This window comes from Schistocerca cancellata, chromosome 4 (assembly GCF_023864275.1).
Source record: "Schistocerca cancellata isolate TAMUIC-IGC-003103 chromosome 4, iqSchCanc2.1, whole genome shotgun sequence".
Classification (NCBI taxonomy): domain Eukaryota; kingdom Metazoa; phylum Arthropoda; class Insecta; order Orthoptera; family Acrididae; genus Schistocerca; species Schistocerca cancellata.
The window spans coordinates 276,842,213-277,130,570 of NC_064629.1; the positions used below are offsets into that span (position 1 = coordinate 276,842,213).

At 38.5% G+C, this 288,358-nt stretch overlaps 1 protein-coding gene across 2 annotated transcripts; it reads right to left on the reverse strand.

Annotated features, from left to right (window-relative positions):
• Window positions 1–339: 339 nt before the first annotated feature.
• LOC126183498 (WASH complex subunit 4) lies at window positions 340–180,307 on the reverse strand. Of its 2 annotated transcripts, none has more exons than XM_049925535.1 (19): window positions 180,087–180,307; window positions 179,804–179,943; window positions 169,380–169,545; window positions 152,661–152,851; window positions 149,774–149,998; window positions 135,524–135,769; window positions 126,321–126,506; window positions 126,056–126,154; window positions 106,574–106,807; window positions 106,157–106,489; window positions 95,561–95,680; window positions 82,121–82,286; window positions 73,207–73,361; window positions 57,500–57,679; window positions 45,668–45,911; window positions 33,163–33,380; window positions 26,766–26,946; window positions 24,710–24,903; window positions 340–638 (listed from the first exon to the last, which is right to left on the reverse strand). In XM_049925535.1, exons 1-19 carry the CDS (start codon window positions 180,136–180,138, stop codon window positions 516–518), a joined length of 3,453 nt encoding a protein of 1,150 aa, XP_049781492.1. In that variant the 5' UTR covers window positions 180,139–180,307; the 3' UTR covers window positions 340–515. The 2 variants fall into 2 exon arrangements, with proteins under 2 accessions (XP_049781492.1, XP_049781493.1); XM_049925536.1 differs by having other exon boundaries at window positions 502–638; window positions 24,796–24,903.
• Between the last annotated feature and the right edge of the window lie 108,051 nt (window positions 180,308–288,358).

The following is a 288,358-nucleotide window of genomic DNA, read 5'->3' on the forward strand; positions in this document are numbered from 1 at the left end:
TATATGCAAACAGAACTATCACTTCTTAAGGTAATACTTGTCTACGATTTATGACCCCCACAATGAATGCTACAGTGGCTAAGTAAACTTGCTATACATAAACCAATGTGATAAACAATGCTAAATGTTCTACGAGCACCCCTAATGAGTACTACATGCAGAAACAGCAGAATGACGCTACTGGCTGTTGTGTCATGTGGTACACTGCTCCTTGTCATTGCCTATCACCCCACCACTTGTCTTACATTCACATCACTATAGTTAGATGTGTAATTCAGTTGGTAATTAGTGTATTATACTAGAATACAGATTCTTAAGTGAAAAGAAAAATTACACAAATCATTATTTCATCTTTAATGTAAACAATACATAAAATTTCTGTTAAATATAAACATACACCAATAATTCAAACAATCATAATTCTCTCATACAATAACAAGAACATTTCTTCTCCCACAATACTTTACAAAATACATATACGACAGTCGTAATTCTCAGCTAATTTATATTAGCTGTTAACTACTTCCTGACAAAATGCTCCGAGACCCATACTTAACACTATCTTGTTCCAGTGGTACACTGTCCTTCTGAAAGAATATCCTTGCACTGCTCAGGGTATAGTACAGCAGATCAAATTCCTGAAATTAAAAGATGTATGAAAGTCACCTCATGTCAGCAATAAACAACAATTACTTTGAAGATCACTAATTCTCTAACAAATCAAACAGAATGCTGGGGTCAGAACGCGAATGAAACAAACTTTTTTAAAATGTTGACTTATTGTCAAAATGAAGTATGCAACCTATTAAAATTTATTACAGCCAAGATCGCTTAAAAGTTACAGTGTTCACTTGACTGGTTTCAGCATTTCGCTGCCAGCCTGTGTTGTGATTCATTCACTAATCGCTTCATCAAAATAAGCAAAAATTCCAGTTAAGTGGACTTGAGTCTTTTAAATATGTGAGGATATGATGTATTCATTGACATAGCTCATAAGATTTCATGATGTTCAGAATGCTTAACTGGAATTGTTATACAGGATGTGGCATTTAAAATTGTTTTTGTAAATATTTGGAAAATTACAGATTGCCATAAAAGTTGTTCATCTCGAAGACGGACATCCAACGACACCAAGCTTGGCTGCGTTGTGTCCCATCCCCAGAAGGTGGGAGGGTGTCACCTTTGAAATCTTAAGTGAGACCCCCCCCCCTCTCTCTCCCTCTTCCCCCCCCCCCCCCACCCCCGCCCCATTCCAGATTTGGATTCTTGGAGAGAGGAGAAAAACCTAACTTACATGTTCAACATTTTTTCATTGTGACAGATGGCACTGTAATCAACAAAAATCAAAATGGGTCAAAAACCTTTGAAAAATGATATAATCTCAAGAAATATACATCAGATTAGGGGCCCAAGAGGTTAGAAAGGCTATTATTCTTAAATCTTCAATGAGAAACCAGTTCTGTATACTGAAAAAACTTTATTATCCAGAACCTAATATAGTAATTCATCCACATTGCTGGTGTAATTTCTTTTACAAATGATGCCTGATTTGCCTTAACCAATGGCAATTCGCCACTGACCAATAATGCATATTATGCCCATTCAATTAACCATGATTTGTAGAAGTTGATCCACCAGAAAATAAACAATCATCATAGGGTGCTGGCAGTTGTACCCAAATGCAAAAAGTTCAAGTGGTTTTGAAAGTTATCCTCATGTAGTTCTTGATGCAATGATAAGTGATGTAGATGGAATTTGTGTTGTACACATAGTATGCAGAGAAAACTTTTTTGCAAAATTCCTGAACCTCGTGCGATTTTCAAATTGCCTTTCTAACCTTAGGGGATTCTAATCTGATATGTTTCTTGAGATCTTATAATTTTTCAATGATTTTTAATCCTTTTCGATTTTGTGCATTGCAACGCCATGTATCACAAAAAATATAAAAGGTACATATTTTTTTCTGGAGAATCAAAATCCAGAATAAAAATAGAGATTGCTGTTTAAGATATCAAAGTTGATCCCTCCTGCCCCCTGGCAGTGTGGCAGCGGGTTTGAGTTTGGTGTCATTGGATGTCCCCCCCTTTGAGATAACAACTTTTATTACAACCTTGTTTTCAATCCAATTTGTAGTTTTCAAGATACTTTTAAAAACAGTTTTAAATGCCTCACCCTGTATATCTTGATGAAGCTGTTAACGAATTAATCATGTCCGAAGATGGCAATGAAAAGTTGAACACAGTAATGTGAACACAGAATTTTTTTTTAAGTGACTGATCTTGGGAATATTAAACTTTTATAAAACTAAAACTGTGGAGGGGTACCCATCAGCCACAAGAATGATTTTACAAGTGGTGACATGACTGCTGCTGATGGATGGCATCACAATGTGTTCTGTGATGAATCATGACTCTGCACTACACCAGATGTCTATCGTCATCAAGTATGGTGGTGATCTGGTGAGAGCTCCAATTCTTCCAATGTTTTGGAGAGGCACATCAATGTTACTCCTGGTATCATGGTGTGGGTGCCATCAGGCATGACTTCAGGTCAGGGCTCGTGTTAACTCTCCCATGACATTATCGTGGCACAATTTTTAACTAGATAATGTTTGTCCACACGGGGCACACATGTCCCCATGAGGTACCCTAGTGGCCAGCAAGATCTCCACATCTGTCCCAGGCGGAGCATGTGTGGGGCCAGTTCAGATGTCAATTCTGTCCCATTGCCAGTATATATGATATCAATGACCAATTACAACATTTGTAGGCGAGTTCATGTGAGGAGAGGATCCAACGTTTTTATGATACCCTTTCCTACCAAACGAGTGGACACATCCAGGTCAGAGGGGGTACAATGTTGTACTGATAAGTGGGCTCAAACTGCCAAATCCTTTGTAAATTTGACTTAGTTTTGTAATCTCTGATTTAACATCACATATACTCTCAACCTGTGAAGTTTCATTTTGTTTCCTCCTCCCTTGTGGGTGCTTCACTTTTTTCTGTCATGCAGTGTACTTTCTGATGCTACATACCATCACTAGTAACTACTATGGATAAGTCCACCAAGTGATATCTGGCACCTGTGAAGAAATATATGTGCTGCTTCACACAGTCAGTAATTTTGCTAGCATTGTGACTAGTCACAAATTTGTAAAGATCAAGTTCAATGTTCCTTATTCCCATTTCTAGTTTTAGCTAATAACAGAATAACAATAGATTTTATTCAACACTACTCACTGAACCTCATTTCCAATTTTCTTCTGTTTCTTACAATGGAAAGAAACTTCACAGAGACTATTTTTCAGACCTTGTAAAACATGAAACAAAAACTACTCTATTCAATTCACAATGTAACTTTGAACAAATATAAAAACTATCTAACGAAGTTGGGGTATGTGTATTAAGTCTGAAGGAAACTATCTGAAAGGTGATTGAAAAGCAGTATTCGTGTGTATCCTTGATATCATAAAATTAGTAATTAATAAATTTATGTAACTACACAAAAATCACCAATATTGCACTGAAAGAAAAGTTCTCAATTGCTGTCTGGAGTGAAGAGTATTTTGATAACATTAAGTTGATTTGATGGAAGAGCATTAGATATTTCAATTGTTTGAAGGATATCATATTCACCGTTGACTGCAGGAATTATTTATTTCACAACTGCCATTGTGGCCTTTGGTCTATGTTCAAGTGGTACTGCAAAAGCTAAAAGAATACAGAAATGAAATGCAGAAAGTATATACAGAACTGCACAAACATGTCATATAGACAGTAGCACATTACAAAAATGGGAAAAGTAATCCATCACTTACATTTTGCTTCAGCACATGTTGGACTTTTAAAATCCACCATCAAAAATAAGATTTTTCACTGTACATGAAAAAATGAAATGAAATTATCGTATGGAATTGTTGGCCAGGAGGCCCCATCCGGGGAAGTTCGGCCGCCGTATTGCAAGTCCTTTTTAGTTGATGCCACTTCGGAGGCTTGCAAGTCATTGATCATGAAATGATGATGAAGAACACACAACACCCAGTCATCACGAGGCAGAGAAAATACCTGACCCCGCTGGGAATCGAACCAGGTACCCCGTGCGCGGGAAGCTAGAACGCTACCTCATAGTTCTGTACATTGTGAAATGATGTTAATTATGTGAACTGTTACCAGTTAACATCCTTCACCTGTATCGCTCAGCGATGTTCTAACACACTGTTTACATGTGAACTAAGGCCATTGGCATGAAAATTCATTCACAATTCAGACTATCTGTGCGCTGATCAGGGATAGTACATTCCAGCAATAACAACTAGAAATTTCATATCATAACATCTTTTTACATCTGTTGACAACATAAGCTTTCTATGTGATTGTATAGTCACAAGGTACAAAGTGGACAGGCTTGGTAAATTTATTTATAAATTAGCCGAGTAAAAGTTTATACATTATCTGCTTAAATGATAGAAAGGAACATGGCATAAGGACACATTACCTTTCCCATATGATGTGGGCTTACTGCACAAAAATTTGTATAGAAATGTATGTACCTAAATTTCATAATATGTATAGTGCTTATGACATTGTTATTTGGTAACAGGTAAGAACCATATGCACTCCCACTTTTATTTTCATTTCTATTTTATTTAATTTTAGAATCTCTTATTTAATGTGATGTATTTTACCAGCTCTTCATAAATACCATGTGACAAGTTTTGTAAATGCTCCCGACATTTTCTAATGTATTGGAATTTTGATGCACAATTAGGGTGAATCAAGCACACTACCATACATTTTATTTCTGTAAATTAATTTTATCTCTGCAGTACATTTTATCTAAAGTGTGTTTCTTGTCTAATCTATTTTAGTAATGCAACATAATACTGTATAATTAATTTTTACACATTTCTCGATAGCATTTTAAGCACTTTGGAATTTACTGTTGTGTGTACATACATTTTTACGAAACTACATTCCCCATATTAATGCTTGTTAAAAAGACATATCCTGTATTTACATGGCAGTGTCTTGTGATGTATTATCCAAATTTGTTGTGCTTCACTGTTGGGTGTATTATCAGTGAGCATTCTGTGCATTCTATGTTTTTTCATCAGTTGGAATGTATACACAAACAAAAAAATATATTAAATTTCTGTTGCCATGTTCTGTACGAGTACCCAAATCAGCATGACACCTTCAGAAAAGTAACACATGTATTTTTATGCTACTCTGTTATAAATAAAATTTCCTGTCCTATTCTATCCATGAACCTTGGACCTGGTCATTGGTGGGGAGGCTTGCATTCTTCAGCAATACAGATATCTGTACTGTAGGTGCAACGACAACAGAGGGGTATCTGTTGAAAGGTCAGGCAAATGTGTGGTTCCTGAAGAGGGGCAGCAGCCTTTTCAGTAGTTGCTGGTGACAACAGTCTGGACGATTGACTGATCTGGTCTTGTAACACCAACAAAAATGGCCTTACTGTGCTGGTACCACTAATGGCTGAAAGTAAAGGGAAACAAAAGCCATAATTTTTCCCGAGGGCATGTAGCTTTAGCGTATGGTTCAACAACAATGGCATCCTCTTGGGTATAATATTCCAGAGGTAAAATAGTCCCCCATTCGGATCTCCAGGCAGGGACTACCCAGGACGTCATCATTATCAGGAGAAACAAAACTGGCGTTTTACGGAATGTAGCCTGGAATGTCAGATCCCTTAATTGGGCATGTAGGTTAAAGCAATTAAAAAGGGAAATGGATAGGTTAAAGATACACATAGTGGGAATTAGTGAAGTTCGGTGGCAGGAGGAACAGGACTTCTGGTCATGTTAAAACAGGGTTATAAATGCAGAATCAAATAGGGGCAATGCAGGAGTAGATTTAATATTGAATTAAAAAAATAGGAACACAGATAGCTACTATGAACGCATTATTGTAGACAAGGTAGACACACAGTCCACACCCACAACAATAGTACGAGTTTATATGCCAACTAGCTCTGCAGATCAGGAGACTGAGTAAATGTACGGGGAGATAAAAGAAATTATTCAGATAGTTAAGGGAAATGAAAATTTAATAGTCACGAGTATTGGAAAGAAAGTGGAATAGTAGCATCTGGAACACACACATTGTTCTACAGCTGTGGAGGCAGAGGAAATGGAGGCACAGGTTTTCTGGTTAATAATGCTCAGAAGGCTGCCATACTGAAATTTAAGCCTGTTGGTGAAAGAATCTATGATTACAAATGAAAGCCCGCTTCTTCAGTGTATCCTTCGTATATAAGTATGCTCCAACAGAAGGTGTAGAGCTGGAGGAAAAGAGCAACTGGGACAGGAAACAGCAAGGGTGGCAAAGCATGGTGTTAAGGTGGTTATGGGGGACTTCAATGCTCAAGGAGGAAGAGAAATTGCATATAGGAAAGGAAAGCAGCTGGTAAGGAGAGTGTGGTTAGGTTAGGTTAGGTTAGTGTTTAACGTCCCGTCGACAACGAGGTCATTAGAGACGGAGCGCAAGCTCGGGTTAGGGAAGGATTGGGAAGGAAATCGGCCGTGCCCTTTCAAAGGAACCATCCCGGCATTTGCCTGAAACGATTTAGGGAAATCACGGAAAACCTAAATCAGGATGGCTGGAGATGGGATTGAACCGTTGTCCTCCCGAATGCGAGTCCAGTGTGCTAACCACTGCGCCACCTCGCTCGGTAAGGAGTGTGCATGAAGCTTCTAACGACAACAGTATCAGACTAACTGCTTTTTCCATGGGCAATAACATGATTATTAAAATCAAATGGATGCAAAGGAAGGATACAAGGGAAGTTATGTGGTGCTCCCCAGAGGGGATCACAAAAAATTAGACTGATCATGTACTCGTAGATAGACGACATGCTTCAGATATATTAGAAGTCAATAGTTGTCATGATGCAGATGGAGATAGTGATCACTATTTGGTAAGAATCAAATACAGACAGAGGATTGCCAATTACAAATTGACCAAGGTTTGATAATGCCACATTCAGAAATCATGAAAATACAGAACAGTATAAAACTATTTTGACAAATAGACTTAATGAAACAGAAGATTGGGCAGGAGAGGGTACTCAAGAAAGATGGGAAACAGTCAAAGGTACAATACAGGAGACAGCTGAAACTGTACTGGACACAAAGAAGTAAGTGAGAACCCAGGTCTGGTTTCATGAAGATTGTAGGAGGAAGACAGAAGAAAAATGGTTCAAATGGTTCTGAGCACTATGCGACTTAACTTCTTAGGTCATCAGTCACCTAGAACTTAGAACTAATTAAACCTAACTAACCTAAGGACATCACACACATCCATGCCCGAGGCAGGATTCAAACCTGCGACCGTAGCGGTCGCTCGGCTCCAGACTGCAGCGCCCAGAACCGCACGGCCACTCCGGCCGGCCGAAGACAGAAGAAAGGAATGAGGCAAGAAAATGAATGCTGCAGAGGAGAACAAGGATTACTGTACAAGAATACCAGGAGAAGAGATAGGAAGCAAATAAAGAATGTAGGAGGAAAAAGAGAGAATTTGAAACATGGTGGATTGATAAATTAGAAGAGAGAAAGACTGATCAGGAAATAAGGAAATTCTATATGGGGGTGAAAGGTATAAAGAAAGGATTCCAAACCAGAGCAGTTTACTGTAAAGATAAGGAGGGAAATCTGACTGGAGGGAAAGATCAGATTTTAGACAGATGGTGGAGTATTTTAGTGAACTACTGAATAGAGAATCTGAAAACGTAGGTGAAGTAGATGCTGGTGGAGCAGGAAGTAAACAGAAAAAAAAAGAGTATCACAAAGCTGTCATGAAACCAACAATGTAAGAAGTTAAAGATAGTATCAAGACTCTTAAAAACAGTAAAGCTCCAGGAGAAGACAATATTACAGCAGAAATGATAAAATAAGGTAGAGAAAAACGAATAATGGTTTTGCATGAGACTATAGTGGAAATATGGTGGAAAGAAAATATGCTGGAATAGTGGAATACAGCAATATTCTACCCTCTACATGACAAAGCTGACTGTGTGAATTACGAAGGTCATCCACAAAGTAAGTTCCATTTCTATTTATATCTGTGGCAGTGCTAAAATCGCAGTTCCGAGCATGCGTGGCAGTTACTCTGACTCCAGGAGAAGACATGTACAACATTTTCACATTGCTGCTGCCAACATGTGCTTTGTAGTGCTTCTTTATAGTTTCAGTCGTAATTGAAAATGCCGCTGCGTGTGAAATCAGATCTATGATTTGTTTTCTAAATGCAAATAAAGTTAAACCAAAGGAAATTCATCGGCAAATCTGCTAAGTTTACAGACAAAATGCTATGAGTGATTCAATGGTTAGAAGATGGGTCAGACTGTCTAATGAAGGACGTGATCATGGCGCACAATGAAAAACTAATTGGACACCCGTCTGTGGTTACTGATGAACTGGTTCACACAACTGAAGAGAAGATTAAGCACAACCATAGGTTTACACATAGTACCCCTGCTATGGAAGTTCCGCAAATCTCACGATCCCTAATTCATGAAATTGTTACTGAAAAACTGAAATTTTGAAAACTTTGCTCATGTTGGGTACCCAAAATTCTTACTGAACAACACAAAAAACAATGGATTGGCAGTGCACTTCAGTTTTTGACATGCTACAATGAAGAAGGCGATGGTTTTCTTTCTCGGATAGTCAAGGGGGATGAATTTTGTGTATTGTACGACATCCCTGAAACAAAACGGCAATCAGTGGAATGGAGGCACACTTCATCCCCAACGAAGGTTAAGCTTAAGCAAATCTTGACACCTAGAAAAGTCATGTGCACAATTTTTTGGGACAGAAAAGGCATTTTGCTGATTGATTTCTTACCAAGAGGCCAAACAATCAATGCACATGGTTACTGCAAGACCATTAAGAAATTGTGTCACACAATACAGAACAAGTGCTGAGGATTACTGTCAAAAGGTGGTGTTTTATTTCATAATAATGCCTGACCTCACACAGTGCATGTGACCGAACAACTCTTGTGGGAATTTCACTGGGACGCATTTGATCATCCCCCATATAGCCCGGACCTCGCTCCTAGCGACTTTTACCTCTTCTTACACCTAAAATCTGTCCATGGTGGTCAACACTTCAACAATGACGATGAGCTGAAAGAACATGTTATCACATGGTTGAATACACAGGCGGCAACCTTCTATGAAGAAGGCATACAAAAACTTGTGCCACGCTATGACAAGTGCCTACAAAATTTCGGAAGCTATGTAGAAAAGTAGTTTAACAGTTGTAGATTTTTGTACAATGAGTATTTTTTCTGTATCCATACACGTTTGTTTTATATAACCAAACGGAACTTACTTTCTGGACATACCTCGTATAGAGGAATTGCACTGCTCTGTATAGTACATAAAGTATTAGGAAAAATCATGGCAGGGCGACTCAGTCCAGGGAGAAGAAACAAATATTTTGAGGTGTGCTGATACATTGTACTTCTGTCAGAGACAATAAAGGACTTGGAAGAGCAGTTGAACAGAACGGACACAGTCTTGAAAAGAGGATATAGGATTAACATCAACAAATACTAAATGAGGATAATGGAATGTACTCAAATTATATCTGGTGATGCTGAGGGAATAGATTAAGAAAAGAGACATTTAAAGTAGTAGATGAGTTTTGCTATTTGGGAAGCAAAATAACTGATGATGGGCAAAATAGTGAGGATATAAAATGTAGGCTGGCATCGGCAAGTAAAGCGTTTCTGAAGAAGAGAAATTTGTTAACGCTGAGTATAGATTTAAGTGTCATGAAGTCCTTTCTGAAAGTATTTGTATGGAGTGTAGCCATGTATGGAAGTGAAAAAATGGCTCTGAGCACTACGGGACTTAACATCTATGGTCATCAGTCCCCTAGAACTTAGAACTACTTAAACCTAACTAACCTAAGGACATCACACAACACCCAGTCATCACGAGGCAGAGAAAATCCCTGACCCCGCTGGGAATCGAACCCGGGAACCTGGGCACGGGAAGTGAGAATGCTACCGCACGACCACGAGCTGTGGACTGTATGGAAGTGAAATATGGATGATAAATAGTTTAGACAAGAAATGAACAGAAGCTTCTGAAATGTGGTGCTGCGGAAGAATGCTCAAGATTAGATGGGTAGATCACGTAACTAATGAGGAGGTACTGAACAGAACTGGGGAGAAGAGAAATCTGTGGCATAACCTGACTAGAAGAAGGGATCAGTAGTAGGACACATTCTGAGGCATCAAGGGATCACCAATTTGGTACTGTAGGGAAGTGTGGGGGGTAAAAATTGTAGAGAGATGGCAAAAGATGAATACAGTACACAGATTCAGAAGGACGCAGGTTGCAGTGGTTACTCGGAGATGAAGAGGCTTGCACAGGATAGAGTAGCATGGAAAGCTGCATCAAACCAGTCTTTACTGATGACCACAACATCATTCAAATGGCTCTAAGCACTATGGAACTTAACATCTGAGGTCATCAGTCCCCTAGACTTGGAACTACTTAAACCGAACTAACCTAAGGACATCACACACATGCCTGAGGCAGGATTTGAACCTGCAACTGTAGCAGCCGCGCTGTTCCGGACTGAAGCGCCTAGAACCACTCGGCCACAGCAGTCGGCAACAACATCGTACTGTACTTTATGACTACATCATTACATAGAAACTGTACGCTATCAATAGGTATAGGAAGATGTTATGATATGAAGCTTACAATTGTTATCACTGGATGTACTACCTGTGCCAAGTGCACTGACAGTGTGATTGGTGAATGAATCTTCAAGCCAATAGCCTTAGTTCACATGTAAACAGTGTGTTAAAATATTGATATATGTGAAAGAGGTTAATGTTGGTAACAGTTCACATAATTTATGTCCTTGCACTATGTACAGTACTTTGCACTTGTTTGGTGTTGCTGTATTTCTACAGTGAAAAGTCTTAGTTTTGATGATGACACATATACATGTCAGAGGATTTTAAAAACCAAAGTGCTGAAGCAAAAGGTAAGTGATGGTTACTTTAGCCATTTTTGTAATGTGCTACTGTATATATGACATATTTGTGCAGTTCTGTATACAGACCCTGTGCTTCATTTTTGTATTCTTTTAGCTTTTGCAGTATCACTTGAGAATGTCCCAAAGGCCATAACTGCAAATGTGAAATAAATCATTTGTACAGTCAATGGCATATATAATGTCCTTTAAAAAATTCCACATGGCTGTGAAACCAAACAGGAGAAGTTAACCAAATATTTCAATGGTTTTACAATGAGTTAACTGGATGGCAGCTACTGAGACACAGTTTGCCTTTCCTACTATTTGCAGAATATGCAATACATTCCACAGCTTCCACCTACTACACTAGAATTCTTTTTGAAATTGCTACAAAATCGTAGGCTAAAATGTGTATAAAATATAATTCACTGGTGCCATCTTGTCATGCATTCATTGTTTCAGGCATTACAATTGTATAGGATGTTACAATTATAATCTTTGTTTTACGCTCAGATTAAAATGAATGAATTTTTACTTGAGCCAGCCGCACAAAATGAACACTGATTTTAGGAATCATAATAATAATAATAATAATAATAATAATGATAGTAACAATATTGAGTTTATAGAAGACTTTACTACAGATAATGGCCAGGGAATGAATTGATTTGGAATCATTCGCGGAAAACCCAATCTGGAATGAGAATTGGTGGACAAGACAGCAATCCGTAGCACTCACTCACTCACTCACTCACACACACACACACACACACACACACACACACACACACACACACAAAAGTAACACTGATGCATCTTGAATGCACTGTACATGTCCAGTGAATATGAACATCGTATCTCATCAAGATGTTCTAGTTGCTTTTTTTAACATGCGTGTATTTTGTGCCTCTACTTTGTTATCCTAATATAAAATCTCACTCTACTATCAGCAGGAGCAGATTGTGGACAATGTAAGGCCAAGGTGGAAAGTTCTTGTGCAGATGATGGACATTATTTTCTAGGTTTAATTTGCATTAATTCTTTGATATAGTCCTTTTTTAGTTAAATGTATAGCCTTATTTGAATTCAGTGTACTAAGTGTGAGGTTTTCTCGGTAAGTCCATGTTTTGTTGTTGTGGTCTTCAGTCCTGAGACTGGTTTGATGCAGCTCTCCATGCTACTCTATCCTGTGCAAGCTTCTTTATCTCCCAGTACCTACTGCAACCTACATCATCCTGAATCTGCTTAGTGTATTCATATCTTGGTCTCCCCCTATGATTTTTACCCTCCACGCTGCCCTCCAATACTAAATTGGTGATCCCTTGATGCCTCAGAACATGTCCTACCAACCGATCCCTTCTTCTGGTCAAGTTGTGCCACAAACTTCTCTTCTCCCCAATCCTATTCAATACTTCCTCATTAGTTATGTGATCTACCCATCTAATCTTCAGAATTCTTCTGTAGCACCACATTTCGAAAGCTTCTATTCTCTTCTTGTCCAAACTATTTACCGTCCATGTTTCACTTCCATACATGGCTACACTCCATACAAATACTTTCAGAAATGACTTCCTGACACTTAAATCTAAACTCGATGTTAACAAATTTCTCTTCTTAAGAAACACTTTCCTTGCCATTGCCAGTCTACATTTTATATCCTCTCTACTTCGACCATCATCAGTTATTTTGCTTCCCAAATAGCAAAACTCCTTTACTACTTTAAGTGTCTCATTTCCTAATCTAATTCCCTCAGCATCACCCGACTTAATTCGACTACATTCCATTATCCTTGTTTTGCTTTTGTTGATGTTCATCTGATATCCTCCTTTCAAGACACTGTCCATTCCATTCAACTGTTCTTCCAAGTCCTTTGCTGTCTCTGACAGAATTACAATGTCATCGGCGAACCTCAAAGTTTTTATTTCTTCTCCATGGATTTTAATACCTACTCCGAATTTTTCTTTTGTTTCCTTTACTGCTTGCTCAATATACAGATTGAATAACATCGGGAAGAGGCTACAACCCTGTCTTACTCCCTTCCCAACCACTGCTTCCCTTTCATGTCCCTCGACTCTTATAACTGCCATCTGGTTTCTGTACAAATTGTAAATAGCCTTTCGCTCCCTGTATTTTACCCCTGCCACCTTTAGAATTTGAAAGAGAGTATTCCAGTCAACATTGTCAAAAGCTTTCTCTAAGTCTACAAATGCTAGAAACGTAAGTTTGTCTTTCCTTAATCTTTCTTCTAAGATAAGTCGTAAGGTCAGTATTGCCTCACGTGTTCCAGTATTTCTACGGAATCCAAACTGATCGTCCCCGAGATCGACTTCTACTAGTTTTTCCATTCGTCTGTAAAGAATTCGTGTTAGTATTTTGCAACTGTGGCTTATTAAACTGATTGTTCGGTAATTTTCACATCTGTCAACACCTGCCTTCTTTGGGATTGGAATTATTATATTCTTCTTGAAGTCTGAGGGTATTTCGCCTGTTTCATACATCTTGCTCACCAAATGGTAGAGTTTTGTCAGGACTGGCTCTCCCAAGGCCGTCAGTAGTTCCAATGAAATGTTGTCTACTCCGGGGGCCTTGTTTCGACTTAGGTCTTTCAGTGCTCTGTCAAACTCTTCACGCAGTATCGTATCTCCCATTTCATCTTCATCTACATCCTCTTCCATTTCCATAATATTGTCCTCAAGTAAGTCCATAACATTCCTAAAGTGCAATTCTGGATGATTCCCATCTATGAGGATTGAGACTAAGCAACGCTATACAACAGTGAAAAATTTTAATAGTAAAAATCAGAAAATTAAGTTCAATATCAGACAGAGAATACTCTAAAGTCATTCTCTTTAAAATTTCAGAACACTGAAGTAACTATTTTCAAATATATACTGATTACTTATTATTAAAGCTAGAAAAGTGAATCTTTATACATAGCTGCAGAATTACAAGAAAGTAACAACAAAATGTGCCATACTTTTACAAACTGAATATTGGTCTAGTAATTTGATAAATTACACAGTTACGATGATGCTCAACACAGTGGTTTCTGTTTTGAATCCTGGCGGTGAAAGAAAATTTTACGAATGGTATATTGGCGGCAAGGGGAGGAAATGTGGGTATTTAAAGTACTTGATCACTGGACTTTGCACCACTTCCCTGGGTAAAGTCCCACACCTGCCTGCAGTGTCCCATGGCATCTAGGCATAGCCACAGCCACCACCACCAAACACATATAAAATACTACCACAGCTGCAGTGATGACAATCCCTGATTTTCACTGCCAGTTATGTTCACTGAACATCTTTGGAAGATATAAAAACAGGGTCAATAGCATGTGCACCAATGCACTCCATTAGAGTCCAGGCACCTCTCACCTGAGGATGTTCAATGAATGTAACTGGTTTCCTCATCTGCTAGCATTCGGTGAAATGGTCTCAGTGTTTCCTAATAGTGTGTGTTCTTGATCTTAAGAAACTGAGTACTGCAAGTCTGTGCCTAAAGGTAACAGACATCATTTTTATTTGTTGTTTCCATTGTTTGCAGCTTTTAGTTTTTGTAGTGTAGCTTACTGCCACCTGCATTGCCACAGTCGTGTAGTTCTGAATATTGTAAGGTAACCACTTGCGCTAGCATATCTTTGTCAGGTGCCAGCTTCCACTCGTGAACTGCCAGAAGAGTAGATCCTTTGTATTGTCTGAAAGCATGCAGTAAACTAGTGTCTGTGACAGACTCAATGTTCTCTCCTTCAAATGGGAAAATATTTTGTTGGTGCCAACCTACATAGGGAAAAATGATGGTTTGAGGAATCCTCTGCCGGCCACTTAACTGTGCATTGCAGAGTAGTCATGTAGGTGTAGATTCAATTGTAGATGTAGAAGCTTGTGTTCGTGTTCTTAAGTTTGATAGTGCAAGTATTTTTCTTAAAGACAGCAAGGTTCATTTTTATAAATTTTTTACCTATTGTTTTTATTTGAAATTTAGCAGTAAGAGGGATAGGAAATGTGCATGCTGTGTGCAGGCACAGGAGGAGCTCGCCATAGTCTGTGAACTGTTGGAAGATGCTGTTGATTGTGGTCAGCCCTCTGCAGGCTTTTGGTGTAGCGATGGCAGAGAAAGTGTCATGTTGCATGGGACACCTCAAATGTTGCTCGTTCCACTTTCGGGCTTGGCTGAGGCACCTTCCAATGTACTTGATGCGGGGCAGCCACTATCACCACAGAGTGAATGGCAGGTTGTAGTGTATTTGCGGCATTTGAGGTGGAGTCTCAGTGTGTGAACTAGCTATGTGGCCTTGCCCATTCACCCACTGAGTGGACAAATGGCCATTTCTACAACAGGTCTGAGCAGGCACACAGGGAGAGGCAGTTTGTTAGTTATCAGTAACTCCAATGTTAGGTGAGTTATGGAGCTCCTTAGGAAAATAGCATCCAGGGCTGGATGCAATTCTAATGTACACTCAGTATGTCTGCTGGGTGACCTCAGCCAAGACTGGAAGAGGACTGCCAGCGAATATCAAGGGTGCAGAGTGCAGTCATCTTTAATTTGTGGCTCATGTTGACACCAATGGTGCCTGTTGCTTGGGTCCTGAGACCACCCTCAATTCATATGGTCTACTGGCTGAAGTGATGAAGACTAGTGGCCTCACTCATGGGGTGCTAGCATAGCTCAGAATTTGTAGTTTCGTACCCAGAAACTGATCAGGGTCCTATGATTTGGACCCAAGTGGAGGGTCTCAACAACAGACAAAATTCTGTGATGGTCTTGACTGCAAATTTCTGAACCTGTGTTACGGTGTCGAAAATCGTAGGACATCTCTCAATAGATCAGGTGTGCAACATACAGAGCCAGCAGCTACTTGGGTAGCAGAGTACTTACAGAGTACACAATAGTTTGAAATCCTGTGATGAACATTCACCAGTCAATAAACAGAGAGCAAAATCAGATCACATACAGACTCTTTGAATGTTGAATTTTTAACAGTAGATTGCCAACACATTTGTAACGAATTTCCTGAATTCAACACCCTCCAGGAAAGCTGTCACTCTCAAATTATACTCAGAACCAAGAGCTGGATTAAACCCAAAGTAGAAAGCTCCAAAATATTTAATGAGGCATGGAATGTATATTGAAAAGCCTGATTGGACAACACAGGAAGGGGGTGTTACTGCAATCGACTAAAGTATTGTGTCTACTGAGGTCAAAATTGAGTCTGACAGCGAGTAAGTAGCCTAGGTGAACTCAAGTTTATCACTCAATATTTTTACTGGCCACCAAATTCTACTGTAGCATTTGTAGAATCATTCTAAGAATGTTTATGCTCAGTAGTACAATATTAGTTGGAGTTTACTTTAACCTACCAAGCAGAAACTAGGATATCTGTGGATTCATAGCAGGTGGTAAGAATGGACAGACTTTTGAAGTAGTTCTAAACATGTTTTCCAAAAACTATCTTTAGCAGCTAGTTCAGCAGCTCATACGAAATAAAAATACATTAGACCTTGCAGCTAGGAACAGGCCAGGCATTATTGACAGTGCCAGTAAAGACACAGGGATTAGTGATCAAGATACAGTGACAAAGTTAACAATCTGCCAAGAAGGCTAGGAGACTATTTATGCTGGAAATAACAGACAAGCTGTTATCAGCATCCTGTTAAGACAATGAGTGGACATCATTTAGTTAAAATAAGATGGAAATATAACAGGCTTGGTAATGCAGTCCCCTCCAATGAGTGCTTCCTGTTCCAACTCTAATGGCCCAGTGATGTTACAGCCATGCCACAGACACTCAACCAATTGCAGGGATGACTGGCAGTCAGTGGCGATAGCGACTGGTGAACCCTACGTACTCTCTAACACTCTAAGCGTGAACATTATGTGACATAAACTACTAAAACTTTGATTTTTATCCCGTTATCTGTCTCTTATGCTGAGCACATTTAATTCTACTGCCAAATTACATGTTGACCCAAAAAAAGATTTCATTTTAAGAGTGAAGTTTACAAGTTATGGGTACCTGAATAACTTCAAAAATTGCACCATTTCTTTTGTTGTGGATACCATGAATGGATCTTCTGTGAATTGCACACTTCCTACTGAGGATAACTTCTATGAATATGAAAACTAACTTTCATTGAATTTAGTGAAAATTCTCTCCACCACTAGACATTAAAAATCTTTAAAAAACTCTCAAACTCATGGAAGACTTCATCAATAACAGAAGTAAATCCCTAAAACTTTGCTCCACGTATTCTTATTTCATTCACAGCAACTCTCAGGAAACAACCAATTTTTATTGTTTATTTCTAAAATACTTAATACTTGACCACAATGACAAGGAGAACATGGAACAAAACTAGTACTTACATAAATTACATGGCGTTAAAATTGTAAACATATATGATGCGCTAAGGGGCTCAAGTCCAACAGCAGAAAATATTGTCCTTCATGGAAACAAAAAAAAAAAAAAAAAATTGTTAAGAGAACAGACATTAGACTGAACATTTGGCAACTAGACACCATGCCAGGTAAACATGGTGTAACGTGCTCCACTTCCTAGGCACTAGTAGCACGATATGCTTAACTGAATGAAATATGTAACTGTTACAGTAATAAATCAGTATGACACATATTTAGATGTATTTGTACATGATATAAAAACAGGTTGTATAAAAGATACACAAGAAATAAAATATTTTTTATAAAAATGACTGACAATACGAAACAAAAATGAGTAAAGTGATTAATTACAAACACATGCTGAGAACAAAGAATGTACTGTAGCAGGATTTTTTTTTATCAAGATTTTACAACAAGCAAAAAGGAGGAGGAAATTTTTACATAAACTATACAAAACAGAATGTGGTACATAGGACCATCTGCTGTACAATCTGGAAGTGAGTACAGAGTCCACAAAGGATAGGGAGAAACAATGGTTCTGAAATGGAAGTGAACTGAAACATGAACCAACGTATCAAAGTTGCGTGCAGTGGGTTAAAGGTGTTAGAGCGGGCGTCATGTAACTTGGTGGGTGAAGACTGGATGTGCAGTAGCATGGGTGTCACGTGACCTGCTGACCAATAGAGTCAGTCAGCCGTAGCGAGCGCCCGATTTAATGTGGTTCTGTGCAGAGCAAGTTTATGACTGGTTTTAGCATTGTGTGTGGTGCTTTTTCGGAACTTATTGCAAGGCATTGTGGTAATATCAGTGGAAACAGCAAATCTCACCCAGTATTACACAGACAGGTGAGAGAATTAATATTTCGCATGTATCAGTTCTTTAAACAGGAGCTGGAAGCAGCAGTCACAGCTGACAAAAAAGCATCGCCCAGTGTTGCCAAGTGCCAAGAATGAACAGCTGAGGCGTGTGGTGTCGGTTTGAGAACTGTACGACGGATCACCAGTGAAGCCAAAGCATCTGCTGAAGATAACCAATCACCAATTTTTAAGTCGCCTGGTAAGTGCCAAAATCGAAAGAAATTTGTAAGTGAACTCGACGATTTCAGCAAGAATGCGTTATGGCGCAAAATATTCGACATATATAGCAACAAAATATTCGACCTGTATAGCAAAGGTGAATACCCTACGGCAGATAAATTATGTTCCTACATGAAAGAAGCCGAAAGTTTCAATGGCAGCAAATCTACCATGCTCAGAATATTAAGGGAGATGGGATTTAAATACAGAAAGAGCAATGATGGAAGAAAATTGCTCTTAGAGAGCAGTGACATTGTAGCAGCAAGAACTGTGTTCTTGAGAGAAATGCAAGAGATAAAACAAGCCGAAAAACCACGTATTTATTATCTCGATGAAACATACGTTCACCAGAACCATTTAAGACCACTGTGTTGGAAGACAAGTGAAGATGTTGGTGGCCTGAAGGTTCCTGTGGGAAAATTGAGATGCCTTATTGTGCTGTTTCTGCAGAAACAAGCTTCATACCAGAGAGTAAATTAATAATTAAAGCATCGAAGACGAAGAAACCAGATGACTATCAGTCTGAAATGACATATGCTGTCTTCAAGCGGTGGTTTGTTTAATAGCTACTTCCGTACATGGCAGTAGGCTCCTACTTCAAATACCAGAAAGGATTAAATTATTTCATGGTTGTCATCTAATGGAATTCCTCACACAGCATCACAGATCAGCGCTGAGTTACTCATGCTAGTAAATACATACAAGCCTAAATACCGCACTTACGAGATAGATGAACTGGCAAGACAGCATGGTCACCGAGTAATCAGGTTATCACCATACCACTGCCACTACAATCCTATTGAGCTGATATGTGTGCAAGTTAAAGCTCATATCTCAGAAAGAAACAGCACCTTCCGAATTGCTGACGTGGAAAGACTAACACATGAAGCAGGAAGAATATTTTAAAAAGAAAATCGACAAGACTAGGTGATGGAGTCTATCATAATTAATCTTCACGATTCGGATTCATCTTTATCAGACAACGAGGATGAAAATGATGTTTTGGGATACCTGAGACAGTACTGCAATGCTGCGGTAAGCATTTAAACATATATTGTAAATCATAAGCAGTGGCACCGACTTGGGGGGGGGGGGGGAGGGGGGAGGGGGGGGGGGCAAGGAACTTTGTGCCCCGCTCCCCAATAGTTAAAAGTAGGGGCCACACCTCTCACCTCCCCCCCTCCCCAATATTCAAACATTCATTTCTCACCGCTCTCCCCCCCCTTCCTCATCCTTTACTGGGAAATTTGTTAAAACTTGCACATACATTTTTGCATAATAGTATGTAATGATTATGCAGGAAAAAAATACTGATTTTACGAGCTATTGCGTATTCCTTTCTGCTACTCCTCCAACCTCTGCATATGACGAACTGTCGTGACAGAGTTTGTCCCCTGCATCTGTACTAGTCGCACACTTTTACTGTACGGAGGTATGCAGGAAAGCTCACCATGAGCTCGCAGCACTTTGGCTGCTAGAACAAGCTCCACTTCCTCCCACAGCAACCTGCTGGCAGCTTGTAAAAGATACTAATGACCAATAGTGACACCAAATTTGATGGCGATCGCTAGAAGGACTAAGTAACATTAAAGACTCTTCATTCATTTTTGTCAATTCTATTGACAATCACTAGGTACAACACCACACAAATCAGTACCAGCTCCAGGGATTTTGCCGCCCCTTGTGAACATGTCAACCGCCCCCCCCCCCCCCTTTTTCAACATAGTCAAATTTTCCCACAATATATTTCACACATGACACCTTATTTTCACATATCACACTCATTTGTCTCTTTGTTGTGAATATGTCTTTAAGATCAAAGCAGCAGTTAGTGATACATTTACAGTGCAATACATTTTAAGCCATTTTTGTTGGAGGAAACATTTCTTTCATAAATCTGAACACACTGTTTCTGTACCATAGATAATTTTCAATAATACCCTTGATTTTAATGAATAATTTGTATTTCCAATTTATTCTCACATTCCTTCATTTATGCCACTCTGAAATCTTTTCATTTGTGACTTCAGCATACAGTCTAAGAGCCTTTCTATTTCCACCTTCAATCAATACACTGGTATCATCTGCAAATAGGACTGGTTTGGAGTGTCAAATATGTACATGGAAACGCAAAGTTATCTGTCAAATGCAGTAACTAATAAAATATATGTGTAATCAATCATTTTACTCATTTTTGCTACGTATTGTCATAGTCATTTTTATAAAAATTATTTTACTCCTTGTGTATCTTTTAAACATCCTGTTTCTTATATCACACACAATGACTTTTTTTAAAGCATCTAAAAATGTATCATACTCATGTATTACTGTAACAGTTACATATTTCAAACAGTTGAGCGTTTATCGTTCTACTAGTGCCCAGTAAGTGGAGTGTAACTAGTTGCCAAATGTTCAGTCTAATGTCTGTTCTTTTAACGAGCTGTACCTATTGTAACAAATTTTACTGTTTCCACTGAGGACTTTGTATTTTCCACTGTTGGACTTTAGTTCCTTAGCTCATCACATGACACTATTTTAACATAATGTAATTTATGTAAGTACCAATTTTATTCCATGTTCTCCTTTTCAGTATGGTCAAGTATTAAATATTTTAGACGCTAAGTTTTAAACATGTAGGTGGCTTCCTTCTGACGAAGTCACCCTTAGAGGTATCAAAACCTGGTGAAGGTTTTACATTAAACTTATGCAAGCAGTTGGCTGGATACTTTATATACTGAAAACCATTACCATCCATAAAACATAATTATTTAGATTTTCTATGAGAAAGTGATCGATTTCCTCTGCATATTATATTCATAATTTTCGTTACATATTTTGATTGGACAGCATTATGACATTTTACCCAAGTGCTCCTACATGGTGCGTCCTGATGAATAATGCGATGAAAAGTTAAATAATTTATTCCATTTTTCCTTAACTGAGCAATGAAGTCATTTTTGCTACCAATCGTACCTGGTACAGCATCTATACAAACTGCACAATATTTTTTATAAGCACCAATTTTGTCAACATGCTTCTAACAAGGGGCCCTCCATACTGTAAATCACGGATTTTGATGCACTTCGAATATGTTGTAAAGGCACTTACCCTGAGTACCTGGCTATCCGGTTTTTTAGCGACAGGCCTTGGATTTTGAGAAAATCGATTTTGAAGTTCATTGCACACTTTATATGTCCATAACATTACATATATTTTGAGCAAGTCAGCGTAGCGCAGTGGTAAAGGTTCAGGGCTACCATGCTGGCAGTACCACGTTCGAGTCCTGCTCGTGCACTTTTTTATTCCAAAATCGACCGAATTTATCAATTTTATTTTAAAGAATATCAACAAACAGTGCAAGGTGTGCGAAATTATAAAGATGTATTCAGTTATTAAATTTTTAAAATATTCATTCTGTTTGTGGTTCGCAGTTTGAGTTCCAAATGTTCGTACAATGGTCGCTTCTTGTATTATCTGAAATCAATCTCCGCCCATTACCATCCCCTCTCCCATGAATATCATTAGCCATAACAGGAAACCCAGCTCCTATGCCAATGAGGATGCGAGTTTCATTCCTTTACATTCGCGTCTAACTACAGAGTCAGTTGCTCACAAAGCGTCTCTAGTGCCGTGTGTTAGAAAAATTCAGTGAAATGGAGGAACCAAATGTTTCTGCAGTAGTGCAGCCAGAAGAAGATCCACAAATAGAGGAGTTGAACGAAGAATCAAAAGGCAAAATCACAAATGCCATTAAATACGCTGAAAATCTACTCCGCGATTTGAATCTTGCAATAAATACACTGCCTAGCGTGATCTCTGCCAATTCCATTGCAATTGGCGATGAGATATGTATCACAATAAAGGATCTCTTGGTCAAAAGGCAAATCATTATTGTTGATGAACTGACAGATTTAACAAAGAAGATGAATTGGGAGAATATGATGCGAACCACAAACAGAATGAATATTTGAACACACGAGCAGGATTCGAACACGGTACCTCCAGCACGGTAGCCCTGAACCTTTACCACTGCACTACGCTTACTTACTTCAAATATATGTAATGTTATGGGTATACAAAGTGTGTAATGAACTTCAAAATCGATTTGTTCAAAAACTAAGGCCCGTTACTAAAAAACCGGATAGCCAGGTACTCAGGGTAAGTGCCTCTACAACATATTTGAAGCGCATCAAAATCCGTGATTTACAGTATGGAGGGTCCCCTTGTACCCTAAATTAAAATTTCGAAACAAGTTGTTCTGAGCAATGGAACTAAAGTGAATAATGCTTCAAGTACAGAAACATCGTCCATTATTATGCAAATAAAAATAAGTAGCTTACTAATATCTGTTCGATCAGTACTCTCATCCACATACAAAGAATAATACCAACAATGCGCAATTAAATTGCTTAGTTTCTTTTTTATGGGATGTCCCATACAAAGAATTTGACTTTTTACCATGTATTTGTATTGTATTGTATTGAACTGGGGACCTGGAAATGATGGAGGGACTTCGTCCCCGCCATAGCCCTCAGTGATTCATAACTCCACAACAGGCTACAGCAGTCCATTCACCCCACCGAACCCAGGGTTATTGCGCGGTTTGGCCCCCAGTGGGCATGACACTGCAGTGTACAGGAAAGTGCTGTTGCTGAGTGGCTGCAGGGTGATACAGGATAACTTTGGCGGGATTTCTATTCGGTGTGATGAATGACAGCTTGCTCTAAATGTACAAAAACTTATGTTAACACAGACGAGTAAAGGGGGGGGGGGGGGGGGAGGGGGGGAATCCTGTAATATTCAAATAAAGTGCTCATAGTGTGCTGCTTCCCACAGTTATGTCAATTAAGTGTCTAGGCATAACATTGTAAAGTGACATGAAATGGAACAAGTGCAGACAGTTTATGGTAAGGAAGTTGAATGGTAGACTTCCGTTTCTTGGGAGAATTTAGGAAAGTGAACCTCTTGTACACAGGAGATATGACCCATTCTTGAATACTGCTTAAGTGTTGGGGGATCACCCACTTGGATTAAAGGAAGACATTGAAGCAAGTCACAGGTGTGTTGCTAGTTGCCGGTACGTCTGATCAACACACGGGTATTACAGAGGTGCTTCATGAACTCAAATGGGAATCCCTGAAGGGAAGAGGACATTTTTTTCACAAAACATTATTGAGAAAATTTAGAGAACTGGCATTTTTGGCTGACTGTGAAATGATTCTTCTGCTGCCAACAAACATTTTGCATAAGGACCACCATGAAGACACGATAGAGAAATCGCAGCTTGTACGGAGATATACAGACAGTCATGGAATAGAAAAGGGAAGAACTAGTAGCACTCCTCCACCAAGCATCATATGATGGCATGTGGAGTATGTAAGCAGATGCAGATATAGTGTACATTAAAGTATTTATTAACAGCAGCTGAGGTAGTGTTTTAGATACACCTTACAGTATTAAGAGCTGTGGCAGTACAATGCAGAGCACAGATAAAACACTGCATTACACTACACTTTACATACACTATCACAGACACCTGCACTAATCAGATACAGTTGAAGGTGTAACACATTATGCAAAGGAAAGCTGCTCCAGTGTCTGAGGAAACAAAAATATTTCCCATTAGTTTTCCCCTTGAAGTGGGGGAGGGGTTTTCCAGAAGGAAAAAGGATTCTTTTACAAAGCAGTTTAGTTTAGTACTTAACTTTTCACTCTAAAATCTCTAAATTTTGGTACCCCCCTCTTTTTAGTGCCTTGACTAATGCAATGAAGAGAAGGCTTCCTTTTTACTGTTTTACATACAACTCATATTTTGTTGTTCTTTATCTGTATTCTAAATATCCTGTTATCTATATATGATTAACGTAACATAGTTTGTTTCTTGTGGAATGTAGACAACATTAAGTTGTAAATAGTAGAGAACTAGTTACAGGAAACAGAAAATCTACATCAGATAATTTGGAAACTTGCCAGATAATGTTCTGGAGTGGGATCCAAAGTATGCAAAATGTGTGTATGGAAGGGGAAAGGGAGAACATTCAGAGGAAAAACTGAGGTATGGAAAGTGAAATAGTAGTATCACATATTTTGAATGTTTCACTGAAATTGACGAATTCTGCATACAACCTACTTTGACATAACTGCACAATCCAAATTTTTAGTACAGCATACAAGAACCAAAAGATGAATTACAAATGAGACTAACCTGCTTGTATGCATCAAGTCGTTTTGCTGTCAATGTCATAGTCTGCTGTAACTTTTCATCATCTTTGGAAACCACTGAATTCTCACCTGTAAGTGCTGCTTTGTCTTTACTATATTTATCTCTCACAGACTGAAACCAATGTAAAGAATCAAACTCCGCGTGCTGATCCAGGAGTTTTAAAATGTATGCTATTCCTGTAATAAAAAGACAAAACAATATCAATTTTAGGAAGAAATTATTTCCAAATAGGCAAAAAATTAAGAAGAAAAGCAAAATTATGGTTTCTGGCCACATGTATGCAGATAACCAAATAGATGAAAGACTATTGGTACCATCAATTAACGTACTGGTCCTGTTAACAAACCTGACATTAGCAAGACATTTTACAAAAAAATAACATATGAATGTTTGTAGCTTCATCTTTACTTTTTTTCTCCATAAAACTAGCTAGAACACTGTTACAGATAAAAGCTAATAATATCAATACTGTATTTAACTTTCTGTTCCAGTATAAAATGTAGGCCACAACAAAGTCAAACAATATTTCACAGTAAACACCATTACTATATTTTTATATTAACTCATATGATTAACATTTATGAAAATACTCTAGGGAAAATGGTGTTAACTTCCACAGAAGTGTGTCATTTAGCAACCAGAAGTCTATCTCCAAACACAGGACACTGCATGCAGCAGTGATATAGTGTGAAACAGATAAAAAAAATAAATCATAGATGGACTCAAATAATCTCACAGATCCTTATACAACAATGACATGATATGAAACTGACTATACAATGACTTGCATACACAACTGTCTTAGGAAGCCATCTTGTCAACAGTAGTATAAGACAGCAGAAACTGCCATGGATTCATTAAATTACAGTATAGCCTCACATGTATGATTACTATCACATAATCCATGGTCAGCATTTTTTTGTTCATGCTAGCTAATATGATATCTTTTATGGGTAAATTTCACTTATTGAAAGTAGTGTATGCAATGGCTGGTGTACTTAGGTTGGGCTGTCTTAAGTTCTTTACTTCAATACATGAAACTGTCATGTGGAATTTGCAATATTTATGATATCACAAACATATCATCTTGATGAGAAAACATTATGCTTATATTTCTGACAATCAAAGCAACAAGATGAATAATCATAAGGATATCAAAAGTGCTGTGTTACTACATAAAAAAAAAATTATGTGAAGTAGTCACAAAGAATTTCGTTCAAACATGGAATCTTAATTGCTATTTCATTGAAGTTATAGTAGTGGAGTAGCAGTAGCAGTATCATCATCATCATCATCATCATCATCATCATCATCATCTACTACTATTACTACTACTACTACTATTATTTAGTAATTGCACCAAAAAGACTGGCAATGTAAATTCTCAATTTTATTCTTGACCTCTGGCTGAACATATACAATCATTATGGAGCCAATTAGCTACTTGTCCCAATTGTTTGGATGCTGGATAAACTATTTTGGCAGAAACACTTTTTGTTTTCATATCTCAAATATTTTCCCATGCACTTGGGTTGTCTTCACTGTATGCTCATTGATTCATTAATATTAAGTTTTGTTCAAGCATGCTGAAGTCTTGAATAAAATTTCAGACCTGAAAATACACAAGCTGCCAACATAGATGATGCAGTAGCTGTGGAACATGTTTGAGCATAAAAACAGAAACCTAAATAATTTTATCTTGCAATGGTAGATATCTTCCAGGACCACTTTTGGGTATATTTTTTTCACATCTATTGCTTCAGAACTGGCATTCTACAACCTAGTACATCACTCTCTCACAAATTAGGCAGCTTGATGTTATTGAAGTAGCTAACTCACTATGATTAATTCCATAACTGTACGATGAATCTGAAATGCTTCCAACAAGTTCTTAGAAATTATAGTACAGTGTATTTGTCAAATGTCTGCATCATTACAGAGTTCAGAAAACAATATTTCAACCTCACAGTAATTACAGGGAATGAAAGGAAACAAAATGTAGTAATTACTATAAGCTTCAGAATTTAAAAGGACATACCCATGGCAAAACCATCGTCAGTGAAGGCTGCTCCAACTTTGTTCTTCTTACTCATCTTCTCTTTAGATGTTATGGAATGTTCAATAAAGTTGATGGTTAGTGGTGGAATTATGGCGAAAAAATTCCTCAGGTGAATGTTTTTTGGATCACGAAAAGTAGGTGCAAATACATCTACCAGAAGCTAAAAAAAATTACAGAAATAAGAATATATATAGTTTATATAAAAATAAATGTAATGGAATGTGGGTAAATAGAAAACCACCCTATAAAACACACACACATTGGGTGATACAAGATTTTGAATTTTTCCATCAAAAAAAAAAAAAAAAACATTTCAAGATATCAAGCTGAGTTGTCTCCTATATTCCTAAATAATTCTTACTTCTCAACCGGAACTTTCCATACGTTTCAAGGTATCACTAATTTACTGTGTTATTGGTGTGTTATTTAACCACTATTTTGAGTCTTGCCATGCTCAGAAGATCCAGAGGCACTTGTGAACACATATCAAACATTCAGGCCACTGATAAATGCTTGTTATGTATAATCTCATGATTTTTTTTTGAGGTTGTTCTGATACTCTGGTACTCACTAATCTACATTAGTTTTATTGCCAAAAGTATGCTGCACTCAGTTTGACTCCAGTACAGATATAGTTAATTTCTGAATGATGGTACACTGTCATACTGGCTGTTGTTTGTTACATTATGCTATTCTTATGTTTTGGAATCGCCATTGCCACACCATTTTGACTGTGTAGCCATTTTCAAGTGAGTATAGTACACTACAGTAGAGCTCATTGTTATCATTCAGAAAACCTGTTTTGGCTATAGAACCCACTGCAACTAAAATACAGTTAATTCCCACAACAATCCAAATACAGGGCTATTACAAAAGATTGAAGCGATTTCATAAATTCACTGTAGCTCCATTCACTGACATATGGTCACGACACACTACAGATACGTAGAAAAACTCAAAGTTTTGTTCGGCTGAAGCCGCACATCAGTGAGACAAAATGGCGACAGGAGCCGAGAAAGCGTATGTCGTGCTTGAAATGCACTCACATCAGTCAGTTGTAACAGTGCAACGACACTTCAGGACAAAGTTCAACAAAGATCCACCAACTGCTAACTCCATTCGGCGATGGTATGCGCAGTCTAAAGCTTCTGGATGCCTCTGTAAGGGGAAATCAATGGGTCGGCCTGCAGTGAGCGAAGAAACGATTGAACGCGTGCGGGCAAGTTTCACGCATAGCTCGCGGAAGTCGACGAGTAAACCGACAGCGCCGACTTCATCTTTCAACAGGATGGTGCTCCACCGCACTTCCATCATGATGTTCGGCATTTCTTAAACAGGAGATTGGAAAACCGATGGATCGGTCGTGGTGGAGATCATGATCAGCAATTCATGTCATGGCCTCCACGCTCTCCCGACTTAACCCCATGTGATTTCTTTCTGTGGGGTTATGTGAAAGATTCAGTGTTTAAACCTCCTCTACCAAGAAACGTGCCAGAACTGTGAGCTCGCATCAACGATGCTTTCGAACTCATTGATGGGGACATGCTGTGCCGAGTGTGGGAGGAACTTGATTAGCGGCTTTATGTCTGCCGAATCACTAAAGGGGCACATATCAAACATTTGTGAATGCCTAAAAAAACTAAGAGTTTTTGTATGTGTGTGCAAAGCATTGTGAAAATATCTCAAATAATAAAGTTATTGTACAGCTGTGAAATCGCTTCAATCATTTGTAATAACCCTGTAGTTCTTTGACAGAGTCAAATCTAATTTTACATTTTAGTTAAACTCTTTGCATACATTGTTATGAATTTTTTTCTCTCTTCAAACTAATGCATATTAATATACTACAGAATTTTGTGACTGCTAAAATACTTTGGTATTAGCACAACTGATTTCAACATTCAATGATATAGGATGTCAGCTTAATTAAAGGAAAATCACCATTCATACATACAGAGAATAAACACACATCTTTGGTGAGGAGAGGACAGGGGGGAGGGGCAGTGGAGATTTTATTGAAGGAACCATCCTGACATTTGCCTGAAGCAATTTAGAAACACTGCAAAAAACTTAAATGAGGGTGGCCTGACAGAACATGAACCACCATCCTGGAGAACCTGACGGGTGATGTGTAGAAGCAAGGGACAGTGTTACCACATGATGCAACAGTCAACAGTGTCTTTCTGCAGTGTGTGTCTGTTGCACATGCTTTGAGATGCACATAGAACATTTAGCATCAATTTTTTGTGTTTTTTAGGTATGGAACAAGTGTTTAGCCACTGTAGTGTACATTGGGGGTGGCATAAGGAAATCACAAATATTGCATTAACAAGTGACTGACAGTTTTTGAAGCATACAAATTTTCCTGGACCGAGTCAGAAGCAGAAACACTAGCCAAACATGGCCCTTACCCCAACATTGCAATTTCCTAGGACCAGCAATGGCTAGAGTGTGTGGTGTGGGACAAAGACAGGGCACGTATCTGCCATTAGAAGGTATACCAGGTCTCTCTCTCTGCACAGAAAACATCAAGTGACCACCTTCTTACTTGCACACCACTATCACAAATGCACTAAGTCATTCATTTACAGCCATGTACAATTTACTTGTGTTTATACTGACTGTGAACAAGTTAGCTCAATAACGTGCAAATTAATCTTACACTGACCATTTCGTCTCTCAACACTTTTCACTGAAATGAAATGACTTTGAAGATCAATAGGCAATGCTACATCATATATTTAATAGTTTTATATGTGGCAATTTAGAATCACTACTCAACCTATTTGGTAATCAGTTGGAAGATGTATCCTCTTCCTGTGATGGAAACGTAAATCAGCAGTTTGATTCTACACCAGAGGTGCATTTCAATGAAGTCAAAGAGGTAACACACATCAACTCTTTCTGAATGAACATTTGTAACTACAAGCAGTACCTGCAGCTTCATACATTTTGTAGTAAGAGATTCATAAATATTTATTTTGTGCAACAGCTTATACACTACTGGCCATTAAAATTTCTACACCACGAAGATGACGTGCTACAGATGCGAAGTTTAACCGACAGGAAGAAGATGCTATGATATGCAAATGATTAGCTTTTCGGAGCATTCGCACAAGGTTGGCGCTGGTGGCGACACCTCCAACGTGCTGACATCAGGAAAGTTTCCAACCGATTTTTCATACACAAACAGCAGTTGACTGGCATTGCCTGGGGAAACGTTGTTGTGATGCCTCCTGTAAGGAGGAGAAATGCGTACCATCATGTTTCCAACTTTGATAAAGGTCGGATTTTAGCCTATCGCGATTGCAGTTTATTGTATCGCGACATTGCTGCTCGCGTTGGTCGAGATCCAATGACTATTAGCAGAATATGGAATCGGTGGATTCAGGAGGGTAATACGGAACGCCGTGCTGGATCCCAACGGCCTCGTATCACTAGCAGTCGAGATGACAGGCATCTTACCCGCATGGCTGTAATGGATCGTGCAGCCACATCTCGATCCCTGAGTCAACAGATGGGGACGTTTGCAAGACAACAACCATCTGCACCAACAGTTCAACGATGTTTGCTGCAAAACGGAATATCAGCTCGGAGACCATGGCTGCTGTTACCCTTGACGCTGCATCACAGACAGGAGCGCCTGCGATGGCGTACTCAACAAAGAACCTGGGTGCACAAATGGCAAAACGCCATTTTTCCGGATGAATCCAGATTCTGTTTACAGCATCACGATGGTCACATCTGTGTTTGGTGACATCGTGGTGAACGCACATTGGAAGCGTGTATTCGTCATCACCATACTGGCGTATGACCCGGCATGATGGTATGGAGTGCCATTGGTTACATGTCTCTGTCACCTCTTGTTCGCACTGACGGCACTTTGAACAGTGGACATTACATTTTAGATGTGTTACGACCCGTGGCTCTACCCTTCATTCGATCCCTGCGAAACCCTACATTTCAGCAGGATAATGCACAACCGCATGTTGCAGGTCATGTACAGGTCTTTCTGGCTTCAGAAAATGTTCAACTGCTGCCCTGGCCAGCACATTCTCCAGATCTCTCACCAATTGAAAACATCTGGTCAATGGTGGCCGAGCAACTGGCTCATCACAATACGCCAGTCACTATTCTTGATGAACTGTGGTACAATGTTGAAGGTGCATGGGCAGCTGTACCTGTGCCATCCAAGCTCTGTTTGACTCAATGCCCAGGCATATCAAGGCCGTTATTACGGCCAGAGGTGGTTGTTCTGGGTACTGATTTCTCAGGATCTATGCACCCAAATTGCGTGAAAATGTAGTCACATGTCAGTTCTAGTATAATATATTTGTCCAATGAACACCCTTTTATCATCTCCATTTCTTCTTGGTGTAGCAATTTTAATGACCAGTAGTGTACTTGTGTGATATCTGCTATGTCCACTGCTGTAATTTGATTTTTTTAAACAGCATTTTTCATTCTTGTGAATGTACTACTTTTCAGTGTGGATGTATGTAGCATAGTATCCTGTGAAGTGCTGCTGTACTTTGTCCATTTTCTGCCAACATATACAACCTAACATCAGAAAACATAGAACTGTCAATTATGATAACAGGAAATAACAATAAAAATATGGTAACAAGCTATATTATAGGTACATGAAGAGCAAGAAAAGGTACAGATGGTTAAGCAAGTGTGAAGATAACATGAAGCTTAAAACAACTGCAAGACATTTAGTCTCATCTTTATCTGTGATAATGAGGGAAGCTGAAGAAATGAATTAAAATTTGTGTGACGTCTGGGACTCGAATCCGGGTCTTCTTGCAGAAATGCTGACCATTACACCACCGCATAAATGTTGACCATAGCGCTGCAGTGGTGTTTCATTTCTTCAGCTTCCATCATTATCGTATATTATTAAAGCAACAAGTGAAAAGGATAAACTTCAAATTCAGTGATGCTTCTACACTGCACACCTGCTTTAATTCACTTTCAGCTGATTACTAAACAAGTGACTAAGGACTACACCAAACATACACAAATGAACAATTTTAATAAACATTGGCCAAACAGGCCAGAGCTTTACTATATGATACAAAGAACATACATCAGGTACTGCATGTGCAAAATCAGTCTTCGGCCATCACATAACTTTTAATAAGCATGCCAAAGGGACGGTACAACAGAATTTGCAAGTCCTTCATTACGCTAATAAAGGCTTATTATTAAATATTTTGGAGCAGATCGAGATATATGCCCATTATAGAGATGAACCATCAGTGCTTCTCAATGAACAGTTGGATTTTCGTGAAAAACATTTTTATGATCTCTCTGACAAAATTCTATGAATACGTATGTACTCTTTTGTTCAGAAAATCACAGGACCCAGTTGTATCCATGGCAGGAATGTACCTTATCACACGATCTTAAACTTTCAATTAGAAATATTACGAAATATGACTCCATTTTTAATAAATCAGTTTTATGACATTTTAAAAAGTGTATGTAACATTATAGCACTCTGCAGCTGATCATTTCATTATTACATATATCACCAGTGACAAATAAATTTAATATAAGACAGACAGACCGAATCAAGCATAGATGTATACTTGCAGTCGAGTCACAACTCACATATCGATATGATGCCGCAATGCCAAAGTCCTTCACAACATCGTTGACTGTGAAACCGTTGTGGTAGTACCACCTTAGCCCATAGATAGAGGGCACACTGAGTATACATCATCTGTACAGTTATTTTAAAGCTTTTAATTTATATTTTATACAGTATTTTAGTTGTTCCATGGTTGTAAAGAAATATTTTATACATAACTATTTTTATGTTATTATTCTACCTTTTTTTTGACGATTATGTGAACCCGTTTTACACTGATTGGTTGATATGAGGTAGGGGGAGAAGAGGTAGGCGGAGCATCTTCATATTTAAGCGTATGCCCGTCACTGGCTGGCACCAGTTGACATCACAGCAGCTGAGAAGAGTGCTCCACCTACCATCTTCGAAGGATGCCATGGGTATAACAAGTCTTATAGTATTTTATCCTTATAAGTATTTTGTCATATTTTATTGTCAATCTACTAAGGTTTCTATTACTTTCTAAATTAAATTACAGGTCTGATGATGGTCATGTGATATGACCGAAACCAGTCACCTATGTTCTTGCTTGTAGCATACGTGGAGCGATCAAGACTGAATTTTAAAAAGAAAAATACACAAATGGTTGCATGACTGACCAACAATTTCAGCAATCTTAACCTACGGCAGTATAACAAAGACAGGCAAAAAAATTTCAGATATTTAAAATTACTTTATCTTCAAATTTAGTTACATTGTATCAGAATAATTTGTCACTTGAGAAGATCAAGTTCTAACCTTGAAGTATTCTGTTCCTTCAGCAAAGTTTCTTGTTAAATTACTAATAACTTGATCAAGTCTCTTAGCAGCTTCACAGCACTCACGAGACAAACCTTCTTCTTCACAGAGATCTTCAAAGTTCACAACATCATCCAGATCAGGTATAAAGCTTGTAGCATTTGAGCAGCAATGAAGTCCACCCGATCTTATCATCTGCACATAACCCATAGCATTTCCTGGAGAGCAAATAGATTTTTAAATATCTAATGTAATTAAAAAATGTCTCTCTACACAAATACAGGAGAGAGATATGCATGAAATATCTCTCTCTCTCTCTCTCTCTCTCTCTCTCTCACACACACACACACACACACACACAGTGCCTGAGAAGCATTCCATGCATAATTAATTCCACTTTCCACCAGGATCACTTCAAACTATATGTTTTCCTCAGGGTTTTCCAGTCATTGCCAATCTTTCCATATTATTTCTGCTTTTCTTTTGCTTACAACATTTTATTTAAATCACTGCTTACACTGTATACAAACACATGTAAAGAACTGAGTCCTTTCACTACTGTGAACATTAACATATGGAACTACTTGTAACCATAAACTGTGAACTATTTCTTGTGACAGTTTATTTTCCTTTTTTAAAATTTCCAAGTATATTCAGTATTTCCCTTATGTTGTTACAGCCCTCTGTATAAAACATGCTGGGTAGCATACATGTTTTGTTTCTTATAAACACTACAAACATTTATTTACATGAAGAGAATATCCCTTTGAAGAGCTTCTAGGCTCAAAATGGGAAGGTTTGCCATTCTGCTCCATTTAATACTTGTTCAGTACTTGCACTACTATCTTGGATACTGAAAAAGTAACAACAAATGCACATTTCCTCACTAAAGTAATTGTGGAAAAAGAAACTGATAACAAGGGAAAAAAACTAACATATGCGAGATGTCCTGTAACAGGGTCAGTGTAAAAGGGGCTCATGCAGAAACAAAGAGCCACACATTTTATATACAGATATCACAAGGTATCAAGATTACAGAAGAATTATACAAAATATTGCATTTTAGAAAGCAGCTCACAGTACCTAGCAAAGAGAATTGTGCAATTGATGATGTGATTATTATTAACTCTATGATTATCATATGCCGTTATCCTCCACATTCGAAATATGGTTAGTCATGACTTAATTATATGTGCTTTATGAGCCAGAGGGCACAGGACTCTTCTTGCTGAGACAGTTACAGACACAAGTAGATTGTGAGAAGATCTGTTATTTGTTGTTATCAGATCAGAAGTAGTGTAGAAGAGGAGACAGTGGGGCTGCAATCAGCTAGTGTTTACTTTAGTGTTCACACACTTATGTTCTCAAATGCTCAACACAGTGAAGCTTACTGACAATGGCTGCATAATGGTTAAGCTTATGGACTCATATTTGAGAGAAACGAAATTCAAAAACCAATATGGGCAATCAAATTTAGATTTTTCTACTTCTGAAAATACCTTTTCAAATTTGTATTTGTGCAATATCTCCAATGATATCACTAAGACAACATTAAACTTGTACCTTCCTTTCCTTATGTACTTCAAAGTTAGTGTTCTAATTTCCAGCAATCATCTGCTGACTGAGCAGCTTGTCCTGGATTGTCACTTCCACTTTCATCCTCTATTGAACACTACATTCAATGTGCCATTGGCTCTGTGACCAAATAAAGCACTCGTGAACCATCAAGAAGCAAACCTGGCTTCTTACATATCACAGTGACGTCAACACAGTCAGCTGCCCTGTTAGAAATAGGGATGGAGGACTTCACTTTGTCTACAGCTTCATCTTGGTGGCTGAAGATAGCCTTTTCCATAGTTGCATAGTCACCTAAGCTGCTGACTAACCACTTAGAGAGGAAAAGCTGGAGAAATACCAACACCATCAACATGTTTTTCACCAAGTAAAAAAATAATTATGTATCCGCAAGACACTAATTTTGCTATTCTTGGTTTTCTTGTCAAAGGGTGCTTGGACATTTGGACATAGTACATACAGGCTGTCCCAGGAGGTAGGGTCAATATTCAGCGATATGACAGGAATAATCATTTGAAACAAAAAAGGTCGAGTAAACACTGGCTCTAAAACGTATACCTCAAGAGCTACAAGCACTATAATATTGTGACACTAACCTCTTCTTCTGCAAGCTCTTCACTTTCTACATTTTGTGAAGGGTGTAGTATAGAGGGGGAGGAAAAAAGTGTAATAAACATGGGCTCTAAAATGCTTACCGTCAGGACAACGTGCACATGTTCAGTGGAAGAGGTGTTTCACAGTAGCAAAGATAAACAACTGCTCACAGCATTTGCATTTTTGAGCCCAAATTTATTTGACATTTTTGCTTCAAATGATCATTTCTGTCATATACCTGAATACTGACCATTCCTTCTGAGACACCCTGTGTACAGAAAACACACACACACACACACACACACACACACACACACAGATCCATACCTATATACCTCAAAAGGGACACAAAATATGATGCAGCTACTATTATTATAATGAAAACGAAGGAGCTTATTCTACAAGTGATCAAACCTAAAATGCAGAATCATATGAAACCTCCCATAAAAGTGGTCAAAAACATACATCATAGAAATAGTCACACATTTTACAATGGGTGGAATTTGAAATAACATCTGATTATCCTACTGCCTACATTGCTTTTCAATCTTGATCTATAATGTTTTTACAACAACTGCTGCTATTCTCGTAAAGAGGTCCTGGGCGATGTACTTAATAATAAATTTAAAGCTGGAATCTACATGGTTAATGGAGGCTGGTTGTAAATATATTTCTTTCTTTCTTTCTTTCATTTTTTTTACAAAAGTTGTAAGTAAAATTTAGGATGTAACTCCATTTTTATGTATTTTCTTTTTTTCTTGTTGAACACATCTGCATAACTAAATGAATGTTATCAATCTTCCCCTGATATAAAGGACTCGAAAGCAGTCACATGTAAGCATGCACAGTATGTTCAAACATTATTGATTACATAACTTTACTCTTATTGTAAATTAGTGGAATGAAGATGGTAAAAAAAAGAAAAAAATTATCAAGACAGAGCTAACTGTGTGACAGTGATGGTTTTGGCTACGTCTTTTCAACAATACATTTTCAATACTGCCTTTAATTCAGCCTTCTCCTCTCAATGCTGTTAAGATTCATAAAGAACGACATGTAGTTTGGATTCTACCTTAAACTGTTGGTCCCCTTTCCCTGGTAGGTTAGGAAAATGCAAGTTTTCTAAGTGGCGATAATTAAAAGACTTGAATTAGGCCGATGAGTCACATGCAGTAATAATAATAATAATAATAATAATAATAATAATAATAATAATAACAATAACAATAATAATAATAATAATAATAACAATAACATTAACAATAATCATTATTATTATTATTTAGTATTTAACTATTGAAATTTCCTCTAGCTTGTCTTCTGCTTTAAAACACAAGGGGAACTATTACAGAAATAAAAGAAACGGAGTAGAATTTGGAGCTTTGGAATCATGTTGAGAAATTCCTAAGACTGGGACACATTGCACCAGGTATAAGCCGGAGATCCCAAAAAATATTTGCTGATTTACTGAGCTACAATGGAAGTCAATAAAAAGTTGGAAGCTGGAGAATTTTTTTTTTTTTTTTGGGGGGGGGGGGGGGGGGGGAAGAAGTAAATACTGTGACTGGGAATGCCAAACAATTGTGATCTCCACTGCTTAACCAAAGATCTATGCTGTTCTGTTATTCACCAACTTACAGAATAAAAGTATCAAAACCAAATCAAAGAAACTGCAACAGGTTATCTAGGGAAGGATGGAAAATACAAGAAAATGAAAACATACCCACAAATGTTCACATGAAAAAATTAACACCATACGCATAACAAATGGAAAATTTATACTAGTAATAAAACTGTAAAACCATCACGTCTGTCTGAACACGCTAATCTCAAAACCAGCTGCTGAATTTTCAAGGTGTCTTCAAATGTAACTTGAGTACAGCTTGGGGAAATGTATAGGCATTATTTTATCAAAATTCAAACACACAAAATAAAGACAGATTGCACAATTTAATGTTTTCTCTAAAATAGTGTGCTCAGCTTAGTAGCTTGGATGTTAAATACTTACATCGTAGTACTTTAAAGAAACAATAAATGTGGCGCTGTTAGTAGTTTCGTAGTACACTAAAGAACCAACAGACAGTAAAAATGGCTCTGAGCACTATGGGACTTAACATCTAAGGTCATCAGTCCCCTAGAACTTACAACTACTTAAACCTAACTAGCCTAAGGACATCACAAACATCCATGCCTGAGGCAGGATTCGAACCTGTGACTGTAGCGGTCGCGCGGTTCCAGACTGAAGAGCCAAGACCGCTCGGCCACACTGGCCGGCCACAGACAGCACTGCTAGGTTTTTTTAACTCTGTGATAGATGTAGTTTTGGAAGTTTATATTAGATACTGAATTATGCACCGCAGTCTTATCCTTATGAATACAATACCACTGAATTTACTTGGCTGGGATATATGGATTTACTGAGTATGCTTCATGTATTAAAAACTTAATGACATTGCTTTGCCTCTTCTGATAGATCTTATTTATATTTTTGCTAGGAAAAACGAATTTATCAAGTTGGTTTTTTGATTCTGGTGCATACTAATTACATTTTGATTTAGTTTTGTTTATGAATAAAAATACCTGGAAAATGGTCAGGTCTTTCTGAATATACCAAAATGGCTAAAAGACTGAGGAGTATGCGTTCTCCAGAATCCAATGAAGATTGTAAACTGAGACTTGCTATGGCTCGATAACATGAAGTCTTAATTTGCTCATTGGAAATTCCTTCCAAAAGTGAGGCACACCATAACTCAGATTGAGAGAGTCATGCCTTATCTCACTCCTCACTACATATCATAAACAAGTTGTTCGACAATTGAAACTTAATGCTTCACGTGCAAAGTGGGATGGTTATATAGTACGTTACATATAGACTGGCGTCCAAAATTAAAACATCAAACGGAAATTTTGCAGGGTTATGTTTATTTTGCCACAAAACAGTATAAGCAGGTGATAGTAAAGTAGAAACAATGTAAAGAATACAGAATGTAATCAACTGCAACATGCATAAAGGTAGACAACAATGTTCTTCGTTTTTTTCAACTTAATGGATTTGCACACACATTCTGACAACTGGTTAATGTGCTCAGTATAGGGTGTTACCACCTCTGGCACCAATACAGGCCTCACAATGATGGGACATGCTGCAATTGGTGTCATCAATCTTATGTTGAGGCAATAACATCCATTCTTCCTGCAGAGCTGCTTGCAAGTCTTGGAGAGTGGCTGGTGGATGCTGACATGATGCAACCCATCTCCCTAATGCATCCCACACATGCTATATGGAATTCATATTGGGAGAACAACCAGGCCACTCAATGTGTGCAATATCTTCCGTTTTCAAAAAAACATCCAACACCCGCACTCTATGAGGTCGAGCAGTATCTTCAATCAATAACAAGTCTGAGCCCACAGCACCTCACAACAACCTGCATGACATCCCAAGATTCCCTCATGGTACCTGACAGCAATTAAATCTTGCTTATTCACTCATACAATTTCATAAAGAGGTGTTCGAGTGGTCGACATAATCCCTGCCCACACCATTTGGGATCCACCTCTATATCGGTCTCTTTCCACGATGTTTGGGTCCCAAAATCATGTTCCATGTGCCCTCCAGATGCGAATCCATTGAGAATCACTCTCAAGACCAAATTGGGATTCCACTGTGAAAAGAACATTGTCCCACCATTCGACTGTCCAGGTGGCATGTTGACGGCTCCACCCTAGACGTTTCCTTCTGTGAAGACATGTCAGACGTAAACAGAAAGCAGGTCTCCAACAATAAAGGCCACTCTGCTGAAGCCTTCTGTACACAGTTTGCCTTGACACAAAATATTCAGGGAATGCTGTGAGACCAGATGCCAGTCACAGTGCAGTACTAAGGCGGCACCACCGTGCCCTTACAGCCCAGTTCACTCTTTCTGATGTCACATGTGGTTGACCCTGTCCTGGTCTCCGTAATACAGTTTGTGTCTGTATAAACTGTCGCCTCATTTGAGAAACAACATAATGATTCACATTAAGTCATTGGGCCACAACAGTTTGTGACTCTCCTGCTTCCATTCTTCCTATGGCCCTCCACAGCACAGTGTCTTCTCTGTGCTATACTGCACAGTCTGTGACTGTGTACACAGCAATTGTGGGTGCCCTGACGTCATTGCTGATGGGGTTGCCAACTGACTGGAATGCCATCATCTGTGCAGAACACAATCTTAACAACATGTGTTGATGGTCTGTATTACTATATTGTGAATTAGACAAGCGATGGGGAAATAACAGTTTGTTGCTTTAATTTTGGACACCAGTGTATGTTAAAAGAGTGTATGTGGGTAAAGCTATGGGCAAGAAGCTGCTCCTAAACTTTAGGAACTGATTTCAGTCCAACATTGTACACGTTATTATACAGAAAGGTAAGAACCAGCAACTTACTATTGGGATGGGGGTGATAATGCGGAGGGGAAAAAGGCAGAGCAAGTGAAAAAAATCATGACGACATTCTGCCCGAAGGTACCCCAGTTTGAGCTTGTGCTCGCTCTCTAGCTCTCTACTGATGTCATCAACCACAGAATATTAAACTACGATCTTCCAGTATCTTTTGATTTGTTTACAATCCTAGCCCCACACCCCCTCAAAACCACAGGTAACATAGCTTCATAAACAAACGTGCGTGTGTGTGTGTGTGTGTGTGTGTGTGTGTGTGTGTGTGTGTGTTTGTTTATTATTGTAGCAGTGGCGGCTCATGGCAGAACTGAAGCTGTGAAGACCATTCATGAGTCACGTTTGGATAGTCTGCCAGTAAGAGCATTGCCCAAAAAAGGTTAGGGCCCAACATCAAATACTGGTATGGCACTTAGTTTTATCCGTCAGAAAATTTCACAAAACTGCAAACTGCTGCAGAGTGAAAGATTCATACTGTTAGGTTTATCTCCTGCAGACAATAAGTGTTTTCTTTCATATGCACATTACACTAAAGGGTGACCAAAATATAAGACGACCAAAAAGTGTTTAAAGTTTTTCCATGACAATGTAATATAAATAGCACAAAATATAATTAGAAAAGCATCCCAAACGAGTTTAAAAATCAGAAAACGTTGCTCAAGTGAAAGAAAGCTTGCAGCAGAACCTGAAAAAATGACAGCACTTTTTAGTTATGTAGGTGGGAATTAAGATTTTTTGTGCTAGAACATTATAAAAAAGGAGCTGCAGTTGCTGTTGTGCAAGAGTTGAAGCTTCCAAATAAACCTGTGTGTGCTCCATTCGGCCAGTGGTTTTTGAAAGAAGTGGTGTTGGACATTTGTATCTTTACTGTTTCATTTCTTAGGATGTGTCCTGGCTCAGCTGGTCTGGGTATGTGAGCTCTCAAAAGAAGGGCAATTATCATATTTACACGTGTATAAAATGACCCTGATTATAAGACCACATCCTTTTTTCAAGAAGCTTGAGAAAAATTTATTTTCAAAATATTCTGACTAATCAAAATTACAAACTGTTTTACTGACAAAGTATTCAGCCTAAAAAGTTATAACGTTAACTTATTCTAAAATTATGCCATTTACTGGTTGTCTACATTTTGATAAAACAAGGAGACACAAATTAAATGGAAAGAAATCATTTACATTAATTTGCAGACTGCTTTCTTTTCTACACTTTGGCTTACTAACCCTGTCATCTGTGGTGCCACTACTTTTAATAATAATAATAATAATAATAATAATAATAATAATAATAATAATCCTAATGGCACAGCTGAGAAATTTATACCTTCATTGTCACAAATATTTGGCTGTTTCTTACAAAATGCTGCAATTTCTGAGGTCATGGTTACTGTGGGACCTAACACAGCTGTTTCTATCTACGTACATATTCGACTTCACTTCTATACTGACCTGAAAAAGTTTCAATGTCTCTTCCAAACATATCATCTACCCACTGCTCTCTCATTGGCTGTATAGAACCAGAAGCTGAGACACCCCGGTTCATTCCCATCATGTCTCACGGTCACCGTCGACAACACTGTACCATGAAACACATAAGTACGTCACTTGCCCCTATTTACATTTTTACTGTCTCCTGCAGAAATGACTACTACTGTTGAGTATTTGTCCAATTTTAATGTCAATTCAATTCTAACTACAAATGGATGATGTTCCTAAAAAGCCCGAGTAAACATGGTTGGCAACAAGAGGTAATTTTCTGCCTGCTCATGGCTCCCCTCCTCACAACTCTCTAGTTCTCAGCCAAACTGATATCAGTGTTCCCCTTCAAAACTTTCCATAGTGCTGTGCTTGAGCAACTGTGAAAAACAGACTTTAATATCTTCTAGGATGCAAGTCATATGTAACAACAGCAACTAATACAGAAATAAAAGAGAGCAATCAGGATTCAGTCCAATTCTCTTACTTTCACTCGGCCCAGGATCTACTGACATCTATTGGTACTATCTTCAACTTGGCTCTTGCACTGTAATTTATTCTCACAACAATTACAGTCAGTTCAATATGAATGATTTCATTTGTCAGACATTTCATTCTGGATTAATTTTCCTTCCTGTTTCACCTGAATGTAACCATCTTGCTGCAAAGCTGGTAACACTTTTACCAAGTATTCTCATATGTGAGCAGCAACTGAATTTCTGATTTGCAATCTAATTAGTAAATCACTGCAATCTCTCACAATCAAATAAAATATTGCTATGGCTTCAGAATCAAGTAAAGTTTTCTGAAGGACAACATTTCTGCTTTTGAATGTTCTCCTTATTTAAAAAGCAGAGTTAATCAAAATATCCACGGGTGTACTACCGGTCTACAGTGTCCAACGGCCACAATATTTCGGCAATCATACATTTTGCCATCATCAGGTGAACTGACGGACTGAGCTCCTGTGAACGTGCCAGCACGGAGATCCGTATGCTATGGCTGCTCAGAGGGAACTGGGTTCGGTCGCGGCGGCGGCGAATTTAAATACCCTCCGCCCGTGGCACGCTCCCTCCACTGTCCGCACCACGGTCGCGCGGTGGAACAGATTGCAACAGCGTCTGAGATGACGTCGGTGTGATGGCTCTGTCCGCCATGGTCGTCACAACTATACGTTTGCTAGATTTACTCTTGATTAACCCAATACGCCGGGACAGAATCACAGCAGAATTAATGTTTGTACATGGTATCCATACATGTATGAGAACTTTTATTGCAAACCTGTTCAAATACAACAGTTTGTAAGATGCTAGAATGTAGAGCTATTTCCTCCTGTGTTTCACAATACTGTCACAAATTTTAAGTAGAGCAACAGATTGTTGTGGTGGCTAGTTCATAGTTTCTCACATATCCCTAGCACTAGTGCTGCGCAAGTCAAATTTCATGTGACTGCTCGAGCAATGTCGATACTGTGTCGTGCGCTTTGGTGTATCAGGAGATGTTGAACCTGTTCAAAAGTGAGTATAGCTTCCCCAGTGCTGCTTTTCCGAATTCTTCAAAATAAGTCTGCACATGACCTCAATATCCAGAGCTTCATCTGCAAGTGAAAGACTATCCCCATATACTCTATTTAACAATGTAAAAATGTTAACCTCAGCAGCAATAGTTTAATCTCTGAATGTAAGAAATAACCCGGTGTTTTTTGAATGACTAATTTGGAAAGAAACCTCAGCTCATAATCAAATAAATACAGTATAACGGTCATATGAACTCTAAGAACAAGCACTATTACACACCATAAAATCCTCCTCACTATGTTGAGCTGTTGGTGCTTGGTTTTAAGACTGATGTTTGGTGCACTATATCTGTCATTTATATTTGGGACATGCTATATTCTAAGTCCAATATATAACAGACTTATTTTGACTGAACTCTTTGGTTTGACTGGGTGTGAGGCCACTATTGTTAGCTTTCTACTTACTACTAACACAATATGGGGAGAGTGGATACAAAACATTTAAAACAACAGGGAACAGTAAGAATATTACTGGTTGCCGTTTCCTAGGACTTTATAAAAGGACAAAGTCACTCTCACGATTAAGAAATGACCTACATCAATAAATAAAAAAGTGCATTGAGTGATTGACACATACTTGGCACACTTATGTGTCTAAATTTTCACGTTTCTTTAACAAAATTTGATATAAAAACCTGATGATTAGGTCAGAGCAGGGTAGGGATTGCCAAACTGAGCAAACTCTTCCTGATATCCATAGGTCAGAAATACACCAATGTGGAGATGCAGACATAAAATGACAGTTAATCACCAATGAGCACATGGAAGTTTGGCTGGTAAATTAACACATTTGGGTGTGTCTAGTAGTGTGGTTTTGTCCGATAAAGCTGATGCTGTGTTATGTTTTGGTTTTTGTGCTCTATTGCATTTGTTGTCTTATACTGTAGCACACTGGAGTCACGATGATCAGGTACACAAACAATGAGGAAGTCTAAATTCACACTGCTTACAGGGCAGTGAAATGCAACACTGTGGGTACGAGAAAACAATATGTTGAACATTTTGCAAACAGTAGGCCATCAGCAGTCAACACCTTTGGGGATTGTCACTTGAAAAAAACAGGCATGTTTGCAGCGAAACAGGCATGTACAGGATGGCTAAGAACAGTGAGGACTCTGGAATATGTTGAAGAGGCACTTCAGCATTTAAATACAACGCCTTCAATCACCATCTTAGCAACAACTTGTGAACAACATGTCACCTATCAGTTTACTTGGAATGTTACAAAGGAAAATGATTTCACAATTAATAAAATATTCCTGGCTATTATGCTGTGGTTGAATGGATTTCACTTTAAAACCTGATGATTCACACCCCACAAAATTTTGCTGTAGTCAGTAGCAAGCCAGGGTGTGAATCCCTTGAAAATGTCCTCCACAGATGGGGACGAAACATTGGGTTTTAAAGTGAAATCCATTAGACCACAGCATACTAGCCCAGAATATTTTATTAACTGTGACAATTCGGGCCGTGAAAGTTTACATTTTACAACAAGGAAAATATTTACATTCTTACCATGGACAAATGATTCAAGCTTTGAAAATACAAGATTATTGAAGGTGAACAAGTTTCTGTGCCTGGGTGTTAAGGCAGCATCAGCATCTAAATAACAAGAATTTTCTCTACTTCGTTCTGTTCACGGATGATGGAATTTTTACTAGAGAAGCAGTACTTAATGACCACAACTGTCACTGGAGGGTACTTGAAAATCGCCATTAAAATTGAAAACAATGTCACTAAAAGAGTTTTGTTGAATGTCTGGTCAGGAATTATCTGCGACATCTTGAATAGAGCTTTTATTCTATATCCTTGATAAAATGGACACAATTATTAACAATATTTAGAAGTGGAATCGCTCATATTTATCAAAAGAATTCCTCTCCATGTACATCAAAGGCTGTTCAAACAGAATGGTGATATCCTCTATTCCATTCTGGTGGGCAAGTGATGTTTGAATAAAGTGTTTGGGTGTAGGTTGATTCGATGCAGTGGTCTTCGACAATGGTCTCCCTGACAGTCTTATTCAACACCACTGTACTTTTTGTATGGGGTTTTATGAAAGACCCCGTCTATTAAATGCTGGTCACAAGAATTTTTGAGGACTCGACAATAATTTGTAGCATGTGTGGGATTTCAAACGTTTGTTTTAAGCATCTGATTTGAGAAAAAAGAGAGTTAAAAAGTTATTACAGTTTTCTTTTTCACACTGTCTTAGTTCCAACATACTGATCTACTGTACTTGTTAAAATAAACTTTCATTTACGATCTCTGTACATCACCAAAAATTAAAACAAATCACTTTTCAATTTTTCTATTAACACCACCGCACCTTATAGCACCACATGCCAAATATCTTACTGCAGCGCAGTTTCTGCCTTACAGCTTACTATCTTAACTAATTTATGGCCTTACAGTACTTTTAATGTAGATTATGCAATAGTGAAGCTCTACCCAGTAAACACTACAGAAAATTCACATCAAATGTAACAACCATGGATGAGAATTTAAAGTTTGTCTAGCTTTAATTATTGAGCTGAAGCCATTATCTTTGGCTAATTTCATTAGTAAGTAACTTTGCTCTTTAGCATAATAGGTAATAGTTGGAGCAAATAAATTTGAATGTACATAATGTAGTGGACTTGTTGCTGATAGTCATTTTATGACTGCAGCTCCGATTTCCAATCTATTGTTATCTGGAAAATTTTGCTTGATTTGGCGATCCCCTACCTGCTATGATAGGTTTTGTCCTCCACTTTATATAAATGTTCAATATGAGATTGGTGCAAATACAAAGCATGCAATATTTAATATTTTCCTAATTAAATGAAAAAAAAAACATACTTACCAATATGGCTAATAAGTGTACGGAACTTGTCTAAATAACTCTGTCCATCAGCTGTCAGTCCCAGTTTCCGAATTCCCCTATTGAATTTTTCTGCTCTGTCAAATGGGTACTTTGATTCCAGCTGGTTCTTGTTTTCACGAAAATATCGTATGTCTTTTATGAGGCGTGACTTTATGTGTTCATCATACATGAACTGGGAAAAAATAAAAAACTTTTTCCGAAGAAACTGATAGGTGAAGTTAACCTGTAATTAGACATTTACCATTACTGAAACAAGATTTGACAGTCTATCATTAATGAATAAATATTCTAAAATATTGTATAACCGCGCTTTTATGTTCCCGGAATTAACATTTTTCCACCATTTATGACAAATTTCCTATGTTCACATTGATAATTCCATGCCAATTTTATGTTACAATAACTATAATTTTCCAATTACTTACTCTTTCTGAAACAATGTTCATGGAGAAAAAGCTGACATAACTGACATATCCTGATGCGGACCTGGCACTGGTCTTTCAGCAGTATTTACAAATGTTATGCAGTTAAGTTTTTTGAAACCAGGACAGACTACTCAAAAGGTCTGAATCAGTAAAAGTGAGTATAATATGTGCTCTATTTCTGCTGCTGACCTCTACTTGGCATGGTGGCTGATGTGAGTAACTAGGTTCATTCGAATAATGACCTGTCACAACATTTTTTCAGTCTCTACTGCGCATGCGCAACCTCATGATTGTTGCTGTCTTAATGATAGCTTGAAAACACATTTTGCATGTTTTGTTGTTTGGCCACTTGTAGCTCCAGTTGCCACCTTTGTGTTGTTCAAATGTTTCTGGTTTAAATAATGAAATGCTGCACCAGTTAAGTATTTTTTTTTTTTTTTTTTTTTTCATGCTTAGCGAAATACATTTCAAGAATTTATTCTCACTGACAAGTGCAAATATTATTTATGTATTGTGATGTTTGACACACGTAATACGTATGTAATATGCTGGGTACTCCCACTCTGCCCTGATACCTATTTCACAACTGACCATATACTTTTAAATTGTCCTGAGAACTTTTTATTCTCTTGATGTAAAGCACTGTTTTAGCCTATCTGATGACATTCAACACTTTTTAGTATTGCCTGTAATTAGGCTCGGATTGTCCTTCATATTATGACACAGCTACTGTTTCCTCATACATGACATTCTATTGCCATTAATTCCACAAATTGGTTGCTTATTAGTATTGTGTATCTGCCTGCAATGTTTGACAGAAAATAATTAGCACAGAAAGTGATAAAAAGGTTTGAAGAAATGCACTGTATTTGTTGTTCAAGTTGTCTGTACTGTAGCCTTCTTGTCAAGTACATCCTTCAAGGTTGCCTTTAAATGTCTGTTTTGCAAGTGGAATTATACTCTGAATTCTTTGTTCACTACTTTAGGTTATAACTCTGCCTCAATTCCTTTTAGTATTACAATCAGCGCATCATGATTTTACATGTCATTACAAATTTTTCTCACATAGTGCCAATCAAACTAGCAAACAATCTATGAAAATACTGTCTATGGTCTTGCTGCTGTTGTCCTCAACACTAATTGGAAATTACATTATGTGTACCAGACTACAAGATTCAAGCAATTTCTTTTCTACGGCAAAACATTTCAAAAGTTAATACTGAAAAAAAAATAAAAATAAAAAAAATAAAAAGAAAAAATAAATAAATAAAAATAAAAATTACGTCTTTCTTAAGAACTGAGCCTAGCATGATATCAAGTCTGGAGAGCAAACTCATGTAGTCTGAATTGGCGTATGTGTAGAGGGCTACAATGAGAAGTTTTTCCCTTGAAAATTCAAAAATTTGATTTTTGTAATGTGACTACGAAGTCTTTCGTGACTGAGTCCTTGCATAAAAAGTTCTCGGTTTACTTGCCATGTCAAATTTGGATAAAATCCCAAGCTTTCGATGACTACCTCCATTATCTTCATCAGGGGTAAAACTGACTGTCGTGGACCGGTGAGGCTTCCGCTTTTATAAGCAGTGGACGACTTCTCATTGGCTGGATGATGTCACGGAGAAAACAGCACGTACCGAGGTGGCGGCCTCTATATCCATAGATTTTGTTTGCGCGCTTTATCCAGCGTTGCTTGCAGCGCCATCCATCGCAACAAGCGGAGAACTGCGAGGAATGGAAGAAGTCTCCCTCTGCGCTCTTTCTTTATCAATTGTGCGCTTCCATGCATTGCTGAGTGCATAACCGGAGTCTCTGTTGAAATTATTTTCACACAGTCTTAATTTCAACTGCTTCCCTGATGACAGAGTCCCAATAGTTTGAAGCACGAGCAAGTAGTCTTGTTTCATCAAATAAAATCTTATGTTTATTTAACAAACTGTGCTCAGCCACCGCTGATTTTTCTATGTACCTGTATTTCACGTGACACTGATGTTCCACACAGCAATCAGCAACAGTTCTTATAGACTGGCCCACATAATTTTTCCCACACTCGCAAGGAATGCTGTAAATTCCCGGTACTCTCAGCCCAAGATTATCTTTCACGGGTCGCAGCATTTCCTTAATCTTCCTGGGTGGCTGAAAGACTGATCTGAGTCCCTGCTGGCTCAGGACTCTGCCAATCTTGCTGGTCATTGCACCACAGAATGGTAGCTGCGCGATGTGTTGGTCCTCTTGATCTGTTCAAACAGCATCCTTCCTTGGTTTCTTCGCCAGAGTAGATCTGATATCACGATCGGAATATCCATTTTTTATGAATACCATCGTCAGATGGTTAATCTCGGAGCTGAGATGATCCTTGTCCGAAATAGTCCTTGCTCTGTGTACCAAGGTATTCAAGCATAGCTATCTTCTGAGCTGGGTGGTGAAAACTACGCGCGTTTAGATATAAATCTGTATGCGTCTGTTTTCTGTACACACAATGTCCGAGACTTCCATCTGATTTCCGCTCCACCAGCACATCTAAGAAGGGTAACTTGCAATCCTTCTCCACCTCCACTGTAAATCTTATGTTCTGATGTATACCATTCAAATGATCAACAAACTGCTGCAGTGCCTCATTGCCGTGTGGCCAGATTATAAATGTATCATCAACATACCTGAAGTAGCAGGACGGACGTAAGGGAGCACTGTTCAATGCTCGTTCTTCGAAATCATCCATGAAGAAGTTAGCTATGGCTGGTGACAGTGGCGAACCCATGGCTGTTCCGTCAGTCATTTCATAATATTTTCCACCATAAAAAAAAAAATAAAAAAAAATAAAAATAGGTGGTTGTCAAAGTGTGTCGAAATAATTTCAGTATTTCAGGAGAGAAATGAGCAGCCAACAGTTTTAATGTAACTTCCACTGGAACCTTTGTAAACAAAGAGACCACATCTAGGCTGATCATGATGTCATTCGGACCTATCCTCATCTGCTTTATAATGTCAAAAAACATTTTTGAGTTATTAATATGATGGCTACAGTGGCCGACTACAGGTGCTAATTATTTGGTTAAGTATTTTGCCAACCGATATGTAGGAAACCCAATAGCACTAAAAATAGGTCTCAACGGAACCCCATCCTTATGGACTTTGGGTAGACCATATAACCTGGGTGGTCTTGGTGCTCTTGGTCGTAGATTCTCGACTAGTTCTTCTGGGAAGCCAGAGTTCTTCAGTAGCTCCCCTGTCTTCCTACTAAGTGCTGCTGTGGGATCCCGTTTAAGAATATGGTACGGTACGTTTAGTCCCTTACTGAGAACCGAGATGGTGGCATCCTTATATAGTTGCCATCTGTTTTTGTCGGCAGTTTTGTCACCTTGGGACTGGAAATGGATAAACACGACCTTGGCTGCACATCAGCGAGCTAATTTAAGTAAGACTACAGCAAAACAGGCTGATAAATTTGTGCACCTAAAGATTAAGGAAATGCTGCAACACGTGAAAGATAATCTTGGCCTGAGAGTACCGGGAATTTACAGCGTTCCTTGCTAGTGTGGGAAGAATTATGTGGGCCAGTCTATAAGAACTGTTGCCGATAAAAATCAGCGGTGGCTGAGCACAGTTTGTTAAATAAACAAAAGATTTTATTCGATGAAACAAGACTACTTGCTCACGCTTCAAACTATTGGGACTCTGTCATCAGGGAAGCAGTTGAAATTAGACTGTGTGAAAATAATTTCAACAGAGACTCGGGTTATGGGCTCAGCGTGCAACTGATAAAGAAAGAGCGCAGAGGGAGACTTCTTACATTCCTCGCAGTTCTCCACTTGTTGCGATGGATGGTGCTGCAAGCAACGCTGGATAAAGCACGCAAACAAAATCTATGGATACAGAGGCCGCCACCTCGGTATGCGCTGTTTTCTCCGTGACGTCATCCAGCCCATGAGAAGTCGTCCACTGCTTATAAAAGCGGAAGCCTCACCGGTCCACGACAGTCAGTTTTACCCCTGATGATTTTTGTAATGTTCTGCTTTGTCAATTCTTTTGAATGCAATATTACATGGGCATAAATAGCCACTTCTCCCTTCTGCAATGAACTCCTAGCACAGATTACAGGTAAGATGTGCCCGTCCAAAGTGAGATTTTGTATTTCTTTGCTACATAAATGATGCTCTGACACATAAATAATGCCAATGTCAAGACCTATTAGTAGGGACAGGAAACTTTCATGATGGCATAAAAATAGCCCAAGATTGGCAGTTTTTTTACAAAGTGTCGCTAAATCAGTGATTTTTATGACATGTCATGAAATTTGTCATTTTCCTGTATAAAAAAATAATATACAGGATGGTTATAATTAAAGTTAAACTTTCAAAATGCTGTAGAAATAACACCACTGGTCAGAATGATATTAAATTGCAACAGAATATTATCGGAGAAGAGGGAACGCATATGGCAGAAGAAGAAAAACAGTGTGAAAAATGATCAATAGATGGTGCTGTATGTGCCAGAATACATAAATGAAAACACCTGTCATACCCACAACCCACTGAAGTTGGCATAAACATGCTGGACACATTGCTTTCCCTCCTTTCGCGTCTGTAATGTTCGCCATGACTGTCTCAATGCAGGATCACGTTCTGCTTGTAAAGCGGTATTACAAGAATGATGAATGTGCACACATCGCTCTGCTGAAGTTCCAGACACTGAACGGTTTGAAAAAAAGGAACTGGTTCAATGACTGCCGTCGGTCTGCCAAAAATGATTTGGAAATTCGAAAATACTGGTTCTTTTGGTGTGCAATCTGGGAGGAAGGGAGGAGAACGAATTGATTCAACAGGAAGCAGTGGCCACAGCAATGCAGGAGGAGACAAGTGGTGGTGTGTAAACGTGTAGTGCACGAAGAATTGCCTGAACATTGGACATACCTGTGCACACGGTGCATAAAATCCTACGAAACATCCTTCTTCGCTATCCATTGACAATTACCCATGCGCACAAATTGCTTCCTGTTGACCTGCCAGCACGAGAGACCTTTGCTTCAGAATTTCTTGCTCTCATGGAAGTGGACAATGATTGGCCATAGAAGATTTTGTGGACAGACGAAGCCCACTTCCATCTGACAGGATATGTCAATACACAGAATTGGTGAATATGGCCAATGGAAAATCCACACGCAAATCAACAAGTATCACTTCATCCTGAAAAGGTCACTGTGTGGTGTGGTTTTACGGAACCATTTATCATAGGGCCATAGTTTTTTTGAAGAGACAAGTGCTTCTGGTCCTGTTACCTGTACCGTCACTGGTAAGCACTATGAGTGTGTTTGGTACAACCACATCATTTCAGCTCTCCAACAGCGTGGATATGTGGATGGATCAGTTTTATGCAAGACGGCACACCTCCGCACATTGCAAATCTAGTTAAGCAGCTGCTGAAACACTATTTCGGAAATGCTAGAATTATCAGCTGCCATTTCCCTACAGCCTGGCCATCCTGCTCACCTGGTCTTAATCCGTTTGACTTCTGGCTGTGGGGCTATCTGAAAGACATTGTGTTCAGTGTTCCAACTTAAAACTTAGCTGTATTGAAGACATGCATTGCCGAAATGCTTTGATCAGTTGTAGAACGTGCTGTTTTTCAATTTCAACTTGTTGCAGAAAACGGTGGACAGCATATTGAACATGTTTTGCGCCAGTCACATGGAAATAATCTGTTCCGAGTTTGATTGGTGCTTTTTATGCGGTTTTTTCCTTCAGGACAATTAAAAAGCCATTTTTCCCATCCGATACGATATGACCTTGCCATGGTGGATGGGCTTACGTAACTAACAATATCACACCTGTACACCCATGCACAATGAGTAGTACAATTTGTTTAATGTCAAATGTACACCTTAGGCATTGCTGTACGATTCATTCATCATTTGTAGTCGACCACTATTAAATTATGATGCGTACAGCACCATCTATTGCGGCATTTTGTAACTATTTATTTTTCTCCTGTTATTCAATACTCCATTGCAATGTGACGTCATTCCGACCAGTGGTGATATTTCTACAGCAGTCTGAAAGTTTAACTTTAATTATAATCATCCTGTACATCTGAGGATGGCAGTTTAGCAATATTCGTAAATTGTAGTTATGGAATGTTGAAATTGAATTTTGACTTCTTTTTTCCTCAAGGCACGGTTCGTGTATAAGCTTAAAATGACAGATCATATCCTTGTAACTATGATGTGTTGTCACAAATCACACCAAAATTGGAGAACACTGAAATTGCCAAAAAACCCAAGTTGGCAAAAAGCCAGCAAAACTGGTAAAAAAAAAATTGCACCAAGATTTGGGAAAAAAAATAGCACCAAATATGGCAAAAACAGCACAAAATTTGGAAAAAAAGTAGCACAGCATTTAGCCATAAAATAAAGTGATTTTTCCCTGTCCCTTTCTATTAGCATTTGACCTAATTTAGCTGTAATTCATGTAATATATTGTTCAAATAAGCTTACTGCATCTCTAATCTGCTTTCCCCATTTATTGACCTAACTACCTCAAATGAGGATATCTCCTATCTGACTTCAACCTAAAGGTAGGTCTGCACTTTCAATGTCTTATCACCAGTATTTGTCCTCGTGAATTCTGAGTAGCAATCCTATCATACCAACTGCCTATACAGAATAATAAGCCCTGTCTCTACCAAGAGTGTTCTCAGCCCCTTTCACTATCACTAAGTGATCCTTTTTAGTAAGGTCCAGCCTCTGCACAGTGTATGGCTATGAGGCTGCCCTGCATGTCTCACTGGCTAATGTGATACCCTGGTGGTGCATTAAGTTACGCATTTCAAGTTACTTATGTTGTGCTGACTGATATGTGGCGCAGCCATAATCTGACTAAGAATGAATGGATTGTTTGTAAAACTAAGTAAGTTATGACCTGGCTGGCTATCAAACTCTTTCTGTTCTGACGTGCAGAATTACCTGCATGCCCTTTAAGTCAGGCATCCATGTCAAATTTCTCAGCAAATACACGGCCCCAACATCTCATCACATCATCAAAATTTTGAATGATGTAATTGTGACAGGTTACAACATGATGACACACAATATCATTCAAATGAAAATCTAGAATCTGTTTCCCTCTTCTGTTCCTTTACCTTTCGAGCACCCACTACAACTGACGTGGTGATGTGAGGTTGGCCAATAAACAGAAAATAATAATATTGTCCAGATGCAGGAAGTGTTGCACAGAGTTTATGACTGTGGTCAGTACACAGAATGTCCCACACCTAGAATAAAATACATTTTTCTGGGCTAAAAATTTTTTTTTGGTAAAGTGTGTTTTAAGCAAACCATTATCGATTTATTAACCGGTAATCAGATAGGAGTAATGCAGAAGTAAGTTTTATATTGAATCAGAAACTAAGAATGTGGATAAGCTACTATCAACAGTATAATGAATGCATTATTGTAGCCAAGATAGGCACAAAGCCCACATCTACCACAGAAGTTTATATGGCAACTAACTCTATAGATGAAGAAGAGATTGAAGAAATGTATGATGAAATGAAAGAAATTATTCAGATAGTTAAAGGAGATGAAAATTTAATAGTGTTCATTAGTAGGAAAACTAGTAGGTGAATGTGAACTGGGGGGAAAGGAATGAAAGTGGAAGGCGCCTGGTAGAGTTTTGCACAGAGCATAATTTAATCACTGTTAAAACTTGGTTTAAGATGCACGAAAAAAATACATGTGGAAGAGACCTGGAGACACTGGAAGGTAAGGGCAAGACAGAGATTTCAGAACCAGATTTTAAATTGTAAGACACTTCCAGGGCCAGATGTGGACTCTGACCACAATTTATTGGTTATAAACTATAGATTCACAGTGAAGAAATTCACAATTAATAAAATGTTCCAGGCTATTACGCTTTGCTTGAAAGGATTTCACCTTAAAACCCAATGTTTCATCCCCATCTGCGGAGGACAGTTTCAAGGGGTATCGTAGCTTTTTAGAATGTCTGATTTACACCCTGGCTCACTACTGACTACAGCAAAATTCTGCTTCTGCACAGTGGCGTGACATCACATGTTTTGGCTACATGAGCGCTATCGGCCACTGTCGACTGCTGTTGTCTGCTGTTGCTATCATCCCATGATGAAAGACTGGTACACATCATCATCATCATCATCATCATCATCATCAGCAGCAGCAGCAGCACTGGAATCCAAATGTCATTCAATTTCATGCCGTCCACCTACCTACTGAAATTCCTTGGGTGTTTTGTAATCTCTATGACCTCTCTGTACAGCCCTTCATGGTATCTGCTTGTAGCTGACAGGACGAGTCCTATCAAAATGAATGTGGCGGTTCCCTGGCTGCATAGCACGTTCTGCAACAGCTGATCTGTCAATCTCCTCTAGTTGCTTGACACCCCACAGCTACACATTATCCTATAAATTCCAGCTTTCTCAAGCGGTTGGTGAGCATCCTTGGCCGATTTAAGGTGATCTTGTATCTTGCGTGTCGGTGTGTAAATTACTCCATTTTTTCAAGATTTTTTTCTATCCAGTTAGTTACGTCCTTAAATGGCATGAAAACTTTTAATTTCAATGGTGCTTTAGCATTGCTTTCATTTCTACGTGTTGGTCTTAACACACTATTCACCTCAGTGAATGAATAACCATTCTTGACTGATGCATTGGTGAGATGTTTTAATTCTGCGTCAAGCAGCTCTGTTTTGCAGATTTTCCTTGCTCTATCTGCCAACGTTTTTATGATGCCTTGCTTTTGTTGTGGGTGGTGGTTGGAATCTCAGTGTAGGTAAACGTCTGTGTGCGTGCGTTTTCCATAAACTGTGTGGCCTAAGCTACCATCTTCTTTCTTGGAAACTAGCACATGAAGAAAATTTGATCTTCCACTTGCTGCCTCCTACATGGTAAACTGAATGTTCTGAATGACCCAATTCAGATGTTTGTGAAAACAATTCAGTTCCTTCCCGCCACACTGTACAAAACAAACATAGCCTCCACATAATGGAACCAGATTTCAGTTTCTTGTTCACAGCTTCCAATGCCTGCTCCTCGAATTTTTCCATAATGAAGTTCGCTATAATTGGGCTTAAGGGACTCCCCATAGCGACACCATATGTCTGACCATAGAACTCTTTGTTCCATTTGAAATACGTGGTTGTGAGACAATACTGTGAGTTCTTGATGACAGCATTATTACAACCATATGTGAGCCAATCGGATTCATATATCAAGAATTCAGCACATTTTATCAGTAAATTAAATGGCATTGTGGTACAGCTGGAAGACATATTAGTTTTGATGTGGTGTCGCTATTCAGTATGGTTCCACTTAATGAAGTGTTGCAACAGCTGAATCAGATTTTTCCTTCTGATTTTTCAGAATTGTTTAAATATTGCCTCACAACCACGTATTTCAAATTGAACAGTAAGTGAAACTCCTTGCTTCTTAGCAATTAATTTGATTATGACATATATAAATTACTCTAACTACCGTATGCACTGGTCAAGTAACCCTGCTTTGAGGATTCTTATTGCTGACATTTTGTAACTGAAGATATTTGAGAAAATAAAAAAAAAATGCATTTTGTGGTCACTGATAATATTCCTGAAAATAGCACTGACAGTTTTGTTACAGTGAAACCCATTTTGGACATACTGAAGCGGATATTCTCAGAGACAGTAACTCATACTGAGTATCAATCTGTAAATGAAATGAGAATCCCCTTCAAGGGCAGGAGCAGGGCAAAACAGTAGGTTAAGTCTAGATGCAAGAAGTGGGGATTCAAAGTGTAGCTATGCCTTTCTTTTGTTGTGGGTGGTGGTTGGAATGTCAGTGTAGGTAACTGTCTGTGTGCATCTGCTCTAGCTCAGTTGGATATGTGACAGTTTTGTGGGACATCACAAGGGAAAAAGCAGAAACAGGCTACCACAATACACCCTAACATTGGTCCTACTGGGAAAACTATTGTAAGAATGTGCCAAGGGTAAAAGGAAAGACTACTTTGTGACAATCTGCTCACAAAAACCTCACTGTTTTCATACCTGAAGCAAAAGAAAATTCATGTAATGGAAACCATAAGGTTGAACAGACTGCAGATTACAGGGTGCAGAGGATAAACCAACTAACAGCAAAGCTCTAATAAAATCAGGTCAGGTTTCAATGTCTACAGCTACATCTAACGACAATGTAACAGTTGTGCGATGGGGGAACAGAAACACTGTCCATGTGGTATCTACCTTTCCTGATGTGGCACCAACTGATAAAGTCAAAAGATGGGAAGTGAAGAGCCATGCTCACATAGAAATAGAAAGTCCCTGTGCCGTAGCACGCTACAACAAATTTATGGGAAGAGTAGATATGACTGACCATATGGTGGCACGTTATCCTCACACTGTAAGAGCAATAAGTTTTATTTGAGAATATTTTTCTCACTTTTATAATGTTGTCCTGGTAAACACAGGAATTATTTTCAGTAGAGCTTCAAGTGTGTGACGAAAGCATGGCAGACCATCAAGCACCCCCGACTTTGCTCGCTTGAAGAAAAAGCAACACCTTGGATGTTTTACAGATATAAGGTTGGATGGAGTAGCAAAGAAGGAATGTAAGAGTCCCCTAAGGGCAGAGATAAAAACTGCAAAAGAAGAGCCAGATATATTTGCAAAAAAAAATGTAAAATGCTAGTTTGCCTGGAATGTATGGAGTTCTCCCACAATAACTAATATGAACAATTTCTTGTTGGTTGAATTTTGCCTTTACAACATTTCTTAGTTTCTTTATGTATTCCATCATGTTTACGCTTATATAACCTGCTTTGCACCACGTACACAAATGTGGCCACTTCTTGTTTTCATTGCTGGACAATACAATTGTACCAACAACACATTTGTAGTGACTGCCTAACATCTGAAATATAGTGTAAAATTGTCTGAATTGAAATTATTAATACAACTTATCCCTGAAGAGGTTACAACAATAAGTTCAATGCGTCTCCAAACAAAAAAAATCATCAATTAATTTTAATTTAGTGTCAACAACTCCTAGGCATTTCCACAAAAGATTAGTTTAACAGGGAACCATCATCCACTGATGACTGTACCCTTATCTGCATGCCTGCACTTCACAGGAGAAAGTTGCTACTATGAATGACACTGATTTTGATGATGAGAAATGAAGTCATATAATTGCAGTCACGTGGATATTGGAACAGGAAGTGCTACCACATAAAAAACTATTATTAATATTATTACATTACATACTACAAGATTAGCACAGTTTAAACCACTTGCTAATGATACAAAATTATATATTTAATTTACAAGTACAATAAACATATTCTTATTTTGTTTATGTCAGTTCTACATATCTAAATAATACTCACTGCAGTGTTCATAATTCCAGTCCCATGAGTTCTGATTGAATTTGCTATATGGCGAATGTTAATTGTGTTGAGATGCTTGTTACTGCTCGAATGCTGAATGAAAATTTGATTGTTCAAATTGTACAAGTACTGGCACACAAATTCATTGATGTTTCTCATGATTTCCAAAACATCCAGACCCTGCACAATAAATTGAAGTTTAAGCAACACTTTTAGAATATATAGCCTGAGGGTTGAAAAATTCACCACATGTCTTTCCAAAGATATGATATTTGTGAGCTTTTTAAGACCAAACTCAGACCCATCCAGGGAGAAAATGTTTTCTCTGGCTATGTTTAATAACAAATTATATACTTCAGCAAATGATTATATACTTCATTTTAAGATGACATGATTACATCAACAACTTAAAACATTTCACATTTTGTTGAAAACAAAAATATTTGCTAATGTTTTAGAAAAATTATAGACCTATTCACACAACTATTTATAAATGAATAAACTGAACTTCATACTATAAATTACTTACACATACTTCTAAACCAACTACTTATGACATCATAATATAGGCGAACCATTCTATAACTGTTCACATTCACATAAATAAAAAATCAACACTAACAGATAAGAAAGATCTATAGTGTCGTGGAGGAAGGGATGTTAAAATGAAGGAAAATGTGTCAGAGAGAATAGGATACGAAATATAGTAAATTATTAAGCACAGTGCCAGCTTCAGTTCGCAAATGATAGAAGGGACAAAGTTCCAAATCAAGATTGATTACAAAATCAAAAATAGAAAGAATAAGGCAAGGAACGAATAACAAAAAAGGGGAAAAGGAGAGAGAAAGGGGTGCAGGTATGGGCAGGGAGAGGAAGACGAGTATAGAAGAGTCGAACCAAAATACGGAAACACCAGAAAAACATGACATTACCATGACCTATACGGTGTAGGAAACCCAGTGGCATTCAAAACAGCTTCCAGTTGTCTCAGAATGGATAAATACAGGTCTTGTGTGGTTTTCAGGTAATCTTATACCCATCTTCCTGCAAAATTGAGGGCATCAGGTAACAATGATGGAGGTGGATAGTGATCATATATTCTTCTCTCCTAAGTAAACCACAAAGACTCAACAATATTGAGATCTGGCGGCTGTGGTAACCAGGGGAGATGCAACAATTTATCCTTGTGCTCACAAAATCAGTCCTGGATGATGCGAGTTGTGTGAACAGGGACCCTGTTGTCTTGGAACACAGCATCAGCACTGGGGGAAAAACATTGTACGGTGGGATGGACTCGATCAGCCAAACTGGTAACATAATCTTTGGCAGTAATGCGACCTCACAGAGTAATCACAGGGTCCATGGAATACCACGATATGGCTGCCAAAGTCATCACCAAGCACACACCATGTTTCACTCTATGGATGTAAACTCGGCAGGAAATTGGAAATAGTGTGAAACAAGACCTTCTAACCAGATTAGTTTCTTTCATTGCTCCATAGCCCACATTTTATAGTTTGAGCACCATGTTTTGCTGTTGCAGGCATTTGCATCACTGATGGGTTGTTTAGGAATTCCAGATCGTCCTGCACATCCCCGCTGATGGGGCTCCCTTTGTGTTGTTTTCAAGTTGACAGAATTCACAAGTGCAACACTCAAGTTCTGCAGTGACTTTTGCAGCTTATGGATTTCCAGCACACTGGATCAATAATGGGAAAGCAAGTTGTGTTGATGAGTCTGATGCAGAAAACAGCCGAAGTTGCAAGGTTCAGTTTTTTATTTAATTTATGACTATAAAACTGTAATTTTCACTTTCCATGTCATAGGATGATTTGAAAATGGGTTCAGAGAACCCAAAACTAGTCATTAATTAGATAAAAAACTGAATTTTGCAACTTTGGCTGTTTTCTATGTCAAACTTCTTTTTCATCACAATCCTCTTTAATAACCATCTGCTCACAATCAGTCAATACACACTTTTGCCCCCCTCCCCTCCCCCTCACTATGGATTGTAAACGCAGATAGACTAGGTAATGGGTATCAAATCACATACTCAATGCAGAAAAACACTGGTGAATAGCAATGCTATCCAGAATCATCACTTTCCCATGGGCTGTGTGTGCCTTCAGTTAGTTAATTACATTATTGGATACATCATTTGCACCAATTTATATTGTAATGCTGTGGGACAAGTGAATTTCCGGTCAAAAAATATACACTGAAGAGCCAAAGAAACTGGTACACCTGCCCAATTTGTGTAGGGTCCCCACGAACATGCAGAAGTACCACAACACGATGTGGCATGGACTTGACTATTGTCTGAAGTAGTGCTGGAGGGGACTGACACTATGAATCCTGCAAGGTTGTCCATACATACATATGAGTATGAGAGGGTACAAATCTTTTCTGAACAGCACACTGCAAGGTGTCCCATATATACTCATTAATGTTCATGTCTGGCGAGTTTGGTGGCCAGCGGAAGTATTTAAATTCAGAAGTGTGTTCCTGGAGCCAATCTGTAGCAATTCTGGAAGCGTGGAGTGTTGCATAGTCCTGCTGGAATTTTCCAAGTCCATCGGAAGGACCAACGGACACGAATAGATGCAGGTGATCAGACAGTATCCCTACATGCATGTTATCTGTCAGAGTCGTATCTAGATGTATCAGGGGTCCCATATCACTCCAACTGCACATGCACCATGCCATTACAAAGCCTGCACCCTGCTGACATGCAGGGTCCATGGATTCATGAGGTTGTCTAAATACCCATACACATCCACCTGCTCAATACAGTTTGAAACGAGGCTCGTCCGACCAGGCAATATGTTTCCAGTCATCAACAGTCCAATGTCGCCGTTGATGGGCCCAAGCAGGGCATAAACCGTTGTGTTGTGCAGTAATCAAGGGTACACGAGTGGGCCTTTGGTTCTGAAAGCCCATACTGATGATGTTTCACTGAATGGTTTGCACGCTGACATTTGTTGATAGCCCAGCACAGAAATCTGCAGCAAGTTGTGAAAGGGTTGCACTTCTGTCACACTGAACGATTCTCTTCAGTCGTCAATGGTCCCGTTCTTGCAGGAACTTTTTCCAGTCACATTGATGTCAGAGATTTGACATTTTACCGGATTCCTGATACTCACAGTACATTTGTGAAATGGTCATATGAGAAAATCTGCACTTCATTGCTACCTTGGAGATGCTGTGTCCCTCCACTCATGCACAAGGACTGGGCAAGGCACTTGTCTTATATGGGTGTTGCCGACCGCAGCATCATATTCTGCCTGTTTACATATCTCTGTATTTGAATACGCACGCCTATACCAGTTTCTTTGCTGCTTCAACATATAATTTTTTATTTGTGTTTATAGCTACATACTGGCCATTTAAGCAATATTAAAAATAGCACAGTGGTGTAAATGAAATAAAAATGAACATATGTTCTTTGTCTCTATTCATGTTACAAATGAAACACAAATTTGACAACAAAGTAAACATATTTTTCTACTACAATACACACGCTACCAGTGTTTAGTTAAATATTCATCTTTGGGATGGAAGGCATTGTCCAGAAAAAAATGGTGTTAGTTTAGATTTAAAATTTGCTTCAGTAACTGTCATATAGTTTATGCCAGACAATATCTCAACCCATCACTTTCGTGTCTGTATCAGAGAACAGTTTAAGAAACCTTCATGGACGTAAGGATGCTTCTGTTCTAGATCACAGCTCACCTCACCTCATTCCTAACTAACACATCTGTGATGCTGTCAATCAAGATCCAACGCTTAATAGATGTCCGGAATTTCGGATGGCAGCTGAGGGGTCACAATTCAGGATGGTTCCCTATTGCTATTAATGTTTCGTGAAGTCTATTACATGACACACTTTGCTGTCATCTGGTTGAAGTGGGTGCTACACAGATAGATGTACTTGATTCAATTTGCACATAGAAGTATGTGCTTGTGAATTAATGCTGAAAAATAGGTCAGTTTTCATTGTAACTTAATGGTATACCCCACTTAATGGTATTCCCCACTGGGAAAGTTTGAACTATTTATGAGGAATCTGGATTCCTTACTGTGATGTCAGACAGCAGCAAGCAGTTAATAGCCTGTGGCAACTTCAATGTAGATTTTCTAAAGGATTATGACACAAAAAATGATCTGGAAACCTTATTTGGATCCCACAATTTGGTCTCAGTAATTAACTTTCCAACACAGATAGGTAAAGCCAGTAGGACCCTAACTGATAATGTTTTCTTTGGTGAAGCTCAACGTAAGAAAATAACTGTATACCCAGTAACAAATGCTCTCTCTGATCATGATGCACAATTAGTCAAGATAAATAACATGACTCCTTACAGTACCGATACTCCTCACTGGTAATCATTTAGAATAATTAATGACTCCACGACAAAAATTTTTAAGACTAGTTTATAGGGGATGACATGGGATGTAATTTATAATGAACCAAATGTTAACATAAAATTTAGTCTACTCCATTATAAATTCATATCATCATTTGAAAATAGCTTTCCACATAAACTCATCAGAAAGGACACTAAACAGCCAAGTAGAAAACCATGGATCACTAGAGGGATTAAAGTATCTGGTGAAAGGAAATTGGAAATGTCTCTTTTAGCAAGAACAAGCAGGGATCCTGCAATAGTTGCACACTAGAAAAACTTCCAACAACAGACTTAAGGCTATATGAAATGCAGTGGAAAGAGATAGGACAACCAGCCACAGAACAAGACAACATCATTACTGAATTGAATGGAAGGGCTATAAATGATAAGACACAGGTAGGAAATGCATTCAATAATTATTTCTTAAATATGGTAGAAAGCATAGGTAGGAACAGTTCAAGAACAAAATTACAGCACTATGGTGAAAATGTGTCTTACATAAAATTCAATCATATGAATATATCACCAACATCTCCTTCTGAAATTAAGAAAATTATATATTCTCTCAAAAATAAAAGCTTATCTGCTTTTGATGGTGTTTCCAATAGGGTACTAAAAATTTGTTCCCATGTAATAAGTTCAGTCGTCTTTGAAATATGTAATGCTTCACTAACTCGAGGCATTTGTCCAGAGAAATTGAAATATGCCCTTGTTAAACCCGTCTTTTAGAAAGGTGATATGAGAGATATCAATAACTACTAACATGTTTCATTGTCGACATCATTCTCCAAAATTTTTGAGAAGATGATGTATTCTAGAATAGTATCTCACCTTCGCAACAACAGTATCCTTACCAAATCAGAGTTCAGGTTTCAGAAGGGTTGCTCTACTGAGAATGCCATTTACACATTCACTCATCAGATTTTCCAAGCATTATGTAATATAATAGTGCTGGTTGGCATTTTCTGTAACCATTTGACTGTGTGAATCACAGTATTCTCTTAGATAAATTGTTGTTTTATGGGAGTGATAGTATAGCCAAACAATGGATAATATCCACATGCAGGAAGTTGTACTTAGTAATTCAACCAATATAGTCCAGAGACATCATTCTGACTCAGAAGAAATTACGTATGGGGTTCAGAAATTACGTATGGGGTTCCCCAAGGTTTAATTTTAGGTGCACTACTATTCCTCATATATGTAAGCGATCTTCTGTCTAGTATAAAACAACCAGAATTAGTTCTTTTTGCAGATGTCAGTAGTATTGTACTCAAGCCAAGCATACATACAGAAACAGAAGAAATGGTAAATGAAGTTCTTAAGAGTATCTTTGACTGGTTTTTCTGCAAATAGTCTCACTCTCAATTTTAAAAAGACACGACATATTCAGTTCTGCACATCTAAAGATATTACACCAATGATAAGTGCAACACATGGTCAAGAAAAAATAGAGTGTGTGGAAACTCAAAATTCTTATGGGTCTACCGTATTTACTTGAATCTAAGCCGCACTTTTTTTCCGGTTTTTGTAATCCAAAAAACCACCTGCGGCTTTGAATTGAGTGCAAAGTAAGCGGAAGTTCTGAAAAATGATGGTAGGTGCCGCCACAACTAAGTTCTGCCGTCGAATATATGTAGCAGTACACAGGCTTGCTTTGCAGTCACAAAGATAAATACTGGCACCAAAATCTCAGTCAGTAAATAAATTTAAAAAAATGGTGGAAGATGAGCTCTTTTTTTCTTCACCCCGAGTTTCGACCACTGCATTTTCATACATTATCCAACGAAGTAAATACAAATTCCGTATTGTTCATCTTCAAATGTAGCAGCATTTCAATGTACTACGAAAATCCGACTGGCAAGACTGTTTGGGATGTTTGTCAATATGGCCAACTCTACGTACTGAATTTCTTCCTATCTGTGAGAAGAGATGGTTGCTAATAGGAACTTTTATGAATTGTGAATCACATGCAGTATTCTCTTCACCATAAAAATAATACAAATATAAACATTTTGCCATGTATCCTTTCGTGTCTGCTGCTATCTCATTTAAATCCTGTCTGCCTAATAAACTACGAAACTAGAGTGAGACATCAGCAACCGCAGAAGAATATACATACATGTCATGTTTATATTCGTATTATTCTTATGCCTAATAGTGATACGGTCAGAAATGAAGCACAGCAATTGATTAGATTTTTAAATCTAATATGACTCTAATTTCTGTGCAGAATGTAATGTACTAAAGAGGCGTCTGCAAAGATTTTCAAACGGAGAAAAATTTTCGCTAAACTCTCGTTCAGAACATCTATCACATGCAGTCTATTATTTGGTTCCTGCTGATCATTATCAAAGAAAGCAGCAGTGTAAGTAACAACAAATAGCAGTCTCTTGCCATTGTTTCGCTAATGAGACGATTCCTCTCTCTCTCTCTCTCTCTCTCTCTCTCTCTCTCTCTCTCTTTTTTTTTTTTTTTTAATTGTGAGTGGTGGTAGCGCACTCAAACGCAACCCATGCCGCGAGCGGCGACAGGCCGTAAACACTCATTATCAGAATGTGACAAACAATGCATGCCACAGTACAGTAATGCATTTTCAGCTTAGAGTGACGTAAACACCTATAACAAAGAGAACGGCATTTACCAGATCAAAGAAAAATAAGCAATCGATTAAAACCAGACGAAGCACGTGAAAAAGGAAGGGTACCCGTATAAATACGGATGGAGCGTCTGATGCATAGCAATGGCTACCTGGCAAAGCTTAACTGCTAAGCTTACGACTTGAACCAAACTACAGTAGCTGCATCGTCATACATTCGACCTAAATTGTGTCTCATATTACAATGGACCAACTTTGTTTCGACTTGGAGGTGCGGCCCAAAACTTTTCTCCCTCTTGAATTTCGAGTCTCAAATTTCAGGTGCGGCTTAGATTCGGGAAATTTTTTTTTCCTCGATTTAGAGTCTCATTTTTCAGGTGTGGCTTAGATTCGAGTAAATACGTCATATTGATCAGAATTTAAATTGGAAAAAAAAAAAACCATTTTGGAACTCCTAAAACAACTTCCTTCAGCCATATTTTGCTTAGAATCATTGAAAATCTTGGAGAGTCACAAACCAGTAAGTTTATGTATTTTGCACATTATCATTCCATAATGTCATATGGAATAATGTTCTGGGATACCTCATCTTTAAGAAGGAAAGTCTTCATTGTGCAAAAATGTGTAGTAAGAATAAAATATGGTGCTCACCCACAATCACCTTGTAGACATATGTTTAGGGAGTTGGGCATTTTGACTACTGCTTCACAGTATATGTACCTCATGAAGATTGTTGTAAATAATCCATTATAGTTCAGAAGGAATGATAAGATATGTAATTACACCACCAGAAGGACAAATGACATTCATTACTCCATATTAAGGTTGTCTTTAGCACAAAAGGGGATGCACAACGCTGCAACAAAAATTTTTGATCACGTACCCAGTGATATAAAATATCTGACAGACAGGAAACTAAAATTTTATAACAAACTGAGAAAGTTTCTCCTTTGCAACTTATATTTTGTAATGTGTAAAAGATATTGGGTAGGAATTACTAACTCATATCTGTGTGTCTTTTTTCTTTTTTACAAAGAGAAACACTTAGAAATGTTCAGAATATAACTGGGAGTACAAATTAATTTGTGACATGAAAGTAAAATAACTCATTCCACATTCTTAATGTAACCATGGGTACGAACTAATTTGTGATGTGAAAGTAAAATAACTCAATTCCACGTCATTACGATCTATCATGCAAAATGACCCATGGGACATGAAACTAACTTACTAGGTTGTTAATATGCACAGGATCTGAATGTTTTTACTGGACAAATGCAAGAATATAAATAGTGAAAAATATATTTAAAAAGAAAGATGATGAGACTTACCCAACAAAAGCGCTGGCAGGTCGATAGACACACAAATAAACACAAACATACACACAAAACTCTAGCTTTCGCAACCAACGGTTGCCTCGTCAGGAAAGAGGGAAGGAGAAGGAAAGACAAAAGGATATGGGTTTTAAGGGAGAGGGTAAGGAGTCATTCCAATCCCGGGAGCGGAAAGACTTACCTTAGGGGGAAAAAAGGACAGGTATACACTCGCACACACACACATATCCATCCATACATACAAGACACAAGCAGACATTTTCTTTTTTACAAAGAGAAACACTTAGAAATGTTCAGAATATAACTGGGAGTACAAATTAATTTGTGACATGAAAGTAAAATAACTCATTCCACATTCTTAATGTAACCATTTACAAATGTCTGCTTGTGTCTTGTATGTATGGATGGATATGTGTGTGTGTGCGAGTGTATACCTGTCCTTTTTTCCCCCTAAGGTAAGTCTTTCCGCTCCCGGGATTGGAATGACTCCTTACCCTCTCCCTTAAAACCCATATCCTTTTGTCTTTCCTTCTCCTTCCCTCTTTCCTGACGAGGCAACCGTTGGTTGCGAAAGCTAGAGTTTTGTGTGTATGTTTGTGTTTATTTGTGTGTCTATCGACCTGCCAGCGCTTTTGTTGGGTAAGTCTCATCATCTTTCTTTTTAAATATATTTTTCCCACGTGGAATGTTTCCCTCTATTATATTCATAATATAAATAGTGAAGGTGATAGAACATTATGGCAAGTCAAACCTTTGAAATAAATCATTACTAAATGAGAAAAAAAGAGAGATACGAAAACGCTATTCCTTTAAGTTGGAGACAGATGAAAAAAAGCAACCCAGCAATTGCTATGTCAATCCATTGTTATGACATGTACAAAAAAAAGAATTATTTTATGACAACCTTTGTGAAATATATGTACTAAAAAAATTGCAACAGCAAGATGAAAGTGGTAAAGATGCAGAGCACTCGAGTCCAATGAATAACAGAGAAGCAGCAGACATTACACACAGAGTGATGGAATTTAATGCCATAAAGAAGAAAAATGTCCTTAAGACAGAAAATCAGTAGTTAGGTCAGTTAATGTGTTAGACTAAAAATGCAGGAATGCCCAATGTAGAGATAACTGTAATCCATTATGGACAGAAAAGCCAAAATTTCAGTTGGGGGAGGGGGATTTAAGATAAGGTATCAATACCTGTTGAAATTTTGTCGTTCTGCAAATTTCTTAGGCACAAGGAGATGATGAACAATTACTGTTAAGTCGTTAGATTGGAATATATACAGGCATGAGAAAGGAAACTCAACAGAACTTAAACGAGTAATGTGCAACAGTTTTATGTGTGCAGTGTATGGCTAATACTTTTTTTCTTCTTAGGGGACCAAGTCTCTTTCTGCAAGAAATCTTAAAATTCATACACTCACATCCATAACTGAAATAGTACACAAGATCCTAAAAAATATATATATGAAGCATAGCAATAACATGTGTGATAAAAGGTATGGTGCTAACATTATGATACTTGACAATGATATGGATACAAAATATATCAAAAAGCCTGTCATGGGGAACACAAAAAAAAGGGTTTATACCACCACATCCCTGCCTCCCTTCTCCCCCTCCCAGTGAGCAATGGACCAGGCTGCGGTGGGGTGGCTTGCGAGCCCCAACAATACAGAAAGCTGTACCTAGATGCCTGCTGACAGGCCAGATACATGTGTGATCCCTTAAATGGGGCAACAGCCTTTTCAGTAGCTGCAGGGGCAACAGCCTGGATGAATGCCTGATCTGGCTTTATAATATCAACCAACATCGTCTTGCTGTGCTGGTAATGTGAACTGCTGAAAGCAAGGGGAAAACTTCATTATTTTTCTCTACAGCATGCAGCACTACTGTGTGGTTAAATGATGGCATCCTCCTGGGTAAAATATTCTACAGGTAAAACAGTCCCCCATTTGGATCTCCAGGCAGGGACTACTCAGAGGACGTCATCAGGAAAAACAAAATGGGCAATGTATGGGTCAGAGCATGGACTGTTATACTCCAATGAAAATTACTTTGTGACTGGCAGATTGTAGTTGTGGGGAACAATGATACTGATGTGCAGCCAGCCACTCTTCACAAGGCACTGCATGTAACCTACAAAACAGGCAATAAAGCAAGCATGCAGTGCTAGAGGAAAATTTACAACTGGATGGCAGCAGGCCCCTACCACTCAACTTGCTGGAAAGTCCATCACAAAGTAATTTTAACTGGAGTATAGATCCCTTAACCAGACAGACAGGTTAGAAAATTTAAGAATGGAAGTGAACAGGTTGAAATTAAGATATAGTTGGGATTAGTGAAGTTCAGTGTAAGGATGAACAGGACTTCTGGTCAGGTGAGTACACATTTATAAATACAAAATCAAATAGGGGTAATGCAGCAGCAGGTCTAATAATGAATAAGAAATAGGAATGTGGATAACCTACTATGAACAGCGTAGTGTACACATTATCATAGGCAAGAGAGACAAGAAGCCAATACTGAACACAGTAGTACAAGTTTATATGCCAACTAGCTCTGTAGATGATGAGATTGAAAGATGTATGATGAAATACAAGAAACTATTCAGATAGTTAAATTAGAGGAAAATTTAATTGCAATGGGGGACTAATTCTGTAGTAGGAAGAGATGGTAAAATAGTATGTGAATATGGACTTGGGGAAATAAATGAAGGAGGAAACTGCCTGGAAGAATTTTGAACAGAGCATTATTTAATCATCATTAACACTTGGTTTAAGAAGCATGAAAGAAGGCTGTATATGTGGAAGAGCCCTGTAGACACCAGGTGGTTTCAGACTGTTTATGTAATGGTAAGACAGATTTAAGAACCAGCGTTTAAATTGTAACACATTTCCAGGGCCAGGTGTGGACTGTGACCACAATTTACTGGTAATGAACTGTGTATTAAAAATAAAGAAATTGCAAAAAAGCATGAAATTAAGATGGGACCAGAATAAGTTTAGAGAACCAGAGGTTGCTGAGAATTTCAGAGGGAGAATTAGGCAACGATACAGTAAAAGAGGAATGGGAAGTTTTGAGAGATGAAATAGTGAAGACAGCAGAAGATCAAATAGGTAAAAAGACATAGCCTTGTAGAAATCCTTTGACATCATAAGTGACATTGAATTTAATTGATGAATGGAGAAAATATAAAAATGCAGCAAATGAAGCAGGCAAAAGGGAATACAATCATCTAAAAAAATGAAATTGACATGAAATGCAAAATGGCCACGCAACAAAGGCTAAAGGACAAATGTAGGAGTACAGAAGTACACAGAACTAGGGGAAAGATACATACGGCCTACAGGAAACTCTGAAGACATGTTTGGAAAGAAGAAAAGCGGTATCAAGAGCTGAGATGGAAAGTCAGCCCAAAGCAAATAACGAAAACCTGAAAGTGGGAGTACACAGAGGAGCTATAGAAGGGAAATGAACTTGAAGGTTATGTTATAGAAAGGGAAGAGGAGTAGAAGATAACATAGGAGATATGGTACTATGAGAAAAATTTGAAAGAGCACTAAAGACCTAAGTCTAAACTAGGTCCCTCGAGTGGACATCATTCCTTCAGAACTACTGATATCCTTGGGAAAGCCAGCCGTAACTTAACTATTTCACCTGGCATGCAAGATATTCGCACCAGGTGAAATACTCCTAGACTTCAAGAAGAATGTAACAATTTCAATTCCAAAGAAAGAAGGTGCTGAAAGGGTGTTAATATCTTAGAAGATGGGTTAACAGAAGGTAAGCTTACGTTTATAGCTTTTGCAGGCTTGGAGAAAGCTTTTGAAAACATCGACCAGACTCCACTCTTTGAAAATCTTAAGGTTGCAGGGGCAAAATACAGGGAGTGAAAGCTTATATACAACTTGTACAGAAACCAGATAGCGGGTGGGTGGGTGGGTGGCTGGGTGGGTGGGTGGGGGGGGGGGGGGGGGGGGTTGTTGGTTGGTTGGTTGGCTGGCTGATTTGGAGGAGAGGACCAAACAGCGAGGTTATCGGTCCTGTCGGACTGAGGGCTATGCGTGAAGCGTTCAGTGAATTTGAAAGTAAAATTCTATGTACCGACTTGACAGAAAATCCTACGAAGTTCTGGTCTTATGTTAAATCAGTAAGTGGCTCGAAATAGCATATCGAGACACTTCGGGATGATGATGGCATTGAAACAGAGGATGACACACGTAAAGCTGAAATACTAAACACCTTTTTCCAAAGCTGTTTCACAGAGGAAGACCGCACTGCAGTTCCTTCTCTAAATCCTCGCACAAACGAAAAAATGGCTGACATTGAAATTAGTGTCCAAAGAACAGAAAAGCAACTGGAATCACTCAACAGAGGAAAGTCCACTGGACCTGACGGGATACCAATTCGATTCTACACAGAGTATGCGAAAGAACTTGCCCCCCTTCTAACAGCCGTGTACCGCAAGTCTCTAGAGGAACGGAAGGTTCCAAATGATTAGAAAAGAGCACAGGTAGTCCCAGTCTTCAAGAAGGGTCGTCGAGCAGATGCGCAAAACTATAGACCTATATCTCTGATGTCTATCTGTTGTAGACTTTTAGAACATGTTTTTTGCTCACATATCATGTCGTTTTTGGAAACCCAGAATCTACTCTGTAGGAATCAACATGGATTCCGGAAACAGCGACCATGTGAGACCCAACTCGCTTTATTTGTTCATGAGACCCAGAAAATATTAGATACAGGCTCCCAGGTAGATGCTATTTTCCTTGACTTCTGGAAGGCGTTCGATACAGTTCTGCACTGTCGCCTGATAAACAAAGTAAGAGCCTACAGAATATCAGACCAGCTGTGTGGCTGGATTGAAGAGTTTTTAGCAAACACAACACAGCATGTTGTTATCAATAGAGAGACGTCTACAGACATTAAAGTAACCTCTGGCGTGCCACAGGGGAGTGTTATGGGACCATTGCTTTTCACAATATATATAAATGACCTAGTAGATAGTGTCGAAAGTTCCATGCAGCTTTTCGCGGATGATGCTGTAGTATACAGAGAAGTTGCAGCATTAGAAAATTGTAGTGAAATGCAGGAAGATCTGCAGCGGATAGGCACTTGGTGCAGGGAGTGGCAACTGACCCTTAACATAGACAAATGTAATGTATTGCGAATACATAGAAAGAAGGATCCTTTATTGTATGATTATATGATAGTGGAACAAACACTGGTAGCAGTTACTTCTGTAAAATATCTGGGAGTATGCATGCGGAACGATTTGAAGTGGAATGATCATATAAAATTAATTGTTGGTAAGGCGGGTACCAGGTTGAGATTCATTCGGAGAGTCCTTAGAAAATGTAGTCCATCAACAAAGGAGATGGCTTATAAAACACTCGTTCGACCTATACTTGAGTATTGCTCATCAGTGTGGGATCCATACCAGGTCAGGTTGACAGAAGAGATTAGAGAAGATCCAAAGAAGAGCGGTGCGTTTCGTCACAGGGTTATTTGGTAACCGTGATAATAGCGTTACGGAGATGTTTAGAAAACTCAAGTGGCAGACTCTGCAAGAGAGGCGCTCTGCATCACGGTGTAGCTTGCTTGCCAGGTTTCGAGAGGGTGCGTTTCTGGATGAGGTATCGAATATATTGGTTCCCCCTACTTATACCTCCCAAGGAGATCACGAATGTAAAATTAGAGGGATTCAAGCGCACATGGAGGCTTACAGACAGTCGTTCTTCCCGCGAACCATACGCGACTGGAACAGAAAAGGGAGGTAATGACAGTGGCACGTAAAGTGCCCTCCGCCACACACCGTTGGGTGGCTTGCGGAGTATAAATGTAGATGTAGATTAGGTAAGGGCGAGGAAGGTAGTCGGCCATGCCCTTTCAAAGGGACCATTTGCCTGAAGCGATTTAGGGACATCATGGAAAACCTAAATCATGATGTGGGTTTGAACCATCATCATCCTGAATGTGAGTCCAGTGTGCTAACCACTGCGCCACCTCGCTCAGTCCAGACAGCAGTTATGAGTGGAAGGGCATGAAAGAGAAGCACCTAGTCGAGACGGAAGTGAGACAAGGTTGTAATCTATCCTAGAAGTTATTCAATCAGCACATTGTGCAAGCAGTAAAGAAAGATAAAGAAAAATTTGGAGTAGGAATTAAAGTTCAGGGAGAAGAAATGAAACTTTGAAGTTTGGCGATGACATTATAATTCCATCAGAGACAGCAAAGGACTTGGAAACACAGTTGAATGGAATGGACAGTGTCTTGAAAGAGGATATAAGATGAACATTAACAAAGGAAAACAAAGGTAATCAAATGTAGTCAAATTTAATCAGGCAATGTTGAGGGAATCAGAGTATGAATTGGTACACTGAAATGAGTACAGGAATTTAGCTATTTGGGCAGCAAAATAACTGTTGGCCAAAGTAGAGAGGATGTAAAATTTAGACTGGCAACGGCAAGAAAAGCATTTCTGAAGAAGAGAAAGTTGTCAACATCAAATATACATTTAAACGTTCAGAAGTATTTTCTGAAGGTATTTGTATGGAGTGTAGCCACGTGGGCAACAAACAATTTAGACAGAAGCTTTTGAAATGTGGAGAACAAAAGAATGTCAAGGTATCACCAGTTAAGTATTGGAGGGAAGTGTGGGGGTAAAACTTTTAGAGGGAGACCAAGGTATGAATACAGTAAGGAAGTTCAAAAGAATATAGGTTGCAGTAGTGATTCTGAAACCAAGAGGCTTGCCCAGGTTAGCATAGTGTGAACAGCTGCATAGAACCAGTCTTCACACTGAAGACCGTATTATTTTTACAGACACCAACCATCACAATACCCCTAGGAACATCATACAATGAAGTATGCACTCATATCAAAGTCCTGTCCAATTTCATAACTCTAGCCAGCTCATTTTCACAATATTGATACGATTTTAACGTCTAAAAGATGGCAGGAATCACTCTCTAGGGTAAACAGGATAATACTCCACTACTCTTGGGTCAACTCACAATAGGAAAAGACTCCATACTCGCAGAGCTCTGTGGTGCTCTTGGGGAAGAATTACGTATCTGGTGGGTCACTGAACAAACAAAGGAGCCTCTTTAACCAGTTGATACACAGTCTGAGATGATAGCTGTGATCCTGAGGCTGCAGCAAGGTGTCTCTGCAGATGTGATAAAGCTTAGAATACACAGCGACACTATGGCATTGTTTTCTTGTGGATCTCTAATGTGTCTTATTTTCTCCTCTTTCTTTTCACTCAAGCCACAAATGAGGGAAAATTTTCTTTTATCTTCTTTTTGCTACGATTGGAATAAACATCTATCAAGTGCAAACATTTATAATTGCATACCTGTTCAAGTGTCTGACTGGGTAAATGGTCTTCCACAGTTACCAGTCCAAACTTATTCCTTGCAAGTGTTCTCATTTCTTTGTAAGTTTTCCAATCATGTAAAGCCACTGTTGTCAGATTGTAAAATGTTTCATCAAGGTAATGCTCCACATAACCTGAAAGCCATGCATTAAACTTAGAAGTTACTGTTTCTATACCAATTATTTGGATGCAGCACACAAAGAGGGTTATTTGGATGCAGCACACACAAGTCACATTTATCAACTTTATCTAAATTCAAAAAGTAGTTTCACTCATCAAACATGTCTGCACAATTATTTTTTTTAAAATCTCTGTACCATTCTAGTTATTGCCATGTTTGAACATAGTAAGACTCTCACTCATACAAATTATCAAGATTTTACAGGAACTTGGAACTAAAATGTTACTGTGGGTACAACTATTTCCTTTGATCTAATTCAAGACTGTGTGTTACAGCTGGCCATGTAACATTACACTGGTTCTCAAAGTGCTGAAGATAATGTGTTTTCTTCTTCTTACTTCAGTGACTAGAAGGTGAATTACAGCAAGAGCGTTAATTTCACTAGGAACAAATATATCCCCCCCCCTCCCCTTTCCAGCTGCACTTCCTCCCACTGATGTATGTACCTTTCCAGCTGCACTTCCTCCCACTGATGTATGTACAAACTCATACAATGGTGAAATGGATGCCTGAAAAGCCATGGCTCTTAATGGTACAGCATGTAGTAAATGAGAAAAATTCCTTTTGCAACAATTCATAAGCCCCAATGCCCTCACACTTACATACAACTCAGCATTATAAATGGTTTATTGATTTGAAGATGAACTCTAGAGAGAACTACAGAAATTACTGAACTTTTTCTACTTTTATGCATCAGTTTACACTAAAATCAATCTCTTTAAAATGGTACAAAATGAAAAGCCAGCAAGTATGTTTGCAATGCATTCCTTCCTAAGCTAAGTTAGTGTGAAAATTGTTATGGGCATGTGAAGGAGTCCAGGAGACAACCACACTGTATAGTATTAAAATTAACCATTCCCATTTACAAAAAGCTGTATTCCGGATGAAGCCCAAGTAGTCACATCGAGAACAGCCAGTTATGAAGAATACACGACAAGTTTTGGCCCTGGCACAAAAATGGCACTGATATCAGCGATATTTTTTTGTTATGTTGTTACTCATAGCAAATAAGTTAAGTGTCAACTTAATCTGGAGAATAGTTTTGTTTACACTGCTTTTTAAAGTAGTCATACTGTTAATGCTAATATGTCATCAGAGTGTCTTTTAGCTGTATTTCTGAAGAGATACAAGTTCCTCCATAATTCAGTGCAAGATCAACTGCCCAAGCCAACAGGAAATGTGGACATTGCCTTCAGCACAACAATAGACCATTTTTTTCTCTATTCAAACACACACACTGTCCCATTTATCTTAACCACTCTAAATAACATAACTGAAGAGGGCTGCTATGGTCAGAGTCAGTTAACATCAAAGTTTTCTGGGTATGCAATCACATACTGTAACTGACTATAACTGATGAAACTAATGTTTCAGCTACCATTACAGTGGCCTCCTCCTTTGCTTACATCAGTGATAGTTATTTACAACATGATGTGATAATATACCCAGAAAACTTTCACGTTAACCCGCTTGAAAACACTTTTTGTCCAAAAGCAAAATACAATCTACCAGGCAAATGATGTTTAGGTACCAGGGGTCGTTAACTAGCATGATTATCTTTCTTGCAACTTTGTTACACTGTTACCAACAGCTATGTGTCTTTTTTTAAATAGCACAGTGCATTTTTTTATGCAGCAGTCCACTGTCTCTTCTCAGAGCATGTTCAAAAACATGTCACAGTGTTCCATTTGTGTAAACACAGCATTATTAAAAACATAACACAAAATTGACTGACTCCTGCATATTAGCATGCAGTGCTGGTACCCAGTGCAACACAAATTGTCCACTTGCTAGAATTGGCAGTAAACAAAAGGAAAATGCACACTGGACCTTTGTCTCGACCACTCTAAATGAGTTGTGTTTCTACCTTCTCTTCACTGGTGTAATAATACAAACCTTGAACTAAATATGACTGGCAGAATGACCAGTGTGCATTTTCCTTCTTTCCATTTGTTTACCGTCATCTCCAGAAAGTGGGATGAGTAATCTTTGAGTAACTGCACTGTCAGCTAGTTAGTACAGAGGAGTCAAAGCCAATTTTGTGTTACATTTTTAAAAATTTTGTGTTTAGGTAAATGATACATTGTGGTGCATTTTTCAACAGGTCTTTTGGAGAGTACGTGGTTTACTGAATAAATATTTCAGGGTGTTATTTATAAAATGTATACTGCTGTTCATACCTCTGTAATGAATGGAGTTACAAGGAGGACAATAACATTAGTTTTAACTGTCCCTGGTAATAAAAAAATTTGCTAGATAATTTTTTTTATTTTAACTAATTCAACTGTGGGTTCCTGGCAAAGCAATGCATATTTTATTAATCGAACAAAACACTTTTTTAGCATTTTTTCACAAACTTCATCATTACTGTATACATATTAGGTTTTGTGTTATATGTCCATATTATATATATTTTTTATTTTGTTTCCGTACACACAGTCATGTGGGGTGGTCAAGATAAATGGGACATCTTATTGACTCTGGGTGGCTCTTTTCACACTAAAGTGAAATGTTGATGGATTGGTGTAATAATGTCCCACAAGAAAACTTTGAAGTTATAACAATGCTATCTTTTGTAAAACTTTCAGTCGCATGGTTGGATAGTTATTCTTTTATTTAACAGCCAAGATTTAATAGGTTTAACATAAATTTGTTTCAATAATGTGAATAACTGTAGTGTTGATGTCTATAAATATAATGTATTTTTGTTTACAACATAATATTACAAAACAATGAAATTACACAAAAATAAACAACATACAAACTTCATCAATAAGTCATCAAAAAGTAATATCAATACTGAGAGAAAACAATATGAAATTTTGCAAAGCATAACAACAAAATTGGCCATAAAACAATTTTATTTCCTCACACAAAGTAGACTTTCACGGTCGGTATTAACTTCACTTCTGTGAGACAAGCATCATATCAGAAATATCACATTCTCATACACGCATGTGTAGAGAGACTATTGAGAGTTATAAACATCGTAAAACTTTTAACAAAAAAGGAAAGGTGATGAATTAGATAAAATATGGATGTCACCTTTGCACTGACAGAATAATGATCTAACTCTTTCACCAACTTTAGTTAATCCACTGAAGATTAATAATGTCATAACAGCACAGTATTCGAGTAAATATAATTGTTTTTATTGACAGTTGCCAAAATTATTTTTTTTTATTTTTTGTCATTAAAATTATGAGTATTATTTAGCTTCGCATGGAAATCTCAAATGCAAATATAAATACAAGCATAAAAAAAGCCACCAGTCCAAACACCAAGTGACTACAATGGTGTGCAAGCCATAGCATACACAAATAAACTTAAGACCTGATGAAAATCACAACAGTAACATATTTTCTAAGATTTTATTATTTCACATGTCAAGATCTCTAGGACCAAATCTGTATGGTCATGTAATGAGTCAGAACATCAGGAAAGTTAATAAGAAACAAAATAAAATTTACACAAACCCTATTCAGACGACAAACTGCTGAGTACATATAGCGTAATCAACTAAAAAAATAATATGCATCATTTGTTTTTACAGGAAATGCTAGGCAGAACAGAAGGACTCAGTCATAAGGAAATTCTTCAGTTTAGACTTCAAAGTGCAAGGATTACTGTCAAGATTTCTTAATTCTTGTGATAGCTTGTTGAAAATGGATGCAACAAAACACTGCACACTCTTCTGCACAAGAATTGTGGAGGTGTAATCCAAATGCAGATTGGATTTCTGCCTGGTATGAACTGAGCAAAAGCTGCTAGTTCTTGGGAATAAGCTCATATTGGTAACAACAAACAACGTTAAAGAAATTACATACTGAATGGCCAGTGTCATAATTGCCAGACTCTTTAACAGTGGTCAACAAGAGGTTCACAAACTTGTTCGAATTGTCTTCTTTTGTGCCAAAAATATCCTTTTTGAATGGAAAGAGTTATCATCAAGTGTAATGCTGTATGTCATAAGCGAACGAAAATAAGCTAAGTAGACTAATGTTTGTGTTGAACTATCAGTTACTGCAGATACCATTCTAATGGTGAATATAGCAGCATTCAGTTTTTGTACAAGATCCTGAACATGGACTTTCCATAACAGTCTACCATCTATCTGAACAGCCAAGAATTTGGACTGTTCAGACACGCTAATCATATGCTCATCCTATGTAATCAAAATGTCAGTTTTCTAAGAGAGTTATACCACTACCTGTAGAAAAAAAGTTTTTATTTAATTCACCTGTTACATTTAGAAAGTGGTTTTTAAATACGACAGGTATATCTGACTAATCAGCAACAAATGCATATTGACTAGGTATTGATTTACACTAAGGTGACAAAAATCATGAAATAACTCCTGATATCGTGTCAGATTTCCTTTTGCCAGTGTAGTGCACCAACTCTGATCAAGCCATAGTTCTCTAGACATCTAAAGTCCAACCAATATGGTCACGATGCCAGGAGAGGCACTGCAGGTGATGATGTGCTGTTAGCAAAGGCACTCGCATGGGTCATCTGCTGCCAGAAACCATTAACACAAAATTTTGCCACACTGTCCTAACAGGTACATTCATCGTACACCCCACATTGATTTCTGTGGTTATTTCACGCAGTGTTGCTTGTCTAATTGAAGGACGTCTTCCAGTATGCTGTCCTTTGTGAGAGGTAATGCCTGAAATTTGGTAGTCTTCGTACACTCTTGACACTGTGTATCTCGGTATATTGTATTTGATACGATTTCCAAAATGGGAAGTCCCATGCATCTAGCTCCAATTATCATTCTGCATTCAAAGTCTGTTAATTCCTGTTGTGTAACCATAATCACATCACAAACCTTTCCACATTAATCACCCAAGTACGAATGACAGCTCTGCCAATGCACTTCCATTTTATACCTCATATATATGATACTACCACCATCTGTATATCACTATCCCACGAGTTTTGTCTCGTCAGTGTATAGCCTTGACCTTGTGCTGCAAATAAACCTGCTCTACACATCAAGTTGACAGTTGACATACATTACTGAACAAGTGTGTTAATATAATAGCCAAACTGTGTAGATATTAACGTTGTCTCTGGTCCAGGCTTTCTCCCTGTAGCACTGTAATAGGGTGGACTGTATGAAAATAAAACTATATGCTCCGAAGCCCCATCCATGGTACAGTATTAAGAGTATCCTGTCATATAGCACTATGGGAAGCCTTTTCATGATTGAAGAATGTAACAGGAAGCTATTACTGCAAGAGAGAATTTACTGTATAGGCACCTCAAGCAATGTCAGGTTATCAATAGCAGAATGTTACACACACCCCACATAGTTAGGTACTTGTGAGTTGTATGCATAATAAGAGCTAAATAAGGCACTCTTACTCATGTAGCTGGTGGGGACTACAATACAATGGGCATACAAATCTTAACGTGTGAAAGGAGACGAACTAAAAATGACTTCTTCCTATGAGATGGCAATGTGTCTGTCTTCAATGTTAAGCGGAAAAGGTGGAGATTTATTTTTTTGGGTGGCTCCGTATGAAGTGTTGCAATCTGCCAGAACCTAGCTACTACACTCAGAATTAGCATTTGTAAACTACATTACAAGTACGACTGAAGACCAATATGTCTTTGTGGAGGGCCATTTTGAAGAATGTTTCTCTGCTTTGGTTACAGGAACAGGTATGTTCCTCTAACATGATGGAGGCCCTACACATTATAGCCATCAAATGTCATCAATCAATAAGAAGATTGCTATTACGATGGATAGGCAGAGATGGATACATTTTTAGACCTCATGGTCCCTGGACTGTATCCCTTTAAGTGTTTACATGTGACACTGGTTGAAAGGCAAAGGCTACAAACAAAAACGTAAACAGAACAGACAAAGTGATTATACAGATTACAAATAGTACTGCCCTCATAAAAGAATGCCAAGATGATATCAGTAGAGCTACATGGTGTTTGGGTTACATTCTAACAACTGTATCACTGCAGACAATAAAATCTGGATGTGTATTATATGGAAAGTTGCATTTGAATTAGTCTCTACCACCACCTCCTAAAGATTTTCTATGTCTCCCTAAACATCCTGTATATTCGGGTATCACTTGGGAATTAAACACAAGTGTAAATGTGTCACAGTCTTTTTTTTCTTCTTTCTTTCTTTCTTTTTTCTTTTTTTTTTTCATTATACTGTTAATTTCAGGAAGGTCCCTCCCCTCAATTGCTTTGGGTGTTTACTCCCAGTAGATCTCTCAGAGGGCAAAAACTTCTTTCTGAAAGTTATGGTGTTGTGGAGGTCAGTTATAAATGAACAATCCCTGCAAATTTTGGCAATTGTGACTTGATGAGATCTAGATTCTCTAGTAAAGATACGCCACAACTAACAAGGAGAGGCCATAATGTTGGGATCACAGATGTATTTCAAACTTTGTACAGCTTCAGTAGGCCATTTAAACAACATAATAAGGGGGAATGCGAGTGCTCCAGTGATAAGAACTCTTGGAAACGTATGAAAGTGATCCTAATTTTTTAAACTCAGTTATCACCAAGGATGAGTCATGGATTTCTGAGTACAATCCTGAGATAAAAAGGTAGAGTTCAGAGTGAAATACCCCAACATCACCCCTCCTCAAGAAAGCACACATGGCCAAGTAAAGCATGAAAACCACACTCAGTGTCTTCTTTGATGCCAGAGGCATTGCCCACGATGAATTCGTACCTACAGTGACCACTGTGAATGAAGCTTTCTACTTGGAAGTGCTCCAAAGATTGAAAAGGAGAGCTGTGCACTGTTCAAGTGACATTAGGAACAAGTGTAAACTGCAACACGACAACGACAACTAATTTTTGGCCAGGACTCGCACCCCATTGCTTCCTCATCCTCCCTGCACACTTGACCTGGCTATCCCAGATGTTTAACATTTTCTCACTTAAAGTGAGAGCTGAAAGGGACAAATTAATACATGATTGAATACATCCAGGCTCATGTTACAGTAGTTCTAATGGAAACCCCAGAGAAGGCCTTTCAAGATCCCTTCCAGGCCCCAAAACACTACTTCCAGAAGTGTATCTACACAGGAGGGTGCTATTTCAAAAATTTTTGACTATTTGTACAAATACATTCAATAAGTGACTTTTCACCAGTTTGATCAGATTACTTATGGAACCCACCTTGTAGAAGGATCGTTCAGAAAGTAAAGAATGATTGCGCACCACGCCCAGCACAGATCCCCCATGATCGCAGGCATGCCAATTAACTCTTTCCACTATCTCAGTGAGAGTCAAGTTTTGTTGTCGAGTTACCATGCCACTTTGTTCTGTAACCTTTCAAAATGGTGGTGCCCATTGAAAATCCTGCCAAATATGAAGTGTTTGACCCATATGGAGTGCATGCCAAGAGGATAAATAATGAAATCAGAGGCCCATTGTGAAACTCTATAATAACTTGGGCATGCTATCCAAAACAAGTGATGAACAATGTTGTCAGGGCATTTCTAAGTCACGACATCGGTCTCGTGGCTCACGCACAGGCACATGCACGCATACCTTCATGGTTTAACTGGGAAATTTTTGGGCATCCTCTTTACATCCTGACATGGCACCTAGTGATTTTCACTCATTTCCAAAACTAAAGGAATTTTTAGGTGCAAAACACACCTCAGAATAGCAGTGGCATCCTAGCTCAAATGTTTGGTGGCAGAGGAGCACAACATGGAAACTGAAAAATCGGCCTCATTACGTGCCTTTACAGCTATGGTGACCACTGAAAAGTAAGAGTAAGATATTATAACTTAGTAAATAAAGTTTTGTGTTGATATCTTTTGTTTTTATTTATTTACGCCAAAACTTTCTTTACTTTCTGGACAACCCTTGTATAACTGAAGGAATGGTTACACGGTATTTGACAACAACAACCCAAGATGTTTTAAAGAGAAATTAACTACTTCAGCAACAAATATCATATATTCTGATCTAAGATGGAAACATATATTCTTGCACAATCATTCTATTTATGAGTGATGGAGACTTGTAACTATAATGTTTCTTGCATTTTAGTGTATAGTTGTGATTCTTCAACTTCTCCTGGCAAACTTCTTGCCAAATTGTTCACAGGTGAAATGCCGTATGTCAGTGTCCAGTGGACATAACATTTAGGCAAAAGGCCCCCTTACTGTCATAAGATGGTCATCTGCTGAAATAGTGGGCCCATCAGATGTTGACATCCAGTACTTCATATTGGACTATTTCCTGATGTATAGTTGTTTATGATCTCTTCTATAACATCCACATTTAAAGTAGATATTTATGTTTGTATTTACCTGCGACATACTTTATCTTTCGTTATATGAAGTAACTAGTACAAAACAAAGTGCACAACAGTTAGTGTTATGCTTTTACTGTGATAATTAGACTACAGATTTTGTGCAGGTGTGTTCCACAATCATGGAGTTTAATTTCTGACTGATCCGCAAATGAAAAGTACAGATGTACAACAAATTCATATTGCCCCTTTCCTTTCAATGACATTCTCTGCAGCAAACAGTAATTCTAGAAAACAAATGCAGGGAACAGTACACTCAACTGAATTAAACCCACTTTGAATTCTCTAAGACTTCTATAAACAGCTGCACAGATGTATGGCAGTAGTTGTGGATACTCCACTTCTTGTATTTTTTGGAGAAATTAAAAGTAACAATGAACTACTATGTACTGTACCTTTAATGTCAATGTAATAATCCATGAAACGAATTGGCTGAACTTTTAATAATGATAGGTTGTCCTTCACTCCGACATTAAAGGGATTTGAATCCTCAAGTTGCAGATGCGAATGTACATGTAATCTCAGATCTGTTTCAATGCTATGACATAATGGCACCACAATCTGCAAATAAAATGATATTTATGCATTATATATATATAATACCTCTCCAATTCTCTATATTAACAAGATGTAGAGAAATAAAGTGGATAGAAACTAATGGTAAGCAGACATATTTCACAACAAAATTTTATATGGTCTTTAGTGACCTAGAGAGGTGCCACCACTTAATGAGAACTTGTTTGAGCAACCAGAAACATTGAAGTAAGCTAAATTTAAAATGATCAAGAAAGTAAATATTTCCTATCATTTTTTTTGCAACACACATTAAATACAGTATTTAAGATTACCACATTATTAGAATTTTTAAAATATGATTGTTTCTATCTTGGGGCAAGATAGCTATTCAGTGGATATTACACTGAAGTGCCAAAGAACCTGGTATAGACATGCACATTCAAATACAGATATATGTAAACAGGCAGAATACGGAGCTGCGGTCAGCAACACCCATGTAAGAGAAGTGTCTTGTGCAGTTCTTAGATTGGTTACTGCTGCTACAATGGCAGGATATCAAATTTAAGTGAGTTTGAACATGGTGTTATAGTCTGCACATGAATGGTGGGTACAGCATCTCCGAGGTGGTGATGAAGTGGGGATTTTCCCATACGACCATTTCACAAATTTACCGTTAACATCAGGACTCCGGTAAAATGTCAAAATCTCCGACATTGATGTGACTGGAAAAAGATCCTGCAAGAACGGGACCAATGACTACCGAAGAGAATCGTTAAACGTGACAGAAGTGCAACCCTTCCACAAATTGCTGCAGATTTCTAAGCTGGGCCATCAACAAATGTCAGCGTGCAAACCATTCAATGAAACATCATCAATATGGGCTTTCGGAGCCAAAAGTCCACTTGTGTACCCTTGATTACTGAACAACACAAAAGTTTATGCCTTGCCTGGGCCCGTCAACACCGACTTTGGACTGTTGAAGACTGAAAACATATTTCCTGGTCGGATGAGCCTCATTTCAAACTGTATCGAGCAGATGGATGTGTACGGGTATGGAAACAACCTCATGAATCTATGGACCCTGAAAGTCAGCATGTAACTATTCAAGTTGGTGGAGGCTCCGTAGTGGCGTGGTGCGTGTGCAGTTGGAGTGATATGGGACCCCTGATATGTCTAGATATGACTCCAACAGGTGACACGTACATAAGCATCCTGTCTGATCACCTGCTTCCATTCATTGTGCATCTCGATGGACTTGGGCAATTCCAGCAGGACAGTGCAACACCCCACACATCCAGAATTGCTATAGAGTGGCTCCAGGAACACTCTTCTGAGTTTAAACACTTCCGCTTGCCACCAAACTCCTCGGACAGAATATTATTGAGCATAGCTGGGATGTCTTGCAATGTGCTGTTTGGAAGAGATCTCCATCCCCTCGTACTCTTACAGATTTATGGACAGCCCTGCAGGATTCATGGTGTCTATTCCCTCCAGCACTACTTCAGACATTAGTCGAGTCCATGCCACATCATGTTGTGGCACTTCTGCATGCTGACGGGGGCTCTAAAGTGTTATATCCTAGCCAGCAATGCCAACCGAGCCCGCTGCCAAAAGGTTGGCAGCATCAAAGTCCGGACGCCTTCCGCATAAGCAGCGCCAGCGATACAGGAAATCGCCGCAAGTCTGTGTGCGCCTTCGCTGGCTTCTGGCTTCTTAAGCGCTGGAGTCGCGAGCGCTAGGACAGTTCTGTATTCGCCGCTCAGTTGTATACTCGCCACCGATTTGTGTACTTGCTAGTCAGTTGTGTGTTCATCGCAGCAGAGTTGTTGTTTTGTCGTCAGCCGACGCTGACCTAGCCGCTCCAACTCGAACTAGACAGATTTCTGTAGACACGGAGTTCACTACTGTGTTTCTGTATCTTCGTTAATAAAGATAAGTACCGACTTTTATTTAATCAGAGTGTTTGGGTTTTCATCTTTCTGTTCACTGTTCCAGCGGACCGGTCGGCCCGCTATTAAAAGTGTGGCGGTGACTTCGTAAGCCATTTCTACAGCGAAGTGTTTGTCGCTACGAACGCCGCCACAAAATAAACGATATTAGGCAAGTGTACCAGTTCAGTTTCTTTGGCTCTTCAGTGTACTGCATCTAGTAAAAGATTTACACACTTAAAACTTAACTGTACCATTATAGATGTAGTGCTAAACAACAAAACTCAATTTTACACTTCACTGTAAAATAAAACAGCTGCAAACCAACTAAAAAAATTGTTATAAAAAAGAAATACTGAAGATACAAAATGGTAAAGGGCAGCACTGAGAAGCGGACAGGAACATAAATCAAGACTGTTATTTATCTCAAGCAATTACGGATAAGTGTACGAGACAGTGAAATTAATTTACTCAGCAAATATTAACAAAATTATTCCTTGGAATTTTAGCTCCCAGTGGCACTTGGAGCAATATTTTTAAGATTACATCATATTTATATCATGTTAAAACAGTTTTGCTGTATGAAAGTGGTAAGTAAAATTAGCATTAAACTTCTATTGCGATTTTTAGACCAGCTATGGAAGTTCCAATTACTTTGAGTCATGTTGCAGTAATCAATTCCTTCATCATAGCTTAGTCAGCCTGTTGCAGCACATTGCATGTGCTTTGTGCACGTTGTTCACTCTTGTTCTGTTTATTTGCATTTTTCTCTGGGTGGTATCAGAAATGTACATGGGGAAATCTGATCACAAGTTGTTTCAATAGCTGGCTAGACTATAAGATTTTATTTACTACTGCAACGGCACCAGAGATGAAATGAGTTAAACTCAAGTCTACCCCACAAAAGTCAGGTGCAGGATGACTTATTTCCTGCCACATTTAAAGTCATTAATATTTTAAAATTAACAGTAAAATAAACTTTCACTGCCAGGACTATTAAATAAATAAAAATTTACAGGATTTTACACTGTGGTCTTGTAGACTAAACAGAAAACAGTTTGGTACTAATGTCTGTGCACAAGATGGTTAGAAATTATAGTGGCACATACTGAGTGTAATTTGTCCACATTTACTGGGAGATAGAATTGGTGAAGGCAAGTTAACAATTTTCTGAAGAAGTTTGAAGGTACATGTTCAATGAAAAAAGATTATGGGAGTCTTGTCATTTAAACTCAAGACCAAACTTTCTTTTACTGCAGGATTGTAGGAGGTGATAACCCAAAATGTGAATGACTGACAAATACCAACTCCAAAGAAATCATTGTGCTGACTTCCACAGGAAGCACTTGTGATTATACAAGCAAAAACGATTTGGGCTTCATCTGCAGCATGTCTCCCACGTTGATGAATTGGATGATCCTGAACTAGTTAAGAGAGAAACATAGTGCCAATTGTTTCAACTGTTTTATCATTATAGGGATTCTACAGAAAAGCTCATCATCATCATCATCATCATCATCATCAAGTGAAGAATGTTAGTGTTATTTTTACAAGAACTTCATGGCCTGCAGTTGAAAAAAAGGTAACTGAAAATTGTTGCATAGAGTCAATAATTTCAAAAATTTTATTTCAAGTGAGCATATAAACTCTGTCTTTGGAAAACAGTAGTTGCAGGTGACATGACTGTGTGTAACAATGATTAATGAAATTTGTATCCACATCTCATGCCACTAACTAATGTAAGTAGCTGTATTTAAAAATGGTGGTAAGAACTAGAGCACATACTGACCAAATATACTAAAAAATATAATGTGTGCATATAATACAAACTAAACCATTCCAACAGTTTCCTTTTGTTATGCACTGAATACTCTTCAGGGCTACTTTGTCAATTCCTGGAATACATCTCTATGAAATGACTTGTTTGGACAATTGGTAACTACTTCTTCAGCTGGAGCAGGCACAGCTGGTAGCTGAAGGCTCTGAAGTGGAGCCAACCCAAAATATATATTAAAATATATTTCTGAATAATTGATTACAGAATTCAAATTATCAGTTGCATTTCAACTATTTCCCATTCAAATATTGACAGTCAACATTCCTGTAACTATTGATATCAACTGACGTTTCTCAAATGGGTAGTAGCTAGTCTTAAGGCTGCACTTTGAAACGCATGTTAGTTCTATGTAGAAGAGCCTTAGGGCCATGGCTTCTACAGAGTACAGCTTTTGTTGGCTTCCCGACAGCTGAACTGGCATAGCCTAAGAGTGTGCTAGTAACTTGCACATTACTCTAATATTCTAATGCTTACGTCAAAAGGAAATGAACAGCATGGCTGACATTTCACTATCAAGTCCCTGTCTGTGTAAATTATTATTATTATTATTATTTCTTTTTCTTTACTTTCTCATACTGTTAAGTCTGGTTAAAAATGGAACGTGACGCGGACCTTGATCAAGCGTGACTTCCTTGTAACTGTATGGTATATGTTATATTGCATTTAGGAACTTTCGGATAATTGAACATGTATCAATAATTACAGATTTTTGTAGTTGTATATATATGTCTGGATGTAGCTGTATTGCATTGATGTACTGGTGGATATTGTGAGGTATGACTCCTGTAGTTGATAGTATAATTGGTATAATGTCAACTTTATCCTGATGCCACATGTCCTTGACTTCCTCAGCCAGTTGGATGTATTTTTCAATTTTTTCTCCTGTTTTCTTCTGTATATTTGTTGTGTTGGGTATGGATATTTCAATTAGTTGTGTTAATTTCTTCTTTTTATTGGTGAGTATGATGTCAGGTTTGTTATGTGGTGTTGTTTTATCTGTTATAATCGTTCTGTTCCAGTATAATTTGTATTCATCATTCTCCAGTACATTTTGTGGTGTGTACTTGTATGTGGGAACGTGTTGTTTTATTAGTTTATGTTTTATGGCAAGTTGTTGATGTATTATTTTTGCTACATTGTCATGTCTTCTGGGGTATTCTGTATTTGCTAGTATTGTACATCCGCTTGTGATGTGATCTACTGTTTCTATTTGTTGTTTGCAAAGTCTGCATTTATCTGTTGTGGTATTGGGATCTTTAATAATATGCTTGCTGTAATATCTGGTGTTTATTGTTTGATCCTGTATTGCAATCATGAATCCTTCCGTCTCACTGTACATATTGCCTTTTGTTAGCCATGTGTTGGATGCGTCTTGATCTATGTGTGGCTGTGTTAGATGATACGGGTGCTTGCCATGTAGTGTTTTCTGTTTCCAATTTACTTTCTTTGTATCTGTTGATGTTATGTGATCTAAAGGGTTGTAGAAGTGGTTATGAAATTGCAATGGTGTAGCTGATGTATTTATATGAGTGATTGCTTTGCATATTTTGCTAGTTTCTGCTCGTTCTAGAAAGAATTTTCTTAAATTGTCTACCTGTCCATAATGTAGGTTTTTTATATCTATAAATTCCCTTCCACCTTCCTTTCTGCTTAATGTGAATCTTTCTGTTGCTGAATGTATGTGATGTATCCTATATTTGTGGCATTGTGATCGTGTAAGTGTATTGAGTGCATCTAGGTCTGTGTCACTCCATTTCACTACTCCAAATGAGTAGGTCAATACTGATATAGCATAAGTATTTATAGCTTTTGTCTTGTTTCTTGCTGTCAATTCTGTTTTCAGTATTTTTGTTAGTCTTTGTCTATATTTTTCTTTTAGTTCTTCTTTAATATTTGTATTATCTATTCCTATTTTTTGTCTGTATCCTAGATATTTATAGGTATCTGTTTTTTCCATCGCTTCTATGCAGTCGCTGTCGTTATCCAATATGTAATCTTCTTGTTTAGTGTGTTTTCCCTTGACTATGCTATTTTTCTTACATTTGTCTGTTCCAAAAGCCATATTTATATCATTGCTGAATACTTCTGTTATCTTTAGTAATTGGTTGAGTTGTTGATTTGTTGCTGCCAGTAGTTTTAGATCATCCATGTATAGCAAATGTGTGATTTTGTGTGGGTATGTTCCAGTAATATTGTATCCATAATTTGTATTATTTAGCATGTTGGATAGTGGGTTCACAGCAAGACAGAACCAGAAAGGGCTTAATGAGTCTCCTTGGTATATTCCACGCTTAATCTGTATTGGTTGTGATGTGATGTTATCTGAATTTGTTTGGATATTAAGTGTGGTTTTCCAGTTTTTCATTACTATGTTTAGAAACTGTATCAATTTAGGATCTACTTTGTATATTTCCAATATCTGTAGTAACCATGAGTGGGGTACACTATCAAAGGCTTTTTGGTAATCAATGTATGCGTAGTGTAGGGACCTTTGTTTAGTTTTAGCTTGATATGTCACCTCTGTATCTATTATCAGTTGCTCTTTACATCCTCGTGCTCCTTTGCAGCAGCCTTTTTGTTCTTCATTTATAATTTTGTTCTGTGTTGTATGTGTCATTAATTTCTGTGTAATGACTGAAGTTAATATTTTGTAGATTGTTGGTAGGCATGTTATGGGGCGATATTTAGCTGGGTTTGCTGTGTCTGCTTGATCTTTAGGTTTCAGATAGGTTATTCCATGTGCAAGTGTATCAGGGAATGTGTATGGGTCTGCAGTGTAACTGTTAAATAATTTAGTGAGATGTGAATGTGTTGAGGTGAACTTCTTTAGCCAGTAATTTGCTATTTTATCATTTCCAGAGGCTTTCCAATTGTGTGTAGAATTAATTGCTCGGGTGACTTCATGTTGCAAAATTATCACTTCAGGCATTTGTGGTATCATCTTGTACGAGTCTGTTTCTGCTTGTATCCACTGTGCATGCCTGTTATGTTGTACCGGGTTTGACCATATGTTGCTCCAGAAGTGTTCCATGTTGTTATGTTTGGTGGATTGTCTATTTTAATGTGTGTGTTATCTATTGTTTGGTAAAATCTCTTTTGGTTTGTGCTGAATGTTTGGTTTTGTTTCCCTCTATTTTCACTTTTTTTGTATCTTCTAAGTCGTTTAGCCAATGCTTGTAATTTCTGCTTCTTTTCATCTAATTGCTCTATTGCTTCTTGTTGTGAGATTTTACCTAACCTTTTTCGTTTTTTGTCTGATATTTCATTTCTTATAAATTGTGTTAGCTGTCCAATGTCTTTTCTCAGTTTTTCTATTCTGATCTGTAGCCTGTGTTGCCATGCTGGTTTTGTGGGCTTCTTCTGTGTGTTGGTTTGTTCTGATCTCTGCCTAGTGTGTATACTTAGTGTAGTGTGTGCTCCTATATAAACCAGTAGTTGTAACTCTTCCATAGTTGTATTTTCATTTATTTTGTTGTGTATGATTGTGTTGATAGTTTTAATTGTTGTTTCGACTTGTGGGTTATTTGGCGGTCTATGCAAGAATGGTCTAATGTCTGTATTTGTGTCTTTGTATTCTATATATGTCAGCTGAAATTTCTCTTCTATATCTAACACGTGTCTCTCTTCATGTTCTATTTGTGCTTGTTCTGGTGGCTGTCTTAAGATTTCGTTTTCCTCTGATTGTTTAATTGATGCGTGTTGGTCTTTGTTTGTTTGCTCTGGGATGTTTGAGTCCATTACTGTATTTTCTTCTTCTTCTGATTGCACATTATTTTGTTCCAGTATTTGTTGTACTTGTTGTTTGATTTTTCTAATTCTGACTGGGGTATCCTGTTATTTTTTATTATTACACGGATCTGATCAGCTAGTCGTTGTTCTGTTAAAAATTTTAATTCCGGGTATCTGGTAATAAATGTTGTATATACTTGTGATCTGTATCCAGTTGTGTTGGTTCCTAGGTTTGTGGCTTGGTAATAGCAGAACACGAGGTGTTGATTAACTTCATCTGACCATCTCATCCTCTGTCTTTGTTTTCCTTCTAGGGTGCTTGCAGGAAGCATATCCTGCAAAACACCTCTATTTGGATTTAAATCGTTTTCCAGTTGGCTAGCAGTGTTGTTACCATTGTGGGCGGGCATAGGGTTCAAGCGTCGTCCCCGACCATGACGGCGCTTGTCCGAGGCTTCTTTAGTTCTGTCCTGAACCAAGTAATCACACTAAAAGGGGGGTTAGCCCTTCTAGTGGTTTGTTCTTTTCGTCGCCTTTTACGACTGGCAGAACATACCGGAGGCCTATTCTTTTCCCGGGCCTCCACGGGAATTATTATTATTATTATTATTATTATTATTATTATGCTTTGGTGCATCATTAACCAATGTGTTCTGATTGTTTTTTGTTCCTGTCAATGACAGTTCTATTTGCTGTAGGAATATGTTTGTAAAGATTGGTAACATTGTCACCACCTAGCGGTAGTGTCATGAATGAATATAGGAAATATGTATGAAAAATGTCCTGTTACTGTTATTAAGAAGTTTCTTTCTTTGAGTGTATTCTGCTTGAGTTCCAGTGAGTTATTTTCTTACAAATAACTGCAGCATACCACGATTCTGAAAACAGCACATCATGAATTCAGTGTTCACTGTATTAGGCAGAAATGTGGAACATGAGCATGAAAAAGAACTACTAAATCATCCAAATTTTAATGAAACAGCCAGACCATTTTGCGGGGCAGGTGAGACAAGCTATAAGCAAATTAATTAAGGTTAGCAAATTGTGTCTTAATAAACAATACACTTTTAATTTTTTGTCATTACCTATATAGCCTACTAAGTGAAGTACTTAAAAAATTGGTGGTAACATGTTCATAGGCTGACATCTCATTTTACGATACTTTGGCACAACAAACCATATTAAAAAATAATGCCTTTCAGAGAGAGCTTCAATGTGGGTTATCACTTAAACTACAAATTTTCATAATACACAAGTATAAATACGGTATGCTAGCTTCGTAAACAAATCAAAACAACAGCTGCTCAGTTTGCTTCAGTCAGCCAATCACAGCACAACATCCTTGACATCATGGAGACTTCACTACTTTATCTTGTGAACTCATAAATGCCGTTGATTGTATTGATACAAAAACATTACAAGCCACAAGTTTAGATTTGAAATCATAAAACACTTTGTTATTGTTGTTGTTGTGGTCTTCAGTCCTGAGACTGGTTTGATGCAGCTCTCCATGCTACTCTATTCTGTGTAAGCTTCTTCATCTCCCAGTACCTACTGCAACCTACATCCTTCTGAATCTGCTTGGTGTATTCATCTCTTGGTCTCCTCTACATTAAGCATCCAAAAAAGGAAACATACACTGCATTACAGATTTCTCTCCAAAACACATCTTTTAGTACAAATGGTTGGGATAAAAGTGTTGGGAAATGTGACGTTGACGTATAGATATGCCACCTGTAGATCTTATCATAGTTTTAGCTTTTGGTGTTATTCAGTAGTTGATCATCAAATGGAAGGACAATATTTTATGTAAACTTGTGGCTAGAGTGTGATATTGTCAGGCCCCCCCTCAAAAAAAAAAAAAAAAAGAGGTTGGTTGTGAAGAAAGGCCTGATCTGTAGCACAGCTCGAGTTATAGGTTAGTTCAGATAGGTAAACATCACAGCCTTCCCCAGTATGGTAACCATAAGCCATGCTTGAGCTGGAATAAGTTGAAATACACTGTCCCATTGTCTATTTTATTTCAGATGCAGTGGAATTTCAGTTGAACAAACTTTGACCTTCACTACTGCCTTCACTTCTTATTACTGTTCCTGCTGCAGTTCACAAATGAAAATTTGAACGAATGCTGAATTTGCTACGAATTAACTCTCCCTTCATCTCTGCAAACATGTAAGGTGGATCCATGGATTCTCATTTGGGGGCAGAAAAGTTCAAATTTAGGTTTTCTATTATTTATCTGACTTTCTTAAAGCAAAGGCAGGAAGGTTCCTTTAAAAGAAGACAGCTACTCTCCTTCTTCATCCTTCCTCAACCCAAGTCTGTACTCATGTGCACCCCCCCCCCCCTCTCTCTCTCTCTCTCTCTCTCTCTCTCTCTCTCTCTCTCTCTCTCTCTCTCATATTCATCTTGCCACCTGCCATTTCCCTTCTAACCTAATATAATTTCACTAATTCTACTCACTTGCATCACATTGTGTGTTTTGATAAGGTCTATATCAAAAGATGAATTTCTTAGCTTGTACTTGTGAGCTTTTGCTGTTACTGAATTTTAAATTTTCATTTTTTCGATCATAAATTCTGTTATGTGGAGCAACCCTTCATATACTGCACTATATTCAGATGGCATAGATTCTTCCTGAAATGCATTCAATGATCCTTTGTGTAGCACATACTTAAGTTAACCATAAAAAACACAGTATACATAACTTTTGGTCTCAACCCTTGAACAAAATATATCCTTGGGGTCAATTTGAGCACATATCTCTGTAAATTCTTTCTCCAGATGAAATTAGCTTTTGAATTTTGTTTATCCAGTTTTCATGCTTACAATTTTAATATAATATTCATATAGCATCTTTAGTGAATTTAATTTAATTCCACCATCTTGCCATCTGGGGAACTCTTAGGCATCAGCAGATTTCAAAACTGACGTTCCTTTTCAACCTTGACATTTCTTGATAAGTAACTTATTGTCAGTCAGTGCTGGTAATCACGAGAACATGTACCTCACAGATAGTTCTTTGTTGAATGTTTCCTAACCCATTCTTCCCTTTGAGTGTGTCTGTGTGTCCTTTAAGTCCTATTCTTGTTGTATTGCCTTCTTAGTTGACTGAAGCATTTCTCAGGTGTTTTCTGTGTAGATATACTGTTTCAGTGACTGTTCATTAATTTATCTCCATAATGCTGGTTATGACCAATAAAATTCTGCATGTAGCTAACTTCCACATTGGTGTAACTTCATCATAGCCAGGAGCACACTATTAAATATAACTGCCTGCAACCAGTCCCTCTCTGACCTTCAACAAACTTGGAGTGCTTGGTTAAACTGACCAGACATCAAGTACTCAATATTCCATTTGGAGCTGATACTTCTGGACTTGAAAGTGTTAGGTTATTAGTTTTAGTGCAACTCACTGTTGTCATATACCTTTTCAGTTCTGAACCCCAAGTATTTTGCAATAACACTGTTTAAGTCCCACAGCATTTCATCAAAACAACTGTTCAACATCTTCAAATGGTTAAGGCAAATGCTGCTGAGGATGTCAAACATTTGCTCTGATGAAATATTGTGGGATGACTTTTACAGTGTTACCTGGCACATATTTTCAGTAGTTCCACCAGTGACGTCTGAAAAGCCACACTCAGGTCTTTTCTTCTGAATATCATTGTAATTCTAGTCTTTCATTTACTTTATCCATTGTATCTTTAGTTTCAATTTGATTATTTCTTCAGCAAAACTGGATATCTGTATTTTCATCTTGTACATTATCATGATAATTCTTATTCAGTACTGCAACACATTACTTTTAAGTTTTGCCCAAAACTATGGTATCCATGATAACCTGCTTCTTATCCATCTTACAACTGTGTTTTACTGCAAATGAATATAATTTTATTTGATAGTTCACATAGTCAAAATGTCATCAATATCAACTACTCTTGAGAATGGGTTTTTGTATCTTGTGTGTTCCTCTTCTGTCAGGAAATAAATTGTGTTTCTTACAAATGAATGCTCAACATTATACTTTCATTTAACCCTTTTCCTGCTGAGTTCCTGCCAACAACGCATGAGATTTGTGTGGTGTGGCTTGCCTCATCCACAGTCCTTGTGCTAGTCTTGTCTGTTGCTCAACACAGTGTGTCTGCCACACTAAATTATCATTGCTACTGCACTAAGTAATCAACAATGTTGCAGATTTATTTGTCTATTAACATTAACAAAATTTTATGATAAAGAAATAATTTTTACAAATTTTTTGGGTATGGTAAGTTCAAAATATGAAACAACACACAGGTTCACATAATATTGTTAACACCACCGCTGCAACTCCTTTTACCTGTTTTTCTTGCTGTGAACAACACTTATCTTGTGGTGATTTTCTTTTCAAGATGATTCAACAATGCTTGGAAAGTGCCTCATTCTAAGCTGTAAGGGGTTTTCCTTTTCCAATTGGCACCCTATGATTTATTTATTCTGAGGTTTCTCTACAGTCTTGCAAATAAGGTCAGATGCCACTCAGACAATGACAGGTTTTTTCCTGCATGGAATTTGTGAACAACAGTCCAATGTGTGAAATATTTTTAAATATAATTTCATTTCATTGTTTTTTAACAAAATCGTGCTTTGTCTTCTGCTCCCACTGATTGTAGTCAGTCTTTCTGTCCTGTTGATGCCATTTCAGCAGTATGATGTGTGGACAACATGCATATGACTCTTCAGTGGCACATCTTCCATATCATTAGAACACTTGTCATGCTAACCTCCAGCTCTCTCCTTTGCAACAATTAGGCTTCAAGTTTTGGTATTATCCCCCCCCCCCTCTCTCTCTCAATAAGGTGGTATAACGATAAAACACTGGCAATTCAAATTCATGTCTCAGAAAACCTAAAGTGCTTACAGTGAATGCCAGAAGAGTTCCTTTGAAAGAGCATTACCAGTTTCCTTTCCCAGTTCGAGTTTATGCTACATCTCTAACTCCATCATCAATACAACATTAAACCATGAGTTTGCTTTCTTCCTCATCAAGTACAAGCACAAATAACACTCTTCGTTGTGGTGTATCTAGTGAACAACTACTTAATTTTAAAGTGATCATACATTCACCATTGACAGCCTATTTTTCTTGATCTGTTATAGTGGCTTCCAAATCTTCAGTTAAGCAATTGAACAGTGAGGTCAGTGTTTTTCATCTAGAAGCCTCCAATAAACAAACTTTTCCAAAAAGGTTGCTGAGCTCCAGAATTTATGGTTTCCAGTACATTTTCAGAATCAGTTGGTTCATTCCAGTATTGTTTTTCTTTCAGAAGGTTATGTCAATTGATGTTTCTTGAGCTTAAGTTTTTCATTTTTTTTTTCTGTATGAAACTGTTTTTCTCTTACAATATCCCTTCACCTAACAATTCAACATCACCTGTTAGATGCTTGATGCGATTTGCAAAATGCTGATACCACAATTGAAGGGATGTTCATTAAATGTATTATGAACAGCACAAAAATTATGCAAAACTTGGAATCATTATACATGGATAACCTGAATCACAACTAATAAAACAGGGTATGATAACACATCTACCTAAAAATGTCTGTGTTTTAAAATATAAACCATACACTTTGTAAAAGTGAGTGGAGTTATAAACCCACAATTAGCAGCAATGCAATCTCACTGTATATGTATAATTTAACAACTTTTAGACTAAGATGCAACACAAAATAATCAAACAACACTTGCATAACAACAGAGGATGATAATCTTTGATGATAAAAAAAACAAACAAACAAACACACAAAAATAAAAAAAAGAGAGAGAGGAGAATCGTACTAACACTTTTACGCAAGTACCCACAGACTTCTTCACTGAATGTGTGTTTCAAGACATCAACTGATGAGTTATGTTTGGTTTTTAGTATGGCGCCAATGCAGTCGTGTAGGGCACAAAACATATACTGAAACAAAGGAAAGGTATTCACAATTAGTGTAATAAAAATACTTTCATAAAGCAGATTTTTGAACTACATATCTGTACCACAATAAATTTTTCATTCATATGTTATGAAGGATGTTTTCCAAAATACATGTGCAGATTTAAGTGTTTTATTGTTTACAAAAGAGTGGAAAATGGAATGAAAACGTTAGAGTAGAGACAACATTACTTAGTGAGATAGATTTTAGTAAGCAATGTCGTCTTGAAGATTTTTTCTGATCAGTGGACCCAGTCAAACAATTTCTGCAAGAAAAACGCAAGTCTTTCCCTCAACCTGAAGACATGCAGTGGTAGTTGGATATGCCTTTTACTGTAGACTGTTAACAAAGGTATGAGCATATGAAAGAGATTCTCAGATATGTGAGTGGCTTCTTAAGTAATAGAATCCAGTGCATTTTCCTCAACAGAAAGTGTTCCCCAGAGGCAAGGGTATCATCAAAAGAAGTACTCCAGAGAAGTCAGTTAGGACTGCTCTTATTCTCTATACACATAAATGATCTAACAAACACAGCAAGCAGCAATCTGCGGATGTTTGCTGATGATGCTGTGATGTACAGGAAGGTGACACTGCTGAGTGACTGTAAGAGGACAAGATGACTCAAGACAGAATTTCTAGTTGGTGTGATGAATGGCAGCTTGCTCTAAATATAGAAAAATGTATGTTAATGCAGCTGAGTAAGAGAAACAATCCCATAATGTTGAAATACATCATTAGTAGTGTGCTGCTTGACACACTTACGCTGATTAAATATCGAGGTGGAATGTTGCAAAGCAATATCACTTGGAACAAGCAGCTAAAGATGGCAGTAGGAAAGGTGAATGGTCAACTTTGGTTTACTTATAAAATTTTAAGGCAGAGTGGCTTATCTGTAAAGGAGATCACATATAGAACACCAGTTCAACTCATTGTTGAGAGCTGCTCGAGTGTTTCGGATCCCCATCACATTGGAGTAAAAGAAAATATCAAAGCAATTTAGAGGCGGGCTGCTAGAATGGTTACTGACAGGTTTGATCAACACACAAGTATTACAGAGATATTTTATGAACTCAAGTGGGAATACCTGGAGGGAAGACCACATTCTTTTTGCAGAACACTACTGAGAAGCTGACTGCAGAATGAGTCTACTGCTGCCAATGTACATTTCACATAAGGACCATGAAGATCAGATACGGGAAATTAGGGCTCGTATGAAGGCATACAGTCATTTCTCCTTCCCTCTAGTTGTGAGTGGAACAGGAAAGGAAATTACCAGTAGTGGTACATGGTACCCTTTGCCATGCACAATACAGACACTTGCCATGTATGTACGTATGTATGTATGTAGATGATGTTCAGTCTTTACAAATGTTAAACATTTCATTGCAAGGAAATAGAAAACTTATTTATGGTCTAGCACTTTTGTGTTTAACTTTCATTACAAATTAAGACTGTTTCAGAAAGACCTTAAGACCAAAACATTAACTCACTTCAAATGTCTGAAGAACATTAATGTACCTTCCTGAAATTTAAGAGGAAACTGAAGATTATTTATGTAAAATGTTCAACCTAATTGAAAAAAATTGATGGCACATTTGGTGATTTGAAGGGGCTTTATAAATGAAAAAAAAGTTTCTTTATTAATGTGCACTAATAGCCTCTGAACACTGCAGCTCTCTTTGAATTAGTTTCATAAGTTTCTGACACCCAAAGGTAAGGTTGGTGGTCACCCCTAGGTCTACAGAGAAGAAACAGGACGCAAAATTCTTACAAAGCATTAATGAAACAGTTGTTTCTCGCTAAAAATAGTAATTACAGAAAGTAAGCACACAATTATTGCTATAGTTCTAACGCAACAATCAGGTACCACTTTTATAAACCAGTTTTAGTGTGCAGAACATCAGAATATTAACCACATGTCACTCCAATGCTGCCACTCATGATGCTTAATATAGAGAATGAAGCAGTGGTTATACAGTAATCCAAAGCCGTACATGAACTGCAGTAACAATGCGATTAGTTTTGGTAACAAACTGACTACCTTACTAGCAGTAAAAAAGATCAAAATTGTCATGACAAAGAGTTAAATTCAAACAACAAAACAAAGTTTTTCCTATGTTACTCAACTTCTTTAAATCTTTAAAAAGTATGTTCATACTCAAATCAAAAGAGTGACTTTCATTGAGGAACATTACGCTATTGTGGTGTACAAAGATGCAACAAATCTAAATCAAAGCTGACATGAGCTATTCACATTTTTAAATCAAGACTGTGCTAAAAATCTTGGCTTTGCCTGTCTCACATCTGCCTGTCAAAGACACACAGAATTTTAACACTTACTCCTTACTGTGACATCAACTGCATAACTTTGAAGTTGTTCCTGCCTGCAGTTTTAAACACCACGGCTGAAAAGGCTATTTGCAGACCACCTTAATAAAATGAATTCAACAAACACTTACTAATTATCATGATTATTATGTCAGTAAATCATAAAACAATACAAGATACTAGTACATTACCAGGGTGTGTACCCAGAAGAAAGAAAATTCCTGGATTTTTCTCCCATTTCCTGATTAAAAATACAATTTTTCCATTGGTGAAAATACATTCTATCCCTTGTGAAAGTACTTTTTTCTGTGTTAAGTGACAATATATTTCCATTCAGAGCTGTAAAACTTATCAATCATTTGAATGGTGGGGATTTTATACACCAGCATAGAACTTCACAGCACTTTAGGTAATAAAACCCACCAAAAAATAAAGATCTTTCATGTGTGGCAAAATGTACATTGCATATTTTTATATTAAGAAAGTATAAACACGAATTCTGTCAAATACAGCATGGTAGCTTCTGAAGCATTGAACTTGAGATTGTGATGCACTTTTGTCATCCAATCATGTCATGCCATGTGATTTCACCAGCCAATGACAGCAGATATTCAGAGTATAGAACACATGATGTAGTAAGCCAATAGCAACATCATTGTCAAACAACATGAACACAGAAATACGAAAAGTTAACTGTTTCAATTAATACAGATACAGCATAGCTACAAGAAATGCTAAGCTTTCACATACAATATTGGTAGTCAAAAATTTTTGCTGGGATGGCTGGGATGAAGAAAAATTCTTTGTTAGAGTGTCATCTCCTACCAGTCAAAATTACAGAAATGTAACTGAAAATTATACCAATGAAAAATTCCCCCATTTTTGCTGGATTTCTCCCAGAAAAAATTCCCATATTTCCTGGGTCATACATGCCCTGTAAATTATCATCAGTTGTTTCCATAATAATAAATTACAGCAAAAAATGTAATAAATCTCTGTACTTTTAAGATCAATTTCAATGAAGGTGCCCAATAACTGTGCAAAAGTAATATTTTCACTCAACATTGTGAAAGTCATTTTGAACTGAAGTAAGGAGGAACCTGTCACAGAGTGAAGAACAACAGTGTGTTTGTTACAACATCAGCTTCTAATTTTAATTTTTCCCCTTCACAAAAAGAAGATACTCAAGTAAAAAGGCTCATAGCTTAACGAGGCATGAGTGAAAAGAAAGAAATGGTTACTGATTTTATATTTTATTTCATTTTAGATTTCTGTATTTTATAAATACCAGAAACGTGTTTGCACAGAAAACAAAAAAGGAACACAACATAACAGCTCTGGGGGAGAGTAGAAATACAAGTAATGTTACAAATAGACGAGGAACTTCAGACATTTGAAGTGAGTGAATGTTTTGGTCTTTAGGTCTTTCCAAAACAGCCTTAATTTGTAATAAAAGTTAAACACAAAAGTAAATAAGTTTTGTATTCCCTTACAATGAAATGTTTAACACTTGTAAAGACTGAATATCATCTACATCTACATCCATACATGGCAAGCATCTGTGCTGTGCATGGCAAAGGGTATCTTGTACCACTACTACTAATTTCCTTTCCTGCTCCACTCACAACTAGAGCGAGGGTAAATGACTGTCTCTGTCTTCGTACGAGCCCTAATTTCTTGTATCTTATCTTCATAGTCCTTACATGAATAGTACGTTGGCAGCAGTAGAATAATTCCACAATCAGCTTCTCAGTAGTGTTTTGCGAAAAGAATGTGGTCTTTCCTCTAGGGATTCCCACTTGAGTTCATGAAACATCTCTGTAATACTTGTGTGTTGATCGAACCTGTCAATAACCAATCTAGCAGCCCACCTCTAAACTGTTTTGATATTTTCTTTTAATAAGATATGGTGGGGATCCTAAACACTCGAGCAGCACAATAAAGGTTTCAGTTAATTAACCGACATAATCGTCTTTTAACACAAAACACCTGTTAACATGTCAAGATATTCATGGAAATTTTCCATTTCAGTTTATAAACAACTTACACAATACAATACAATAGTTAAGGCCCTTTAACAAATCTGTCTCCATGTGTGCTTTCAGTCCTATATAAAAACTGACCCCCCCAATGAACCATGGACCTTGCCAGAGATGGGGAGGCTTGCATGCCTCAGCAATACAGAGAGTCGTACCGTAGGTGCAACCACAATGGAGAAGTATCTGTTGAGAGGCCAAACAAATGTGAAGAGGGGCAGCAGCCTTTTCAGTAGTTGCAGGGGCAACAGTCTGGATGATTGACTGATCTGGCCTTGTAACACTAACCAAAACGACCTTGCTGTGCTGGTACTGTGAATAGCTGAAAGCAAGGGAAAACTACAGCCGTAATTTTTCCTGAGGGCATGCAGCTTTACTGTATGGTTAAATGATGATGGTGTCCTCTTGGGTAAAATATTGCGGAGGTAAAATAGTCCCCCATTTGGATCTCCAGGCAGGGACTACGCAGGAGGACATTGTTATCAGGAGAAAGAAAACTGGCATTCTACTGATCGGAGTGTGGAATGTCAGATTCCTTAATCGGGCAGGTACATTAGAAAATTTAAAAAGGGAAATGGATAGGTTAAAGATAGATATAGTGGGAATTAGTGAAGTTTGGTGGAGGAGGAACAAGACTTCTGGTTCAGGTGAATACAGGGTTATGAATACAAAATCAAATAGGGGTAATGCAGGAGTAGGTTTAAAAATGAACAGGAAAATAGGAATGCGAGTAAGCTACAACAAACAGCATAGTGAACGCATTATTGTGGCCAAGATAGATACGAAGCCCATGCCTACCACAGTAGTACAAGTTTATATGCCAACTAGAGATTGATGAAATGTATGATGATGAGATAAATGAAATTATTCAGATAGTGAAGGGAGGCGAAAATTTAATAGTCATGGGTGACTGGAACTCGATAGTAGGAAAATGAAGAGAAGGAAACTTAGTAGGTGAATATGGAATGGGAATAAGGAATGAAAGAGGAAGCCGCCTGGTAGAATTTTGCACAGAGCATAACTTAATGATAGCTAACACTTGGTTCAAGAATCATGAAAGAAGGTTGTACACATGGAAGAAGCCTGTCTCAGATTATATAATGGTAAGACAGAGATTCAGGAACAAGGTTTTAAATTGTAAGACATTTCCAGGGGCAGATGTGGACTCTGACCACAATCTATTGGTTATGAACTGTAGATTAAAACTGAAGAAACTGCAAAAAGGTGGGAATTTGAGGAGATGGGACCTGGATAAACTGAAAGAACCAGGGGTTGTAGAGAGTTTCAGGGAGAGCATTAGTGAACAATTGATAAGAATGGGTAGCTTTGAGAGATTAAATAGTGAAGGCAGCAGAGGATCAAGTAGGTAAAAAGATGAGGACTAATAGAAATTCTTGGGTAACAGAAGAGATATTGAATTTAATTGATGAAAGGAGAAAATACAAAAATGCAGTAAATGAAGCAGACAAAAAGGAATACAAATGTCTCAAAAATGAGATAGACAGGAAGTGCAAAATGGCTAAGCAGGGATGGCTAGAGGACGAATGTAAGGCTGTAGAGGCGCATATCACTAGGGGTAAGATAGATACTGCCTACAGGAAAATTAAAGAGACCTTTGGAGAAAAGAGAACCACTTGCATGAATATCAATAGTTCAGATGGAAACCCAGTTCTAAGCAAATAAGGGAAAGCAGAAAGGTGGAAGGAGTATATAGGGGGTCTATACAAGGGAAATGTTCTTGAGGACAATATTATGGAAATGGAAGAGGATATAGATGAAGATGAAATGGGAGAAGTGAAGAGTTTGACAGAGCACTGAAAGACATAAGTCGAAACAAGGCCCTGGGAATAGACAACATTTCATTAGAACTACTGACAGCCTTGGGAGAGCCAGGCCTAACAAAACTCTACCATCTAGTGATCAAAATGTATGAGAGAGGCGAAATACCCTCAGACTTCAAGAAGAACATAATAATTTCAATCCCAAAGAAAGCAGGTGTTGACAGATGTGAAAATTACCGAACTATCAGTTTAATACGTCACGGCTGCAAAATACTGACACGAATTCTTTACAGATGAATGGAAAAACTGGTAGAAGCTAACCTCAGGGAAGATCAGTTTGGATTCAGTAGAAATGTTGGAACACGTGAGGCAATACTGATCCTACGACTTATCTTAGAAACTAGATTAAGGAAAGGCAAACCTAAATTTCTAGCATTTGTAGACTTAGAGAAAGCTTTTGACAATGTTGACTGGAACACTCTCTTTCAAATTCTGAAGGTGGCAGGGGTAAAATACAGGGAGCGAAAGGCTATTTACAATTTGTACAGAAACCAGATGGCAGTTATAAGAGTCGAGGGACATGAAAGGGGAGCAGTGATTGGGAAGGGAGTGAGACAGGGTTGTAGCCTATCCCCGATGTTATTCAATCTGTATATTGAGCAAGCAGTAAAGGAAACAAAAGAAAAATTTGAAGTAGGAATTAAAATCCATGGAGAAGAAATAAAAATTTTAAGGTTCGCCTGTGACATTCTAATTGTGTCAGAGAGAGCAAAGGACCTGGAAGAGCAGCTGAACGGAATGTACAGTGTCTTGAAAGGAGGATATAAGATGAACATCAACAAGAGCAAAACGAGGATAATGGAATGTAGTCGAATTAAATTGGGTGATTCTGCAGGAATTAGATTAGGAAATGAGATGCTTAAAGCAGTAAATGGGTTTTGCTATTTGGGGAGCAAAGTAACTGATGATGGTTGAAGTAGAGAGGATATAAAATGTAGACAGGCAATGGCAAGGAAAGCGTTTCTGAAGAAGAGAAATTTGTTAACATTGAGTATAGATGTAAGTGTCAGAAAGTCGTTTCTGAAAGTATTTGTATGGAGTGTAGCCATGTATGAAAGTGAAATGTGGACGATAAATAGTTTAGACAAGAAGAGAACAGAAGCTTTCGAAATGTGGTGCTACAGAAGAATGCTGAAGATTAGATGGGTAGATCACATAACTAATGAGGAGGTATTGAACAGAATTGGAGAGAAGAGAAATTTGTGGCACAACTTGAATAGAAGAAGGGATCAGTTGGTAGGGCATATTCTGAGGCATCAAGGGATCACCAATTTAGTATTGGAGGGTAGCATGGAGGGTAAAAATTGTAGAGGGAGACCAAGAGAGGAATATACTGAACAGATTCAGAAGGATGTAGGTTGCAGTAGGTACTGGGAGATAAAGAAGCTTGCACAGGACAGAGTAGCATGGAGAGCTGCATCAGACCAGTCTCTGGACTGAACACCACCACCACCACCACCACCACCACCACCACCACAACAACAACAACAACATAAAAACTGGTATAGTACAAAACTGATTACATAAAACCAGAACCATACAAAATAGAGGTAGCAGCACTGAACTGAAAAATGCCAAGTGACTGGAAAAAAGTACAGGTGACTCCTGTATATACCAAGGGAAAAAGAACGGACCCGCAAAATAAGACTAATATCCTTAACATCGGTTTGCTGCAGAATTCTAGGGCATATTCTGAGTTTGAATAAAATAAATTACATAGAGACCGAAACGCTCATGTCCATGAATAAGCATGGTTTTAGGAAGCATTGCTCGTGCAAAACCCAGCTTGCTTTCTTCTCACACACTATACGGCGAACTATGGATGAAGGGCTTCTAGATTTCCGATAAGCATTCAACATGATACCCCACTGTTAATGAAGGTAGGTGCATATGGAATAAACTCCCAGATTTGTGACTGGTTTGAAGACGTCTTTAGTAATAGACCCCAGTATGGTGTCCTCAATGGCGAGTATTCATCGGAGACAGGGGTAACATTAGGAGTATCCCAGGTAAGTGTGAGAGAACTGTTTCTATTTTCTATATACTGTACATAAATGATCTGGCAGACGGTGTGGGCAGCAATCTATGGTTGTTCGCTGACAATTCTGTGGTGTACAGGAAGGTGTCAAACATAAAGTGACTGCAGGTTGAGACAAGATGACTGAAGCAAAATTTCTAGTTGCTGTGAGGAATGATATGAAATGGAACAAGCATGTGATGATTGTGGTACAGAAAGCGAATTGTCAACTTCCTTTTATTGGAAGAATTTTAGGAAAGAGTAGTTCATCTATAAAGAAGACCACATATAGGATGCTAGAGAAACCTATTCTTGAGTACTGTTCCAGTGTTCGGGATCCACACCAGGCTGGACTGAAAGAAGATACCAAAGCAATTCAGATCAGCACAGAAGTGTTACTGATGTTTTTTGGGAACTCAAGTGGGAATGCCTGGAGGGAAGATGACGATTTAGCAAAATGCTACTGAGAAAGTTTAGAGAACCAGAATTTGAAGCTGACTGCAGAACGATCCTACTGTCGCCAATGTGCACTTTGCATAGGGACCATGAAGATAAGATATGAGAAATTAGGGCTCATACAGAGGCATATAGACAGATGTTCTTCCCTCGATCTACCTGTGAGTGGAACAGTAAAGGAAACGACTAGTTGTGGTACAGGGTACCCTCCACCACGCACTGTACAGTGGCTTGCAGAATGTGTATGTAGATGCAGATGTAGACAGAGAATGTATCAAAATAAATTATTAAGGACCTGAAAATGTAACAACTGTTGTGGGCAAAATTCATATCTAATTTCAGTGAAACCTCTTACATAACCTTTTTTCTGTAAATGGTTAGACATACAAATTTAAAAGACTGTCTGCTATGTGCCTGAAAATGAAACCTTAGTGCTTTGAAACTGACTGCTAAAAAGGTGGTGATGAGAGACTTTTTGACTGGAATATTTGCTTTTGCAAAAACTTTATCAGATTTTTTTCGAAGAGATCTTTGCTTGTTTTATTTATTTATTTATTTATTTTGTGCTTCTCAACAAATGATTGTTTTTGTTGAGAAGCACCAGCATTTTCCTGCTGAACAAGAATGTGCTTCTCTGATTGAATCTGTTTCTCTACTTTTTCTTTTCACTCCAACTTTATAAAACCAAAATCTGCAGAATATTGATTTCAAACTTTCATGAACATTCATAGCCATGTAACTCACACCTGACAATACTACAGATAGAACCGACTAGGTACTTTGTATACGAGTAGGAGCAGGATTAGGAGTAGGAGTACAACCAAAAGTAGCTCTAATTGCATGTTAGGGGAAGACTTTCAGTGTGGTAGAATAATGTTGACTGATTATGTTTTCTGCTCCTTTAGTGCAAAGTGGTGACAGTATGAACTGGATGTCAGTTATGAGCAAACGTAAACAAACCGGCAGAAGAGTGGCGATGTGAAGTTTGTAACTGAACTGTGTGATGGTCCAGGATTAGTCTCTTCACTCATTTCAAAATAAGAGATGAAAACGATGAGCAATACACAACACAAAGGCTACTGCGCAGTTGCTTGCTGAGTTTGGCAGTGTCACAAATAAGGTAGTTCAATCCCTAGCCCTACTGGTATTTGACACAACCACTAAACCACAGCTTGAAACAGCTGCCAATTAAAACTGCCACATTTAAGTGTCCACATTACACCTACTTTTGAAATTTTGCTAGCTGACAAACATAGAGGTTTATTTGCTATAAGATGCCTGATACCCAGGCAGAGTCCTATCTTGCTTTATGAGGCATGTACCTTTTTAGACCATTCAACTGCAGACAACTGGTGTGGCACCGAAACATCAAGCACATTGTGATGCCATTTTGTTCATGCATTTTTATTTTGCAAGTACAGTATCTTTCCAAACTGGGATTTGCCAGATGATGTGCAATACAAAATCAAAGATTGGTTACTTCTTGAAATTTATATGCAAACAATAAAGCTAACTCAAACTATCTCTGATGAAATAGTTCTTCTAGAAAAAAATTGCTATGAAACAGACTTTACTAGATAATTCACATTTTTGCAGTTTGAGGCAGATTTCACATCTATAATTGCATTTATTGCTAAATGCAAATTATTTACTGCCCTATACATTATAGGACTATAAAAGAAGACATTTTAATATTAAAATTGCTGAAAATCTTCACACTGTTAAAATAATTAATACTATAGTATGAACAAACAGTATTAGAAAGGTATCAAGCACCACTTACCACCACACGATGCAAATCAGCTTTATTTTCATATAAATGTTCAAAGTAAATTGGTAAGATGACACGATGCCAGTACATAAATGAGCAATTACACACTTCAGCAATTCTTTCCTGTAATTCACATATCACATTCAGTCTATAGACTATGCTGACTAGACTGGCAAGGGAGTCATCACGAAATGTGTGTCCCTGATTTGCCGCACAAATAGCAAGTCGTAGCACCAAACGTCTGTCCTTTGTACCACAACCATGTAGAACTCTTTCTGCAAGCACTAATGCTGAAAGTATATCCAAATGCTTTTCGCTATATCGTTTATCCTGCACCAGACCTTTCTGAAACACAATAAAATGTACTTTACATACATAGTGATAAACCAGAAGTTTATTTCTTTACAATAAAAATCAGATTTAACATACCTTTACATTTGTAATTATGATTAGAGCTTGATATGACAATAGCTGGAATATGTGGTTCACAGTCTCTGAAGTAGTTGTATAATGTACATGGTAAGTATGCTGTATCCCTTTCAGCAATTCTATCAGTCTACACAGAGCCATCACCTCCGTTTTAGTCATGGGTTTGGACAGTGAAACATGTAAATTGGTGACAGTTTTTACTATATGGTTTATCCAACAAGCATACTGGACACCCTGTAAAGTTAAAAGTAAATATTATTTGAAGAATGGTGAAGAAAACACCCCCCCCCCCCCCACACACACACACACACACACCAACTGTCCCTCAATTTATCAGTCATCTACACTTGAGAAACGAAGCTGTTTCAAAGTACTTCATAATGTAGTTTTGGATGGTTTGATAATTTTTACAATAAATAAACTGTTCAACATTTTTTACAATAATTAATGGGATTTCACTGGAATTGGCTGTCTCTAGATGCCTTTATGTTAAGCTTGATAGTGTCATACCCTAATAATTGATTCTTAAGTACAAGTAACAATGTGTCAACATTTGTGTACTGTTCATGTCGCACCAGCCTGAATTTTTTGCAGCACATTTTCTCACAATCCCACTTCAATATCTGTACTTTCCTGCTGGTGGTAATGAATTTTAAATTTTGATCATTTTGTAAGTACATTTATTGGAAAAGTTTGCCTTCATAATCTAGGGGTCTTACTAGTGATATAGACATTCCAGTTCAAATTCATGGAAATTAACTTGAATTTTCTACCCTGTAATGGTGTGACAAGTGCACATACAGTTACTTGCCAGTAACACAGGAGCAGCTCAAATAAATAAAAACAGTGACTTGTCATTTAAGTTGCCAAGTGATGTAAAGTCAAAGGCTTCTATCAGGCTGAGAAGTACAAAATGTTTTTAGTATGAGCAATTTCATACACATACCCTAACTCAACATACAATTAAGACTATTGCACGTTAAACCCCTATGGTAATATATGCTGGACTTTTTTATCACTGACTTGTATCGTAACATTAATCAGGTCAATACCCACGATCACTAAATTGATAGTACGAAGGTCTTAGTAATTTTTATGTTTTCCTTTGAAATGTTAAGGCAGCAAAAATCTCGTGCAAATCTGCAAACAAGAGCATTATTTCAATATTGCGGAATACCTTCCTCTGAAGCTGAGGCTGCTAATGCCTCCTTCAGGTATGCCGTTTGATTCATGGGTAGCTGGTTTGAAATCAGATGGTGTAAGAAATTTTTGCTGCCAGTATTTGGGTCACAAGGTTGGACACCTAGTGGTGGAAAGTTCCTGATCATCAGACTTTGTGCCCATGTTCTGAATTAAATTCAAAGTCTCTCTGCAGTTCCTCATGGAATGTGGGCTGTGGCATTATTTGTGCTGGTCTTTCCATCAGCTGGAGAGATTAAGTTTGATGGACTGCTTGGTGCTATTTGAGAGGACGTGGCTATGTGCCAGCATTGTATTTATCCCCTGCCTCCTTTTTACCCACAACACAGCAATACGTCATTTACACTTTTTCACTTATATAGGTTTTCCTCACTTATACTTTTCTTTCCAGTCCTGGTGAAATTTCTACAGTGTACACAAGCTATGATGTCTGGTTTCAGGAGGAGTTGTGGGGAAGGTGATTGGTAAGCTCCGCCTATCAACACAGCACCGTGGAGGGAGGGATGTAGCAGCAATTGCCTGTGTTGTGTTGCCATCCAGAAAGTCACATTGTAATGAGCACTCACAGCCATCTAACACCTAATTTTTAATGTGACAGAATTGATATTATTTTATAGATTGACAGATAAGGTTGTTACTAGGTGCAGTAGTAATCTGTTTTCCCAAAGCTGAATGATTTATGCTGAACCAGCACTAGGGTGCAACTGAACAAGAATTGTTGCGTGTCATTTGGGAGTTACGAAGCACGTCACAGCTTATTAGCATACCTGCTTCCAGTGAAGTAACATGCATATTAAAGACTGCTATTTTATTTAGGTCTGCTATATATGCGACCATACCATATTTACTGTATTTCTGATTACTTTGAAACTGATAATACGACTATGGGTGAAAGAAAGAAGAAAAGCATTTATAATCACTGAAAAACAGAGTTTTGAGTGAGGTGATGGAAAACAGTAATAGGAAGTGAGTGGATATTGTAAAGGAATTGCTACGTCTATCTTAAATTCAATTGTAGTGAAGGCAAAGGAAACATAAGACAGTGCAGGTGTGTTCGGAATTTCTACTAGTAAAGCCTGTCTCACGCAATGTAACATTTGCTGCAATCTGAGCAGGCACCTTAGGTTGTTTGCAGATGATGCTGTCATTTATCATTTAGTAAAGTCATCAGAAGATTAAAATAAATTGCAAAAAAATTTAGAAAATATATCTGTATGGTGTGAAAATTGGCAACTGATCCCAAATAATGAAAAGTATGAGGTCATCTACATGAGTGCTGAAGGGAATTATACTTCAGTTAAATAATAAATCGATCAAATCTAAAGGCAATGAATTCAAATAAATACCTAGGAATTACAATTACAAACAACTTAAATTGGAAAGAATACGCAGAAAATGTTGTGAGAAGGCATACCAAAGACTGTGTTTTAATGGCAGAACACTCAGAAGATGTAACTGATCTACTAAAGAGACTGCCTACACTACACTTGTCCATTCTCTTTTGGAGTACTTGCTGCGTGTTGTGGGATTCTTACCGGATACGATTAACAGAGTACATCAGGAAAATTCAAATAAAGGCAGCACATTTTGTATTATCGAGAAATAGAGGAGACTGTGTCAAGGACATGATGTAGTATTTGGGGAGGACATAATTAAAACAAAGGTGTTTCTCATTGCAGTGGGATTTTCTCACAAAATTTCAATTTTCTCATAAAATTTCAATCATCAACTTCCCTCGCTGAATGCAAAAATATTTTGTGCTGGCGTAAGTTGTCACCAGCACCCCAGTTGACAAAGATGTAGTGTGAAGATTGATAATAAGTGCTGGATCAAGTGCGTTTACAACGGGAGGCCAGGGACACACCGACAAGCAACACACCACCAACGCCCTCTCGACAGCATGTATTTGCCACCGCCGCTGACTGGAGGGCCTAACTGACTCTCTCTTCCTTTTTGGCATCTGCCAGTTAATCACAGAGCAGGCTCTGTTCATATCACAGGTTATGACAGAACATAGCGATTAGATTAGTGCCTATACCAGGACTAGCAGTGAAATTGAAGTTGTAATAGCAACATTACCAATATTGTTTGCAAGTGGACTATTACTGATGAGCTTGTATCAGAACACATGGACTCTATTCAAGTTAAGTTTCCAGCTCATGTAAATAAAGAACCATATTAATCCTCGTGTGCATCTATGTTGTAGAAAGAGAACACTGGCCACCCATAACAACATCCTCTCCTTTGCTTCCTTGCAGTACAAGACTCTACATATTTTGTTGATCCCAATCTACATCGGGATCATCATACTAAAATAATGGAAAATAGATGCAGCAGGTTGAAAGACTTAATTGTTCATAGACAGGTGTGCAACAAAACCCATCCCTAACTTCCTGTTTGAGAAATGTGACCACGGCATTCTTTCCACTGAATTGCATGAGTGACCTCCAAGCTCTTGACCTTGGACTAATTCATATTTTCAAGCTGCATTATCGCAAAATTCTCATACAGCATGCTATCATACAGTGTGTAAACTTTTGAAAAAAAGGAAGAAATGAAAATAAGCATTTTACAGGTATAATTTTTACTTGCCTTTTTTTGTTATTGTATTACCACAGCCATACAACACTTTTGAGAAACTATTAATGAATTTGTCTCTTATGACAGGCAATACACTACATCGCAGCTTCATGGCACCGAGTTTGAGACATTACCATTCAGGACTGTTTCTGATAAGCTGGATTTGGAAATGAAGACAATGGTCATAGTGGAAATGATATTACTGATGATATTTCATCTAATAACAAAGAACAGAACTGACTTCAAGAGCAGGCAACACTGACGAAAATATTGTCACTACAGAAGCCACGACTATCTCTGAGATAGTTGAAGATGCACAGCAGGACATGGACGAGGAAGATAGTGATGATGAGAATGATACAGAAGAGCCTTAGCATTCCTCTGTGACTTAATGATGCAGTAAATGCATTAGGAAAAAAAAAAAAAAAATCTGCCGAGTCATGCAGTTCAGCTCTGTCCATACCTCTGTGTGTGCTTAATAAATTTGCTTTCAGCATTAAGCATTAGTTTTTGTTGACTACCTTGCAATCATATTTAGTACCTGACTGTGGATTCTACGTGACAATATTTCTGCCTAACAAGTATGATGACAAAATCATTAGTAATCACCTGGACAGAAATGCAGCTCTGGGGAAGAGAATGTGGAAGATCTCTGGCAGAAATTCACACATATTGTAGGCTATGCACTAGGTAAGTTGGTGCCCTGGAAGACATTAAGGAATGGAAAGATCCACCATGGTTCAATAATAACATTAAGAAGATACTACAAAAGGAGATTCACCTGCATATCAAATGAAACAACTCTTGCTGACACACAAAAGCGGAAAAAATCAAAACAAGCATCTAGACAGCTATGCAAGGAGCACTAAATGAATTCAAAAGTATCTGCTAAATTGTAAAAAAGTTAGTTTTGGTGCCATATAAAGTCAGCCAATGGAACAAAGTCATCTGTCCAAATGTTTGTTCACAATGATGGAACCTGAAATAAAGATTAAGTGAACGCTAAAATACTAAATTCTGTTTTCTACAGCCCAAACTGCTCGATATAGGAAAGGCCACAGGACCTGATGGGGTGCCTGTAAAGAGTATATATTTATTATGTGAAGGGACTGGTTCCTCTTTTAGCATCGGTTTGCCCTAGGTTGCAGAATCCACAGAGCAGATTGGCACAGGAAAATCCTGTCTATAAGAAGGGTCACAAGACCAATGCACAGAATGACCAATCCAGCTGATATCAGTTTCTTATAGAGTTACGAAACACCTGCCATGCTTGGGTATGACGACTTTACTAAAGACTAAGCAATTCCTAAGCAGGAATCCACATGGCTCCTGCAAATAACAACCATATGGAACTTAAGACTGCCATGTTCGTTCACTACATCCAGAAGGCAGTACACAGCTGAGCTAACGTTAATGCCAATTTTCTTCACTTCCTGAAAACCTTTGATACAGTTCCACACCACGGCTAAATAAACAAATATGTGTGTAGAGAATATCTGAACAGATAGGCACAACTGGACTGAAGACTTCCTTGTAAGCAGAACTCAGTAAGTTGATCTTAATGGAGTGGCATCATGAGAGGCGAAGGCAGTTTCTGGCATACAACTGCTCTTCACAAAATAATAAATGAAGTTCTGGGTGAAGTATGATGCCATATGATGCTGTTGGATACTGGGAGGTGGCATCATTAGAACCCAGTTGCAAAAATCACAGGAACCAAGGTGACAATCAGTGTGTGGTGCACTTCTTGGCAGCTGACCCAAAACATAAATAAATGTGGTGTCATGCAAATAGATGAAAGGATCTAATATTGTTTTCCTACACAACTGGCAATCAATCACTGGGATCAGTCACAGCCTTTAAGTATCTGGAAGTTTCTCTCCATGATGATTTAAGGTAGAATGATTACATAATTTTAACCATATGGAAGGAGGGCTGCAGACTCAGATTATTAAAAGATGCTGAGAAAGTGTAATTAATGTATGAAACTGGTCACTTATAGAACTAGTGTTTGACCAATGTTTGAATATTCTTCATCAGTCTAGAACTGTTACCAACATCGAGTAATAAGATGAGAAAGACAAAGAAAAGCAGCATGATTCATTGTGTGCCTGTTTAGTCAGGATGAGAGTCCACAGAAATGTTCAGTGAAATGTTCAATGAACTGCAGTGGAATAGGTTAAAACAAAGATGTTATGCTCTGAAGGTAGTCACTGCTTCTCCCAACTTCTTCTTCTTCTTCTTCTTCTTCTTCTTCTTCTGTGGCTCTACATCTACATCCACACTCTGCAAACTAACGTGGGGTGCATGGAATAGGATTAGAGGTGTACAAATTCCCGTTGCAGCCTGCTTGCCCCTAGCTCCTCTGCAACCATTCATGCAGGTGAGCCTGCCGTGACGTAAACACAAGAGTGCGCGTGTACTGAGGCATAGTGGGTAATGCGGCCGGCACGGGATCCCGCAAGCCCGGGCTACCTGGGTTCCCGCAAGCCTGCCAAGCTTCACGGGACCCACTCAGCTTGCTGCGCCTGACAACAGCTTGCGCTGTCAAGCTACCGTGACTAGAGTAGCCAGGTCGTTAGCCCGCAGTTCATTTATCACAACGGTGGAGGCAGCACAATGATAGGTCAAACTTTAGTGAGATTGAAAAAAAAATTGACAACTGGCGAATACATGCTGGTAACGAAACAGAGCACAAGTGCCGCATGGGAAACGTTTTCGTGTGTTTATGAGGCCGCTTCAAATAAATCGGTAGGTGTGTCTCAATGCAAACTATGTAAAAAGCTCTTAAGTACTTATTTGGGAACCTCAAGTATGTTACGACATGTGTGCAAATTTGACAAGCAGTTCCCTCACTCCGTAAATATCTTGAAAGAGGACAAAGATTTAGTGGCCGAAAAGTGCGTCGAAATGTGTGCTAAGGACCTGAGACCATTTAGCAGTATAGAGGGAGAAGGATTTCTTAATTTAGGGCAGACACTGATCGACATAGGTAAAAAAATGTGGCTCAGTTGATATTAAAAAAATGTTATGCCTTCCCGAGTGACAGTAGCTAGGAAAGTTCAAACCTTAGCTGATAAAGTGCGCAGCAAAATGCTCCCAGATATAGTGCATGCGATTCGTTCTGGTATATGTGCCAGTACAATTGATCTATGGACAGACAATTACAAAGCGGTGCATTACATGTCCGTGACAATGCATTGCATAAATTCAGACTGGCGTTTGAATAAATATGTACTGATGTGCTCTGCATTTCCTGACTGCCCGGGGGCTCGAATATTCGAAACGAATTGGAAGATGGCTTAGGAACTATGGGTGTTTCTCGCGAAGACATTGTCAAAATTACGTTTGTCACAGACCAGGGCAGTAAACATTGTCAAACCTCTCGAAATACACTCCTGGAAATTGAAATAAGAACACCGTGAATTCATTGTCCCAGGAAGGGGAAACTTTATTGACACATTCCTGGGGTCAGATACATCACATGATCACACTGACAGAACCACAGGCACATAGACACAGGCAACAGAGCATGCACAATGTCGGCACTAGTACAGTGTATATCCACCTTTCGCAGCAATGCAGGCTGCTATTCTCCCATGGAGACGATCGTAGGGATGCTGGATGTAGTCCTGTGGAACAGCTTGCCATGCCATTTCCACCTGGCGCCTCAGTTGGACCAGCGTTCGTGCTGGACGTGCAGACCGCGTGAGACGACGCTTCATCCAGTCCCAAACATGCTCAATGGGGGACAGATCCGGAGATCTTGCTGGCCAGGGTAGTTGACTTACACCTTCTAGAGCACGTTGGGTGGCACGGGATACATGCGTACGTGCATTGTCCTGTTGGAACAGCAAGTTCCCTTGCCGGTCTAGGAATGGTAGAACGATGGGTTCGATGACGGTTTGGATGTACCGTGCACTATTCAGTGTCCCCTCGACGATCACCAGTGGTGTACGGCCAGTGTAGGAGATCGCTCCCCACACCATGATGCCGGGTGTTGGCCCTGTGTGCCTCGGTCGTATGCAGTCCTGATTGTGGCGCTCACCTGCACAGCGCCAAACACGCATACGACCATCATTGGCACCAAGGCAGAAGCGACTCTCATCGCTGAAGACGACACGTCTCCATTCGTCCCTCCATTCACGCCTGTCGCGACACCACTGGAGGCGGGCTGCACGATGTTGGGGCATGAGCGGAAGACGGCCTAACGGTGTGTGGGACCGTAGCCCAGCTTCATGGAGACGGTTGCGAATGGTCCTCGCCCATACCTCAGGAGCAACAGTGTCCCTAATTTGCTGGGAAGTGGCGGTGCGGTCCCCTACGGCACTGCGTAGGATCCTACGGTCTTGGCGTGCATCCGTGCGTCGCTGCGGTCCGGTCCCAGGTCGACGGGCACGTGCACCTTCCGCCGACCACTGGCGACAACATCGATGTACTGTGGAGACCTCACGCCCCACGTGTTGAGCAATTCGGCGGTACGTCCACCCGGCCTCCCGCATGCCCACTATACGCCCTCGCTCAAAGTCCGTCAACTGCACATACGGTTCACGTCCACGCTGTCGCGGCATGCTACCAGTGTTAAAGACTGCGATGGAGCTCCGTATGCCACGGCAAACTGGCTGACACTGACGGCGGCGGTGCACAAATGCTGCGCAGCTAGCGCCATTCGACGGCCAACACCGCGGTTCCTGGTGTGTCCGCTGTGCCGTGCGTGTGATCATTGCTTGTACAGCCCTCTCGCAGTGTCCGGAGCAAGTATGGTGGGTCTGACACACCGGTGTCAATGTGTTCTTTTTTCCATTTCCAGGAGTGTATATCAGCGTCTTCCATGCATGGCTCATAGTATAAACACAGTCTTGAAACATGTTCTGAGCGAACAGTTTTTGAAAGAAAATGTTCCAAATATATTAGCCATTCTTAATACAGTGCGGGCTACTGTTTCGTACTTCAAGAGAAGAGGTCTCTGTGTGAGACTGAACTCATCTTTAAAGCAGTGGGTTTCAACTCGTTGGAATAGTTCTTTTGGCATGCTTGTATCAGTCCATTCTCAGATTGATTCAGTGAAGGCTGTCTTACATAATGGAGGTGCCTCGGATAAGATGCTGGGTTATGACCACCATAGAACTGGCCAGCTTATAGAATTTCTTAAGCCGTTTAAAGAAGCCACAGTTGATCTAGAGGGTGACAAGGAGCCAACCCTACATTTAGTTCTACCGTGGTTTTATGCCTTAAAAGCTCACTGTACCGTACGGGATAACGATGAAGAGGTTTGTAATTTTATTCCATCTGAATATTGTAGAACCACTTGTGAAATATGTATGTTGAGAAAATGTATTTTCAGGTCATGAAACCTTTGAAACAAGCCTCCAGTACCTTCCTAGAACAGAAAATGTGCGTTAGTATGTTGCATAAAATTGCAACGTTTACGGTGGCTAACCACCACACATTAAGAAAGTTAACCGAGGATGAAAAAATTAAAGTTTACCAAGCAGCACGACAGATGTGTGCTGAAGGTAAGCTCCTAAGATAATGCATATATTCTTCATCTACATGTACATGGTTACTCTGCAAGTCACACACAAGTGCTTGGTTGAGGGTTCATCGAACCACTTTCAACTTATTTGTCTCCTGTTCTTGAATTTCGCCCGGGATAGAACACCTACATCTCTCCGTCTGAGCGCTGCTTTTTTGTATTTTATTCTGATGATCATTTCTTCCAATGTACATGGGACTCAACAATATATATTCGAAATCGGAGGTGTAAGTTGGTGATCTAAATTTCATATATAGATCGCGCCACGTCAAAAAACGCCGTTGTTGTAATGATTCCCACCCCAACTCTTGTGTAATTTCCGCGACACTCTTTCCCCTGTTTCACGATAATACCAAACGAGCTGGCCTTCTTTAGACTCTTTCGACCTCTTCCATCAATCGTACCAGAAAAGGCTCTCCAACTGCGTAGCAATGCTTCAAAAGAGTGTTTTGTCATTAAAACGCCTACAGCATTTTCTGTGTGTCCATTCCTATTTAAGTAGGTCGTAATTGTAATCAGAGGTATTTAGTAGAATCTAAGCCTTTAGATTTGACTGGTTGATCTTGTAAACGAAGTTTAACGGACTTAGTTTAGTACACACATGGATAACCTCGCTTTTGTCATTATTTATTGCCAACTGCTAATTTTCACACAAAAAATATATACCTTATTTAAATCGTCCTGCAGTTAGTTTTGATCTTCTGGTGACTTTACTGGACGATAAATGATAGCATCATCTAAAAACTATTATAATTTCAACTATGTGTAGTACGATCTTCACATTATTCTGCAAATATTAATTGGAACCTGTACAGTTTCAGTACAAGTGCCCAATCACAGCACCCAAGAAACAAATCCAGGGCCATACAAAACGGCGAAATTTGAGGACTGGGCAGAAGAGCCTCCTCTCCTACATGATGAAGTCAGCAGATACTTGCAAGAACACTGTGTGAGCGAGGGAGATATTCGACAGTGGTGGAAAAATAACTCCCAACGACTTCCTCGACTTGCGTGTGTGGCAAGAAAAATATTAAATATACCAGCCACTAGTGCCTCAAGTGAGAGAATTTTTAGTTGCGCTGGAAATCTAATTAGCGAAAAACGATCACGTCTTAATGCAGACAGACTTAACGATCTTGTCATAATTAATTCAAACACTAATCAGCGGACACATTAAGAATGCAGTAGAACATTAAACAGGAAACTATGAGTTTGAGCGCAAATTTACTAATTATGAGTGCAGATTTCTTTCTTGTGCTCTCTGGGCGTCAATTTCTGAGATAGAAATTTTGTAATGCATACAGTTCATTTTTATTTTAGACTAAACTTGTTGATTTCAATCCTCCCAAGTGACATTTATTATTGTTTGTAAACCATTTTCTGTTACTTGTGTTTGCAAAAGTAGCCAAATATTTTTAGGAGTATCTGGTTTGGCCTAAATAATACTTTCAGGGGAACTGAACGAAAATTTGTAAATATTTTATATTGAACAGTGTTCTGCAAAATAAAATATTCATTTGTGGATTAAGGCAATACACATTATGAGTTTAAATTACAATTTATTTTGTTGAGTTCCACACACATTGCAAAAAGTAATTTTATTCTTGTATTTCTATATTAAGGGGAATCCCACATGCAGAGGCAAGGTGTTGAAGACCTAGACACTACAAATGCTCCTAAAATGAAGAGCGTCTCTTTCCATGAATGTATTGTAGTAGGAATAATGGAAACTCGGAACCACTCTCCACAGCGTCTACATCTGCGTCATGAGGATTCAGACTCGTGGTTTAGGTCTGTGTTATGAGGGTCTACAGTCATCGTTTAGGTTTGCAACATGCAAGTAAACACTCGTCGTCTTAGTCTGCATCATGATGGTCCGAAATATGGTCCCTCATGACGCAGACCCAGACTACAAGTGTGGACTCTCATGATGCAAACCTAGGCGCCGCGAAAAATGGCTCAGGGTCGCCATTGTATTCCCAGTACTATAGTTTTTAGACGAACTGGATACGAAACAAGTCCTTCGATTTTGTTAAAATGCATTTTGGCAATTTAGAATGATTTTGCCAACTTTGAATGAATTCACAGAACCAGTAAAATACATCCTGGAAAATTAGTTAAATATTTATATAATTGGTGTCATATTTGGCTGAAACATACTAAAGTTAAAGAATCTAGACTTCCAAAATCTTAATTTGGTGTCATTGCAGTACAGTGGTTAATACGGGCGTAGATAATTTATTCTTCTTGGGGGGTGGAGGTTCACTTCTTTAGTACAAATATCCAACCGTTTCGGTGTTGAAAAGTGCAGCACAGACTGCATTGCGATGCATGGGCATTTATTTATTCCATACTCTCGTAGTCCATCTTCCCTCCCCTATTTTCTCTCTATCCATTTAGTCCTCTCCCATTATCTCTCTGATCACCTCCCCCCCCCCCCCCCCTCCCCATCCCTTGGCCGGCTGGAGTGGCCAAGCTGTTCTAGGCGCTACAGTCTGGAACCGCGCGACCGCTACGGTCGCAGGTTCGAACCCTGCCTAGGGCATGGATGTGTGTGATGTCCTTAGGTTAGTTAGGTTTAAGTAGTTCTAAGTTCTAGGGGACTGAAGACCTCAGAAGTTAAGTCCCATATTGCTCAGGGCCATTTGAACCATTTTTGAACCCATCCCTTGGCCCATCTCCCCCCACCTTCTATCCTTCTCCTCGTCCTCTCTCTGTTGGATTCTGCCACCTCAGTTCATCTCCTCTTCACCTATCTATGAAAACTCATACATATCTGTCAACTTTTGTGGTGATCAGTGAATCAGTGTCAAAGTTGATTGCTAGGTAGCATTTATTGTAATAATTTTTGATACGCAGCATTGATAGTTTTGTTTTCTGGTGCGTAAACAAATGAAGTTGAAGGTGTCCCGACAGGGGAATATGCGACATACAAATGGCCATGTGAAAAACATGATTTTCAAGATTGATGCCACAAACATATAACAACTGCCCTTGCGATTTATCTATCGACATGGCAAATGTAAGCTGCACTGGAAATTATAACCGTTTAAAGTCGAATGGCATGTCGGTCGGAATCTTAGTGATACTGGAATCAAACTGTCTTCACCTTTGTACTTTTCTTTTAAAATTGTGGCTTCGATTACGTTTTTCTTTAATTTCTTCCCCGCAAGCCGGGTGCCATTACAAAGACGTGGCTGGTTTACCTTTCGCAACATAATGATTGCCGATCCGACTTAATTACAGATTGGGAGGCGGTAATCCGGGGAAATCTAGCGAATTTAAAAATTCCGTGGGATAGTTGACTGCATCATCTTGGTTAGTATCGGAATAAACCGACCAGTATGTCAGCAATTCGCCAGGTGTCATATTTCGAATCTGAAAATTCATTTCGTTAACATCAAGGTTTTTTGCAGCCAATATAATACGTTCACTCAACCAAAAATGGTTTGCAACTGTTAAACGACATTTGCTGTGCGCGAATTGTCAAACACGATGACTGTGAATGTGTCAGACATCTCTTAAATTTCAAAAAGATCATAGACACACACACACAGATATATATATATATATATAAAAAATTCAAAAATCTTCTCCATGGAAACATCCGTACATAGTGAACTTTCATGGTAACCCGCAAACGATGTCAAAATCTTTTGTAAGGTACTCTATTCAATGTACCGTCCGAAATATTATGTAGACAGTGATGTTCCTCTTGATGGTCAAGTGTGCAAAATTTCTTCAAGATCGGAATAAAATTGTAGGTTGGTGTAGAAGTGTGTAAGTAAAGTACCCTCCGCCATGCACCATTCAGAATTTTAAGCAGACAGCGCCCTTCATCCTGCTTTGAATATCAAGTGTGCCAAATTTCATCAAGATCGGAATAAATACATACAATTTGTCGAATTCCGTTATGTAAAGGAACCTCTGCCATGCACCATACGAAATTTTATGTAGACTGTGACCTTCCTCTTGGTTTCAAGGTATAGTGTGCAAAATTTCATCAAGATTGTATGCAATACAAACACACGGACACAATGAAAAAGCACTTTCAGTTTTTGTCAAATTTTCCAATTTTTCGGTCGATTTTCGAAAAATTTTATTTCATAAAATCCTTGTCCTGAGAATTACGAACACAGCAAAAAAAAATTAGCCGAATTGGTCCAGCCGTTCTCGAGTTTTACGCTTATCAACACATTTGGCAATTAATTTTTATTTATATAGGTAACAAGCCCGAAATATACGCGTAAAGGAAGAATATACAAATAAAACCCAATATTTTTTTACCGGAAATTAATATATATATAATGTTGGGGTTTGTCTTTTGGTGCTCAGGTAAAATAAAAAGTTTTAATTAACGTTCATAATATGACAATGACACGCGCAGACTAAACGGCTGCGTAGTGCGGCTCAGCAGTAATATGGGCAGGCAAGCAAGTTTCCCGCAGCCTGCCCGGGTTGGGTTCTGCTTGGCTTGGCTGGGAGTGAAGCAGCCTGCCCGTTCTGTTGACAACGCACGGCGGCCTGCCCGCCTGGCCACCGGGCAAGCATGGGCGGGTTAAAAGCGGAACGTGTACACCACTGAATAGGATACGTCCCATTGTACCAGTTATTCAGGTTTCTAACCACTCCATTCACATATGGAGTGCAGGAAGAATGATTGTTTGAATGCCTTTGTGCATGCATTAATTATTCTAATCCAATCCACATGATCGCTATGTGAGCGACACGTAGGAGATTGCAGTATATTCCAACGATCATTTAAAGTCAGTTGTTGAAACTTTGTCAATAGACTTTCTCAGGACAGTTTACACCTATCTTCAAAGAGTCTCCCAGTTTGATTCCTTCAGTATCTCTGTGATGCTCTCCCATGAATCAAAAGACCTGTGACCATTTCTGATGCCCTTCTCTGTATACGTTCAATATTCCCATTAGTCCTATTTGGTACAGGTCCCACACACTTGAGCAATATTCTAGAACCAGTCTCACAAGTGATTCGTAAGCAATTTCCTTTGTAGACTATTGACTATACAGTTAATTGCGGACCTTGGCCTCTTCAACAATTCTTCGTTAGTTATCACAGTTCAATGCTCAAATTTTCCATTCCCCAAAGCCCATTTTCTGTAGACCTTCCATGACTTCATCTTTCCATCTGTTGTTGTCCCTTTGACACCTTGGATTTCTGTTTAATATCATTTCAGTTACTTCCACATCACTCAGCTGTGCTACACGTCCTGCCCATATCAATCCGGCTGACATCACTGTTCTTCTACAAGGTGTATCTTCACACCAAGTGTGTGTACTAAGTAAGAGTCATCAGGTGCATTTTCTATTGTGTTTCTGTAGATATTTGCAATTTCATTTTGCAATGTGTATCTGGAGTCAGCCCAAATAATTACAGCTCATCACGTCTTTTACACGATTCCCTGTGACGATGGAAAGAAAGCATAGCTTCGTTCCTTGTACAAAAAAAGTTTACTTAAAAGCGAAATTTTATGTGCTCATTCAATATAGCAGTCCAAAATTAGTCTAGTGGGACATTTGTTTCAGCAATACGAGTCAACAGGGATTGTAAAACATGAAGAATAAGCTGTATTCTAGGAGCAACTGAACAAAAGCACTGCTGCATCATGGTAGCAGTCAGCACAGGCCAGGGCAATACTTTCACTGCTGAAGTACTGGTTATTCTTCATGTTTTAGCATCCCTGTTAATACACATGGATGAAACAAACATCACACTACACTAATTTGGAACCATTCTATCAAATGACCATGTAAAATTCCGCTTTAAAAATAATTTTGTTTGTAAAGGGAAACAAACTGACACTTTTCCACAATACGGAGTGTGGCATGAAAGATGTGGTGAGCAGTATTTGTTTGGGCTGCCACACATTGCAAAAATGAAATTGCAAATATCTGCCTCAACACCAGAGAAAATGTGCCTGATGACTTACACGAGACACCATACATATCGTGTATAACTCCTTCACAGGCCAATTTCTCGAAACGCCTTTCTCTCAAAGGTATCTAGCATTCCAATATATTTTTATATTAATGACCAAGTTTCAAGGCATATGTAAGCACTTGTCTTATAAATGTTATATAAATTGTTAATTTGGTGGTGCAAGTTACAAGTTTTGAGGGAAACATTTTTTTATGCAAAACAGGTTCTGCTGACTGCTTGTAATCTCTAATTTTGTAAGAGGTGTCATCTGAATGGGCGACTGTCGATCCTAGATATTTAACCCACTCTATTCTTTCAAAAGCATAATTGCCCATTGTTATTAAGGGTGGCATGTCATCCTTGCATGCCTTCCTGGCAGCCATATATTTTGTTTCCTGCTGATTGATATTCAGTCTCATATTTCTACTGGCCTGTTCAACATATCTTATATGGCCTTCAGAGTTCTTGTCACTGTGCATGACTGCCATAGACTAGTATCTGCACTGATTTATGAAAAATCATCATCCTACACAGCAGATCTGCATCCCTCATGACCTTCTCCAAGGCAGTATTATAAAGGGGAGACACCAGTACATCTCCTTGCCTTACATCATCTTGTATATCCAATGGATCAGACACAAGTCCTGCCATTCTTATACTACTCTGTACCCCATTCAGTGTCATTCTCACAATTCTCTCTCTCTCTCTCTCTCTCTCTCTCTCTCTCTCTCTCATATGCTGATTTGTAGTAGATGAAGAAGTGATGAGTTTCAATTCTGAATTCAATTGTCTTTTCTAAAATTTGGCTTACAGTGAATATGTGATTTATTATCCCAAGTGTAGCAGCAGAGTTCCTTCACAGTTGTCACAAACCAACATAGCTCCTTTCTTGTATACAGGGCATATAATTCCTTCTCTCCATTGCTGGAGAAGTTTCTCCTCAACCCATGCTGAAAGACGAGTTTCCTCAGAAGCTCCAGTTATTTAGATCTGCTTTCATCCACTCCCTCATTTTTTTGTTTATGGATTCTCTTTTTCAATCCTCCTGCCTTCTTTATAAATTTCCATCACTGCTCCTGTGACATCTACACTGCATTCCTTATCAATCCACATTCATCCTCAACGTTATCATACTTTTGTGTCCTCCTAAGGATCTGTGATATCTTTTGCTGGTATTGCTTCCTAGTTGCATATGATTCTAGAGCAGTTATAATATATTTCTGATCGTTAGTTTCAGTTCCTTTAGATGTATTTGAGATTCTAGCCCTCACTTGTGCCCAAAATGAAATGTGGTCCAAACCTACATTTGGGCCTCCAAGGCTCCTCACATGCATGAGGTCTGACTTGGGTCTTGTACCAATCAACACATAATGTAGGTGAGAGTAACAGTGTCACTGAATTCTTAGTAAACGCAATGGAAGAGGTTAAAAGAAAGATGACGTTCATCGAAGAGACTAATCCTCACAAATTTCCAAGGAATCACATTTCAAAAGGAGTCAAGCATATAAGCTGTTTAGTGGCCACAGTGTTAAAATTAGAGAAATTTGGACTCAGGCAAAAAGATATCGTCAGTCTTTCTTCAATGTCACTATCCACAACTGGAATAGGAAGATTGCAAAATTATACTGGTACAGTATGTACACTGCACTGCAGGCATTTTAATAGTCATCAGCTTACCTGAATACCCAATAACGATATTATTATAACTTACAAATGCAAACAAAGTCACTCCCAACATGTCTACATGTGTGAAAGGGATCCATGCGTAATAATAAGCACTTATCTACAGCACCTTTATCCTATTACAGTAATTATGTTCCATTCCAATCGATACCAAAACAGGATTGCATACCTGGACACACTTCACATGTATGTTTACTCCATCTGAACCAAAGAGTTCAACTGACAACTGACAAAGTACAGTGTATTCCCCATTATTCATGTGGGGATTATTCATACATCAGTTGCTGGCCACTAGTGGCAGCAGCGGTCACTAAGCCAGTCTGGCAGTGGAAGATGGCTGCACCCTTGTGCTAGAGCGCGTGCAGATGCACCATCTCCCCCACATTAGGGAGTATATGGTACGTAAAAGTCCATCTAGACAGACTTCATATCCCACACAATGTCAAATACGGAAGTACCGTATTTACTCGAATCTAAGCCGGACTCGATTCTAAGCCGCACCTAAAAAATGAGACTCGAAATAAAGGAAAAAATTTCCCGAATCTAAGCCGCAGCTGAAATTTGAGATTCGAAATTCAAAGGGAGAGAAAAGTTTTAGGCCGCACCTCCAAATCGAAACAAAGTTGGTCCATTGTAATATGAGACACAATTCAGGTCGAATGAATGACGATACAGCTACAGTAGTTTGATTCAAGCCGTAAGCTTAGCAGTTAAGCTTTACCATGTAGCCATTGCTATGCGTCAGGCGCTCCGTCCTTATTTATGCGGGTACCCTTCGTTTTTCACGTGCTTCGTCTGGTTTGAATTGATTACTTATTTTTCTTTGATCTGATAATTGCCGTTCTCTTTGTTATAAATGTTTTCATCACTCTAAGCTGAAAATGCATTACTGTACTGTGTCATGCATTGTTTGTCGCATTCCGATAATGAATGTTCACGACCTGTCGCCGCTCGCGGCATGGTTTGCTTTTGTGCGTGCTACCGCCGCTTACAATAAAAAAAAAAGAGAGTAATTATCTCAGTAGCGAAACAATGGCAAGAGACTGCTATTTGTTGTTATTTACACTGCTGCTTTCTTTGATATGATCAACAAGAACCAAATAATAAAGTGCGTATAATAGAAGATGTTCTGAATGAGAGTTTAGCGAAAATTTTTCTCCGTTTGAAAATCTTTGCAGACACCTCTTTAGTACATGATTTTCTGCACAGAAATTAGAGTCATCTTAGATTTAAAAATCTAGTCAATTGCCGTGCTTCATTTCTGACTGTATCACTATTAGGCATAAGAATAATACGAATATGAACATGACATATGTGCATACTTCCGCATTTGTGTTGTCTCACTCTAGTTTCGTAGTTTATTAGGCAGACAGGATTTAAATGAGATAGCAGCAAACACAAAAGAATACATGGCAAAATGTTTATATTCGTATTATTCTTATGGTGAAGAGAATACTGCACGTGATTCAGAATTCACAAGTGTTCCCATTAGCAACCATCTCTTCTCACAGGTAGAAAAAAAATCAGAACGTACAATTGGCCATACTGACAAACATCGCAAACGGTCTTGCCAGTCGGATTTTCGTAGTATATTGAAAAGCTGCTACATTCGAAAATGAACAATACAGAATTTGTATTTACTTCGTTGGATAATGTATGAAAATGCAGTGGTCGGAATTCGGGGCGGAGAAAAAAGCTCGTCTTCCACCTTTTTTTTTAATTTATTTACTGACGCAGAGGTTTTGGCGCCAGTATTTATCTTTGTGCCTGTAAACCATGCCTGTGTAGCGCTACAGATATTCGACGGCAGAAGTTAGTTGTGGCGGCACCTACCAACATATTTCAGAACTTCCGCTTACTTTGCACTCGATTCTAAGCCGCAGGCGGTTTTTTGGATTACAAAAACTGGAAAAAAAGTGCGGCTTAGATTCGAGTAAATACGGTACACCACATCAACTTAGTTCTCGATGACACAACTGTACCACATCTAATGTTATGAGGCAGTTTATATTGTCACATCTTTAATGTTTCACTGTTTGTTTCAGTTCTCTGCAATAATGGAATAGAATCTACCAACATGGTAAGCTGAACAAGGGGTACCCTATAACAATTAGTGATAAAAATGGGCAATCTATGGATAAACTAAATGGAATATGTGGCCGGAAAGTGCAAGAAATATTGCTGAGCTACTGTGCCTATTAAATGTAAGTGGAAGAGATGGGACTTAATATACGAAATTTGGAAACGGGAGCACTATTTTGATAATTATATGAGCCTCTCTCGATTTTAATAGGGGTGTTTAATAAATAACAAACAATACATTTTCTTCTGAGACAATGGAAAAATAAATAATGTATAAGTTTGATAATTGCATAAGAAAAATATTGATTTTATGATGGCAGGAATGAAACAACCAAAATAGGTATAAAATATAAAAAAAAATAATTGCACAAATTGATAGTATCTCATACCAGATGAATGCAGCAGACATCCCATCAAAAGTACTATATAAAAAGACAAAACAATCATGCCAACTTACCTGTAGAAAAACATTGCATCTATGACTAATATCCTCAATTTTGAGATTCTGATGTTCACTTTTCAATAATGCCTCCATCTGAATCATCCAGCAACAAACCTAGAAATGGAATGATTTTTTTTTGTCTTACTCTCTACTATCCCGTGAAATCTGTTTCTAGGTAACACACGCAATTAATGAAATACCAATATAACATTTTCTAATATTTTTGCAGACTTTTGGAAAAAAAAATGTAGAAGTAACTTCTTTATGTTAGGTGTCTTACCTGAAGGGAAAAGGTGTGTGAATCTTTTACAACACCGACTGTCTTCTGCTGCAAATAATTTAAACGCAAAGATTCCAAGTTCTGCTGTGCCTTTTTATCATACAATTTTGACATGGCTGGTATATGAGTCAATAAAAATCGTTCAGGGTACCAAGTGACATATCCATACAACGATGCAGCAGGTACCTGTAAAGATGAATTTCTAAATGCTTAACAGACCTATAATTTACAGTGACTTGACTTTAAAACAATACATGCTAAGAAATACTGACACCTTTTTTTCCAGTGCAACCCCCCCCCCCCCCCCGCGCGCACACACACACACACACACACACACACACACACACACACACACACAATATGCACGATCTAGTGCTTCAAAGTAAACTGACTGAAGAAGGATATGTCAGATCCTGTAACAGTATTTCTTAAGTAGGCACAGCACTTTTACTGTAATTAATTTTACTGCAATGTCACAGGTTTTTTTTTTTTTTTACTGATACAGCTATAACTTCAAGGCTCTACTCAAATGTATTTAATTCCCACTTAATGACAAAAAATATATATGTAAATGAAGGTATTAACAGAATGTCGATGGAATGAAATTTTCAGATTTTTTGCCACGTAAATCACAGTGTGCCTGATGCTTTACAAAGGCATATACTACGTTCATATCTTGTGGTGAAGTAACGGGATCTTGCAATCAGTCCCCTTACAGTCAACAGCAGCGATGAACATTTAAATCCTTGCAATGGTCACTCCATAACTATTTAACCACAGCTGGCCCTGAGTTTATGTGGCCAGCAGCTTATACATACTTTGTCCATTGCTGCCCCACAAAGTATGCTCTATCTATTGTGATCATCTCCTTGCTGGCTAAGTCTTATGTTGCATATACATTCAGAACAATGTACAAAGACACAGCACTGTGTACTTTATGGCATCTTAATTCGCTCTTGTCTGTACACTCACTCAGTTCTCTTGGCACTTTCTTAATATTTTCTTTCCTATAGTGGTTGAAAGAAAGGGGCTTTGCAGACAATTCATCTGCATTGGTTGGGGGACCTAGTCACTACAGTCCTCACCCTGTGCATCAGTACTGTCAGAAATGACAATTACTATCCAGTGTAATGGCAGCTCATTGCTGGCAGATATAGGTCTGAGACAGTTAGCTTGTGTGTGTGGCTTGTGTGACAAGATACATAAAGTTTATTCTACATGTGGTCATCCAGAAATGCGAGGTGATAGTTGTTCTCAGCCTCAGTTATGATTTTATGAATGTTATTTTTGGTGTTTGGGGAATTCCTCAATAGGCTTTATACTCCGCAAGCCACCCAACAGTGTGTGGCGGAGGGCACTTTACGTGCCACTGTCATTACCTCCCTTTCCTGTTCCAGTCGCGTCTGAAAGCCTCCGTGCGCACTCTAATCTCTCTAATTTTACATTTGTGATCTCCTCGGGAGGTATAAGTAGAGGGAAGCAATATATTCGATACCTCATCCAGAAACGCACCCTCTCGAAACCTGGCGAGCAAGCTACACCACGATGCAGAACGCCTCTCTTGCAGAGTCTGCCACTTGAGTTTGTTAAACATCTCCGTAACGCTATCAAGGTTAGCGAATAATCCTGTGACAAAACGCGCCGCTCTTCTTTGGATCTTCTCTATCTCCTCCGTCAACCTGATCTGGTACGGATCCCACACTGATGAGCAATACTCAAGTATAGGTCGAACGAGTGTTTTGCAAGCCACCTTTGTTGATGGACTACATTTTCTAAGGACTCTCCCAATGAATCTCAACCTGGTACCCACCTTACCAACAATTAATTTTATATTATCATTCCACTTCAAATCGTTCCGCACGCATACTCCCAGATATTTTACAGAAGTAACTTCTACCAGTGTTTGTTCCGCTATCATATAATCATACAATAAAGGATCCTTCTTTCTATGTATTCGCAATACATTACATTTGTCTATGTTAAGGGTCAGTTGCCACTCCCTGCACCAAGTGCCTATCCGCTGCAGATCTTCCTGCATTTCGCTACAATTTTCTAATGCTGCAACTTCTCCGTATACTACAGAGAAGTCACCATGGCATAAACATATCATCTAGAGTGACAAAAGGGAGCCCATTGAAATTCCATCAACTTCCTCATAGTATTTCCCATTATGAAGAAAACACATCATTATTATGTAGTGAAATAACAGTCTATCATACTTTCCAGGTGGTTCATTGTCATCTTATTGAGATCGAGTGTTCTGCTGGTGATACGTATCTTTCCAACATGATATTTTGACCCCGTAACTCAACGTCTTCATTAGGCATTCCCTGCGACTGGCTGCCTGGCATCCTGTCAGTTCTCGAAGCTTTCTTGCTGTGGTGAATCGTAGGTTAAACAGAAATTCTGCTGTTCCTATCTTGGGTTGATGTGGTGTACATCACTTTGTGGGCTGACTTCTCACTTCACACTAGTTGTTTCTCCTCTTGTGCTGTGTGGTATGGATCCTCACACAGCAGATCCGGCCATCTCATGTTCAGTTGCCAGTGCACCTGGTTTCCTAGGCTCCTGAAGAGTTGATTATCCGAATCCCGCACTGGCTCACAGAATCTTGCTGCAGTTTTCCAGAATTGTGCTTTTAGCAACAGAATTCTGGCTAATTAGTGAATTTCTCTGGTACTGAAGTCTCCATACAGGAACAGCGCCAGGCTGAGAGCCTCGTTCTGTACTGTCTGCAGCATTTCCCCAAATCGTGGTCACACACTCAAGCACTGGTCTGATAGTAGTTGGGTATAGTGTGATTCAGCAGTGTTAAGGAACTGTTGTTGTGGGGTTCTATAAGGGGTACAATAGGCGCATCATGCCTAAAGCTTCACCATTCACCTCTTTGACACACATCTTCTCAGTCAGCTGATTTGTGAATTAATGTTGGCCTTTCCCTTGGTATACATTTGCCACAAATACCAGAAGCAGGTACTACACTGAGTGGATGTGGTTTCCATCAATAACATCTTCCACTGTCATAAAGTTAGCTGCAAATGCATTGGCTAGCATGCTGGCTTTGATTTCCAACTCCAAGATGATGTCATGACCTGCATGCAGCAGTGGGGTGTGCTGGTTTCGTCTCAGGAACAGCTTGGTCATTTTTCATGCACTGCCATTGCTGATCCTGAGAGTAGCAATCTTGCCAGCCCAGACTCAACTGTGGTAATTTGCGACAGCAGCTGAGATTGTGCAGTGAAATCTCTTCAGCAGACTTTTTGTGACAGGTTGTCTCCTGACCTGCCATTCATGGGACAGTCCATTTTTCTCACTGATGGTCTGCAGGATGTCTGGAGGAAGCTGGTGAGAGCTATCTCTAGGCTTCAGTGGTCCGTGTGGTGTGGCTGCATCAGCTGTGTCCCATGTGCAACATGTGAAAGCTGTGGTTGCTGCTTCCATGCCTTCAGTGTCAGGTTCAGGCATAGAGGCGATTGTTTCAGTCAGGTGCAGTCTGAAGTGTTCCAGTCAATGTCATGTAGAGGGCTCCAGCTCTATGGTGGTGCGACCCCATCTGTGTCCACGTTGAAGACCACTGGCAGGTGATCCCAGAAGAGAGAACAGCGTTTGGTCACAAAAGTATTGTGGGTTGTCCCCTTAATGATGGTGATGTTTAGGACGGTCACATTTTGGATAGTGTGTGGGGGTCACACATCACTGTCAGTGGCTACTCTGAGCAGCAGTCTTCAGCTGGTGGTAGTCACTCGGGAGTTCCAATCTGGGTGTTTGGCCTTCAAATCACCACAAATGAAAAGGTTTCCATGCAATGCCAGCAGCACATTGAAGTCATTGGGTTGCTGGATGCATCCCAGCTGTCGATATGCAGTAATGAATGCCACTTGGCCCTCCGATTTGCTGACAACTGTGATACTGGTTTCAAAAGTTACCATTTCCCGCAACTGTAATTGATAGTGGCACAGATATACAGGGCTATTACAAATGATTGAAGCGATTTCATAAATTCACTGTAGCTCCATTCATTGATATATGGTCACGACACACTACAGATACATAGAAAAACTCAAAGTTTTGTTCGGCTGAAGCCGCACTTCAGGTTTCTGCCGCCAGAGCGCTCGAGAGCGCAGTGAGACAAAATGGCGACAGGAGCCGAGAAAGCGTATGTCGTGCATGAAATGCACTCACATTAGTCAGTCATAATGGTGCAACGACACTTCAGGACAAAGTTCAACAAAGATCCACCAACTGCTAACTCCATTTGGCGATGGTATGCGCAGTTTAAAGCTTCTGGATGCCTCTGTAATGGGAAATCAACGGGTCGGCCTGCAATGAGTGAAGAAACGGTTGAACGCGTGCGGGCAAGTTTCACGCGTAGCCTGCGGAAGTCGACGAATAAAGCAAGCAGGGAGCTAAACGTACCACAGCCAACGGTCTGGAAAATCTTACGGAAAAGGCTAAAGCAAAAGCCTTACCGATTACAATTGCTACAAGCCCTGAAACCCGATGACAAAGTCAAACACTTTGAATTTTCGGCACGGTTGCAACAGCTCATGCACGAGGATGCGTTCAGTGCGAAACTTGTTTTCAGTGGCGAAGCAAAATTTTTTCTTAATGGTGAAGTGAACAGACACAATGCGCGAATCTGGGCGGTAGAGAATCCTCACGCATTCGTGCAGCAAATTTGCAATTTACCAAAAGTTAACGTGTTTTGTGCAATCTCACGGTTTAAAGTTTACGGCCCCTTTTTCTTCTGCGAAAAAAAAACGTTACAGGACACGTGCATCTGGACATGCTGGAAAATTGGCTCATGCCACAACTGGAGACCGACAGCGCCAACTTCATCTTTCAACAGGATGGTGCTCCACCGCACTTCCATCATGATGTTCGGCATTTCTTAAACAGGAGATTGGAAAACCGATGGATCGGTCGTGGTGGATATCATGATCAGCAATTCATGTCATGGCCTCCACGCTCTCCCGACTTAACCCCATGCAATTTCTTTCTATGGGGTTATGTGAAAGATTCAGTGTTTAAACCTCCTCTACCAAGAAATGTCCCAGAACTGCGATCTCGCATCAACGATGCTTTTGAACTCATTGATGGGGACATGCTGCGCTGAGTGTGGGAGGAACTTGATTATCGGCTTGATGTCTGCCGAATCACTAAAGGGGCACATATTGAACATTTGTGAATGCCTAAAAAAACTTTTGGAGTTTTTGTATGTGTGTGCAAAGCATTGTGAAAATATCTCAAATAATAAAGTTATTGTAGAGCTGTGAAATCGCTTCAATCATTTGTAATAACCCTGTATACTGCCATCCTTCTGCCTATCATTCCTCTAGCTATGTGGTAGCAGTGGAAGTTTGTTGCTCGCATGTTAACACCAGTGCTTAGGAAGGTTTCACTGATGAGGCAGACATTCACAGCCTCTTCTTGCAGGAACTGCCAGAACTCTCCCTCGTCATTGGTGTATGAGCCATGTTTGGGTGCAGAGGATGCAGGTGTGGTGATGGCCTGGACAGACACCTGAAATGCAGATGTGATCAGCTGCAGAAGCTTCGCAATTTCTGCCATCACCACCCTGAGTTCTGCAGCTTCAATATTCATGGCTGGTTTCTCTGGGTGTGCAGCTGTCAGTTGAGCTCAATCATCAGGCTATGAAGAGGTGGAGTCATGGACTGGGTGCACTGTCTGACAGCCCACTCATCCTGCCCTGGCTGGCACAGGGTGTTCTGCTTTCAGTCCACTGCCACGCATGCCTGTTATGGCTGGCAAAGGCTGCTCCTACTGTATGTCAATCTCCTGGACATCTCCTGGGGCAGACTGTTCTTAATGTGCTTCTCCTTGCAGTTGGAGCATGTTGGCAAGTCGGTCTTTGGGGTTTTGCAGTCGCTACTAAGGTGATCCCTCATACACTGAACACAGTGTGGGAGCATCTGGCAGAACTTGGTATCATCATCCAAGCTCTGACAGTTGAAGCACTGTGGCGGCCCTCTTCTGTGGAGTTCCTCCACAGTGATTCCGATATCTGCCATGTGGAAGACCTGGAAAATCTTCCTATTCGCTGCACTGTTGTCAAGGATGATCAGGACAAGTGGCATGTCAGAGTTGTCCCTGGGCACCTTCCTGCATGACATAGTGTGAATGGGGAAGTCCATTTGCTTGAGCAGCTCTCCGAGGTACTCATGGTCCAATCTGAAGAGTAGCTTGCGAAAAATGACCTTCCGTGTTTTCTCCGGCTCTGAGGTAAAAAGACAGGATCAGACCACATACACAGCACCAGGCAGCGGTCACCACTACGGGAGATGACCAAAGTGAGTGTGGACAGAATGGGGAACACCTGGAGCAGTGGGGAAGCACACCTTGCAGGTGTGGACCGAAGTAGGGACACCCAATCCGGAATAGATGGCAAACTGAACTCCATGCACAGCCCAGGCATAAATATGCAGCCAGGCAGCCATTCTCATAGAACACCTGATGAAGTCATTGAGTTACGGAGTAAAAATATTGTGTGGGGAAGGCTTGGACCACTGGCAGAACACCCGATCTCAACTAGATGATAGTGATGTAACACTACAGTTTCTTTGGGTTACAGTGCGAGATATCATGAAATGGTTGAAACCACAGGCACCAAAGCCACCTTGTCTATATGGTCCACCAAAGGTACATAAGAAGAGTGTATCACTAGGGATTACAGGCACTGGCACTGTCACTGTCAAAACATCTGGCTACATTACTGAGTGGTTCACTGCAATCACCTCATCTGAAATTAAGTACTATTTTTGAATATTCTAAGAGCAATGAAACTGTTAAACTGAAGTGAGATGATATACATTTCAATGTCACTTTACTATTCAACAGAATCCTCCCCCCCCCCCCCCCCAATAATAATAATAATAATAATAATAATAATAATAATGCTGTCTTTGCTGGAACAACATTTTGATTATATTATGTTAAGTTTGTTCTGTAGCAAGTAAAAGTTGTCGACAATCTCATTATCAGTGATCCCAGTCCAATACACCATGTGTATTCATCAGCCAGCAGCATAAACAGGTGTTCCTGAGAAAACTATTATGCAGCATCAATGTATTTCTGCATGAAAATGCTATCTCTCGGTACAAGCTGCTGATTTGCTACTGTCTGACAATAGCCTGCAAGAGTAGCACAGGCTTCTGAACAACCACCCCTACTCAAAAGGCATCTTCATTGTGAACAGTCTAATGGCATTCATTAATAGTGATATTAGTTGCCGTTTGGCAATCAAAATAGGACAGTATATAGGAAAGACCAGTTTAGGTGCAGTGAAGAGGACCGCTCTTGAAATGCCTGTTTTATAGTTGTATCTAGTGTTCCAAACTTACACTGCATAATATTCAAGAATATTTTGTTCAAATTATCTTTGGCTATGGAAGCCTATGTACATATAAAAGACAGAGTTTAAAATCCATTGACTTCATGTGACGTGGAACACACTTCATAGTTAGGAAAAGATGGCAAGGAAATTGACCATGACCTCTTTTAGAAACCACTTATGCATTTGCCTCAAGTAATATAGGGAGACAATCGAAAATATACAACAGGATGGTCAGATTAGTATTTAACCTTGTTCCACCTGAATATGAATTCAGTGTCTAAATTATTGAACCAACTTTCTCAGTAAATTTGTCAACTTTAAAGAAGTGTTTAAAACACTAGCTAATAACTGATATGTTCAGTCCCCTAAGCAAAGAAACCAATTTGTATGACATTTTATATTATATCATGTTGGACCTCCTTTATAATAGCATAGTGTAGCAACTCAGTGCAATATGGACTCAAGTTGCTGGATGTCCCCTGCAAAAATATTGTGCCATGCTGCCTCTATAGCTGTCCATAATTACAAAAGTAATTACAAAAGTGTTTAAAGTGCACGATTTTGTGCACAAACTGATCTCTCGATTATGTCCCATAAATGTTTGATGTGATTCATGTCACTCAATGTGGGTGGCCAAATCATTTGCTCAGATTGTCCAGAATGTTCTTCAAACCAATCACAAACAACTGTGGCCAGATGATGTGGCACATTGTCATCCATAAAAATTTCATTGTTGGTCGGGAACATGAAGTCCATGAATGGCTGCAAAAGGTCTCCAAGTAGCTGAACATAACCATTTCTAGTTAATGATCAGTTCCATGTGAACACAGCCCACTCCATTATGGAGCCACCACCAGCTTGCACACTGCCTTGTTGACAACTCGAGTATATGGCTTCATGGGGCCTGCGCCATGCGTGAACTCTACCGTCAGCACTTACCAACTGAAATCTGAACTCATTTAAAAGGATCACTGTTTTCCAGTTGTCCACGATCCAACCCACATGGTCATGATGCCAGGAGAGGTGCTTCAGGGAATGTCGTGCTCTTAACAAAGGCACTCGCATCGGTCATCTGCTGTTATAGTCCATTAATACTAAATTTTGCTGCACTGTCTTAAAAGGATATGTTCAATGTATGTCCCACACTAATTTCTGTGGTTATTACATGCAGTGTTGCTTGTCTGTTAGCACTGACAACTCCACACAAACGCTGCTACTCTTGGTCGTTAACTGAAGACCATCAGCCATTGCATTGTCCGTGCTGAGAGGTAATGCCTGAAGTGTGGTATTCTTGATACATTCTTCACACTGTAGACCTTGAAATATTGCATTTCCTAATGATTTCTGAAATGGAATGTCCCATGTGCATAGCTCCAACTACCATTCCACATTTAAAGTCTATTAATTCACGTTATGCGGCCATAATCGCATCAGAAACCTTTTCACATAGATCACCTGAGTGCAAATGACATCTCTGCCCATGCACTTCCCTTTAATACCTTATGTATGCGATACTACTGCCATCTGTATACATGCATATCACTATCCCATGACTTATCACCTCAGTGTATCTACTATCATTCTGATCTAAACTGTGTGCGAAATGCCATTACCACGACTGATCATTGTCAATATCCTAACCTTGGATTTGATCAAGAAAATTATTTTCATTGTTTTCCCTTTTTATGATGGGACAAAATAAATAGTTTAAAACACAATGAAATAAAAAAGTACACATTAGGAATACTCAATTGAAAGATCTGGAAGAAGAAATGCATTTTTAAAGTGAATGTAAAATAACACTGGTCATCTAATGGCACAATAAACAAAGACAGGATAACTTTTTTACCTTTTTTGAGAAGTCCCACAGTTGCTTGAAGACCTTCTTATCCAGTGATCCAAATAAATGAAAATTAAGAACATACAGTGCACTTGTTTTCACCCAGAGTAATGCTGACTCTGAATCTAGTTTTTCTGTCTGCCTTGCTTCCAATTCAGCTGAAGTACTACGGAGATATGCATCAAATTCTTCAGCTAGTGCTGTGTTCTTACTTATTGATGGTTTTCTGTCATCAAATGCCTGTTCCACTGCTCTCTGTAAAGACAGCAACACTTATTAATAAAGATATGAAATATCATAGATAAATACAATTGAACAGAGAGATTCATTAGTGTACACAAAATTTAAAAACTTTTCTTGGTATTTAAACAGTAGTATGCGAACACACAACCATCTGCTGTATAAACGACATGTTGAGCAACAGAAGGCACACAATAATAATATTAAAAAATGAGCATTACAAACTAGTTTTTGAATTTTCATTCTTCTTCATGGGTATTCATTATTTCATGCAGGGCTTAGTACACATTTTCCACAAAAGCAACATTTCTACTTTCCTTTGGAAAACTACTGGTGATCTTCAGTCTGAAGCCTTGTTTGATACAGCTCTCCATGCTAATCTATTCTGTGCAAGCCTCTTCATCTCTGTACAACTACTGCAACTTTATTATATTTAACACTGGTTACTGTACTCAAGCCTTGGTCCTCCTCCCATAATTTTTACCCTCACACTTCACCATAAGAAAATGATGATTCCTTGTTGCATCAGGATACACCCTATCTATGGTTCCTTTCCTTTAGTCAAGTTAGGCCATAAACTTTTCTTTTTCCCCAATTTGATTCAGTACCTCCTCATAAGTTATTTTGATCTACTCATCTACAATTTGTGATTCTTCTGGAGCACCACATTTCAAGAGCTTCTATTCTCTTCTTGTCTGATACGCTGACTGTCCACATTTCACTTCTGTACAAGGCTATATTCCAGACAAATACCTTCAGAAAGAAATTCCTAACATTTCAATTTATATTTGATGTTAATAAATTTCTCTTTTTCATAAATATTTTTCTAGCTACTGCTCGTCCACATTTTACATACTCTCTAATTTAATCATTATCCATTGGTTTATTGCCCATGGTTGAACTGCGTAAGCATTCACTTGAGCACGAACAACTGCTACAATTCCGCACTGCATTGATAATGACCTGAAACAGGTCGAAATCTGATCTGCGTTGTTATTATAAATGTCATATTAAAGCAATTTAAAGTTACTTAACATCCGTCTTGCCTTTTCTTTTCTTTTTTTTTTTTTTTTTTTTATTATTCATATGACCGGTTTCGGTTCATTCAGAACCATCTTCAAATCTGTAAAAATAATGATACTAATGTACTATTTCACGGAAGCAAATCTTTTTCATCCTATCTAATCAACATCAAATGTACCAGAACATACCTGATATTTCAGTTACAGGAGTAACCCGTCCAAATCCAGCAATTTTCACATGCTACGTCACATAAAATTGGTTGGCAGAGTGCACGTCATTTATATTAATTATAACACTATTACCGACAGGTGGTGTCTGGTACATTTGTTACATTCCATTTGCACAAACTGTATTCAGTAGATCTTTTTTTATATTAAAAATACTTAATTAAAATATGTAGATGTCAAGGTTAAAAATCTGTACTTGTCAGAATTAAAAAACAGTAAAATTATCATTTTTATACAATCTAAAAAGCATAGGGCGATTTATATATCTATGGTGCTGGTGTGAACTTGTTTTCGTCTACGGTCTGCTTCCGTGGTTCCCGCCATTTCTGGTAATAGTGTTATAATTAATATAAATATAAATATAATTAATATAAATGACGTGCACTCTGCCAACCAATTTTATGTGACGTAGCATGTGAAAGTTGCTGGATTTGGACGGGTTACTCCTGTATCTGAAATATCAGGTACGTTCTGGTACATTTGATGTTGATTAGATAGGATGAAAAAGATTTGCTTCCGTAAAATAGTAAATTAGTATCATTATTTTTACAGATCTGAAGATGATTCTGAATGAACTGAAACCGGTCATATGAATAAAAAACAAAATTTGCAATCAAGACGGATTTTAAGTAACTTTATAAAATCACTGATTGCTGTTATCCCATAAGACATTATGTCTATTTTTGCAAAGTTAAAGCAACTCAATTCCACGACTGATTGCTGCTCTATCTAGCCCAATATAACCACAGTTGTTGCGTGCACCCAACCCATGGAGGGCAACCTGATGAAGAAAATACTTTGCTGCATCACAAGTGTGCTTTATGTCTTCATCCCATGTCACAAGCTCCAGTCATTGTCTACCTCTGTAACTGGCCACATCCCACACTGGACCTCTCTTTCTGCTTCTAAGTCTCCCTAAAACAATTTAAATCCTCAGAGAAACTGCTGTCACTTCTTAACGTAATACTTGCTGTGTTTGCTTTATGCCACCCATAATGAACACTACAGTGCACGAGTGCCTAGACCATACTTCCAACTACCACAAAATCAACATTAAATATTCTATGCACACCCCAAAGCAAATTCTACATACAGACATGGAAGAATAATGACACTACCTGGCACGCCTGGTTCACTGCCACAGCACACTGCCCCACCAACTGCTTTCTTATGCGCATACCACTATAGTGACACAACATACACTTGGATCAGGGAAAAAAAGGCCACATCCTTTTCAAAGGAAACAGCCGAACATTTGCCTTAACTCATTTAGAAAAACAGCACAAAACCAATATCTGGATGACATTATGGGTATTTGAACTGCCACTGCCCTGAATGCAGGTCCAATGTCTTTTCACTACACCTCCTCGACCAATGTCTGTCACTGAAAGTGAGAAGCAGGTACGTGTCTCAGCTGGAAACAGTGTTTGACAACTAAAACTGCATTGCAAAGCTGTAATAACATAATGGATGTTAAAATGCAATCTTCAATGGCCTTGCAGTAGATGCGTCCAGCCTCATTTCAATTATTTCATCGCAAGACCTAGTGAAATGCTGACAAACACAATCAGAACATCTCAAATTCCAGGTCCACATATCTGTACTGATCATCTATCTTGTACACAAGGCAATTGGTGTCAATTTAAGCAAGTTAGCCACACCCTACATAGCATGCTTGTTTTAAAGTCTGTATGTTGTCTGTGGTAACTGGGCCACATGTGACTCAGAAAGTGGTCTTCAAACTTGACAGTTTACCCTCCATTGTTTGGAGTTACTCCAGTGTGTGCAACTAATATAAAAGAAAGGATGGAGCACACATTATACTTGCACACGTGTGTGAGCAGTGACACTCCCTGTGCAGTGTCAATCAATGTGGTTATTGGTCCCTTGATTATATGCAATGAATGTTCAAATGGCTAATATGTTTCCACTGCTAAAATTTTTCTTGAAAATTTCACTTCGCCTCATCCAGCTTAAGTCCACAATCAAGTAAACAGAACTTAAGTTTTTGGTGTTCTACAAGAAACAGAATTTGGTTTTACGTTCATTAACTTAACAAATCACTAAAACACAGAAGTGTGAGTGGCTAATCAGGAAAGGAAATCAAACAATTAATGAGCCAGTCATCAATTTTGGAGCAAAATTTCATGTTACACAAAATCATAAAAGAAGTGTTGATTTCATCTATTTATAACTAAAATAGCAGTTAAGTGATCTCCTAACTTCAAGCTGCATTTCTGTTAGAATGTAGAACATGATAAGTGAATGTCAGGGACACTAAAATTACTATACCGTAAATGCAGTAAAATCCTTTTTACACTTTTCAGGGGACTTTAATAAAAATGATGTTAATTGCAGGAAAATGTAAACGGAGTGGAGGGATGAATTTTCAAGCACATATACAAGTTTCACATTTCATGAACACGTTAGAAGCTTATATCTTTTGACATAATATGAAGAATTATACTCATTTCCATTTCTTCTGTTGAATTTTTCTCTATCTTCTTTTCTAGTTCATAAATAGGTTCTAAAATTTTGATGCCTCTATAAAAAATTTAGCAATTTTGAAAATGATTACAAGACTAGGACATTATATATCTCAAACTGTAGACAGGAAGCATATTTAATTTCAAATTATAAAACTCGCTACATCATACATTAAAAATGAAAATTTTACAAAAATATGGCAAATACAGGATAATATATGGCAATGGGTGATGCTGACTGTTTATGTAATATGGTGAACCCAGTGACAGATTTTGTTCTATAACTGTCTTCAAGAAGTTAAATGGATATAGATATGCACCAGTCTCATCAAATATATTTCTGTCAGACATGATATAGAGCAGAATGTGCAGTTCAGTTTTAGCTGTGCTGTCAGGTGTAAGCTCTTGCCCCAAAATTTTAAGAGATCTGACAATAATCCCAGAAGTTTATTATCTGACTATACAGTGATAGACTTTTTTCAGCCATGATCGCACAAAAACATTAAACTAGTGCCTAACTATACTTGTAACTGTAGTTATTTAATATCAAATTAATCATATAAAAGGATGAGGTTCCTTTGAAATAAAAGATGATGTTTTAACTTAATTTATTCATCTTCAAACAATGGAAAACGTGCTTACCTGTTTCACACTCATTCCTTTGATTATACTGACAAATTTTAAAGCTAATGCACTCCAAAAAGCCACAAATGAGTCAACATTCTTATTCCAAGTAAATATTTCTCTCAATGCACTTCTACACACTTTGTATTCACCTGTGCGCATTTCTGGCTCAAAACTCGTCTATTACATGTTCACTCGACTGACTCTGCTCCACTACTGCTCTCCCACATTCGCTACTAACTCACACTGTTGACCCAACCTGACAATGCCACACCTGCTAGAAAAGGCAGGAAACTACAAAGTTCTACAAGTTAAGGCTCGCAAGCTAGCACTTGCTGCTATGTAGCTCACTGGCAAGCACATTGATCAAGGTATCCTTAACAGCAGGTATCATCATAACTGACACCTCAGATATTGGGACGTATGCTCAAAGAAGTGCTGAACATACGTGACAAATTATGATGGTGACGAACTGCCTGTTGGCTGGCATTGTCAAAACTTCACCCACTATTGCTGGTGGTGAACTGGAGTCAAGCTGGCAGCCACAGACTATATGTACCTGTCACACCAACATTCAACGACTTCTACACGGTCCTTTCCAATGTAGTCCTCCTCTTGCTACTTGCGACAATTGTTTGTTGCAGCACTGGAATCCAGGATCTGTTTACTTCAAGGTTTTCTTCTTTCTAGTTGAAGCTATTCTCGTGTTTGTGTACTTCTATAACTTCTCTGAACAACTGGTTGTGATAGCTCTTCTCTACAGCCAGAACTTCTGTGTCAGTGAGTTTTACTATGTGGTCAGCCACACACAACGTGTGCTCTGCCACGGCCGATTTCTCGACCTACCTCAAGCTGCAATGTCGCTTCATGGCCGATTTCTCCACCTGCCCCTGCCTGCAATGTTGTTTATGTTCTGTGATCTTGGTGTTGATTGCTCATCCAGTCACTCCAATATAAACTTCTCCACACATGCATGTTATGCACTATATTCCAGATGGGTCCCTTTCCTCCTTTGCTGATCTGAGACACACTTACATTTTCTTTGTCAGTTTGTAAATAGACTTCATGCTGTTTTTGCCCAATATACATCCAATTCTTTCCATCACTTTGGGAATGTATGGCAGACAGGCTGTACCCAACACTTCTTTTTCTGACGTGTCACTTCGCCTAGTGTTTGACTATGTTATACTGCTAATATAACTTGTGGATAACCCATTGCTCCTCAGAACACCTTCCAGGTGTTGCATTTCGTGTCAGAGGTGCTGTGGCTCACATATTTGTTTTGCTCATGTTACGAGTGTATTAATCATGCCTCTTTTCTGGCTTGGGTGGTGATTTTATAGTTCGTGCAAGTGTGTGTGTGTGTGTGTGTGTGTGTGTGTGTGTGTGTGTGTGTGTGTGTGTGTGAGAGAGAGAGAGAGAGAGAGAGAGAGAGAGAGAGAGAGAGAGAGAGAGTTTTCGTTACATGCTGTGTGCCAGGTTTTCACCATCCCTTGTGACCAACATATCTAGAAATGGTAGCTGTTCGTCCTTTTCTACCTCCATGGTAAATTTTATGTTGGCATGAATGCTGTTCAATTGCCTTAGGAAGGTATCATTGACATATCTGTACCACACCTTAGGTCTGCAAGCTGTCAAGTCCAATGCTTGTGCTTTGAAATGTTCCATGAAGAAGTTGGCCACCACTGGACTAAGAGGACTACCTACGGCAACACCTTCCAGCTGTTTGTAGAAGTTGTCATTCCATATACAATAGCTTGTTAGTAAGACATGAATGAAAGAGCTTGGTGATGTCTTGCAGGAAAATGGAACCATTGTCCACCAGAGAGTTGCTGAGTGGCAAAATTGTAAACAAAGAAACAACATCAAAGTTGAGCAGGATGTTGTTTGGTGCAAGTTCTATTTTCTTAAGCTTCTGCATGAAATTTCCCGAGTTCTTTAAGTACGTATCAGTCTTCCCCACATGTGGCTGGAGCAGAGAGGCCAAGTGTTCTGGCAGTTTATACGTTGGTGAGCCAGAAGTGCTAACCATTGTTCTTAGTGGAACATTGTTCTTATAATCTTTGGTAATCCACACAGGCAAGATATTAGGACTTCTGTGTCATGGAAGCTCCTCTGCATATCAGTCGGCAGAGAAGATGCCTTGATTAACAGATTCATATTCCGTGTGACAAGCTGCATTGAATCTGCACTTAGTTTTCAGTACGTCGTCGGATCTAATAAATCCCGAATCTTCTGCTCATAATCTTTGGTCTTCACTAGGATGGTTGCATTTCCCTCATCGTCAGGCAGTTCCTGTATACTCTTGTCGGAGTTATGACTCTTGATAGCTTGTACCACTTCCTTCTTCATGTTGCAAGCTGGTGGTTTTGCTCGCCACAGTTTCCTGGCTGTTTCAGTGTGTGTTTCCTCTGCTGTTTCACAAGGAAGGGTCCTAATAGTTGCTTCGGTATTAGCAATGACATCCTCCATAGGTATAGTTCTAATTATGATAGGGAAATTCCCTCCTTTTTGGAGGACAGATTCTTCTTCTTCGGTCAGTTGTGATTGGTGAGGTTGACCACTGTGTGTGACATGTTGGGGATTGCTTTGTTGATCTTGCAAGCTTTTTCTTCTGTCACTCAATGCAGCACTCAAGTTCATTCTGCACGCTCCTGTGAGTGATGCTGTTGATCTCGTCCCAGTCATCTCGATGCATTCTGCTTGTAATTTGATAGAAAATGTCCAAAAGTTCCTCATCCATTCTTGTCAAAAAGTGGCCAAGAAAGCCTTAACAATTTTGTATTATGCCTCTATGGGGAGCAGATTTGCAGATTGTACCAACACCTTGACTAATGACAGAAGAAGGAAGCATAAATGATGTCCTCTCTCACCTTTCTGTCATGGTGCAGGGATGAAGGTGCTACATCAAAGTTCTTGAAATGTAAGCGCCTATTCACCACCACCCAAGCACGTCGAATGTACAACAGAATGGAATGAGGTTTCCTTCAAGAGAAAATTCACACAACATGGAGATACTTAGCAAGAATGAATGACGAACTTTTGGACATTTTCTATCAACTAACTAGAAGAATGCACTGAGATGACTGGGACAAGATCGACAGCATCACTCACAGGACCATCCAGAACAAACTTAAGTGCTGCAATGTGTGACACAAGAAAAAGTTTGCAAGAAGCCAGGAGTAGATTAACAAGGCAATTCCTGACATGTCACGCACAGTGGTCAACCTCACCGAATGACAACTGACTAAAGAGGAAGAGTCTGTCCTTCAAAACTGAGGGAATTTCGCTATCACCCTGATAAATATACCGTATTTACTTGAATCTAAGCCGCACTCGAATCTAAGCCGCACCTGAAAAATGAGACTCAAAATCAAGGAAAAAAAATTTTTCCCGAATCTAAGCCGCATCTGAAATTTGAGACTCGAAATTCAAGGGGAGAGAAAAGTTTTAGGCCGCATCTCCAAGTTGAAACAAAGTTGGTCCATTGTAATAGAAGACACAATTTAGGTCGAATGAATGACAATACATCTACAGTAGTTTGGTTCGAGTCGTAACCTTAGCAGTTAAGCTTTACCAGGTAGCCATTGCTATGCGTCAGGCGCTCCGTCCATATTTATACGGGTACCCTTCCTTTTTCATGTGCTTCGTCTGCTTTGAATTGATTGCTTATTTTTCTTTGATCTGAAAAGCGCCGTTTTCTTTGTTATAGGTGTTTACGTCACTCTAAGCTGAAAATGCATTACTGTACTGTGTCATGCATTGTTTGTCGCATTCTGATAGTGCGTGTTTACGGCCAGTCGCCGCTCGCAGCATGGCTTGCTTTAGTGCGCACTACCGCCACTTACAATTAAAAAAATAAAAGAGAGAGGAATCGCCTCATTAGCGAAACAATGGCAAGATACTGCTATTTGTTGTTACTTACACTACTGCGTATGAGATAGAAGATGTTCTGAACGAGATTTTAGCTAAATTTTTTCTCCGTTTGAAAATCTTTGCAGGCGCCTCTTTAGTACATTACATTCTGCACAAAAATTAGAGTCATCTTTGATTTAAAGATCTAGTCAATTGCTGTGCTTCATTTCTAACTGTATCACTATTAGCCATACGAATAATACGAATATAAACATGACATGATATGTATATTCTTCCGCATTTGCTGTTGTCTCACTCTAGTTTCGTAGTTTATTAGGCAGACAGGATTTAAATGAGATGGCAGCAAACACGAAACATTACATGGCAAAATGTTTATATTCATATTATTCTTATGGTGAAGAGAATACTGCATGTGATTCACAATTCATAAAAGTTCCTATTAGCAACCATCTCTTCTCACAGGTAGGAAAAAATTCAGAACGTAGAGTTGGTCATATTGACAAACATCCCAAACAGTCTTGCCAGTCGGATTTTCGTAGTATATTGAAATGCTGCTACATTCAAAGATGAACAATACGGAATTTGTATTTACTTCGTTGGACAATGTATGAAAATGCAGTGGTCGGAACTCGGGGCGGAGAAAAAAAGCTCGTCTTCCACCTTTTTTTTTTAATTTACTTACTGACGCAGAGGATTTGGTGCCAGTATTTATCTTTGTGCCTACAAAGCATGCCTGTGTAGCGCTACATATATTCGACGGCAGAAGTTAGTTGTGGCGGCACCCACCAACATTTTTCAGAACTTCCGCTTGCTTTGCACTCGATTCTAAGCTGCAGGCGGTTTTTTGGATTACAAAAACCGGAAAAAAAGTGCGGCTTAGATTTGAGTAAATACGGTACCTATGAAGGACTTCATTACTAATACTGAAGTGGCCATTTGGACCCTTCCTTGTAAAGCAGCAGAGGAAATACCCACTGAAGCAGCCATGCTAATGTCCTGAGCAAAACCACCAGCTTGCAACCTGAAGAAAGGTGAGGTAGAAGGGATAAAGAGTCTTAACACCAAAAAAAGTATATTGGTACTGCCTGCTGGCAAGGGAAATGCAACCATCATAAAGAAGATCAAAGATTATGAGCAGTAGATTCAAGACCTATTAGATCCAATGACATACCAAAAACTAAGTGCAGATCCAACACAGCATATTACATGAAATATGAATCTATTAATCAAGCATCTTCTCTGCCAGTTGATATACACAGGAACCTGCACAATACAGAAGCCCTTTCACTTTGCCTGTATGGATTACCAAAGATCCATAACATGACTGACTGTTAGCGCTTCTGGCTCTCCGATATATGAACTGCCAAAACACTTGGCCTCTCTGTCCAACCATAAATGGGGAAGACTGACTCATATATAAAGGACTCAGGACATTTCACTGAGAAGCTTAAGAAACTAGAACTTACACCATATGACATTCTGGTTAGCTTTAATGTTGTTTCTTTGTTTACAAAAGTGACACTCTAGAGCACATTGGTGCCATTTTCCCGCAAGTCAGCATCAAGCTCTTTCGTGCATATTTCACCATGAGCTATTTCAGGTGGAATAATAACTTCTGCGAACACCTGGAAGGTGTTGCCATGGATAGTCCTCTTAGTCTAGTGGTGGCCAAATTCTCATTGGAACAGTTCAAAGCACAGGCAGTGGACTTGGCACCTTGTATACCTAAGGTGTGGTACAGATGCTTCGATGATATGTTCCTTGTGTGGAGACATGGTGAGGAACAGCTCGGTGACTTCCTAAGACTATATAACAGCCTCCATGCCAATGTAAAATTTACCATGGAAGCAAAAAAGGACAAACAACTACCATTTCTAGATTAGCTGGTCACAAGGGATGGTGAAAACCTGGGACGGAGCTTGTAACGAAAACCGACACACAAAGACCAATACCTGCACAAACTGTCAAATCACCACCCAAGCCAGAAAAGAGGCACAGTTAATATGCTCATAACGTGAGCAAGATGAATATGTGAGCCACAGCACCTCAGATGTGAAATGCAACACCTGGAAAGTACTTTGAGGAGCAATGGGTACTCCCAAGTTATATTAGAAATGTAACAGTCAAACCCTCAGTGAAGTGACATTATGGAGAAAGGAATTCTGGGCATGGTCTTTCTGTCATACGTTCCCAGAGTGATGGATAGAATTGGCCATATATCAGGCAAATACAGTGTGAAGCCTATTTACTGACTGACAAAGAAAATCTAAGAGTGTCTCAGATCGGCAAAGGTGAAAAGGGACACACGTACAATGTCAGGAATATACTGCACACCATGCGCATGGGGAAAAGTTTATGTTGGAATGACTGGATGATCAATGAACTCCAGGATCACAGAACATAAGAGACATTGCAGGTTGAGGCAAGTGGATGAATAAGCCATGGCAAAGCATGCACTGTGTGTGGCCGACCACATAGTAAAATTCACTGGCACGGAAGTTCTGGCTGTAGAGAAGAGCTATCACACCCACTTGTTCAGAGAAGCTATAGAAATATACAAACACAAAAATAGCTTCAACTAGAAAGAAGAAAGCCTCAAGGTTAACGGAGCCTGGATTCTCGTGCTGCAGCGAACGACCGTTGCTGGTAGTAAGAGGAGAACTGCACCAGAAATGACTGCGGAGAAGTCCTTGAATGTTGGCGCACCAGATACATATAGTCTGCAGCCGTGAGCTTGGCTCCAGTCCAGCTCCAGCAATGGGCATTAGGAGTGGGGTGACGCTTCAACAACGACAGTCACTAGTGCTGGTGAAATGTCAGGAAAATCATCAGACAAACATTGGCTGAAGACCCTGAGACGGAAGCCAACAGGCAGTTTGTCAACAAGTGTCCATGAAAGCCTTAAAAATTTTGAATTACGATTGTATCTCCCTGCAGCTAAAAGTTATTGCCATTTTTTTTAATACACTATAATGTGCCAAAAATTCCCTTGTAGTTCATAATTTTCTTGCAAGAGCCACGAGATCTGTGACAGTTCAAACATTGTTTATTATCTGGAAGAAATGCTACCATAGCTCTTGTTTATCACAGCCAACTTTTTGCCCCATTTGGACTAATTCTGGAGTTTTAGCCAAATACAACACTTCATTTGATAACATAACTACTAAAAACACTACACACACTGTAGTAGTTGTTAGGGTGACAGTGCTAGGAGACAAGCCCTAGCAGCATGAACTGTTCCAACTTAACAACTTCTGTCGATTCAAAACTAGAGAGACAAAGTGGAATGTTTGTCAACACTACAAAAAAGCTAATGCCTTACGAGTTTCGTTAAACTCACACATTTTTGTATTGTTTTTGTTTTTCTCCATTAACTCTGTTTCATTAAGTGTTATGGTGGGAAATTTGTAACTATGATAATGCAAAAGCAGGTGAGAATTAGCATTCTGAACACAGAGAATTTGAAGGGATTGACAAAAAATGTTGTAAACAACAAGTAAACATTAATTCTGGGAACATAAATGCTGGGTCATACTGTATGATACATCCTTCTGCTGGAACAGGAATCAATATTTCATAAGGCAGTTTTACCCCTGGGGCTCATTGCAATAAATTTGTCTTAAAAGGCATTCAGTGATAGGTGCATCATACTTAACACTTACTGTGCCTTTCTATGGGCCAATTATCCTCTGTGGCATTACAGGTTGATAAACCTTTTACAATTTCACTAATTTCTTGTATTCAACAAAAACAATGAGGGTTTTTAAATTTATGAAAAAGAGGCTATGTAAGTAAGAAAAGTTTTTGCACTGGCTTATTTCAAACAAGAATATTGTATTTCCTGCCAACCGTTGTCTCAAATCCGTTTATGACACACAAGGGGAATGTTGAGTCTCCAACTTAACATTCAAAACATCAACTCAAGTCAGTCATATTTTGGCACAACAGTCTCAGCTGTTTTAGAGCTGGTAAAACACAAATGTGTGAACTCCCTCCATCTGACAGTGGAATCAATAAATAGTTAGACAATCTGAACTTTGTAGCATGTAAAAAAGGTTACAGCCCTTCGCTGATGGACTGTTTATACAAAGAACAAAAAAATGCTGTAGTCTCCACTAATAATTCTTCACTTACATCCGCAGTGCGCAAAAGCACATGTGTGGCTATTCCGTTTCTTGGGCCATTTTTCTGCAACTTGGCTAAGCTATTTCAGTATATTAATGTTAAACTCGTTTTTTCAAAGAGCTCTCCCATGCAATAAACGTTCCCCCATAATGAGCAACCTATCAGGAATTTATTCTCTTAAGTCAGGTGTCTAAAAAATTAGGTGTACAGAATGTTCCACCAAGTATATCGGTCAAACAGGGAGATCTTTTCCTGTTAGGTTTAAGCAAGCATCTCCTGGTGGGGGAGGGGTGGGGGGTGGGGGTGGGGGTGAAAAGGGCCAGGTGAAAAAATTTTCCCCCTTTGCCCAGCACCTCAAATCTTCTGGCCATTGGCCCCAAATCTAAACCTTAAAATCCTTCATGTGGCCAACAAATGAAAGAAATTGAATTTATTGGAAGAGTTTGAAATTTCTAAGCATATCTATTTCAAATCTCTGAATCTAATAAATGATCAGGTCTTTTTGAAGCATTAAACATTTTTGGATATAATGATGTGTACCTTTAAATTGGGTTGCTACCTGTATACTTATTAATTATTATGTTTAAGCCTTAGCCATCAGTTATGTTTTAGCACACCACCTTGAGGGCCTTTTCTCGCTAAAGCTCCACAGGGCCTTGACACTTGCTTGGCAGTCTAGCTTTTGGCACAACAGCATGTACTCACAGTATTGTGAACAGACCATATTTGTGTTCATGGGCAGTTTCTTCATATGTAAGTTATCATCATTACAGTTAGTTTGCCAGTTTAGCATTGCTTCTGGCTTCGTTGCTTCATACTTTTACTGAACATTTTAGCTGTTTCTTTACGCTTATTAGTGCCCTTTAATTTGCCAAAGATGTATTAGCCTAGCCATTATATGGTTATATATTTTGAACTCCTTAGTTTTCTCTGCTCACTGAACATACCTATCTGTGTAAGTTAGGTACCTCTTCCATGCTTTAGCAGCTTTCTTTTTCCTACTGTCATTACCTTTTTTTGTGTTGCTTCCAGGTGATGTAATGAACTATTGACAGTGGCTATCTGGCTGTTACTTCCCATTTCTATGAAACTCTCAATTACAATGCCTCAATTATGATTAGCAAGAATTTTTATCAGTAAACTGAGTTGTGGTGCAATATTTTATGAGTTGAATTTATGTCCCTCACCAACCCCTGAAACACAAATGTGGCCCTGTGCTCCATAGTCCTATCTGTGAATGTCTTCCTCTTGCTATTCTCAATTTATTCATTTATTATTACCTTTAATAGCAATTTATAACTGATACCAGTTTGTAATTTCCCCAGATTGTCTGATTATGTCAAGAAGGGGTAAAACATGTCACATGTGAAGTTTAAATAAACCTATCATGTGCAACTAAGACTGTTTTTTTCTGTTCTAAAGACAAAATCTTATTTGATAAATAAGTGTTCCTCTGTCTTATGAATGTCTCCAATGAATGTAATGTTACGCAAAAATATGCACCTGTGAAATGCCCCTCCGAAATTTTTGGCATAAGGAGTGGTAGAAGTCACTGCATAAACAACTACTCAATGTACGAAAATAAATGCTATTATTATGTGGGCTAGCTTTGTACTAGTTAACATCACAAACATTTTAATATTGTATGCTGCTGTTACCTGAAATATTTTTCCTGTGAGTAATTGGTTTTCCAGTTCACACAACATTTTCTCAAAGGTCTTGAGTTTTTCTGGAGGAACACCAAATTTTGTTGGATCATGGTGCACAGATTTGATTGTGCGTTTGAACAGGCTCCAATGATTATGTAAAGTACTCTGGGTGCTTATAATCTCATCCAGAGTCACCAAAATCAAAAGGAGATCTCCTAAATGCTCAAAAACATCCTGAAAGATAAATAATGATTTGAGTGTCTGTCATTTAAGTGTACTCATGAAGTTCTTCAAAGACTTCAGAAGACGCACACATGCAAACACCCCCCCCCCCCCCCCCACACACACACACACACACACCTCTTTCTTTGTATCAAGTAACTTCTGAATTTATATGTAAATCTATTTCTCCACATGCTTACTACAGGAAAGTTACAACAAAATTGCTCCTTTCATTAAATAAATATTTCATTTCAAAGTATGTATATAATAATGTACGCCTTGACATTAAAACTACCTGCCTGACCAAATCATGAGCGTAGATAGCACTGGTATTTAAGAATACCTTCCTGCTGATTCACCTTCCCTGACATGCTTCACAACTCATTCATTCAGTATGAGCGTTGCCTCCAAAATACAAAGATATGGGTATAGCTCTCATCCCTTCATCCTTATATGAGGCAAAAAGGGAAAGGAAACAAGCAGCATTGATCTGAAATCATGCCAAAATCATTCTTTCTTTCAGTCTACTATGTCTTGAGCATAAAAAGTTTACCACTTTGCTTGAAGTCGAAAGACAGAGATACAACATTCATTATTTTGAGATAATGTAAAACAATTACAGCCTGTCAAAAGGTACTAGATTCATCTGTAATTGCATCAGGAACTAGAGACTATTAGCAAATACTGAAAGTACTATCTTTCACTTCTCTTTTTGACAAATGGACGAGGCCATGAAAAATTTCTCTGTAGTCAGAACTCTAGTATTCATATTTACAAATAATTTACTGTACTACTGGCAAAATGATAAATATCAGTAGCACAAATAAAATTGTAATAACAATTACTGTTAACAAAAATGAGAATTATTCTAGGCACATTCTGCTACAAGCCCAAGCATTACTAGAATTTGCATTTAAATGCTCTTATAAATACAAAGAAGGAAACAATTCTGAATTTTTAATGCCTTGTAAGATACTTTTTCTTTCACACTGTGTTTTATGAAGAAATTTCATGCCAGTACAACATTAATGAACAAAACTGCAATTATTTCTTTTTTTAATGGTGCACTTTTAAAATGGTGCAGTGTCTTTTCTGAAATAATGATTTCAGTGAAGTCTGCGTAACATTCCCATAAGCCAGTCTTTACTAGAAACCCAAAAGTGACAGTTACTATATGTAAATTCTTCTGTGTTCCATTTCTGCTGCTGAGGTCACCCTGGACACCAGAAAACATGAAGAGTGTTCCATAGAACTGCCAGACAAGAAAACTAGCCACCTAATACTATATATCTCGCATTCAGAATTCTTTAAGGATATGAATTTCCATTTACAGTATGAATTTTATTCTAGTACATAAATTTTATAATTTTTTTTTTGTAGAAGAATTGTTCTTTAAAACACAAAAATATATGCTTTATGAGAAAAATACAATACCCCACATGATGAAACCTTAAGTTGTTCAGTCCTGGAATAATACCCTAACACTTATTTCAATTAATGTGTTATGTATTTCTGTTTTAATGACGCACTGACAGTGGAGATGTTATAAATAGAGTGATATCTATGTTTTAGAATATGTGGAAGGAAATGCACTGTGAATAATCTACAAAGATCACAAAAAACCTAAAGCCACACAGATGAACTGGAATTTGAATTCCAGACATACTGTCACAATTTCAGAAACTAAGAAACATGACTAAAAAACAAATTTATATTAAAATTTTTCAATATTTCCAAAAATACCATTTAATTGTCATTACACTAAAAAAATTGTAGCACTGAACAATTTTATATTTATCATTGCAAACATCATCTCCTTTGCAAATGCTGAAGAAGTATTTTCTCACTGTAACAATGTTGCATGCATCAAATACACATAAAACTTCATGCCTATTACAGTAAGTCAGTTCTCAGTAATACTTCCTACTGACATTACTGTACATTATTCTTTCTGCATACACAACAGGACAATGGCTTATCAAAAATCATTCACTTTATTAAACTGAAAGATATATTCACATATGTGCACTTAGTAAGATTAACTTTAGCTTCATTTAAGACTTCTTTTGATTTATACAAAACTATATATGATCTGAATTTGAAATCTGCATATCTGACAACATTTCACGTGAAGTGTAAAATTTAAAATGAAGTTTTTACATTATCTGGATTGAAAACTGGATCTTTCACTAATCTTTGAGAAACTAACTGAAAATGTAGTCTTGTACAGGGACTATTAGTATTGTACAATATGAAACCTATAGGACATTTCGCATTAGTACAGACCATGCACAAATAAAACAATCTGTACTGTCAACTACTACAATCTTCAAAAATGATTTTATTTTTCATTTCTTAACTGTAATGTCCATTAAAATTTTATAACAGCACAGCAGTTTATTTCAGAGGGAATATCACTTCACATTCCTGATGAAAGGCAAACCTGTAAAATATTTAGGATAGCACAGAATATTAAAATGTGCAATTTGAAGATTCTGTACATCTAATATACATATGCTTTTCTGTTATAACAGAAAAGCTATCCACCATACCTAGGCTCATAACCTATAAGGCAGACTAGGCAGAAAACTTTTGTTCTTTTACTTCAGTCTGCAATAATTTTTCTTTCCTTCTTAAATCCCTACAAATTAATATATTTTTCTATGTACTCTACCTGAAAGTGGATGTCTGTTGCATTTATAACCTGAGGTACATCCTTTGTAGTTGGATACAGTGCTGCAATTTGCTGTATAATATTTACTTCAACTTGCTCACAACGTTTCAAAAAGCACGATAAACTTTGTAGATCGGGTAAAAGACGGCTAATCATCAACTGTGCAGCTTCATTCTTTGTCCCTTCTTCAACTGCAAAAAGAGGTTGAGAAAACATTTCAGTTGTGAATGGTCTTCATTTCACATCAAAGGCTAAAATAATGAAGTGTCACAGTGAGTTGATTGAACAGATTATAATAATGAAACTGTGTGTGTGTGTGTGTGTGTGTGTGTGTGTGTAAAAAGTAAGGGGAGACACCCAGCCACTCTGATCCCAGTTGAAGTCAGTGACAGTAACTTAATGAACAGCCTTGAAATCTCACAGAATGTTGTAATTTACACTACACTTGTATGTATCATAGTCACCTACAATAGAGCTCAAGTCCATATGTAATTGTGGTACCGCCCTTTTGTCAGCAAATAACATACTGACTGAAATGCGGCATGCCGACAGGGATAAACCACAAGCACCACACGCTGGTGGGTCCTCTCACCAGAGGAGAAATCTATGTGGCAGGGAACTGTGTCCAATGTGGACATGTTCCTCTACACCTGGGAATCCAGCAGAAAAGCATCATCAAAATGGTTCAAATGGCTCTGAGCACTATGGGACTTAACTGCTGAGGTCAACAGTGCTCTAGAACTTAGAACTACTTAAACCTAACTAACCTAAGGACATCACACACATCCATGCCCGAGGCAGGATTCGAACCTGCGACCGTAGCGGTCACGCAGTTTCCGACTGTAGCGCCTAGAACCGCTCAGCCACCCCGGCCAGCAAAAGCATCATCCTACCTAGATGCTGTAGGTGAAGGAGGGTATTTTCGATGCACCAGTAGTGGTTAGTTTGTAGTGTATTCATGGAACCAGAGCAGATTAAGAACTCCATGGTCTGAATATCTCATCTGCTCCAGTGCTCTAATATCACCGGTACCCTGATACCTCTGCATCATAACTTTGAACTCTTGCAGTAATATTACCCAACAAAGCAAGCTGATTATCTGGCAGGGTGGCAGCACCATCTAGTTTACACCCTAAGAAACAAGGGAGGCAGTAAAGGCATACACTCTTGTTCCTTCAGTTTGGGGAACATATTAAAGTCTGGTATGCTCATATCAGGAATGTATGGTGGGTGAGGAAATATTTCCCATCCATATTTGTCACACATGTCTCTCACTGGTACAGCAATACCTGGTCTTGCAGTATTGTGCAAAATGAGGATACCAGCTGCAAGCAAGCCAGGTGTTCTTCAACGAATGCTCAGGAGCAAAAAATTCTGCCAAAACAGCTTGTACTACACAGCTATTGTAGACGTCCCTTGCAGTGTACTATTTGCAGCTACGACTCTGTTCATGTCGTACACAAAGGCAACATCAGTTTCACCTCTGATAGTTGGTGGTGGAATTTTTGCCACTGTGATAACTGAGTCTTCAGTTATGCCTCAAAACCTCATACCTAGGTTTCATCAAGTGCAACAACCCCTTCCCGAAACTGTTCTCTTCCTGTTTGATAATGTTTGGGCTGTTCGTCTGAAATTCTTCTTTGATCTTTATGCTCTTCACTCACATCATGTGGAACCCATCTAGTAGCACCTTTTCTCATCTTCAACTTTTCAGTCATGAATCTATAAATTGAAGTCACACACATTCTGCCCTCATCTGAATTTCGTCACTTTTTCATTGATCGTCTCACAAAATGTCATTAACAATAACTTGAGAGGTGTAGCCTGTTGCAGTGCTTAGCTGGCCTTCATGGAAACATGCAGACCACTGTGATACTGTGCTATGATTGATTACACTGTTCACACACACCTCTCTCAAAGCACTGTAAATTTCTGTTAGTGCTTTCCATGTGGAGATTCAGTTTTGATGTAGAAACACTGGTAACTGCATGTAATCCGACCCGACTCAGTTTCGGCTTCCAATTTAAAATTCAATTACTTACACTCAGCCATGCAAGCCAGAGAACACATATACAACAGTCACGCCTAATGTCTCACTCACGACTGACGAAGTGTTATGGAGATGCTTCGGGAACTCAAATGGGAATCCCTCGAGAGAAGGCAATATTATTTTTGAGGAACACTACTGAGAAAATTTAGAGAACAGGCATTTGAAGCAGACTGCAAAACGATTCTGTTGCCTCCAACGTTCATTGTGTGTGAAGACCATAAAGACAGGATACAAGATACTAGGGCACATACGAAGGCATATTGACAGTCGTTTTTCCCTTGTTCTATTTGCGAGTGGAACAGGAAAGGAAATGACTAGCAGTGGTATGGGGTGAGCTCCGCCATGTGCTGTATGGTGGATTGCGAAGTATCAATGTAGATTTAGAATTTCAACTTTATCAAACCACAGTAACAGTGTGCAGGACTTTTGAAATGACCCTCATATGTTATCTTGTTTGTACCCAATAAACTGAAGTCAACCATTCGCCTTCCATATCACCATTCTCACCTGCTTGCTCCATTGCATATCGCTTTGCAATCTTACACTCAGGTATTTAAATGACTTGACTGTGTCGAGCAGGACATTAAAAATGATGTATCTGAACATCACAGGTTTCTTCTTCCTACCAGTCTCATTAATTCAACTTTTTTTCACATTCAGAGCTAGCATCCATTCATCACATCAACAGGAAATTTGTCTAAGTTGTCTCGTATCTTCCTACAGTCACTCAACTTCGACACTTTACTGTACACCACAGCATCATCAGCAAAAAACTGTAGATTACTGCCCAACCTGTCTGTCAAATCATTTTAGAGAACAACAGTGGTCCTATCACAATTCCCTGGGAAACTCTTGACAATACCCTTGTCCCTGACGAACACTTGCCATCAAGGACAACATACTGGGTTCTATTACTTAAGAAGTCTTCTAGCCATACACATATCTGTGAACTTATTCCTATGTTTGTACCTTCATTAACAGCCTACAGTGGGGCACCATGCCAAATGCCTTCCAGAAATTTAGAAATATGGCTTCTGCCTGTTGCCCTTCAGCCATAGTTCGCAGTATATCATATGAGAAAAGGGCAAGCCAAGTTTCACACAAGTGATGTTTTCTAAAACCATGCTGATTCATGGACATAAGCTTCTCAGTCTCAAGAAAGTTTATTATATTCAAATTAAGAATATGTTCAAAGATTCTGCAACAAACTGAATTTCATCACTTTTTCTCACATGAGGAGGATGTGGGCCAGGATGAGAGGCTAAAAACAGACTGAATAGCAATGTATCTTTAAACTGCTGGCTATCACACAGCAAAGCCACTGCCACTGGTGGGCCTTTGTGCAGGAGCTTTATCGTCAATAACTGGATGAGTTAGTTCACCTACTATTCATTACAAAGGTAACCAGATTAACGATAGTGAGACAGTTCAGTGAGTATAGCATCAGTCTGACACAGTACACTTTGATGCTAGTTGTATAATTCGGGTTGCCATTTCATGAATTTTGTGGACAATCCAAAATTTAATGCTAGAAGACAAATGGCCTAGATGAAGAGTAGAATCCCATGAATGCAGTGAGTGTTTTAAAATATTTTCTTTTTATTAACTTGGGTTTTAGCATTAACTGCTGTTCAAGTATTTCACCCCTCCTTGTGAGAGAAGCTTGGAGATGGCAACACTGTGGCTGATGAAACAGTCTGTATTGTATCAATAGCCTCGATCTGAGAGTAAAATATCACTGATCCTGCACTAAAAGTGACAGTGGAAGCAGAACACTAATAAATTCTCTGAGAATTTTGTAGTTTTTGGTTCCTATACTTCTGGTACCTGCTTCGTGTTTGTATCTCTTGTTCTGTGGTTTGTATGGAGGGTAATTCTGAATCTGAACCTGATGCACAGTTACTTGTTACATCATTACATGGAATTTAAAAATCAATATGTTGTCAAAACCTAAAATTCACTTCTGAGAAGACTACATGGGTCAACTTTCAAGCATGAAACATGGGAGAAATGAACATGATGCCTTTTGCAAAGTATGTGGGTAAGTAAGTACAATGCATACATTAAAAAGCACTGTTTAGGTAGCTGTTCTGTTTTCATAAAACTGAGGCAATTGTTAACAATGTCGTATCACATTTCAAAAACCACTATGTAAGAAATAGTCTACCAAAAGTGAATTGTCCCGGGATCCGTACAGATGCCTGCACTCACAAGCATGTAAAAATGTTACCTTTTCTGCCTAAATATTTTGATATGACATGCAGTATTCAAAGAAATTTATTACATTTAAATGAGTGTGACAATGAAACCTTCATTACAGTCTCAGTGTGTATCTAAACTAATTCCTGAATTCAGCCTTAGTGACACAGCTTGTGCTTTTGGTGTGGTAATGCTAACACTATCTTCAGAAGTGTTACGAGAAAGTGGGGGGGTGGGAAACGAGAAAGTGGGGGGGGTGGGAAACGAGAAAGTGGGGGGGTGGGGAAAAACGAGAAAGTGGGGGGGTGGGGAAAAACGAGAAAGTGGGGAAAAACGAGAAAGTGGGGAAAAACGAGAAAGTGGGGAAAAACAAGAAAGTGGGGAAAAACAAGAAAGTGGGGAAAAACAAGAAAGTGGGGAAAAACAAGAAAGTGGGGAAAAACAAGAAAGTGGGGAAAAACAAGAAAGTGGGGAAAAACAAGAAAGTGGGGAAAAACAAGAAAAACAAGAAAAACAAAAAAAAAACTAAAATCAATTTTCTTCATTACTGCAAAAATGGAGGCTAGGAACACTGAATTTACATTATACACTGCTTTACAGCTGCAAAATTAATAAGCATGAAACCAATACTGCATAGTATTCATGATATAAGTTAACCCTCAAATTTATTGAATATTAAACGCTGCTCTCGCGGGTAACCTTCACAAAATGTTCAGGATGTCAGATTTTATCTTACTGACGTTTCTATGATGGCTATAACTCTAAAAATTATAAATCTTAACATAATAAACAAATACTTTTGGATTAAAGGCAACCATTTGACTGTCAATAGGCACACACAAAAAGAAAGAAAAACCTAGCTTTTGGTCCCACAAGGTGCCAGCTGGACTAACAGTGCTAATGCTGCATTTCAGCTGGTGGATTGGTTGTGTTGGTGGTATTGTCGGATGGGTAGAGGGAGGGGGAGGCAGTTGATTTGCTGGCTAGAATTGTGGGAGGGAAGGGTGGCAAGTACACAGGTTAGGCATGTGATGCCCAATGTAGGAGCCAGTGAGGAGCAGTGCACACTGAAAGGGACATGGGGATGTGAAATGAGAGAGGGCGACAGAATGGAGGAAGGGGAAACTGTTTGGTGAAGGGTGCAGAGAAAGTGGTTTATCTGAGATTGAGGGCAGGACGATTACAGAGGCAGAGGATGTGTTGTAAGGGTAACTCCCATTTGCTTAGTTCAGAGAAGTTTGTGGTGGAGGGAAGGGTCCAAGTGGTTGGTGTTGTTAAGCAGCCATTGAAACTCAGCATGTTGTGCTCAGCTACCGGGTGATCTACTTTATTCTTGAAAACAGTTTGGCGGTGATCATACATACTGGTGGACAGCTGGTTGCTAGTCATACAAACATAAAAAGCTGTTCAGTGTTTGCAGCAGAGTAGACATATGACATGGCTGCTTTAACAGGTGGCCCGGCCTCTGATGGGGAAGAATAAGCCTGCTACAGAAATGGAGTAGGAGATGATGCATGGGCGGTCTGCGCAAATTTTGCATCTTGGTTTGCCACAGGGATATGATCCCTATGGGAAGGGGTTGGGAGTGGCAGAGGCATAGAGATGGACTAAGGTGATGTTTAGATTGAGTGGGTGGTGGAAAACCACTTCAGGAGGGGTGGGAAGTATCTTGGGTAGGATGTTCCTCATTTCAGAGAATGACAAGAGAGAAAGCCCTGACAAAGGATATGGTTCAGTTGTTCCAGACTAGGGTGATATTCGGTGACAAGTGGGGCACTCCTATGTAGCTGATTCTTACAGGTGGTGGAAGAATTGGAGGTCTGTCACGATATGGCAAGGAAGTCTATTTGTGACTTGAGTTTTAGGGGTATCGCCTGTCTGTGAAGGTCTTCGTGAGGCCCTCAGCATACTGGGTAAGAGAGGTCTCGTCATTGCAGATACATAGTCTACCCATGGCTAGGCTGCATGGGATGGATAGTGTGGAAGGGATGGCAGCTGTCAAAATGCAGGTACTGTTGGTAATTAGTGGGTTTAATGTTAACAGAGATGTTGATTGAGCCATTAGAGAGGTCGCAGTCAGTGTCCAGGAAGGTGGTCCATTGGGTAGAGGAGGACCAGGTGAAGTGGATGGGAGTGAAGGTGTTGAGGTAATGAAGGAAAGCAGTAGGTAGGTATCTTGGCCCTGAGTCCAGATCATGAAGATATTATCAATGAACCTGAATCAGATTAGGCGGAGGGGATTTTGGGAGGTTAGGAAGGTTTCCTCTAGATGGCCCATAAATAGGTTAGAACATGAGAGCGCTACTCTGGTGCCCATGTCTTCTGGTATTCGGCTTCGTGGAAGCTGAATGCCAACTGCAGGTAATGGATCTAGATGGCCATTACACAGCACAGTCTTGCCACACCACTGCGCTTGCAACGTAAGCAGCACCACTCATCTAGCCGCATGATTAAGCTGGCCAATAGTGTTCCTCGTGGCCAATATAAATACGGCCACACAGTGTCAGTTCTGTACTCGCACCTTATACCGTTGGTTACTATTATCTCTGTACTACAGACAATTGGATAACAATCTCTCTTGGCACTTGATCTTTCTGGTTGTGATTCAGATTGTAGTCAGTCTGCTCTTGACTTGCTGTCATCACTGTGGTGATGGTATCTGCTTTGCACTTATTGTTTACTTATGTTACTTTGGTCTTACCCTTGTCTGTGTCTTGTCTGCAGTCAGTCAGCCATGTGTAGCTCGGCTACCACATGGTGTTGTGTTCTCTTCTGCAGGTGGCCCTTCTGCCTATTGCTGCTTCATGTGTTATCGCCTGGGTTCTGATAAATGCGCTGACATCCCGCAACACGCAGATATAGCATGGCTGCACTGTATATTTGTTTTTGTACCTTCCTTTCAAAGAAAATGTTGATGGTAAGGTGTATAATGAATGAAGTGGTGGGTTGAAGTCTGAAGAGCACTAGGAAAGGTAGTGTTTGATAGTGGCATGGCCATGGGCATGATTGACGTTGGTGTATAGAGAGGTAGCATCAACAGTGACAGGAAGGGGTCAAGGAGATAAAGGTGTGGGGCCCGTGGAGAGCTGGTGAAGGAAATGGTTAGTATCTTTGATGTGGGAGGCTAGGTTACAGGAAATCTGCCATGGCATTTCGGCTTGATGGCTTGTCTAATGCTGGGCATTGATGGTGGTTCCCCATTCCAGGAGCTCGACAAGCAGTAGGCCCTTGTGGTCAAAAAGAAGGACATCATGACATTACCAGAACTGGTGTGCACGGCCTCTGATTTCTATGGATGTGGTGAAGTTGCATGTTTCCACTGCTTGCTTTGACACTTGCTTTCTGGTTCAAATGGTAACACCACGTTCCGTCACCTGTGACAATACGTGACAGAAAGCAGTATTCCTCCTCATGACAATGTTGCATATGACTCAAAGACAGCGCCATTCGTTTATTGCACTGTTTGGCGGTCAGTTGGTAGGGAACCCACTGTGCACAGATTTTTTGAAAGTTCAAGTGTTGATGCATTAAGGTGTGGGTGGTGCCCACGTTAATACCCAGTAACCGATGGATCTCGTCCATGGTGATTCTGCAGTTGTCCAAGACTAAAGCATTCACTTCCGCAACCATTCCTGCTGTGATGACACAATGAGCTTGTCCAGGATGAGTATCTTCTTCCAGTGACTTGCGCCCCTCAAAGAATCTTCTGCGCTATTCCACAACACTTGAATGACTCAGACTGTATTCACCGTACACAGCCTTCATCCGTCAATACATTTCAAAGCCTTCAAGTCCCTCCGCTGCCAAAAATCGAGTCACTCCTTGTTGCTCCTGCATGTTCAGTAGTGGATGATAGCTTGTGCGACCACCTTCTCTTCGACGTGAACCCACACTGGTGCTATGCAACATCAAATGGTGCACAGGCGTCAGTCTCTCTACCAATAGATGGCACCACTATACCCGCAGTTACATGGTGTCACTTTTCATGTAAGGCAAAGATAGATGCACTGACCAGGTTTCGTTCGAATGAACCTCATAATTTGTGGAATCCCTCTCTTTTATTCCTGGAAAACACAGTGAATGAAGGCTTTGCTTTGTGTGGATACCAAATCTGAGTGACATGTGGGTGATTTACAAAAACTGTTTGCATTTCAGGTTGAGCAAATAAATGGAATGCCAGAATGTGAGGTACACTGCATCAAACTAACTAGAACCTATGCACCACAAGGAGGTACGGATAATGGACAGAGGCATTTTGCCAGGAACTGCACAAAGGCTACTAATAGTGGCCAACTGTGATTTTGTTCTGAAGCACCACTGAATAAAATGTGATCACAACTTTCTTCATATGGGTAACTGGAATAGCAGCTGTTATGTCAGTGAAGTTATGGGGCAGTCAATTTTACATGACTTACTTCAGTAAGCCAACACCCAGGCACATGCAGAGAGGAATGTGCCAGCTTTCTTTGAAACAATAGTAGGTGCCATTTCATTTCTGGTCTGAATGTTACCCACTGAACACATTCCAGATATGTTCAGTGTCCATACTATTGCCAGTTGGTTTTTCAAAAAGCCCAATATGGTAAGTGCTCCATTGAGAAGTGAAAAGAAAGTGACAGGGTCACCAAAAAGTGGTCACTGTCATAAATATCTTCATGCAGTAACCACTGTAGCAAGGCCCCAAGATTGGGTGAAGAGAACTACGGTCAATGGCCGAAAAGGTACCGTAAATGGCACTAAAGTGGATACGAGTACTATCATTGAGAGGAGACAGACCGAGATTGAAAAGAAGCTGGTCCATCAGACAGCCTCTACCAAACAAAGTGGTAATACCCAATATGCAGCAGTGTGCACTGAAATTACCAATTAGGAGAATAGCGGACAGAATTGTTGGACCAAGATTGTCTTTTCAAGGTAAACAGTAACCTACCTGGAGGTAAACAAATGTTACATATGGAGATTGCTGGAGTCATCTACACTCTCACTGCTATCACACTGTCCTGCCGGAATTTTCCAAGTCCATTGGAAGGACCGATGGACACGAATGGATGCAGGTGATCAGACAGTACCCTTATGCAAGTGTCACCTGTCAGAGTCATATCTAGACGTATCAGGGGTCCCGTATCACTCCAACTGTACACACCTCACACCATTACATAGCCTCCACCAGCTTGAACAGACCCCTGCTGACATGCAGGATCCATGGATTAAAGAGGCTGTCTCCATGCCCATACACGTCCATCTGCTCGATACAATTTGAAATGAGACTCAACCGGTCAGGCAACACGTTTCCAGTCATCAACAGTTCAATGTCGGAGTTGATGGGCCCAGGTGAGGCGTAAAGCTTTGTGTCATGAAGTCATCAAGGATACACGAGTGGGCCTTTGGTTCCAAAAGCCTATACGATGATTTTTTGTTGAATGGTTCACACACTGACACTTGTTGATGGCACAGCATAGAAATCTGCAGCAATTTGTGGAAGGGTTTCACTTCTGTTATGTTGAACAATTCTCTTCGGTCATCTTCAGTCCTGTTCTAGCAGGATCTTTTTCCACCCAGCGATGCCAGAGATCTGATGTCTTACCAGATTCCTGATATTCACGGTACACTCGCGAAATGGTCATATGGGAAAAATCCCCACTTCATTGCTACCTTGAAGATGCAGTTTCTCATTGCTCATTCGCCGACTAGAACACCATGTTCAGACTCATTTAAATCTTGATAACCTGCCATTGTAGCAGCAGTAACCAATCTAACAACTGAGCCAGACACTTGTTGCCTTATATAGGCGTTGCTGACCGCAGTGTTGTACTCTGCCTGTTTACATCTCTCTGTATTGAATACACATGCCTATACCAGTTTCTTCATATAAGGAAGGGAGCAGGACCGCACAACTCTGTACGCAAGTAAACAGAAAATAATAATGACAAATGAAACTAGTATCTTTGCAGCCATCTACAGACCTCCGGCTATGCTGCAGATCAGTTCATCATCTCAACCAAGATTTCAGTTGCATATTGGTTGCCTTTGCTGACTCTCAACCACACTGTTATCTTGCAACCTAACCTTACAAGACAGATCTATCAGTCATCAAAATCTAGATCTCATTTTCGGGACAAAATATTTAATAATATTTCAACACACAAATAACAAAAGTGTTAAATATATCAATGAAAAAAACTCCTGCAAGCATGAAAAACATAAAACAAATGAAGATAGAGCTGCTCACATGACATTTGTAATTGTTATCCTTTTGATTCCTGAAATTAACTTTATAACAACAGGATTGTCAATACAAGGCAAAAGCAAAATGTGAAGGATGGGCTGTCTACAAAATGTGATTAAATCGTATGTTAACTATGTGATGACCAATCTAGTTACCACTCATTCATTGGTTGCCTTCAACTTAACACAAAGGTGGGTTACCAACATCTATTGTTTACCACAAACTAACGCAGCACGTGGTCATCCCTTTGTAAAGTTTAGCTGATTATTTTGAGCTTATTATAAATGACTTTCAAACACACTTTATGAAGTTTTTTTTCTTTTGTTTTTGTTGAAGTGGATTTTCAGTAGTGGGAAACAATACAATGTAATTAACAAAAGAAAGGTTGTTCACATACACTGATGAGCCAAAACAATATGACAACCTGCAATAGCATGCTGCTCCACTTACAGAACTTAATACAGCAGCAATTCTGTACGGTATGGGTTCAACATGTCCTCCATCCTCTTCCACAGGTATGTGGGACCAGATTTCTAAGCCCTACCTCACACAATTCCTCTAAATTACAGGCCAGTGGTTTGTGAGAATGGAAGTGGGGCCCAATTGCATCCAATGTGTGTTGCATTGCATTCAGTGCAGAGGGGTTTAGTGGCCAAGACACCAACATGAGTTCACTATCAAGTTCCTCAAGCCACTGTAGAATAATTCTGCCTTGTAACAAGGAATATGGACAGTTATACTGTTGGGAGATGCCATCTGGCATAAAGAGATGGAGCTGGTCTGTAATGTGGTTAACACTGCCCACAGCTAACAGGGTGCTTCTGATTACTACAGGCCCTATGGAAGCCTAGGTGAATGTCCCCCATGGCATTACAGTGGCTGCAATGGTCTGTCTCCATGGTACAGTGCATATTTCAAGCATCCATTTGCCTGGATGATGGCATAACCAGACATAACCTTTGGACTGATGTTTAAAGCTTTCCCGGCGTACTGATTGTTCCATAAAAACCTTTGGACTGTTGTAACGAGAAGCACAATTCATCCAACTAGGCACTCATCCATGGTCAATTCCAACAAACCAATGCCCACTGCAATCATCATTGATTTTGTCGTTGATTCAGCACAAAAACATGTAGGTGTTGTGTGTAGAGGAGCCATACATTCCAACAGTGTACACTGAATGATGTGTTCCGAAACTCTTGTGCCTGAGTCAGCATTGTATTCTGTTGCCAGATCTGCCACACATTACCACCTATACTGCTTTCCAGACTGAGCAAGCCTCTGACCTGTAAGTTATGTGATCAGTCACAGGTGTTCAGCTCCTTGTCACATGGCCATAGTTTCACTGTCTCAACCACTCTCTACAGATGCACGCTACACTAAAATACAAACAGTCAATAAGATTCATCATTGCCAAGATTCATCATTGCCAAGATGCTCATTCCCAGGTGTTTGTGTGTAACAGTCTGCCCTTTATCAAAATCACTTATGACTGGATTTCTTCATCTGTGGTTCATATCATCAATAGAATGATACTACATTTGTCCCTGCTCTGCTTCCTACTTTTCTTGTCAAAGTTACATGCCTGCGACAAAACCAGGTGGCATTCAATCTCATGGTGGGCAGCAGTCCCTGGGTGGAGAAAATCCCCGACCTGGCTGGGAATCGAACCCAGGACCCTATGATCCAGAGGCAGCAATGCTAGCCACTAGACCACGAGCTGTGGACAATGATTTTAGGGAATGACTTATAAATTATACACAGGGGCTAAAATGTCTTTAGTAAATGATTTTGTTAAGTTTGTTTCGTATTACTTTTTCTTCGACTGTAGCCATTTCCACTGTAACACTATCCATCTGCAGGCACTGTTTCTTTGTAAGTATCTTTAATGTTCTTTTACACAACATCCCGTATCATATCCAGAATGTCATTATTCTCATTATTAACTACCTGTGTTTCTGATTCAACTTTTGAACTATACAAACTCTAAAAATCAATTACACAAGGTTTCAGGATTGTAGATAGATGACGACGACATCTTTTCCATGAAATTCTGACTGACAGACGTTCAGCTATCTTCACACTGTAAAACTCATATGAAGATGCCTGAAAATTTGTCAGGTAAAATTTTATGGCAAGACATCACCATCATCTGGTTGCAATCCCAAAATATCCCACCTCGTGGAATACTTATTACACCAGGAAAACTTTAAAAATTACACAAAGATCACTCTTCATGTGCTTGTACATTTTTCTCTGTTGTTTATTAATGTGCCACCTACCATCTGAATAGGTGAAATGTGAGATTTAGCCAACATAAGTTTCTGTTCATTTCCTTCATACTGTCCTTGCACACAAACACTTCTCTCGTCAAATATTCACTGTAAAGTCTCATTTGCTCTTAAAAAATGTCCACACAGTTTTGTTTCATTCAGCATATTATATCATGTTCCTTTTATTTTTTTTCTTCAAACTTTTGCCTTTTCATTGATTGTTGCCTTTTTCTATTTGATTATTTGTTCTTTTGCCTTCTTTGTACTTCCAATATGTTTTGCTGTTTGCATAATTATCACTGTTAAATTTGCTCCTTTTATCTTAGTCCGTACAATCTTCATTTTATAAAATGATGTACTTACTACTTACATTAATGTGATGTACTTCATGATCCTTAAATAAATTACCATAATTTACATTTTTGGTTTCCTGTCCGACACATTTCTTTCTTTGTAGATTTTTGTCCTCATTTGCATCTTACTATAATCTAAGTGGCATAAGAAGACACCTGATAACTGCCGTGGACTGGTTGTGGCAGCTTCACTTGCCAATTTGAACCAGTCACATCATGCAATTGTGTAAATGTCTCTATGGCAAGGCCGCAGGGTTGTCACAGTCCTATAGAAGGCTATTATCTCACCTGCAGCCATTCGCACTATGTACATGAAAGCTGGCAAGAGTGCTACTAGATGTCAGGGATCTTCTTGTGCCATGACAACTACAGTATATTTAATTTCTAAAATGGTTCAGGACAATCACATACCACACATTTTTTTAGCTCCAAGATAGGAGGAAGGGCAGCATCAGTTGTAAATTTTAATTAGTTTACTGCAGATCAATTCCAGCTACTGTGAGCTATCTTCAGTGTAGTTATCTCCAAGTCATGATGACTCTCAATGCTTGTTATCTGTACCACCAATGTGACAACATTTACAATGAGTCATCTTGACTTTTGATATAACTGCACTGAAGATACACTATGTGATCAAAAGTATCCGGACCCCTGGCTGAAAAAGACTTACAAGTTCGTTACATCCTCCATTGGTAATGCCGGAATTAAATATGGTGTTGGCCCACCCTTAGCCTTGATGACAGCTTCCACTCTCACAGGCATACTTTGTCAGGTACTGGAAGGTTTCTTGGGGAATGACAGTCCATTCTTCACAGAGTGGTGCACTGAGGAGAGGTATCGACGTCAGTCGGTGAGGCCTGGCATGATGTTGGTGATCCAAAATGTCCCAAAGATGTTCTATACGATTCAGGTTAAGACCCTGTGCAGGCCAGTCCATTACAGGGATGTTACGAGGCCAGTTCAATAAGTAATGCAACACATTTTTTTTCTCGGCCAATTTTGGTTGAAAAAACCGGAAATTTCTTGTGGAATATTTTCAAACATTCCCGCTTCGTCTCGTATAGTTTCATTGACTTCCCACAGGTGGCAGCGCTGTACGGAGCTGTTAAAATGACGTCTGTAACGGATGTGCGTTGCAAACAACGGGCAGTGATCGAGTTTCTTTTGGCGGAAAACCAGGGCATCTCAGATATTCATAGGCGCTTGCAGAATGTCTACGGTGATCTGGCAGTGGACAAAAGCACGGTGAGTCGTTGGGCAAAGCGTGTGTCATCATCACCGCAAGGTCAAGCAAGACTGACTGATCTCCCGCATGCGGGCCGGCCGTGCACAGCTGTGACTCCTGCAATGGCGGAGCGTGCGAACACACTCGTTCGAGATCATCGACGGATCACCATCAAACAACTCAGTGCTCAACTTGACATCTCTGTTGGTAGTGCTGTCACAATTGTTCACCAGTTGGGATATTCAAAGGTTTGTTCCCGCTCGGTCCCTCGTTGTCTAACTGAACACCATAAAGAGCAAAGGAGAACCATCTGTGCGGAATTGCTTGCTTGTCATGTGGCTGAGGGTGACAATTTCTTGTCAAAGATTGTTACAGGCGATGAAACATGGGTTCATCACTTCGAACCTGAAACAAAACGGCAATCTATGGAGTGGCGCCACACCCACTCCCCTACCAAGAAAAAGTTTAAAGCCATACCCTCAGCCGGTAAAGTCATGGTTACAGTCTTCTGGGATGCTGAAGGGGTTATTCTGTTCGATGTCCTTCCCCATGGTCAAACGATCAACTCTGAAGTGTATTGTGCTACTCTTCAGAAATTGAAGAAACGACTTCAGCGTGTTCGTAGGCACAAAAATCTGAACGAACTTCTCCTTCTTCATGACAACGCAAGACCTCACACAAGTCTTCGCACCCGAGAGGAGCTCACAAAACTTCAGTGAACTGTTCTTCCTCATGCACCCTAGAGCCCCGATCTCACACCATCGGATTTCCATATGTTTGGCCCAATGAAGGACGCAATCCGGGGGAGGCACTACGCGGACGATGAAGAAGTTATTGATGCAGTACGACGTTGGCTCCGACATCGACCAGTGGAATGGTACCGTGCAGGCATACAGGCCCTCATTTCAAGGTGCCGTAAGGCCGTAGCATTGATTGGAGATTACGCTGAAAAATAGTGTTGTGTAGCTAAAAGATTGGGGAATAACCTGGTGTATTTCAATGCTGAATAAAACAACCCCTGTTTCAGAAAAAAAAAATGTGTTGCATTACTTATTGAACTGCCCTCGTATTGTCGTGTAACCACTCCGCCACAGGCCATGCATTATGAAGAGGTGCTCGATTGTGTTGAAAGATGCAATTGTCACTCCCGAATTGCTCTTGAACAGTGGGAAGCAAGAAGGTGCTTAAAACATCAATGTAGGCCTGTGCTGTGATAGTGGCACGCAAAACAACAAGGGGTGCATGTGCCCTCCATGAAAACTACGACCACAACATAATACCACCGCCTCCGAGTTTTACTGTTGGCACTACACACACTGGCAGATGATGTTCACCAGGCATTTGCCATACCCACACCCTGACATTGGATAGCCACATTGTGCACTGTGATTTGTCACTCCACACAATGTTTTTCCACTGTTCAACTGTCGCTCCTTACACCAAGCGAGGCGTCATTTGGCATTTACTGGTGTGATGTATGGCTTATGAGCAGCCGCTCGACCATGACACAAGCAACACCCAATCACCTGACCATGTTTGTAGTCCTTGAGTTCTGCAGAGCACCCCATTCTACTCTCGCCTGATGTCTAATGACTACTGAGGTCGCCGATAAAGAGTTCCTGGCAGTAGGCGGCAGCACAATGCGCCTAATATGAAAAACGTATGTTTTTGGGGGTGTCAGGATACTTTTTATCACATGGTGTAGCTACACAGCAGCTGAAATCTATCTGCAATACACAGATTAAAATCTATGACCGATTCTGCCCTTCCTCCTATCTTGGATCTCTAACACAATTGTGGAGCATGCTGTTCCTGATGTGGTTTTTTTTTTTTTTTTTTTTTTTTTAACTGACTGATAAAATATAGTTACTTCCATGTTTAGACACAGAAGTGGCTGGACACATCTGATGGCCTACCTAAACCCATTGCCTGATTTTTCACATTTCACTACTCCCAATTGTCTTTCACCCCAATTAGAATAACAGACATCCCAGAAGCTCTCACAAGGCAGTACAGCATAAAATCACATTACCCACAGTAAACAGCCTTAAGAGTTTGGCAAGATAAATAAGCTAATATAAACCTTAGCACAGCTATGCTTACAATCATCTCAGCCCAGTCTTGGAGTCTGGGAATAACAAGACAATTTGCATGCTGATTATGTGCCAGCAGAAGCTACCAGGAACATGACAACAGAGGCCTTTCCACAGTTTCTCTCAGTCACATATTATTGAAACTCTCAACAAGAGAACAGATTTCTTACTGTTATTTATTGTTCCTGGAATAAATGGTCTTCTAGTAAGTCTTATTGTAAGCATATTACAAGACATAACTAACAATGAAAGATTCCTCTAAAAACATTTACATTAGGTACGTGAACAACATTAACATACCTCCTTCACCATAAAATAGAAGAGCATTGTAGTATTTGTCACTTGCATCAGCTTGCAGGCATCTCACTTCTTTGCACAATGAAGCAAATACAGTGACAACTTTATTCAAAACTTTGTTATCTGTATCAATAATTTGCAGCAATGGTGTATTTTCATGTGGTGAAAGCTGGAAAATAATGAAAAGTCTGTCACTGTATGCTGATGGGAAACTAAAACTAACTGCTCTGTTCAGTAAACTAAAAATGAAGTTTCTACCAAAATTAACTACATGAGATATAAATTGCAACTATGATCAGCATTTAGTTCACAAAGATTTTGTGCACTTTAAATCTTAAGATTACTGTGTTAGCACCCATGCTGCACTTGTTACAATATGCACTGCCCAATAAACATTAATGTGACCACCTGTAGAAAAGCCCGAGTAATCATCTTTTGCAGCATGGGCTACTGCGAGGCATGGAGGAAGAGAGCGACGAGTTCTGGAAGGTGCTGACAAGGACATACAGCCATGCTGACACCAGTGCTGTGGCCAGCTGCACTACCTTTCTTAGTTGAGGATCCAGGGTGCAAACAGTCCAATTGAGGTGGTCCCACAGATTCTCCATTGGGTTTACATCTGGGGGGTTTGGTTGCCAGGATATTACAGTGAACTCATTCTGGTCCTCTTAACCATGTACATACACTGTGGGCTGTGCGACTCATTGAACTGTACTGCTGGTAGATGTCATTGAGCCAAGGAAAAACAAACTGCATGTAGGGATGGACATAATCTCCAAGTATAGATGAGTACTTGCGTTGATCCAGTGTGCCTTCCAGAATGATGAGATCACTCGGGGAATGCCTCAAAAACATTCGCCCATTCGCCAGACCATAACACTCCCTCCTCCAGCCTGGACCCTTCCAATGACAGTTGTAGAGTGTTTTCTTTCAGATGTTTCAGGCCAATGCAACATAAAACACGATTCAACTCAAAATACTACCTACTGCCAGTCAATGCACGTCCAGCTGCAGTACTGGTGTGAAAATTACTGCCTCTGCTGTCAGTGAACAGCAGCCCACATAGCTGCATGAACCAGGAACCCGCTGCAGAGGACCATACACAGCAAAATTTGCTGAATGGTTGTTGAGGAGACACTGTTGGTAGCCCCTTGGTTCATCTACAGATGCTCAACAACTGAACGTCTATTCACCTGTACAAATCTCCACAGCCGTTATTCATCCATAATCTATGACCTGTGGTGAACCACAATTGCCCCAGCACTGGTTACGGATAGTGCCATTTTGCCCTGCACATTATACTTCAACCCTGGCAGCACACAAACAGTTCACAAAACTTAGCCATTTCAGAAATGCTTCCGCCCTTAGCCTGAAAGCCAATGATCATGCCCTTTTCGGCACCAGATAAATCACTCTGTTTCCGCATTAAGAAATTGTCTGCACTGTTTTCCATGTCCCCCAGACACTTTATATGCCCTTCACTGCTAATACTGCCACTGCTCTCTCTCTCTCTCTCTCTCTCTCTCTCTCTCTCTCTCTCCATTCCTCCCCCACCCCTCCTCCCGCCAGTAAGCACACGCACACGTGCGAGAGAGAGAGAACAGGCTCTTGCAATGTTCCTAATGTTCCTTCACTTCTGAAAAGTTTAGTTCCATTTAGTAATGTTGCCTAGTAAAGATAATATAAACAGAATAGTGATGTATTGAGTACTTCCTCAGCGATGAAACACAACATGTTGTTTAGGTGTACCCCAAGGGAGTATTGATGGACAATTACTGTTCTTAGAATATGTAAATGGTCCACAACATCAACAAATAAGCAGGAAGACACTCCATTGTTCAGCCAGATGACTGGTGATCAATCCATAATAAAAAAATATATGTAAGAGTATGTGTTAAGAAGGATTTTAAGTGGATTGGGAACTAGTTATGGAAAATAAAAGGTACCACACACAGATTCCTTGGAGGATTCTTTAAAATCTCATCCATTAAAGAGCAAACTTACGGAACCCTCATTTGACTGATTCTTGATTATTGCTCATCAGTCTTGGACCTTTACCATGTAACAATAAGGAAATATAGAAGACCTAAAGAAGAGCAGTAGCTTGCGTATCACTTCACACACATTTTTATATGTACCATGTATTGTGAATATCCGCACTAGTGTCTTTTCTTGTCACAACAGAAAATATTTGGCATCTCTGCATTGCATTTAGGAAATATCTCTTGCTTTGAATATCTGTTTAGGTGTGGCTTCTGTCCAATACTTTCTGTTTAGATACGTCTGATGCAACTGAATTCATGATACATTATCTGAGGTTCCTTTCTTTAAAATAACAAAATAACATAATACACCTCCTAATATTCCTTTAGTTTAGCAACAGTGTAGGAAAAGAGAGGTTGCTACTTACACACACACACACAAACACATACGCACGCATGCGTGCAGAACCATGCACATGCTCACATCTCAGGCCAGAATGCGTCCCGTGGGATGCAAGCAGCAATCTGGAGAGGGTAGGGAAGGGATAGTAGTGTACAGAGGGAAGAGAGACGGACACTGTCTGGTGCAGTGTAGAGGGACTCTACTCCACTAGGTGCAGCATCACGAGGTTGTGGGGCAGGGAGATGGAGGAGAGAGAGAGGAGGAAAAAAAAAAAAAAAACAAAAAAAACAAAAAAAAAACAAAGAACAAAAAATGAGAGGAGCGGAGAAAGACGGGTGGATGCATTGTTAGAGGGCTGCAAATAAACAGGGTGGGAGATGAGAATGGGGGGAGATGACAGGACATAGGGGTTGGAAACTTTTGGGTGCAGGCTGTGGGGACAGTATGTTACTGTTGGTTGAGGACAGGATAATTATGGGAGCAGAGAATGTGTTTTAAGGATAACTCCCATCTGTGCAGTTTAGAAAAGCTGGTGGTGGAGGGAAGGATCCAGATGGCTTGGGTAGTGAAGCAGCCATTGAAAACAAGTGTGTTATGTTCAGCTGCATGTTTTGCCACAGGGTGGTCTACTTTGCTCTTGGCCACAGTTTGGCGGTGGCCATTCATCCTAGTTGACAGCTAGTTGGTAGTCATACCAATACAAAAAGCTTTGCAATGATTGCAGCAGAGCTGGTATATGACATGGCTGCTTTCAAAGGGGGCCTGCCCCCTAATGTGGTAGTACAAACCTGTGACAGTACTGGAATAGGAAGTGCTGGGCAGGAGGATTGGGCAGGTTTTGCACCTGGATCTTCCACATGGATATGACCCTTGTGCCAAGGGGTTGGATTGGGAGTGGTTGAGGGATGAACTAGGATGTTGCGGAATTTGAGTGAGTGACGGAACACCACTTTAGGAGGGGTGGGAAGTATCTCGGGTAGGATGTCCCTTATTTCAGGGCACAATGATAGGTAATAAAAGCCCTGGCGAAGGATGTGGATCATTTGTTCCAGTGAGTGGTGGTGCTAGTTGATAAAGGTGACATGCCTTTGTGGCTGGTTTCTGGGGGTGGTGGGAGGATTGGGGTTATGAGGGGAAATGGCTCAGGAGATCTATTTGCAGTCTAGGTCTGGGAGATAGAGTGCATCTATGAAGTCCTTGGTGAGACCCTCAGCATACTGAGCAAGGAAGTTTTTGTCACTTCAGATTGACCATCCCCAGGTAGCCACACTATATGGGAGGTGGGGGGGGGGGGGGGGGGGATTTTTTGGTGTGAAAGGGATGACACCTGTCAAAATGCAGGTACTGTTGGTGGGTTTAATGTGGACAGAGGTGCAAATGGAGCTATCAGAGAGGAGGAGGTCAACATCTATGAAGGTGGCATGCTGGGTTGAGGAGGACCACGTGAAGCAAATGAGAGAGAGATGATGTTGAGGTTGTGAAGGAACAAAGATAGCATGTCTTGGCCCTGGGTCCAGATCATGATGATATCATCAATGAACCTGAACCAGACAATGGGTTTGGTGTTTTGGGAGAACAGGAAGGTCTCCTCTACATGGACCATAAAAAGGGTGGCATAGGAGGGTGCCACATGGGTGTCCATGGCTGTGCTGCGGATTTGTCTATATTCCTTCCCTTCAAATGAGAAGTAGTTGTGGGTTATGATACAGTTAGTACAGTGTATGAGGAATGAGGTAGTGGGTTTGGAGTCTGGAGGATACTGGGAAAGGTAGTATTCAATAGCGGTAAGACCATGGGCATGAGGGATGTTTGTGTATAGGGAGGTGGCACCAACAGTGACGAGTAGGGATCCAGGGGGTAAAAGGGTGGGGATGGTGGAGAGTCAGTGAAGGAAGTGGTTGTGTCTTTGATGTGGGATGCTAGATTACGGGTCATGGGATTATCCTACACCCCATCAGGGTCAGGCCAACTGTGAAAGCAGCCATATCATTCACCAGCACTGCTGCAATCATTGCACTGTGTTTTATATTGGTATGACTAGCAACCAGCTGTCCACCAGGATGAACGGCCACGGTCAAACTGTTGTCAAGAGCAAAGTAGACCACCCTGTGACAAAACGTGCAGCTGAACATATAACATTTGATTTCAATGGCTGCTTCACTATGCCAGCCAACTGGATCACTCCCTCCGCCACCAGCTTTTCTGAACTGTGCAGATGGGATTTACCCTTACAACACTTTCTCTGCTCCTGTAATCATCCTGGTCTCAACCAACAGTAACACACTGTCCCCACACCCTCCACCCCCTATTTCCTATCATCACCTCCCCATTATCACCTCACACCCTGTTTATTTGCAGCCCTCTAACAATGCATCCACCCATCTTTCCTTGCTCCTCTCATTTTTTGTTCCTTTTTTTCCCCACCTCCCTGCCCCACAACCTCCTGATGTTGCACTTGTTGGAGTCTAGTTCCTGCACACTCCACCAGACAGCATTTGTCTCTACTTCCATCCATACACTACTATCCCTTACCCTTCCCCATCCCTCCAGAATGCTGCTTGCATCCCACATGATGCATTCCGGCCCGAGACGCTGGAGTTAGCAGTCGTGTGTGTTTGAGATGTGCTTGCTTGTGTGTGTGGTAAGTAGCACTCTAACCTTTCCTACACTGTTGATATTCCTACCTGTAGTTTCCATTGTTTGATATTACTTTAGTTTCACATATTTAATTTTTTTATTTGCTACACACATTTTATTCGACCAGGAGTGCAGACTGTGTGAGTTGTTGATGGAAAGTAAGTAGTGGGATGTATTATGGGAGCTGCAGCAAGTGGTTTCACTAAGGGGAGTCTAGTGGGGAGACTGTGACCCTCTCCTGGAACTGCAGAATACACAGCAGAAATAGGTTAAAGGAGGAGCAGGAAAGAAAGAGTTGTGGTCCTGAGGCACACTTAAATCAAGATAGGACAAATCTAGTGAGGATGAAGGAAGGCAATGGTGAATGGGTAGTTGGGAACTTGCAATTGATAGGAAGGCTAGCAGGAGCAGGATGCAGTCCGACAGCTTTGTTGTGTCTACCAGCAACAAATTTGAGTTGCCAGAGTTTAGGGGTAGACTAAGCCAAGAGTATGAAAAATACAAAGGGCACAAATGTTAGGAAGAAGAGTACTGCTGCTACGTAGCAGTCATGGCAGAGGAGTAGGCTGTCAATCACAAAAGCGGTTACGAAAGAAGGAAAATTCATTAACAAACTGTTGACAGCATGGTCATTAGAGTCAGAGCACAAGCTTTGATTACAAAAGGATGGGGAAGGAAACTGGCCATGCCCTTTTCAAAGGGACCATCCCAACATTTGCCTACAGAAATTTATGGAAATCGTGGAAAACCTAAATCTGGCTGGCCTGACAGAGATTTGAAACGTTATCCTCCTGAATGCATGTCTGGTGTGCTAACCACTGTGCCACATCACTCACGAACATAGCTTGTGGTCAAGAAGACAATACAGAAATTTAGAAAGAAACACGAAGTCAGCAGGAGTAGATGAGGTTCTACTTTATGTTCTAAAGGCTTGCACTGACTGCCTTCAAGCCCCCATTAACAAACACAAAAACGGAGTCTTTCACTTCAGGTATCTTTCCAGGATGCTTAAAGACAGACTAAGAAATTACTTGTATAAACACAAACTAAGCAAAGCTTGGTTTCCAAAGTGGGAGAAGTACAATGTCAGACTTCACAGAACTGATACTTGGAGCTCTTGATATGGATGACTGTCTTACAGACATATTATTAGATCTGACTAAGGCTTTTGACCATAAAACACCACTATAAAAGTTAGAAGGGCTAAGTATACAAGGAACAGTGAACAATTAGATCCAGTCTTACCTGGAAAACAGGGCGCAGAGGGTAGATGTAGTTCAGATATGTGATAAATTTTCAGTAAAACAGTTGTTGGACAAGAAATGAACACACACACACACACTGATGTTCCTCACGGTAGTGTACTGGGTCCAAATCTGTTCCTGGTATATATTAATGGCTTTCAGAGAGTATAATAAATGGGGAAAAAATTCCCTTTGCTGATAACAGCAACACCACAGTCGCTGATGAAACACCAGAGTTCCTATTACAGAAAGCAAATGAAACCCTCAAGGATGTTCATGACTGGGCAGTATGTAATAAATTATCACTCAACAGAAAGAACACACACAGCATGCAGTTCAGCGTACAAAATATTTGTGTTGCATTAAGCAAAGATGATAAATCTATAGACTGTGTAACAAGCACAAAGCTTTTCGGGGTGAATACTGATTGTCAGTTAACATGGAATGAACACAGAAAGATACTGGTTAAAAGAATGTCATCAGCACATTACATTTTCAGGATTTTATTATCTGTTTATAGCAGCCAATCTCTTGCAGTGACTAACTGTTTCTATGTACACTCAGGACTCAGCTATGGGTTCATTTTCTGGGGTTTGAAGACACAAAATGTGCACACAATTTTTAATCTGCAATAGAGGGCCATAAGAACAACAACAAGAAGTAGTAGTCCATTTCTTCCACAATGAAACAATTTCAGAAGACCGAATTCAGTATTTTGGCATTCTGTCTGTTATCTTCCATTTCTGTGCCAGTATGGTCACTAAGTGAATGAAGAGATGATTTTGAACCACTTACTGATTTCACCTCTTAAGAGTTTTTCCTCAGATCCGTTGACAAAGTTTTACTTTCAGTCACTGAATGCTTTTCTCATTGTTCTCCTTATGCTCATTTTCACTTCATTCAGCTTTTCTTTGCCTACAAGGTTTTGACTTTCCTTGAATCTGAGATGAAGTTCTCTTTGTTTACACAGTAGTTTAACCATGGTGGGTCTTTCTCATTCCTTAAGACCTTACTCGGAACACACTTGTCTGGGTCATATTGCAAGATATCTTTGATTTTTTTTCCATTTGTTCTCTAGATCTTCATCCTCATCACCAAGTATTTGATGTTGACTGCTCAGATACTCTGAAATTTGTATCCTGTCACTCTTGCTAAGCAAAAATATCTTCCTACCTTTCTTAATATTCTTTGATTCTTTGTAAGACTCACTGTCATAGATGCTATCACAGCCTTATGGTCACTGATACTTGCTCTATGCTAACTGATTCTTAAGTTCAGGTCTGTTTGTTGCTGCCAGGAGGCCTTTCTTCATCAAGGACATGGTCCGCCATCTGTCACATCCTCATAGAGCAATGCTACATTCACCTGTCTTTTGGGCTACTGATTTTCATTGTACTACCATGCCAATTCCTACATCATTGTAAGATGATCCTTAGATGAATAAAGATAGGTAAGTAATACTGTTCAACAGTGGAAAAGCACATTTACATTTGTGGTATGGTTGCAATCCTTCACAAATAGAGTATCACAGTATGTCCCACACATAATGTAATACATAAATATTTCATCTTCAACTGCTCCAGAAACATCCTAAACTGAATTAAAAGAGCTAATCAGCATACGCAAACAACAACAATGTCATGTATCAGTAATATTCAATTTCTGTATTGTATACTGGTATCTGCTACATGCAGTCCCTTGTGCAGGTTGATTATACAAAATCTGATTAAATAGTGACTGTAAAAGGCACCTAGAATCTTAGTTTGTCAAACAAGAGTTCACAGAGTCTTATCACTGCACCACCTAGTTCAGTGGCTGGGGCAGCCTGAGTACTGAAATATTGGTTGTCCACTCATTCCCAATGTATGTCTCCACACCACAAACAAATTAACGCCTGAACATCACACAAGATACTGTCTCCACTATGCCAAGTCACAATGAGGACATTTCAGTATGTTCAAAGAAAAAAATTGGATTGATAAGTGCTTATCTTTTATTGCAAAATATAATTGCTATATTGCCATTCACTTTCTCTTAACTTATAAGACCCAACAGGCCATGTCTAATTCTGTATGCAGGACAAACTGTGCACCATAAACTGTGCAATTCTTTGACCTAAAGTGCAATTTTCTACATTTGCCACAACTGGCGACACCTTACATACCAATGTGGCACGAGGTACTGCTGCCATCTTAGATTACTAAACAGAATTGTCAAGTGAACCTACTGATGCTGAATGTCTGCTTTGTCCCATGATGAAATGACATTGTAGCATGTTATGCATGTGCAAACAGGAAGAGAACAGGACACTGATAATCCCCCCCCCCCCAAATCTAGGTTATGTTTTTGGATATACATCTTGTAGAACCACTGACCTATGGTGTAGCTTGATGTATAGGTTAGGTTGAAAGGACACATGTGGCTGAGAACTGGCAAAGCCAACAAATGTAAATATGAAAAGTAAGTTAGTTGTAACACTCTGATCTACAACATAGCACAAGGTGGCAGTACAGAAGTGGCTGATTCTACGACTGCTTTGACCAGTGACATTATCAAGATGGCAGACAACCCTATGCCCAGTGCATACAATATGGCAATCAAAGTCACTAAATACACCCACAAACAAAGATATTTAACTATGCAAAATATTTCACTTCAGCAATAAAATGAAACTGATAAGGCAGAAAGTAAAGGGTCTTGGGAGGGCACAAGCTAAATATGTAGTAAGACTGTAAAATAAACAATACCAAAAAATAACGAACACAAAATCCTTGAGAATAAACCGAAGAGAAAACACTGAAACATCTGGAATCTAATACTTAATTTTACACATATAGCTCAAAGGAAAATGATGATACCAGGCAAGTGTGTTTCAACATGGTGACAACATAAACATTCGGCTATGTTACTGGTCAATCTATTACCAAAACATTCATTTGGCACTCTTACCCATTGCCTTTGCCAACTCATAACCAAATCCCCTTTCAACCTAACCTAGGGCTCAACCTTTGCAGCAAATCCGCCTGACACCAAGCCAAGACATCAGATCAGGTGTGGGGAATGTCAAATATCACACTCAACAGTCCAACTATATACAACAATAGCAGTTGCGCAGCTGGCAGACTTCATTAGTCAAGCCTAGAGCCTCAAAACCAAACATAGTACAGTAATTAATTCATCATGGGATCACTTTTACAATAATATATGACCTGACAGATCAATACAAAGAACAAAGAAAGTCATAATCAGGCACATAAATAGAAGAATGTGTGTTTGACAAGAATAAGACAGTTGGTCAGCCATTGCTTTATTGGAGAAACCATCCTGGTATGACATGTTGGTAATTCTTTCTTTACAAATACTTCACGTTTATGCAAACAAGCATAGCACATCAGAATACATTCTACATAGGCCTCTAGCCACATTAAAAACAAAGAAATACTTATATGGTCTATACTGACTACATAACAAAGCACAATCTTCACCATCTGTCCATAAGCATCTCTGTGTATACAAATATGCTTAGGGCCTCAGAAATTTGTCAAAACTTATGATATTAATATGTAATTACAACAAGTATGCTTGACAGTCATATAATCTTTTGGTTCATCATGACAGTAACATGTTCCTTTACTTTGCGATATTCTCATAAACAGCAACCCATCAGGCTCTATGTCGACATAGGGCACCGTCTCGTTAGAGTTCTCCAACCATCGTAAGTACCAACTATAAACATTCACCTAACTCTGTATGTAACAGGCCACCTCTTTGTGTAGTACAAGATTTATGATAATATTAGTTCTAAAGTGGACACTATCTTTTGTCTGTGCAATGGCATCAGGTAGATGGTCATGAATAGTACTCATACATCATACGCAGAAGCTCTCCACAAGGTACTTACTACACTATCCACAGATCAGTTTACATGTAAATATACGGAAATATGTCTAAAGTGGGATGTACTGAACGTCATCCAAGTCAATATACCAACGAGTAAAATGATGTTTATCGGTTAAATGTGCGACCTCTCTTAACTAATGGTTGAATACTAATATTCGAAAGGGACAGTTTGTGATTTAGAACACAACAGTACAATCATTCATCAGTGCACAGAAATTTGGTATAATCTTAATGAATAAGCTTCAGAACTAAAACACAAACCTTGATTCCAACAGGGTCAGTTCTGCAATCTAATGTGCTACATATGCTTTCCGCTAATGCTTCTTCTATTCCTTTCAACTGATTGCCATAATCTTCCAAAAACTTGCCGTACTTGCGCAGTTGGAGTTCACCAGCAATTTCTATCAAGTAATAAAACGCAACATGTTATTGACAAAGGAAATGGATCTCTAAATTCCCTGATAGCTACAGCACACAAGAAAAACACATAGTCCTCGAGTTATTCGCACGAAATATCAATTTCACAATAAAAACAAATACACACTTTGACTGCCATCTTCTGTTTTGTCGTAATCCCAGTCGGGACCTACAAACATTATTTTCTATTTAATCACAAATCATTCAGCACGTTACATGCCCTCTGCTATTATCGCTGAAAACTAATTTTCACATTTTTCAAAATATGTATTATCGACAATTTAAACACAAACAACACCATAACCAAACTTTTCATCACATCGGAATACGACGATTGTGTACTGTCAAATGCAGCCTTTCAGAGAGCCAACCTAACTACCGAAATATCTCTCTGGGCGAAATATTTACTTTCATGGAGTCACAGCTTAACTTTCATTAAATGTATAGCCCACTTATTATTAGAACGGTCAAGTGCAGTTAAACAACAAAGAGAGTTCTTGTCTTATTTTTTATAAGTCTCTTTTGTAAAATAGCATATAACACAGTTGCTATCACTGATAAATACTAAATGACTGTAATGTAGGAGGTTTTCACATTTTGTCCTACTGTGAGCTAAACATATTTTTCTGATAATTCTGTTACAGACCCACACTGCGACTCAAAGGAATCTAATTATTGTCAAATCCTCGTACATTCCATATTGAATAATACGTTAAATTTCCAGCTTCTTGAATCGAGTGTGTATTTTACACTCAGTGTATCCACTTTAAGTTAAGATAGTGATTAGTTTTGTAAATAAACAGTATGGTTCTATAAAGCCACCACGACGCGGTCATTACCTTATTGAAATACTTGCACATGGTTATGTTCTATGAAAAAACTCTGTGTCTTTTCCATAAACAGTGAATTAATAGGAGAATGGTCTAAAATTTACAAACGGTCGTCCAAGCTCTGTGCTTGTTTGTTGCACAGAACAAATACTGACAATGCGTCGCTGTGACAAATTGGAGACAGCCAATAGTATGTGCTACGGGCATGAAACTCAAGTGGGGACTTCCAGTAACAAGACCTTGTTTCACTGCAAGGCCACTTGGAGTGTTGCAAGTTTTAATTACTAAAGCCCTACATAAAGAAAGTAGTGACAATTTTTTAGGCCAATTCACACTGACCGTCGCGTCACGTCACGACACCGTCAAGGTTTCTCGAGAAGAAAGTTTTGACTTCTGACATTAACATCCATAGTTGATCATGAGACCCAAGAGCTCATCGCTCTCAATACACGCCCTTGCATTCATCTCCATTCTTCGTCCCATCGAGCTTTTCGTGGCTGATATCATTTGTTATTCTATGTCTTCGTTATTCGTCGTTTTTTATATTTTTTTATAAATTGTTTTGTTCCGTTATTTCTTTTGTTTAAATTTATAATTCTATAATGAATGACGAAAGATTAATTGAAGCAATGAGGTAGCAGTCTGAATTGTATGACGTGAGCGTGCTAAATTACTTGCCATCTATTTAATAATATAAAAATATGTTTAACTCACAGTAGGACAGAATGTGGAAACCTCCTACATTACAGTCATTTAGTATTTATCAGTGATAACAACTGTGTTATATTTATAAAAAATAATACAATAAATCTCTGTGTTGTTTAACTGCACTTCAATCTTCTAATAGTAAGTGGGCTATACGCTTAATTAAAGTTAAGCTGTGACTCAATGAAAGTAAAATCTTGCCCAGAGAGATTTTTTATACGATACCGCATTTAATATTTTACAATGAAATGGACTGCTGTATGGCTGCAACTTGAAGTGAAAAGAGTATTATGGGTAAAATCAGATAGACAGTTGAGTGGAATATATTTTTGTGTCGTAGGGCATTTCTAATGTTTGCGAAAGAAATTGACTGAAACCTCCAGAGACTGCAACAGCTGCAATTTCTGTAAAGTATACACCAAGTAATGTATTAGAGTTGTTTATGCAAATATGTGTTTGTGATACGCTTATTTATTGTTAAGTAGCTTTCTGGACTGAGCATGAAACAGTTTTGCTAGCATCAACGCTCATTATTCATGTGGTTTCACCATTAAATCCTAGTACAAATAAGACACTGGGACTATTAAAAGCCTTATACCAGATGCAAAGAAAACCGAGAAATATTGAAGAGAAAGGTACTGAGGAAGATATCACTATTGCTCAAAAAGTTATACAGGACTAGCAAATAAATCTTCAACAAGCAAAATTTTAACAAGGTGTGATTGCAGCTGTAACACTGTGGTCCTTTTAGTAATTCCAGGTTAAATCTGAAGTAACAAATGAAAAAAAACCTGGTGCTTCGACTTTCTACAGTGTGAGATGCAGATTCCCCATCTGTACCACATACTGACATTTTTCGAACTCACATCTTGTTGTGTTGTTTCACACTTCTGTCTTCCTTCTCTGATATACAAGCTATCTCTGCAAGCTGCAAATCATTCGATAACTGTAATTCTCGTACAAATGTGGACTCCAGCATCCATGTGTGTGTGTGTGTGTGTGTGTGTGTGTGTGTGTGTGTGTGTGTGTGTGTACTTTGGGGGCGAAAATAACTGAGATCCATATTGCAAAAAACAAATGAGGGCAGAATTGAAATCAAGTAACTTGAATTGACCTGATGTGACAGGCAGTGTGAATACACTCTAACAGCCAGTGTGAACTGACCTTTATGTGTGGATTACTGACAACTGAACGCTGCCAATGGTGAATATCAAGTGTGGTTCCAAGATGGCCGCCGAGTAAGTGACGCCAGAAACCATTTCCAGAAAGTTAAGTGATTTAGACAGGAATATAATTTAGTTTAACGCTGACAACAAATTAAATACATGCATTAGTGTATCATTTAGTCTTGCCGTTAAAGGTTTGACTTTTCTTTGTGTATTTTTTTCAGAAAACACGAAAAGATCGTAACTTCGCGAAGTCGCGCTTAGGCTTAAATTTTGTAAACGTGTTTGTTTCTTGTTTCACGGTAATTTAACTAATTTCTCGGTAAAAAATAAGTAAACTACCGTAAATAGCGTATAACTTTATTGTTTTAAAACAGATTTCAGAAAAACAGCGTAACTCTATATCAGAAACTTGCTTATATACATTTGTTTATAGGCCTAATTCTCGTAACGTTTTTGGAGAATCAAAGTTAAAGTATCTCGTTTAATTGTCCATTTTTTCATTCCATCAAGTGAAATATAAAATAAATAGCGTATACCTTCATTGTTTTAATACAGATCTCAGAAAAACAGCGGAATTTTAAATCAGAAACTTGCTTATATACATTTGTGAATAGGCTTAATTCTTGTAACGTCTTTTTTGATTTTCGGTAATTTAATTGATTTATTCTAGCTAACGTATTATTTTTGCCATGAGTGAGAAGTGCCTGACTTGCCGTAGAATTGTTAGTTCCGGGATTTGGTGTGATGGATGCAGTAGTTTTTTTCACTGGGGGGACTGCAGTGGCGTGGGTGTCGGGAAAGTGGATCAGGCTCATCAGTGGTTATGTAGGATTTGCAGCAGAGATAGGAAGATAGTGGAACAGGAGGGGAAAATTGCTGCCCTTCAGGCTGAGCTAGATCAGGCTAGGGAAGATCTGGACAGGTTAAGGAGGGAGAAGGGCAAAGAGAGGTGGGAAGTGGCAACAGGCAGTAGAAGGAACAGGCCTAGAACTAAGTCTGACAGTTTTGTGGTGAATGTCAAAAATAAGTTTGACCTGTTGCTTCAGTTAGAAACTGATGAGCCTCAAGCAGAGGTAGGTGTAGACAGGACACAACAAACTTTCAATAGGAAATTGAAAAAGAATGTAGGAAAGCCATCGAAAAGGAAGAAAGTTTTGTTGTTAGGTAGTTCTCACGCTAGAGGTGTAGGCCAACTTCTGCAGGAGGAATTAGGACCAGAATACCAGGTCACAAATTTTTTCAAACCAAGTGCTAGTCTGGATCAGGTGACAGAGGATTTAGGTTCACTCTGTAAAGGATTTACCAGGGAAGACACCGTGGTTATTGTGGGAGGGCCAGGGAACAGCATCAACAGAGATCCTGGGTACAGTATAGAGTGTGACCTGGCAAAGATTGCGTTGGCATCGAGACACACCAATGTTGAGTTTGTATCTGTCCTGAGACGCCATGACCGGCCCCATTTGAACTCTTCTGTTGGGAGAGTTAATTTGGAGTTGGAACGGCTGCTTGGGTCGGGTGCGGGGGCTCATATTGGTGTGGTTCCTGTTGACTCTCTCAGTAGGTGGGACTATACCAGGCATGGCCTACATCTCAACAGGAAAGGGAAGGGGAAACTGGCTGGGGTAATAGCAGGAAATTTAAGGGGGGAGGCACTGCCATGAATGGTAAAATACCAGTGGTTACAGGTGTTGGAGCAGCACCTTTTTTAGGATAGGTAAGACAGAAAGATGTCAAGTTCTACGAGAGGTCAGGATTGAAACAAATCTTCAGTTTAGGAAAGAAATTAAACAGCACAATTCTAGCACATTGGATCACCAATCACAGCTGTCAATTATAAATTTTCACCAATCACCAGAAATTTTATCTCCACCAAGTTGTATCTCAGTCCTAGGTAATTGCATTGATGAATTAAAGTCACCCAACCCAGTTGACATAATCTGCCTCTCTGAACACCATGTGACCACTGGTATAGCAACTAGGCCTAAGCACAATGAGAAACTCAGACAGGAGAGTACTGCAAATGTTAGAATAAGGAAAGGTTCTCATGAAAGTATAATTAAAAATAATGTAAGTATATTTCATCAAAATATCGGGAGTTTAAAGAATAAAATAGATGAGCTTCTGGTTTGTTTAGAAGATTTAGAAGCTGAGGATGAAATAGATATACTATGCCTGTCTGAGCATCACATTGTTACGGATATGGATAAGGTAAATGTAAGTGGATATAAGCTCTCTGCACATGTAATGAGAGAAAACATGGAGAAAGGAGGAGTTGCCATATATGTCAAAAGTTATCATTGTGCAAAAAGTATAGAAACAAAAAAGTTTTGTGTAGAGAAACATATAGAAGCATGTGCCTGTGAGCTTAAATTAAATAAAGGCACATTTATAATTGTAACTGTGTATAGGTCCCCATCAGGAAATTTTCATCTATTTCTGAAAAATTTGGACTCCTTGTTGTGCTATCTGTCAGACAGGGGGAAGCAAATTATTATTTGTGGGGACTTCAATGTAGATTCTATGAAAGAGGGTAATAGGAAAAATGACCTCGAAGTATTACTCGGTTCTTTCAATTTGACACCCGTTATTGATTTTCCTACTCGGGTGGTAAAGGATAGCAGCTCACTGATAGATAACATCTTTATAGACCAAGATAAGTTTAACCAGATAAATGCTCAGCCTGTTGAGAATGGTCTTTCTGATCATGGCGCACAGCTAGTTACAATATATGACATAGCTCCATTCAGCAATACTAAACAGTCCTCCAAAGTAGTACGTTCAGTCAATGATTTAACAACTGCAAATTTCAGGGAAAGCCTACAGCAGTTAGACTGGGATGAGGTGTACCGTGAACCTGATGCCAATTTAAAATATAATTTATTTCATGACATTTTTGTAAATGCATTTGAAAACTGCTTCCCCAAGAAAATAGTTAAATATACTCGTAAGAAACCTCGTAACAAACCATGGCTTACTAAGGGTATAAAAATATCTTGTAACCGGAAAAGGGAAATGTATCTGACAGCAAGAAAGAGTAGTGACCCAGAAACTATCAAACATTATAAAAACTACTGTGTTATATTAAGAAAAGTTATTAAAAAATCCAGAAGTATGTGTATCATGTCTGAAATCAGCAACTCTGATAATAAAATTAAAACAATTTGGAATATTATTAAAAGAGAAACAGGTCAACCAAGAACACAGGAAGACAGTATTACCATCAAATTGAATGAAAACTTTACGAACAAAAAGTCAGAAGTTGAAAATATTTTTAATAATCATTTTCTAAATGTTGTGGATATAGTAGGATCCAGGTGTTCATTAGAAGATGCTAGGCTGTTAATGGAAGAGGCCATACCTATGCAATTTGATACAATTGAAATCTCACCCACTTCTCCCTCTGAAATTAGGAAAATAATAAATTTGCTTAAAAGCAAAAACTCACATGGAATTGATGGTATTTCCAGCAAAATACTAAAAGCTTGTTCTCAACAGATAAGTAAGATTCTCAGCCACCTGTGTAATAGCTCTCTGGAACATGGCATTTTCCCTGATAGACTGAAATATGCTATTGTTATACCTTTGCATAAAAAGGGGGATAGATCTGATGTCAACAATTACCGTCCAATCTCCCTTCTAACAGCTTTATCCAAAGTTTTTGAGAAAGTAATGTATTCAAGAGTAGCTTCACATATCTGTAACAATGAAGTACTAACAAAATGTCAGTTTGGTTTCCAGAAAGGTTTATCAACAGAAAATGCCATATATGCTTTCACCAATCAAATTTTGAATGATCTGAATAACCGAACACCACCCATTGGGATTTTTTGTGACCTCTCAAAGGCTTTTGATTGTGTAAATCATGAAATTCTGCTAGACAAGCTCAAGTATTGTGGCATGAGTGGGACAGTGCACAAATGGTTTAATTCGTACCTAACTGGAAGAGTGCAGAAAGTTGAAATAAGTAGTCCTCATAATATGCAAAGATCAGCACATTCCTCAAACTGGGGAACTATCAAGAATGGGGTTCCACAAGGGTCAGTCTTGGGTCCTTTGTTGTTCTTAATATATATTAATGACTTGCCATTCTATATTCATGAAGAGGCAAAGTTAGTTCTCTTTGCTGATGATACAAGTATAGTAATCACACCTGACAAACAAGAATTAACTGATGAAATTGTCAATACTGTCTTTCAGAAAATTACTAAGATGTTCCTTGTAAACAGACTCTCACTGAATTTTGATAAGACACAGTACATACAGTTCCGTACAGTGAATGGTATGACGCCATTAATAAATATAGACCTTAATCAGAAGCATATAGCTAAGGTAGGATATTCCAAATTTTTAGGTGTGTCCATTGATGAGAGATTAAATTGGAAGAAACACATTGATGATCTGCTGAAACATTTGAGTTCAGCTACTTATGCAATAAGGGTCATTGCAAATTTTGGTGATAAACATCTTAGTAAATTAGCTTACTACGCCTATTTTCACTCGTTGCTTTCATATGGCATCATATTTTGGGGTAATTCATCACTGAGGAATAAAGTATTTATTGCACAAAAGCGTGTAATCAGAATAATAGCTGGAGTCCACCCAAGATCATCCTGCAGACATTTATTTAAGGATCTAGGGATATTCACAGTAGCTTCTCAGTATATATACTCTCTTATGAAATTTGTTATTAACAACCAAACCCAATTCAAAAGTAATAGCAGTGTGCATAACTACAATACTAGGAGAAAGGATGCTCTTCACTATTCAAGATTAAATCTAACTTTGGCACAGAAAGGGGTGAATTATACTGGCACTAAAGTCTTTGGTCACTTACCAAATAATATCAAAAGTCTGACAGATAACCAACAAGTATTTAAGAAGAAATTAAAAGAGTTTCTGAATGACAACTCCTTCTACTCCATAGAGGAATTTTTAGATATAAATTTAAAAAAAACAAAAAAAATATTTAAAAACAAAACAAAAAAATATAAAAAAAATAAAATAAAAAACACAAAAAATGAAAGAGTTGTTATATTAACTTAAGTATGTTGTTAAATTAACTTAATTATGTCATGTATTGGAAAATTTGACTCGTTCCACATCATTACGAAATATCGTATTCATGATCCATGGAACTAGTATTAATCTAATCTAATCTAATCTAATCTAATCAGCTGAATGTCATGTGGTACAAGGCAGCCATTTTGAACCAATTAGGATATGAGAGTAAGCAGTAAAATTGATACAACTAGCTGTCACCTTAGTATGTAGTGATGTGTGAAGCGGATTCATTTTATATTAAATTAAGAATCTAACAAAATGTGCCAACATTTCTGTGGTAAAGAATGCCTTACGTTACTGTTATGTAGTAGAATGCTGTTTGGGGGTAGAGGAAGGTGGCAGGATTCCACAAGGCGAAAGGACTGTGGAAAATGCAAAATATGGCTGCACCGATTTGGAAGATAAGACACATTTCCACACAAGTCTGCTAGACTCTGTGAAATAAATAAACATTTCTCTCATTATGGATTACTTAACAGTCAAATTATACAATCATTATCTAGTACCTTCAATATGTTATCACTTTCACTGTAATTAGTAGAGTGTTGGACTTCAAATGCAAGATTCACAGGATCGATTTTCATTGAGAGCAAGTTTTTTCCTTCTTTTTCCTTCCAGTTTGCGTAATATTACTGTCTTCTTAAGTTTAATTTATTTACAATACTGTTACATAACAGCTTAAAATTCTATATCATTTAGACATTGAAACCTATTTTGATTTAGTAGTTTCATTTTACATCTGATCAACTTGAAGTTAATCATAAAAATTATGTTAGGAAACTATACTTCACACCTGATGTATCTGAGAAAACATTTAATCTCAGACCATTATTCTTCCCAAAAAAATCGTCAAAGACAGTAGTTTGCCACTTCCAATTGTCTCTATTGGGTCTGTTTTAAAGGTGTATGATTTTCGCAAAGAGAAAAATAATTGAACAATATCAGTTAGTTAGCTTTATGTTCTATGGATTATTTTGCATGATAAATCAAATGATATGAAATGAGTCATTTTACATTCACACCACAAATTAATTTGTAAATATGGCTACATACTAAACATTTATAAGTTTTTTTTATATGGACGTGAGTTAGTAATCACAACAGTAAGTGAGAGTAAGTTTTAACTGCACTATGAGGAAAATAAAGTCCAATGATTTCAGTAACAGATTTACGAAATTCGTCATTTTAGTCACTTTATATTTCCGTTAAAAACTAGGACAAAATTAGAACTGTAGATCATTGTTTACTTTACGCAAGATGATATTACATCCACCTATCGTCCCATTCACTTCCTCATAAATGAGAATTTAACAATTCTATCCACAGCGCTGCTGTGGCCACTTGGGTTAAAAATGGCTACTTTCTTCATTCAGGGCATTATTAACTAAGTCACAATAGCACTTCCTTGTTTTAAAATTTAAACTCTTCCATATTTGTTTTTGTGGCGTGATAAATGGAAGCTGACTCATTGCACTGTGTTTCTGATAACAACGTCTTGTGTGTACTGCAGTCTGAATTGAATTGTAAATACTTTCTTCGTATTCTGCTTGATTTCTGATTGTGTCTGTAATATCGGGCAGAATAAATGATTCCATATTTGTTTTAGTGTTATATGAAACCAAAACTGATTTCGTCACATGGTGCTGTTTGAACTTTATATATTCGTTACTATTTATGAATCTGTGTGTGAACTGTTAGATTTAAATGCCTGAAGTACATTGCTTTTATTCTACTTTATTGCCGTTTGCATCTGTTTTCTGTACTTCATGTTAGAAGCTTTTGTCAGAGTTAGGAGCTTTTGTTAGAATTGGCATTCACTTTCATTACAACTTGTCACAGAATGAGTATGTATTTGTACTTTCATTGGTATTGCTCTTGCCACTGAGTATGCTTCATAGTGTTAGTGAAAGAGTACCTAGTTATTGTACCAGGTACTATTACACAGTAAAAATTTTCTCCATGAAAGTGTATGTTAGTACGGTCATTGTACTGAACTCTACTGCATTTAGTAAACTGATTACACAGATTTCACTAGTAGATCTAATGATGGAAGCATTATTCGATTTTAAATCTTCATTAGAACGGAAGGATGATTGTAGAACATTGATATTTGCTAAAATGTCTTGTTTGTAGTAACTAGTAGTAATGTGTGAACCTATTTGCTTAACTACTGTTGAGGTTCTAGCATTTTCAGGGAAGAATGCCCTATTCACTAATACCCAATGGCAGCAGTAACACCATTCAAAGTATAAATACATACTCATTCTGTAAGAAGATTAAGTGGAGTTGAATACCAATTCTGTCAAAACCTGTTACCATGGAAATCTCCAGTAAATGCGAGAAAGTAGGAAAAACTAAAAACTAAAATAAAGCAGAATATGAACAATATAATTTATATGCATGTAAACTGACAGTTCGTACATGGATTCACAAGCAGTAACAAGAGTCCACAGAATACCAAGCAAAAAAATCAGCTTCCGTTTTATACAAAACGAAAACAAATATGGAATAATTTACCCCATCTAGTACTGTATTATAGAAGTGAGCAAAAATTAATAAGAATGCTAGCAGCATATTTACAATGCAATTCAAAGAGTGCTATACACACAAGCTCATAACCGGGAACATAATGTTACGGAACCAGCTTCTGTGTCATGTCACCTCAGATGATTTTTAGGTTTCCACAAGCCCTAAAGCACAATTATTTCCACTTGATAATGGCCACATGGTAAAAATTGCAATGTTGGGTATTACAAATAAATAATTTAATAGACAAAAGATGATCACGATGTGTTACTCTGTAAGGTCACAAAAACATTTCCAATCACTTTACCACCAGACAATCACACTCACCTATAAAGTATGTAACCTCCTCCTCACTTATCGACCTTAATGACAGTGAAAAATTAAACCACGGGTACCTAATGGAAATTTGGGAAAAGCAATAGTCACCGAGGTTAATTTGTCAGTAAAGCGGGAGGAAAGGGTTACATCTAAATGAAAGGAAAAATGCTAATGAAACTGGTGGAAATTAATTTTGAAAAAGGGGTAAAGTTAATAAAGAAAGTAAATGTGCGGCCGTTACGTTAACCATCAACTAGCGGTAATTAGATATTTGAGATTTGGGGGACATTACGGTCGCCAGTCCTAAGGACAATTACCATATAACTGAAAAAGAAAGATTATTACACATATAATTAGCACTAGAAGCGTGGCAACTGAAGGTTGACAAGTGTAGTGTGAAAACTGAAAGTTTGTCAGAAGTAATAAATTTCGCTACACTCTGAGTTAATTTAGCTCAAGAATTAATAAAACCGGAAAATCGAAAGTTAATTTAGTGACTGAAGTTAATAGTGAGCTTTCTTTCTGAAGCACATCGAAATTCAGTAAAATACGGTTGGTCTTGGACTACCTCAACAATCATTTCAAAAGCTACTTGAATCTACGCAATTTAGAAATAAGAGATTTAGCTTTGAACTTGAATTAAATGATTCTGAACAATTAACAATAGTAAAATTTAGTACGTACCAAGCTGAGCTGCAGTCACAGGTAAGCTAAAATACGGTAACAAAACTCGCACTCTTAATTTGTGCTTGTGTAATCTGAATATTGTAGCCAGCTATGAATACTTTAACTGAACTTTGAAATTACAGTAGTGAAGTGGAATGATGCTGGCGTTTGAATTTCAACGACACTCGGGTTCATTCCGGAAAAGGAAGGGACCCTGCTTGGTAATGCAATTGGGACAATGAGCAACAAACGTTCATGCTAAGTTGCTGTAATATTGTGGTGCAACAATTTTAAAAGTTTGAAAAGCTGAGGTCTGCCATACAGTTCTAAAACTTTACGTGCTTCCTGTCTTCCTTGTTGGTTGATTGAAGGTTTGAAGCCGTCGATCGAGGAGGTGGCGACAGTCACTCATTGTCGGCCGTCGCTGTTGCAGAAGCTGGATGTTGGCGCGCCTTCTTCTCGACATGGTCACCAGACGAAATGGGCTCTTGATGTGCGCCAGCTAATGCTTCCCGTCCGCGACACCATGTCAGAAACTATCATCACTAGTCGAGCGCAATTACATGCTGCCAAACCCCGAAAGCGCGGCAACTCGTGGAAGCTTCACACAACACACCTGCTCCACTCGCTACTCCAGCCAGACTCCCTCTGCCCGCGCTCCACGCGACAGAGTTAACACTACCAAAGATCCTAAACACTTTCTTTCTCCACACGACCTATCGATGTATTCGTTCGATAGTATAGTTTTCCCTAGGCCAGACCCAGCGTATAAATACAAATAATATTCACAAAACAAACAAACATAAATGCATAAATATATATATATACAAACAGTAAAACAATTACAATATATAAAGAGACAGAGATGTCATATCTTGAGGTAACAAAGCAAGGAAAAAAAATTATAGTACAATAGATGGAAATAGGAGGATATACATTTCCGGCATTACACGTGCCCCACATTGTCTGAGGATGTTTGTGTAACGTAAACAGACTCAGAAAATGTCCCAAAAAAGAAACAGCGGAAATGCATATGCTCAAAACATCAACTAAATTTAGCATTCGTCTAATTAACCATAAATCAATTTTTAGACCATAATAATTGAGTGGAGACACTCCTAATCTTATTCCACTCTGTCATCTTGCACAAAATAAAACAGGTTGACAACATATTAAAATTCATAGAAAACATAGAAAATCGTTTAGCTATTCCAAAATCGTCAAAATTCGTAACACTATCAAGAAATGGAATACTATTTACAAAATTAATCTGAGTACATGGTCATAAAAACAGGTAGATCAAAATACGCTAATTAATTATTAATTGCATAGAATACACATTTTATATAACCTTTTCATAATTAATACTCTCGGCATGAGAGTCCACTTAACGCTAAACAAGAAAATAATATACAGCAGATCGACAAAAGCATAAATATTGACAGCAGAATTCTTTCACATCAGCTGTCCGGGAAGAAAGACAACTCCGCCTTTCGTACCCGCAAGTACAGAGAATGCCGACAGTGGCACAAGAGCCGACAGCGACACAAGAGCCGACAGTGGCTCCGCCTTGCCAGTATTGTTGCGCCCGCCTGTGCGGCACGCTTGATCTCACTCGCCCTTGTAACGGCGTTTCCAGAACGTCCGTTTCACTGAATTCTTTCGGAAAAACTCACTCCCGAGTAATCTCAAGGAGTCTATAAACACTATCACAGTGGATAACTCAACACTGTCCATCATCACACGCATGTACTAGCCTGAAACTTAAAACAGCGTCTAAGTACATCGGCAATGACTAGTAAATCACATATTTATGAAATCTTACAGCTATTTACAAAATCATATTTACATTCCTTAATCTACTGTGACTCAGCTGAAAACTTAAACTAGCAACTTGGATTTTTCAGTTGATTAGATCATGATTAAATTGATTAAAATTAAATTGATTAATGAAAATTAATTACTTATTAATTACAACTTCTTTAATGACCTTGGTCAGTCAAAAGCATGGAAATCTAGCAAATCGTGAAATATTACACTCTATATTTACATACTGTACAAATTACCCATTCTGTGGTATTAATCAATCCTAGGTTGGTACAATTTCAGGTCTACAATGTTCTGTATACCTAATAGTTTTCCAGAGCTTGGATACTCTAAGCAATAAGCATTTGTGTGAGGTATACCAATGACTTTATATAGTCCATTATAAACAAACTTAAATTTAGAGATTTCATTGTCTATCTCGCTCGATTTCTCATGAGCTTTTACAAGTACTAAGTCTCTGATAGAAAAATTAGCAAAACGCGCTTTAGCGTCATGACGACGTATGCCAGCATCGACTTTTAGCTTCATTACTTCTCGCAAACGATCTTTTTTCACACCAATACTAATGTCAATCCGTGGAGGGAATTTGATTATCTCTTCCAATTCACTTTCTACACTTTTGTCAATGCCGAAATTCCTCACGTTACGGCAGTTCAAATTCATTCCTACGTCAATGTCATCCGGTCAGTTAACAATGTGTATAGGCTGGTATTGCCTATGCACACCGTCTCCTGCCTCGTCAAAACCAACTACCATTGTTTTATGTAGTGACATACATGTCAAAGTTTTGCTTTCGCAGTTAATCACTGCACGGTAGTTTAATAGCCAATCTAACCTGATAATTACTTCCATAGTTAAGTCTGGCACGACGACAAACTCTTGTTCAAATCGTGCTCCACATATATCGAAGTGGACAAAAATCTGTTTTGTGACCGGTTTACTGGCCTTCCCAGTAGCACCGATAATTTTCACTCCTGTTACTGGCATAACTACAATGCCGGGTCTGTCTTTCAGTAGCTCAAATATTTTCGCAGATACAGCACTCAATTCTGCACCGGTGTCTATCAACACGTTTAGTTGTAGGCCATGCATATTAACAGACACCACTATCTGTCTACACTTGTCCTCGACTGTTTCTTTATTTTCCCACAGTAAATCCTCGTCTATATCCAGGTCATTCCAGAAAAAACCATCCGGCTTTGATCCTAAATCCGGCTTATCTGGCGGCTTTTTCAGCCTCTGTTCACATACAGTTTTAATTTCAACACGTTTGTCCTGAGGCTTAGTCTGTAGCTCCGCCTCCAATAACGAAACCTTTTCCTGTAACTCGCCAACTAGTGAGTGTTGCTTTGCTATCAATTCATTAATTGTCACCTTCGTTGATTCCTCTTTGGTCAGATTGATCTCATCTGCCAATCTACCTGGAGGAATGTGCCCAGTAGTATCTGCAATTACTTCCTCCAGATCTGCGCCACCCACACTGCTATCGTCTGACCGTATAATGTCAGCTCTAACCTCATACTCGATGTAATCTATGTGCTTTTCTACCAATCGTGTCCGGCTATCACTAAAATTTTCGTAATTTTTCTCCTTAATACTCTCGCAATGTTTAAAGTGGAGGTTTGCGTCGGATGGGTCGGCTACTTCTACCACTATAACTTTCGGTAAAGTCTGCCGGTTAGGGCCAGGACTTTCCGTTACTACTTCAACATCCAACTCTTGCGGGACGAAACACGACGAATCTTGCTCGTGCTCCCCATTAACATCAACTATTTCTAGTAAAGTCTGCCGGTTAGGGCCAGAACTTTCTATCACTTCAAAAACGCTATCTTCCTGCGGGACGAGACGTGGCAAATCCTGCACGCGCTCCCCATAAACGCTTCTCCCATACAGACCCCTATAATCTCTTAGTTCGTCGTATAAGCGACCGAACTGCCTTAACCAGACCTCATCCCTCTCTGCATCCCCTCGCTCGATGACGGACGTTTTATCCGACATCTGATCTCCTGTCAACACTTGCGAATCATTCTTAAACTCAATCTCCAGTTCCGCTGTGGGTGTTACAGCTGCCACTTTATAATCGATTTCCGGAACACTACTTAAATTGTTCTCACTGACAGTGAATGTACTTCCTACTGCCGTGTATACAGCTGATCTACTACTTGTGGGCGCACTCCTTTCTCCTAACACTGGCACACTCTCCCGCCGTTGATTATTCCACACGGAATTTTCATAACGACGACACCTGGGTTTTCTCCTGTTATTGGGCCGCCAAAATTTCTCCACGCCCGGTCGGCCACTCACCGGCGCGGCTAATGGTTTCCCTGTCTCGTCCCAGCAGATACGCTCCCCGGATGCTGCTGAGGCGGCTGATCACACCCTCTGGCGTTTTTACTATTCTGTGAAGCCCGTATCACGTTAGTATGATACTGGTTTCCGTCATTCCTGTTATTATTTGCATTGTACCGATTGTTATTACGGTCCGAACCATTATTGTTATTGCTGCCATGGTTGCAGTATGCATTATTCCCATGGTTATCGTTGTTTTGGTTGCTGTGGTACCCGTTGTTGTTACCACGGCCTCTACCACTGTCGCGATTATTGCGCCAATTGTCCTCGTCCTCCACTCTTTCCAGGAAATCATTTATTGTCCTGTAATTGCTTCCTACGTAGCGTTTTGTATCATCTGGAAGCTTGTTGTAGAGTTCCCAGACTATTTCGGATTCCGTGCGGCGGTCACGCAAATATTCCAACTTGCGAATCCAGCCCTCACAAAACTCCTTCATCGAACCGCGCGAATTCGCATCGAAAGGCCTCGATACGACAAATTCGCGCCAGACACTTTGCTGTTTTTGCTCTGACCAGTATTCAGCCAGAAACAAATTTTTAAATTCGCAAAAGTCAGGTTCGTAATGTTGAGGTTTAAGCCCCAGCGCTTGGCATCACCAGCCAACACATCAATAATCGCATTAATTTTTCTCTCATTAGTCCATGATCTGGGTAAAACTCTTTCACAATTCTTAATGAAATCCGTCGCGTGTATACCGCCTTTTTTCAAGGGGTCGAACCGCTCCTCTTTCGTCAACAATTCCGAACTATGTGCATAGATTGGCACATAGCTCTGTTTTTCGTCAAGTTTCTTTTCTAATTCCGACACTCTCGTAATTAGTTGGCAAGTGGTTGTCGCAAGCGTTTCTACTTCCCTTTTTTTCTCTTCGCAGGTATTAGCCTGCTTCGTCACTTTGGTATCTACTTCGGATACTAAAGCCTTTAAAGTTTCCATCTTCTTTTGATCCTCTTTTTTCACTAATTGAATTTGTTCCGTCACCTTATTCTCAATGATCGGAGCAACTGATTCTCCTACACTTTTCTCGATTCTGCTAATTTCGGAATAAAAACGAGTATTTATGCTCGCAATTTCCGCCTGAACGCCTATCATTTCCTGTTTAAGATTACCGATTTCGGTATTAATTACAACAATATCTTCTTTGATTTTATCAACTTTTGTGTTAACAACTCCAACATTGTTGTTAACAACGTTAATAGCTTTGTTCTGATTGTCTAGCATCTGTTCAATTTTTTCAAACTGAGTTTCTTGCTTGGCAGCCTGAGCTTCTTGCTTGGCAGCCTGAGCTTCTTGCTTGGCAGCCTGATCTTCTTGCTTGGCCGATTGACTCTTGATTTCGTTAATCAAAACATTCAATAAATCAGTTAAATTCCCAGAAACTACCGGTTTTACTTCCCTAGTGGCTTCCTCTTTAATTGTACCCCTGTATTCGTATCAAGGGATTCAGATTTGATTTTCACTTCCGATTCCGAAACATTTTCTAAAGTTTTGAATTCCATTTCTGCTCTTTGTTGCGTTTCGGCGGTCGCGTCTTTCATGCTAGCCGCCTGCCCCTGAACAATGGGTACTGCGTTGCGCGTTTCCCACTGTTCGACCGATTGTTCCGTATCCAAGTCTACCAAATTTTGGCAACTGTTGCCTTCACTCATTTTAATAATTTTCAATATAAATGCCAAATCTCAAATATAATTAGGATTACTCCCACTACTTATTCTCGCTGACGTAACAGCCTGTACGTAACCAGTACTTTGTTACGAGATTTGCACAATGCAAAATTCGTGTCCAGAACAACCTCAAATTCGAAGATTGTCCTGTCACCAGGTCGCCACATGTAACCTCCCCCTCTCTTATCGACCTTACTGACAGTGAAAAATTAAACCGCGGGTACCTAATGGAAATTTGGGAAAAGCAATCGTCACCGAGGTTAATTTGTCGGTAAAGAGGGAGGAAAGGGTTACATCTAAATGAAAGGAAAAATGCTAATGAAACTGGTGGAAATTAATTTTGAAAAAGGGGTAAAGTTAATAAAGAAAGTAAATGTGCGGCCATTACGTTAACAATCAACTAGCGGTAATTAGATATTTGAGATTTGGGGGAAATTACGGTCGCCAGTCCTAAGGACAATTACTATAGTAACTGAAAAAGAAAGATTATTACACATATAATTAGCACTAGAAGCGTGGCAACTGAAGGTTGACAAGTGTAGTGTGAAAACTGAAAGTTTGTCAGAAGTAATTCGCTACACTCTGACTTAATTTAGCACAAGAATTAATAAAACCGGAAAATCGAAAGTTAATTTAATGACTGAAGTTAATAGTGAGCTTTCTTTCTGAAGCACATCGAAATTCAGTAAAATACGGTTGGTCTTGGACTACCTCAACAATCATTTCAAAAGCTACTTGAATCTACGCAATTTAGAAATAAGAGATTTAACTTTGAACTTGAATTAAATGATTCTGAACAATTAACAATAGTAAAATTTAGTACGTACCAAGCTGAGCTGCAGTCACAGGTAAGCTAAAATACGGTAACAAAACTCGCACTCTTAATTTGTGCTTGTGTAATCTGAATATTGTAGCCAGCTATGAATACTTTAACTGAACTTTGAAATTACAGTAGTGAAGTGGAATGATGCTGGCATTTGAATTTCAACGACACTCGGGTTCATTCCGGAAAAGGAAGGGACCCTGCTTGGTAATGCAATTGGGACAATGAGCAACAAACGTTCATGCTAAGTTGCTGTAATTTTGTGATGCAACAATTTTAAAAGTTTGAAAAGCTGAGGTCTGCCATACAGTTCTAAAACTTTACGTGCTTCCTGTCTTCCTTGTTGGTTGATTGAAGGTTTGAAGCCGTCGATCGAGGAGGTGGCGACAGTCACTCATTGTCGGCCGTCGCTGTTGCAGAAGCTGGATGTTGGCGCGCCTTCTTCTCGACACGGTCACCAGACGAAACGGGCTCTTGATGTGCGCCAGCTAATGCTTCCCGTTCGCGACACCATGTCAGAAACTATCATCGCAAGTCAAGCGCAATTACATGCTGCCAAACCCCGAAAGCGCGGCAACTCGCGGGAGCTTCACACAACACACCTGCTCCACTCGCTACTCCAGCCAGACTCCCTCTGCCCGCGCTCCACGCGACAGAGTTAACACTACCAAAGATCCTAAACACTTTCTTTCTCCACACGACCTATCGATGTATTCGTTCGATAGTATAGTTTTCCCTAGGCCAGACCCAGCGTATAAATACAAATAATATTCACAAAACAAACATACATAAATGCATAAATATATATATACAAACAGTAAAACAATTACAATATATAAAGAGACAGAAATGTCGTATCTTGAGGTAACAAAGCAAGGAAAAAAGAATTATAGTACAATAGATGGAAATAGGAGGATATACATTTCCGGCGTTACAAGTATATATGAGAAATATGATCGTGTAATACTCTTATTTCACACAACAAGAATACGGATTTTCTCTCCATATTTCCCTATATTCAAAGTTCACTACCAGGCCACAAGGAGCACTACTGTTGTTCTCTGTTTCTACATCTACATCTACATCTACATCTATACTCCGCGAGCCACCTTACGGTGTGTGGCGGAGGGTACTTATTGTACCACTATCTGATCCCCCCTTCCCTGTTCCATTCACGAATTGTGCGTGGGAAGAACGACTGCTTGTAAGTCTCCGTATTTGCTCTAATTTCTCGGATCTTTTCGTTGTGATCATTACGCGAGATATATGTGGGCGGTAGTAATATGTTGCCCATCTCTTCCCGGAATGTGCTCTCTCGTAATTTCGATAATAAACCTCTCCGTATTGCGTAACGCCTTTCTTGAAGTGTCCGCCACTGGAGCTTGTTCAGCATCTCCGTAACGCTCTCGCGCTGACTAAATGTCCCCATGACGAATCGCGCTGCTTTTCGCTGGATCATGTCTATCTCTTCTATTAATCCAACCTGGTAAGGGTCCCATACTGATGAGCAATACTCAAGAATCGGACGAACAAGCGTTTTGTAAGCTACTTCTTTCGTCGATGAGTCACATTTTCTTAGAATTCTTCCTATGAATCTCAACCTGGCGCCTGCTTTTCCCACTATTTGTTTTATGTGATCATTCCACTTCAGATCGCTCCGGATAGTAACTCCTAAGTATTTTACGGTCGTTACCGCTTCCAATGATTTACCACCTATGGCATAATCGTACTGGAATGGATTTCTGCCCCTATGTATGCGCATTATATTACATTTATCTACGTTTAGGGAAAGCTGCCAGCTGTCGCACCATGCATTAATCCTCTGCAGGTCTTCCTGGAGTACGTACGAGTCTTCTGATGTTGCTACTTTCTTGTAGACAACCGTGTCATCTGCAAATAGCCTCACGGAGCTACCGATGTTGTCAACTAAGTCATTTATGTATATTGTAAACAATAAAGGTCCTATCACGCTTCCTTGCGGTACTCCCGAAATTACCTCTACATCTGCAGATTTTGAACCGTTAAGAATGACATGTTGTGTTCTTTCTTCTAGGAAATCCTGAATCCAATCACAAACCTGGTCCGATATTCCGTAAGCTCGTATTTTTTTCACTAAACGTAAGTGCGGAACCGTATCAAATGCCTTCCTGAAGTCCAGGAATACGGCATCAATCTGCTCGCCAGTGTCTACGGCACTGTGAATTTCTTGGGCAAATAGGGCGAGCTGAGTTTCACATGATCTCTGTTTGCGGAATCCATGTTGGTTATGATGAAGGAGATTTGTATTATCTAAGAACGTCATAATACGAGAACACAAAACATGTTCCATTATTCTACAACAGATTGACGTAAGCGAAATAGGCCTATAATTATTCGCATCTGATTTATGACCCTTCTTGAAAATGGGAACGACCTGCGCTTTCTTCCAGTCGCTAGGTACTTTACGTTCTTCCAGCGATCTACGATAAATTGCTGATAGAAAGGGGGCAAGTTCTTTAGCATAATCACTGTAGAATCTTAAGGGTATCTCGTCTGGTCCGGATGCTTTTCCGCTACTAAGTGATAGCAGTTGTTTTTCAATTCCGATATCGTTTATTTCAATATTTTCCATTTTGGCGTCCGTGCGACGGCTGAAGTCAGGGACCGTGTTACGATTTTCCGCAGTGAAACAGTTTCGGAACACTGAATTCAGTATTTCTGCCTTTCTTCGGTCGTCCTCTGTTTCGGTGCCATCGTGGTCAACGAGTGACTGAATAGGGGATTTAGATCCGCTTACCGATTTTACATATGACCAAAACTTTTTAGGGTTCTTGTTTAGATTGTTTGCCAATGTTTTATGTTCGAATTCGTTGAATGCTTCTCTCATTGCTCTCTTTACGCTCTTTTTCGCTTCGTTCAGCTTTTCCTTATCAGCTATGATTCGACTACTCTTAAACCTATGATGAAGCTTTCTTTGTTTCCGTAGTACCTTTCGTACATGATTGTTATACCACGGTGGATCTTTCCCCTCGCTTTGGACCTTAGTCGGTACGAACTTATCTAAGGCGTACTGGACGATGTTTCTGAATTTTTTCCATTTTTGTTCCACATCCTCTTCCTCAGAAATGAACGTTTGATGGTGGTCACTCAGATATTCTGCGATTTGTGCCCTATCACTCTTGTTAAGCAAATATATTTTCCTTCCTTTCTTGGCATTTCTTATTACACTTGTAGTCATTGATGCAACCACTGACTTATGATCACTGATACCCTCTTCTACATTCACGGAGTCGAAAAGTTCCGGTCTATTTGTTGCTATGAGGTCTAAAACGTTAGCTTCACGAGTTGGTTCTCTAACTATCTGCTCGAAGTAATTCTCGGATAAGGCAGTCAGGATAATGTCACAAGAGTCTCTGTCCCTGGCTCCAGTTCTGATTGTGTGACTATCCCATTCTATACCTGGTAGATTGAAGTCTCCCCCTATTACAATAGTATGATCACGAAACTTCTTCACGACGTTCTGCAGGTTCTCTCTGAGGCGCTCAACTACTACGGTTGCTGATGCAGGTGGTCTATAGAAGCATCCGACTATCATATCTGACCCACCCTTGATACTTAGCTTAACCCAGATTATTTCACATTCGCATTCGCTAATAACTTCACTGGATATTATTGAATTCTTTACTGCTATAAATACTCCTCCACCATTGGCGTTTATCCTATCCTTGCGGTATATATTCCATTCTGTGTCTAGGATTTCGTTACTGTTCACTTCCGGTTTTAACCAACTTTCCGTTCCTAATACTATATGCGCACTATTTCCTTCAATAAGAGATACTAATTCAGGAACCTTGCCCTGGATACTCCTGCAGTTTACCAACATTACGTTAACTTTTCCTGTTTTTGGTCTCTGAGGACGGACGTTCTTTATCAACGATGATAATGTCCTCTCTGGTAAGCCGTCAGGTATTTTATCGTTTCGCCCAAGGGGGGGTCCCTCTAACCTAAAAAACCCCCGTGTGCACGCCACACGTACTCTGCTACCCTAGTAGCTGCTTCCGGTGTGTAGTGCACGCCTGACCTGTCTAGGGGGGCCCTACAGTTCTCCACCCAATAACGGAGGTCGATGAATTTGCAACCATTATAGTCGCAGAGTCGTCTGAGCCTCTGGTTTAGACCCTCCACACGGCTCCAAACCAGAGGACCGCGATCGACTCTGGGCACTATGCTGCAGATATTAAGCTCAGCTTGCACTCCGCGTGCGATGCTGGTTGTCTTCACCAAATCAGCCAGCCGCCGGAAGGAACCAAGGATGGCCTCAGAACCCAAGCGGCAGGCGTCATTCGTTCCGACATGTGCTACTATCTGCAGCCGGTCACACCCAGTGCGTTCAATAGCTGCCGGAAGGGCCTCCTCCACATTACGGACGAGACCCCCCGGCAAGCACACCGAGTGCACACTGGCATTCTTCCCCGACCTACCCGCTATTTTCCTGAGGGGCTCCATAACCCGCCTAACGTTGGAGCTCCCTATAACTAATAGGCCCGCCCTCTGTGACTGTCGGGACCTTGCCGGAGAATCGGCCACTGGCCCAACAGGCGAGGCATCCTGTGGTGGCTCGGAAACGATGTCATCACCACTAGGAAGCACCCCGTACCTGTTGGAAAGGGGTAAGGCAGCTGCCACGCGGCCAGATCCCACCTTCGCCTTTCGGCCAGGCACGCGAGAGCCCACCACTGTCCGCCATTCACCCTGGAGTGATGGCTGACCGGTAAGATGCTCACTGCCGGAAGACGCAGCGACATCAGGGGTTCCATGTGATTCCAAGGCCACCGAAGTAGGCATAGGTCTCACCACAGTTGCCCCAACGCCACTACGAGCCGACGCCTGCGCCTCGAGCTCGATGAGCCTAACAGACAAAGCCTCCACCTGCCCCCGAAGAGTGGCCAATTCTCCTTGCGTCCGCTCACAACAACCACAGTCCCTACACATGACTATGTTTACCCTACCCTATACGGTGACAAATTCCCAAGATAATCTTCTGATGAGCTACTCTGATAATCAAGAAACACTCCCTGAAATACGAGACGCGAAAACTACGCTAGGTTTTCCCAGAAAAACTATTTAAAAGCTAAGCGCAGCAAATAAGTACAAAAACGCTTTATACAAACAGTACTCGCTGCTGCTGGTGCTCTCGCTCTGGCTGTCACAAGACAACTGCTGATTCAAGTGACTAGTGGCTAACGGCCGCGAAACAAACAAAGACGGTTTTAGGGCGCTTTCTGTTCTAAACGATCAAGAAAACTCTAAGAAATCTAACACGAAAACTACGTAAAGTTTTATCAAGAACTGTTAGTTACTATGCAGAGCAGATAAACACAAATAGAATCCCTTCCTTAGTGGAAGGTCGTAAACAAAATGCAAAATAAACGCTTTATACAAACAGTACTGTGCTGCTGCTGGTGCTCTCGCTCTCGCTGTCACAAGACAACTGCTGATTCAAGTGACTAGTGGCTAACGGCCGCGAAACAAACAAATGACGGTTTTAGGGCGCTTTCTGTTCCAAACGATCAAGAAAACACTAAGAAATCTAACACGAAAACTACGTAAAGTTTTATCAAGAACTGTTAGTTACTATGCAGAGCAGATAAACACAAATAGAATCCCTTCCTTAGTGGAAGGTCGTAAACAAAATGCAAAATAAACGCTTTATACAAACAGTACTGTGCTGCTGCTGGTGCTCTCGCTCTCGCTGTCACAAGACAACTGCTGATTCAAGTGACTAGTGGCTAACGGCCGCGAAACAAACAAATGACGGTTTTAGGGCGCTTTCTGTTCTAAACGATCAAGAAAACACTAAGAAATCTAACACGAAAACTACGTAAAGTTTTATCAAGAACTGTTAGTTACTATGCAGAGCAGATAAACACAAATAGAATCCCTTCCTTAGTGGAAGGTCGTAAACAAAATGCAAAATAAACGCTTTATACAAACAGTACTGTGCTGCTGCTGGTGCTCTCGCTCTCGCTGTCCATATAATATTAAGGGCCTTGCACTTCCCGCAGTTTGGTGTTCTGTGATATGTCTTATCCAATGAACAGCTATCAACAACATACTTCTTTATATCGCCCACAAGTGAATCAGTTTATGTATATGAATGTCGTTTCCTTCATATTGTGCTTTCGCTGCATAGCAACGCTTCTGTTATTGAGGTATATGCATGTGTTTAATGGAAGCTGGACAATTTCAGAAGGGCCGAGTAGAAAGCAGAGAAAGCAAACCCGACTCTTATTTTGATCACCATGGGGTGTGGAGTCACGTGGGAAGACAAGCCACGACTGCTCCTTTTAGTGCTGGCACCATAAGCTGTACTTCATCCATCTGCGAATGCAGACGTCACACACGGGAGTAAAAATCGCTTAAATGCTCTTCATAACCGGAACTGGAACGTTTTATGTATGAACACGTTTAATAAAGATCCTAACTGCAGCAGTTATGTACACTTATTGCAAGGACAGGAAACAGAAACGGTACAAAATACAATGAAATACTACAAAGAAACACAGCAACAACAATGGCACAGCACTGTCAGCTAGCTAATGTTGGCTGTGGCCATAAACAAATGATTACTGTGCAAAGCTTTCCGTCTGTTACCTGTTATGACATCCTTGTATGCTGTGTGATTGTTTAGTGGATACAGAAGCGAGGTACAGATGCTGTTCATGAATAGAAAATTCAGATATTGATTTATTCTACATCGAATATCAAATAGCAAACCAAAAAAACAACTTTGTTGCTGTATTTGCAGTGGCAGTTGGTAATTGTAGATCTGAATGTAGAAGTATCTAAGGATACAAAGGGTCTATAAATCTGTGACTCTTCAATACAATGTCTATGGCCACTATGAAAATCAGTACATGTTATTCAGCTGGTAAACACACAAAATTGGACCAGTGCATGAATGTTCAAACTTAAGTATACCCACCCCTGGAACTGCAGAGAGGAGATGCTTGCATCTCATTGACAGCAGCATAATTGTTCGCGGCAGCACCCTTGAGGCTCGGTCAGGACTGTAGGAAACACGGACTGGCAGTGTGCCTATTTGTAGGTGTGGCCAACCGGATAGTGGCCAATAACTCAACCCTCCCCACCCAACTTGGGAGGTGTGGCAGGATGCCTGCAGTGTGGTTAGTGATGAGGCTGGTTGCTTGGCTGGGGGCAGAGCCGACAAACTCGCATCCCGACATCGCGCCTTGTGAGTACGGGGTAACTGCCCAGAAAACGAGGTGCAGGAAGCATCTGATGGTACAGGTAGGAGCATGAAGGACACTGCAGAGGGTACCAGTGACTAGCTGACGATGACGACGCAGGAGAGAGGACCTGTGGCATTCGCAGCAAGTGTCACAGGTGGGCAAGTCGAGACTTCCACCAGTGAGACAGTCACAGGTGGAGGCACCAACTCAGTAAGCTGCATTGCTGCCAATGGGTGTAGCTGTGTCATGGCAGTCGGACATCACGCAGTGCGGAAATCTGAAACAGTTTGATCTATGACAGGATCACTGGATTCATGGAGCATAGCTGATTTTGGTGGCACTGAAACATGAGTGCAAATGTCGAAAATAGTATACTGTGCTCTGCCAGCTGATTGGAGAACAACAATGGATGCCCATAACTTGACTAGTTGTACACTCAATATCGAACACTGACATTCGAGTGAAACTTTGTAGAGAAGTCTGAAGCTAGAGCAGAGCAGTAAGGATGAAGTAAATGCAACAAGGTCCGATGGTGTCTCCCATGCAAACATTCTGATAGAGAAATGTCACGACCAGGTAAAGTATGGTACAAACTCAAAAACATCAGTAAGGCATCATCAAACTAATGTGAAGCTCGAAGTTTTGACATTTTCGTCTTGAATGTTCAAATGAAATGTTCGGCCAAGTAGTTAGCGCATGGCGAGAATGGTGCTATCGTGACATTTTATATTCTATTGTGTTTGCAAAACAGTACAAATTCCTTGGGAAAAAAGGAGGTCCATTGTCACAAAAGATCAAGATAAAATACAGAAACCAGTGCCCTGATAGTGTGGGCAGCATTTGTAGAATATATTGGTATAACAACCAGGTGTTTGCTGTAGCCATTGACGATAATCAACGAATGTGTTTGCCAAAAGGGGCCAATGAAGTCTATATGGAGGCCTTAGTCGACATAAAATGGGGCTACCAGCACACATTTCATGTGCATCCCCATTTTATATCTACAAACAACCCAATTCCAAATCAGTAACATGTACTCAACATTTATTTCGACAAAAATAAAATAAACAATCGAATTTCATAAATAAAAGCAAATAAAACATCAATACAAATATATGTTTCACGTGAATATAAAAATATATAAATATTAACTGAATATGAAAACAACTGAAATTCAGTTAGGTGAAGATTTTTTATTACTATTTTTTTATTTTTCGTTTTTGTATTTTGATTTTTATTTCTTCATCTTTTATTTTTTCAATTAAATTGCTTTCTTAATGAATGGAAGTAATTCAGACTTCTAAAAACAGATTTCTAAAATTGTAAGATTGAGAAACGAATTGATAACTTTGCTTTATATTAATATATGAAAGCAGATTATAGAACAACACATAGAGCTTGTTTAAAACGACATCATAAAAACCTATAATTTAAAGAAATTATTTGGGTTTGTGAAAAATAATATTATAAAGAACATTTAAAACGAATTTCACATGAATAACATAAAAAATATTATTATCATTGGAAACCATAAGAGATGAGTCATCTTTAGCTAATATGTACTGAAAAAAGTATAAATTGTCAAGAAATTCAAGATTTAAATTGCTTTTATAATAACTCAACAACTAAAGACACTATTTAAGTAATGTAAAAACACGTATTCTGTACTAGATTAAAAATATAAAAATTCTATTTTAATGTGTCTTTTTAATGTTTTAGAAAAGTCAGAAAATTATAACACAATATATATTATTTTAAAAACATCAAAAATGTTATTCAATAAATCTAAGAAAATATTGTTTTTTACACCCACATATTAAATTGAGAAATATGATAAAAAAGTTTTTCACGTTTAATTCATACACTCCTGGAAATTGAAATAAGAACACCGTGAATTCATTGTCCCAGGAAGGGGAAACTTTATTGACACATTCCTGGTGTCAGATACATCACATGATCACACTGACAGAACCACAGGCACATAGACACAGGCAACAGAGCATGCACAATGTCGGCACTAGTACAGTGTATATCCACCTTTCGCAGCAATGCAGGCTGCTATTCTCCCATGGAGACGATCGTAGAGATGCTGGATGTAGTCCTGTGGAACGGCTTGCCATGCCATTTCCACCTGGCGCCTCAGTTGGACCAGCGTTCGTGCTGGACGTGCAGACCGCATGAGACGACGCTTCATCCAGTCCCAAACATGTTCAATGGGGGACAGATCCGGAGATCTTGCTGGCCAGGGTAGTTGACTTACACCTTCTAGAGCACGTTGGGTGGCACGGGATACATGTGGACGTGCATTGTCCTGTTGGAACAGCGAGTTCCCTTGCCGGTCAAGGAATGGTAGAACGATGGGATCGATGACGGTTTGGATGTACCGTGCACTATTCAGTGTCCCCTGGACGATCACCAGTGGTGTACGGCCAGTGTAGGAGATCGCTCCCCACACCATGATGCCGGGTGTTGGCCCTGTGTGCCTCGGTCGTATGCAGTCCTGATTGTGGCGGTCACATGCACGGTGCCAAACACGCATACGACCATCATTGGCACCAAGGCAGAAGCGACTCTCATCGCTGAAGACGACACATCTCCATTCGTCCCTCCATTCACGCCTGTCGCGACACCACTGGAGGTGGGCTGCACGATGTTGGGGCGTGAGCGGAAGACGGCCTAATGGTGTGCGGGACCGTAGCCCAGCTTCATGGAGACGGTTGCGAATGGTCCTCGCCGACACCCCAGGAGCAACAGTGTCCCCAATTTGCTGGAAAGTGGCGGTGCGGTCCCCTACGGCACTGCGTAGGATCCTACGGTCTTGGCGTGCATCCGTGCGTCGCTGCGGTCCGGTCCCAGGTCGACAGGCACGTGCACCTTCCGCCGACCACTGGCGACAACATCGATGTACTGTGGAGACCTCACGCCCCACGTGTTGAGCAATTCGGCGGTACGTCCACCCGGCCTCCTGCATGCCCACTATACGCCCTCGCTCAAAGTCCGTCAACTGCACATACGGTTCACGTCCACACTGTCGCAGCATGCTACCAGTGTTAAAGACTGCGATGGAGCTCCATATGCCACGGCAAACTGGCTGACACTGACGGCGGCGGTGCACAAATGCTGCGCAGCTAGCGCCATTCGACGGCCAACACTGCGGTTCCTGGTGTGTCCGCTGTGCCGTGCATGTGATCATTGCTTGTACAGCCCTCTCGCAGTGTCCGGAGCAAGTATGGTGGGTCTGACACACCGGTGCCAATGTGTTCTTTTTTCCATTTCCAGGAATGTATTTACAGATTAAAAAGAAGAATATGATGGTTCTGAATATAGCTTTGGAGTCAAAAAGCATTTAACTACTTTTTTTCTTTTTGAAAACATTAATATATTATATGTGAATTTTATACAAATCAAAAATTAGAAAATTGAAAGTCATAAGATTATTGAATTAATTTATGTCCATACAGTAATGCATTTACTTTATTTTCAAAAGTATATCTTTTATTATCATGTGGACCTAATAATTTCTTTTCGTTTCAATAGAACAGGTTTCATAATTAAAGTTTTATACTGAATTCATAGTTCTATATTGTTTTTCATTGTTAGATAAATAACCGTTTTGATATTGTAAACATATTACATTTCTTGCAACAAGTCTGTAGTACTTTTGATAATTTCTCTACCATTCCATCAACTTTATAGGTATACATTTAAACATCTTAAACCACAAAGTTCTTCCATGATTTTTCCTTTACATTCATCTTTCAATTTTCGTATTACTTGTTTATTTAATAGAGGTATGAGGGAAATATTATTTTCTGTATAATCATTGGTACAAAAATAATCAATCCTCAAGTGCATAAAACGCTTCAGTTTTTATACTGTAGGTATAACTATCAGTATCTTGATAACCAATTTCAATACTTTTTCGTAATTTTGGTTTCTTAACATTATACTTAAAATCGTACATAATTTCTTTCGCAAAATCAATCACAGACATCCGAATATAAATAAGTTCATTAAAAAGAATTTTAGTTTCATTCATATAGACAGCAATTACATTTTTATTGAATACTGCTGTATTCTAAAAATTTGATTTAGCGATTAATTTATTGTATTTTTCACCATCTCAGACTAATTTATATCTACTGTGTTTCTTATATTTACCAACATTTTTCGAAATAGAGCCTTAGTCATCAAACGAATTATAGATTTCATTCTCATTTTTTTTTAAATCTGTATACTTTTTTAACCTATCAGGTAGTTTGAGTTTTAACCTAGTTATAATTTTTTTTATTTTCATTCCTAGAGACAGATACTGCTTAAGACTTCTGTAATGAACAACATAATTATATTTCTTATATACAGCCATTAATAATATTTATATATTAGTGCTTGATAGAATGTTATTTTTTGGAGTAATTGTTAATCTTTATGTAACTCATGTGAATTTTTAGGATACAATAAAACTGCTTCAAAGTTATAACCATTTTAGAAGTTTTCGATATTTCACATTTTTTTAGGAACGAGATTTTTTGGATCTCCGCATAGTACTCCACCATATGGTAAACATTGACTCATAACATTACCATATAAATTATTTTCATCTAAATATGCTATATAATTCTACAAATATTTTTATCAAAAATTTTCATAAATCTTATCTTCAACAACACTGTGTGCGCCACCTCTTACTCGTTTTTCAATCATTAAAATTGTTTTGTAATCTTGTAATAACTGAATCTGTTCTTTGGTTATTTTTAACAAAGCCTAAAAATATAAACCTGGTGCTGAATAATACCATGATAGACCTAAACTATAAGTTTTTATACAAGTATTTCTACAATTTCAAAATCATCAGCTAGTTTAAATGTGAATTGTGATATTACTCTAAATTTTATACATCAAAATTTCCAAAATTAGTTTAACATATTTATAATGTTCTTCACTAATATCATATTCTTTTAATTTATTATTAAATACTTCTTTAGGTGGGAGCTTCGTTTCTTCAAATCTTTTCCAATCCATAAAAATCATAAGGATAAACCCCCTTTTTAGTTTGTAAATTCGTTAGTTCTTTTATAATTTTTTTTATATTTTTCATTTGATTTTCTTTAAATTTCTATAAAGAATATCAAGGCTTCTTGGCATTAATGTATATGTACCAAGAAAACTCTTTTTTAAAAATGTTTCTATTCATTTGCCAAAAATCAATATCTTTATTTTCTTTATTAAATATTAAATCTGTTTCTTTCAACTCTAACCAAATTCTTTTACAATAAATTAGAATCATATTCCGACAAATTATGCAAATAAAATAGGACAAGACTAGGAGTTTTTAGTGCTAAATAACAATTTTCCATAATAGATTTGCAAACTTTCCTATTAAAGTTTCATGCTGAAGAATCTCTTTCGTGTTGTGGATAATGTTCTCCATATAAAGAACAGATGTTAAACTTACTATGTCTAGATTGTTCTTCTGTTGTTAGTGGTGTCACTTCCTCAATTTAAGAATGAATATCTCAATTTTTTTCAATTTCTTTTTTCATATATCCAGCGAATTTTAGGCCCTCTATCCATAGCAGGTGCTTTCTAGTGACGATTTAAATGTTGAATATAATAACAAAAACTACACAATTCATTTTTTCGACATTTCATAGTATAAGAATAAAAATTTATTTTAATTTTATTTTTTCTTCCTTTTTTGGAATGTTTGTAAATTTTCTTTTAATAGTTCTTTATATAACCGATTGCGAACATTATTCTTACTTGTCTCTGAATATTCCTGAATTAGGTGAAATATTTTAGAAATTTGTGAAATTGGTTAATAATTATCCAATTTAAAAATAAACATTAAAAAATGCCATAAACAAGACAGAAGGTTTTTGAGTATACTTATAAGTAGTAATTTTTGTATATTCATTTTTTTCTAGTTGTTCTACTACTATCAACTTATTAATCACAATAATACAAAAAAAATAATTTTAACTCACTACTTTTAAAAAAAAATTAGAATTGCTCTTAATTTCAGTCTAGTTCATAAGGAAACACAATTATTTATAATAATTTCTTTAAAATTAAAAGTGAGGTTTGGGAGAAGTGATTTATAAAATTAAAAATGTATTAGATTCTGAAGATAATGAAATTTATTAGATTTAATAAGTTGTTGGGTGTAAACATCACAACAATCTTTCTGATTATTTTTGTATTTATGTTTTAGTCTAATATTTACAATTTCAGGTAGTTAAAATCATATGCAATAATTACTTCATTTTATCTATCTGAAAAAAGTAATTAAATTTCGCTACTGAATCATAAGCAAACTTTTCCACAATACATACAATTTAAAAACTCGCAAGTAGTAATATTTTTTTAAAAACTTAATTCAATCTCATTTATTTTCTTACATGAATTACAATTGGTTACATTGGTGTCCTTCTTAATAAATGTTTGCATTTATATAATGAAAAATTTACACTGTAATAATTTTAATATAATTAAGTCACTTGTATATGAACTGTTACAGTAGCGCCATTAAAATATGTCAATTATTATATTTATCATTTATATTTATTTTTAACCTGAACTTCGTGTCCCACAAAATGGAGAAAATAAAGGATATTAGGGTTAATAAATAACAGGAAAAACAATTTCATAAATTAGATTTAAAATAATATTAGTTTCTTGATGAAAATAAGTTTCTTTTTCTACAAAAATCCCACCAGATAAAACAAAATTCTAATTTATTAATTCAAAAGGTATGGTAAGTTGTCAGCAACAGTTTTTGACTATCTTCAATAATTTGTTCAGTAAATCCTAAATTTTTTCCAGTACACTTATATCAATATATAACTTAATAACACACTCTCCAACTTTATTTAAATTTTCTTAATTTTTTCTATGAATATTTGGTTTGTACATGAATAAAATTTTCTTCAGTTATTAAACAGTGTTGACCAATTGCATTACTTTAGTTTTTGCTCATAAAGTAAGTTTTTATTTCTTGAAGTAATATTTAGAGTTAAAATAATTGTGTAATAATCAACTACTGCAAAATTTGTATAGTTATCACTTATAGGAACTGTTTATCTTTTTTAGGAAATGATGAATTACATTTAATTGAATTAGTGTCTCATTTAACATTATTAAAAATTATTTTAAATAAAAAGAACCGCTTAGGAAGCAAAATGAAGAATTCCAGAAAACATTAAAAAATAAAAGTGAAAAATTTTTAACGATCTTTATTGAATGCGCAATAATAGCCAAAAGTGGCTGAGGAAAAACGATATTAGTCGTAAACACATTTTAACTCCTGGATGGAAAAATTGACATAAAATTAATCATCTATATATTTCTTTTTAAAGTTTACATCAACCAAAATTCTCAGACCTTATAATATAATGCGAAAACATTGAAAATAAACATAATGAAAAAATTTCTGGTGTTACTGAAAATGATGAACTATTACATTAGATGGATGAGGAGATAGTTCAGTTGTTTTGTTTGATGATTTTACTGTAGAAAATCAATATGAACCTAAGGAATATATTTCTAGAGCAAGAGATACAGAAATAGATTCTTTTTATTTAGCTTAAATATACTCACAAGAAGAAAACAATTAGTTGCATTTGATTTTAATTATCTAAAGATTTTTAAATAACATGGTACGAATTTAAATCATACGCACGAGTTTGAGAATGGCTATTTTAAATTGACAATTTTAGGGAAGTATCTACTAAATGTTGGAATGATGATAAATTTGATTTGATTACAATACACATGACTAGAAAACCAAACAAAGGGAAAGACAGGAAATAAAAAACTGTAATAAATATAAATGTTAAATAATTTTTAAGTGCAAAGATTAAAAACGTTTTTAGGAAATTAAAAACAAAACAAAAAACTTAAAACATTTGGCAATAATATAAATGTTAAATGTACAACATTATAGAAGAAATCATTAATGCTGAACAAATATGATGCGCAGGTTGTTAAAAAAGCTGAACTAAATGGGAAGATAAAAGAACCATAAAGAGAGGAATTTTAAGAAATGGAATAAAATCTAGAATTTAATATGAAAACTATTAAAAAAAGATAAATGTGTTATTGATTGAATCAAAACTATAGAACATTCAATTTTAAAATCTGATGAAGAAAATAAAGAAGATAAAAAGAAACTGTTCCTCATGAGTAACAACATTATTTACAAGAATTTAATGATATACCGGTGGTCATACAATATGATTTATGTTTTACTTTAAGCGAATTAGAAAAGCAAAATTTATTCAATGAGTGTGAAAAAGTACTTAAAGGTAAAAAAGCTGAAATACGATCGAGAAGTGTTAAGAACTAACATAAGATTTTTTGAAGTAAACATTTTGTAAACGAAGTCAACAATGTTAATTTTTCAAAAATGTTTTCAGCAGATTTGGATTCAGATTCGAGTTTAGATTAAAAATTGGTCAAAGTTTTATTAAAATATTTGTAGAAAAACCAATCGAAATTATTTTATTGGATAATGTCCCTCTATTAACCGTTACATTAGTGATATGATTCATGCAGAACTAGGTGAAATATGATTACTATAATGAAATAGTTGGAATAACTAAAATGTTAGAAAATTATCTTCACGATCTTATTATTAAAAATGTACAGTAATTCCTTATCTAACTAAGGTTTTGAATAATTTACGTCACACAATTTCATATGTGGAAAAGTACTGAAGAAGATAAATTATTATTTAAACAATAAATTATCTACTCAAATCAGTCTTCCTGCTAATAATTATTGTGGTCCAGGAACAAAATATAAGAAACAGAATACTGAAAGGCTACTAAGGTATAAAAGCATCAGAGACAGCTCGTAAAAGTACTAAATTTCATATAGAGATAATAAAGATTTAGAAAAACGAAGTGGATGAAGTACTTCATTTAACTGTAGATAAATGTATATGTGCCGAAGATGCTTCATTTGGCGAAAAATTACCAGGAACTGCAGTTTGAGGAAAACGAAAATAGGAATGGGCATCGATAATAGCTGTTGAACGTAATAATTTTTTGAATTATGTTCAGTAAAATGTTTCTTATAAGTTTTGAATCCAAATTTTATACAATTCTAATGCAAAGAATATGCTTTTAATAATTTTTGTTTTTAATTTTATAGATATTAATTAAAATAGTGTGTTTTTATAAATTTTTTATTGTGAATTTCAAAATTATAACCAAACTAAATTGCTTTTTTAAGTATTTAGTTAAACAATATTTTTTAAAATTCAACCTTCTAATCATGGTTTAAAAATTTTAATCTAATTAAATAAAAGGTTGTGCAACTGATTACAAATTGCTGCCTGGAAAAATAAAAAGTAATAACAAACAAATTTTTATATTGATAATTTTAATTGATGCAAACGATAACTATTCAAAGTATGAAAAAATTTACTAAACATTTTAGAAAAAAAGAAAAACCAGGTTCTGGATCAACAAAAGATGAAGATTGTTTTTATCGTTGTTATTGGCTGCTTCACTATATTTAGCTACTGTTATGCACTGTCTGGTACAGTAGTATGTACACCGATGAATAAAGAAAACAGATAAGGATTTCAATGAACAAGATAAACCTAATTTAGTAATGGAAAGGAGTGTAACTGATGCAAGAAAGGTCAAATAATATTAAAAAAGTGAATAAGACTTCATCAAATTTCGATATAGAAAATGTTGCCAAATAATGAAAAATTAAACGTTTTAGGTGAGTTTGTGTGGTTGATGAATTACTAAATAGATAATAAATTGAATCTTCCATAATTAATTTAGATAATACTAATGATTTTGTAATCATTGTAAATGTTATTATAATCAAATAACCGAAAATTGTTTTTAATTCATTTGTTGGGAAATCACGAAAAGGTTAGTTTATTATCTGTTAAAAATTATTTCCTGAATCATGAAAGGATACAATATTTTGGTAAATTCATTACTGCCACTTATGACAACGTGTGTTAAAATAATTTTCAGAGCATTATAAAAATTAAGATTTTTAATTTACTAAATGGTCGTTTTTGTAAATAAAATAAAAGTAATATATTAATAATGATATTAATAAAAATATAAATCTAGGAGAATTAGAATTAAAATTAATACAATAATTATAAATATGGATTAGAAGAACTAATATTAAAGTAAGTCTAAAAATAATAAAATTAACTACATATGAATCAGAAATAGAATCAAACACTTATATAAAAATTAATATACGTGAATTAGAGAAAAAAAACAAAAGATGAAATAGATCTAAATGCAGAAAATCCGATTCAACAGATTTGTAATGTTTTAGGTTACTTTTTCAGACAGCTGAGACTTATGTTACTTTTAAAAATAAGTATTTATTAGATGTTAGTGTTCCAATTAGTGGTTATGACACTGTTCCAAACAATATTTTTGAAAAAGACTTTAAAAGAACTGAAAAGATTTTAGCTAATTTTATGAAAAGTACAGTTTTTCATATTGTTATAGAAGATTATCATTTAAAGATAAATAAAACAATCCAACGCTTCATTTTGATGCAATAAATTTAATGGATTATAAAAAATGGTCTATGGTGAACAAACATTAGAATGTTCATTTATGACTAGAAATGAACAATAATATCATAATTTTGAGTATGAATTTACCCTTACAAAGTAGTTGTTACATTTTTAAAAAATTCTATAATTAAATAATTTGATGTATCGTTAACTGTGGTTGATAGCAGCTATGAAATAACGAAAGAAATCCAATCAACAAAAATATTACTTAAATCAAATTTTCTAACTGTAAACTTGAAAGTTAAAGTTAAAACTAACCCATTAAACTTGAAAAAATTTTTATATTGGAGAAATTTTATACAGTATAAATGCAAAACTTATTCGTCTTGAAGACAATCATATTTGATGTCTAAAATGTATAAACATACCTGAAACACATCTTCCTAAAGAGGAATAACAAAAATGTAAGAAAAAGAATTGAAGGAATTTGTTCAATTTACAAAACTTAACTAATAAATTTGATAAAGGAATTGTATGAAATAGTTTACAACATAATATTCGTGAAGTAAGTATTAACGAATTGTGTAAATGAGTGAGGAATTTTAATGGAGTAAATGTAGGCTCTGGCTCTGTCACTATGCAACTTAATGTCTGAGGTCATCAGTCAGAGGAAATGTAATTTTCTTGTGTGGATGATTTATGGCAAGTAGATTTAGTTGAAAAGGGTGCTGGTAATTTTGAAGCAGTTTCTAAAATAAATAAAGGATATAAATATTTATTGACTATAATCAATGTTTTTTGATTATTTGTTTGGGGTATTGCAACTAGAGTTAATACTAGTAAAAGTAACTTAGAATCTATTGAAAAAATTTAAAGCAAAACAGATAATGATTAATCAATTTAAAACTTATGAAAAAATGTTCGCTATTCAACTTTTACTTAATTAAGTATGTCTGCTGATGATATATTTAATTGAATATTACAAGAAAAAACGTAGAAAAATTTAGTGTGATTGGGAATTATAAATGAACTGATTTAGTTTATTAATTAACATATGTAAATATAAGACAAAACAGTTGACAGTAAAAATGAAGCCTTGAAATGAAGTGAAAGAAAATGAAAAAGATTATTGCAATGTATTAATGCAACAAATTTTGTAGAATTACAGCCAAAATATAAAAAAGGTGATAAAATAAGAGCAAATCAATTAATGGAGAATTTTTGAAAAACGTTATACAGCCAACTGGTCAACAGAAATGTTCGGAATTTACAATATCATTTATTACAATCCAGTGACATACAAATAAAGAGACTTCAATCGAGAGGATGTAGGAAATTTTGTAATCAAAATACAGAGGTATATCTTCTCGAAATAGTTATAAAAAAGAAAGATAATGAAGTTTTAGTTAAATGGCTTGGTTCTGAGAATTCTCAAAATTATTAGGTACTTAAAAATAATGTTATAATATAATTTTTAATAAATTCGGATCATTATAAATGAGAAAATTAAAATTATTAATTTTATTCTTTTTCATTAAATGAGAAAGTACCTTAAGTTGAATTACAAATTACAGAAATCACTTTATAAAGTAGTAAAAAATACTTTTATAACAGATGTTACAATTAATTATAATTCAGCAGAATGCCTTATTTTATTTTTATTGTTTTTGAAAGGAAAAGAAAAATAAACAATTAACTGAGTCTTCATTATTTGATAAAGTTATATTTCAGAATATTTAGTTAAAGATTGGAAGAAATGAAAATTTTCATCAAGTAAGGTGGAGTCTAGTTCTGCGAAATAATATTTGAGAAGCTTAAGATCCATATGGTGATTTCAAATGAGTGACACTACTAAAGGGAGATATTGTTATCAATCCACATAATTTTATTAAGTATTATGTCATATGAATTATGTCATAAATATGAGTCAAAGAAAAAAAGTTATGAGAAAACAAAAAACTGAAATTATATGCAACTTTTAATGGTAAAATTCCTGCTACTGTAGCCTATACAATTTTAATGGGAAAAAGAGTTTGACATGTGCCATTCAAAATAGAAATTAATTGAAAATTTTTAATTTTGTGAGAATCCTTTAAAAATTTTATACATATAAAAATGCACACTTTTGTTATTTCTGACAAATTACAGTCATCATGATAATATAAAAAATGGGCAAGATTCATATAATAAAATTTTCTGCACTACAGTTAAAAGCCGGCCAGTGTGGCCGAGCGGTTCTAGGTGCTACAGTCTGGAACCACCTGACCGCTACGGTCGCAGGTTGGAATTCTCCCTCGGGCATGGATGTGTGTGATGTCCATAGGTTAGTTAGGTTTATGTAGTTCTAAGTTCTAGGGGACTGATGACCTCAGATGTTAAGTCCCATAGCGCTCAGAGCCATTTGAACCATTTTTTGAACTACAGTTAAAGGTGAAATTTTATGACACCATACATTATATCCAGGGCTTACTTCTCCAGCTGACTATACTTAATGTGAGCACTGTTGAAATTTTGGAAGCAAATGCAATGGGGCATTTTTTTCCAATTTTGTGGGATAAAAGTGCTCTGATGCCATTTTATGAGGCATTGATTGCAAGCACAAGTGGTATGAGTGGATCTTAATAGATAAGGCAAGGTTGATGAAGCAATGCATTTTTCAGTTTTTGGAAAGTTTGTTCATAGTTTTTGTTTAATTGAATGGAAATATTTTAGATTTGAGGTGGTTAACAAGCACGACAATTTGACCTGGAATAAGATTGAACTTTGTGTAGTAATTCAATTTTGCAAGAACAGCTAACAGTTCACATTAATTGTAAGTGGAAGGCAATTGCTGAATTGCTTACAATTTTTTGTTGAAGGACGAGAACCATTTCTGTATATGATATACCCTAAGTACTTGGTCGTTTGCTGAGAAAAGAACATTTCTGCAGGATACATTTGAGTCTAGCCTAGTTTAAAACTTGAAAAATACTGTTCAAATTTTTATGGTCTCATTTGAGTGTTTGTCCAGAGATAAACAAAATTAAAACAAGACGGATCATGGGTGTTACTTGTTTGAGAAATTTTTGGAGCAGTGCAGATGCAGAGGCACTTCCAAGAGGCAGGTGTTGATTTTCAAATAAGTGGATAAGAGTATTCACAACAAAAATTTATTTTGTCTCTCTTTCAATGGTAACTGCAAATTTACCATGTGTTTGAAAACGATAAAAAGACGATTCTTCCCATTTCGTTTACGAACGACAACTAAGGGCAATGGCCACTGGCTTGCCAAAATAGGTTTTAAGACACCAACGGATTCCAGTCTGAATTTCTGTAGTATGTTATCACTTAATGCATGTCGCACAGCATGTACTCAGCAAAATTTCGGTTGTGCATTAGTTTCCAGCATAACACGAGGGTGAAAATCTTTTGCACATCCTAGAGTGCAATCAAACAATTGTTAATATTTGTCACAAAGCTGTTAAATTGTGGCATGGGAAAGGTTTGTGTCAATGGCATGCACATTATTCTGTATGTCTAGTCCGAAGGACCAAAGGCATCCACGCCGAAAATATACAGGGTTATTACAAATGATTGAAGCGATTTCACAGCTCTACAATAACTTTATTATTTGAGATATTTTCACAATGCTTTGCATACACATACAAAAGTCAAAAAGTTTTTTTAGGCATTCACAAATGTTCGATATGTGCCCCTTTAGTGATTCGGCAGACATCAAGCCGATAATCAAGTTCCTCCCACAGTCGGCGCATCATGTCCCCATCAATGAGTTCGAAAGCATCGTTGATGCGAGCTCGCAGTTCTGGCACGTTTCTTGGTAGAGGAGGTTTAAACACTGAATCTTTCACATAACCCCACAGAAAGAAATCGCATGGGGTTAAGTCAGGAGAACGTGGAGGCCATGACATGTATTGCTGATCATGATCTCCACCACGACCGATCCATCGGTTTTCCAATCTCCTGTTTAAGAAATGCCGAACATCATGATGGAAGTGCGGTGGAGCACCATCCTGTTGAAAGATGAAGTCGGCGCTGTCGATCTCCAGTTGTGGCATGAGCCAATTTTCCAGCATGTCCAGACACACATGTCCTGTAACGTTTTTTTTGCAGAAGAAAAAGGGGCCGTAAACTTTAAACCGTGAGATTGCACAAAACACGTTAACTTTTGGTGAATTGCGAATTTGCTGCACTAATGCGTGAGGATTCTCTACCGCCCAGATTCGCACATTGTGTCTGTTCACTTCACCATTAAGAAAAAATGTTGCTTCATCACTGAAAATAAGTTTCGCACTGAACGCATCCTCGTGCATGAGCTGTTGCAACCGCGCCGAAAATTAAAAGCGTTTGACTTTGTCATCGGGTGTCAGGGCTTGTAGCAATTGTAAACGGTAAGGCTTCTGCTTTAGCCTTTTCCGTAAGATTTTCCAAACCGTCGGCTGTGGTACGTTTAGCTCCCTGCTTGCTTTATTCGTCGACTTCCGCAGGCTACGCGTGAAACTTGCCCGCACGCGTTCAACCGTTTCTTCGCTCACTGCAGGCCGACCCGTTGATTTCCCCTTACAGAGGCATCCAGAAGCTTTAAACTGCGCATACCATCGCCGAATGGAGTTAGCAGTTGGTGGATCTTTGTTGAACTTCGTCCTGAAGTGTCGTTGCACTGTTATGACTGACTGATGTGAGTGCATTTCAAGCACGACATACGCTTTCTCGGCCCTGTCGCCATTTTGTCTCACTGCGCTCTCGAGCGCTCTGGCGGCAGAAACCTGAAGTACAGCTTCAGCCGAACAAAACTTTATGAGTTTTTCTACGTATCTGTAGTGTGTCGTGACCATATGTCAATGAATGGAGCTACAGTGAATTTATGAAATCGCTTCAATCATTTGTAATAGCCCTGTATTTAGCATGTAAGTTGCACATTTCAAGCATAGAAATGATGTCACCATTATAGGCGGTGAGATGCAGTCTTGATGTTTGCATAGGTGGTCGGCCAATTTTTTTCATACGTATCCAGGGTAAGTAACGTTACAGGAGCTCCAGTATCTAGCTGAAAAGGTATTTAATGGTTACAAATTTGCCATGTAACCCACAGTTTGTGATGTGATCTTTGAATAAACGGTTCATTCTGTGTGGTGAAAGACTGTTCTCTGTTTCTGCATGGGCACTAGAGCACTTTCGTAAATTTAGTGATTGGGAGAGCTCTTTTTATGTATTTGGTATAAGCATTAAATGCGTCTGTATGCATGTTCTGTGTCTTCGCGTGTCTGGTTTTTGAGCAGAAGGAGGTGCATAATTTGAATGTGAAATGGCATTGATTACCATCTGCTCCTGCTTTGCATTATACCCATATGAAACTGAGGATGGCTTTCTAGTCTTCTGCATATAGGCCGGTTTCGCATGTCCCATGTGACTCCAAAAATTGAATTAGTCTTGTCTGAAGAAGAAATTCTTCCGATCACAATTGATAAAGCATTTCACACATGACTTCCCTTTGCATGGAACTAGGGCAGTGTAATTACCGTCGCGCAGGTGCGGCAAACGCAGCATGTAGTGTGTCCAACACTGTTTATGCTGTGCTGACTTTCGAGTGCTGGGGTCAGGGCTGTAGCTGGGGCATGAGGTGTTTGTCTCAAATGAAGCGATAACTGATAGACAGAAATCTTACTCAGCAAAATCTTTAACTTAGCGTGCATCAGTAACTTTAAGCACTTTCCTAAGGTTAGGGCTGTGATGTTTTAGAATTTCGGCCCTCGATCTCGGCTTTGATAGATTCTGAATAATAGCAACTCCTACACATGAAAAGTAAAAAGCACGTCGTAATTCAGCCGTGGTCTTGTAAGCGTCGAAATGTTGATTTAGCAGTGTTATGTATTCTCTCCATGTCTCCTTCATCTCATCGAATTGCCAGAAGGGCAGAGCCAGCAGCTGAATTCCTTCTTTAGCTTCTGGCGCCTTTTGCTGCTGGTCTGCTTGTGCTTGTACGAGGCAAGGAACTGTTGACAGCAGGTCTGTTATTTGTTGACTCTGAAACTGAACAAGAGATGTTAGACACTAATCAGCACTTACATATTCCTCTCCCAGGTTTGACGTGATTCCCTAAATATCTGAACTTCAATATTTCACCAACGTATTTCAGCTCAATAAACACATAACCCCCCCCCCCACACACATACATACACATACACACAAAGAAATTCAATGGAAAGAAAAATCGTGTCCTGCTCTGATGTCCAAAGCTCATTGTTCCACTTCCTTTTTCTCGTCGCCAGTCTGATATGACTTCTTGCATACTGAGTGGTTCTCTAGTGAATACAGGAGCGAGGAACAGATGCTATCCATGAACAGAGAATTCAAATATTAATTTATTCTACATCTGGTATCAAATAGTAAAAATAATACTTAACTTTGTTGCTGTATTTGCAGCATTAGCTGCTAACTGTAGATTTGAGTGTAGAAATATATACAGATACAAAAGATTTATAAATCTGTCATTCTTCAGCACAATGTCCATTCAGAAGATGTCGAGCCCTGGCCACTATGAAAGTCTGTAAATGTTATTTAACTGGCAACCATGCAAAACATGTGTGAATGTTCAATCTTAAGTACACCCGCCACTGTTGCTCCGGAGAGGGAGTGGTTGCATCGCATTGGCAGTGGCGTAATCTTTCATGTTAGCGCCCTTAGGCCACGGTGTTGGCTGTAGGAAACGCGGTGGCGGCATTGGCTGCGGGCATATTTGAAGGTGTGGCTGACCAGATAGTGGCCGATAACTCATTGCCGACTTGTACCGATTCAGGGCTGGGTGGGTATGGCCAACTTGGAGTTGATATACTGTACAACAAATTTGCCCCTTTTATTTTGAAATCTTGCTAAAGGTTTCGTCTGAATTGTGAATTTTGATTGGGGATGAGAGGATACGAAATACCCGCGTTTTGTGTCTGGCCCCTTCTTGATATTCTGGTTTTACAGCTGATAGTCATTTCTTTCCTTGATATGTACAGTGCTTCTGCACTTTCTTTGTTGATGTATGATTTCACCTGAAAGGCAGAATTTACATTGTGGTGTGGTGGCAGACTTAATTGTAGAGTAGAGGGATGTGTGTGTTAACCTGAAAGCTGATAGTTTCAGTTTCAATCATATTTGGTTTACTACCATCAAGAGCCCTGCAGTATGTATACCAACAGCAGAAACACTAAGATGTTGCAATAGCATATTTGTGTTTATTTTCCACTAGAAATGAAGTGTTCTTCTCCGAAAATTCATTTCAGTCACACTCTAGCATGTATTCTGGTAAGATTTTTCTTACATGTAAAGTCTGATATTACTCCTGGGACTGAATCAAAACCATTGTTAGATAAGTGGCTATAGCAGCTCTATGGGCTATGTGTACGTTTATGAAACAATGTGTATATAACATGTGATGTATGTTCTGTGGCTGTGAGCGAGAAATGAATGGTCAATTTGTATAACCGGTTCTTACTACCGCAGGACCAACTACAGGCAAGATGGGGTGGGAGTCTGCATGTTAAAATACTCTTACAAGAGGACCTATCGATCTCGGAAATTCAGTTCAGGATGAGACTTAACAGGTTGGTAGTATACCTCAGGGCTGCCGTAAAGTGCGCTACCCAGAAAATTCTGAGAAAAAGAATTCTTAAGTTTTAATCATAGCTAGATTAGCGTTCCAGCAGTTAGGTGAAATAGCTCAATAAATAGCGCTCTTGAATGACACTGGCATGGTAGCTCAAAGTATTCGGTCAGAGAGCTGGCTGCTCTGTGTAATAAAAGAAACCGAGCGAAGGGATCAACATCGAAGTTCAACGGAAGTCATGTGAGGTCCACTATGACCAAATACAACGAAAATAACGAACAAAATGCAAAAGAAAATGTTATATGGCTGACGCGGTTTCGATCCTATCTACAGGCTCCATTTTATTTCGTTTTCTTAATTGTTTTAAAAATTATAACAAATTTTAACAAAAGTTAATGACGTAAAGTATTATCAGTTAAATCATAAATAATTTAATTTTGTTTATGAAATGGCTGTCACAGAATACTTAAAATGAGAATTACATTCGTCAATATTTTTCTTTTATAAAGATGAATAATTTCAAATACTTTTTAATGGAAGTAAACTAGAGCATTAATTACTGTCATTATAATGTTATTAGAAAATTGTGTTACAGTTATAAATATTCTTTGTAAATTCAAGGAACTGGCGTCTTCATGTAAAATCAGAGTATAGCTGTTGACCTAGTTGTACATACAAATGAGCAGATGATCAGAAAGTGGCAAGCCTGCCACAGAACTAATCGAGCAATGGACCTTACCTGCTACAGTGCCAGCTCATTCCTGACTTTTGCAGAGATTGAAACGTTCTGTACTGTGAAATATTATCAGAATTTTTACAGTACTGCGATTTAAGAATGTCCATCGCTGAGGGAAGCAGGAAAGTATCAGAAGCTGCACGTTCATCATACAGTGAATTGCTGAAGGTGATGTTGAAAGATGTGGTTGTTTATTACAAAAGCTTGCTTGCTGCAAATAATTTGATTGCAACTGAATCTTGAACTACAGTTTCTTGTGAAGCACTGTTGATGGGTGAAGGAATTTACAGAAGTACTATGGACATGTTGGCTGAAAAAATACGTGTACCTGATGATGAACTTGCTCATGAAAGTGAAAACTGTGAAGGTAAACCTCTCGAAAAGTACAAAGAGAACAGCTCATGTAATGAATATGAATCAGAAGAAAAGAAGGCAAAAGAAGTAGGTTGTCTTTCTTTGGATTAAAAAATTTAACGTTCTTAATATCGAAAGTGCTCATTCTATGTGGAAACTACAAACATTACCAAAAATAGGATGCAGCTGGTTAAGAAAGAAGGAATATTTATCCCAACTGGAAGAAGAAATAAAAAAAGGAGGCAATCAATTTGATAAGTATGCAGCAATCAGTTTCTGGACATATGCTCGTTTTGTTCATAGCAGAAGCACAATAGTTTACAGATTTTAAATTTAAAGCTTCTGACAGCTGGGTTCATAGATCAAAAATAAGCACAAAATTCGTCAGCAAAAAGTGACAACATTTGTCTCAAGAAAAGAAACAGAGATGATCAAGAAATCTTGGCTGCTACAGACACTTTTCGAACCCAGACGTTAAAATTGATACCAAATTTCAACAAAGATTTTGTTATCAACACTGACTAGACAGGTATTTATTGTAGGTGTTTAAAAATTCATTTAGCTCTCTAATTTTACGATTATCTGACAAAATACTTCTGTTTCTCTTGTTTCCTCTTTTCAGGATGTCAGTATCAGTTGATCAGTAGGTGTGCAACATGGCTCTGTCTGTCAAAGGAAGCAAAACTATTTTCGTCAAAAGACACGGCATGAATAAAGTGACACATACATATACCCCGCAATATGCTCTCTCTCTGTCTGGAAACAGCCTACCTCAAGTGTTCGTTCATTTACAGGAGACAACTGATAACTTTGGTCCCCGAGTTCAAAAAAACAGTAAAAGAACATGAGCAAAATTGTAAAAATCTTGTAATCATGTCTTAAAAAATCTGGGAAGCTAACAACATAACTGACTTTCTCCACCAGTATTTGAAGTCTCATGTGGGTCAAGAATGTTTTCTGATAATTATGGACTCTTGGGGCAGAGAAGCAAAACCTGAAGTATAAGACGAAATCTTTCAGGATGATGAGAAATCAGAAACATTTACAATTACAATGATTCCTCCAAAATGTACTCCAGTTGTTCCACAATGAGATGTCTATTTCGACAAACAAGTAAAAAATCTTATAAATCGTACATAAAATTGCACTTACCTTATTTAAAATCTTAGAGAAATAAATTCTTGTGAAGACTGGATAAAAATACATCCAATAGTTTGTCATCAGCTGTCATCACCAATTTTTCAGGAAATGATCCTACATCGCTGGTATATATCCAGGCGTTCTGAAGAAAGAGAAGTTTTCAGGAATGTCAACAAAGTACGTTTTTCAACAGAACTTTTAACAAAATGTTGTTCCTATAATTAATAGTCCTTAATAAATTGTGCAATATGCCAACATATAAATTATTTTTGTTTTCAATGTTCCTATGACATTTATCATACTGGTGCTTCTACATAAAATACATAACTGACAAATGCACATGATATTGTAAAAAATTTTGTATGATTGAATCTCCAACCAGAATTTTGTGATAGTTGTAATTAATTTACCCACATTAACAATGCATTTGAAATTATTCACTTTTTAAAAAGAAAATACTGAAGAGTGTAACTTACAATTTAAAGAGTGTTCGACGTTCCAACTCTGGAATCTGATTACCTGAATATACTGCCAGTGCTGCATTAATTTTCACCATATTTAGAATAATGTGAGCCTCTGTGAAACCACAAATCACCTCGCTTTAGTTAAATAATACTTCATTAATCACTCACAAATTTTTTCATTGCATCATATATTAGAAACACCATTTATTTTCACCAGATAACTAACCACTGTCATACACTCAGCCAGTACAGCCTAGTAAACCATACTGAAAACAACTTGTGTTGGGGAGAATCTTAGTGTGATGTATCAACAAAATTACAGATATTTGCAATACAAACGTATAAATATGAAAAACTTAAAATACGGCATGCTAACTTCAAAGGCAGTGACCCATTCTGAAACTATGTGGTAGTGGGAGAGGGAAAGTGGAATCATGAAGTCAAAGTGTTTTTAACTTTTGTAACATGGCTAAAAGTGATGTCACATCTTTGGTGATGTCACTGAAGTGATTGCCAAATGGTATCATTTTCTTTACATGTGGAAAACAACCCTATTATATGCACCTGTTGCTGCAGGGCCAAGTATGCTGCCATTGTTATACTGAGGTAACACACCATTGTCTAGATTACCATACCTACTGTGGGAATGTCAACAGCAAAATCTCACATGGGAGTCATGCTGAATAAAGAATGTTTATACTGAAGTAGAGACCAGTCCTGATTCTGCGTGTGTAGCACTAATTATCTATAGTCGGAAAATTTGTATATTGTACTGGTAATGTTTACAAGCCACTGTGTAGTTCTGAATAAAAATCAGCAAACATTGTTCGGTAAGTGCATATCATAACTTTCATATAACAAGTAGTACACACCAGTAAGGTACTTCGGAGGCACAATATTTAATTGATATTGAAGTCACATCTCATGGTAACAATGGAGCACATTATCAGTTAATTAATATGCTTGCAACCAACATAAATACAATATATGAATCGTGAGTGTACCACATGTGTGTGTGATTCGATGTTGCTTTTAATTTGTAGCATATGATGTAATGGAGGCTGGCTGAGTGGAACATGTCTGAAGGCCAGAAATAAAATGAATGAAGAAAAGAAAAAAAGCCAATATCTGATATAGATTACTAGTCAACGACAGCACACATGTTGCAAAGTTTACTGTGCACTGATTCACTGTGCAGAGTCATAGCTACAATTATTTGTCACACAGTCTTTGTGGTAGACTTTTTCGCCCTGGCATGCAACTAAGTGTGTCTGAATATAGATTTAATTGAAGGAAAGCAGGAAGCTAAGTCACCTGCTGCACTGCTGAAAAACTTCCTTTATGTAAATGAAGTAAAGCTTAATCCCTTTTCTGGTTATAACTAAACTGATGTTGTTCCACATGCAGCTGTGTGGGCTCTGCATACAACACAGGGTGCTGAAAGGGGGGGGGACTATCAAAGACATGATAATGGAGGGTCTGGCATGTTATTAGAATATGATCACAAGTTACAACATGTGTGTAATATGGTACCCTGACTCAGTAACATTCTGCATCTGCAATACAGGGTGGTCTTGAGTTGCTCATACATCCAGTGTAATCAGAGTAATATGTCATCACATGCTATCCTTCAGATAATGGAGAGTGAATACATGCCTGACAGACATGATTATTTGTAAATCTCCACTACCTGAAGTTGTATGGATTTAGCTTGAGGGATCTGGAAGGCAACTCATGAGTAGTATATTTATGAGAGTTCTGGACCAAAGAGCATACCAGATAAAAATTTCAGGATGCAAACCAAGATTCAAATATCGCAGTATCTCCCCACCAAAAAATTAGTCTATACCCACAAAACGAAATTTTCATTTAAAATTGGATATGAGCACCTAACCTGAGATATTTAAAATTAAAAGCTAATGTTCAAAAATTTAAAAAAACATGAATTCTACGATCTTTATTTGTTTTCTACCTTGATAAATAAGATATAATCCAACAAGTTATCTAATTTATCATCATCATTTGTAAAGATTTTCGTATAACGTTCTGGAAGTATAATTTTATATTTATAATCTAAAAGTAATAAAACTTTATCCACAAATTTGCCATTTAAAATTTCAGATCTTGAAGTGTCAAAAGATTTATGTTTTTTAAGCTCTGAAAATTTAGTGAACATTTCTGCACAATCATTACTATTATTGTTAAGTTCAATTAATAGATTTTCAATGCTACCAAATGTGTTCATTTTGTTTTATGTTTATTTATATAGAAAATTTAAGGAATCAAAAATTAAAACATTTTTCAGACATCTGGAAAAGTTTTAATTTTTACAGATCTAAAGTTCTCAGTTTTTATTTTCTCTAGTTTTATGAAAATATTTCAAAAAGAAATGCAGACATGAAGTTAAAAGGTTTTTAATTTTTTCTAATATTTTGTTCATTTATGAAATTAGAAATTTTCAGTATGGATCTAGCTGAATCATAAGTCAGATCCTTCTTACTATACATAATAACATATGCAATTGTGTCATTAGGTATATTTTCCTGAAAGAATGCACATAATAGCATTATTATTTTGAGAGTAGTTACAACATTCATTCCCTGAGACATATTAATTACCTAGATAGGATAATTTTCAACAAAATTGAAAGGAGTTACATTTACATCGTTAGTTAACAGGGGTTATTCTCTTAAAATTTCTAAAAGCATTGTAAGCGTAGAAAAAGTTATTTGATGGATCAAGATTCCATAATTCTTGAGGAAAAACTTCGTTTCTTCAATTTTTGACAAAAATATTTTGTAATTTAACATGATCGAATAAAGAAGAATCATTGAACCGATTATTTTCTCGATTAGTTTGGAATACAACGAAAATAAAGTAAGGTATATCATATTTGGTAGAACTATAGTAATTAGTAATATCTAGTTCAAAACTTCTCTTTCCTTGTAGTCCAGAAAATTCAATTGTTTAGAATTTAGAGAAACAAATTGGAATTTTTGGACTTTTAAGTCTTTCTTGTTCTAGTGTGAGTGAATATTCTGGTTCATATTTAACAACTGGAATTTGAATGTCCATACTTTGAACAACAATTTTACCTTATTTAGGAAGAGTACTATTATCATTATCAGTAGTCCAATGAGGTATAAATCTTATTGATCTTTTCTTGAACTACAAGTAAAAATTATAGTTAAATCACTGTAAACATAATTTCTTTGGATTCTTTAAAAATCCATCAAATAATTCTAATAGATAAAATACTTAATTTTGATTGGTTTGAATTTTTCCATTGTTAAGAATATGTCTTTCCATATTTAACTCATTTAATAAGAATGAATTAAATCGAATAAGTGTTGAGGAAGAAATAAGAGGACATCTAGATAAAATATTCTTTCCTGTTTTAATTGGAATAACATCAAACAATTTTAGAACATTAATATTCGATTTACCATATGTAACATCAGATGCCATATAAAGTTGCGAACAATTAGGATGAACCCAACCATCACCAATATTAATCTTCTCACTCAGTTTTCTCACTGACAAGAAATGAGTAAAACTGACAACTCTCGATTTTTCCTAGACTTATTAACGGAAAAATTTATTAATTCATTTCTAAAACAACTGTTACAAAAGCACCATTAAAATAAATAAAATTATAATTTTCGCCACTTATAGTTATTTCTAAATTCTGTATACTATCAAAAATTGGAATACTTATAGGATGATTTGGTTCACAAATTATTGGACCAGCAAATTCAGCTTTAGGTTTGAATGAAGCAATAAAATTTGTTTCTCAATGAAAATGATCATTATGTTAAACAAACATTCCAGAGACCAAATTAAAATTTACTTTAATTAATTCAAATGGAACAACCTTAGGAACATTTTCAGCAACAGATTTTTTGTTAGCTTCTACAAACTTGACCGACACAATCTTCTTTATCCACAAACAATTTAACATCACTTTCAATAACAACTCAATTTAAAATTTCATCTACTCTAATATGAACAATTCAATAAATTCTTCTAGAGTTTTCAAATTATATTGACTAACAGGAATTTCTATTGTTTCTGCATCTCAATAAAGATTATTATTTTTTTGGTATAATATTTGGAGTTAAAAAGTTGAATAATAACAAATTAGTGAAACACTTTTATAAGTTTCTCTTATTGGAACAGTTCATCTCTTTTTCTGAACAGATGAACTATCAGTCAGTTGAAATAATACACTCATTTATATTAGTAAAAAATATGTAAATAAATGAGAGATTGGGAACCAAGAATAAGAACTACAGAGAAGAAATTAAAAAATGAACATGTTAAACTTTTACAAAATTCTATTCGCTGGGCAGTCATAGGATCATGTGGTTGTGGAAATATTCTAGCACTAGGATGGCTAAAATGGAAAAAATGATTCATCTGTAAGTTTATTAAAAAGTTTAGATCATCCAAAATATAAAGAATTTTTTAAAATGTGGGAAAAATCGAGGATAAAAATAATGAAAAAATTGTTACTGTAATTACAAATAATAATGAAATTATTCTGTCAGATGTATTTGAAGATAATTCAGTTGCAGTTTTTGATTACTTTATTCTCGAAAATAAAGGTGTAACTAGAGCACACTTTAGTAGAGGTACACATAAAGGAATACAATGTTTTTATTTAAATCAATCATATTAAGAAGTAACAAAACAACTAGTTAGAGATAACTTTAATTTTTTAAACATTTTCAGAAAAGATGATACAAATTTAAACCATATTTATCACAAGTCTGGTTTAAAGTGTGCTAAATTTAAAGAAAAACGTAGTAAATGCTGGAACAAAGATGAACTTGCTTTTATAACAATAGATATAACAAGAAACATTAGTGACAGTAAATACCAAGAAAAGATTAAGAATTTTTTTAACATTGAAAATAAACATTCAACATAAATGTTAAACATAAATGGTGAACATAAATATTGAATGTAAATGAATGAATGATTATTGATTTTTATCCTTAATAAATTTTTGCAAAATATGATCCAAAAGTTCTTCGAAAAGCCAGACGAAATAGAAGAGTATAGCAACAGTTAAAATAAGAGTTTATGAAATGCAAAAACAATTACTAAGAACAGAATATGAAAAATTTAAAATAAAGATCAATCAGTTATCGATACAATTGAAAACGTTAACCAAGGAACTGAGGGACTTAGAAGAAAAAGTTTGAAAACCACTTGAAGAAATTAGAGAAGTTGAAAAACAAATGGTTCCTTATAACTGACATTATTTAGAAGAATTTACTGATATTACACAAGTTTTTTTATCTTGTGTATGACATAGAGTATATACAATAATTCGTTCTTCATCTTCATTGCTTTCATATACATAAATATAATTCAAATATTTGAATTGTTTTCCAGTTTTTGATATCAGATTACTGAATAGGAAAATTAAATTTCTCTTTTTAAAAAAATTCATCTAATTGTAATCCAATATTTTTATAATTATTAATTCTTTCTACATGAGCATTTACTGATTTTATTGAATAAGGAAAACATTTATTATCTGAGTTTTTAACATTAACTACTGCTTTTTTATCTTTAATAACTTTTGGCAAACCGATATAAGAAGAATCAAATTTTGATTGTGTTTATTAACATTTAATTCTAAACTAACTATACAAAATAAAAGACTAACCAGATTTTTTCCTTTACATTTCCTCCATTGCAGTTAATAATTTATTCACTGATTTTTGGTAATAATCTTCTCTATCAGTTGTTCTAAATAAAATGTGACTAGTTGCATTAAAATCAAATTCTTGTATTTCATATTGACTTTTAAAAATTACAATAAAATTCATGTCAACTTTAATCTTTAATCACGCTTCTTTGAATTAAAATATGCTTTAATTTCATTATTACTACTTCTTTAATTTGATTAAAAAAATTTTATGGTGCAACAATATACTCATTATTATTAATTCTATAAGTTATTATTCTAGAATTGTAAGCAGAAACGTTTCTATCAATTCGTTTATGTGGTTTGTAAAAATCTAGAAAATTGAAACCTGGTAAATTTTTTCTGAATTTTTTGCTTAACTTCTTGCCTAGAGGCTTTTGAAAATAATTCGCATTGTCGATATTATTAATTTTACTCTCAATTACATTGATAAGATCATCAATTAATTTTTGTTTATAGAATAATTTGTTAAGTTTTTCATTTTACAGATTTTAGGAAGATCGTTTAGAGATTTTTTTGTTTTAGAGATTTATGAAGTTTTTTAAGGATTTGTTTAATTCAATTCATATTCGTTTTCATTGTTATTAATACTCTGAACAAGATTTACAATGAGATCAATTACTTTTTGTTTGTAAAGTTTGGTATAATTCTTCATATTTTCTGTTTTACAAATTGATTGTAGTTTTTTTATATTTATGTTTTAGTTCTCTCTTCTTCATTGCTTTCTTATTAAAATAACCAATACATTCCATCAGATCTTGTCTCATTACATTTGATCAACCATATGAATAACCATTTTCCTCAAAATTATTTTTTAAATCTCTATAACTAAAGCTATACTTACCTTTACTATAATTTTCTAATTTCTTAAATAGCTTGGCTGTGTTGTTCATTTTGTTTTGTTTGTGATTATATAGAAAGAAATTTGAGTTTTATTTATTAAAATGTTTATAGTTCAAATGTACCTTTGAGATTTGTAATTTTAATTTCAATCAGTGATATAGATAGGCAAGTTTTGACAGATTTTATTTATGAAGAGAAAAATTTATTAGATTGTTATTTTCTTAAATAAATCAGACTTTGGTTTTTTTGGCGAAGGGAAACTAGGTTTGATGGCTCTTATTTATAAAAGAATAAAATTTGTTAGATTTGTGAATTATCAAATGAGAAATTGAAAATTTGATTTTTTGGTAAGGGCAAATGAGGTTTGGTGGTCGTTATTTATAGAGAATAAAATTTATTAGATTTGTAAATTTTAAATGAGAAAATAAGAATTTAGGTTTTTGGGTATAGGCAAATGAGATTTGGTTGGGAAATACTAAGCCATTGGAATTTTGGTTTATATCCTGGAATTTTTAATCCAATATGTTATTTGGCCCAGAACTCTAGTAAATATACTACTCACATCTTCTAATTGCCTAGAGATGATGTGGTCATTACCAAAGGTTTCTCGAAGTAAATCTTTCACTTGGCAAGCGACATGTGGTGTCACCCCATCTTCCTTGAAAATAGTGTTATAGGTACAGCTGCATTCTTCCAAAGCTGGAATCACGTATTTTGCAAGGACATCCTATGATGTGCAGATGTCACTATAAACCCAACAGGCCTGCAAAGAAAAATGGAGTGAGAATGAAAGAACTTGTGAAACCACACCACACCATGACTGCATGACACAAAGTTTTATTCATTGCCTGGGTCAGTCAACACTGACATAGTGATAGACGGTAAATCATCAAGTAGAACAGAAGTGATATGTCGCAGTCTGCAAGGTGTTGTCATAGGCCCTGTGCTGTTCCTGATTTATATAAATGATCTAGGTGACAATCTGAGGAGCCCCCTTAGACTGTTTGCAGACGATGCTGTAATTTACTGTCAAGTTAAATAATCAGACGATCAGTTACAATTACAAAATGATCTAGAGAGAATTTCTGTATAACGCAAAAAGTGGCAATTAGCATTAAACAAAAAAAAGTGCAAGGTCATCCACATAGGTACTAAAAGAAATCCAATAAATATTGGGTATACGATAAATTGCAAAAAATCTAAGGGCTGTCAATTCGACTAAATACCTAGGAATTACAATTATGAGCAACTTAAATTGGAAAGACCACATAGATAATATTGTGGGGAAAGTGAAACAAAGACTGCACTTCCTTGGCAGAACACTTAGAAGATGCGACAAACCCACTAAAGAGACAGCTTGCATTACACTTGTCTGTCCTCTGCTGGAATATTACTGCATGGCATGGGATCCTTACCAGGTAGGATTGACGAAGGACATCGAAAAAGTGCAAAGAAGGGCAGCTTGTTACATGTTATCATGCAATAGGGGTAAGAGTGTCACTGATATGAAACAGGAGTTGGGGTGGCAGTCACTGAAACAAAGGCGGTTTTCTTTGTGGCGAGATCTATTTACGAAATTTCAATCACCAACTTTCTCTTCCGAATGCGTAAATATTTTGTTGACAGCCACCTATAAGAGAAATCAGAGCTTGAACGGAAAGATTTAGGTGTGCCTTTTTCCCACGAACCATTCGAGAGGCGAATGGTAGAGAAGTAGTATGAAAATGGTTCGATGAACCCTCTGTCAGGCACTTAAGAGTGAATTGCGGAGTAACCATTTAGATGTAGATGTAGATGTAGATTTAGATATAGACATTGGACTGGTGATGACTGGAAACATGGTACCTGACCAGACGAGTCTCATTTCAAATTGTATCCAGCAGATAGACATGTACGGGTATGGAGACAACCTCATGAATCTATCGACCCTACATGTCAGCAAGGGACTGTTCAAGCTGGTGGTGGCTTTGTAATGTTGTGGGGCGTGTGCAGTTGGAGTGATATGGAACCCCTGATACATCTAGATACGATTCTGACAGGTGATGCATACGCAACCATCCTGTCTGATCACCTGCAGCCATTCAAGTTCATTGTGCTTTACGATGGACTTGGCAATTCCAGCAGGACAATGCGACTCTCCACACGTACGGAATTACTACAGAGTGGTTCCACTAACAATCTTTTGAGTTTAAACACTTCCGCTGGCCACCAAACTCCCCAACTATGAACATCTGGGATGCCTTGCAATGTGCTGTTCAGAAGAGGTCTCCAGCCCCTCGTACTCTTACGGATTCATGGTGTCATTTCCCTCCAGCACTACTTCGGACATTAGTCGAGTCCACGCCAAGTCGTCTTGCGGCAGTTCTGCGTGCTCGCGGGGTCCTACACGATATTATGGAGGTGTACCAGTTTCTTTGATTCTCAGTGTATCTTTCCTCTAGTTATCTATGCATCTACAGCCTCTTCCCATTCCTGCTTCATCTTTTTGGACTTCCTGTTAATCTCTTTTTTATGCATCTGTATTCCCTTTAGTCTACTTCATCTACTGCATTTTCATTATTTCTCCTTTCATCAATTAAATTCAATATCTCCTGAGTTATCGAAGGATTTCTACTAGGTCTTGTCTTTTTTACCTACCGGTAAATGATGCTCTGCTGCCTTCATTAGCCGGTCACGGTGGCCGTGCGGTTCTAGGCACTTCAGTCCGGAACCGCGTGACTGCTACGGTCACATGTTCGAATCCTGCTTCGGGCATGGATGTGTGTGATGTCCTTAGGTTAGTTAGGTTTAAGTAGTTCTCAGTTCTAGGGGACTGATGACCACAGATGTTTAGTCCCATAGTGCTCAGAGCCATTTGAACCATTTTTTACCTTCATTATTTAATCATTCAAAGCTACCAATGCCTTTTATATTGCATTCCTTTTCCTCGTTTTAGTGCAACAGTTGCTTCAATTTATTCAGGTCCAATGTCCTTTATTTGCAAGTTTTTCTCAATTTATTCAGCTTTTGTTCGCTGTAAAATATGGTCGAGTGCCCCTGTAAATGTCTTAGAGTTTAAAATCTGGTTTTGAAATCTCTGACTTACCATTGTAGTAGATAATCAAACTGAAGACACCCAGTGTCCCCAGTCTTTAAAAAGTATACAAACTTCAGTGTAAGTTGAGTGCAGTGGATGTTCCCGCACAACAAGTGGCAGAGTAGAACCCCATATGCGATAATTCTGTGCATTCATGGCACAGTGCAGATTAAAATATGCCTCATCCGCGCAAAGAATATTCCCCAGCCACATGGCATCCATTTCCATGGATACCAAAGCGCGAATGGCAAATTCACAGTATTGTAGGTTATCTTGGGGCCTCATTTGTTGGAGATCCTTAATCTTGTAGGTATAGCAGTGTAAAATGCGCCGCAGATTTTTTTGAACTGTTACCAGTGGAGAGACAGTTCCCATGACACAGCTCGAGCACTGCAGAATGTGAGGCATATGCTGCACGGTCACTTATAGCTACAGCTACTTCATCAACACCTGCCATGTGGATGGGCCTCATCCGTCTCACTGCTGCGCCATCTAATTCACCTGTTCCTTCAAATTTCTTGATCATATTCATAAGCTCATTCATTGACATGGGGCATTTTCGCAGCTCTGACTGTCAGCGATATTCCCGCAATGCAGCGCTGCTATTGCTACCATTTTGATGAAAAGAGCCTTACCAGCAGCGCACTGTCTATCTTCTCAATAGCTATTGCGTTTTCAATAGGAAACTTCAACTTTCTTCACCCTTTACACCAGCAGTCACTTCGCAAATCAACACCCATCGCCAAGCAATAATCACATACTGACGTAGAAACCAGAAACATTCCACGTTCTGACCGCTTCAGAAATGCTTGAAATGGCCCCAAGCACTATGGGACATAACATCTGAGGTCATCAGTCCCCTAAACTTAGAACTACTTAAACCTAACTAACCTAAGGACATCACACACATCCATGCCCGAGGCAGGATTCGAACCTGCGACCGTAGCAGCTGCGCGCTTCCGGACTGAAGCGTCTAGAACCACTCGACCACTGTGGCCGGCTCTGACCGCTTACAGCGATATTTTTTCACCTGGTGGCAGAAAGTAGACATATTATTTTTTCAGCATACTCCGCTGGCACACCGATTAGTGAACGTACCTGAGATGTTTCAGCGTCCTGCAATGTATACAGCCCACAGTGGAGCACTTGGAACACCATCAATTTAATCATAATCTCCCGATAGTTTTGTCGAAAATGTTCAGGTTTTTGCGTGAATAATTAGAAACTACAGATTTTGGATTGTGTGTATTTTCACTATTCACTTGTTCTCAAACGGTTTCAGGGAAACTAATCGGTATAATAACTGATATTTCTCCCATTTTACGTTCTCACATCGCAGCTTGTGTGTATGTATGTATTGAACAGGGGACCCAGAAACGATGGAGAGACTTCAACCCGCCGCATTCCTCAGTGGTTCACAACTCCACTATAGGTCACAGCAGTCCAGCCACCCTACTGCCGCCCCACACCGAACCAAGGGTCATTGCGTGGTTCGGCCCCCAGTGCTTCCCGCCCCCCTCCCCCCTCTCCGCCCCCCCCCCCCCCCTGAAAGTCTCATGCCATCATTCCATACGAGTGTAACCCCAGTGTTTGCTTGGTAGTATAATTATGGTGTACGCGACATCCCAACCTGATGAAGGAGTGATTATCTCGAAATGCGTCTCTCAACCATCTGTAGAAGTCTTTCGAAATCCTGTGCGGTCATCCACAAAGAATTTGTGAATCCCATTTCATCCTCTATGTTTACGGTACCATGCCTATGTCTCTTTCCTTCGGACAAATAATACCGGAATATATTAAACTGCGTCCATACTGACCTCACTGCTCCGGACACGTCCAGCCTGTTGTTGGTACATCAAACAACGTGGAGCGACTGCACTTAGTTTTATTGGGGCTGTGTCGCACCGTGCTGAGCTGTGCTTGCAAGAAGTCTTGCCGTTCACCGCTTGGTGAGAATGGTATTGCTTTCATAGCGGCGGTGGACTTAAATTCATCATAGTTCAGCCAATTTGCACGAAATATTTATAAATTATGTATACAAACCTTCCTCATGAATCAGTCTATCTACTACAGAAAACTGTGTAAGAGTTCCTACTGTAGCAATTGATATTAACCCGAACATATAGATAGAACCGTGACGGGGTGACTTCGATTTATCCAGGTACTAGTGACCCAGCCCTGTTTTGCGAGGGTAGTGTTAAGTACCTACGGCCAGACGACTCGACTGGCGTAGAGTATTTTATTTGTGGGTAGTGAATAAAATTATTCAGAGGACAACGTTAAGTAAGTGAACACTATCATTTTCATATAACTTACGTGATGTAAGCAGCAAACTTATCTGGTGGCGCGAGTGTTTCGTATTCCATAAATAATTGGCGTTTGGAGTGACATCTTATGGCAGTGGTGGCAGTACATCGAGATAAAGTAATTTGTTTAAAGCCTATGTAAATATTGTATACGTATCATGAATGATGTGTGTGTGTGTGTGTGTGTGTGTGTGTGTGTCATTCAGTAAGTATCAGAGGCTGGCACAAATAAAAGAAAAAATAGAAAAGAAATACGCATTATTTGCATGTTTAGGTCGCATTACAGCACACTTTTTGTGAAACTTGGTGCGCACTGTGGTGCATTGTTGGGACTCAGTGCCGCAATTCTTTGTCGTGGACACTTTATGGCAGACTTCTTCGCTATGCTACGCAAAGAATCGTAGCCACAATTAGGTTTGATTAACGAAAGAATAAAGCTGAAGGCTCAGTCATCTCCTGCGCTGCCAAGAGAATGTAGTTACTGCATGTAAATGAAGAAAACTGCTGAAGCAGTATTTTAACGTTTTACTCGAAGCATAAAACAAATTGTAAGTCTCACATCACATGATGAGGTGGTTAACTTTTCGTTATTTGTCACATTTATTGGAATGCTTGAAAGCTGAGTAGCTCACTGCTTACTGTTCGAAGGTTTTGCAGTGAATTAAGAGTGCGAATTGCGATTATTAATGTGATGGAAGCAGAATTTGGTTTTCTGAAACTGTCGTTATATTTCGAAATGCTTCGCCACTGGAGATTCGTTTACCGCTCTTCTGCATAATTTTAAAATGTCCAAACAAATAAGATCTTTCGCCCCACGACGCATAGAATCGTGTTCGCATCTGTATTTGAGTCAAGGAAACTAGGAACCTAAATGTTGAGTCATATGCTGCGCTGCTGTAAAACTTTCTTATAAATCATAAACGAAGCAAAGTTGCATCCCATGCTGTGTTTTACATTATACATAAAGAACTAACAACGACCGGTTTTGGATTCACATCTTATTTCCGCTTTCCGATTGTTCCGAAACGACTTAATCAACTGGATGTCACTTGGGCGACCTGCATGTCCCTGTACAGGGTGGCAGCCAGTCAAGAAATATTTTAGGGAATTAGTTTAAAAAATTTATTTCAAAGGTCCAGTGGAATCTTTACAAGTTTTCTCCCAGAGTAATTCACGCCGTGTATACGTCACACAAATCGCTTGCCTTTCAAAACGGAGGCAGTGCTGTCCAGTTAAAGCTGTTGACAGGAGACGCCTTGAGACCTCTGCTGAAACTGCTAGCGAATTCACTTCATTGGTTTTAGCCAATAGCGTGCACGGGACACCGATCACGTGTGTGGACGCTGAAGTCTTCTGTGGTGCCGAACACAGTTGCTTCTCTCTCTTGGAATCCAGATTTAGAGAAGAACAGACGTCTTCTTGGAAGGCAGAGCCTCTGGCTCTGCTCTTCGCGACCGGCCACCACCGTAAGTCAACATGAACCGCTTCCCCTTCCGTTGCCCATTTCGTTTAATTGTTCGACCTCCTAGACTGGCCTAAACCTGCTAACTTCCGATCCTAGGCGCGCCTTTTGTATTGAAATATATCCTCTTTATTGTACTTAACTTCCTGTTTTGTCATTTAACGGCAGCCCTACATGTCCACTATGAAATCCTGACCGCTCGACCTCCTGCACACTACCGCCACGAGGCATATTTAACAACCTTCTTCCCCCTTCCCCACCATTTTATACATTAACATTGGTGTCAGAAGTTTCTCTCCCCGTCCCCAAACCACGTAATCTTTTACATTTCGTGTCAGAAGTGGGATGTAACAGTTACATACCCCCATCCCGGCACGAACTCCTTTTACATCCCTATCCAGTTATCCAACCGGGAGAAGGAAGCTACATTGTAACGTAGAATCCGAGCTACGTTATATGTTTCTGCCGAATCTCCACACGTTTTAGGGATGAACGCTAGGTTTAAGGTCAGAGGGAAAAAAGTGCTCCAGACAGGACACGATGCTATAACCTTGCAGTTTCGAGCCAAATGCTTTACCGTTTTTTTCTTCGTTTTTTTTGTCATTGTTCTCGCATTTTGGTGTGGGCACACGTAGCATGACACCCCTACAATTTCATCATTGAATATTTCACTCAGTTTGGTTCCCGGGTTCGATTCCCAGCGGGGTCAGGGATTTTCTCTGCCTCGTGATGACTGGGTGTTGTGTGATGTCCTTAGGTTAGTTAGGTTTAATTAGTTCTAAGTTCAAGGGGACTGATGACCATAGATGTTAAGTCGCATAGTGCTCAGAGCCATTTGAACCATTCACTCAGTTTTTTTCTGTTTTTTATCACTGAGGGTGGTCAGCTCGCTGACCAAACACACTGAGCCACTGTACTTATCCGCTAAACTACCACACCAGATGCAAATTTAACTGCTCCCCTCTCGAATTATGGTGACTTTTGCATAGGTGGCAAAAGAGTCGCTTACATAACTAAAGTTTAATTCATCATAATGCAAACAATTTTTACGAAATATTTATAAATTGTATACAAAACCTTCCTCATGAATCAGTGTATCCATCAGTCAAAACCAGATAATAATTCCTGGAGCAGTTCCTGAGATTAGTCTGCACATCCATATGGGTACGAGGGAGCAGTGGCGGATATACACTACTGGCCATTAAAATTGCTACACCAGGAAGATGACGTGCTACAGACGCGAAATTTAACCGACACGAAGAAGATGCTGCGATATGCAAATGATTAGCTTTTCAGAGCATTCACACAAGGTTGGCGCCGGTGGCGACACCTACAACGTGCTGACATGAGGAAAGTTTCCAACCGATTTCTCATACACAAACAGCATTTGACCGGCGTTGCCTGGTGAAACGTTGTTGTGATGCCTCGTGTAATGAGGAGAAACGCGTACCATCACGTTTCCGACTTTGATAAAGGTCGGATTGTAGCCTATCGCGATTGCGGTTTATCGTATCGCGACATTGCTGCTCGCGTTGGTCGAGATCCAATGACTGTTAACAGAATATGGAATCGGTGGGTTCAGAAGGGTAATACGGAACGCCGTGCTGGATCCCAACGGCCTCGTATCACAAACAGTCAAGAAGACAGGCATCTTATCCGCATGGCTGTAACGGATCGTGCAGCCACGTCTCGATTCCTGAGTCAACAGATGGGGACGTTTGCAAGACAACAACCATCTGCACGAAGAGTTCGACGACGTTTGCAGCAGCATGGATTATCAGCTAGGAGACCATGGTTACCCTTGACGCTGCATCGCAGACAGGAGCGCCTGCGATGGTGTACTCTCACCAATTGAAAACGTCTGGTCAATGGTGAACGAGCAATTGGCTCGTCACAAAACGCCAGTCACTACTCTTGATGAACTGTGGTATCGTGTTGAAACTGCATGGGCAGCTGTACCTGTATACGCCATCCAATCACTGTTTGACTCAATTCCCAGGCGTATCAAGGCCGTTATTATGGCCAGAGGTGGTTGTTCTGGGTACTGATTTCTCAGGATCTATGCACCCAAATTGCGTGAAAATGTAATGACATGTCAGTTCTAGTACAATATATTTGTCCAATGAATACTCGTTTATCATCTGCATTTCTTCTTGGTGTAGCAATTTTAATGGCCAGTGGTATATTTGGCTCCGCGCGACCCCTCCTTCATGGGCCGCCCGCATTGCCACCCGCGTGGCCCCCGCCAGTCAGCCCGCACGCTATTCGTTCGTTTCTTTCGTCAGTCGACTCGACTGAATCGAGGTATTCAGTAGTTGTACTTCTCTATGTAGCATTCCCATTTAAAATTAAACATACTTTTGCCCTTACAACTACTGAAACATGACGGTAATGATCTAGCACATAAATTAAATCAGTGCTTAACTGTACTACCGTTCTTTGAAGAAGAATCACTCTTTGTGATTAAAAAGAGACTAATAGGAGAGATTCTTCAATGCAAGCAAACGAGCATAAATTCCTTTAATGTTGTGATACTGTTATGCAAGCGTAGTCTGTTTGTCCAAGCTCTGACTACCCTACTTTGCACTCGCTGTACAAAATATTTACTTGTCTACCTGCATCTGTTGCTACAGTAGAAAGAAGTTTTCAAAATTGCGGGTACAAAGACATGGCTGAGGTCGACAATGAAGGAGGATCGAATTAATGGCTTAGCTCTGTTGAACACTCACCCTGACATTGATTGTCCTATTAACGATGTAATTAACCAATTGGCCAGGAAGAATAGGCGCATAGAATTCATCATTTAAGGAAGAGTACCACAATTGTAACTTTTTTATATCATAAGATGGCATTGTCTTGTATAAGTGTATAATCAATTTAAATAAAACTTTCCTAAACTTTGCATGTGACTTGATTATTTTTTATTATGGTAAAAGTAAAGGTAGCTCAAGATATCTTTGTCACCCACTCCTTGAGATTTTTCTGTATCCGCCACTGCGAGGAAGAGACTTTATACACAGAGAGAAAGATAACAGCAGAGCCCTATCAAGGTGATCCTGCCCCCATTTGCAGAACTGCCTAGGCTGAGCCCCCCCCCCCCCCCCTCTTTTCCCCATCCAAAACTACTTTTCTGTAAATTTTTACACAGGCATTTATGAAATTTTGTAATTTATAACACAGGTTTAATGAAAACGAAGTGTTATCGAAAAATGTTACTTAAATAAGCTGTATAGATGAAACGATACAGATATCTGTAACCGCAGGTGCAACCACATAGTAGGTGTATCTGTGAAGAGGGCAGATTAACCCATAGTTCCTCAAGAGGGCCAGCGACCTTTTCAATAATTGCAGGGTTGAACTGATGTGGCCCTGTAACATTAATCAACGTGGTCTTCCTGTGCTAGTACTAAGAACGGCCGAGAGCAAGAGAATGCTACAGCGTTGACTTCTTTCCCAAAGGGAGTGCTGCACTACTATATGGTTAAATGACGATGGCATTTTCTCAAATAAAACATTCCAGATGTAAAGAAGTCCCACGTTCGTATCTCTGGATGGAGACCACTAAGAAGGATATTGTCGTCAGGGGAAACAAAATTGGCAGTCTATCGGTCAGAGCATGGAATGTCAGAGCCGTTAAATGGGTAGGCAGGTTAGAGAGTTTAATAAGGGTAACAGACAGACTGAAGTTAGTCATAATGAGAATTAGTGAGGTTTCGTGGCAGCGGGAACAGGACTTCTGGTCAAGTGAGTACAGAATTATAAATAAAAATATACAAATAAGGGTAATGCAGGGGTGGGTCTAATAATGGATAAGAAAATCGGAATGCAGGTAAGCTACTGTGAACAACATAATGAAATCATTATCGCAGCCAAGACAGATACGAAGCCAACAGCCACCACAGTAGTACAACTCTATTTTCCAGCTAGCTCTGGAGATAACGAGGAGTTGAACAGACCATATAATGAGATAAAGAAAATTATTCAGGTAGCTGCAGGACTTTAAAATTTAATTGTGGTGAATCACTGGAATTCAGAAGTATGGGAGCATGGGTTGGAGGAAAAAAATGAAAGAGGAATCTACTTGCTAGAGTAATTACTGACACTTGGTTTAAGAATCGTGTAGAAAGTTTGTATACTTGGAAAAGACTGGGGACACTGGATATCTTAAGATTGATTATCTACTACAATGGTAAGTCAGAGATTTCAAAACCAGATTTTAAACTCTAAGACATTTACAGGGGCACTCGACCATAATTTGCAGCGAATTAAAGCTGAATAAATTGAGAAAAACGTGCAAATAAAGGACACTGGACTCGAATAAATTGAAGCAACTGAGAAAGCTGAGAATTTAGAGGGAACATTAGTCAGTGTTGCATTGAAACGAGGGAAAGGAATGCAATAGAAAAGGCATTGGTAGCTTCGAATTATTAAATAATGAAGGCAGCAGAGCATCATTTACCGGTAGGTAAAAAAGACAAACCCTAGTAGAAATAATGGAAAACTCAGGAGATATTGAATTTAATTGATGAAAGGAGAAATTATAAAAATGCAGTAGATGAAGTAGACTAAAGGGAATAAAGACGTCTAAAAAAGAGATTAACAGAAAGTCCAAAAAGATGAAGGAGGAATGGGAAGGGCTGTAGATGCATACGTAACTAGAGGAAAGATACACTGAGAGCCAAAGAAACTGGTACACCTGCCTAATATCGTGTAGGGCCCCCGCGAGCACGCAAAACTGCAGCAACACGACGTGGCATGGACTCGACTAATGTCTGAAGTAGAGCTGGAGGGAATTGACACCATGAATCCTGCAGGGCTGCCCATAAACACGTAAGAGTACGAGAGAGTGGAGATCTCTTCTGAACAGCACATTGCAAGGCATCCCAGGTATGGTCAATAATGTTCAAGTCTGAGGAGTTTGGTGGCTAGCGGAAGTGTTTATATCAGATGAGTGTTCCTGGAGCCACTCTGTAGCAATTCTGGACGTGTGGGGAATCGCATTGTCCTGCTGGAATTGCCCAACTCTGTTGGAATGCACAATGGGCATGAATGGATGCAGGTGATCAGACAGTCACCTGTCAAGAGTCACCTGTCAGAGTCGTATCTAGATGTATCAAGGTTAGCATGTCACTCCAACTGCATACGTACCACACCATTACAGCCTCCACCAGCTTGAACAGTCCCCTGCTGACATGCATGGTCCATGGATTCATTAGGTTGTCTCCATACCCGTACATGTCAATTCGCTCGATACAATTTGAAACGTGACTCGTCCGACCAGGTAACATGTTTCCAGCCATCAACAGTCCAATGTCGACGTTGCCAGACCCAGGCGAGGCGTAAAGCTTTGTGTCGTGCAGTCATCAAGGGTACATGAGTGGGCTTTCGGCTCCGAAAGCCCATATCGATGATGCTTCGCTGAATGGTTCGCACGCTGACACTTGTTGATGGCCCATCATTGAAATCTATAGCAATTTGCGGGAGGGTTGTCCTTCTGCCACGGTGAACGATTCTCTTCAGTCGTCATTGGTCCCGTTCTTACAGGATCTTTTTCAGGCCGCACTGATATTGGAGATTCGATGTTTTACCAGATTTCTGATATTCGCGGTATACTCGTGAAATGGTCGTACGTGAAAATCCCCACTTCATCGCTACTTTGGGGATGCTGTGTCCCATCGCTCGTGCGCAGACTATAACACCACGTTGAAACTCACTTAAATCTTTATAACTTGGCTGTAAGCGATCTAACAACTGCGCCAGACACCTGTTGTCTTATATAGGCGTTGCCGACCGCAGCACCATATTCTACCTGTTTACATATCTCTGTATTTGAATTCGCGTGCCTATACCAGTTTCTTTGGCGCTTCAGTGTAGACGCTGGCTATAGGAAAATAGAAGAGACATGTTGAGGAAACAGAAGCAGCTATATGAATGCCAAGAGCAAGACAGGAAGCCAGTACTAAGCAAAGAAGGAAGAAAAAAATGGTTCAAATGGCTCTGAGCACTATGGGACTTAACATCTATGGTCATCAGTCCCCTAGAACTTAGAACTACTTAAACCTAACTAACCTAAGGACAGCACACAACACCCAGTCATCACGAGGCAGAGAAAATCCCTGACCCCGCCAGGAAAGAAGGAAGAGCTGAAAAGGAAAGGAATATATGAATATGGTCTTTACGAAGGAAATGACGTGAAGACATTGTTATGGATAGGGAAGAGGAAGTAGATGAATGTGAGATGGGAGATACAATACTGCGAGAAGTATGTGACAAAGCATTCAACGAGCTAAATGGAAACAAGGCCCCTGGGGTGGACGACTTTCCTTCAGAATTATTGATCTTGGTAGTGCTGTCATGCCAAAATTATTCTGCCTGGTGTCCACAGTGTATGACACAGGCGAAATACCCTCAGATTTAAGGAGGAATATACATTGAGGCCACAAAACGCATGGGATAGCAATATGCACGTATACAGATGGCGGTAGTATCGTTTACGCAAGGTATAAAACGAGCAGTGCAGTGGTGGAGCTGTCATTTGCACTCAGGTGATTCATATTAAAAGGTTTCCGTCGTGATTATAGTCGCAAAAAGGGAATTAACAGGCTTTGAACGCGGAGTGGTAGTTGAGGCTAGACATGTGGGACATTCCATTTTTGGAAATCGTTAGGGAATTCAGTATTCCGAGATCCACAGTATCAAGATTGTGCCGAGAATGCCAAATTTCAAGCATTACCTGTCACCATGGACAATGCAGTACCCGACAGCTTTCATTTAACGACCAAGAGCAGCAGCGTCTGCATAGAGTTGTCAATGTTAACAGACAAGCAACACTGCTTGGAATAACCGCAGAAATCAATGTGTTACGTACGGCTGACGTAGCCGTTAACACAATGTGGTGGAATTTGGCGTTAATGGGCTATGGCAGTAGACGACTAACGCGAGTATCTTTGTTAACAGCACGAATCGACTGCACCGCCTCTCCTGGGCTTGTGACCATATCGACTGGACCCTAGACGTTTGGAAAACCGTGGGCTGGTCAAATTAGTCCCGATTTCAGTTGGCAAGAGCTGGTGTCAAGGTTCGAGTGTGACGCAGACACCACGATGCCATGGACCCACGTTGTCAATAAGGCACTGTGAAGCTAGTGGTGGTTCCATAATGGTATGGGCTGTGTTGACATGGAATGTACTGTGTCCTCTGGTGGAATTGGTTATGTTCGGCTATTTCGAGACCAGTTGCAGCCATTCATGAACCTCATATTCCCAAACAACGATGGAATTTTTACGGTTGACAATATGCCTTGTCACCAGGCCACAATTGTTTGCTATTGGTTTGAAGAACAATCTGGGTATTTCGAGCGAATGATTTGGTCACCCAGACTGCCCGACATGGATCCCATTGAACATTTATGGGACATAATCGAGAGGTCAGTTCATGCACACAATCCCGCACCGGCAACACTTTCGCATTTATGGACGGCTATAGAGGCAGCATGGCTCAAAATTCCTGAAGGGGGTTTCCAACTATTTGTTGAGTATATGCCACGTCGCGTTGCTGCACTATGTCGGGCAAAGGGAGGTCCGACACGATATTAGGAGGTATTCCATGACTTTCATCACTGCAGTGTAAAAATTACATTTCGAAAGGAGGGATGTGATAAGAAGTGTGAACACCACTGAACCATAACTCATAGTTGCAAAATTTTGACACGAATTATTTAGAGAAGACTGGACAGCTGGTAAGAGACTGACTTTTGGGAAGATCAGTTTGAAATTCCAGAGCAATGTAGAAAAGAGCTAAGCAATACTGAGTCTATGACTTATCCTAGAAGATGGGTTGAAGAACTAACCTACATTTATAGCATTTGTACATTTAGAGAAAACTTTTAACATTATGGTTTGGACTACACTCTTTGAAATTTTAAGGGTAACAGGGATAAAATAGAGGGACCAAAAGTTGTTTACAACTTATACAGAAACCATGCTGCAGTTATAAGAGTCGAAGGAAGTGAAACGGAACGGGAAGTTGAGAATTGAGTGAGTCAGGGTTGTAGCCTGGTGTTATTCAATCTGTACATTGAGCTGGCTGTGAAGTAAACCAAGGAGAAATTTAGAAAGGGAATTAATTTTCAGGAAGAAGAAATAAGAATTTGCAATGTTTTAACAGCGTTGTAATTCTGTAAGAGAAGGCTAAGGGCTTGGAGCAGCATTTGATAGAATGTATAGCGTCTTGAAAAAGTATAATAAAATGAACATCAGTAAAAGTAGAACAAGAATAATTGAATGTAGTGGAAGTAAGTCAGGCGATGCTGAGGGAATTACATGAGAAAATGACAAGCTGAAAGTTGCATATTAGTTTTGCCATCTGGGCAGCAAAATATCTTATGGTGGCTGAAGTAGGGAGGATAAGAATTGCAGACTGGTAACAGCAAGAAAAGCATTCCAGAAAAGAGGAATTTATTAACATCTGATATAAATGTAAGTGTTAGGAAATCTTTTCTGTAGGTATTTGTTTTGAGTGTAGCCTTGTATGGAAGTGAAACGTGGATGATGGGCATTTCAGACAAGATGGAGGTAGAAACTTTCGAATATTGTGCTATACGAGTATGCTGAAGGTTAGATGGACAGATCTAATAACAGATAAGGAGGTACTGAATCGAATTGGGAAATTTAGGTACAACTTGATTAAAAAAATGGATCGGTTTGCAGAACACACCCTGAAGCATCAAGGAATCGTCGATTTGGTAATGGGATTAAGTTTGGGTGGGTAAAAGCTCTAGAGGGAAACGGAGGTTTGTATACAGTAAGCAGGTTCAAATGAAAGTGGGTTGAAGTAGTTACACATACATCAAGAGGTTTGCAGAGGACAGACCAGCGTGGAGAGCTGTATCAGTCTTCTTACTGAAGACCACAAAAACAACAAATGAAAAACGGGACTTCCTAGGTTTTTCAGGAGTAATAATTCTTTCTTGTCTCATCTGGTTTGCTGTCGGATGCCAAAATCAACATAATTTGATATTTCGGCGATCCATATTTCCGCCATGTTCAGGCGAACGCTGCCGCTGCTGAGTTCGCTGAGAAACAAGGATGCAAATCATCTTCCTGTATGGGCCTCCTTACCATACACGAGCAACACTGTTGCTGCCATCCAAGACTTGACTGTGGCACCGCCCTTAGTAGAACACCGGCATCAACAATATATCGCATTCAAAGAATGTTTTCAAACACCGTGGCTGGCTCCACTGAAGAACGCTGTATTTTGATGTGGGATAGTAAAAGGTTTCACATCCTGCTAAGAGGAAAACCATTTTCTCTATTAAACAAATCGTCTGCTAAGATTAGATGGACCATCCCCAGAGGTGCATAAAGAGGAGCATAGATTTACCCATTTGGACTGCTTCGTGGATTTTGCAGAGATTATATAGTCATTTGGGAGGGCGATCTTCACGTAATTTTCGTTTGGTCTTCAAGTGACGGAGATGCTATTCTCAGATGGGCTGATTACAATGATGCTGGAACCGAATTAAAAGATACTCCTCCAAACAAAGGTAGAATTGTTGAATCAATGGAAATTTGTGTACTTATAGTTGAATATGAACCCAGTTACGAGCTTGAACAGTGAGAAAATATTCTGAAAAACCCAAACATTCCGATATCTTTTTATGAACTACAAAGTTTGGAAGTCGCTGCTTTGAGTGAGAAGAAGAATTTTGAGTTAAATATTATGAACTTCTATAACTCAACAGAATTTGATATCTCACACTTCATATTTGTTACATTTCAGAACAATCGAAAAAATAATCAGTTGACTGAATCATCATTATTTTTTCATGTTAACCTACACACACTTGATGTGAAGAATGGTATAAATGCAGTTTTTCCACAATAAATGTGCAACTTAGATCCACAAAATAATTATTTGAAGGCTTACAATTTATTTCTAAATTTAAACGAGCTACTCAACTGAAAGGCAGTGTTGTTATAAATCCATAATAATTCATAGCGAATTATCTAATTTATGTCATAAACATGACTTGTAGAAAGAATGTAGTTATCAAACAAAAAAACTACCATGAAACTTTGTGCAATCTTTAATAATAAAATTCCTGCAGCTAACCTGGCTTATGTAATTATATATGGAATAAAATAGCACTGATGGACAGCACAGAACACTAACTGAAAATTTTTAATTATATAAATGAATAAAAAACTAGAAAAAATCATATCCTTTGCAAAGTATTTTAACAAAGGTAGAGGAATAATTTATATGTCAATTAGAAGATGATATCCGATTTTATTTATCATTAGTTCTCTTGATGTAGATTACACCAGCTTTTATAATTTTTATAATTGGTTAATATTTGGCTAAGAAATAAACAAAAATCGATCTGTTCAGGTGGCAGGCGGCAACTGTTGCACAACTACTATTTCTAGCAGGCCTCATCGCTGATTGCTATATTGCTACATGCTGCCTCGACATATCAGGACTGCAACTTTTTGTTTCCTCTGCTTACACTGCTTGAGAAATAAAATTAAAGCAGCTTACACTGCTTTTAGTGGTTAGCTCAACATGTAAGGCGACTGTGTTGCCAAACATGAAATGTTTCCTATGGACATTTTGTTGTTCAAATCCTTCTTAAACATAGAGAATATTTAAAAAGTTGTGGTTAGTTTAGCCCAGTGTTTTTCCATACAAGACAGAAGTTTTGGAGAATGATATTGTGTTTTGAGTAGCTAATTTTCAACTAAAATTTAAGTTTTATTAATAAAAACTTTTACTATGTAAATGGAGACCTATTCAAGAAGCTTGGTAGGGTAAGTAATTCTAATTTCTTTAAAAAATGGGCAAATGTTTTGTGTAACATTATTGTATGTGAATATTTCAGTACTAGATATGGAGAGAAAATTTGTATGGAGGTTAATAACGAGTTTAAGATTTGTTTATCAGACAAATATTTGAAATTAATAACTGGTTGAGATTTTCAGTTTTTTTGAAGATGGACAGGTTAAACTGAGATACAATGGAATGAAGACATTTAAAAACAATAATAATGAATTTCATGATTTGAAATTTTTATTTTAATTACAATTTTACCTTCATTGCTTTATTATTGTAGCCTTTACTCACCACTGTGCTGGGTCGCTATCTTTACCTCAGGGATGGTCATTTCTTTTCTCCCCCAAGTGCACTCAACATGTCCACTTACTACTGATTAAATATAAAAAATATATTAAATAAAATAAAGTAAAAGATATAAAATAAAATGTGATTGTTAAGACAATGTTACTGCAGGGTGTCAAATTCTTGACAACTTGGAAATCTTCATAAATGAATTTTGAGAATGTACGAAACCCTAGTAGTACCATTAAAAACACTATTTCATACCAAAACCAGATTTTATAAAGGTTTTCTGACTTCCATAATCACCACAAGTTTTTCTCCTTGATCACCCATTTCGGACTCCTTAACTAAAACACAAAGGACCCCACAAAATATATACCTTAATTTTAAGTTGAGAACTATGTGAAATGTTGTGTTGTGCATGACAGCAATATAACAATGAATAGATGAAGAATCTAACAACAAGCCACATGCAAGATCTCGTACAGTGCATAATTACATGGAGAGTAAGGTTGAGTCAAACAGACAGCAGTTGCCAATGCACTCAGATTGTCCCATTGCCCGCCTGCAGTAGGCTGTGGTCAGAGCACAGGTAGGGCGCAGCGAGGTAGTTATCGAATGGCACTCGTTGCAATGGTGTCACTTGCTATCCAGTAAACATGGGCAGCAGTTCTCACAACTATCAACTGTTGCTATTATTTGCACTTGCGCCGAGGAAACGATGAAAGTGGAAATATGAAATTAACCCTAAACGACAAGATGATGGGGAATTTCACCGTCTTTGCAAGGAAGTGCGCAGTGTGGTCTTGTGGAGACCTTTTCTTCAGTTATTTTTGAATGTCTCGCAAACAACTGGAAATATTACAAAGCTCATTTAACCAAAAATCTCAAAAATTGAAACGAACTAGAGGAAGGCCATAGGTTAAGAGGAAAGAATTGTCAAATGCGTTTGAGGCAAGCACATTATTTATGATGTTAATTGATTCTTCTCTTGCTGCTTAGTAGAACATTATTTATGATATAACATTATTTATGGTAGAGAACATTTATTTTATTATTTACTGTAACTACATATTCTCAAAAATAGTAATAATAATAAAACATGGAATTATCTAAATAAAATATAAACTGTAAATATTGTCAATACTGTGTGCAAACAAGTGTGAGCTACCGGTCAATCGTCTACACTGAAAGAAACTTTTGCCTTCTCATACACTTTTAGAAAAGTCATTGGAAGATTCCCCTGGTTCCAAAATTGCAATAGAGACTTCTTTTAGGACGTTGTAGCAGCACTACATCGTGACACCACTGAACTGGGTGATGCAAGGATTGTGGAGAAGAGATGTGGTGGTGTTTCATCATTTAATACCGCAAGTTCAATCACTCCAAATACTGTGCCAGCTGCATTCTTAAAGGAGTTTGTGTTCGAGCTGGGAATGGCTTGAACGAGAGCGCGTAACTGAAAAATAAGCCGCCATGTGCTCGAGCTCCCGCTTTTCTCTCCTATTAATATCTCTGGTGTGCTGCTTATTTGTGACTGCAACTAGATCTTCATTTGTTTCTTTTCGTTTTGGCTTTTTCGCCAGACGAACTGAGATTATAGATTCTATTATGCTTCTTCCACTCGATTTCCATTGTCAGGTAATGATTCCTCTGACTCTTGATCATTTTATGAATATGATATGGCGGCCATGTGTCAGGAAGAAACTCCAAATGACCATCCCATGGCCAATTCTGCTACTACCTGGCTGAATCTGTGCGTCCCTTTATGAATTTTAAATATTTTTTGTAAAAGTCTCGCAGATTCTTCCGGTTTGCTCGAACAGCGTCACATGTTAGTCAAGCCATATGCAAATTATTTTATTCCATATGATGCATTAATTATTACCAACGAACAGCACGTTGTGTACCAGATATTTGGTCCCTGGTGATTTACACTTCGCCATCGCTTTTTAATTCCGTATGGGAAGGACAATTGTCTCCAGCTTAGTCAAATATATGTCATGGACTGTACAACGTTTAACAACCACGGTATTTACCTCAACCAGCAGAGGAAACATGAAAGAAAATTGAGATGGGATTGGTGGAACGCTGGCAATTTCTTGACTGCGTTGGCAACATAGATGGGAAGCATGTCAGAATGAAAACAGTGCCTCAAATTATTTTTGTTACGAAAGCTAGTTTTCAAATGTTCTCCCTCCAGTTATTGATTACAACTATGTGGTTGTCGATGTGGGCAGCTATGGCAGACACTGTGACAGCAAGTTTTGAAAACTGCATTATTTTGCGAATTAATACGAGGAAAATGAATTCTGCCTCCAAAACCATGGCCATGCACAAACATGCCCCCAGTGTCTGACAGGTGATGAAGGGTTGAAATTACAAACCTATCTGATGACCCCTTAAACCAGATCAGCCGCCTTGCAAAATCCTTCAAAAGCAATTTTCAATAATCAAATATGCAGGGGCCATTGTGCGGAGGAGAATACCTTTGGTATACTCCCTCAAAAGAGATGAGCCTTCTTTAAGGCATGTAGTCTTACAACAGATAGTGCAGAAACTACTGCCAAAGCAGCATATTTGTAACTTAACTTGTACTACCATGGCACCATTAGTTTGTGCAAACACATCATTATCTCAGCTGAATTGTGTTGTACACTACAACATTATTCTGGTAATTTATCATGCAACTGCGAATTTGTTTATAAGCAAAGAAAATACCTCTTTGATATACACTTGTCTCAGTTTTCTTCCTTGTTGCTGCCTCTTTTGTACAAATTAGTTTGAAATCTGATCTTATCCATACCTCTTTATGCTGTTGAGTGTAATGGGTGTGTATGGCACACCTCTCATGATTAGACAGTTTGTAACTTCCAAAAGCTTCAGATGTCTCTGGAAACTCTTTTAGCCTTCAAACATACCTAATCTTCATCATCATCATCATCATCATCGTCAACAACAACAACAATACATTATCATGCCCAGCTCGAATATTTTGAATATGAGTTGAATATCTGTCATTTGTTGCTGTACTCGAATCCTTCCCATATATTTTAAAAGCTTTAACCACATTTTAAATGTTGTCAGTAACAATTTGCACAGTTTTTGTCGGTTTTAAATCAGATTCAGAATGAATGTCCACAATCTATTCGGCTACTTTATCGTAACTGTGTGTTCTCTTAAACCTTTTGTAAGCCAGAACTGAAGTTTTTCGTTCAAATGTTTCATAATGAATCCAGTGAGTCTTTACACACCCATAACTTCTCTTGAAAGATAACCGATATCAGAAGTGTTACATACAAAATCAACCTTTTTGAAAGCTCCTTTTGTATTCTCTACATATTGTGTGTATTGTTCTGCGATTTTTAATTATGTTTTTTCCGCCACATAATTTTAGGTAGGACAAACACTAAACAAACAATAATAGTAAACATGTAATGTGTACTCAAGTCTTACAGCCTTTCCTAACAGTTAGGGTCATGGTTATATACACGTGGCAGGCAAGCCTTTGGCGCTTAGTGTGACATCTGTATCCAGCGTGGAATTATTTTTGTTTCAGCAAATCGCTCATTAAATGTATGGAAACTACAAAATATGAAATACAAAATTCAAGAACAACACTTTGCATTTTACAAATACACAATATGTATACCGATATTTGAAGTATTTAAAGTAAAATAGGAAATGCTTTTTGAAAACAGGTATTTCAATTGCAAAAGAAAATGAGTATTTTGCATTTTGTACTTGCATTTCAAATACATGTCCACCGCCAGAAAAAAAATAGTACACCCAGAAAGACGACATAGATTTTGTTCCGATGACGCCATATGCCACCTGGAAGATAGTAGAAGTACTGATAGTAGTTTCAACGTCGTCCGCCAATAGATAGAGTAATGGCATAGCTAACAGAGTACCATCTTTATCTATCCTTTAATAGGGAATACTCACAGCCAGAAGGCTCAGTGTGAGGCAAACGTTTGAAGCAAGCAGATAACCATGCCTCGGAGACGCACTCATGCTTCCTACAGGGAACGGAGCAAGTTTGAAAGGGATCAAATTGTGGCCTCCCAGGTGGCGGGATAGACCTTTGGGAGAACTGCCACACAAGCTGGACGTGTGGCGTCAGTTGTGCAACATCGCTGGTCTCGTGAATATTCTCACATCCGTAGGTGAGGTTCTGGATGTGCATGCAGTACAGACGCCCGCGAGGACCACCGTATTGTAAGGGGAGTAGTGGCAGATCGTACAGGTAGCACAGCACAGACAAGAGGGCTTGTGAACCCAGGCATGTCAGCATGAACTGTTGCGAACCAGTTATTAGCAGTGGGACTATGGGCATGCACATCTCTAGACTGTCTTCCACTCATGCCACAGCAAGCATCAATGTGCAGGGCTCGACTGGTGCCATCAGAGGATCATTTGGAAGATGGAATGGCATGCTGTGGTCTTGCCTGCATGCAAGTTATGGTCATTTCCACATACAATGTAGACCTAATGAGTACCGTCCCAGAGAACGCATTTGTCCAAGTTAGCGTGACCCTATCCTAGCTCTTATGGTCTGTGATGCGATAAGTTACAACTTGCGATCACCTTTGGTGTTTCTGGAGGGGATGTTAACCAGTGCACAGTGCGTGCAGTATGTTGTTAGACCTGTTCTTTTGCTGTCCTTGCAACAGGGAAGTGATGCGTTGTTCCAATAGGATAATGCTCACCTACATACTGCACACGAAACTCAACGTTCTCAGTAAGATGTGCAGCAACTTCCCCAGACAGCACTATCTCTCAACTTATCTCCAATCAAGCATGTGTGGGATATGATGGGACGATAAGTGCCCCGTGTGAATTGTCAACCAACAATTCTTACAGAACTACATGAACAGGTCAAGCAGGCATGGCGTAATGTATGCCAGGAAAGCATTCACCATCTGTACAGTTAACTGGATGCTAGAGTCAGCACCTGCATTGCTACCTGTGGAGGCTATACCATGTACTAATATGGGTGTTTCCACATGGGTTGATATCTGGTAGCTCAGAAGTGCTTGTGCTATTGATTTGAAAATGTAATCATATTATGTACTCCACATGCACTGTTGCAACAATAAATCTGGAGTAAATTGGAAACTTCTAAAGAGGTGTACTTATTCCTTCCCAATAGTGTATTTCACATAATTCACATCTCTGATGCTCTGGCAGTTTACTATGAACATAAATAAATCTATCATATTGCGCATACATAGAAAAAGACGTCCACTACTGTACAACTACTTTACTGATGGCAAACTGCTGGAAACAGCATCTACCATAAAACATGTAGGAATAGCTAACTCTTCAGACCAGTTGTAAGTGGAATTTGTATATAAAACAAATAGCAAGAAAAGCAGATGCCAAACTGAGAATCATATGAAGAATCTTAAGGAAATGTAGCTCATCTATGCTGGAAGTGGCTTATAAGGCACTTGTTCTGGAATATCGTTCATCAATATGGGATCTTTATCAGGTGGGATTGATAGCAGAGATAGAGAACATCCAATGAGGAACACCACTTTCCATCACAGAGTCGTGTAATTGGCACCAAAGTTTTACCAAGATAATCAGCAAACTCTACTGGCAGACATTACAAAAGACACATTGTGCTTCACAGAGAGATTTACTATTGAAATTTCGAAAGATTACCTTCCAGGAAGAGTCCGGCAAGACAAGAAAATTTGAGAAATTAGAGCCAATACAGATGTTCATTGACAATCATTCTTCCCATGCACCATTCACTTGTGGAACAGGGTAGGGGAGAGCAGTTAATAGTTCCAGAAGTATCCTCCACCACACCATTAAGTGGCATGTGGAGTATGACATAGATGTGGATATTGTACGATTGCAGATCTGGAACCAGATTTTGTCGAAGCAATGGCATTTGAAAATTAGCTGTGCATTTATATAATTGTTTTAATCACTAAATTATTATAGAAGACAATAGTATTTTCGTTGAAACAGGTTACTTGTATAATGGTATTTTGACCCTGTACCTATACTGCTTCAAAATTCTTTTTAAAGAAAGAGTCAAAAAATAAGTTGAGCAATAGTCTCATTGAGGCTTGATTAGATTAGTTCTTGGGAACTACCTACTACAAAACTTATGTAAATTCAAATAAGAAATGATTCTGACTTACAATAAATATTTGTAATGTTAGCCTGTTGAGCATAATTTCTGAACTAGAAACAAAAATAAAAAAACTGAGTCACACACTGAGAGCCAGTCAAGTAAATATGAATGAAATAACTAATATGAAGAGAGGCAGATCATTTTAAATGCTGTTGAGCATCCCACATCCAAAAGATACTTTAGAGAAATTTAATGATATAGCTAAAAGTTCTGTTAAGACATAACAGAAACTCTTTTACTGCATGAAAATTTATCTAATCAAATTATAAAGGAAGAGTGCTCTGTCTGAAGTGATTGATAAGATTCAAACTGAGTATTTGCAATGAAACTCACACGGAAACATCACCTACTCTGTCTCATATTCTGAGGCATAAAAAGAACACTTGCAAGATATCAGCCCCAGAAATAAATTCTCTATGAAAATTTGGGTCATACTCAGTGATGACTTTCAGAATGTTGAGATTTTAAACTTTCATACAGTCCAAATTATTTGCCACTCACTATGCTCCATTGCATCAGCCTATTGGGCAAGTGTGAAGCACTGTACAGTGGAGTGACAACCAGAGCCCTCCTATTCATGGGATGTTGAAAACGAGGGAACAGGATGCAGGAAATGGACACATCTGCTAAACATATTTTGAAATCTTGTTTGAGAACACGTTCTTCTATGTGAAAAATAATAGTATCAATACATAACATGTCAACCTCATGCACATGTACATTCTATATTATTTTAACAATATTCTTATGTTGTTTTCCTGCATCTATAAATGTTCCTTAAAACCAAAATGAACAAACCTAAGCAACTGAAGAATTGTTATGAAATGAAATTAATGATTTTCAATTTATAGTTTGATCATACCAATCACATTGGTTTGAATGTAAGTGTCTGTTTCATAAATGGTGGGCCAACATACCATCCTGCTAAACAATACCAAAGGTATCCACTGAAAACTAAATAGCACAGATAGCTCATAAAACCTCTTATTGCTAGAAATACATTAAATACAATGAAAACAAATAGACATTCAGACATAGCAAGCTGGAAAGGCTCCACTCGCAACAATTCAATTCCTTAAAGAATTTTCATTTTTACATCCTACACAAACTGCATAAACCATAAGAAGGGCCTGATTAAAATTATCAAACTCTTATTCACACAGTACTTCACAAAACTTTATTATTCACAGGATAGTTTTAATGAGAATGGTATATTTATTTCATTTAGAAACAATCTATGTGAATAAATATTCACAGTTTATAATACCTGTAGACCCTGAACCATGTACATGTCAAAATTCTGCCCCACTAAAAGTTGTTTGGTTTTTGGTTCAGATAGCTTATTTGAAACCCTTTATTATCCTATTATGAGCAAACAGTCTAATTTTCTGAAAAGTTGTTTCAAAAGTTATAAGTATTTGATGTTTTCATATTTCAGAACATTCCAATCTGAAAATGTGATCCTGTCAAAATTCTACTGTTAGGGCAATAGTTTTGTAGCTGCAGTCATTCTCTTTCCAAAAATATATATCTGCTTTCATTAACATTCATCTATTAATTGTTTCAATTAGAAAATTTTACTTTCACAAACTTTTGGCAGCCTTTGAGAATCTCAATACACAGAAAAACTTCCACATCATAAAATAATACCTATCATTATGTCACTAACTAATTATATAGCTAATAGATGATCAAGATAAATTCACTGCATAAATTAAATTGTTTTGGTATGTTTTATGTTTAGTGCTTTACAGCTGCGTCATTTGTGTGTACATATATAGGCTAGGTGGGCAATGATTCGAACAGTTTAGTCACTATGTTATTAGTCATTGCCCCTGATTATGCAGACAGCTAAGCTAGTTAGTTAGTCTTTGCCTTTAGTGGATTTTACCAAACACTTGTAGTGCATATATTCATTCAATAATTGTTTACCATATTAAATAATAATAAGATAAAGATTTTAAAAATCCAGAAGATTTATGAGGCATCAAATAGGTTGGTGTTGCTTGAACATGATCTCTCTCAGGATGTTCCTGTTCAAAATGCTTTCAGTGACCATGAGGCTGTGTTTGATTATCAAAGAGCAAAGGGAAAACAAGACAAGTAGAAAACTGTACATGTTCAGTGAATTAGATAAAAAGTCATTAATGTCACATACAAATGAGGAACTTTAAATATTTAACCCTGGGCAGGAGCATATAAAGTAATGGTAGTTGAAGGTTAGAAGACTAGTTGGCCAAGCACAGGGGACAGACTATTTCATGTTGGGAGGGATAGTCCGTGGTATAGAGTATTTGTTAAGAAACATCTAAAAAATAGTGCCAACTGCATAAATGATGTAAAACAATGCAGAGGAACAGAGATGCAGATATGCAAAATGAAATGAGTGTGGCTGTCAAAGGACAATGTGTGAAGCTTTCAATGACAACCAGAGCAGACTATTATGAAAAGCATGAAATGTATTCACAACTGCAAATGTAAACAACCATCAAATGTATAAGGGAATGATGATAATGAAAATTTGTGCTGGAGCAGGACCCACATTCCCTACTTTATGTGAGCAGTCACCTTAATCACTTTGGTTACTCATGAACGATGAAAGGACAGACCCAAACTTTCATATGTCATCATCCCTGCATCACAACCTGTACTCGTACACACATTATGTAATTCTAATGGAGGAAGGGACATTTTGATTGAAAGTCACTGCCTGGTCTCAGTGGATAATTGTGATATTACAGTGCCTGTGTTGTTAAGAAGAAATATGTAATTTTTCTTCAGACATGTATGCATGTGGCTGTTTTAAGAATGACTTTACTACCATGTCAACTTCATTTTAGTTCATTGGCAAATATTCGAGAAACTTTTATCTGTTTAGTGAGACAGTTCCACACTTTTAGAATCTGGAGATAAGGTTTTGACCATCATCCCTTTTAGGACCTTCATCAGTGATAACTTAAGATCCTTAACTGAGGGTAAGAATTGGACAGCTTTGTGTAATAGGTTTTGTTAACATTTAAATTGTGATATGCTTTTGAAACAAGTGACCTAACAAACATAAACTAATTAATGTTTTCCTTGTTCATTCTATCTCTGTAAATTTTAGTTATTTACCTCAGTTTTGGGAAATAAATTAGTCATAGAACTTTAGTAACAATCTGTTAAATATGTGGTCATTTTTGGTCGGTTTAACATGGGCTCAATGCAATTTTTGCTTACTGTGGACAGATCTGAATAACGGAAAAATCTCACCCCAAGTAAAGATAACATTGCCTCATTTTTTTAAAAAAATTATTGTTGTGATAGATAGTTTCTAAAATATGATTACACCAAATTGATTTAGTCAGACATGACAAAGGGATACTGAAAAAATCTTAAACTATAGTTTACAGCACCCTGTCAACATATCAGAGTTCATCATTTCAAAGAGGATGGAAAAGTGGGCCAGTGTTAACCCACTTCATAGTACTGTTCATTTTTATGAAGAGTTATAAAAATCTAAAAGCTTACATCTCATGTCAGAAATCAATGATTCTGATAATAAAATAACAAGTTAGATGGTACATAGGAAAGTCTCTCATAGAAGAAGATTAATTAGTAATTAAAGATAGTAAGCAAATGGTTCATGAAAACAGATAGACTAATATTATTCATCCATAGAACAATACAAAAACTATGGATGTCATCAATTGTTGGTACAATGTTACTTCTTAAATAACCATACATGGATTCTTACAATTTTTCTGGTTCTTGAAATTACTCTCACAATATTTATAATTAGGTCATATAGTATTGCTTAATGGGTGTCCATGAATATTAAGTGGCTATCTATAATTATTCTAAATCTTTTCAGCTTTTGGCTAAAGATGTGAAGTTCGTTTATGCTTTTAATTTCCTGTGGTATTCTGCTGTACAGTTTAGGTCATTATATACACTGAAGAGCAAAAGAAACTGATACAACTGCCTAATATCGTGCAGGGCCCCTGCTACCATGCAGAAGTGCCACAACCCGATGTGGCACAGACTGAACTAATGTCTGAAGTAGTGCTGGAGGGAATAGAGACCATGAATCCTGCAGGGCTATCAATAAATCAGTGAGAGTGCAAGGGGATGGAGATCTCCTCTGAACAACACGTTGCAAGGCATCATAGATATGTTCATGTGTGAAGAGTTTGGTGGACAGCGGAAGTGTTTTAACTAGAAGAGTGTTCCTGGAGCCACCCTGTAGCAATTCTGGATGTATGGGGTGTCACACTGTCCTGCTGGAATTGCCCAAGTCCGTTGGAATGCACAATGGCCAAGAATGGATGCAGATGATCAGACAGAATGCTTACATACATGTCACCTGTCACAGTCACATCTAGACATATCAGCAGTCCCATATCACTCCAACTGCACATGCCCCACACCATTACAGAGCCTCCAACAGCTCAAACAGTCCCTTGCTGACATGACGGGTCCATGGATTCATGAGGTTGTCTCCATATCTGTACATGTCCATCTGCTTGATACAAATTGAAATGAGACTTGTCCAACCAGGATACATGTTTCCAGTCATCAACAGTCCAATGTTGGTGTTGACGGACCCAGGCAAGGCCTAAAACTTTGTGTCATGCAATCATCAAAGGTACACGAGTGGGTCTTCAGCTCCGAAAGCCCATATTGATGATGTTTCATTGAATGGTTTACACGATGACACTTGCTGATGACCCAATATTCAAATCTGCAGCAATTAGTGGAAGGGTTGCACTTTTGTCACATTGAACGATTCTCTTCAGTCGTCATTGATTCCATTCTTGCAGGATCTTTTTCCAGCTGCAGCAATGCCAGAGATTTGATGTTTTACCAGATTCCCGATATCCACAGTACATTCGTGAAATGGTCATACGGGAAAATCCACACTTCATTGCTACTTGTGGATGGTGTGTCCCATCGCTCATGTGCCAACTATAACAACAAGTTCAAAGTTGCTTAAATCTTGATAAACTACCACTGTAGCTGTAGTAACCAATGTAACAACTGTGTCAGACACTTGTCTTATATAGGTGTTGCTGACTGCAGTGCCATATTCTGCCTGTTTACATATCACTGTATTTGGATACGCATGCCTATACCACTTTCTTTGGTGCTTCAGTGTAGCATACTGTTGTGTGTTTTTGAGTTGTTTTTTCTGTTTAGGTATAAGTAGTGACTGGATCTATTTTCATGCTCATATATATCGATGAATATTTTTTCTTATGTACATTATAGTCTGGAAAATGGCTTTACATGGGACCATCAGAATTTCTAGATTTTTGAATAAACCAGTACTTCCATACCTTTTTCTGCACCTTGATGACAGGCTGACTGTTCCCAGCAGTTGTTCTCCAAAACATGTTTCCGTGACAGGACAATGTATATATCCAAAATAAGTCACATTGGTGCATGAAATATTGAAAACTGGTGCAAGTATTCACAAAGCATAACACACTGTGGTTAGTCTCTTTGCCAAAGCTTTTACATAATCTGTCCATTTCAAATAACCATCTGCATTCAACCCCAAGAATTTGGTGTCAATTACACGTTCTAATAAATCATTATTAATTTTTAATCTAGCACTATTGTGTATTTTATTCAACTGGAAGGACATATAACTAGTTTTCTTTATGTTTAGAGTTGCTTTCTTTTTCAGTGTGGAGGTCCACATTAGCTTTTTTTGTCAACTTTTTTGGCATTTTAGTTTTTATCACTATATTACTATCATCAGCAAACAGTATTTTTTCGCATTTGACACTCTGTGGGATATCATAAATATAAATAAGAAAAAGGACTGAGCCTAATACACTCCCCTGTGGGACACCTATATTAATATATTTTGTACCTGATAGTTATTTTACTAGAAATCCTTCTGAACCATATGAGATCTCAATGCACTGAACCTGGTTTTCTACATATAACATAAATCACTTTTTAATCACACCTCTTACTCCTAGTAAATCTAATTTATGCAATAAAATTCTGTGGTCAACTGTGTCAAATGGCTTTGATAAGTCCAAGAAAATTCCATTCACACGATCACCTTTGTCCAGGCCTCATCAATAATTTTGGAAATGATGGATAGTAAACAGACTGGTGTGTAGTTTTATATGATTTCCACATCACCATTTCTGAGTATGGATGTTATCTTTTGTTCTTTTAGGTACTCAGAAAACAGCCACATTTGAATGCTTATGTTATTACTTTTGTCAATAAAGCTTTTATGGTATATGACAATTTCCAAGAACACAAGCTGGGATTTCATCTAGACCGGGTGATTTTTTATTTTGTTAACTGGTGTATAGCTTGTGCCACCTCTCTCTCTGTTACTGGATAGAGTACCATTGAGTTTGGTGACTGGTCCTGGGTGAGCAAGACACAAGTGTCTGGAAATTTCTGTTGGTAATTTCTTAACTGCATTGTTCACAAAGTTTGCTACTTATTTTGGGTGGCTTATTTGACAATCTTTGTTCACAAAGTTTGCTACTTATTTTGGGTGGCTTATTTGACAATCTTTGTTTTTAATTTGTGCATTCAAATGTTTCTGCCCAGTGTTTGTAGATCTCACATTTGATAATGCTACAGGCAGCTTTACTCTCATTTTCTGCCTGCGATAGTATTTTATGGTTTGTAAGTTGTTTTGCAGCTAGCAGTACCTTTCTATAAATTCTCCTGTAGTTTTGTAAAATTGCAAAAGGTTGTATCAGTCCATCTACTTCTGATGGAAGCAAGATACCTAAGGGTTTCAGAGGATTTTTTTGATACCTCTGGTCACCCTTGTATTTCTTTTTGAGGTTGTGATGGAACACAATGTTTGGTGAATTTTTCTTCAGAATTCAGTTTAAATATGGGCATGAAGTCATTAAACATTGGGTTAACATTTGTTTCAGCATAGACAAACATATAGTTTCTTTAATGAAATATTTCTAAATGTGATGAAGAAATTTGCTGTGGTCATCTCTTTTTTTTTTTTTAAAAAAAAAAAAAAAACACAAGGCAGTATATGCTACTATCAGCACCACAAACATTAAATCAATTCTAGATCACTCCAATTTCTTCCAGGAAATTTAATTGTCCTTGAAGAAAAGCTTCTCAACGGGTTGAAAATATTTCAAATAAAATATTAAAGGCATGTTCTTATACAGCTTCTGTTTAAAGCAATGTATTCAATGCATCACTTTTACAATGTAGCTCTGTAGACAGACTAAAGTATGCCATTGTCAGACTTCTCTTTAAAGGCATTTGGACAAATATCAGTAAGTATTAATCCATTTCACTGTTAACTTCTTTCTCAAAAGTTTTGGAAAAGTTAATGTAACTGAGAATGGTTGAGCATATCTGCAAATACGGGATTCAGTGTTAGTCACAATTTGGATTTCAGAAGGGCTCTCCAATGAACATGTTATCTTCTAAAACGTCCTGGCAGCTTAGAATTGTGTGCCAGTCCGAGACTCAAACTCGGGACCTTTGCCTTTCTGCAATGTCCGCAGGACAGCTTCTGTGAAATTTGGAAGGTAGGAGATGAGGTACTGGCAGAACTGAGTTTGTGAGGATGGACCGTGAGTCATGCTTGGATGGCTCAGATGGTAGAGTACTTGCATGTGAAAGGCAAAGATCCCAATTTCAAGTCTCGGTTTGGCACACAGTTTTAATCAGCCAGGAAGTTTCATATCAGTGCAGATTTCACTGCAGAGTGCAAATTTCATTATGTCATCTACTGTTTCACTAACCATACCTGAATTAACAGATTTCACCCAAGAGAATTTTCTTTGCTCTGTATGAAGTTTTCTGCTGTACAAATCAGAACATTCTTTGGAGAAACTTAAAATTTATGGCTTTTCAGGTCCAATAAGAAGGTCTCTTCATATATAATTGATATGAAACAAAGTGTCATGTTATAACTGTTGTGTAGTTTTCAAAATGAACCCTCTTCTGAGTAGCAAGAACAAAGCACTGGTTACACCTGTCAGAAGTGAGACACAAAGTTGTTCTCCATTACCACTGACATTCACTCATTATAGATCTTGGAATATATTCTGATCTCAAACTTAATGAGATATCTCAAACAGAAGGAACACCTTCATGCTAGCCAGCATGGACTCCAAAAACATCTGTCATGTGAAATACAGTTTGCACGTTTCTGATATGACATTAACAGATTCACTGATCAATGAAGTCAGTCAGATGAAGTATTTCTTCATTTCCAAAAACCATTTTATTCATTATCACACCAATGTGTATTCTGGGGCACCAAACTGAATTTGGATCTGGGCCCTAGATTTATTGGCAGAGGATGAAGTATGTTTTCTTGGATGGAGAGTATATTAATAGTAACCCCATAATTTGCAGGTTTGCAGAATTTATGTATGAAATACTGTAAGAAAAACTCCACAAATATTCACTTAAATTTTAATAAGATTTCAAACTGATGCTGAGGTTGGCAGTTTGCTTCAAATGTTCAGAAATTTAAAACTATACTTCACCATAAAGTAGTATCCTTTGATTAAAATATCAGTGAGTTACAACTGGAATCATTACATAACTGGAGGTAAAAATTTGTGAGGATATAAAACAGAATGATCATCTAAGTTCTGTCATAAGTAAAGTCAGTGGCAGACTGCGGGTTTTAATACAGCTGTATCAGATGTAATGGCATAGATCCCAATGCCAAGTTCTGGGCACTGATGACTGCAGACAAAGCAAATGGTCATATTGGACACAGCAGCTCAGCAGAAGCAGATGCTTCTGTGGCATCCCCCTATGCAAAGCATCAACCTTGCCTGAGACACTGACCACTCCTTCAGGAAGCTTCCATAACTGCTGGAGTGTTCATTGCCACAGAGGTGCATCTTCTGTGTGGTAAGTACCAGAGAGCTGTATTTAATGTCCCAGACCAGCTGATGAGATCATTGGCAAGGAATGGCTATGTTATGAGGCCCACTAATTGTCACTTGCTGTTGCAAGATCTACTGATGTGATCATAATGGGTACAGCTTGGCTCTATTTTACCACATGATGCCTTACTAATGATGTAGCTGACATCACTGCCACTGATCTGCAACCACTTATTGCAGTCTGACTACCCAGGCACTTGCCAGCATACACTGTGCTGCTGCCTCATGGTCTGAGGCACAAATGGATGACTACCTGGCTCCACACTGCCACGGTCTATCACCTACCAGCCACTGCTCTCCAGCCAATGATCCAGGATTTGAGTCTGTGTGTCACTGTCATCTGCCAGTTACTGGGACATCAGGCTGCAAGGCTAGAAGACATCACTGGCTGCCACCAGACAGCACCAGTACTGTGTCATGTGTGCTGACCACTGCATCAGCTCCTGCCATGTTGTCATTTACCAAGTAAGTAGCCCACCTCCCAACTGTGAGCATATCCCACAGGCCATTCATTACACCTACTGATCTGGTGCAGGGATAACATGGAATCCCGTGCCATGCTATGGACAGGGGTATGCACAAATAATTGCCTGAGTCTAAGAGAACGGTAAGGTATTTTTATCTTCACACTCATGTCTGCCTGCAGCCTGTCACCCTCACCTTCCCACAATGCTACAGTCTATGATCACCTTCTATGGACTTCTGTCTTCCTTGCCATCACACTAATCGAGGATGCCCCAGGTGGGAGTCGAGTGCATTCTGCCATACACCAAGATGGCTCCCATCACCAAGTAACAGTCTTTGCACCCCTGACCCACTATAGTTCATTGGTATGATACTGGAAAGAAGATACCAGTCTAAAAATGAGTCTGCTTAAAAAATACTCATGTGACCCATCTCATAACATTGCTCAATTGATGGGACTTGTATTAAATAGGAGTGACAGTAATAATTAAACATATGGAAAGAAGGGCACCATGAATAGCCACAGATTTGTGTCACCCATAAGAAGGTGCCACTGGGCAGCATTTTTTGTCTGAACAACCTATAGTATATTATCATTAAACCAGGGGCTAAGTAGGTCACAGATTCCATGTATATTCCAATAGGGATTCCACTTGGCCCCTGGGGCCTTGTTCAGTTTTGCTGTTTCCAGCTGTTTGGCAACACTGCTATATCGTTCATAATTACAGTGTGCTAGAACTAAACTGTAGCAGTACTGAGGTACCTATATATCAAGTGCTCATTAAAATACTGTTATTTACTTGAGACTTATGTTATTTCCCACATTAGTATTGTTACTGAAATACTTCATCTTAAATACCAGTAAGCATCACATTAGTAAATAACATAGATGTCAACCACATATGTTGCAATGTTTGTTTCATAAAAAAAAAACATTGTCTACAAACAATGTAAGTGCACTTTTAGTATTGATATTACTACTATTGTGCTTTATTGTTTGAATCTGGAAGGAACTATTACAAAATAATGTGTGTGTTCATTTAGCTTTATGTTGACTCCACATGATAAATTACATTGTTGTGAACAAGATGGATTGTCATTAAACCAGGCTGAAACATTGTTTTACAAATCATTGTTATTTATTTCCCTCCTAAATTCTTCTTCCAGTTTACCACACTGTTTACAGACTTCATTTAAACAGAACAGCATTAGTTCTAGTGCATTCACAAAACCAGTACATATTTACACTAGCACGTAATAAAGAGTGAAGCCTAAGGAAAAGTTTTGGCATGCTTTGAGAGTACATTGCCTCATATGGCAGATGTGGGAACATGAAATTCATCCAGGAACACTGTTTAACATGATTGACCTGTTGGTCCATGTGTTATGGTGTGTGGATACATAATGCTGCATGGGTGTCCTGACCTCCAAAACTCTGAATATGGTGGACTCACCATTTAAATTTATTGTGACACTGCATTCCTTCCCCATGTGGACCTTTTTGGGGGTGCATTCAGCTCTGTCTTAATTTTTATGGCTGACAATGCATGATTGCATCGAATTGTGCAGGTGAAAGAGCTCTTGGAATGAGATGATATTCAGTGAATGGACTGGCCTGCTCAGGACCTGACTTGAGTCCCATTGTGTATGTATGAGGTGCATTGGAGAGACATATTTCAGTGCATCCGCATACACAAGTGACATTCCTGCAGTTGTGTGCCATGCTGGTGGGAAAATGGAATGGCCTATTACAAAAACTACTTACCAATCTTGTGGCCACCAGGGGAGCACATTGCAGAGCGTGCAATAACATCTGTGGTGTAAATGCACCCTATTAATAAAAATGTTCCATCTTTTGTAATGTCCAGGAAATCAACATAAGTCTCAGTGACTTGAGTGAGATTATTGTCTTGGAATAAAAGTATCATTTCTGCTCACATGACTGTATATTTCTTTCAGTTACTTTCTGTTCCATAAGAATACGTATGATACAAGTTTCATCAAGTTACTTTACTTGGCATTGACACATTACGCAAAAGTTATTTTTGACCTTAATTTTTGCACACCAGTGTATATTTGTTACAACTGCTAGAGCCACAGATACTGCACTTCAAATGTTCACCTTACTTCCTGCTTCAAACAAACGCTACATGACATAAATGAATATAATTACCACAGTTAAGAATCAGGGTCCTAACACTTATTTTATCTTCATCAACATTATCACCACAGTATCTCCCTGTATTTCATCATCATAATACACATAGAAAACCTCAACAAAGAATCACAGTTCCCAACATATCAGTTCACCATTACAATGAACATCTTGCATCAATATATTCACATTCAATTCATAATCATCTAGCACATATTAAAAAACTTTCAAATACTCATCCAGGGCACTTTCAACATTACTCCAGTTTACTCACCAAAAAAATACTCATGTCAGACATGGCTCTAACCTATGAAATAGCTTTCAAATTTTCCATGCATATGTGGTTTGTAAAACAACCTTCCTTCTCTAATCAGCATCCATTTCAGAGAGTCAATGGGATAGCAGACAAAAATTTCAGCTTGAAGTTATCCATACATATAAATATTCTTAGTAATCCTTTTGGTTTTTCATTATAATCATATTCATTTTGCTGGCCGCAGTCCTACAATATCATAAAAACAAACAAAATGCCTGACTTCCTACAATTCATTAAATTATTCAGAACAGACACAAATTCCCTCAAATAGAGCACAATAATTTCTCAAACACAGTCAAAACTTTGTGAGCATGGATTTCCTCAGACTCAGATAGAACAACAATGCAAAGCACATTAAATAACATTTTGTTCAGTAATATGAGCAATTAGAAACAGTTCAATGTAGATTTCATTTCAAAACAACATTGTATTTACCAAACAGTCAAAATTCCTGCACATAAATTTCTATGTACTGAGGTGGAACGTTGTTGTTGTGGTCTTCAGTCCTGAGACTGGTTTGATGCAGCTCTCCATGCTACTCTATCCTGTGCAAGCTTCTTCATCTCCCAGTACCTACTGCAACCTACATCCTTCTGAATCTGTTTAGTGTATTCATCTCTTGGTCTCCCTCTACAATTTTTACCCTCCACGCAGCCCTCCAATACTAAATTGGTGATCCCTCGATGTCTCAGAACATGTCCTACCAACCGATCCCTTCTTGTGGTCAAGTTGTGCCACAAGCTCCTCTTCTCCCCAATTCTATTCAATACCTCCTCATTAGTTATGTGATCAACCCATCTAATATTCATCATTCTTCTGTAGCACCACATTTCGAAAGCTTCTATTCTCTTCTTGTCTAAGCTATTTATCGTCCACGTTTCACTTCCATACATGACTACACTCCAAACAAATACTTTCAGAAACGACTTCCTGACACTTAAATCTATACTCGATGTTAACAAATTTCTCTTCTTAAGAAACACTTTCCTTGCCATTGCCAGTCTACATTTTATATCCTCTCTACTTCAACCATCATCAGTTATTTTGCTCCTCAAATAGCAAAACTCCTTTACTACTTTAAGTGTCTCATTTCCTAATCTAATTCCTTCAGCATCACCCGACTTAATTCAACTACATTCCATTATCCTCATTTTGCTTTTGTTGATGTTCATCTTATACCCTCCTTTCAAGACACTGTCCATTCCGTTCAACTGCTCTTCCAAGTCCTTTGCTGTCTCTGACAGAATTACAATGTCATCGGCGAACCTCAAAGTTTTTATTTCTTCTCCATGGATTTTACTACCTACTCCGAACTTTTCTTTTGTTTCCTTTATTGCTTGCTCAATATACAGATTGAATAACATCGGGGATAGGCTGCAGCCCTGTCTCACTCCCTTCCCAACCACTGCTTCCCTTTCATGTCCCTTGACTCTTATAACTGCAATCTGGTTTCTGTACAAATTGTAAATAGCCTTTCACTCTCTGTATTTTACCCCTGCCACCTTCAGAATTTGAAAGAGAGTATTCCAATCAACATCGTCAAAAGCTTTCTCTAAGTCTACAAATGCTAGAAACGTAGGTTTGCCTTTCCTTAATCTTTTTCTAAGATAAGTCGTAAGGTCAGTATTGCCTCACGTGTTCCAATATTTCTATGGAACCCAAACTGATCTTCCCCGAGGTCAGTTTCTATCAGTTTTTCCATTCGTCTGTAAAGAATTCACGTTAGTATTTTGCAGCTGTGACTTATTAAACTGATAGTTCGGTAATTTTCAGATCTGTCAACACCTGCTTTCTTCTCACCATATGGTAGAGTTTTGTTAGGACTGGCTCTCCCAAGGTTGTCAGTAGTTCTAATGGAATGTTGTCTACACCGGGGGCCTTGTTTCGACTCAGGTCTTTCAGTGCTCTGTCAAACTCTTCACGCAGTATCATATCTCCCATTTCATCTTCATCTACATCCTCTTCCATTTCCATAATATTGTCCTCAAGTACATCACCCTTGTATAGGCCCTCTATATACTCCTTCCACCTTTCTGCTTTCCCTTCTCTGCTTAGAACTGGGTTTCCATCTGAGCTCTTGATATTCATGCAAGAGGTTCTCTTTTCTCCAAAGGTCTCTTTAACTTTCCTGTAGGCAGTAGCTATCTTACCCCTTGTGAGATAAGCCTCTACATCCTTACATTTGTCCTCTAGCCATCCCTGCTTAGCCATTTTGCACTTCCTGTCGATATAATTTTTGAGACGTTTGTATTCCTTTTTGCCTGGTTCATTTACTACATTTTTATATTTTCTCCTTTCATCAATTAAATTCAATATTTCTTCTGTTACCCAAGGGTTTCTACTAGCCCTCGTCTTTTTACCTATTTGATCCTCTGCTGCCTTCACTATTTCATCCCTCAAAGTTACCCATTCTTCTTCTACTGTATTTCTTTCCCCCATTCCTGTCAATTGTTCCCTTATGCTCTCCCTGAAACTCTGTACAATCTCTGGTTCTTTCAGTTTATCCAGGTCCCATCTCCTTAAATTCCCACCTTTTTGCAATTTCTTCAGTTTTAATCTACAGTTCATAACCAATAGATTGTGGTCAGAGTCCACATCTGCCCCTGGAAATGTCTTACAATTTAAAACCTGGTTCCTAAATCTCTGTCTTACCATTATATAATCTATCTGATACCTTTTAGTATGGAATAGAATTACAAAGTAACATTAGAAATCATCACTAACAGACATGTTTCCATGTAAGAAGTACTTAAAAGTATATTTCCTTTTCAATATTCAAGAAACTTTTCTTCCTACTCATAGATACATATAAATAAATTCTGCATCATAACAATATAAACAATATCAAATGTTTCATTATTCAGAAAAAAATCTCAGTCACAGGCAAGAACACACGAATTCCATTCTAAAAACAAAGAGAAAAAAATTCACTTTTCAACCAAAAATGCAATTAATAAATTGTTCATTAACATACTGTGAAATTGTACTTAAAGCCTTTTACCATTTGTACACTTGCTAGCTAATTAAACACTTTTCACATAATGTAGAGGAGAGAGAATGGCAGAAGAAGATAATTTGGAGATACTAAGAAAAAAGTTCAAATAAATGATGCAGCACAGAAGAATGAAAATCAGAAAATAGTTGTATATAACTTGAAATCTTGTGACTGTCAGTCATATGTCATGAAAAAAGCTCATGAGCCCCTGAGGGCACATATGCTAATGCCCACTTACATAATCACTGCTTTTTTCATCAACTGTGTCTACCAGTCATTAGTTTGACTGTATATGCTAGTTTGACATTTTTTGCACAAAACCTTAATGAAATGTGGCACTGACACAAAAATTACCTTCCTAGTGTCACACCTTCAAGTCTTTACTTGCATTCCCCCACAAAGAAATTTCCAACATTTTCACACAATTGCCAAAATAAGAATAATTTCCAAAAATTGTCTTGTTAAGTATAAGTTAGTCATTGTTCACCATTAATATTAGGATTATATTCAGCTTTGACAGTCTCTGACTGTTTTCTGCACCTTTTTGCCTAAGGTTCTGTAACTGTTCACTGTTTTCTGCTCTGAGGTTCTGTAACTGTTCAATTACTTTGCTTTTGTTTCTGAGAATAGTTATAATTTTAACTATTCATAGTTTGTTTGTAGCTGTTCACTTAACTAAACCATAAATGCTCTCAATATATCTACAAATCTAGAAGCCTTTCTTTTCCTACATTACCCACGGTATGGTGTACCTGTAATAGTTCCTACTGCCTCACTATCATATTGTGGCAGTTGTCCATGTGATTGACAATTTAAAACACTTTCTACACGTTTTTGGAGGTCAGTAAATCCATGCAACATTATGCTTCACCACATCACAACACCTGGGTCACTAAAACAGACATGTTCGACAATGTTCCTGGTTGCTTTAGGTGTTCCCACCTCTCACCACATGAGGGTACATCTAGCACTGTTGAACATGAATTTTTATTGGTCCAGGTGTTATGGCATGGGGAAGCATAATGATGCATGGTTGTACTGACCTCAAAATCTTTGAACATGATACGGTCACAGATCAACCAACATTATTGGGACATTTACTCCTTCCCCATGTGCATCTGTTCAGGAATGCATTAGGCCTTGACTTCATTTTTATCTTTGACAATGTCTGTCTGCATTGAACAGTACCGGTGATGGAGTTCTTGAAATGAGAGGATATTCAGTGAATGGGCTGGCCAGCTCATTTCTGCAACTGGTAGATGTACTGCAGCATATTCACATGTGCCAATGACCACCCAGAAGTGGTCAACTGCACAGGCGCAACAGGTGCAGGAACGGAATACAACAAGGAATCCCCCTAAGATCTACCACTGACCTGCCACCCTCATTGTAGTCACTGGGTAGTGAAAGGACCTGTACATCTAGAGATGAGGCAGTATCCACAGGAGAGGTTAGTACTTGAGATAGGTATCTTTATCAGTACTCCAGTAAATTACTCACTTGAATGTAATTGCAAGTACAGGAGAGAAGTTGCACCTGTTTATTTATAACAGCTTATATCAGCCTTCTTCACAATCACATGTCTGATTTATTGCAAAGTGTTGGTAGCTGACAAATCTCCAAGCAAAACTAAAGTAGGCTTAACATATGAGTGCAGAATTACACATAATTTTATATTTTGTACTGACTTCATGACCTGCTGGTTCATGCAATGATTGTATAAACCTGTAGAAATCTGGGCCCCTGAGAAAATAATTATATTGTTGAGTGAGTGAGTATATAAGATGACTCGTCTTCCTCTGGCAAAAGGAAACTGAATTTTTGACTGAAAGTACTGACTTCCACAATGGGCACGGAAAATATTTATGTACCGAAAAACTAACTTTCATTCCTTGTGTTAAACCATATGGTATTAACTACATGTTCTTTATCTGTGTAACTGTCTGTCTGTAAACAGGGTTATGATATTTGGCAGATGAAGTGATACATACTGTAATATCCTCAGTAAGCCATAACTGCCTATGTTCCACCTTTCTTATCCATTGAAGTTCGTTTATAAGTTTATAGGATACTTGAAAATAACAGGGTGAAAGAAGATATCTAAATGAGAACCTACATCTTCAGGTTACTTATTCAAGGCACTACACAGATGAGAACATTATGTAAACATTTATACTCTATGCCACAAATCTTTTACTACTATTTCGCATTGAGTATTTCGCTTCAACAAGCCACTGTTAGAGTAGGGCAACAAACATGTCCTAGCAATTCTGTATCAGGAACTAAGCAAATGTGTGTCACATGAATATTGCCACCGCCTGACCTGCGTTGATGGACTGAGTGGTACTTTTCTCGTTAGTGTAATAGTCTGCCAGTCTATTAGTAAGTTAATAAATAAAAGCAGTACATCACCACCACAACAAAAACTCACATATTTTCAGGCAAACTGAAAGTGTCCGATACGTGAAGGACCTGAAAACACCCCCCCCCCCCCACCCCCCATTTACACTAATATTGAATCATTTCCAGGGAAGAAAGAAGTTCTGTATGAAGAAGACATTTCAGTGAACCAGCTACTGTAAAGGAACAAATGAAGGTCAAAATTGGTGGACCTGTTATGAGTATGAATATTAATCAAATACTGATAAAAGTCTTGAGATTATGATTTCATGTCAGTATCCTAAATAACTCAAGCACAACCTAAGATGCTTCCTTCATTATAGTCTCACTTGAATTTTCATCTGTCCTTGAGAAATTAGTAGAGTCTTGTCTTTAATGAAGCAAGTGGGGCATGTAATTCAGGTAGCAAAAATAATAAAGAGGAGCAAGAATATGCAGAAAAAATGGAAATGCTCATTATACAAATTCTAGCCCCACATGTAACTCACATATACAGCATTTCATTTATTTTAAATTCAGTGCCCTTTCTGCAAGAAAATCATTAATTTTGATGAAAGTGTTTCTGATCTATTGAACTCAGCAGGTGAAAGAGGACTGGAACTTAAACTGTATTATTTGACAAACATGTAGAACCTTTAAGGAGGAATATAGCTGGACTGAATTATCTCCCAGAAACAGCACTGATCAGGCTGCAAAGACCCTGAATGACAGCAATATACCTTCTGCAAATCATACAACTTAAGTTTACCTGCCGGCCGGTGTGGCCGTGCGGTTCTAGGCGCTTCAGTCTGGAACCGTGTGACCGCTATGGTCGCAGGTTCGAATCCTGCCTCGGGCATGGATGTGTGTGATGTCCTTAGGTTAGTTAGGTTTAAGTAGTTCTAAGTTCTAGGGGACTGATGACCACAGATGTTAAGTCCCATAGTGCTGAGAGCCATTTGAACCATTTTTTAAAGTTTACCTACAATAGTAAGTAATTGTATATTACAAATGAGTGTTTAAGGGGTTACTTGCTTTAACTAAAATGTTATTTCAACTCTAGCATCAGCAAATAGAAAGGAAAACTTCAGGACCATTACTTTCACTCCTTTTTTGAACTTGAGTTTTACAATTTTTTTACAGTTTCAACATACTATAATAATTTATGGTAACTAAAATTTGCCAGAGTATGAGGAATTATTTGCTATTCTGGCATAACAATTTTTAAGTGAGTTTCTGTTCTGAATGATATGTGACAATGTCTTATTCATCATTATAAATGAAAATAAAAATGGTAAATCTTTCAAGAACTATGACACTGAAAGATGATGTAAGTATACATAGCAGGCACCTGAAGTTGACTCAGCTGCATAAGGGGTTATTAGCTGATGTGTTGCCTCTTACATTCACCTCAGGAATTTTGCCTGACAGTCATTAAGTGGTTATTCATTACTTCATAGCAACCTGTTTGGGTTTTAATCCTGTAAAGAATTATATTTTCTAATTACAATTACATAACAATTACTTAGTAGATATGAATGGTCACACATGCTACATAAACCTTTGAGTGTAGAAGCTCTTGGTATTCAAATTGATATAGATCATAGTAGAATCTACTTATTGATAAGTTGGTCAAACAACCATGTTCAAACTGCCTCACACTCTCCCTGAAACAACTTGTACACAATGATGTATCCAAGTAGTAGATTGTTAGGTTAATTTTTGTCTCATGTGGCATCCTTATAGAGTGAAGGGAAGGTAAAACACTTTATGAAACAAATATAAATGAAAATAAATTACAACCTATGTGATGATAAAGAAAAATTGCAAAAAAATGCCTACAATTATATGGTTGTTGAGGTATTTAGTATGAAAACTGGTTTGATTCAGTTCTCTGTGTAGCCTCTCCTGTGAAAGTCTCGCCACTGCATGGCTACCATAACATAAACTCAGTTGAACTTCCTTAATATAGTCAAACCTTTGTCACCTCTATGCATATACACACATCAAAAAAAGTTTTGTATCACCTCGGTTCTGAGAGTTCTGGAACCTGTACAGAAAATGGGAATAGAGATCAACATAAACATCATTTCTGCCCTTTATATTGCTCATGAAAACCACATATTGCATGTTGTATCACCATGCAGCGAGACCTCCAAAGATGGTGGTCCAGATTGCTGTAAACACTGGTACCTCGAATACCCAGTAGCACGTCATCTTGCATTGATGCATGCCTGTATTCCTTGTGGCATACTATCCACAAGTTCATCAAGGCACTATTGGTCCAAATTGTCCCACTCCTCAATGGCGATTTGGCGTAGATCCCTCAGACTGGTTGGTGGGTCATGTTGTCAATAAACAGCCTTTTTCAATCTATCCCAGGCATGTTTGATAGGGTTCATGTGTGAAGAACATGCTGACCACTCTAGTCCAGCAATGTTATTATCATGAAGGAAGCCATTCACAAGATGTGCATGATGAGGGTGCGAATTGTCATCCATGAAGACGAATGCTTTGCCAATATGCTGCCAATATGGTTGAACTATCTGTTGGAGGATGGAATTCACGTATCGTACAGCCATTACGGTGCCTTCCATGACCACCAGCGGTGTACATCAGCCCCACATAATGCCACTCCAAAACATCAGGGCTCTTCCACCTTCCTGCACTCGCTGGACAGTGTGTCTAAGGCGTTCAGCCTGACAGGGTTGCCTCCAAACACGTCTCCAACTATTGTCTGTTTGAAGTCATATGCGACACTCAGCGGTGAAGAGAACGTGATGCCAATCCTGAGCGATCCATTCCACATGTTGCTGGGCCCATCTGTACCATGCTGCATGGTGTCGTGGTTGCAAAGCTGGATCTTGCCGTGAATGTTGGGAGTGAAGTTGCGCATCATGCAGCCTATTGCAAAGAGTTTGAGTCAGAACATGACATCCTGTGGCTGCATGAAAAGCATTATTCAACATGGTGGTGTTGCCGTCAGAGTTCCTCCGAGCCATAATCCATAGGTAGCGATCATCCACTGCAGTAGTACCCCTTGGGCAGCCTGAGCAAGGCATGTCATCGACAGTTCCTGTCTCTCTGTATCTCCTCCATGTCCGAACAACATCGCTTTGGTTCATTCCGAGACACCTGGACACTTCCCTTGTTGAGAGCCCTTCCTGGCACAAAGTAACAATGTGGACATGATCGAACTGCAGTATTGACCATATAGACATGGTTGAACTACAGACAACACAATCCGTGTACCTCCTTCCTGGTGGAATGACTGGAACTGATTGGCTGTCTGACTCCCTCCATCTAATAGGCACTGCTGATGTATGGTTGTTTACATCTTTGGGTGGGTTTAGTGAGATCTCTGAACAGTCAAAGGGGTTGTGTCTGTGATACAATATCCACAGTCAACATCTATCTTCAGGAGTTCTGGGAACTGGGATGATTCAAAACATTTTTTGATGTGTGTATAATGGTACAAATGAAAAATTTTGCTTCACAAGTGAATACAGAGCAAAAGAGACATTGAAAAAAAATTTGGACTCAAATGAAACTTTCAATGTATCAGAATTGTTCCTCCCATAAATATGGACAAAAGGCAAATAGGGCCAACAAAATCTTCCATTCACTCTAGACTTACAGAAAATCATGATACTATGACAAACAGAGTAGAAGCAAAACGGTCTTTCTGATAGACAGTTAACGATAGCCTTTTACTATCCTCCTATATGAGAAGATACAACTGAAGCATTTTCCCTAAGCTGTAATAAAACTCAGTGCATACTTAGACATAGTCATACAAAAAATGAAAGGAAATCAACAAAAGTCAACAAGGAGACTTCATAATAGTAGGGAAAATAATGCTAATATAAATATTAATGGCTTTGAAAACTTGCTTGATTATTTTCATGCAAGCTACATCACACTAAAAACTATATTGTGTACTGTCCCATACACATAGAACTTAAACATTAACAATATGTCTTCCATGAACCATCTCTGGTAAGGATCCCATACCACACAGCACTACTCGAGTAGATGACAGACAGATAAAGTATAGGCAGTCTCCCTAGTAAATTTGTTGCATCCATCAGGTATCTAAACTGAAGTGGTATCTGAAAAAAGTTTCACAAATACTTAGTCAAATCTTAATAAGGTTTCATTGTACTGGAAAGTTGGTAACTTGCTTTAAATGTTCATAAATGTAAAACAGATCACTTCACAGAATCCAAAAAATGGAGTATCTGTAACTACAATATCAGTGAGTCTCAATTGAAATTTGGCAACTCATATAAATACCTGGGTGTAACAACTTATAGCTTTATGAAGTAGAATGACACACAGGCTCAGTCATAGTTAAAACAGGTGGCAGTCTTTAGGTCATTCATAGTATACTCAGAAAATGAAATCAATATACAAAAGGGGTTGCTGACATATGTTCATACAATCCATCTGAGAACAATTTTCAGGTGTTTGGAACCCTTATCATTTGATTAACTGATCTTTATTGAGTGTATGCAAATAGGGGCCTTATGAATGTTCACAGGTTTGTTTGACCCACTGGAGCATATCATGGAATGCTTAAAAATCTGAGTTGCCAAACATGCGGGAATTGATGCTAGCTAACCTATGAAAGCCTACTACCAAAGTTGCAAGGACTAGTTCGAAGCAAATAATTTAAGAATATACTGCAGTCTTCTATGTATCACTCAAATAGGGACCATAAAGACAACGTTAGAGTTATTACAGCATGCATAGAGCCATTTAAGCTATCATGATTCTTGCACTCCATATGTGAATGGAATGGGAAGAAAAACAGATATATGGCACAATGGAAAATATCCTCCATCATAGGCCTCATAGTGAATTGCAGAGTATGGATGTAGATATGTTTAAAGATTTTTGGCACTCGCTTAAACTAGTGTATTTTAAATCTATATTACTCCTATTCCTTGATTTGTAATGTTGGTCAGTGCTCCTGTAGAGACAAGTCTCCAGCTGATATTTCTATGTTAAGTAAGGAAGCTTTAAAACACTAGGAAATTACTGTTAGTATTACTTAGTTCACTGCACTATGCCTGACACAATTTGTTACCTGTAATACCCATCATTGTCCTCATTGTCCTCTTTTGTCAGATGAATTCTTTGCACAAGGAGATTTAAACAACATATCCTAAGTGAGTGTGAAAGAAGGCATAGCAAGAAGACAGAAGCTGTTGATTACTGACAAAAGCTTTCAATTTGCATGATAGGTTAGTAAGCAACTGATCCATATGTGTATTCCACCTAAGTTCTTTTCCAAATTTTTCCAAGTAATCTAACTGAATTATACTCACTAGTGAGTTTGTTCAAATTATGAGGAAAATAATTATATAATTTTAGTTTTACTTTCACTTATACACCAAAACATGGTAATTTAGAAGTGTCACTCTGCCAATAGATGAGGGAAGCAGTCACAAAGCCTCTCTCCCAAGCCTCATGACTGGTTATTCAAAAAATTGTGGGCTATGCTGCATATTTGCATGAGCTCTGTACTGCACGTGTACTTCAGTCCATTAATTCAGCACTCATGTAGAAACACACATAGCTGGCTGAAATGATTGGATACTGAACCCTGTAAGATCTCAAACATAAACAAAAAGATAGTAAAGTACATTCACTTTTAGCTATCCATGTTGCAACTGAAAGCTATGGTTGCAAAATCCATCAGTGGATCATTTTTACAAGGGCATTGGACATGTCCTGGTATTATAGTTGAAGAACAAAAAATGTAATTTGTGTAAACAGACATTTAATGCTTATATGGTATAGTTTGACAGTGAAGGGACAGGTAGTCTGTGTCGTGTCCTTCTAGTAAGAAATATCCTCATATTTTCCTGAAGAATATGAAGAAAACTACTAAAAACCTAAATCAGGCTAGATGGATGAGGATTATAGTCTGCATCCTCCAAATTACAAGACCAGTCTGTTAAAAATAGTGTGACATTGTTCAGTTTATCTCTAGTGTATAGTACTGTTTTGTTTACATACTATTGCAAAGAAAGCATATTGTAATGTAAGAAGATAGTGCTACACTGGCCACTCATTTCTCAGTATCAATTTCTGCATGGACTGCACACTATCAGCTGACTTCAGGAGTATGACAGTGATGTTTTATTATGTAATTGAAAGTAGAGAGGGGAAAGAGGAAAGGAAAGTAAAAGAACTATTGATGTCAGCTGCTTCGTTATTTTATACAGAATCAGTGGTGACGAGTGGAAATGTGTGCCATACTGGGATTCAAACCTGGGATCTCCTGCATACTAAGCAGCTGCATTAACCACTGTGCCACCCGGGCACAGTACTTACCGCAGCTATGCTGACTATCTTGGTACACTATGTGATCAAAAGTATCCGGACACCACCAAAACTTACTTTTTCATATTAGGTGCATTGTGCTGCCACATACTGCCAGGCGCTCCATATCAGCGACCTCAGTAGTCATTAGACATTGGGAGAGAGCAGAATAGGGTGCTCTGCGGAACTCATGGATTTTGTACATGGTCAGGTGATTGGATCTGTACGCGAGATTTCCACACTCCTAAACATCTCTAGGTCCACTGTTTCTGATGTGATAGTGAAGTGGAAATGTGGAGGTACATGTACAGCACAAAAGCGAACAGGCTGACCTCATCTGTTGACTGACAGAGACCGCTGACAGGTGAAGAGGGTCGTAATGTGTAATAGGCAGACATCTATCCAGACCACCACACAGGAATTCCAAACTACATCAGGATCCATTGCACGTACTCTGCTCATAAGCCACACATCATGCTGGGAAATGGCAAATGATGCCTCGTTTGGTGTAAGCAGTGTAAGCATTGGATGACTGAGCAGTGGAAAAGTGTTGTGCGAAGTGACAAATGGTACACAATGTGGCGATCCAATGGCAGGGTGTGAGTTTGGCGAGTGCCTGGTGAACGTCATCTGCCAGCGTGTGTAGTGTCAACAGTAAATTTTGTAGATGGCGGTGTTATGGTGTGGTCTTGTTTTTCATGGAGGGGGCTTGTACCCCTTGTTGTTTTGTGTGGCACTGTCACAGCACAGACCTGCATTGATGTTTTAAGCACCTTCTTGCTTCCCACTGTTGAAGAGCAATACGGGAGGGCGATTGCATCTTTCAAAACGATTGAGCACCTGTTCATAATTCACGGCGTGTGGCAGAGTGGTTACACTACAATAACATCCCTGTAATGGGCTTGCCTGCACAGAGTCCTCATCTGAATCCTATAGAACACCTATGGGATGTTTTGGAATGCCTACTTCATGCCCGGCCTCACCGACCGACATCAATATCTCTCCTCAGTGCAGCACTCCATGAAGAGTGGGCTGCCATTCCCCAAGAAACCTTCCAGCACCTGATTGACCATATGCCTGCGAGAGTGGAAGCTGTCATCAAGGCTAAGGGTGGGCAAACACCATATTGAATTCCAGCATTACCGGTGGAGGACACCACAAACTTGTTAGTCATTTTCAGCCAGGTGTCTGGATACTTTTGATCACATAGTGTATGCCTCCTGGCCATCCCACATTCACACCTAGTGCCACCCATCCACAGTCCCTATCTATGTCCTCCATTTTTGGCACATGGAGACTCCCACAGGAGGCCTACCATAATTGTGTATCTGCACCGAAGGTGGTGGATTCATTGCCCATCGAGGCAAATCAATAATATGAATGTGTAGTGTCTGTTCTTTAGGATATGTCCGAAAGAAGAGACAAAGAGACACTATGCATTCATATGATATATAAAATAAACAATGATGTTTAGTTTTGATTTAATGTTCTGCAATATCCCATTTGCTCACCTAAAACCTAAGTCAGTATCCTTCCACAATGAGTAAGATATTGAGTTCAGAAAGAGGATAACAGCTTAGTGGTATCCATTGTAGGGTATTGGTGTAGGATATCACAAACAACAAGTCTGATATGAAATGAGAAAGTTGTTTTATTATTTAATTTTGTCCCTTTTTACCAAATGGTCACTCTGTGTTTTCTAAATAATCCTTCACTATATAAAATGTATTTCTCAACAGGAAAGTTTTTAACTGACTTGTCCAATAACTTTGTGTATAAAATGCTGTTTTGAGTTTTATGTTTATTCTGTTTTAGCAAATATAAACTTAGTTTAGATGATGTTTCTTATTTAAGGCCAGATGGTGTGATTAAAATTGACAATTTTAAACATATTTATACAATGAGCAGCCTGAATATTATGTTTTGCTATTTTTCTTATGGTCCTATCTCCTATTCTGCAGTCTGAAAGCTGGATTTGTATTTTGTTCATTGCTTTCCAGAAAAAATTACATAACTAAGAAATGAGTGTACACATGAACTTTATGTATGAGTAACTGCAAAACACTGAATGTTACACACTGGTGACAGTATCCTAAGGGAATTACATGCTGATAGCATTGTGTCTGCAAACATTTCTACTTGGTCACATTATTTCAACCAAAAATCAATATCCTTTCCTAGTAATTTTGTGTTTATTATGTAACATGTACAGGTGCCATCTACATTTAAATTAACAGTGACATTTTCCTCTTCAAACTGAAGTTCAAGGTATACATTTTCTTTGTGTTTAATGCAACTTTATTGCATGTAGATCAATTGCAAATTTCCTTCACAGGCTGATATATTTTCTCTTTATGAACTTCTTTTGTTTTTCAGTGTCTGTAATGTTGCAGACATCAGCAAAGATAATTTTTTCCGTGACTAACACTGTCAGTATAAGGAAAGGTATTGACATGAATTACGAACAGTCTGGATTCTAATATCCTACCCAGAGAAATTTGTATGTTAATTTACAGGGTATTCCATTTATCTGGTAACAGCACCCCACAAGGTTGTGTTTCCTGGTGACCGCAGCCGCACTGGCTGGTCGAAGGGGTCCCGCATCTGCCTGTTACTGCCCCTCTACGAGCCTTTTCGGCCAGTCATTCGAGCGGTGAAACAAACATCATGAGTGTAACAGTGAAGTCTGTGAATGCAAGCAATGGTTCAGGGTGCGCTTTGTGGAGTAAAGAGCATTTAATCAGCCTCACCCATGGTTCAAATGGCTCTAAGCACTATGTGACTTAACATCTGAGGTCATTAGTCCCCTAGACTTAGAACTACTTAAACCTAACTAACCTAAGGACATCACGCACATCCATGGTCGAGGCAGGATTCTAACCTGTGACCGCAACAGCAGTGCGGTTCCGCACTGAAGTGCCTAGAACCGCTCGGGCACAGAGGCCGGCTCTTACCCATGAATTACAATACGTATATTTTAACTTTTAGTCTCTGCGGCATAACATCTCAATGAAGACACGTACACTATGGTCAAAGAGGCTAAAAGGGCAGCCATTATGAAGACCACAGTTTACTGGTGAACAACATGTTACTCTTTTCCAAGTATCAAAGTCGCAGTAGAATGCAGGCATATGATTATGCACTTCCATCCTCTTTCAGGCTGCACCGATTGAGGCACCAATAATTTCTTGTAATAGAAAGGGATTTGCAGGGAGAAGGAAGAGCTAGAAAGCAAAGTCTTGTCAACTCTTGTTGAATTGTTTTGCATCTGATGAATGTATCTGAGCTGCAGTGGAAGTCGTCTGTAGTAGATGTTAAACGTCAGATCAGTGGCAACTGCTGTGTAAGAGCACAAGAGACGTGAACACCCAAAATTTTGACATCTTACGGATTTATTGGTTATTTTTCTTTGAATGCTGTTAAACGTAATAAGATGCAGTAATATGAAATATACGGCACTTAAATCTACCGCACTATGCCACATCACTACCCCTCTAGCCTCCGTAAAACTGGGCATCAGGGGCATAGGCACACCTTCAGTTGTGCACGCTTTAGGGAGCCTCTGCGCATGCTCAATTGGCATGATGTAATTGCCTTATGGGTCAAATACATACGGACCCATAAACAATGTGCCATTCAAGTACAAGTTTACGTCAGTGCCACTAGATGGTAGCACACTATGGGAGACCTTAATTCCCATTCGCCATTCGTTTGGCAATTGGCGTAAATCCTCGTAGGTGGTAGCACACTCGTCACACCAGTTCACTCGATGTACAGTAAAATTAAATCGGACGTCAGTAAATGTTATATTTAAAACTGACAAAGAAACCTACCGGTAGTTTGTGCATTTTTGAACGAGTTATAGTATATTAAGCTTTTTATTTTATTATAAAGTAATCTTTTTGTGGCCGAGCGGTTCTAGGCGCTACAGTCTGGATCCGCGCGACCGCTACGGTCGCAGCTTCTAATCCTCCCCCGGGCATGGATTTGTGTGATGTCCTTAGGTTAGTTAGGTTTAAGTAGTTCTAAGTTCTAGGGGACTGATGACCTTAGAAGTTAAGTCCCATAGTGCTCAGAGCCATTTGAACCATTGGAATCTTTTTGTATTCCTAACAGGAGAGTCCACCTGTTTAGTTGGTTTTATTTACCTGTAGTCGGGTGACTACTTTGGTAGACATTTACTAACTGAATTTAACCATTTGCATAAATGGCAGTTTAATTTCTATTTGAAGTTGGCTGGGTACTGTGTGGGTGGCAGTACGGACACTAAACAGAGACTCTGCTTTGTTGTGCAGTGTCGAAATGAGCTCTGTTGAATCGATTTTAAGAGCTAACAGGAAACTGAATTACCACGACAAGTTAGTTGCAAAGGAACTAGGGCCCTGCAGACCAATCAAATCAAATAAGCTTAACTACAAGCGAACATTTAACAAAGAAGTGTACAATAAGCATAAGTGGTTGTGTGGGTGCAACGGAAGACAGGCACTGTATTGTTTCCCATGTCTAATTTTCAGCCTGGAAGTTGATTCATGGACTAATACAGTTGTTAGGGATCATGTACATTTGTCTGAAAAAATAAAAAAAGCACAAAAACTCCCACTTACACAGAAATGTGAACATTGAAATCCAAGTGCTTGGTAAAGTGAACATCAGTACTGAGCTTGACAACGTATACAGAGAGTCTGTCAAGAATCATAACGAGCAAATGGACAGGAACAGACATAGCCTCTCCACGTTAATAGACTGCATAACATTTTGCAGAGTGTTTGAGTAAGCTTCATGTAGTCACGATGAAAGGGAAGATTCAGAAAACCCAGGAGTGTTTCATGGGCTTGTAAATTTAGTTAAATGCTACCAACGGCTCAATGAAGGAACACTTAGAGAATGCAACTGTGTTTAAAGGTACATCCAAAACAGTTCAAACTGAACTTCTGAAGTGTATGCAGAGAAATAATAAAGCAAGAAATTTTAAGTGCGCATTATTTGGCTATAATGGCGGACGGAACAACAAATGTGCCTACCATGCAACAATTGGTGATTGTGTATAGATACGAACTTCATGGCTCTGTTGTGGAGACATTGGGGTGCTTCTTTAACCCTGGCGCATAGCATACTGAGACGTTATTTAAGGAGGTATAAAGAGAGAAATTCTGAACTGCAAAACCATTCAGATGGGAAGAAGGAAAAGCTTATCTCACAGGCTATGATGTTGCTGCTGTTATCAGCGGAGGCATTAACGGTGTTCAGGCAAGGATTCAGCAGATATATTCTAGGGCTTATTATGTTCTCCTCTATACTCATCAATTTAATCTGGTCCTGCAAAAAGTTGCATCTATAAAAAAAAACTGCTAAAATATCTTTTTCTAATCTCTCGGCTTTCCAGCTTTTTTCTCCCAGTCATCACGCAGAACAAGTGTGCTTGACACAATTTATTGTGCAAACTAGACTACCACGGATAGCAGCAACTCGAGATGGGTGTTTAACATTCAGACAGTCAACACAGACAAGGAAAGGATGAACGAGTGTTTAGAAGAAATTACCCTCTCTGATCGTGCAGATGACAAAACCAGACGAGCAAGTTACGTCCTCCTTTCCAATTTCAAAAACCCTGAGTTTTTATTTTGGCTAGAATTTTTTCATAGGATCATGCCACACGCAGACATACTCTTCAGGAAAATATAACATCGGAATCTTGAACGAATAATCGCTAGAAAATATTAAATTGGACTTGGAAGGTGGGATTAGAGGAATAAGAAATATCATTGAAGAAATTTCCTCTTCTTGTGATGAACAAATTCGGAAGAAAAGAAAATCAGAAAACAGAGCAATAGAAGCAAAGAAAGTATGTGACGCCATAATGTCATATGAATGAAAGACTTTTAACTCACGAATCACCTTGTGGCATCAAAACTGTTAGATGTGAGCTCATTTTCTCTATTTTCGACGATTTTTCCGGAAAGAGAACTAGACATTAGTGCTGAAACGTACCCACCGTCATCGAAGGCGGCAATTGAGAACAGGGCTACACAGAAGCGTCAAAGAGACTGGTATAGGCAAGCGTATTCAGAGATATGGAAACAGGCAAAATATGACGCTGCGATCGGCAACGCCTGGCGCAGGTGTTAGATCGGTTACTGCTGCGACAGTGGCAGGTTATCAGGATTTAAGTGAGCTTGAACGTGGTGTTATAGGCGGCGCACGAGCGATGGGACACAGCATCTCCGAGGTATCGATGAAGTTGGGATTTTTCCGTACTACCGTTTCACGAGTGTACCGTGAATAACAGGAATCCGGTAAAACTTCAAATCTCCGACATCACTGCGGCCGGAAAAAGATCCTGGAAGAACAGGACCAACGACGACTGAAGACAATCATTCAACGTGACAGAAGCACAACCCTTCCGCAAATTGCTGCAAATGTCAATACGGGGCCATCAACAAGTGTCAGTGTGTGAACCATTCAACGAAACATCATCTATATTGGCTTTCGGAGCCAAAGGCCCACTCATGTACCCTTGATGACTGCCAGACACAAAGTTTTGTGCCTCGCCTGGGCCCGTCAACACCGACATTGGACTGTTGATGACAGGAAACATGTTGCCTGGTCGAAGGAGTCGCGTTTCAAATTATATCAAGCAGACAGACGTGTACGGGTATGGAGACAACCTCATGAATCTATGGAACCTGCATGTCAGCTGGCTGGTGGAGGCTCTGTAATCGTGTGGGGCATGTGCAGTTAGAGTGATACGGGACCCCTGATATGTCTAGATATGACTCTGACAGGTGACACATACGTAAGCATCCTGTCTGATCACCTGCATCCATTCATGTCCATTGTGCATTCTGACAGACTTTGGAAATTCCAACAGGACAACGTGGCACCCAACACGTCCAGAGCTGCTACAGAGTGGCTCCAGAAACACTCTTCTGAATTTAATCACTCAAACATGAACATTATTGAGCATATCTAGGATGCCTTGAAATGTGCTGTTCAGAAGAGATCCCCACCCTCTCGTACTCTTACAGATTTATGGACAGCCCTGCAGGATTCGTGGTGCCCATTTCCTCCAGACAGTCGAGTCCATGCCACGTCGTGTTGCGTCACTTCTGCATGCTTGCAGGGCAGGTGTACCAGTTTCTTTGGCTCTTCAGTGTAGAAGCACTCTACAGCAGAAAAGACTTTCAACATGCAGGTGGCGCTGTTGCAATGGTGCAGCTTCTACCAGACAACAACTTATATCTAGATACATTTCTGCAGTTATGTGAACTAATGAGGATAATTATGACAACTCCTCTTACAACAGTGGAACCTGAACGTTGTTTCTCAACAATGAAAAGGATAAAAATCTTTCTTCTAAGCACAATGACAGAGAACAAGCTTTCGGCACTGACAACGGTTGCAATTGATAAAAAGTTTGTGAATCATACTAAAGAGTTGAATCATAGGATGACTGAGACATTTGCCCAATTGAAAAACAGACACATGGATTTTCTTTACAAATAGGCAATGTCAGTCATGCAGCAAAATAGTTTTCTCTATTTAACGTGTACCTACAGTGCAGTTTAACACGTAGTAATATTAACTTTTGTGTGGCCTATACAGAAGAATACGACATTCCATAAGAAAAATTATGCCGTTTTTCTGTTTCAGAAACTGAGACTTGGTGAGTGATAAAACTTTAGTAATATTAACATTTGGCTGACGAGATGGAGAGTAGTGAAAGCTTATACATTCTTTTGTTCTTGCCCTAAACTCTACTTCATTATGTACAAAACAAAAAAAAAAAAAAAAATTCAGAAAAGTAAGTCTTTCTTTTGTCAGTCAAGTCATGCATATTATTATTATTATTATTGTTATTACTTCCGGCACCTAGCCTCCAATATTTGGACAACATTGCACAAACAGCATTAAACAGCTCAGTCGCAGCACATGATACAAAACATGTACTTCACAGAAAACACAACACATCTACATCTGCACCTACATAGGTACTCCGCGGGCTACAATACGGCGCGTGGCGGAGGGTACCCTGTACCACTACCTATCATTTCCTTTCCAGTTCCACTCGCAAACAGAGCAAGGGTAAAATGACTATCTGTATGCCTCTGTATGAGCCTTAATTTCTTATCTTCATGGTCCTTATGCTACATGTATATTGGCGGCAGTAGAATCGTTCGGCGGTCAGCTTCAAATGCGG

Excerpts from the sequence above, each read along its gene's own strand:
- LOC126183498 (XM_049925535.1), bottom strand. The coding sequence starts at position 180,138 with ATGTTTGTAGGTCCCGACTGGGATTACGACAAAACAGAAGATGGCAGT. Across the intron at positions 149,999-152,660 it reads CAACAGACATCCACTTTCAG|GATGTTTTTGAGCATTTAGG; the intron begins GTAGAGTACATA and ends TTTATCTTTCAG. Across the intron at positions 33,381-45,667 it reads TACACTTATTAGCCATATTG|GAAATGCTATGGGTTATGTG; the intron begins GTAAGTATGTTT and ends TTTGCTCTCCAG.